The following is a 288358-nucleotide window of genomic DNA, read 5'->3' as shown; positions in this document are numbered from 1 at the left end:
CCAAAATATAATTGGCAGCACTTGGCAGATAAGTAGGGACACTCCTTTGAACTCCACAGAAATGCCATGGTCTACAGAAAACTTTCTGGGAGGACAGAATGACAGAAAATGCCAAATACATTGCTACTTCGATATAACGCCACCCGATATAACACAAATTTAGATATAATGCGGTAAAGCAGTGCTCCAGGGGGGAGGGGCTGCGCACTCCGGTGGATCAAAACCAGTTCAATATAACACAGTTTCACCTATAACGTGGTAAGATTTTTTGGCTCCCAAGGACAGCGTTATATCGAGGTGGAGGTGTAATCTGCTAAAATATTGAGACTGTCCCTTTTAAATTAAGAAAATTTGGCAAGGATGCAGCTATGCTTTCTCTGCAGCATTGCACTGGTGAGGAACCAAATATCTAATAACGGCAGAACAAGAAGGAATTGGCTTAATCTGCAGCAAGGGAGATTTCAGTTAGATATTAGGAAAACATTTCTAACTCTACAGGTAATTAAATTCTGGAACAGGTTATCAAGGGAGATTGTGGAATCCCTGTCATCACTGGAGGTTTTTAAGAGCAGGTTGGACAAACACCGGTCAGCGATGGTCTAGATAATACTTGGTCCTGCCTCTGCGCAAGGGGATGGACTCGATGACCTCTCGAGGTCACTTCTAGCTCGACATTTCTGACTCTTCACACTATAAAAGTCTTACAAAAATACAACAGATATTTTTCCAGGGCTGCTGCATAGAGCTTCTCTTTCATTAGCAAAGGTATCTTGGGGTCTAAGTGTCCTTTAGATGGTTTGGACACACATGTATGTTATATACACACACACAGAAAGAGATAGTTATATCTCGCCAGTCTATAACATGGGACCCAGTAGTACATTTTCTTCTGTGTAGAATTTTTTTTACTTCCCTTCAGTCAAAGCCATTGTTTTGTATAGTGATTATACTAGAGAATGTGATCATTCATTTTTGTCATGTTCTCGCACAATACTCCCCATAAATACGTACAGTTTCAGGTCTGTTCCTAAGAGCCCTGGACCTGGCATATTATTGTGCATTACAGTTCATCCTGCGTATTAAAATAATAAACTTGGTTAGGAATCTGATTCCAGTATGAATAGCATGAGACCTGACCTTCATAGGCTCAGCCCTATAATTAACACCAGGTTGAGTGTGCGTGAAAGCTAAGGGGCCTCCAGGGTGCTTGATCAGGGAATAAACCTATTTAAGAGATAGATTTACTGTGCATCACAGCTGTGTGTTTAGCAGGGTCTCTGGGGCCCAGCAGTTTGACTTTAAGGAGATTCTCATGTGGCTCAGATGTCCATGCATGAGCCCCTTCTGTCAGCTGATCATTAGGGCAGAGCGGAGGGCAGGGATTCTGGTTTCATTATCTCACGACTAACCAGCGAAGAAGACAGAGTGAAAATGCCCACAGAGAATCGTGGTGGTAAAACAACTCAAAGTACAGCTGGTGGGTGTCAGCTCTGGAACCACTTCTGTGACATACATGATAAATTCCCTCTTCATAAACACAACCCATTTCAGAGCAATACCCCTCGGTCCTGGGCTTCCAGCAGCAATCTTAGAAAAGCCACACAGTATTTACTGAAAAGCATGGCCAACTGTTATGTGTATTACAGTAGCACCAATTGAGACTGGGCCCTACTGACTGATTAGTAAGTATTATGTATGAACTAAACTTGATCATTACAGAAAGCAGTCTGAGAATCCTGGGAGCTGTGGTCAGGTCTGACTCACTTGATGGCCTTTGGCAACGCACTTATCGTCTTTGTGCTTTTATGTATCCTAGCGCAGTATCGCAGATCAGACCCCTAGGCCATCTGGTATGGTATCCTGCCCCCAGCAGCAGCTAATAGCTGATGTTGCAAAGGAAGGCAATCTTGTATACTGAGGGAAAAAGGCATTCCTGGCCCCTACAGGCAGGCTGCTGGCTGCTTAGGCTCTGAAATAGTCAATTTTTACTGCTCACATTTTATCAGCTCATCTACAGATATTCTGAATGGTCCTAACACTCTCTCTCACTCACCCCTTTGTTTTAAGCCTAGCCACAGTTTATTATTGCTGAAACTTGGGTGATGAAAATTCATGTTGATGTTGCACTAAGATTTAGGACTCTCCTCCCTCTCCATACGCATGGGTAATTTCCATTAGCGTTAATAGGAGTGACGAGCGGGACTGTCATAAACAGATAGCTAAGGGTTAATGTCTCTTTCACCTGAAACACCTGACCAGAGAACCAATCAGGAAACCGGATTTTTTCAACTTTGGGTGGAGGGAAGTGGGTGTCTGGGTCTTTTGTCTGTCTGCCTGTTTCCTCTGAGCTGTGGAGAAGTAGTTCTATTTTCTAGTCTTCTGTTTCTAAGTGTAAGGACAAAGAGATCAGATAGTAAGTTCTATGGTTTCTTTTCTTTGGTATTTGCATGAATATAAGTGCTGAAGTGCTTTGATTTGTGTTCTTTTTGAATAAGGCTGTTTATTCAATATTCTTTTAAGCAATTGACCCTGTGTTGTATCATCTTAATACAGAGAAAACATTTGTATTTTTTCTTTCTTTTTTATATAAAGTTTTCTTTTAAGACCTGTTGGAGTTTTTCTTTACTTCAGGGAAATTAAGTCTGTACTCACCAGGGAATTGGTGGGAGGAAGAAATCAAGGGGAGAGCTGTGTGTTGGATTGCTAGCCTGATTTGGCATTTCCTCGGGGTGAAGAGGAAAGTGCTTTTGTTCCAGGATTGGGAACGGAGAGGGGGAATCACTCTGCGTAGTTTCACAGAGCTTGTGTCTGGGTATCTCTCCAGGAGCATCTGGAGGGGGGAAGGGAAACAGGATTATTTCCCTTTGTTGTGAGACTCAAGGGATTTGGGTCTTGGGGTCCCCAGGGAAGGTTTTTCAGTGGGACCAGAGTGCCCCAAAACACTCTAATTTTTTGGGTGGTGGCAGCAGTACCAGGTCCAAGCTGGTAACTAAGCTTGGAGGTTTTCATGCTAACCCCCAAATTTTGGACGCTAAGGTCCAGAATCTGGGAATAAGGTTATGTCATGAGTGGCAGCGGCGGGATATAGACAGAATCCAGAAGCCAGTAGGAATATTATATTTTTCTTTTCTCTGCTAAGGGCTTTTTAGCAGAGAGAAACAGTTTGGTTTTAAAAGGGAACCAGAGAGAATTTTTTTTTTTCTGCTCTCTCTAGCAGTTTGTGGTTTGCATGTTAAGCGAGAAGACTGTTGAGGGTCTTTTGTCATGCAATAGCCCTCCCATTAGCAGGCAAGTACCAGCACTTATATGCATGCAAATAAAGTGGTTTTTCTGGTTTCCCTTCATTGAACATTAGCTAGAGAGAGAAAGGGAAAAAAGCACTGTTGCTAGGCAGACTTCAGGAGGCAACAGAGCCTGCAGTTCAACAGAGAAACACCGGAGGGCACCCCAACACAAGAAAACAGGAACCATGTCTACTAGGACAAAAATGGAGGCCGAAGACCAATTCAAAGAAGCTGAACACAGGCGACAACTGGAAATAAAACAAAAAGAGATGGAGATAAAAGAAAAGGAAGAAAGCATCAAACTGGCAGCCTTCCAAAGAGAACAGGCAGCCCAAGAGGCAGCACACAAAAGAAAACTAGAAGAAGAAGAGGTGGCCCACCGCCGAGAAATGGAAAAGCACCAAAAAGAAATGGAAAAGCACCAAAAAGAAATGGAAAAACAACAAAAAGAGAATGAAGAGAAGGAAAAACAGAGAAAACATGAACTGGAGTTGGCAAAAGCTGGGCTGCATGTGCCAGCCAACCCTAACAACCCGGCGCCAATTATTGCTCCACAGCACAGGAAATTTCCCACCTACAAGGCAGGTGATGACACCGAGGCCTTCTTGGAAAATTTTGAAAGAGCCTGTCTTGGGTACAGCATCCCCGAAGACCAGTACATGGTAGAATTAAGGCCACACCTCAGTGGACCTTTAGCAGAGGTGGCAGCTGAAATGCCCAAGCCGCAAATGAATGACTATAAACTTTTTCAAACCAAGGCCAGATACAGGATGGGGATAACCCCAGATCATGCCCGTCGGCGCTTCAGAACCCAAAAATGGAAACCAGAGGTGTCATTTCCCAAACACGCCTACTACATTGCAAAAAACTATGAGGCCTGGTTAACAGGAAACAACATTCAAACCTTGGAAGAAGTGAACCTTCTCATACAAATGGAGCAGTTCTTGGATGGTGTTCCTGAAGACATCACATGGTACATACAAGATAGAAATCCCAAAACTATCGCTGAGGCGGGGGAGATTGGAGCCAAATGGATGGAACTGGCAGAAAGCAAAAAAGCTACTGTCAAGGGAAACGATTACCCCAGGGGGCACACAGACCATAAACCCTACAACCGAGGACAGCCAAAGACCCTACATACCACCCAAGTAAAGCCACAGATACCCTACTCTTCAACCTCACCAGTCTCCAGTAACTCACCTCGGCCCAGTGACCCATCAGATGGAAGATGCTTTAAGTGTAATGAACTGGGACATATCAAGGCCAACTGTCCCAAGAACACCATGCGAGTGCAATTCATTACACCACCATCACCCCAAAGATCCCCAGGCCCAGATGCCTCTCAAATACCCTTGGAGCGAAGGGAAAATTTGAGAGTGGGCGGAAAGAAGCTTACTGCGTGGAGAGACACGGGGGCACAAGTGTCAGCTATCCACCAATCCTTCGTTGACCCCAAATTCATCAACCCAAAGGCCAAAGTTACAATTTACCCCTTCATGTCACAAGCTGTAGACTTGCCTACAGCTCAACTGCCTGTCCAGTACAAAGGCTGGTCAGGAATGTGGACTTTTGCAGTCTATGACAATTATCCTATCCCCATGCTACTGGGGGAAGACTTGGCCAACCAGGTGAGGCGGGTCAAGAGAGTGGGAATGGTTACCCGTAGCCAAACCAGGCAAGCTTCCAGACCCATTCCTGTTCCTGAACCGTCCACAGAAGCCCCGTCTGTGTTACCAGAGACCCAGACAGAGGCAGTGGACCCGGATTCCATGCCTACCACTGAAACAGCCACAGCATCTCCAGTCCCAGGCCCGGAACTGGAACAGCAACCAGCACCAGCAAGTGCAACCACATCTTCAAACTCAACGCCAGAGGGCGCCAGCAAGCCAGAACTGGCAGAAGCAAAAGACAGCCATACCCAAAAGGCTCAGCCAGAGCCTGAAATACCCTCAGGTGCACCAGCGGAGAGCGGTTCACCAGCAACGGAAACAACCCCATCACCTACATCGCTTCCAGAGGGACCAAGCCCAAGTCCACAGTCTGAGGAAGAACTGGTGACCCCAGCCTCAAGGGAACAGTTCCAGGCTGAGCAGGAAGCAGATGACAGCCTTCAGAAAGCGTGGGCGGCGGCACGGAGCACCCCACCGCCTCTCAGCTCTTCTAATCGATCCCGGTTTGTTATAGACCAAGGACTTTTATACAAGGAAATTCTTTCTGGTGGACACCGGGAAGAATGGCAGCCGCAAAAACAGTTGGTGGTTCCAACTAAGTACCGGGAGAAGCTCTTAAGCTTAGCCCATGATCATCCCAGTGGCCATGCTGGGGTGAACAGAACCAAGGATCGGTTGGGGAAGTCCTTCCACTGGGAGGGGATGGGCAAGGACGTTGCCAAGTATGTCCGGTCTTCTGAGGTATGCCAAAGAGTGGGAAAGCCTCAAGACCAGGTCAAGGCCCCTCTCCAGCCACTCCCCATAATTGAGGTCCCATTTCAGCGAATAGCTGTGGATATTCTGGGCCCTTTCCCAAAAAAGACGCCCAGAGGAAAGCAGTACGTACTGACTTTAGTGGACTTTGCTACCCGATGGCCAGAAGCAGTAGCTCTAAGCAACACCAGGGCTAACACTGTGTGCCTGGCCCTAACAGACATCTTTGCCAGGGTAGGTTGGCCCTCTGACATCCTTACAGATTCAGGGTCTAATTTCCTGGCAGGGACCATGGAAAAACTGTGGGAAACTCATGGGGTGAATCACTTGGTTGCCACCCCGTACCACCATCAAACCAATGGCCTGGTGGAAAGGTTCAATGGAACTTTGGGGGCCATGATAAGAAAATTCATCAACGAATTCTCCAATAATTGGGACCTAGTGTTGCAGCAGTTGCTGTTTGCCTACAGGGCTGTACCACATCCCAGTTTAGGGTTTTCACCATTTGAACTTGTGTATGGTCACGAGGTTAAGGGGCCATTACAGTTGGTGAAGCAGCAATGGGAGGGGTTTACGCCTTCTCCAGGAACTAACATTCTGGACTTTGTAAGCAACCTACAAAGCACCCTCCGACACTCGTTAGCCCTTGCTAGAGAGAACCTAAAGGATGCTCAAGAAGAGCAAAAGGCCTGGTATGACAAACATGCCAGAGAACGTTCTTTCAGGGTAGGAGACCAGGTTATGGTCTTGAAGGCGCAACAGGCCCATAAGATGGAAGCATCATGGGAAGGGCCATTCACGGTCCAAGAGCGCCTGGGAACTGTAAACTACCTCATAGCATTTCCCAATTCCTCACTAAAGCCTAAAGTGCACCATGTTAATTCTCTCAAGCCTTTCTATTCCAGAGACTTACAGGTTTGTCAGTTTACAGTCCAGGGAGATGATGCTGAGTGGCCTGACGGTGTCTACTACGACGGAAAAAAAGACGGTGGCGTGGAAGAGGTGAACCTCTCAACCACCCTGGAACGTCTGCAGCGGCAACAAATCAAGGAGCTGTGCACTAGCTTCGCCCCATTGTTCTCAGCCACCCCAGGACGGACTGAACGGGCATACCACTCCATTGATACAGGTAATGCTCACCCAATCAGAACCCCACCCTACCGGGTGTCTCCTCATGCCCAAGCTGCTATAGAACGGGAGATCCAGAACATGCTACAGATGGGTATAATCCGCCCATCTACCAGTGCATGGGCATCTCCAGTGGTTCTGGTACCCAAACCAGATGGGGAAATACGCTTTTGCGTGGACTACCGTAAGCTAAATGCTGTAACTCGTCCGGACAACTATCCAATGCCACGTACTGATGAGCTATTGGAAAAGTTGGGACGTGCCCAGTTCATCTCTACCATAGACTTAACCAAGGGGTACTGGCAAGTACCGCTAGATGAACCTGCCAAGGAGAGGTCAGCATTCGTCACCCATACGGGGGTGTATGAATTCAATGTCCTTCCTTTCGGTCTTCGAAATGCACCCGCCACCTTCCAGAGGCTGGTAGACGGTCTACTAGCTGGACTGGGAGAATTTGCAGTTGCCTACCTCGATGATGTGGCCATTTTTTCAGACTCCTGGCCCGAACACCTACTCCACCTGGAAAAGGTCTTTGAGCGCATCAGGCAGGCAGGACTAACTGTTAAGGCCAAAAAGTGTCAAATAGGCCAAAACAGAGTGACTTACCTGGGGCACCAGGTGGGTCGAGGAACCATAAACCCCCTACAGGCCAAGGTGGATGCTATCCAAAAGTGGCCTGTCCCAAGGTCAAAGAAACAGGTCCAATCCTTCTTAGGCTTGGCCGGATACTACAGGCGATTTGTACCACACTACAGCCAAATCGCTGCCCCATTGACCGACCTGACCAAAAAGACCCAGCCAAATGCCGTTAAGTGGACTGATGAGTGTCAAAAAGCCTTTACCCAGCTTAAGGCAACGCTCATGTCTGACCCTGTACTCAGGGCCCCGGATTTTGACAAACCATTCCTAGTAACCACAGATGCATCTGAGCGTGGTATAGGAGCCGTGCTCATGCAGGAAGCAACAGATCACAACTTCCATCCTGTCGTGTTTCTCAGCAAGAAACTGTCTGAGAGGGAAAGTCACTGGTCAGTCAGTGAAAAGGAATGCTATGCCATTGTGTACGCCCTGGAAAAGCTACGCCCATATGTTTGGGGACGGCGGTTCCAACTACAAACTGACCATGCTGCACTAAAGTGGCTTCATACTGCCAAGGGGAACAACAAGAAACTTCTTCGTTGGAGTTTAGCTCTCCAAGATTTTGATTTTGAAATTCAACACATCACAGGAGCTTCTAACAAAGTTGCTGATGCACTCTCCCGTGAGAGTTTCCCAGAATCCAGTAGTTAAAAAGTGTTCTTAAAATGTAAAAGTCTGTTAGTTATATACTTAGTAGTATATGTAAAGGTGCATGTGTTGTATTAATCTGTTTATTTTCAAGTTCTAGAAGGAAATTGCCGCCAGTGAGCTTCCCCACTGTCTGCAATTTGGGGGGCGTGTCATAAACAGATAGCTAAGGGTTAATGTCTCTTTCACCTGAAACACCTGACCAGAGAACCAATCAGGAAACCGGATTTTTTCAACTTTGGGTGGAGGGAAGTGGGTGTCTGGGTCTTTTGTCTGTCTGCCTGTTTCCTCTGAGCTGTGGAGAAGTAGTTCTATTTTCTAGTCTTCTGTTTCTAAGTGTAAGGACAAAGAGATCAGATAGTAAGTTCTATGGTTTCTTTTCTTTGGTATTTGCATGAATATAAGTGCTGAAGTGCTTTGATTTGTGTTCTTTTTGAATAAGGCTGTTTATTCAATATTCTTTTAAGCAATTGACCCTGTGTTGTATCATCTTAATACAGAGAAAACATTTGTATTTTTTCTTTCTTTTTTATATAAAGTTTTCTTTTAAGACCTGTTGGAGTTTTTCTTTACTTCAGGGAAATTAAGTCTGTACTCACCAGGGAATTGGTGGGAGGAAGAAATCAAGGGGAGAGCTGTGTGTTGGATTGCTAGCCTGATTTGGCATTTCCTCGGGGTGAAGAGGAAAGTGCTTTTGTTCCAGGATTGGGAACGGAGAGGGGGAATCACTCTGCGTAGTTTCACAGAGCTTGTGTCTGGGTATCTCTCCAGGAGCATCTGGAGGGGGGAAGGGAAACAGGATTATTTCCCTTTGTTGTGAGACTCAAGGGATTTGGGTCTTGGGGTCCCCAGGGAAGGTTTTTCAGTGGGACCAGAGTGCCCCAAAACACTCTAATTTTTTGGGTGGTGGCAGCAGTACCAGGTCCAAGCTGGTAACTAAGCTTGGAGGTTTTCATGCTAACCCCCAAATTTTGGACGCTAAGGTCCAGAATCTGGGAATAAGGTTATGTCAGGGACACATGCCTGAAGGGGAGACTAGCCACCCTTTTGACACTGGAGATGGGGAGCAATGGCAAAATAAGCCCACACACTGATGCAGGCTCTCTTGTGTTGCTACTGCTGCAGGACAGCTCAAGGACTTCCGCTACTTGCCTAGTAAAGACTCACTTCTGCCATTTTTTTAAAATGCTAAAAAGAAAAGACAGAAAGCTGGCCTGAGAAATCAATGTGATTCTTTGGATCTGTGTAGACTGAACAGATCCGCTGGGAACTTTTGGTTCCATGGAGCCATCAGGAATTCAGGCAGGCAGAGCCTTGAAAAAATAAAGTGTCCTTCAGAAGTGCTAAGACTCTCGTTATAAGCACGACATGCGCGTACGGTCCTCAAATGGTGCAGGATAGAACAGCCATGCACAGATGAGCCAGCTAAACACAGCCAGGCTAACGCTTGCCAAAACAACCTAACTGCTCTGAACATATAGCAATGTTCTCACTTGAAATCCCACCCTGCTGTCGTTCTCTTACCTTCCCCGAGAGCTTTCAGACTGTGCAGCTCCTCCATTACATCTCTATCGCTTCCTTCCTCACAGGACTGGCTCTCAAGTGCTGTAATACACATGCATCCATCAAAACGGAGGCCTAGCTGTCGTGTTCACTTCCCACTCCCGCATTGTGTTTATGTGCAGGACAGGAAGGGGCAGTCGAAAGGTGGCGTGAATGAATAGGAAACAATGGTCTAGGCTCAGTCTGGGATAAACAAAAACACTGCAGTCACAAAAACCGCACAGCACAAAGCCTGTAGGAAAACAAAGACGGTATCTCTGTATATAAATACTTTAGCATTTGCTAGCACCAGCTGTTGGGGGCAGGAGATGTGGAATTAAAAGATATATCATCAGCTGCCCAAACTGGGGTATGATGGGGCCTCAGATTCCCCTTTTGTAAAATGGGGATAATGATACTGACCTCCCTTGTAAAGTACTTTGAGACCTACAGCGGAAAGCTCTAAATAACAGCCAACAATTATTACTGGTATGGGTCTATGTTTTCATTACATGAGTCTCTCTCTGTATGAGGATCTATTTCATACAGATCTGATACAAACATACACGCACAGAGTACAACTTGATTTCTATGAAGTTTACAGGCACCCATTCTAGAGTGCAGTGAAGAGAATGGCAGCTGGCCTGACAGTTTCAGCACTGTGAAAGGGGCCGCGCAGGAGCTGCGAATGCAAGCCAGCATTATAGGAACTTGGCTGGAGCACAGCCCCTGTATATGTGCTGGTCTGCGAAGGGCAATGAGCGGCACAGCATCCGTGCAACCCCTGAGATTTGGGGTTTCACGTACTCTCTCACACACGGAGAGTCCTACTCTATTCTTTTACATGACAGATGGCAGCATTTTCTTTAGAAACTTGGGATTCTTTCTTTGCCTGCTGCCCCACTCACATAAACTACCCTAAAGATTACTTCCAGAAGGAGAGGAAATGGCTATTCTGTACAGACAGGGCAGGTGCTGGCTGATTTGAAGCGTGGAATCGGGCTGGGGGGGGGTTCCCCATGACTCAGAATAGAGTTATTTATTTGATTTATACAATGTACACGTCAATGGTCCATGCGCCTAGACCTTGATGTCAGGTACAACACACCTCCCAATCCAAACCACAGTGCACACAACATCAGCTAGAAGATCAACCGCTCGGACCTACAACAAATAAGTTCTTCCCCACTCAACCCAGGAAAAACCAGGGCAAAAGCTTTGGAAAGCGCCCTAGAGATCAACACATTTGTGCTCTGTTGAACAAAGTGTGAGGAAGAGATGCAGAGTAGCCAACTCTGGTGATCGTATTGCAAGTCTCATGGTATTCCGTGTTTTTCATGCAGCCTCAGCTCCTGCAATCACGTGAACACACCAGAATCTCAGCTTTTGCTTTTTTAAACAGTAACTTTCTAGCCCCCATGGTTGCAGACAAAAGCTTGAAAACATGACCCCTGAAAACTCACAATCCAGAAGGGAAATGAAAGAAACCTCAATTTTATTTGTTGTTTAAATTTCATGATTTTCAAGCCAATCAAATTATGTAGGTAGAGGGAGAGCAACACGTGACTTTTGAAAACCTGGGGCTGGCTATTGTGGGAGACAGCTGCAGAACGTAAGTTCCCTGGGGCAAGAACCATCTCTTTGCTCTGGGTTTATATGGCACCGAGCCCAGTGGAGGCCTAGTCCCTGTCTGCAGCTCCTAGGTGATACCACAACACAACTAACAAGCAGGGCTGTAGCCCCTCCACTGAGAATGTCCTGATGTACCAATCTGGGGCAGGGTTGAGCTGATCTCCGCAGCTGTGGTGGAAGTGTGGACCAGGAATCAACCTGCTGAAATTCCAAGTGAGGTTTCGGAGGAGTTCTGGTTTCCAGTTCCCACCACCCAGGCCTTATCTGGTGGTTTATTAAGTGAGCAGGCAGAAAGCAACTGACAAACACAGAGACGCATTAATGCTACTGAAGCCCATGACTGAAAGCATGAGCATCTGGAATGGCAAACAAGTTCCTTTGGTGCTACTGATCCTTCTAGCTCAGCAACCAGGCAACAGCGCAGACACAAACGCTGGGATTCAAAAGGTCCCTTTATCAGACTTATTTTTTTCTTTTGCAGAACACCACAGCACTGCTGCCACGAGTGAACTGAAAAGCACCCAGGCAGCGTGGACATCAGTGATTAATGTATCGTGAACCACTTTACTTGCTGCACGTGACAAAGCTCAGACATGCCCATTGTTATTTATGTCGGTCTGACTGAGGGGCAAAACCAGCAAGAGGCTGGCATGTGCTACAGCATCCCGGGTAGCCACCCGGGGACGGTCACTGAGTGCGCACAAGCCAAGCCCTCGGCGCCATCTGGCTGGGGTTAACCCCAATTTCCAAGGACACTGGCTGAGCATCTGACTCCCCTACCACAGAGAACAGGATCAGGGGCTGATGGACATGGACACACACACTGCTAACTGTTAACTCAACGCAGCAGCTCATGTGTACATTCAGCGGCAAGCTGGTTCTTTAAGGCACAGCACACCTTCATCTTACTACAAGAAGGCTGCCACGGGGAGTTTATCTGGAGCATGTTAAGCATGCTCCAGTTGCTCACGGGGCTCGTGGTCGAAAGTGATCCTACGCTGACACTGACCTGCCAAGTTCTAGGAAGGTCATTTCTGTAGCACGGTGTACGAAACACGAATCCATCCCTGTGAATGCTGTGACTAGCTCTTCCCAGGGTTCTTCCACCTCCTGCAATTGGCCATGGAGTAACAGATTGGAGTGGATCAGAGCCCTGTTCTCAGAGTCAGGGAGACAGGAAAGTGTGTAGGACACCAGTAACAAACAAGCAACACAGATAAGGGTGCAAGAATTCACCAGAGATTTTTCCTGCACTTGCTGTGGTGCTGGGAGTATTGCTTAGTGATTTAGAGCAGGGGACGAATTTAGATTTAGTGATTTAGGGTAATCAGGGCTTCACCATTGCCTCACCATCTGACCTGGGGCAAGTCACTTCACCCGAGTGATAGTACCTTGTGCTGCCATCTTTGCCAAGTGAAGAAGGGCCATGGCAGACATGCATGGAATACTCTGACACTATAGGAAGTGGTGCCGGGCAATTCTGTGCCTAGAGTTTCTCCTTGTAGGTCTGCACTGAACTAGTGGCCCAGCATATTAATGGACAAGCTGCTGCAGAGGTCGTGGGCCCTTGTAGTCATAATTCTCAGGGCACGTTTTGTAAGAGTCAAGATGATAACTCTGCGTCCTGGCCAAAAGCCATCTTAGTGACCACTCTGTTCATTTAAATTCCCTTCACAATTTCAACGAGATCAGAATTCTTCCTTCATTCTGTGTCTTAAACTGTTGTATGGTGCTGCTGGGTGCCGTTAAGCGATGACAGCCCTCTGCCCTTAATGGCTCTTTCTCCCTGGTGAAAGGGCAAGCACTGAAATATACAAGAAACTTGGTTCTCTGAAAGGCTCCAAGAGCCGTATTCCTGTCTGTTTCGTCACTAAGCCAGCTGAGGGACACGACTTATGCATGCACACAAACCACAGCTAAGCTCCCAGGTCTAAACGCTTCCTTCCCACATCTTCGCCATCATTCAAGTGCTGTCAATAATATCTTGGTTCCAAAAGCAATCACCGCTCTGCCACTGACAGAAGTAACGGCCATGCTGGCGCTTACAGTCAATTCTGGTTTAGAAGGGAGGGGTTTGTAGGATGGGTCCATGTCCTGTGTCATCACTGTCAGAAGTGGGAATGGTCAGTCTCTCTCTAAAAGCCTGGCCATTGGCCACACTTTTCCAGACTTCCTCCTTTCTCCTTTTTGTTCTTCCCTTGGGCTGCAAGTCCCTAGTGAAGGATCCAGATTCACCCTGGCTGGGGAACCCACTGCCCACAGATGATCTGGAAGGAGCGGGGTTTCTCTTGTGACAATGTACCCACCACTATTCAATTTAAATTTTACTTGACATTCAGCAGATTGGGCTTTTGTCACCAGGTGCTCAAGCCCAGGGCAGACATCCTCTGGCAACCCAGACTGCACAGACCCATGGTAGCATAGAAAGGATGCTGGTATTGTTTAATACCAATAATGATGATATGTACTTGGTCTTTCTCTAGTGCCTCCATCTGCAGATCTCAAAGCACTTCACAGGCTTTCTTAGGCTTCATAATCCCTCTAAGTAAAGGTCCGTACCCCCCTGCACCCTCCCACAGAAATGGTGCCACTGCTGGTGTGGAACAAGTAGGAGTTTGACAGCACACAGCAACATTACACAATGACTTAGGTCAGAAAGCAAAGAATACTGTATTTACTGGACATTTCAGGGGCAATTTATGGAAACAGAAGGGAATTTCCTAGCTGGAATTTGCCCAGCACCCCAGAATTAATACCCTTACACCTAAAAAATGTGGGATATGATCTTTCATGACATACAGGGTGGGATCTTCGTAAGAAGACCCTCAGGAGCACCGATTCCTCAGTGCAGGGCATTTCAGGTTCTCCCAATCCCTCATGAAGTCTGAGGCGCACTCAAAGGACAGTGGCTCCCAGGAAATGCCCCGTTGGTGGAAGAACTGGTTTAAGTTACCTCTGGGATTTTCAGCTCTGTTATGCACGGGATGGCACCAGTGCACGTACCATGTTGCACAATCACTTTGAAAGAGTTAATAGCCGGTACATTTGCCTATCAGATTGCAGGTGAGACAGACTGCTTAAAGGCTTTTGCTAAAATTCTTTGTTTTATCACCCTCATTCTTGTTCCCAAATCTTGGCCATATATCTACTGGCTGCAGCCCAGCTTCACTGCATCCTGTTCGCTGGCTGGGTGTCGAATGGGTGAACTCTGCCCATCACACCAGTGCAGAGACCATTGCCAGAACCGCACCAGCATGAGGACACCCACTGCCACCAATGCACTTTCCCCAGGACTCCTGATCCCCCCCGATTCGCTCCAGGTCAAAACATATGGCTGAAACAATAGTGCCCAGCTGGGCAAGGGAAACTTTTCTGCATCTCTAGAGAAGTTCTGCAGCTCTGACTAAGCTCCTGCTCATTTCCTTCTCAGATGCAAAAGTTCTGGCTATTGGCAGGGCGTCTGCTTAGCCAGCTGGGCACTGGGCTGGATGTGAGGGAGGTGTTTCATTTGAAAGAACTGGCTATAGGGTGAGGATAAGGGAGAGGAGACTCTTTATGGAACTGTGAGCCAGGGTTGTTAGAAATATTTCTAAACCACTTGTCACCATATCATCCAGCTGCCACGGGCATCGCCTGTGCTGGGAGTCAGTGCCAATCTGCTCTGGAAGGCAACATCCCTCACACGAGTCATCTCCAAGGGCTGGAGTGAGAATATGCACCACACACCTAAAGAGAGCAACAGCACAGAGTGCAAATGAAATCATGGACTGGACTTCTTAGTTCATAATAAGCAAGGCACATGACGCAGCTGCGTTGTGGCAGGAGGCTCTCAGTTTAGTCAGGAAAAGACAGAAGATGAAAGGAAGGAGACAGCCAGAGCAAGCTGTGGAAGAGGATCCCTTGAGACGACTAAGCATCTTTGAGGCCTGATCTGCACTACAGAGTTAGGTTGATGTAAGGCAGCTTATGTCAGCCTAATCATGTCAGTGTCTACACTACAGCCTTGCTCCTGCTGATGTGGGTGCCCTGCTACACCAATGTAATTAGTCCACCTCCCCGAGAGGCTCAGGGCTTGTGTCGGTGTAGTTAACCTGATGCAGTGTCTCTGCAGACACATCAGCTGTTGCCTGTCTTGTCAATTTCAGGGATCAACTGCCAGGTCTCCGCTCCCAGCTTGGGCTCCCAGCTCGGAGTCCTGCTGCCCACGGTAGGGTCCCTGCTCCGAGCAGAGAGCCCAGCTGTACCAAGGGTGCCCCACCCTCCCACTCTCCTAGCTCTCAGCTCCCTGCTGGGAGCATGGCAGCCAGCTGGCTGGAAGCAGGGAGGCAAGAAGCCTTGGGGACGGTTGGGGTCCTGGTGGGAGCTGTGCAGAGCTAAGAACCCTGTCTCTCAGCTCCCCGCACTGCCCCTCTTCAGTCAATGCAAGCGCTCCTGGTGAGGATGCGCACCACCAACAGAACGAGGGTAGTGCGGACATCAGCCACCAGAGTAATTACTGTGGTGCCTGTTAGTCAACCTACCCTAGGACCGGCGCTAGGGGTTTGAGCGCCCTAGGTGCACGGCAATTTCGCCACCCCACGCGCTGGTCCCGCGGCTCCAGTGGAGCTGCCGCAGTCGTGCCTCCGGGCGGTCCACCAGAGCCGCGCGAGCAGCCGACTGTCCGCAGGCACCACTGCGGCAGCTCCACCGGAGCCGTCTGCCAGCAAAACGGCACCCATCAATTATTCTGGCGCCCTATGCGATTGCCTAGGCTGCCTAAATGGTAGCGCCGGCCCTGACCTACCCTAGGTCAACTTAAGATTGCAGTGTAGATATGCCCTCAGTTACCAAGAAAAAAGAATCTTTCCAGAAATCTGGATGCCCACCTGTTCAGAAGTGGCCACTGACTTGGGATATCCAACCTGAAACATCCTCAGCCTGATTTTCAAAGGCGCTGAGCACACACCATTCCAGCAAAAAGCAATGCCCCTAAAAAAACAGATCTCAAGTGTCTCAAACTGTACCCCAGAAACTGAAGCACCCAAAAATCAGTGGCCTCTTTTGAAAATATTGGCCCTGACTTCCATTATCCCAGCTGATACTGTTACAAGCTCCTTGAAAGCTCTTTGCAACACAAAAGACAATTATAGCTTATATTATTAAGTCTGTCATCAAAATTACAGATGTATAACACTATGAAAGTCAAAAACGAGCAGAGAAGGAGGGCGATTCTGATGCATAAACCCCAGCGGAGCTATGGGGAGCATTTTGAATAAGAAAAGGTGTCATTCCTGTCACTTCTACAGCAGCTGAGATCCTATGAAATTGCTTATTGCTTTCTCTCTTTGTGCACAATCTTTCCAGTCTCTCATACATGCACCCTAGGGCCACAAAATCCTACTAAGCTGCTCTGCTAAAACAACAGACAGATTCACACAGCTCAGCCCTACTGGGAAGAGAATGGAGCACAGCAGCACGCCCTGTTCACTGGGAGAAAGCAAGGAGACACTTTCCTGGTGAGCTGAGAATTCCCTTTTGTTTAAACAGCTTTTGCACCCACCGCACTGGCGTCTCCTCATTTTAATATTGTCAACTAATGAGGCCATGAGAGGCAGTTCAGCCTCTTAGGAGTCTGCTTGGGCTGTGTTTTTAGGCCTAACCACAGCGATTTCTCCTCCCTCAAGTGCTGGAATCAACCCTGGTGACATCAAGTACTAATTGCCAAGGGCCAGAGGGCGCCTGGCTCCTGCATGGGGGTACAGAGGAAAGATGGGTGCAAAGAGCTTGCCTCAGCCTCCCAACTAGGGGCTCAGCAAGGGACTGGCCTCTCCAAAGGAGCCATGGCCCCAACCCCACCCCTTATGCATCCAACAAGAAAAGTAACTGAACAACTGATGGCTGAGAAATAAAAGGAAGTAAGTGGAGTCAAATCAATTTGCCTTCAAACATTAACTATTGTGACACTTTTTTTTTAAACTGGCCTCTGTTGAATTTAATTTTTTTTAAAGGTTTGTACGAAACGTAATATGAAGGGAAACATTTGCCAGGGGTTATCTGATTATTTAATTTAATTTCAAAGACACCAGTTATTTTGTAATTTTGCTTTTCAATTTTAACCTTCCCCGAAGTGGTAGGATCAGGCAGGCAACAGACAAGTGCCAGGGGGATCCAGAGAGTGGAGCTGACCAGTGTTAAGTAGAGAGGTAGGGTGGGTGTGTGAGTGAAACTGCTCTGTCCGGTTTCACTGCCCCAGAGGGAATGAAATGCAACAAGCAAACACAACACACACGGGGGGCCTGAACTAGGGCTGCTGGGCTTTAATGATCTGGGTTCATTCTCAGCTGCCATGCGCACATTAGGAAAGGACAGTCGCATTCTTAGGTGACAGAGTTTTACACTGACAGTCTCCCTTTAAAGATGGGGATGACAGTCTCCTGCAGCCCCCCCTCCGCCCCATTCCCCGGCCCCACGCACCAGTGTGCTCACCAGGGGGGCACGGGGCTAACGCACAAATCTGCTCCGACACCCCCCTCCCGGGATGGAGCAAGACGCTGCCCCGCCTGGAGCCGGGCTGGAGGAGCAGCAGCAGCAGGCGCAGCCCGCTCCGAGATCCTGTAGCCAGGCGCCGGGGAGTCTCCCGCGCCCCCTCTCTCCGAGCGAGCCAGGGCAATTGCCGGGCTCCCGCGGGACACTCACCTGGGCTGGGGTTAGTGGGGGCGGAGCCCGGAGCCACCCCCTGCCCTGCGGGAAGGGAGGGGAAACCGGCGCCCCCCCTCGCTTGTAATTCAAGCCCCTTCCCGAGGGCTCGCTCCTCTGGGAACAAGGTGCCGCATCGGCTCCAGCGCCCGGCAGCTCGCTGAGGGACCGGCTCCAACTGCCCTCAAAGCTGGTTTACACGGCGAAGCAATTCATGCCGAATTCAGCAGAACCCAGCGCATTTCTTCAGCGTCTGTAACTGGCGCGGTTCAGCAAACCGGTAGGTGAGGAGCAACCAGGCCCGCGTGTCTGCCCGTGGGCTCCCCCAGCTCCAGATTGCCTACAAATCCCTTCACTAGACACCCCTCCATTGCCAAGAGGAAATCGCCATTGCTGCCCGAGATAACAACTAAAGAGGGATGTGGCTGGGTGGGGAGAATGCGTTCACGTGAAAGGAATAAATGTTTCCAAACTCTCCCTAAGATGTGGCTGCCTGGGCCTGAAATGTATCATTAAAATGTCAAGCCCGTTACACACATTAGCAGCTGGAATCATAGCCACAGTCTTTATTAGTTCCTTAAGACAGTTCACCTTTTAAAGCAAAACTATAACAAGGTTGTCAGGCTGGTTGGTTTTTTCCCGCCTGCCTTGCTGTTTATAATACACATTTTAAATTATGGACAGAGAGAGACAGAGACATGCCAGCTACAAAGCATTAAGCATGAACTAAAGGGCATCACACAATGCCTCCCCTCAACTCCAAGAGTCTCATCCCCTATTGAGAGGGGAAGGATGGACTTGCCGGGGCTCTGGGTCCATTTTCCAGCTCTACAGCAGACCCCCTGACTATTAATTTCTCTGAGCCTCAGTGCAATGAGCTAATACTACTTCCTCACTCTCAGCTATCTGATCAGAGCACATGGTGGAGCGTGGGGACTGTGTATTTCCACAGGACGGGCTCACTGGAGCCCCGAAGCACTACCGCAATACAAATGAAAAACAATAACGAATCTTGGTGCCCAAGGCTTGGAAACCAAAGACGTTAGCAGAGAGCATCTTGAAACTCTACTTCCATTGTCTACCTCAGCTTCTCCATCTCTAGCATGGGGATTCGGTAAGGAAAAATAAGTGCTAAGGAGATGAGTTACTCAATTCTTCTGAAGGGGTAAGTATTGATAGCAGTAATTTCCCTCCTCTATAGAAATTTCACAGAAGCCTAATGTGGTAATAAATCATGGTTTCTGACAGCGCCCTCATATCCATCATATGAAATTAATAGGCAGCAGATTTAAAACAAACAAAAGGAAGTATTTTTTCACACAACACACAGTCAACCTGTGGAACTCCTTGCCAGAAGATGTTGTGAAGGCCAAGACTCTTACAGGGTTAAAAAAAAAAAAACAACTAGATAAGTTTATGGAGGATAGGTCCATCAATGGCTATTAGCCAGAATTGTCAGGGATAGTGGCCCTAGCCTCTGTTTGCCAGAAGCTGGGAATAGGCAACAGGATGGATCACTTGATGATTACTGGTTCTGTTAATTCCCTCTGGGGCACGTGGCATTGGCCACCATCAAAAGACAGGATACTGGGCGAGATGGACCTTTGATTTGACTCGGTATGAATGTTCTTGTATCATACTAGAAAACGAAAATATAATGACCCGACAGGCAGTCTCAGCTCAGCAGATTTTAGTTCCCCTTTATCAATTACGAAATTCCAGTCAGTGACAAAAATACAAGAGAAAACATGACTAGTTTGGTTAATATTCCACAATCCCAAAGCATTATTTTTCATACTTCTAATCTGGAGCATTTATGATCATTGCCTTGATGCTGACCTTGCATAAGTGATGCTGTGGCTAAAAGAGCTAATGGGAGCTGCGATGCATAAATGGGAATCTCAAATAGGAGTAGAGGGGTTATTTTACTTCTGTGTTTGGCACTGGTGTGACCACTGCTGGAATCCTGTTTCCAGTTCGGGTGACCACAGTTCAAGAAGGACATGATAAATCGGAGATGGTTTAGAGAAGAGCCATGAGAATAATTAATGGATCCGAAAACATGCCTTTGTGTTGATCATTGTAACAGTTCAATCTATTTAGCTTAACAAAGAGAAAGTTAGGGCGTGATTTGATCAGTCTATAAAAGCCGATATGGGGAACAACTATTTAATAATGGGCACTTCAATCTACCAGGGAAAGGTATAACAATCAAAAGGCTGGAAGTTGAAGCTAGACAAATTCAGACTAGAAATAAGGTGTAAATACTTAATAGTCAGAGTAACTGGAACAATTTACTGTTTTTAATCAAGACTGGATGTTCTTCTAAAAGCTCTGCTCTAGGAATTATTTTGGGAGGTTCTCTGGCCTGTGTTATATACAAGAAGTCAGACTACGTGATCACAGTAGTCCCTTCTGGCCTTAGCCTATAAAGAGCTGGGGCTGCGATTCTGTCTATTTTTGTTGCTTCCATCATGCACCCAAGGTGCACAGGGAAGAGATGCACAGATTTCTTGCTACAAAAACAGGATGCATCCTGGCAAAAGGAGAAGAACACCAAGCAGATCCACTCTGTTTCTGGAAATTCCTGCTTTGTGGGGGAAGTAATTGGAAGGGCAGAGCAGCAGAAATGTTTTCTATTGCAACCCTGTACAATGTCTTGATCTTATTCCAGCAGCCTGGGTAATATTAGTGCATGACCACATGTGCTTCACTGTCACTCCAATTTAAACATGGCAGCCTTCTGATCTATGGCATGCAATTTGCATAGCTTGCTCTGTAGTCACATTGGTGTCCAGGCCTTCACATCCTAACCGTGTTTACCCTGAGTTCAGTTGCTCTTGTACCAGATGCCCAGCATGTTTTAAGCTGATAGATAAGAAATCAAAATGTCTGTGTGCAATACCCACAACGAGGTGACTTAGGACAGCAAGAGATCAACTGAAAAGGAAACAACATTCCTGAGGATCCATTTACAGTAGGACTGGACAGGAGGACACTAAGTGGGAAAAGGGTAATTAACTCATACTCCTATGTAGGTGTTTACAGGCCAGATCCCATGCTTATTGAACTCAGTGGCAAAATTCCCATTGACTTCAGTGAAGGCTGGATTAGGCCCTTTATCAGACATTCATTGTTGTTAATGTGGACTGGCATCGATGTGGAGTGCTACCAACATGGCATTTGCTGTTGAGAGGGAAGTAACAATTTCCTTTTAGCCTGAAGAGCAGGAAAACTTCCTGGAGCCATAAAGAACATGTGCAAATTATAATTATTTGACTCAGGGACATCATGTACAAAAAGATAGCCGCTATTTCAGGTGCAAACACAACTACATACAAAGCGCACAATTTGAAGCTTTCAGGTGCCTTAAAAATGTAGGGAAGGTAAAATATCCATGATTCCCAAAGGTCTTTCAGGGAAACGTTCATAGACATATTCCCACAGTTATTCCTGAGCCCTCGGATGATTTATCAAACTTCTGCCTGCTGGGGAAGTACCAGTTCAATACAGAGCATATTCCTCCTGAGACTGACCACAGGGCACATGATCTTACGAAACCAGAAACTTCCTACCTGTACCTAGCTGCATCTTGGATCAACTGACTAATTAGTGGCATTTTCTTCATGAGACTGTGTTCCAGTTCACAGACTTGAAGATCAGGGGGGACCACTGTGATCATCTAGTCTGACCTTCTGCACATCACAGGCCACAGAACCTCACAAATAACTCTTAAACAACTCCACACCCGCCCTGGTATTTATCCATCTATATATAGAGAGCAATTATATCTCCCCTCAGCCTTTGTTTGGTTAGGCTAAACAAGCCAAGTTCCGTGAGTTCAAAGCTTCTGCTTTACCATATATTTAATAGTCTCCTGTAGTAACTTCTTATCATATGTTCTCCAAGTCACCTGCACATGCACGATTCCACCAGCTTTTCAATGTTCTTGGGCTGAACATGGGCTAGGCAACTCCATTCTTCAGCAGTGTTCCTGGGTTCTAACAGGCCGAGGGGATCTAAGACTTTTTCTATACTACTGTATTTCTCAGAAAGTTCTCCTCACTGGAACAGTATCTGTCCCTAAACCCTCAGGAATCCTTCACGTACTTCTCAGAGTCTTGAGTATTCCACCCTCTTCCCCCTGCTAATCGCTTTATACCCAACAGCTCCAAGATTCTGGGCTAGAGACAAATGGATGGAACTCCCTTTTGAGCCTATCAGCGTGGCTTCCTTTCCATCCAGAAAGGGTCATTTCTGAGCCACATAAGGAAGAGTCGACACAGCCTTTCGCAGTGAGCCTCCCAGTTCAGGTTAACAGACTTGAGCTCACACTAGCACTCTAAAAATAGCTGCATGGACGGAGCTTTGAAGTTGCAGATTGGGCCAGAACTCAGGCTCTGAAGCCTAGGGAGGAGGGTGGACTTCAGAGCCGAGCTGCAATTTCAATGTACAGTCTATGCAGCTATTTTCAGAGTGGTAGCATGAGCCCTGCTAACACAAGTCTGTACTCGGGTTGGGAGGCTTGCTGCCCTGGGATCCAAAATATTGTGTAGTAGACATTGGGTACGCCCCCTCTGCCCCTCCTAAAATATAGATCAACATCAGAGCAGACAGAGAGAAATGGGGGGTAATATATGCTGTAAAATACCCAAATTAATACATTGGCAATGGATAACGAAGGCATATGGTAAGTAAGCATGCATTTGGGAGTTGCAGTTACCAAATACAGCCTCCAGAGATAAAAGCATGTTGCAAATTTGAGAATTCCACTGGGAACAACCATCATAGACTGACTTATCTCCTATGGTCCTCTCTGCTTCCATCCTTGCACCTTTTCTCTTAAGTGTTCATTTTGTGTCTATTCTGGATAGACTATGAACTCATTGCACAGTGCGTAGCACAATCCCACTGTGGCCACACGCTGCTCACGCAATACAAATGTTTAATAATTAAAAAAACAGTGTGGCTTGTAAACCACTATGTGCACTGATGCTATCATAAAAATGGGTAATAATGAACCACATTCTACTCTGTTGCACTGGTATAAATCTGGAGTAATTCCACTGATTTACTCCATATTTACACTGTAACAGAGCAGAAAGTGCCCCATCATCCGGTACTCCCTGATTTTGGAACCAGCTGAAAGTCCACAAGAGACTGGGAGAATGTATCCATATGCACATTTATCTCTTCATTTCAAATAGTTTGTTACTCTTGACGTAGAGGGAACAGTTAATTTATAGTAAGTCAATGTCAAGATAGCTGTTTAAAGTCCTCTTGAGGATTGCCTTGGGAGAGGATTTTGTCCTGGCTCTCTGGTGCCACTATAGATTCAGCGGAGCCTCTTTTTATTTGTAAGGCACTCAGCATCAGAGCATCACTGAATTAGAAACAGACAAGACCTACTCAGTTCTATTCAGTGCATCCCCCCACTGATGAAGGATTGTCCCCTCTGGTGTATTCTCAGGGGATTTTTTTAAAGATTAAAAAAACTCTCAGGTCAGTTAGCCCTGGAGAACGATGAAGGCTGTCCTAACAGGTCATCAACAGATCTGATCTGGGCCTATGACCCTCCCAGACGGATCAAATCAGTCCACAGAAACTCCCAGCTGACTATCTGGATTTAGAATCCACAGAGTAGAATTAAAACTAGAACAAACCACATGCCAGTACATGATCTTATTAGATCTTGGTTTTACCTTTCCTTTGAAGGACCTTTGCTGAGAGCACTTCACTGCTGGTAATGGTTATCCCTGTCTTGTAACAGGGACTGTCTCAGTTTAACGTTTTGGAAAGCAATTACTTTAAAACACTGATGCCGAGCTATCAACAATGCCTGATACACCAGCAATGTAAATTTCGAAGGTGCTTGAAAAGAGTGTTTACGAGAAGAACACTCTGTTAAAAGTCTGCCATCATAGCAGATAACAAGGCTAAGACAATGACAGATTTCATTCCCCAAGTAGTCAGAACCATGCTCCTTCCTTTTCTTGCTTCCAGAGAGCAGGCAACAATCTGCAATTAATTGGCAGTTTGAAAGAGCATATTGCCTACAGATAAACAGAGTGGGTGATTGTGTCATATGTAAAACAGCTGAGTGCTGCAGAGGTAGAATGTTGACCCAATTAAAAAAAAAAAATTTTTTTTTTGGTCTTGAAAAATAACTGAATTAAATGAACACATTTTGCATGATCCCTCTGGCCTTTAAACATTTGTGTGCGTGTAAGCCATTCCGGGTCTCCCCAAAGAAGTAGTTTAGTAAACTAAGAGTTTACTGAAAATTTTACTGCTGACACCAGTGGAGTGTTTCACTGAGGAATTTTTTCACATGGGAGCAAACAAAGTAGAGCATTATAATATGGTGCTAATGGCCTTCGCCATTTACAGAGAGTGTTTTTCAAACAGAGAAAAAACATGGTTAGGCTAGAGGATTTCACTCTAGCTGGGACCCATGTAATACCCAAAGGAACAGAATAGCAGCAGGGAGGAATGGAGACAGTACTGGGGAGGAGATCAGAGTTTGGGGATTTCAGGTAAGAAATGGATACTAAGGATGGATTTGAAGGAAGAGAAGGTGAATGACCAGCACTTGCAAAATGGGAGGGTATTGCATTGTAGTGGACAGGAAGAGGCCCAGGCTGTTCTAGCTTCCAAGCATCATGAAAACAAAGAAAGCAATTTAGAGAGATGACTGAATGGGAATGGTCCTAGAGGACTAGAAAAGAAGGGGGACATGAGAACAGACATGCAGATTGGGGCCCTGAAGAGAAGTAAAAAGGGAGTTTGAACTAAGCAGTGTGATATTCAGAGGTGCAGACCACCCACAATTCCCATTGATTTCAATAGACTCAGCACACCTGAAAAGCAGACCACTTATTTAAGTGGCTATATTTGGATTAAGGTGCCTAACTCTAAGCATCCAAGCTTGGAAATGACGGCCTTAAGTTCTGAAAACTCATGAAAACATTTCTACTCACATCAGAGTTTGCAGCCCACACTCACTGCTATTTGCACAAAGCTTACGTTTGGGAACTAAATCTAAGCTGTCAGCGCTCCTTGTTTCCAGAATAAAGTCCCTGTTCAGCCAGGCACTTGGGCACATGCTAAATGCTTTCCTGAACTGGAGCCTGATAGGAGAAAACTATCACGGGCAGGGTCCTTGTCTCCAAAGAGAGCAAGGTTCTGATCCTGAGTCAAGCTGCTCAGTGGTATTGAAGCTTGCTCCCGCTTCTCACAATTGTACTCTAAGGAACGTACAGCAGTAGCCTACAGTATTTCTTTTTTCAAACCACAATAAGGCCAAAAACACTGGAAGGCTGGCTTCAAATTTTGCTGTACTCAGTATTTTGGGAACTGTTGCAGCAGCCTTGCAGCTCTCCGACGTGTCCACAGTATGTGTGGGTGAAGAGACAGCAGAGAGGACAGCAAGGAACAGCACAGTGAGGAAATCAAGAGGTAGTCTGGAGCAGAATCATTTGGCAAGTGTGCATGAGAACTGATTTAGGACACCTCCAGCATCTTTTTACCCTATCTGTAACCAACTATCAACGCAAACACTGGCAACAGAAGCTGGCCTTCACCTTCAACAGTCTATAGTTTCCCTCAAGTCAAGAAATATTAAAGGGTTAGAGACAGCAAAATGTCCCCAGGTCCCCCAGTGCCACATGCCCTATTGGGGAGTCTGGTGGTAATCTACAGAAACTGGACAAACTTGCTCTCTAGGGCTATGTCTACACTCCCGCGGTAAGCCAACCTACGCTACACAACTCCAGCTATGTGAATAATGTAGCTGGAGTTGACCGACATACGTTAGGTCGAGTTACTGCGGGGTCTACACCGCAGGGGGTCGACGGGAGAAACTCTCCCATCGACTTACCTTACTCTTAGTCAGGGGTGGAATATAGGGGTCGACTGGAGAGCGATCTGCTGTCTATTTGGCGGGTCTTTACTAGACTTGCTAAATCGACTGCTGGTGGATCGATCTCAGAGCTTCAATCCCAGCTGTAGCATAGCCTAAGTAAGGGGGGAAATGGCTTTTTTTCAGTCATATCCCATCTATGTAGGATGGCTGTGTTTAGAGCTGCTCAAACGTTTTGAAGGACGCGTCCTCATAGTAAAATAATCTTTTTTTCCGGGGGCGGAGGGGAATTAACATTTTCATCCTCAAAAATCCTTTTTTCAAGTTTTTTAAATAAAACCCCAAAACAAAACAAAAAATTCTGTTTTTTTTTTATGTTCGTTTTTCATTTTGTCCTTTTTCTCCCCTTTCTACTCTACCTCATTTTTCAGTGGCAAAACGGAAAAAGGAAAATGGGAGAAAAAGAGGAAAGGGGCGACAAATGACAAGCAAACACTTTAGATTACAATTTTCACAAAAAGATTCACATAAAAGAAAACTTGTTGCTTTTCAAAACCTGATTTTCATTTTTATATTTTTGCAAGGAAAAAAAAAAGCTCCCATTTTCCAACCAGCTCTAGCTGTCTTGGTTGTGCGACTCTAGCAGACGTTTCTGTGTTCTACTTCCCATTGGTTTGGGGCTGGTTTCTGGTGAGGATATTTCAGGAGTTACATGAAATGGAGGAGTGAGTCTCTGCTGAGTGTGGCCTGGAGGTGATGCTGCAGGTCAGGGTTGTGGTGCATCAGCAGAGAAAAATGCTTGCCTGTACTGTTCCCAGCTCTAACAAGTGTGATCATTACACTGAGCAGCTGGCACCAAATCTGCATGGAAAATCTCCAGTTCAGACTTTAAAAAAGTGAAAATAAAAAGCAAGCAGCTGGGAAACAATGCAAAAGGCAAGTGGGGCACGTCTCCCATTCCCACCCTACCTACTTTTCTTAGGTCACAGGACACAGATTTGTCATCCAGTGTATGTAGGGGATCCCTTGAAGCAGTATGTTTTTCTAGGCACAGAAATGTATCTCATTGCTCTTTAAAGAGCAAGCATCATAATACCAAGGGTCTCCTGCCTGCAAGTATCGGACTGAAAGCTCTTGGGAACAGAGACTGTCTTTGTGTTCCATGTATGGGGAGTGCCTGGCACAATGGGGCCTGACTGGGGCCCCTCATTGCTACTGCAATTCATATACAGACCTATAATAATTTATAGAAATAAGTGATAATACAGAGAGATTCATAATTATAATAATGCCCAGCCCTGTGAAGCCACCACCTGATAACTTGCAACGGTATTGGTCAGGCTAAAGTATTATCCCCATTTTACAGTTGGGGAAAATGAGGCAGGGAGGCTAAATGACCTGCTCAGTGTCACAGAAAATTAGGGAACCAGAATACCTGGCTCCTAGCCCTGTGCTCAGACCTCACCTCCCTCTGAAGGAGAATTAAGAGGAAGACAGAGGACAATGGAGTCCTTGTCAGTCACCCTGAAGAATGCAATGGAAACATAGATTTGCTTTTTAAAGGGAAAAGTGTTTCATGGCCTGATCTCAAAACTGTCAGAGGGCAGCTGTTAAGCCATGTTGGACTTGAAACTGAAAATGAGCTATCAACCAGGGCTGTAGATGTGTCAGTCTAGGCTGATCTTAATTCACTAGAACGGACTCTAAATTCAGAAAAGCCACAGGCTATGAAAGGTGCCAAAGGAGAGCAGAACATGGATGACCTCTGACCTCTACAGACAGTAAGCCACCTTTCCAAGTTAAGGTCACCAGAAAGGGAAGATGGTGGTGCAGAAGAAGGTCCGGAGGCTGCCTCCACTACATGAGGCTCATGAATGAGCCAGAGGCTTCAGCACTCTGCTCACCAGACCGCACAGGAATGAAAAACAAGAACCATTCACCTGAAAAATGATTCAACCTTCTACACTGTTTGCAAATGCAGATCCAAAGTGGACCTGATTCTGCCAGCAGCCAAGCACCCAAAACTCCCTTTATTCAGAACAGTCGAAGATGCCCATCATCTTGCAGCATGGGGCCACAATGAGTAGCAGGTCTAACCTCACACCAGAATAAAAACGCCTATTAGACAATGGCTTGAGAATTAGGACAGAGATTTGAGGTGAGAACTGTTGTCTGAACGTATAAAGGCTAATAAGTGATGGATAGTATTCACTTAGAGTACTTCTGAGAGGGAATCAAATGGCCAATCGGAGAGAACCAAAAATATGCAGATGTTGAAACAGGCATGAGCAACACAGAACCTAACTTGCAAGGGATGTTAACATGGAAAATCATTTCTCCATCGGTCTGAAGAGTCTCTATAAATCCTGGAGCAAGCAGGGGCTTCTGGATCTAATACCAAGCAATGAGTTCATGTTTCCAGTGGGTCAGCATAAAACCAATCAACAGACTTAATAAGGAAAGCCAGAGAAATTAACAGGCTGGTAATACAATGAAGCCCCAATAAAGACATTCACTGGAGACTGAGATGAGGGCAAAACTGATGTTCTGAATCCTCTGCAAACAGGAAAGATCCACAAATCTGATTTATCTGCTAGATAGCGACCAGATTCAGGCTCTGAATGCTCTGGTGTACAGTTTGTGCTTCAGATCTGCCATGTGAAGACAATTAGACAAGAGAGATTGGCTATGCATCCTGCTTTGGACCTCTAGCAGCATCCTTAGCAATATTTCCATCTTATGCAGCCACCACAAGAACGGCAGTATAAGATACATGTTGTTAATTAAGGTAAGCTTAATTCTCAGTGCTGACCACTGGGGCTTGTAGGGAGATTCCAAGCTGACATTTTCTCTGGCACTTCCCCAAGGAGGAGTGAGTAGTTACATATGGCTGGTGTTTATGAGAACTTCTACTGGGAAATGAGTGTCTTTTTCAAGATTTACTGGTCTGATTATGTGGAGGGCCCCCGCACTAAGATTAGACAATACTTCTGGGCCTAAGCAACAGGCAGAAAAATGTAAGAGGCCATTAATCAGTTAATTTATCCTATAACTTAACTTGTATCACCTCATGCAACTCAATGGCCATCGCAGGTTATGGATTGGCACCTGGCCATTTAAGGAAAATGTATATAATTTAGCTCAGATTGCTTGAAGAATGTGTGAGGGAATAATAGCTATAAATAGAGAGGACTTTATGCAGCTAACTTGACAACATGAAGTAATTTAATAAAACACTACTCTGCGAAATATTGTGAAGGGTGCTCATAGATTCAGCTGCTATATAACAAGTGATGGTTTACCTGCCTCCCTCTAATCACCAGTCAACCATTTGTCTGTCCGCCTGTTTGTCCATCCATCTAGCTAGATCTTTATACTGCGCATCACCAGGGTCTCTCAGAGTTTATATGATTTTACAAAATCCCTGGTGGAGAGTAACAGCAGATACAGAACAGTTCAGTTCATATTCATTCACCCCTCGCATTTATGTGGTTTCAATAGTAGCGGACTCTAAAAGGAATATAGCAATGCCAGTAAACAAGCTCCTGAAGAGAAGTGATGGGAGAAAAGAATTACAGAACTGATGAATGAGGACAGCAGAGGTTTTAGTGTGTATATATAGCTAGAGAGAGAGAGAGAGAGAGAGAGAGAACAGGAATTGGCAGCACAACCAACATGGATTTAGAAAGGGGCATCTGCGTAGTAGCTGGCTATTGATGTTTGGTAGAAACAGTTCCTGCCGCTGTAGATCGCTGCAGGCACTTTTTAAAATATTCCTTTACTTACTGGTTGTAGCTCATAGCCTGAATTATTCAAAGCATACCCTATTGACAGCATGACTGAAGCAACAGAGCACACGCATGCAGAGGCAATGGCTGTAGTTTTCCACTGTGCACAGTATATTCTGCTTACTAAATGCATCAAGTAGATAATTGTAGTCAATCCTTATGAACCCAGAAAGCACTGCCATGGAGCTACAATATGCCCCGTTAAATAAAGGGCTTTCAGACAAGCTCCCTATCATCTCTATCTCTTTAGAAAGGAGGGTCTGGTACACAGGGAGCAGCTCACCCCTTGTGGAAGAGAACACCATTTACAAGATTGATTGGGTTGATTTTCTGGTGGTCTTGCCCAGTGGTTCGGATTAAATGGCAATTGGGGCCTGACAGAAACTAATGATCAGACACATTATTGGGAAGGATTTCCGCGTTGTAGATCAGACTGTCGGTGCAACGCAACTGATAAGGTCATTGTGAGGAGGTTTTACTCACAGCAGCTCAATAGCCTGATCCTATACAGCACTCACTAGGCTGTGTTCCTGGGGAGTCTCTGAAGCAGAGAAAGATTGCTTTCCATGCAGTCCCTCCCATTCACTCCACCTTGATCTTACCTTCGGTGGGGTGGGTGTTGGAAGGTACAACTGTCCCACATATTAAGACTCATTCCGTAAAGGCAGAACTTCATGACTTCAAGGAAAGGCCCAGAATTTTAACCACTTCCATCAGTAAAGTCTGACTTTTATGCTGAAAGATGGCAAAGTTTCACCCAACTTGGGAATGGAAAATTCTCATACATTGGGCCCAGGTGACGTTGTAGGAGAAATTACACAATTTGTGGAAAACAGTTTACCACGTGGGGGTGGAAGGAGAACGGTTTTGGTAGAAGATTGAAAAAATGTAATACAAAAAAGCGGTAGAGATGTGGGAGTTTTGCTTGGGTAAAGATGGAGTAAAAACTAAGTACGCTGGCCAGCGATTTTACCAGCTTTTTCATATAACTCTGTAGGGACACCTGGGCCAAAGGCTAGGAAATGCTTTAACAGCTACAGCAGGAAACAAACAAGCAAATCCCTGGAAAGACACCAGGGTGAAATTCACACCTGTGCAGAGGGCCTACACAAGCCCCATGCACTGCTTAAACCCCACTTAAAACCACAACTGATCCCTTTATCCCATCCTTTCTCCCCACTGGGGCCTTGTTCTGACCCTCTGCACAGGGTGAATTTCACTTCCTCTGAACAAACCCACGTACAGAACATATAACAAGGCAGGTATATCTGCTCCCAGCAATGCCTCTGAATGTAAAGCCATTTGAGAGAACATGCCGCTTGCCAGACTTTATATTTCTAATGGGAGCTTACACTGCCAGCACTCAAACTCAGAGGGGAAGATCTCATCCAACAAGGAGACTAATTTTAAAAAAGTGTAACTGACACCGGTAAACAGTTTAAAAGTTAAAAGCCTTCATCCCAAAAATAGAACAAAAAAGCCTCCTACTTTTAAACAAGCCAGAATTAATTAAAAGAAGCAAAGCAGGTTTCTGAAAGTCACATTTTTTTAAATATATTATACACACACACACGCGCACACACACACACACACACAAAGGAATCTGGGGTTTTACACTCCATTTGAAATATTAAAAGTCTGCAGATGTTTTTAAGTGCATGAGAAGTTAGATGCAGGAGACCAGCATTTCACGGGAGAAAACAAGTAGGAAAATACATAGGATGGTAATAGCCCAAGGGCTTTGCTGGTAGCATGTAAGGTAACGGGAATCCCTCCCTCACTACAGATGACACTTTTAGCCTAATTCCCTTCACTCCCCAACATGCACGGCCTTTGTTTATATCCATTATGACTTGCCTTCTGCATAATACGCCTCTACATTGAGAAAGGTCTCTCCTTTGCACTGCAGAAACATCTGCCATTTTGTATTCTGATGCATACTGCTCAAGGAGACATACGCAACAGGTGAAATTCTGGCCCACTGAAGCTAATAACCACCTCCCCCCCAGGATGTCGCCCATCTTCACACAAGGAGACTTCGCTATCATTGTCTCTTGGGGTACATCTACACTGCACAAATCTTACAGCAGTGTGTAGAGTACATGCACCGCACACCTCCCTACTATGGGTATAAATACCAGTGTAGACAGTGAGGCACTCCTTCGGTGAGCAAAGTATAGACATGCCAGAACTTTAGGTTATGTACACCCTACACGGTTCTCTACATGTCTAAGCAGTGCCTCCTCCATCCACATGGCTATTTTTAGCAGTATCATGTCCAGCTGCCTCCCCGCTACAGAGCATTTCACTGACACATGTAGCTATGCATCTGGGTGTGGACGCAGCCTGCCTGTCACTGCCACGTGCAGCTGTCATGTCATGTATGGACTGGTGGCAGAACTTGCTTACACACACCAGCTATGCTTTTCACAAGATCCTTCAGTCTGTAGCCACAAAAACAAAGAGGAGTCCGGTGGCACCTTAAAGACTAACGATTTATTTGGGCATTAGCTTCCGTGGGTAAAAAAACCCACTTCTTCAGATCTGAAGAAGTTATTTTTACCCATGAAAGCTTACCCACAGAAGCTTATGCCCAAATAAATCTGTTAGTCCTTAAGGTGCCACCAGACTCCTTGTTGTTTTTGTGGATGCATAGTAACATGGCTACCCCTTTAATGCTTTAAGGTATTTTAACACAGTGCCCATAGAAGCTGAACAGTACAATACATCTTAGCATTCCATTACATCTCCCCCTTCAAGTTCTTCATTCCTACCATTTGCAATGTTTAATGTACCATGGTGTCTTTGAAGTTCAATACATCTCAGTCTGGTAAGCGTCTCTGAATTATAGCATTTCCCAACTACACAACCTGAAAGCGTAACAACCTGGTCATCTGGCTATCTATTAGTTGCAACAACTGGCTGTAGTTGGGCCAGAATCCTTGAGTCATCTTCTTCTGCATCCACCATCTCTAGAGTTTGCTCTGTTTGCTCTTTGAGGAACAAACTGTAGACACTGACGGTTTCTGTTGAATTCTCCTCTGTCAGTCTTGATCATATATGATCTTGGTACTGAATTTCTTTTCTTGACAACAGCTGGAGTCGTTCATCCCTTTTCTCCATCAAATTTGACACAAGCATAGTCACCAGCTTCTAGACCTGGCAGTTTTCTGAGTGATGTCTGTTGTAAAAGTGTTTATAAGCTCTTTTAAGGCTCTTTACCTGATTGAGCTACTCTCTTCGCATCTGGCCACTTCGGAGATAGGTTCTTTTCCAAAGTTAGAATAGTAGTTATGAGTTGTCTTCCCATCAGGAGTTGTGCTGGACTATATCCAGTAGATGCTATAGGTGTTAATCTGTAACTCGGAGCCAGAGGAATGGATCTTCCTGCTGCAGGATTTCCTTGGTTTTCTGTACAGCTCTCAGACTTTCCATTTGCTTGTGGGTCACGGGGACTGTCAGTAATGTGATCAAAACAATATTTCATTCAGATTGACAAATTCTGTTGTAGTGAATTGTGGCCTGTTGTCCATCACTAGATTATGTCTTTAAAAGTACATGATTTCTATATATCAGGAAAAAAAGTCCACAATGACCAGGTCATGTCATCCTCTGAATTCGCATAAATCCACAGTTAATCTCTTCTAAGGTCTTTCTTGTAGAGGTGTTGTTACTAAAGGTTCTTTGTGTTGTATTGGTTTGTTAGTTCTGCAATGTTCACATGCAGATACGTTATTCTTTGTGTCCTTGCTGCTGCCAAGGCACCATTGGTCCGTTCATGGCATTTAGTCAATGCTCGATATCCTTCATGGATGAGGTTTAGTCTTACATCCACACTGACCATTGTGGGTTTGTTCACATTGTAGAATTTGAGCTGTTGAGATCATTTCTTTTACCCTTTGAAGACAATTTCTTAATATGGCCCCCATAGCCAAGATGTGTTGGATTTTAACAGTTCATTTGATGGTTTTGTCACTGTAGGAAAATACTGTAGGTACCAACCAAGGTAATTTACCATCCCCAGTATATATCTCAGTTCTGGTACACTAGTTGGTGCATTCAATTGTTGAATTATTTTTACTTTCTCAGGGCTAGAATTGATTCCATCTTTGTTTATTGTCTGTCCCAAAAACTCGATCTGTGGCAGGTAGAAAACACATTTCTCCTTGTTTAGCTTCAGTCCAGAATGACTGATTAGGCTTAAGTCTTTGTTGAGGATTTTTCTATGTTCTTCCATCGAAGATGCATATATCAGAATATTGTCCATGAAAACTACAGCTCATGTGTGTTTGTTAACAGTTCTATCATTTTCCTTTGGAAAATTTCAGGTGGACTGGTTACCAAAAGGTAATCTTCAAAAGCAAAATCTCCCAAAAGGTTATGATAAATGTAGTCAGTTTAGCACTTTTTTGGCTAAAGGAATTTGCCAGAATCCGCTTAATGCATCCAGCTTGGAGAATACTGTAGCACATTTCACTTTGAGAAGGAAGTCACCCAGTGTTGGGAAGATATATTTTTCTTTCACAACTGCTTCATTAACTCTTAAGAGCCACGCAGATTCATATTTTTCCATTTTCTTTATGACTGGTACCATTGGGTCACACTGTGTTGTTGGCTCAGAGATCTTCTCAGTTTGCCAATCCACTCCATTCTCTAACTCATTTTCCACTTCATGAAGTAATGGGATTGCAATCCTGTGAGGTGTATGTACATTACATGGTTCAGCATTGTCTCAAAGTTATTTGTACTGGATGTCCTTTCAAAAGTCCAATATCACCGAATATTCCATTGCTTTCTTCCACCTTTCTCACTAAAAGCAGCAAAGAATCCTGTGGCACATTATAGACTAACAGACGTTTTGGAGCATGAGCTTTCGTGGGTGAATACCCACTTCCTCAGATGCATGTAATGGAAATATCCAGGGGCAGGTATATATATGTGTGCTAGCAAGCAAGCTAGAGATAACGAGGTCAGTTCAATCAGGGAGGATGAGGCCCTGTTCTAGCAATTGAGGTGTGAAAACCAAGAGAGGAGAAACTGGTTCTGTAATTGGCAAGCCATTCACAGTCTTTGTTCAATCCTGAGCTGATGGTGTCAAATTTGCAGATGAACTGAAGCTCAGCAGTTTCTCTTTGAAGTCTGGTCCTGAAGTTTTTTTGCTGCAGGATGGCCACCTTAAGGTCTGCTATAGTGTGGCCAGGGAGGTTGAAGTGCTCTCCTACAGGTTTTTGTATATTGCCATTCCTAATGTCTGATTTGTGTCCATTTATCCTTTTCCGTAGAGACTGTCCAGTTTGGCCGATGTACATAGCAGAGGGGCATTGCTGGCATATGATGGCGTATATTACATTGGTGGATGTGCAGGTGAATGAACCAGTGATGGTGTGGCTGATCTGGTTAGGTCCTGTGATGGTGTCGCTGGTGTAGATATGTGGGCAGAGTTGGCATCGAGGTTTGTTGCATGGATTGGTTCCTGAGCTAGAGTTATTATGGTGCGGTGTGCAGTTACTGGTGAGAATATGTTTCAGGTTGGCAGGTTGACTGCTTTCTCACTAAGCTTACCATGGCTACCAAGCTGCAGCTGAGAAGGCTCTTGGTCTGTGGTCCTTTGATCACATACCAAGACAAAAGCTATGCATTCAGAGTGTAAGTTGTTTCTGTGGTGAACTGGCCCAGCCGTTCAGAATACCTGCAGGGCTAGTCAGAGCCATGTCAGGTAACTTTTGCTTTGAGGGGTTAAAGGTGATTGTAAGTCCCTTCTGAGATTATTGTGACATCAGTTCCTGAGTCAATTTTAGAATCAATAGTTGTGTCATGAAAATTCAGTTTCACTCTCCAGTCAGGCTCCATGTCATGACAAGTGATAGATCCCAGCAATGACTCTTGATTTGTCTGTAATATGAATCAACTCCCTGACTGCTTTGGTGCAGCAAACAGCTGCAAAACTTCCATATTTCATGCATTTATTGCACTGTGTGCTTCTGGAGGGACATGCATCATCTCTTGGGATATAACTTTTTCCGCATCTTGATTCCACATAGGCTGGAATTTGTCCCCCTTAGCCTGGGAGTTCTCTCTCCTTGCTCAGGGCTCTTATGGTAGTGATTTTTAGCACTCACACTGCATCTGTTCACAGCTTCTAAGATAGCATCTTGTTTTTCAGGTCTCACCAGCTCAGAATCCTTTGCTTTCTGCATAGCCATGACTAGGGTTAAATCTCTCTTTAGTTGTAGCTGCTGTGAAAAGTTCTCTCTTAACCCAATAACTACCCTATATTTGCTATTTTCATGTTTTGTATTCCCCCAAATCAGTTTTCAGCCAATGTATGCAGAGCTCTTATAAAACATTCAGTATTTTCCCCTTGCTCTTGAAATCTCTGGTGAAAACATGCTCTTTCATAAGCCACATTTCTCTGAGGTATAAAACATACATCAAACATAGCCAGAACACTTTCATAGCCATCTATGTGACTGTCTTCAGTAAAGTCAAAGGATTTTAAAATATGCTCTTCCTGCTTCCCTATAGCATAAATTAAAGAAGATACCTGTGTATCTTCAGTTTCTTTGTGGAGCTTGGTAGTGATGCAAAAATCTTGCAAAATATTGTTTCCAGTCTGTCCAGGTTTGTCAAAGCTGAAATTCTGTGGGGCATTGAAAAGTGGCAAGTTGATGAGATTGTGCAACTTTTGTTGCTTTGTTCCTTTGGTCTGTAACCTTTGTTACTATTTTTCTTCTGTTTCTGTTCTTAGTTTGCTTCTGACACTAGGTCATGTTCCTGTACCAGATATTGACTGCTCACAGAGCTTGCTTACACACAACATGCTTCTCTAGGTATGGCTGAGGTTTCTTTAAATAAGGTATTTTATACACGGTGCCAACTAATGCATGAACAGTATAATGCAGTTTAGCATTCCCTTACAGTAGCTACCTGTGTAGTGCCTATACCCTACACACAGCAGCCAGCAAGACCTTCGTTTGTTACTCTTACGGTGTAAAATAAGAGAGATTAGCACTCAGAGAAGAAGACGGATTTTTTTTGTGTAAGCAAAAACACAGCACACCTTTTTCTTTCACTCTATTATTACTGCATCATAAAGATCAGACAATTAAAAGAAACAATAATTACAAGCTAGAAACATCACTCTACAGTCAGAATATCCAGACCTGGAGGCTTTCCTCAAAATGACATTGAAAATCAAACTACTGGGCAAAAAATGGGCAGCCTGTCCCAATGGACACCACTCTGGACTGGAGGTCAGGAATACCTCCTACTGGGAATCAAGGAGACCCAAGTTCTAATCCCAGCTACCACTGACAGGCTGTGATGGGAAAGTAACTGAACCCTTCTGTGAATGTTTCCTCATCGGTAAAATGGACGATACTGATGCTTAACCATAGAGCAGTTTGAAAAATAGGAAGGGTTTTAGTGTTTGAATTTCCACAAAATGCAGGGTTTTTCCATTTTTTTCCTCCACTCCCCTCTCACCCACTCCTCCTTTTTAAAGCCTTTTCCCATTTTGCCACAGGAAAAAATGGAAAAATAGAAAATAGAGAAAGGGAGGCGAGAATATAAAGGCTAAAAAAAAACCCCAAAGACTTCTTAGTTTTTCATTGAGAATAAACCCATAAAATTTCAAAATTAATTTTTTCATTAGGTGGGAAGAGATAAGGGCCACTTTTTCATCGAAATTTGTTTTTAACAAAACTTTCATCCAGTTCTTGTCATCACCTTTGGAGACGTATGGATGGAAAAAAATGTTACGATAATCATTACTAGAACATTTATAAGGTACATTGTCACCCAAGTCAAATCCCTGTTTACATTAACAAACGTTGGCTTTATATGCACCACTCCCTGCAAATACAGCTAGTACAAGTCATGTAGCCTTGGAAAACTAGCTCTTACATGATCCCACACGTGACACTCTAATGCCACTGGGAATGCTAATGCTAATGCTGCAGGAGAATGACTTTCCAGGACCAAGGGAAACAAGCTGGATACTCTGTCTGGCAAATTGGAGCCTGAGGCACCCCAGAGACATCTGTGCCCATTGTGAGGACGAATAATCTCTCAGCTGTATTCCCAAACCAAGGCTCAAAGGCCCCTTAACAGCATCCCAACAACAAAGGGAGAACTCTTAGGTCACTGGGAAATCAGTGGTCCAATCCTGTTTCATGTAAGTCAATGGCAAAGATCCCATTGACCTCCATGGTACAGGCCCAGGCCCCAATTAGACTGGCTGCTCTGTGAGCACTCATTAAGGTTCATCACCTCCCATACGCCAGAGATGCCTTATTGGCAGGGACTTCAAATAGCCAGTGTGACCCAGGAGCATTCGCAACTCCACACTGGTGCGTGTAGCTACCAGAAGCAGTAACAGAAGGTCTGAGAGTGATTACAAAGAGGAAGCTTTCGCTACCATTGCCTGTGATGGGTCCTGATCAGAAGAGAAGGTGGCTTTTGCTTTCCTCTCAGCCCAGTACCCTTCCCCAGAGCTAAGCTCACTTACAGGCTGCAGGCACCATTGGGTGTCATAGGGAGTGGGGATGGGATGAGGGCACCTTGTGATGTTAGGCAGTGGGTTCAAATTCAGTCCCAGATGTTAGCAACTGAAAGTTGTCATTAGCGGCCTGGCTGCAGTAAGAGGGAGGTCCCACAGCCCTGGGGGTAGGGAGCCATTTCATCAACACCATCAGCTCTACTTGTCTGCCATGGCAGCCTTAGAAGAGAGGCCAAGAAGTGTGTGAGCCAGAGAGACCAAGCTCTGCCCTGGTCCCTCTTGAGCTGAATGAAGACGCCTTGTGCTTAGAAGATCCCAGCCTTTGTCCTTGGGTCTCCCAACCTAAACATTATTCAATGATATTTTTAAACACTCATGTAGCTGTAATCCTGTAACACGAGACCGGCAGCTCTGAAGGATTAATCTCACAGCCAGTCTAATGAATGTATTATCTTCCCAGTAATTTAGTGTAAGCAAGTGATTTTACTGCAGTCATCATAACTGAACCCATCACCAGGGTGTCCTCTGGATGTCATCAGTAAATAATAAATGAAGCCAGCCAGAAAGAGGGAAGGGAAAATATATACATCAGGTATTTGGGAGCAGGTTGAGAGGCAAGTAGCCGTAACAAGCACAAAAGGAAAAGTCTGATAGGTCAAGCCCTGGGGATCTTTTCAATGTCACAAGGACAGGTAGAAACAACCAATGAGCAAAGGCAGCGTTCTTGGGCTCCCATCAGGTATGCAAAACAAGCCACAAACCCAACATCTATGATTTTATGATTCTATGATCTTCTCATGTTGAAAGAGCTAAGGAGTCATTTCCCAGGCACCCCATTCAAACAGGGAGCTGAGTGAAGCATGACAATGACTGTCCCAGCACTCAGGTTGGGGTGTTTTCACAGGGATGGGGGTGTCTCCTAACACTGCCTTAAGGAGGTCTCAGCACCAGTGAAAGTTCTAGAGAGGCCAGTCCTGTGCCTAGCTACAGGACAGCCCTGACAACAGCTATGCCTCTCTCATTACAATCAGTGCACTGGCTGATTCCTCCATACCTCCATGTAACCTGGCCTGGATGGCTCCTAGTCTCCAGTCCTTTATTCCTTCCTTATTCAATCCCATGTATTTTCTGCCTCCAGCAGGCCCCCTTCGCCCCTTACCACCAATCTGCAGAGTCTGTGCAAGGGACTCTCAGAGCAGGAGACATGGACCGAGCTGCCAGCCCCACAGAAACTGTCCCGATCTGCTCACATTCCTATCACTAATGTCTCAAGAAAGAATTCAGCAAAGGGAGGAGAGAGAGGTGTGCAGTTAAAGGTGGGGATTTGGTTTATAGTTGACAAGGAAGTTTCCTCCCAGTTTGTCCTCCCAGCTCCAGGGCTACACGGGGTGAGGGCAAAGTTTAAAAAAACAAAACAAAAAAACCCAACCCAAAATACAAGACAAACCATCTCCATCTGTCCCCATGGCACTAACTGTACTAATGAACACTGCCAGAGTTCAGGCCAGACAGTACCCAAACCCACCCAGCAGCACACGGCTCTGCTAATGGTGCCGCTTGATCCTGATTTAGCCTCCCTCCTTCCCCTGGCTTTTCACACCCGTGGCAACTCCTGGAAGCACTGACACCTCTCTCTAGTGCTTTTAAGCCAGGCAGCTCCCTGCCAATTAGCGTGATGGCAGCGTGGGCCAAAGTGGCATTGATGGGAGCTGAACAGCAGTGGCTGGAGCACAGGAAGGGTTTGGTATGACCATGCCTCACTCCCTCTCTGCGCTGGTCATGCTTTTGTCTGAAGCAGACTGGCCTTCTGCTTTCTGTTTCTTTCCCTGGATGCAAGCAAGGAAATAAGTATTTCCTGGCACCCCATAATACACTCCTGTCAGAGGCACTTTGTCCCTTTCATATAAAGAAGGTATTCTTCCTGTCTTGATTACAGCTCCACTGGTCCATAGTTGCCCTTCGCTCTCCTGCCCTTGAAAGCATTTCAGATCTTATGATATATGATCACCCTGCCCTAAACACACCCTCCCCTCTCCATTATTTGTCAGACTTGGCAACCTGCCCTCAGATTTATGGTCTGATTCATTAAGGAGGAAAGAAAACGAAATGAAAATAAACCCTGGTGGAGCAGTGCAAGATTTTGCTGGGGTGCTTTCACCCAGGGCCTGCAGGAGAAGGACAATTCTGTGCAGCTGTGTAACAAGCTGTGGGGATACAGGCTAGGCAGGTGCATAACCGACAGCAGAAATCAAAGGCAGACAAGAGCAGGGAAGAAATATGCCCTTCCCTGGGTTGCACAGAACCGCTTGGTTGGCAACTGAAGGATCGTGGTGATGGGGGATCAGCTGCAAGGCCTAATCAGGTTGCTTGGGAACCTGTCCCTAGGCTGTCAGCCTTCAGGGGCCTTGCAAAGCACTGTGCTCAGTTCAACTCCAGCACAGTCTCTCTCTGCTTCCCTCTTGGCTTGGTTGCCTTCTTTCCCTGCCCCTCGTTCCAAAGCCGGCTTACCCCATTCATTATATCCCAGCTGCCTCTCTAGAAGCCACAGCAGATCCACCGGCCTTCTTCTTCGCCCATAGCAATGCCAGCCGTCCTTCAGTATCAGCATACTTGAGGAACACGTTTTCCAACTCCACCTACTGCCAGGTACCCACAGTGCACTGCTCTCGAGACACTGACACCTTGCCATCAGCTTTTGGGGAAATCCCTGCATCACAAGCTATCCCAGCTCATACAGCCAGCCCCGCCTGCTTTCAACCCCCAGTGCCGTCTGTTCCGCCTGTGAGTCAGCTCCCCCAACACACTCAGTGTTACCGTTAATAGACAGAGGGCAGTGGTGTACAGACCGGAGTTAGGGTCTTCTGCTCCTTGGATACACAGATTTGAATCCCAGTGGGGGCAGCTCAGCCTTTCATCCTTCTGAGGCAGATAATTGGAGTATCCTGCAGTTTTCTGTGTGGGAGCTTTTCAGAGCAGACCTTAAAATCCAAGGCCCAGTCTGAGGACAATCCTGGGCCTCCGCAGAGCTCTTAGACAAGAAACTTAACTCCCTGTGGGGCCCTCAATAGGAGCAGGGCACAGAGTGGATGGAAGTTTTACAGTATTAGAGAGGGACTGAGGACTTATTTCAACAAGTGACCACTTGGCCTCATCAGTTTTTATTTGCTTGGCCTGGCCACTAAAGATCCCTTGGTGCTTTTGGTAATGGGTGTGTATGTCCTCTCAATTCTGAGGCCAAAATTTCCCCCTTCCCAAGGCACTGCACTGGTTGGTTGCTACCCTCTCCACACCCCAGAGGCAGCTGCATTTCCGTGGTACTGTTCATAGCAGCTGTGTGAAGCTCTTTGAGGCAAAATGCTCTAAATACATGGAAAGAAGGAGAAAGCAGGGCTCAGTGGTTAGAGCACAGGAGGGCTGGGCCCTGTTTTCAGCTCTCACTCACTCAGCATGTAACATCGTCTTCTCACTGTGAAAGGATATCACTATTCACCCAGCTCTCCGAGGCATCTGCTGAGCCTTAAGCAATGTTTGTGGCGCACAGAGACCTGGGGTGAAAGGTGCCAGCAAAGGGCAAATTCTTAGCACTCTAATATTGCTAGTTTGTGCCAAGCGCCAAAGGCAAGATATGCCCGACTGCGAGCAGCACAACTCCCCTTCATTAGAGGGAGGGGGCTACAGGCTGAGCTTTGGGGAGGGCCCTTCCCTTTGGAACGTTCTGTGCCCCGAGCCCCCAGGGAGTCCAGACTTGCTGCCCATCTTGGCACAGGGCAAGGCCCATCACTTTGAGGTAGTCGAAGGTGAGACTTGAGGGGGGGAAAGCGTGGTGGGGGTTGAGCTGCAGCGGTCACCTGCCTGAGGAGGACGAGCCGTGTGGTAGGAAGGAGAAGTGCTGCTGCTTTGGGCTGTGGAGGTTTTGCAACTGTTACGTTCCTGTAAGTATGTTTCAAGGGCACCCAGATCCCACTCTGGAGTGAAACTTAGGTTTCAGTCTGAAAGAGCAACACTGGCCACCTGGGCCTCTTTATTCCACAATCCCTCATCCCCTCATCGCCCCTTCCCTGCTATCGTGGGCTCTGTTTTATGCCCACCCTGCCCCACGCTTAGGCCAGGAAGCCCCATGTGGCTCCACTTACCCAGCCCTTGCCACGCTGGCGACAGGACTGAGCCATGGTTCAGCATGCTGGCCTTGCGCAGAGTCGCTGTCCTCCACAGAGCCGCCGCCATCAGACACAGTCCTGGGCCCTGTGCGGCTGCCATTCCAGACAAGAGCCAAAGGACAGCATTCAGAAGCACGGGGTTCCTCCGGCTGACAGGGAACCACCAAAGGCCTGAGGTTTTGTTTCCAGCCCCACACCCCATCCTGCCCTGATTCGGATTGGTAGCCATGGCAGCTGGCAGATGCTGGGCCTCCATTGGCCAAAGGGGGTGGAGGAGTCGTTAGTTGGGCCTGGTTGGTGGATAGGGAGAGCCAAAGACTTGAAAGAGTGTCTGAAGCTACGCTGCAGCTTCCTAATGATCCGGGATCCAGATGCATTGCAAAGCCTTTCGCTGGCTCCATCAGCAGATGTTACATGGGCACAGAACAGAGGGAAGGCGCAGAAGCTGCAGTGAGGATGGAAAAGGGCAAAGGTACATCAGACATTGCTGTAAACACAAAGCCCACAGCTACCTTGGAACAAAGGGGAGGAGACTCCAGCGAGAGCACACATAAAGGTCCCCAGGAACAAACCCAGCCCCTGCACAAAGGGAAGGGAGTGATTTTGAAAGCTAAATGCTCACTCTTGAGCTTGGGTTTCCTAGTCTCGCCCGGGGCCTGTTGAGAGCGAAGGATGCTCAGTGCCTGGAGGGTGTGCTCCACATCTTGCAGGATTGAGTCCAGGATTTCCAAAGGAAAATAAGCAAGAGGCTGAATTATCAAAAAAACCAAGCAGCTAAGAGAAAAACAAACAGCAACAAGCTGTTTTCAAAACACCAGCCTGAGATTTAACTGCGAAAGCAAAACAAAAATATAAGCAAGACCAACACCAACTGGAGAAAACTGGCTTGCTAATTTACCAAGTTAATGTTTCTTTCCCAAGTGTCAATCCAGACACAGCACCTTGGAAGAAAGTGGGGTGATTTGTGTTTCCTGATCACTGATTAAATTGAGCAGGATTCAGGTTTCATCAGCTAGAATGTGGATTTTAGCATTTCTCCTCTCTCCGTCCCTCTGGAAATTTCAACCTTTTTGAGCTTGATTACACCCATTATTGTAAAAAAGTAGTACACTTTAAAATGCACAGCCCAACTTCTGCAAAAAAAAGTATTTTCACCCCCATGCTTAAAGCCACCACTACTTTTCTTAGTCTGGAGCAACCTATGATGGATTCCAAAATGTGACAGACATTTCCAAGACTGCTCAGAATCCTGACCTCATCCCTCATCGTTTGGAATAAACCTTTGGGAAGCTCAAAACTGAAATCCGTTTTCTTGCCAAACTGCTCTCTTTTCCATCACCTGTACACACTGGTTTGCTAATGTAGGGGGGGGTCCCTGCAATATGCTGCTGCTGGCATTCAGTTCTGTTAAGAAAGTGGAATGTATTTGTTTGGGAGAGAGTGGGGGGGAATAAATCTGTTTTTCATCAGTTTAATTGAGCCAAGTTTCCAGGGAGGGGTGTTATGACATTACGGATGGGTCTGTTTATTGGCTGGGGATGTTCCCTATGAATTTATTCTTCTTCTGTTGTGGCAGCTGCAAATTTCAGGGGGGGAGCATTGCTTTTTTCCAAAGAGAGATTGGAAGTGTACAGTTAAAAATACAGTTCATTATAACACAACTATGAATGCACTAAGGGTGCAAGACTTTTGTCTTTTTTAACTTTAAATAGAAGCAGGGCTAAGTCTGAAAGTTCAGATCTTGACCCAGATCTCAAACACAGCACAGTTTTAGTTCAGCCTGTTATAGCTGCAAAGTTCATCCCTGAACTTCCCCACAGTATGAGGGTTTGGATCTGGGGGTGGTTATGGTCCCATCTCTAAATATAAAATAAACAAAGCCACAGACCCCCTGCACACAACAGGGACTTTGCCAGAAGAAAGGCCAGTTACCCTGCATGCTCCCCAGTCTTGGAAGAGTCCTTTTAACCAGCATGACATTTTTCACCTTAGCAACAAGTCTGGCTCATAGAGCACGTGCAGTATTGTCTCAATGAGATTTTAGAACAAAACACAACCAATATCTTTTTCTGTGAGAAGCCATCGGAAATCCTGAAAAACCTTCAAAGTTTTACAGCACTTTAAAGCAAGACAACTTCACTAAACTGAAAAATTTAAATTTTCTAACATGGACTTAAAAGGCACCACAGTGTCTCTAATGACTGCATTATAGAGATGGTTCTCTTCCAGAAGGGCCCCAGAGGGCCTTGTTTGAAGCAGTTAAACAATTTATTTTTAAAGAAAAATATCTGCTACATTCCAGGGTCTCAGAGGGGTCACATGAAATCATTTTTTCTTCATTACTTTGACTTCCCAATATACAGACTTGTTAATCCAGCACACCAACTTGAAACTGAATATAATTAGCAGGGGAAAGGAAACTCAGGCTAGAGTAAAACCATTTCTATAAGGGAAGGTTGGGAGCTGTGGTGTGCTGTGAATATAGATGGCAGATGAGATTTTTTTAAATTTATTTTGAAGAACATGGGGCTCAGATTCATTTGGAAATTAAATTTGAGTTCCATCAGTTTTGGGCTATTGGTCTTACCGTAGCCTTTTGATCCTGAGCGGTAGCTGAGGAGGAGAAGGAGAAGAAATGAGAAATAATATTATTACAGCTGCCAAGATTCTCCATCCCACTGGAGTACTCTGGGGAGTATTAGTTGCATTTTTCCAAGCTTGATCTCATGTTATTTCCTTCCCCATGTTTCTATCCCCACCCATCCCTTGCTGTCTTCACTGGCTTTTGCAGGACCACCCACTTCAGAGTCATCTGCAGGTTCAGTGAAGGTGCTGTTCACTCCCTCCTCCAGATCACTAGCCATATTATAGCCCAGATCTAATGCTGCACCCTATAGAATGCGGCCCATTCGAAACCATCCCTTTTTGACATTCCCCAAGGGAGCCATGGGGAGCCCAGGACTCAAAAAGGCTCTGAAAATAGCAACGAGGTGGCATGTACTAGAGAAATAACCATGTGGCTCCTCCCCAGACTAGACGCTGGCAGCCCTTGCCATGCATTCATTTCCTAACCCTGCGTTGCTGTCAAGCCGACAAGCAAATGGAGCAGGAGAGAGTTGGCCATTTGCTTCTTAAAATCAATAACTCCCTGTTGTTAGGCAAGAGCACAGTCTATAATAAAGCCCTTAAGCAGACAAACTGTAGGACTTAGTCATAAATTTAGGTGGTGCAGCGTTAGGGCTGCAGGTTTCCAATCAAACACTTAAGTTTTGAGTCATTCTTACAACATTACACATTATTTTAAGTCTCCTTGAAAAGATACTGAAGTTATTAGATATTATAACGTCACGTTATAAATTTATGTGACGATTTCTATTGGAGTTTTCTTTGTAATTCAGTTTTCATACGTTTTATTACATGCAAATAAATTCCAGCTAAGAGCAGTCTCACGTGTTAATAGAAACTCCCTTACGGCAGTAGTGCAAAATCTCAGGTCCATTACTAATGCCTAGAACAGCAACTCTCGAGGCAATTCACTGATATGGCTCTACAGCTGAGGCATAGGGGGCTGCAGGAGCTGCCCTTCCCCATGCTAGGGTGTAAATGAAGCAGCATGAGGAAGACCTTCTGCGAGGCTGCAGTTCCTTTCCCCAGAGATGCCCCTTTGCCCCTTCCTACCACAGACACGCCTCCTCCAAGGTCAACCATACAGGGTTTCCAGGATCATCTATCCCCTCTGTGGGTATTTTGAAGGAGAGTAAAATTAGTCACCTAACTCCAGTGTCCATCCATCCACTCTCAATCACAGTACAGTATATTAGACCAACATGAAGCGTAAAGCATTTAACATGTGACCAGACGTCAAAACACACACACATTGCAATCAGATGGAAGACTATTTTTCTAAGTAAAATAATATTTATCCATAATGAGCAGGGAAAGCGCATCTGTTCATCCAGGCTGCACAAGGCACAATCAAAAAAAGGAAAGTCAGGGCAGACAGCAAGACTATGAGCTGAACCAGGCGTAGGAAGTTCCAGTAGGACTGGGAAATGACCAGATACTAGAGCTGTGCAGGATGTTAACAGCAACATTCCAAAACACGAACTTCACCTGAGTTTGCTACCAACATGCAATTCAGAGCAGCCTCATAGGGTCAGCTCATGGACTTTTTGAGGGAACCTTGGTCACCACATGCTTTTGCACCCAAATCCTGTGACAGTTACCGTCCAGGGAGGCTAGACAGGCATCCAAGGGAGACTCTAAAGTTCAGAATGAGTTTGGCTTTTTGATTTTTTTTTTTAAATGCCAAACACTCCTAAAGAAGTTCAAGAGTTGTAAACTTTACATGGATCGAATCTAGAGGAATAATTCACATGCCACCCTGGAAAGGCACACAGGCAGGTTTCTCCCAGCTCAGCCTTCTCCCTAGATGATTCCCGCGCTGAAAGTTCAGGAGGCCCAACCTTGATAAGAGAGGCGTCCCAACACCCAGATTCAAGCAGTGCAATGGGTTTGAAGTCTTGGTCTGGATCCAAATTTTGTGGCTCAGACCCATCTCTAGTTCTGTTCTGGCTTGTTATGGTGAAGAACGTATACAAGGTGTGCTTATATGAGAGAACCATAAATACAATTAATGTCAACACCAGAAAATTAACACAAATACAATGCAACAAGCTAATGTGACTGAACACCACACACATGCAAAGAAATGTGCAATGATAAAAAAAGAAACTAAACCCTGATTCTAGGTGCTCTGGCAATGTAACTAACTAATGAACAATACAAAATAGGAGCTAGAAAAGACCTGTGAGGCGGCCATATCCCTCTCCAACACAAGATTCTCCTCTCCAGCAGATTCCCAGGGATTTTGTCCGCTCCAGCAGCAATGGAGATTTCACTACTTCCTTTGGGAGTCTGCTTCACAGTCTAATAAATCAGAGCATTAGGAAATCTTCTTGATGTCCAGCTGCTTACATATTTCCCTCTCAACGTTATCATCTTAGCCTCCTATTTATCTGCTCATGATCCACCCTAAACAATTTCCTGCACCACCTCAATGTTGACACCTCTTAATAACTATAGATGATTATGAAATTCACTAGTCGTTCTCCTTTCAGCCAAGATAGATAACAAAACCTTAATAATCTCTGGTACTGTCTTCCACGTGCCCTCTATGATGTCAAAATCTGGTTTACGTGGCGGTGCTTCCAATATTCCAAGTGTGATCTCACACACACACAGTCTAAAGGGAGCATATAGCCTTTGCGGATATAAACTCAAACAGCACTGACTTATTTATTTGCTCCCTATGCAAAATAATTTATTTTGCTGCCTCCTATATAGCCTATTAACCACTCCCACAACTAAGTCTTTTTTGCCTTTACTGATTTCCAAGCATTGTTTGATTATTTCTCTCCTAAGTTATTAAGCTGCATTATTCCCAGGCTGAATTTCTTTTTGTTAATTACTGCATTGCTTTTTAATTTCTCTAGGTCCATGCGAATTTCCCCTCCGTTGTAACACCTTCCTACTGAGTATTATCAGCACATTCATTCAATGGACTTCACCATGGCCTCTCAAAGGGAATTAGTGGAGATGGTCTGTAAAACCAGACTCAACACTCACCCCTGGGTCGAGGCCTGATACTTCACTTAAAACACAACATGAGAGATAAATGCCATTAATTTATATTTGATTATGTGCATTCATAACTATATGGATATCAACAGAGATGGTAACAGGTGGAGCAAGGGAGATCTACTTTGTTTGAGGAGAGTGTGTAGCAAAGAACCCATGGCACAAATACTGCTTGATGTGTCCATCAGCAACCCTGCATAAAGACACTCTGTGTAACTATTATGCGAGTCCACACCCTGTCCTCTGTTGGATGTAGTCCTCTCTCGGGGTTTGTCTATAGCTTTAGTGAAGATGCTACTATGCCAATGGGAGAGCTTTTCCCACTGGCATAGTTAATGCACCTCCCTGAGAGGCTGTAGCTATATTAACAGGAGAAACTTGCCCTCCAACATAGAGCTGTCTACACTGAGAGTTAGGGGTCAGTACAACTATGTCACTCAAGTGTGTGGATTTTTCACACCCCTGAGCGACAAAGTTATACCTCTTTCAGTTTGCAGTGTAGACCTGGCCTCAGCATACATGTCATAACTCCCTTTAGAATAAACACCAAACAAACGTGTGCATATTACAATGAGTGGAGAGAAGTGTAGTGATAACGCTGTCACAGGTAGCCCAGCAAAAGCATGTTCTTGAGAATTTGCAAATGACTGGGAAGAACCAGCCGTTTAAAAACAATAATATGCAATTATCCCACAAGCACAGAGAAGGGAAAATAAACACACTGTGGGATACGTGGAAGGGCCACTAAAAGCAGCATTATTAAAAATTGATTTTTTTTTAAATGAGCCATCTCTGGGTAAGCAGTCTCCTTTGGGAACAGGCGAAATGCAGTCTGATTTCACACGGTACCTTGAAATGCACTGAGCAAAATCCCATCCCTGCCATGAAACGCCACATGCACAGTGTGTGCACCCTGCAGACATTAAAGAGAGAAATTCTTTTAAAAGGAAAACAAAAACTAAATGGCATGTCAGCACAGTTGCTGAACATGCTACCTCGCAGGGGTATTGATTCATCAGTGCTCAGAGGCTGCAAGTTCAAACAACAACAAATAAGTCTTGCCAAGTAAAAAGGGAAGAGTCCTTGCACAGCGGATAGGCTGGGAATTTGACTCTTTGTTCACCCGAATTTGTATCCAGATAGGCAGTGTGCTGACAGCTGGACAGCTGAAAGGCCAATTCACGGATCGACAAGGGGCATGAAAGTCTCTTTTCCTCTTTTCCCTGCTCCATTCCCCTTGATCTAGCAAATGAAGCTGCAGAGAGATTTCACGGTGGAACGACAAAGAACCTTATTTACATACGAACAAAACGGCAAAGATAAATTAAAAAGAAACCCATCTTGGAAAAGAAAGGCAACCCAGACTCTTCCCCCCAAAAAATACACTCCACTAGCCTGGTGTCAGACTGAAGGGCAAGCTTGAAAGATCAGGATTATTACAAGGGTCACCAACAAGAAGACAGTTGCTGCTTCTACAAACATTATCCACGAGAGAAATATGGGCTCCCATAGGTAGTGAAAATACCTGTCACACAAGAAGGAAAAGTAGGAGTAGAGGCAATATACATGGAATGTGCAGGTTCCTTCTTGGTTAAATACACACACACACACACACACACACCATTTTTATTACATATATATACACAAAGTTTATATTTTTGTCTATTCAATTACACACAAACTACAATACATATATGTTCTATATATATATGCCTATTCTTATTATTTCTTTAGGATGTGTACCTTGTTATTGCATTAACAAAACATTTATAAAAAAAAGTCTGATATCCATTTCATCTGGGATTTTAGAAAAAAGAGAAGAGTCTTTTTTTGTTCGTTTGTTTTGTTTTTTTAAATGAGAAGTAACTGGTGTGTTGTAAAATATCCTGGGACCAAACAAACAGTAAATCCTAAGAAAATCAATTGCCATAGGAGAGTCTCTAGTGGACTTCATGGAGACCCTGGTACTTTTCCCTTTCTGAGCTAAAAGCTCTGCTGGAGGTAGGGTTTTAAAATTTTAATTGATTTAAATTTTAGGTTGATTAATTTCAAGATTTATTTACTGAAGAGAGAGAAATTCCCAATATAACTCGCTATCCGACATAGCAATCCGCAGATCTCCAGCTTTTTCAATGAATGCAGAGATGGCATTACAAAAGCACACAGGACCATCTGTCTACCTGTGGCTTAATGCTTTGGCCCAAAGTTTGATTGATCTTACTTTTACACTAATGTAATACCATTGGATTCACGGGGAATAACTCCTGATCTACACCAGCCAAGTGAGAGCGGACTCAAGTCCATTATGACTGCTTGTAAAATAAGAGTGGGCTCCCGTGGAGGGAAAATATATATGGAAACTTTGACAATGGTCCTGCATGGCAATAAATCACTTTATATCAGAGCCAAGCAACATACATTGATTCTGACTCAGATGTAACCTGTATCTTTTTTCTCGGAATGGTTTAATATTCCCACTATTACACATTCAGTCTCTGTGTTGTATAGGCATATTTAAACATTTTTAGAGGGCAATTTTCCCAGAGAGAAAGACTTTCTTGAAGCTTTTTTTTTTTCCTTCCTGTGAAAACAATGTGTCCCCTCATGGAAAAAATCAGGCCCTTTCAGACCAGATTGAGTTCACAAAAAATATGAAAACATGGAATTTCCACACACAAAACTCTAGGTGCAAAACCAGGCATTTTTATAAACTCCAGCCAGTCAGACAGGGATCTGTTGAGGATGCTCTAACCACCCTCAAACTGAACACAGTCTCAGAAACATCCACCCTGTCTGTTAAAGGCACACTCAGAGAATTCTAGCCACCAGCCACAGACCTGGCCGTTTTTGTTAGCTGTTGACCAGATAATTCCACTGTCATCTCATAACTACACTCAAATAGCTGAAGGCATAAAATTCAAATCACAACACTAGGGTTTGAATGCTAGTCAATGATGCAGGTACCAGCTGAGGCCTAATCTAGTTTTGTTGTTGTTGTTTCCAATTCTCCTTTTCTTAAAAATGTTTTCTATTGATGATGCTAAAGAAAAATGGGTTCAGAGACTTCGAATGTGCTTCATCTGCTAGGAACGTCTCCCAAAAAGTCATATCATGTCCCCTGAATTAGATACACACACAGACCTGAACTGTAGTGACACTAAGGAGAATCCAAAGGATTGGGAAAATCCACAGTAACAGACGCAACATGAAAATGTCTAACTGCCTAAGCACTTACTCTGCTCTCACTATGGTAGTGCCTGAGCCCCTATGTCAAGTACAAGTACTTTGCCTTTCTGTGCGCACCAAACGATCTCAGTAGTTGTGTCAGCTAAAGATGCTTGTGTGATGCCTCTCGTGGTTGCCTCTGTTGGCTCCATTGTGAGAGCGCCTTGGTGCAGAACTGGTTCCCTTTGCACACTGCCAGCAGGATCTGCGCATGCCACATTTCCTTTTTTATGTCAAGATGTTTCCTTCTTATTCAGAAAGCTGCCTCCTCCCGTAAGAGCGTTCATTTTCCAATAAGCTTTGTTGTTCTGCAAATTATGGGCTATAAAGAATTAATGACTGAATATAAATCAATTTACTTCACTGAGAGAATATGTGTTTTATGTGGTGGAGCTTTTCCAAGAAAAGTAATTCGTTGATTTGGCATTTTAATCTTCAGAAAATTAAAGAAGCTATTTTTCTGCTAAGAGGATGTGTTTGAGGCTATACTTTCTGGAATTGTTATTAGAAAACATTATTTATTGGCTAGATATGGGCGAGCAGATAGTTATCTATACAGTTTCTATAAGCTTCGTCACAACAAAGACTTCACTAACTGTACTGTGTTTTACCGTCCAAATTCAAGCACATCACTAATGCTTTTTGAAAAGTCAGGCAGTTAAAATTTCCTTCCCAGAGGTTGGATGGCTCCTGGGGATTGCTAAAGGGACATTGAGTGTTTAAGATCTAGGTCACCAATTCTCATCTGCCCCTGGCTGACAGCGACAGAATGATGGGTCACATCTGACAGCTGTTCAGCAGTCTGTGTAAATTTAATTGGTGGATCTAAGTCCTGTTCTTAGTAGATGGATGCCCATGCAATCCCCCAAGCCCACCATGATCTGTGGCATCAACTGGTCTCCAGTAGATAGTTTCAGCAGCAAGGCCAAAGACTGACTGGTCCATGGAGAGTGAACTCTCTCTCCTCTCAGCCCTAGAGGTTGTGGGAGCACACTGGCAGGTTGGTGTGGGGAAACTTGCCCTCCACTGTTCAGAGCGTGCCTTCTTCAGGCATAATCTGAGGAGTGTCCATCTGGCTGCTTTCAGCAGGCACCCAACACTCATCGTAAAAACAAAACGCCCCTTCTATCACCAGGGTCTGCAGGAACAAACAACGCCTTTAAGCTCCGTAAGGTGCTCAGTCAGGCCAACTAAAACAATTCAGAATGATTCACCACTTTGCAAGGGTAAATTACAGAACATGGCATCACTTTGCTAGCTGCTTTTTGTCCCTAGATGCAATGTTAATAATATTTCAAGCTGGATGGCTGTTTGATGCTCAGCCAGTGGCATGGGCCTGTCATGCTGGCAGCTCCCATTTGCTCAGTCAAGTGCCCATAAACCTTGTCTGTGTCCTGGAAGAGAATACCACCTTAAGTCGTTCTTGGAATTTCACGCATTAATGCCCTCGGTATGTTTAGGAGACAAACCAAAGTAATTTGCCAGCTACTTCTATCTGTCTCGCAATGGTTTTCCACTTGGTCTCTTCCCAGCCCCCCAATGACGACTCATTTCTCTGAAACAAGGCAATTAGGCAGGCCACAGAATATTGATTTTCTAGGTGAGAGAAATTCAGACTCAAACATTGTTTTACATAGAGCATTACTTAAGGAACACAAATTGCAGCCTCCTCTTTGTTTGGACAAAGGATGGAGACAGAAAGGCAGCGGAGGAAGGGAGTGAGGTTATCCAGTTGATTTAAGATGATCTCTCTTAATGCCCACTTGGAATTTTCAAAATGCCTTAGACTGGGTATAGCCATGCGGTTATGACATTCTACTAATAAGCACCTCTGTGCCAGTATATATATGTGTGGGTGTGTGTAAATACAGTTACAGAGAAATGCAAGCTTGCTTTCTTGTTTAATATCATCCCACCCACCTGAATAAAACAGAGCCTGACACATGTCATAAGGAATTACTTTAAAAATGCAAAGCCCTTAGGCATTAAAGCCCAGTTTGCATTCCAGTCACACTAACCAATAAAATAAAATAAAATAAATAATAATCACATCTCCACCGCTGTGAAGGGATTTTCTAGCCATTCAGACGCTTCTCACGTTGCAGTTATAAGCTCCAGTATTGTATTTATGAAGGCAAAGAGGAACAGGGAAGCAAAGCAGAGAGAAAGCAAACAGCAGAATTCATGGTGGAGAAATCATTCCGATTTGCCATGGTCTGGGTTTGGGTTAGGAGACTACAGCACTCGCTGAAAGACCCAAGCCCCAGCAGGGAAAATAGCAGCGCCCCCACCATCTCCACTAGCTTCTATATTTAGCACCAGTGATTATTCAAAATAGGATTCAGAAATATTGTCTGTCTGCACACTCTGAAGTGGGAGTGCGCTTGGAGGCAGGCTGGCTTGTTTTCGAGTTATTTAAGATAAGAGCCATAACTGCTGATTATTGCAGTGGAAAACTGGCCCCATGAATGCAGTGAAAGGAGGGCAGTAAGGGAACAGCAGGACTCACTGAGGACAGTCACCTTTCAAAGCCTTTAGATAGAAAAGACGGTTACTCACCTTTGTAACTGTTGTTCTTCGAGATGTGTTGCTCACATCCATTCCAGTTAGGTGTGCGCGCCGCGCGTGCACGTTCGTCGGAAACTTTTTACCCTAGCAACTCCAGTGGGCCGGCAGGTCGCCCCCTGGAGTGGCGCCGCCATGGCGCCCAATATATATCCCTGCCGGCCCGCCCGCTCCTCAGTTCCTTCTTGCCGGCTACTCCGACAGTGGGGAAGGAGGGCGGGTGTGGAATGGATGTGAGCAACACATCTCGAAGAACAACAGTTACAAAGGTGAGTAACCGTCTTTTCTTCTTCGAGTGATTGCTCACATCCATTCCAGTTAGGTGACTCCCAAGCCATACCTAGGCGGTGGGGTCGGAGTGAGAAGTCGCGGCACGGAGCACTGCAGTTCCGAAGGCCGCATCCTCTCTCGACTGCTGTACCAGGGCGTAGTGGGAAGCAAAGGTGTGAACCGATGACCAGGTCGCTGCCCGACAGATTTCCTGGATGGGCACACGGGCGAGGAAAGCTAGCGACGACGCCTGCGCCCTGGTAGAATGCGCAGTCACACGGCCCGTAGGGACATGGGCCAAGTCATAACAGGTCCTGATGCAGGACGTAACCCACGAGGATAACCTCTGGGAGGAGATAGGAAGCCCTTTCATACGGTCCGCTACCGCCACGAAAAGCTGGGGGGATTTGCGGAAGGGTTTGGTCCTCTCTATGTAGAACGCGAGAGCTCTACGGACATCCAGCGAGTGGAGCTGTTGCTCCCTGCCTGAGGAGTGAGGTTTTGGGAAAAAAACCGGGAGGAAAATCTCTTGGTTGACGTGGAAGGCTGAGACCACCTTGGGTAGAAAGGCAGGGTGTGGTCTAAGCTGTACCTTGTCTTTGTGGAAGACCGTATACGGGGGGTCTACCACAAGGGCTCGGAGTTCCGACACCCGTCTAGCTGAGGTGATGGCTACTAGAAAGGCAGCCTTCCAAGAGAGGTAAAGCAGGGAGCAAGTAGCTAACGGCTCAAAGGGGGGCCCCATGAGCCGGGACAACACCAGGTTAAGATCCCAGGTTGGAGCAGGGGGACGGACGTTAGGGAATAACCGTTCCAGCCCTTTAAGAAATCTCGACACCGTCGGGTGAGAAAAAACGGAGCGACCGTCCGCACCCGGGTGAAAGGTGGAGATAGCTGCCAGATGGACTCGCAACGACGATAAGGCCAGACCACGTTCTTTGAGGGACCAAACATAGTCTAAGATTTCGGATACCGAAACTTCCATAGGGCGGAGATTTCTCTCTACGCACCAACAGGAGAAGCGTTTCCATTTTGCCGAATATGTGGCTCTTGTGGACGGTTTCCTGCTGCCCAAGAGCACCTCTCTCACAGGCGTGGAGCAGCGCAGCTCGGAACCAGTTAGCCACACAGGAGCCACGCCGCTAGGTGCAGCGACTGCAGGTCTGGGTGACAGAGAGACCCGTGGTCCTGGGTAATCAGGTCCGGATGAAGGGGCAGGGGAACTGGGTCGGCTACGGCCAAGTCTAGCAGCATGGTGTACCAGTGCTGTCTGGGCCATGCCGGGGCCACCATGATCACACGAGCCCTGTCTCTGCGCACCTTCAGGAGGACCTTGTGAACCAGAGGGAACGGAGGAAACGCATAGTACAGGTGGGTCGACCACTGGATGAGGAAGGCATCCGCTATCGACCCCGGCTCCCTGCCCTGAAAGGAGCAGAACGCTTGGCACTTCCTGTTCCCCTTGGACGCAAAGAGGTCCACCCGGGGATAACCTCACCTCCGGAAAATGGAGAGAGCGACGTCCGGGCGAAGGGACCACTCGTGTGACAGGAAGGATCTGCTCAATCGATCCGCCAGCGTGTTCCGTACTCCGGGAAGGAAGGAAGCCCTGAGGTGAATGGAGTGGGCTACGCAAAAGTCCCAGAGTCGTATCGCCTCGAGGCACAGGGAGGAGGACCTGGTGCCGCCCTGCTTGTTGATATAATACATGGTCGTCGTGTTGTCCGTGAACACGGCCACACAACGATCCTGAAGCTGATGACAAAACGTTTGGCAAGCAAGGCGGACCGCCCTCAACTCCCTCATGTTGATGTGTAGCCCCACCTCCTCCTGGGACCATAGGCCCTGCGTCCGCAGGGTCCCTAGGTGGGCCCCCCAGCCTAGATCTGAGGCATCCATTGTCAGGGATACCGAGGGCTGAGACGGGTGAAAGGGAAGACCCGCACACAATACGGACTGGTCCAACCACCAGCCGAGGGAATCTAAGACCTTCTGGGGGACTGTGATTAACATGTCTAGCGGTTGCCTTGGCCTGTAATGACTGATAAGCCACAGCTGGAGAGGCCTCATGCGGAGCCGAGCGTAGTCGGTCACAAAAGTGCACGCCGCCATGTGGCCTAACAGGGTTAGACATGTCCTCACTGACGTCAAAGGGGCTGACCGCAAGCGTTGAACGATCGCCGCCATGGTCTGGAACCGCTGCCGAGGCAGCGAGGCCCTGCCCACAGTGGCGTCCAGGACGGCCCCGATAAATTCCACCTTCTGAGTGGGCCTCAGGGTGGACTTGTCTGTGTTTATCAAGAGGCCCAGACTCGCAAACATGCCGGTGATCACGCGGACATGGCTGTACACCTGCTGTTCCGACGTGCCCCGAATCAACCAATCGTCCAGATAAGGGAACACGTGGACACGGTTGCGCCGAAGATGCGCCACGACAACTGCCATGCATTTTGTAAACACCCTCGGGGCCGTGGACAGGCCAAACGGGAGGACCGCAAATTGATAATGACGAGCCCCCACAACGAAGCGGAGGAAGCGTCTGTGGCGTGGCCAAATGGCAACGTGGAAATACGCGTCCTGCATGTCGAGGGCGGCGTACCAGTCTCCCGGATCCAGGGATGGAATGATGGTCCCCAGGGATACCATGCGGAACTTCAACTTCACGAGGTATTTGTTGAGCTCTCGCAGGTCGAGGATAGGCCTGAGGCCCCCCTTGGCCTTGGGGATCAGAAAATAGCGGGAATAAAACCCCTTGCCTTTCTCGTTTTCGGGAACCGCCTCTATAGCTCCTTTGCTGAGGAGCGTCCGCACCTCCTGCCGAAGGAATTGCTCGTGAGAGGGGTCCCTGAAGAGGGACGAGGAAGGAGGGCGGGAAGGAGGAAACGAAACAAACTGCAGGCGGTACCCCGTCTGCACCACGCTTAAGACCCAGCGGTCCGATGTTATTTGGGACCACGCCGGGAGGAAAAACGAAAGGCGGTTGGAAAACGGGGGGGAAGGATCCATAGGGGAAACTGTTACTGCGCCCTCGAGCGCACCTTCAAAATGAAGGCTTAGGACCAGGCGGGGGTTTTGAGGAGCCTTGGTTCTGCCCCCCTTGGTTCCCCGACTGCCTGCGCCTCCCGTTCCTGCCGCGGCGCCTGTAAAGGTCCTGCCGCTGGCGGAACTGGGAAAACGGCCGACGGTGCTGCTGTTGTTGCGGCCTAAAGGGTCTACGCTGTGTCACGGGGGTGTGCATCCCGAGGGACCGCGCAATGACCCGGTTGTCCTTTAAACTCTTAAGTCTGGGGTCTGTCTTATCGGAAAACAGGCCCTGGCCTTCGAAAGGAAGGTCCTGTATCGTGTGCTGGAGCTCTGGCGGAAGGCCGGAAACCTGCAGCCAGGAGATGCGACGCATCGTAACTCCTGACGCGAGGGTACGGGCAGCCGAGTCCGCAGCGTCCAAGGAGGCTTGTAAGGCCATGCGCGCGACCTTCTTGCCTTCGTCCAGGATGGCCGTAAACTCTTGGCGAGCATCCTGTGGCAGCAGCTCCTTAAATTTGTCCACTGCCACCCAGGAGTTAAAGGCGTATCTGCTCAGCAGGGCCTGCTGGTTAGAGACCCTGAGCTGCAGCGCCCCAGCCGAATACACCTTACGGCCAAGGAGGTCCATCCGCCTGGCTTCTCTGGATTTGGGGGCCGGAGCCTCCTGGCCGTGACGCTCCCTATCGTTCACCGATTGCACTACCAGTGAACCGGGAGTCGGGTGAACATGTAAATATTCGTACCCCTTAGAAGGGGCCATGTACTTCCTCTCGACTCCTTTCGCTGTCGGAGGGATGGAGGCCGGGGACTGCCAGATAGTATTGGCATTGGCCTGGATGGTCCGTATGAACGGCAGGACGACCCTGGTGGGAGCATTGGAAGAGAGGATGGTGACAATTGGGTCCTCTATCTCCGAGACCTCCTCTGCTTGCAGACTCAGGTTTTGAGCCAATCGCCTGAGGAGGTCCTGGTGTGCCCTGAGATCCAGCGGGGGGGGGACTGTTGGAGGAGGTACCCGCCACCGCCTCATCCGGGGAGGAGGATGATGAGACCCCAGGCACAATAGTGTCCAACTGAGGGTCTTCCTCAGCCCTCGCCTCTGTCTCCGGAGCCACAGCGGAGTCCTGCTGTTTGGACCCTTCGTCCCCTTCCGGGGAGGGAGGGGGGCGAGACAAAGAGGCTTCAGGGGCCCTACGCTCCGCAGTCGCCGGCCTAGCAGGGAGCTGCTGGGGCCCTGGGCCTGATGGTACGCCCAGGGTGTCCAGAATCCCCACTGTTGTGGGCCTTGGTCCTGCAGCGGCGGATCAGCAAACAGCGCCGCCTGCCGGTCGGTGCCCAGCGCATAGCCGCTGTCCGTCTGGGAGGATACGGACGGCTGCCTCGAGGGCCACGGCGGGGCCGACCCTGGAAGGTACGGGTCTGCGCGGGCCGGCACGGAGGATCGTCTCGGTGCCGGGGACCGGTGCCGGGAGTCATATCGGTGCCGGGATCGGGACCGGGACCGGGATCTGTCACGGTGCCGGGCGCCGCTTCGGTACCGGGCGCCGCTTCGGTGCCGGGACCTACTACCAGCTCGGTGCCGGGAGATCGACCGGGACCGGGACCTGCCACCAGCTCGGTGCCGGGAGATCGACCGGGACCGGGACCTGCCACCAGCTCGGTGCCGGGAGGTCGAGCGAGACCGGGACCGGGACCGGGACCTGCCACCAGCTCGGTGCCGGGAGGTCGACCGGTGCGGTGAGTAGCGTCGGGACCTGCTCCTGGAGTCGCGGTGCCGGTGACGCCGACTGGAGCCTGACCGCGACCGTCTCGATGCCGACCGTTGCCGCGAGTGCGACCGGTATCGCTGAGGGGAGCGGTGCCGGGACTGCGAGCGGCGTCGGGATCTGGAGCGCCCAAGACGTCGGGACCTGGATGGCGAACGACTGTCTCTGGGCGGCGCCGACAGCATGGGCTTGCCTCTGGACACAACCCGCACCGGAGGTACCGGGGGTGGCAGCCGAGTGGGCTCAGTCAGGGCAATAAGGTCCCGAGCCGAGGCGAAGGTCTCCGGAGTGGATGGGACCACTATCTCAACCCCAGATCTCATGGGGGAGCTCGGCGGCACCGGACTCAACGGACCCGCCGGGCCCGGAGTCAACGGTGCTGACGGTGCCGGCGGTGCCGCGGCCGATGTTGAGGCCGGGCGATCAAGCCGGGTCTGCCTGGCCGGAGTATTAGACTTCGACGGCCTAGGCTCTGATTCCGGTGCCGGAGAAGGTCGGTGCCGGGGAGTCTTCTCGGTGCCGGAGCGATCCGGTGCCGGTGCCGAAACCACGGTCTGCGAAGTCGACGGGTCAAGTGCCGCCTCCATTAGGAGAGTTCGGAGCCTCTGATCCCTCTCCTTTTTTGTCCTCGGCTTAAAAGCCTTACAGATGCGGCACTTGTCAGATCTGTGCGATTCCCCGAGGCACTTCAGGCACGCTTCGTGGGGATCGCTGGTAGGCATGGGCTTCTTGCAGGCCGCACACTGCTTGAAGCCTGGCGAAACAGGCATGAGCCTGGCGCCCGGTGCCGGGAAGGGCTAAGCCCCCGGCAAGGAACTACTTAACAGCTATTTACTAAACTATCTACTTAACAATACTAATTAACAACTATATAGAACTAGAGATAAGCGATAAACAAGCGATAGAAACTAGGAGAGCTAGGGACGTGGAGGACAGCTATGCCGCGCTCCACAGTTCCAACGACCGACACGGCGGTAAGAAGGAACTGAGGAGCGGGCGGGCCGGCAGGGATATATATTGGGCGCCATGGCGGCGCCACTCCAGGGGGCGACCTGCCGGCCCACTGGAGTTGCTAGGGTAAAAAGTTTCCGACGAACGTGCACGCGCGGCGCGCACACCTAACTGGAATGGATGTGAGCAATCACTCGAAGAAGAACAGTAAATTCAGAGGTCCCCGCATTCATCACGCCAACAACTATATCCCTTCCTGGCTCTTCTTAGAAAATTGTGATCATAGCATATGTTTTAGATCACACTATAGAGCACAAAAGAGGAAAGCTGTGAAGAGTGAGTGTGTGTGTGTCTGTCTGTGTGTGTGTGTGTTCGTTCATACACAAATGCAGTAATTGTGTAGGGTTGCCAACTTTCTGACTGCAGAAAACTGAACATTCTGGCCCCGACCCCTGCCCTGCTCCTTCCCTGAGACCCTGCCCGGACCCTCGCTCACTCTCCCTCACCCTTGCTCACTCATTTTTGTGAGGCTGGGGCAGGGGGCTGGGGTTGGTGCAGGAACGGGTGCGGGGTCCAGGAGGAGGCTCAGGGCTAGGGTGCAGGATTGGGGTGCAGGAGAGGATGACGGCTGCAGCTCGGAGTGCAGGCTCTAGGGTGGGGCCGCGGATGAAGGGTTTGGGGTGCAGGAGGGGGCTCCAGGCTGAGGTCAAGGGGTTCAGAGTGTGGGGGGGATGCAGGTTCCGGGAAGGAGTTTGGGTGCAGGAGAGAACTCAGGACTGGGACAAGGGGTTGGGGCACAGGAGGAGATGCGGGCTCCCGGCAGCACTTACCTCAGGCTGTTCCCAGAAGCAGCTGGCATGTCCCTCTGGCTCCTGTGTGCAGGGGAGGCCAAGGGGCTCTGCGCGCTGTCCACATCCATCTGCAGGCACTGGTCCTGCAGCTCCCACTGACCACAGTTCCCGACCAATGGGAGCTGTGGAGCTGGTGCAGCACATGGAACCCCCTGGACGCACCTACGCCGAGGAGCCAGAGGGGCATGCTGGCCACTTCTGGGAGCGACATGGAGCTAGCTGCTGAGGCTAACTGGACTTTTAGTGGCTGAGCTCCTAGGTCCCTTTTCTACTGTGTGTTCCAGTTGAAAACCGGATGCCTGGCAATCCTATAAATTGTGTAATGTCAGAATTCTCCATGGGGCCGACTCTTAGCTGTGAATAGTGTAATACTCCCATTGAAGTCAATGGAACTATGACAACTGATACCAGTTCACAACCAGAGAAAGAGGGCCAAATTCTCCTGATAATTTATTTGCAACAGATAAGTTGGCCTCCCTGCTCTAAACGAAGAAAAAGAACTGAGTAAAACATTTGTCCGAAACCACATGGAATTAACTGACTAGGAATCACCCCTGAATTTAAACTCTGACTTGAGTGACTTTCGGTCTGGGCCGCTCTCTAATTAACCTAAAACTGGGTTTGCACGATGCAGGTCAGTTTGGGTCTATGAGGAGGAGCTATGTGAGCAGGATGCTTTAGCATCTAAATGAACTACAGCAGCACAGGTTCAGATCAAACAGGGCAAAAAAGCACCTGAAGGCAGTTCCTCAGCCGGTGTGAATTTGTGCAAAATTTTTTTTTTAAAACATATTAGGTGACTAGTTTGTGACAGAAAATGTCAGCCTAAGGGATCTTTGCAAACAGTTCAATTGAACTACTGATCATTTGTTATTCATTGTGCATAACTGGCCACAAGTCACACTGTTGTTCCTGTTCCCTGACTGGACTATACATTTTTAAACAGGAGAATGGTGAACACTGAACACTTACCTTTGCAGATTTTTCAGACAAACAAGCATTGGTGCTAAAATCTGTGCAACTTTTGAATTTGTTTCACAAACATTTTCACAAATATACTGGTAACTGTCAGAATAAACTGGGAATAAACGGATGATAATATAATTACATGAATAGCAGCAGAGCCAATTCACCATGTTAATTAGTATAAATATTTGCTAATAATTTTTGTACTATTAACCAGCAATAGCTCCCATACACGTAACACACTGGCAGAGACACACACAATGGTTTGTATAGATTCAACAGAATTTTATTCATTTACAAAGATGAATGCAATTAGCAATGTCTCCAATCTATTTTACTGACTGTCCCTGCTCCTCAGAGAGGGGAGCACAAATAGCAGATGCTAATTGTTAAGGAGTGCATTCACCAACGCTGGTTTAATCCTGCGTTATGAGCTGGCATTTAGAGGAAGAAAAAAATATAGCATGAAGGAAAGCATCCAGAAAAACTACTCAAGATGCCAAATGATAGTTTTACAGTCTCTCAGCGACAAGGTCTGTAGTGTTAACACATCACAGATGAGAATATAAAAATGCCAGACAGCCAGGTGGCACAGTGTACTTCAGGCTCTCTGTAGGTATTAATTCATTACCTCAGCCTGTTTCATAGCACAGAGTCAAGACCATGAGAGCATGCCCCATGTCGATTCAGAACACCGTGGGATGCAGGGAAGAAGGGGAATTATTCTAAGGGTTTAATTTAGAGAAATAGCTTGTGGAAAAAAAGCTTGACTCTTCCAAAGCTCGTAGATTTATTATTGGCATTGGTGTGAGCGTTCAGGGCATGGGCTGCTTTGTACTTTAATCACAGAAACCTAATGTACCTGAATTTCAAATAACTGAGGCCAGGGCCAGTTGGCCCAGGAAATTAGCAATGGGTTTTAAGGCTGGGGCTCTACAAGTCATCAGACTAGATCAATAGTAGTTAAAAGATGCCATCTGATGGCTTCTTGGTTGCCTGTATGAAATAAGGTGGTGATCTCAGTCCCATTCTCTTTGGCATGTGTCTAAGACACTGACTCACCAGCACAACAAACACTGGCACATTCTCCCCAGAGAGGTCATGGGGACTTTCTTCTCACCATAAGTAGTAGCCTCTCCAAGGCTGGGTTAAGGCACATTGGCTGGACGAGGTGGGGGAAGCTACCATTGTCACCGCTCATGTGGTTGGCACCTGTTCTGATGGGAAGCAGAGGGATGTCTCCAGGGCGGTCAATCAGCACTACATTCACACTGGTTTTTAAGCTGTTACTGGGAAATCTCATTATTCATTGCCAGAAATTCCCATGAAACAGTAACTCTCATTACACCTAAGCCCTTTCAGCACAGAATAGCCACACACTGATAACCTGAATACACTTGCTGCAGCTGCTGTTCCATAGACTGCACTCTTGTACAGTCAGATTATTTTACATGCTTATTAGTCCCATTATTTTATAACTCATCCCTCTGCGTAATGTCAGCTCCATATCACTTCCCTCTAATGAAAAGGTATGTGCCTCTTCGAAACGAGCAGGGCTGAGGATTCCTTGAGATGGAGAGAGAGACTGGACAGGAGAGAGGCTAACACTGCACTCCATCTAAGGGCCATACTGTGCCTGACCTCAGGAAGGTGCAAGGAGCCTCATGCTGGGGGCTACTATTTGGAGATTTCCCTGCATGCAAGGACTGCTCCTTGCTAATGCTTCCAGGGAGAGCTAGCCATTCCAAGGGAGGAGAGGTCTGAGGAGGAGCAAGAGCCCTGCCCTCCTCTGCTTTGGCCAGCAAAGCTGTCCAGTCCATGCTGCCCCCTCTGAATGCTGGTGCACTGTCCTACCCTGGGAGGCATCATGTTTGCCTAAGTCATCACCACTTGGAGATCCCACTCAAGCACTGTGGCTTTGCACAGTGTCCAGTCCAAACTGCTACTATCCATGGCACAGGGCTTCCTCACCTGCTTTGCTCCCATTTGTTGGCACAATCCATGGCTGCAGCCTGACAGCCCTGACCAGGAGGAAGACTGTGGATATAGGTGCTCGTGACTCAATAGACTAAGCACTGCTCATAGCATGGCTTAACCAGTGTCTTGTTTCATTGCCCATTTAGCAGGCAGGCTGTCGAAGGCCCTTCTGCAGGCAAATGGCCTCCCTTTGCTTGCTGTCCTTTTGTTTTTACTCATTTCTCTTAAGGCATCCGAGGCCTTGGTGCCACCAAGCTAACATCTATTATTGGCTGTTATCAGGATTCATGCCGCCACCAAGGCGTCACTGACTACTTGTCTCCATCCAAATTACAATACAGGCAAGACTGAGTCAGTCTGGTGGCAGCAGCAGACCAGCACTAAGCAAGCACCCAAATGCCTGGGGGGTAATGGGTGTCCAGGTTCCCTAGAGAGGTAGGTTTCTCTTTTGTAATAAGACTTCTCAGATCATCTGCATGTAATTTTCCCTTTGATCCTCTCTTTAGCATAAGAGACTAAAACAGTATCTAGCAAAACATGGGGCTCCAAAACTCTCCTGTTGTTAGAGCCCTTGAATCTGAACTCCCCAGAGCTTTGGCCATGTTCAGAACTGGCTTTGAATGTTGTTTCTGAGCCCTACCTCAAAACCAGATTCAAAAAAAATCAGAGCCAAACCACTTACAGCTGGGGAGAAGTTTGGAACCCAACTTTGCAGCAGGGACCCATCACTAGCTGCAATCAGACCATATCTTCCTCAGCCAGGCTGCAGCCAATCAAGCATTACAGCTCCATAGGTGTTTCCTGAGAGCTGTTGTCATTCTTGTCACCAAGCCTAACTCACACCAAGCCCTTTGCATCTCCCAGTTTTCTTTCCACAGTGCACTAGTCTGCACTACCAGTGTCTCAGTTTCAGTTACTCATCTCAGGAGTGCCAGGGCTGAAAAGCAGTCAGTCAAGTGCAGAAACAAACCAACCAACATGTCCTCGCTCCAGCCAAAACACCTGACTTCCACACAAACAGGAACAAAAACATGTCACTGCTTTCAAAGCAACTGAAAAGATGCTTCCTCGGAAGCCAGCACTGAGGGATGTGTGCAAGGCACTCTTGAGGAAAAGCAATAAATATGATGTGAGCCAAGGCAAGCTTCCTATGCAAGAGAGAATGTAAAGAAGGCAGATGTTTAGTTTAAAAAGGAGAGGAATAAGAGGGGACATAACAGAGTTATCAAACAACGAATGGCATAGCACCCAGTTTATCTGTCCTCTTCTACCATTGACTAATACAAGAATGAGAGAACAGACAAAACAAAGACAGCAAATTTAAAACTCAAAGGGAAATACTGTTTCTTTGTCAAATTGCACAATTAACCTGTGGAACCCACTGCCACAAGATGTCATTGAGGTCTAGAGCTTTATAGGATTCAAAATTAAATTTATATAGATAATTAGAACTTCTGCAGTTATGAAAGATTGGGAGGAGGGGGGTCCTTGCAAACCACTATCTGGCAGGGGTCAGGAAGACATTTTTTCTGTAAGTGGGTTATTCCAAAATTATCTATTATAGGCCCTCTTGCATCCCAGCGGACGCTTTGAGTCCTATGAACCATCTGATACTGGCTGTTACCAGACAAAGGACACAGGAGTAGGTGGGTCACTAGTTTGATTCAGTCTGGCAATTCCTACTTCTCAGTGCCACCCTATGAAAAGTTGGCCATGGTTGACCAGGGGAAAGTGATAGTTCTTAGTAATCAAAAGGAAGAGCCAGGTTATCTGAAGAGCAAATTGCCCTTTGCTAGCGCCTTTCATTGGAGTATCTCAGGCTATGTCTACACTACAGCATAAAATCGAAATAACTAAAACCGGTTTTATAAAACCGATATTATAAAATCGATTTTATGCGTCCACAGTAGGGCACATTAATTCGGTGGTGTGCGTCCATGGTCCGAGGCTAGCGTCAATTTCTGGAGCGGTGCACTGTGGGTAGCTACTGTAAAATGATGAGGCCAATAACTTCGATTTCCGTCCACACTAACCCTAAATCGATATAGTAATATCGATTTTAGCGTTACTCCTCTCGTTGGGGAGGAGTACAGAAATTGATTTCAAGAGCCCTTAAAATCGATTTAAAGTGTGTTGTAGTGTGGACGGGTACAGCGTTAAATCGATTTAATTCTGTTTAAATCGATTTAACTGCGTAGTGTGGACCAGGCCTGAGAGTGTTTTTCCAGCTGTAATTAAGGATCTCTCCCAACAGTCCGGTGAGGTAGGTCCATTATGTGGAGATTTCCAGCCCTGTTCAGCAGATGGGGAAGATCAAGTGGAAAGCTCAAGTCAATGATTTGCCCAAAGTCACACAGTGAGTGGGTGGCAGAACCAAGAACAAGAGAATGTTGGCACCCAGTCCTCTGCCCTACCCCAGGAGTGGCGCCAGGGTTCCTGCTCAATTGCCTGCCGCTGTTTTCCGTGGCATGTTGGCAGAAGGTCCTTATTCAGTGGCACGATGGGAGCGGAACTGGAAGTTCCTGTGCAACCCTGGGGAGCGCACAAAATGCCGCCCCCCAAATCCTGGCACCCTAGGCAACCGCCTAGGGTCACTTAATGGGAGCGCCGGCCCAGCCTTACCCACTATATCAGGATCAAATGTCTTTGAAAACAAAATCAGAGATAACTAGCTAAAGGAAATGAGATGACTGGTGATAGTGAATATTAGCCAGACTGTCTTCCCAAGATGGCTCCTGGAGCTGATATCAGAGGAGGAAGGTGTGAAAGCAATTAAAAGAGCTAATTTAAATAAATCCCCAAGCATTGAGGGTTTGCTAGCATACTCCTATAAATCCCTTTGAATGCAGCTAGGCCTTCTCCTTTATGAACTTGCTAACTTTCAGACATCAGAATAATTATCTCAAAGTGTGACCCAGGCTGTGGTTACTGGTATAATCAAGAAAAGCCCCCAAGGATTCAACGTTACACAGTCTCATTGGTGAATCACATTATAAACTGTTGGCTAACATTTTTGTAGCTACTAAACTGAAATAAAATACCCCATACTCTCTGCGAGTCTTTAATTCATCCCACTTGGGGAGGACTCATGCATTCTGGTAGATTTCTACTTGCCTAACAAGACTTCTAGGTCTACTGTGGTCCTGAGTGTCCCTTTAAGCTTCCGAGGAAGGTCAGTGGCTCAGCAGGATACTGAATCATAGAAATGTGGCGCTGGAAGGGACCTCAAGAAGTCATCAAATCCAGCCTCTTTAAAGAGGCAGGAGACCAAGGAAGCCTAGACCATCCATGACAGGTGTTTGTCCAATCTTCTTTAAAACCTCCAATAATCGGGATTCCACAATCTCCCTTGGAAGCCTGTTCCAGTACTTAACTATCCTTAGAGTTAGAAAGCTTTTCCTAATATCTAACCTATATCTTATTTGATGCAGATTAAGCCCATTACTTCTAGTCCTACCTTCAAATTGATCACTATCCTCTTTATAACAGCCCTTAACATATCTGAAGACTTATCAGGTCCTCCCTCAGTCTTCTTTTCCCAAGATTAAACATGCCCAGTTTTATTAACTTTTTCTTAAAGATCAGGTTTTCTAAACCTTTGATAATTTTTTTCTGCTTTCCTCTGAACTGCCACCAATTTGTTCACACCTTTCCTAAAGCGCAGTCCCCAGAAACAGACACAGTACTCCATCTGCATACTCACCAGTGGTAACAAGAGCAGGACAATTACCTCCCGTGTCTCTCATACACCACTCTTGTTAATGCACCCCAGAATGATATTAGCCTTTCCCTGCAACTGCATCTCATTGTTGACTCACATTCAATTTGTGATCCATTATAACCCCCAGATCCTTTTCAGCAGGACTACCACCTAGCCAGTTATTCCCCATTTTGTAGTTGTGCATTTGATTTTGCCTTCCTAAAAGTAGCATTTATCTTTACTGAATATCATCTTGTTGAATTGAGACCAATTCTACAATTTGTTTTGAATTCTAATCCTGTCCTTTAAAGTGCTTATAACCCCTCAACTTGGTGTCATCTGCAAATTTAATGAGTAAACTCTCCACTTCATTATCCTTATGCGTTTTATGTCCCTTTCTAGGTGTAACTCAGTTTGTGCCTTAGCCTGATTGTCTACATGCTCATGCTATTCTTTTGTATTTGTCTTTAGCAATTCATCCATCTTTCCACTTTTTTGTAGAGTTCTTTTTTTTTATTTTCAGGTCATTAAAGACTTCCTGATGGAGCCATATTGGCCTCTTACTATTCTTCCTATCTTAGCTTCACATCAGGATAGTTTGCAGTTATGTTATGCCTTTAACATGTCTTCTTGAGAAACTTGCAGCACTCCTGAACTCCTTTTCCCTTTAGATTTTCTTCTTATGAGACCTTAGGTACCAGTTCTCCAAGTATGTTAAACTCTGCTTTTTCGAAGTCCATGTCCCAATCATGAAATCTATCATTTTATAATCACTCTCACCCAAATTGCCTTCCACCTTCAGATTTACTACGAAGTCCTTCCCACTAGGTCAGAATCAAGTCTAAAATGGTTGTCTCTTGGTTACTTTCTTCACTTTCTGAAACACAAAGTTGTCTCCAATACAGTCAAAGAACTTATTGGAAATTTTATGTTTTGCAGTATTAAACTACCCAGACACCTGTTGGAAAAATAAGTTCCCCACTATTATCAGGTCTTGTGGTTTAGATATTTCTGTTATTTGTTCTTGAAATGATTTAATTAACATCCTCTTTCTGATTTGGTGCTCCATTGTAGAACCCCACACCTGGACATCATCCCTATTGTTTACCCCTTTTATCTTTCCCTGCCTCTCACCTCCTTCTGGACTTCAGAACAAGTGTATATATTCTTGATGTACACTGCAACACCACCTCTCTTTTGATCCTGCATGTCCTTCCTGAACTAACTCTTCCTCTCTATAGCAATATTCCAGTCCTGAGATTTATCCCACCAAGTAAGCAATAATTTAGCTTATGGACTAATACTTCCAGTTCTTCTCGTTTATTCCTCACACTCCATACATCCATGGGGCAACGTGAACAAGCTTTACCATAGCCTAGAGGGTGCATGGATTGGAGCAGGGAGGGAGCTAGACAATGAAGAGAGGAGAGAGAAATTCCATTTCCTTTTCTTAAGAATGGGCTATGGCTGAGTACTTGGGTGGTTTGGACAAAGGCACCTTAACATGGACAGTTCAGCTTTGTTCGCTTCTGTGCAGTTGATAAGCAAGCCTTAAACCCCTCCCCCAACAGTTGTACTCCCTAAAAAGGCTAAATGTAGCCCATCTCATTTGGAGCCTTAGCCAAACATCTTTGTGATTGGATTCTCTCATATGCATGGGATGTTGGGATTTCAGTTCTGGCTCAGTTCTAAAATGCAGACTCTAATATAAGCAAACGAGGAGAGAAAGGGAGTCCAAATTTGCAGCAACTTTTTCATTTCCTATCAACCTCCTGCCAATCTTCTACCCAGCTCCAAATTAATAAGGTCTGAATGATGAATGGAGAATATTAATTCTGAGTGAATCAGGGAGACATCACGCAGAGTGCCACTGCCAAGCCAATATACAGTTCAGGAAATAAATGGATCATTCTGCAGGGACCCAATGAGTGCTACTGAATGTACATCACCCAGCAGGGTACTTGTGAGCACACAGCCTAGTGTTGCACAGTTAATTGCAGTTTGTTGGTCAAAACCCCTTAAGCCTGCAAACACAATCGCTGCATAAACAGAGAGCATCTCCATGTTTACTTAGAGAGAGTTAGTAAAAGCTACATTAAAAAGGCCAGAGTACAAACAATGTCGTGCCAATGATTTAAAAACAATCCTTGTCAATAATGGCTAGTATTAAAGCAGCCACTTTAGCACTCACTTGCAGAGAAACTGATGCAATCTGGCCCTAGACTTACAGACCCATCTTCTAAGATCTTTCAAGAGTCAACGTTAGAAATGGGTCCAAAGCAGTGCCAGAGTCTGAATGCCCTTGTACTTTCTGCCCGTTCCAAATCCGAGCACAGAGAAACAGCTTCATATTGCAGGTGGCCTCTCTCTTTATAGTGCCCTCAGACTAACTCCCTAGATCCCGATATCTCCAATCTTCAGGCTGCTGGAAACATGGACCCAGGTTACTTTCTTCTTTCCCTTCTGGTTTCTGGCCATAGCCAAGACAGGAATTGCTGAAATGTCACAAGAAAAGCTAGTCTCATCATATTTCCAGCTTTGACTGGAAATGCCAGGAGGCTCACAAAAAAGTCTCTTCTTATGACATCTCCAGCCCAGTTTTGCAGAGATGCGGATAGATCAGAAAAGCCTCCAAGTTTCATCCTGCGCTGGTGGCAGAATTGGTTTGCCAGCGCCTGTAGCTGGCTGCACAATGGCCTGGTAAGGTAGCAACATGGGAGTCATGTTACTCCTCATGATGAAAGTGTCACATTTGGGCTCAGAAAGAACAAACATACCCTAAGGCATGTATTCAGTACATGACAGGGACAGCCTTTGGCCTTCATTAATGCCCATGAGGATTACTCGCATGCACAGAGAGGACAATGGCTGCCATCATCTGATGTGATCCCATTCAGTTGAGAGGAATGAGCTAATACAAGCTGATGACCCCCCAACCTCTTGCTCTTAATTCTCAAAGAGATGCAGGAAAAAGCTTAAATCTCCAAAGCAGCAAAATATCACCAGACGGTTTAGAGTCCCGTGGAAAACACACATATAATGGAACAAAGCTTTTTTCATAGCAAGGGCAGCACAATAATAATTATTCAGGGTACAATCGAGTTATGTAAATCACTTGATAACTATTTCAGGACTAGTTTTCAGAAGGAGTCCTACAGAGAAGCAGCACTTGTGTGTATTCCCTCATGCACTGGCAACAGAACACAGGGGTGATTGCATGGAGCCAGAAATATTTGTAAATCTACATAAAAGGGGAGAGCCTGATATAAAATCTATGGCTTTTGCATTACTAATGCATTTAAATTGTTTTCTGAATTAATGCCCTTTCCCTCTACATACAATGAATTGCTAAATCCCTCTATCACGTCATTCTACAGGCAGAAACCATGTGGGTTAAGCCAAGTGTACTGCAATTTATTTCTTGCATTGATTCAAGGCAACTGGAAATATTTTCGAACACTACTATTTTATTTGTTGCTCAAATGCACTGAACATGCAAGTGGTTAAATTAAATTCTTGCTTCTTTTTGTTGTTCAAAAATCACAGTCTGAATTTTGCTGCAGAGAATGGGACTGAGACAGTAAATGTACCAAAAATCAAATCCACAAATATTGTAGCTAGTAAAATGAGCCTGTAATATTACACCAGGAACAATATATACGCACTGCAAAACAGTCGGTGAGAGCTCCCTACTGATCATGATAATTTCAATACAGAGGACCACGATAATATGCAGAAGACTGTTAATATGTGGGGTAATGAAGAGGAAGAGTGGTATATTTTTGCCGAGCTTTTTCTTCTAATCGATGGATGTACTTGACACAATTATTTTGTATTCACAAGCCTAGATCATCATCATATCCAGTGCTCTGAGGAGCTAGTAGCCAGCAGTGAGCCCAGTGCACAGGTTGCCTCCAGCTACAATCAACGAATTTCTCTGCATGGTCACTGCGGTACGAGATTGGATAACAAGACATACATGTCAAACATCTGTATCTTTTGGAAGCACTTCAAACAAAGGCTTGAAAACGTTGCCCAGGCTGTTATATTTCCATATGCAGCTCTTCCTGTTCCACTGCACAGAAAGCTGAAAATTAAGGTATTGTGGAATTTAAAACAGAAGAGAAAAGAACTCGAACTAAACTTGACCTTAAACATTCCCTTCCACCAAAAGAGAAAGGTATTTGTTATGGCTGAATTCACAGAGGACTAAAGCAAGATTTAAAACCATATTAACTGAAACAAGGGCTGGATAATTTTATAACCAATAATAACCTTTGCAGTATACAAGTTATAAATGGTATAAGGAATGGGACTATGCTGAGCCAGGATGTCTGTGGAAGCCCCCAGAAATGCTAAGTACAATTAATTAAATTCTGCAGAAATAGACAGAATGGTAAGGTTTAATTTAAAAAAAAAATGACAACATGGTTTCTAGCTATCGGATTTGGGAGGGGGGAGAGGCACATAACAGAAAGCCCTGCAGAATGTGACCCTATGCAGTATTCTTTTATTGAGTCGCAGGTAAACCATCGGAAACAACACCTCGCTGACAGATGTGAATGAGCACATCTCAGCGAGTTGATGACTCTGAAGCCTAACAATAAACATTAACTTACCAACATGGTTAACTGTTTTTCCTGCAGACTGTTTTAGCCAAATCCTCCAGCTACTCTGGGAGTGTGGACAGAACCTGAGCACTGCCACTATTTCCCACTCTGGTTACATGGAAGTGATCACTTGCCATGTGCCAGGGTGCACATGCATGCTGAGCATGGATAGGGGTCAGGAAGCGATTTGCCCCTTACCCACACTTCAGGCACTGCACAACTTGATAATTACTGGTATTATAAAATACTATCTGCTTTGCCTTATTCTGAAGTATCAGCTATTAGCTACTGCTAGAAAAAGGACAGCGAGGCCAAGCTAGCTAGGCAGCTATAAAAAGCAGGGAAGGAATGTGTATTTCTTCAAAACAATACACAACATTAAAAAATGTGATTGCAACATTACAGGCACTGTGTTCACAAATTCTGTTGGGATTGCTGATTTAATAATTGATTTCCAAAGATTATGATAGTTTCCAATGCACATTTTATACTTCTATAGCAAATTTAATAGTGAGGCACCACACAAGTAATGTGCTGAATTCGCTCTTCAGAAATGCCATGAAACCACAGCATTTCAAATGGTGTGAATGTGGGGAAAGTCAGGGCAAAATTTGATCCATTCAACTGTATGAATCTCCAGTGAGATACGCAACCCATTTTACAGATGGAGAACTAAGGCAGAGAAAACTTCAGTGACTCACTCACCTAAGGTTACGCGGGTTACGTCTACACTTAGAGCTGGAGGTGTAAATTCTAGCTTGAGGAGACATATCCGCGTTGCCGCCGATTGATCTGGTGCACTAAACACTGAGTACAGCCACAATGGCACAAGAGGAAGGAGGAGCTAGCCACCTCGAGTACAATCCCATCCAAGACACAGGGCATGTACTTGGACCAAACGCTGAGACCCCCAAGTTCTAACCACTAGACCACATCTCCAGATGGCTGTAACTAAATTGTTATGACTTTACACAGAATATCCATTTATTATAATGCAGGCCCCATGTCGTCACTGCTAAAATAATGATCAGCCAATGCACCTACTACTTATACAAATACTTTGAGGCACAGTCTGACAAACGCAGTTATCAATATGCAATCCTGCAACGATGAGTTACAGACACCAGGACAAAAGTCCATTCTTCCCCATCTGTTTCTATTTTCTCCTTAACTACCTTCTTTATACAGCACTATTTTAATACCAGAGCATTCAAAAGATGCCAGCAGAGAAGTATTTACAAGGCCCATACGCAGGAATCAGTTGATGTAACAGAAGTCCCCAAAAGCCTCCTCCTGCTCCTCATATACTACGCAGGAAATAATTTCACATCGTTAAGCCCATGCAGAATGTAAGCAACCATAGGATTTGTTTGTCAGAATTCAGTGTGAACAAAAAACTCTTCCTTTCTACAAGAAAGGAGACTGCTTTACAAACAGGACTTGGAATGAGCAAACCCTTTGTTCTTCAGGCAGTTGGAATGACAGTGAGAAGGTAGTAGTATGGCCTAGTGGGATGCAGGTGGGTTTGGATACCAGGGACTCCTGAGCAGTCACTCCAGTGCTTTGAAGATTTAAAGTGCTCAGTATCACTGCATACAGCTCTAAGGTCACTTAGTTCTTCAGACACTGCAGTGGTGGAAGAGACAGGTTTGGAAGTACTATTTTCATCACGGCCTGTGAGATTTTCATTTTGGGTCTGGATGCCGAGGCCTGGGATAGAGTTCTCCTGTGTCTTTTAATTGTTTAATGTGAAATAAGTAAAACCAAACAGAAAAATAGTACACCTACAAAAAGCCTTTCTTGTGCAAGAGCCATGGAGGAGTCATTTATCAAAACTCTTATTTCTCACGTTAACTCCTCTTCGGCAGTCTTTGGATTTATTAGAAAATATTAACGCTACTGACTGGCTGCTATCTGGAGGCATAACATAATTTAGAGTAGACTTGTTTATTGCACAAGAAAATCTCACCATGGCAAAGTGAGAATAAATGGCCTGTTTGGGAACACAAAGGGATTAATAAGCAATAAAAACACTATACTCTGGTTCATACCCAATATCAATAGATTTTATAGAAGAATTCAACACAATCAGTCGTAATATTTATCAATGTGCTGCACAATGCCATGACAAAGACTCTTCATGTAGATTTACAAATATTTCTGGCTCCATACAATCACCCTGCAATCAGCTGCAATGGGAACTAATTGGCACCCGGGATCAGAGTCTTAGCAGGAAAGACAAGGACTGAATGGATCATGGAAACGGAACTATCCATTTTTAACCCACCCGAGAAAGGGTAAAACACGACAGTGGTGGAGGGGCTCATACCGTCCCTGCCAGTTGGTGGATGAGTAGTGACCCTGGAACATCAATCCAATACCCTGGAACCACCATTTCACTCAAGATTAGTAAAATAAGAGAAAAGCTTCCTTCAGTTTGTCAACCAACCTGATACCTCTACAGGAACAATGAATTCCAGTTATATTTATTTACCCAACATTCTTCAAAGGCTAACCAGCTGCAGCTGCAATACAATGCTTTGATTACCAATGTCAAAAAGATAGAGCATGAAATTAACTTCCCCTTATTCAGTGGGCAGAGAGAAATGTAGCTTCACGCTACACTAATTCAGTGCCCCCGGTATGAAAACTCCCCATTATGATGTCTCGTCAAATTAGAGCCAACGATACAAGAGTGTCGTCTCTATCCTCACACAACACTATATTTTGTAATTAAGACAGCCCTGAAACAACAGCCTTGCTTACGCAGAAAAGGTCAGGAATGCAAGCCGTATTTTTTGCAAGCTAATTGTAAGATGCATGAAGCCAATTATCACAGTAGCGCCACATATGGCTAAGTAGGAAGGATTTTACAATTTTGTTAGATGCCTTCGAGACAAGTCAAAGTGTCAGCAGGGCTCCCCATGGGGCCACAGTGCTGTGTTTTGTTTGGGCTGCTAGGAAATTGGGAAGCAGACAAACCGACAAGGAGAGAAGATTAGAATCACTCCAAATTCCAACTGACCCCACTTCCTTTACTATTTTCCTTCATTCACTGGGACAATTCATCTTGGCTTGAAAAATGTCAAAGGAGAATATCAGCCTTTTATTCAAAGGCACCCAATACAAATTCTCTGTCAAATGAGGAAGTCAACTTGGGTAAGTAATATACGGAAAGTCCCTACCTATTTCCTTGTGAATGTCAAACCTGTTTATGTTGGATAGCCTCAGGGGCACAAAATGCACCCGGCACTCCCCACCTCGCTACACGGAAACAACTGAGCCCTGCCTGCCTCAGGAGACACCGTAGCACCACATTGTGCTTAGCCTGTCTCAAGTCCCATTAGCAGAGGGAGAGATGGAGGGTGGGAATGAGTGTGGGGGGGGGGCGCTGCACAAGGGGAATTTTAAAAAATTGTCTCTCTAAGGATTGACAATAAGGCCCATCTTCATTCATACTCATTAAGAGCCTTCACTGGGTTTCCTTAGACAAAAAATTCAAGGCAAACAATACTGAGAGACTAGGTCTGAGCCTGCCAACACCCTGACAGTAAACGCTCATCACCATTACACATGAAGAACAAAACTGCTAATTCCACTCCCAGAATTCCTTCAATGAATCCCCAACCAGGAAACTGACTCAAGCAAATACCGCCCCCGTCATCCATCATTAACTGCAGCATCAATTTGATTCCAAAGGGGAATAAATACTATTGTCAACATGGTGTAAACCTAAGCCACCTGTATAAGGGAAGCTATTGTATTTTACATGGTTGAATACTTCTGGTTCTAAAGGAGAACCTTTGCTTCTGATTCAGTGCTTCTTGTGAATCAAACTACAAACAACCTCTTACCACTAAGAACAGCTTCCCTTCTTTAATGTTTGAGTACCCTGACTCTGTTTATTTAATGCTGTGATAAAAGAGGATGAACATTACCTTTCGGTGGAGAACAGATATTCTCTTTCTGCAAAGCAGCTCCCTTCTTCATTTTACCATAGTCTTCCAACATAGCCATTAATTAGAGACCAGTAATTAATTTTCTGGTTCATGAAATATTTTGCAAAGGAATCCCATTAACAGGCTGATTTGCATATTCCTAGACAAGGCTGCCTGGAAATAAGTGCAGGTACTACAGGAGGCCAGCAACCCTGCTATTGTCCTTGAATCTTAGCCACATGTTATTGTTCACTGATGGGGGGTGGAAGCAGACACCATCTAGTGCGTGATAAAACAGACCCAATTATCTGTCAAATGTTCCTTGTTTCTTACTGTCCTCCGCTGTTGTGTTTTGCATTTCAATTCCTGATTACTGATAGAGCTAAATGGTTTTCATACATGGTGTCATCAAGTTTGACAGCCTGAACAGTGCATTCGGAAAGCAGGCTTGTCATCATGAAAGCCACAGGCCTGTTTGCAGTGTTCAGCGCACTATTAGTTCACTTTTGATTGAACACCCTGCTTTTAATAACTGAACCTGCCTGAAAACCCCCACCGTCTCATGCTATTCAAGTAAGTAGCTGGAGGAGAGTGCACTTTGGCACTTCCTAACACAGCTCTGAAAGGCATTCATGCATTCCAAGGCCAGCCAGTGGCCTAGTTCTGCAATATGAGTCATCTTTCCTCACACAGGAAATAAAGTGACTCTCTCAGACTTTGCAATGCAGGTTCAGAGGCCACTGTATTCTCATCAGGCCCAACCACCTTCACTATGATAGAATTGTAGCAGATCTGATTCCCGAAGAATAAACAATTGCCATTTAGATCTAAAAAAGATTTCATTCGCCAATGTACTTTCTTAGAACAGTGCAGCTTTTTAAAGTGATATATATGCTATTGCTAGGCCAAAAGAAGCCTTTCAAGTGCTTGAAAACCCACTGCTGGTTCCGCATATTCTCTCCCCCCAAAGGCTGTAAATAAGAATTTAGGATAGAGAAAAGAATTTGGGGAGGGGGGAATGCTACTGTAAGTCCTCACTGCTATGCATTAAATTCACTGCTGCAACCCTTCCAAGACCGAGGCTCATTTAACAATTGGCCATATGTTCAGACTTTTGCAGAGCCAAAAAACCCTTAAATGGAATGTTATCCCCTGGAATTATGCAGGAAAACGTGCAAAATAATCACAAACCTTTGTAATTGAGTGTCTCTTAATTCTAAATAGTTCTAGGTATGCACAGAAAAGTATACTCAGGAAAGATCAATATTGTAATTAAACAATTTAGAGGGTTATTTATTTATTTTGCTGATTTACTTCTGTATTTGTTCATAATAAAAGGTACAAAAGGTCCCAAGTGCTTGATGAACTTACATCTTTATATAGAAGTACCATATGATCATTTTAACAGGCTGAAACATTGATTATCTATATACAGAAGGAGCTGATGGGATTTTCCCCTTTAACACCATACAAACATTTAGGGGATGTTGCACTGCTAACACCCAAAACCCCATTAATTTCAGTGAGTTTATACCAGAGTAACACGCACAGGGAAGTAAAAGTGGAAAAAGTAAAGGATTATATTTCACCATGTCAATGTAATCTGAGGGTACTCATGCAATGAAAAGTAGACTGTACAGCTGCCTAGTCTAACTCTGCTCTAGTTTATATAATGATTTCCAAGAAGACAGGTGTAAATCAAAGCCTTAGATATGAGAGATGAGAAGAAAAGTCCAGGCCCTTAACCTTGTGTGGAACACTAGCTGCCTCTGCCATGTAGTCATCCATCACTGCAAAAATAAAAACCCAAAAGAAAAAGAAACCCAATCTCCCGCGACGAAAACCTTATAACCATGACATCCAGGGCCAAATAACCCATCCTGTGCTAAATGATGAGTTGTAAGGGAACTACCACTCCATGCTAGTCTGTTAATTCAGTAAATTAAACTTGATTTGTTTATTCTTTTAAAAAGAAATTAAACTTAATTTACTGAAGTAAAAGGATAACAGAGTTGGAGTTGAGTTCATAAAGAACAACTGGAATATTTCATATGTAGGGCACCAGTTCAAATCCACCCCAGCTTGGGAGAGATTGAAAGTTATCACCACCTGACGAGGGCCTCAGGGCAAAGCCGTCGGTGGGCTCAGTCTAGTTTCCAGGGGACAGGTTGGCATATCGAAGAAAAAAGCTGCCGCAGTTGGCTTCCTTGCTAGCTTAGCCGAGAAGACAAAGTTGGGAGAAAACATGGAGATCTACGGACCCTAGAAATGGCTCCTTCCAATTAAGGTGGAGGTTGGGAGACAGGTAGTGCTGCTGCCCATGCTACACCTTTCCTAAGGAAAAGAACTTCCTTCTGCCAGGCTGAGAATCCAGCATCTTGGACAGCACAGAATTCAGATGATATTTTTAAAATACCCTTTATTGTTGTGAAAGCCCCAACACGAGATCTTTGCCACTGCACTAGAGAAGCCAAACCAGGATCTTGCACAGATCCCAGACGGGAGGCGAGGCAGTCCATTTAAGTCCGGTTGAAAGCAGTAGGCATGTCACACGCCAACAGATGGTTAATTATCTCAATTGTATTGTGATTTAGCTCCAAGACAGACCGAGTGTGCCAGCACTGATGTTAGCAAGCTTGGCTGCTCACCAGTTATCGGAGGGCAATCTTGTCCTCCATTTCTCGATGACCGAACCAGCAAATCCAAACCCCCACCCTTCTGAAGATCCTCAATTAAAAGGAAGTCCTACAGCTAGGGACTCATTTACTCCTGAACTCAGACCCTGCCAAGACGTTTCTGAGAGTTCGAACACTCAGACTTCAGGACACTGTCAACAGTCATTACAGCAGTGAGCAGAGAAAAAAAAACACAGAGACACAGTTTTCCTCTCTAGATGAGGGCCCCAGCCTGATCCCACTGAGCTCAAGGGCAGTTTTCCCATTGATTTCAGAGGAAGAAGGATCAGATTCATTGCTTATAAACTTAAGTCTAAAAAAAAAAAATCCCATGTAAAAGGTCTCAACTCCTGGGAATCTTCTTTCTCTTTGAATATATTTTTCAAAAGGTCAGTATAATAAAAATCAATTGGAAATAAACTAACAGCAGTAATTAATGACTACAGCAGAGTAATCCCCCCACCCCCCCTTAGTTATCCACTGCCATTCTCTGTGTCTCCGACCTGAACTAAGCACTGTAACTCATCACGTATTTCACTGGAAGAACGGGGGTCCAATTAAGGAGAACACATTCGCCAAATGCTTGATTTGTGGCAGATTCCAAAGTGGCTGATACAAAGATGAACATTCAGCACTTCACAATAAAAACTTTGTCGGTCACCGTAATAAATCAAGCCGCAGCTGCTTTTACTGAACCCTCGTTTACCGCTAACGAGCAATATGAATAACCAACAAATGGACAGGAGGGCTCATTCCACAGCCCTCATTTATACCTTGCATTTGTATAAACTGATTGCACCAGAGTAATGCACATCTCATGATGAATATTTGCTCATATTGGGTCAGGTTCTGCCCCTCTTACGCTGAACAGAAATCAATGAGGATTTTCGCAGAGTAAGGTGCTGCTCGGCATGAGTGAGGATGGCAAGACCTGGTGCCTACCACGCAAAACTCTGATTTTACTCCACAGCAACTTACACTGAATTGAGTAAGCCCGAAGTGCACCTTTTCCAGAACGACAGAATGGCAGGCCAGTACTGATTCACATCTCTGTCCGGACAACATAAAATCCAACAGAGCGAGTCACACAGGAAATCTTTGCTACAAACTAATGCATTGATGGACTGTCTATGGTATATTTTACACAGCACTTTGAATGATTCCTCAGACAGTCTGCACGAAAAAACAATCAAAAAGGTGTCAGTTGAGAGTTCATTAAATATATTTTCCCTGAGGTTCAATTGCTCTGCATGCACACACACACACACTCTCTCTCTCTCTCCCCCCCCAACTTCACAAATAAATGCCTGGATATGAAAGTGGAACCTTTGCATATGCCATTTAAACTCCAGCCAAGAAGAGAACAGGCATGTCAGAACTGCCATCCCTCCTCTAAGAAGGGAGCAGCTCTCTGACCGTCCATGAGAACATGGCCTCTTTCCTTGTGCCAATATAAAGTACGAAAGCCAGGCTGTTGTAAAATTAACAAGGCAATTCTGCACTGGTGCCAGTGAGACATTCTGCCAACATTTCCCGTGTTTAATAATGGTTCCTAGTTTTGTTTTATAACAAAACTCCCATCAGACAGACTCTCTCCCTATTGTGGTAGGTAACCACTTGCTTTTTGAAATTTACATAATTTATTCAAGTTCATATGCATATGTCTGTTTATATAAAAGAAAACATATGGTTCATCCATTTACATCCAGACTCTGTATGACTGTGTGTGTCATGGATACACTGTATTCTATCTGGCTGAATGTGTGTGTGTGCGTGTACACTATTTATTCACTTGTACCATATACAGCTGGATAGACAAGATGTGTGAGAATGAAAGGAAAAAAGCAACTAAGGGGCATGATACATAACACAGATGCTTACACACCGACTCAACTACAATCTGCCAGGGCTAATATTTAAGACACATGCGTTTCGATTGTATCCATTGCTTTGCTCACTTTTGCCATGACATCTCTTTCCCAGCAAAATTCTAGGAAGCCCTGGTATGCACAAATAATGCATGGTTATCGCAGCTTCTCACACCAGATAGGAAGGAGAATCAGCCTGGATACAAGATGGAGTCACCAACCAAATGTTTAAAAGGCAAAATGTTCTGATCCAAGCTGCTTCCTCTGACACATTTCTTAGGTCACAAGGAACACAAGGAAACAGGGTGGAAAATGAGCAAGAATGGTGTGAAACATTCTCGTCCTTTTACATACAGAACTTGGGATATTGTGCTTTCTGTAGACAAGGGAACTTTAAAGTCTTAAGTTAACAGTCATAACAGAAACCCTGGGGTGTGGCTCCGAGAGGCTCAGCAGATTCAGCTGAGATTTCTTTCACCTCTAGGAGAACAGCAGTCGACAAAGACAACATCGTAAGTAGGGATGCCAATTTTGGCTAGACATATTCCTGGAGGTTTCATCATAGGACATAATCTTTAATTAAAGATTAATCTATAATTCCTGGTCCTATGCAAAAATGATATTAACGTGTATTGTGGATCTGACACAGCTGTCAAAGCTGGACGGGCTGGGCGCTTGCATTCGAGAGAAAGAAAGCATTGCCTGGTCCCCTACAAGTCAAACACAAATATATGTGGCAGGAGATGAAGTTTATGAGGCAATACCTGCACTAACAGAAGACCTTGCATTAGGGAGACCAGACAGCAAGTGTGAAAAATCGGGACGGGGGTGGGGAAGTACTAGGAGCCTATATAAGAAAAAAACCCAAAAAATCAGGAGTCCCTATTTAAAAAACAAACAAACAAACAAACAAAAATCGGGACATCTGGTCACCCTACCTTGCATTTTCAGTTCCTTAGCTCTCCTATGCACAACTACCGGTTGTTGTGTTCATTGCTAGTGAATGTCACCTTTACTCTTCCCCACCCCTGAAGACCACAATGAAAACCTACAACAGCCACTCAAAGAACCTGCCAATATGAAGGCTGCAGAAGGCCTGTCTGTATCTGACAGCAGACTAACAAGAACTCTTGAGACACTCACCCTGGGAGAGAGACTTATCCACAGAAGGGAAAGGAAAGGAAGTTACAAGTCCTAATTTGTGGTGGATTACTCTGGGTCCTTGACCTTCTCTGCAGGGATGACAAACAGCAAAGTTCTCTCCCCCACGTTACCAATTCACACAGAGAAACAAACCTAGACTTTTGATGTATATTTTAGAGAAAACAGTGTCTAATGCAGCCAGCTCTTCCTCTGAGAGCAGCAGCAGCAGCAACAACTGGCACCTCCCCTGATGCCTAACTAGACTCACTTGGCTTCCACGCAGAACACAGTGCCCTACTTAGAGTCTACGTGAAAATCTCAGCAGAGGCATCAACCCTCTGAAATACTGCATTGCACTGGTCAGCAAAACCCTTTCACTTTCACATTCATACACTTTCAGAAGGAGAGATGCTTGTAGGCAGCACCAAAGAAAAATACAGATCACTTGTCATTTATGGGGCTTCAAAGATTAACACCTGTTTCCCTATCCGAATAAATAAAGCCAAAAAGAAAATGATGTCATTGCTTTTAAAACAGAAGTACAAAACGGATTCCAGAGGAAAGACTACACCATATTTTAAGCCACTATTGCTACAACATGTTCCCAACCGTTGATTTACATCATCCTTGGCATCTGGTCATTGCTATTTTTCATACATGGAGTTTTCTTGGCTCTCTTTTCCTATTGTGTCACTCTACTGAGATTCACATTAAAGCTGAAAGGTTCCTCTTTTGCAAGCAAACGTTTGGTTGATTTCCATGACTGGCGATGGAGTCAGACTTAGCCAACTCTGACCTTGATCTGCGAGAGTCAGTAAATAAATGTTTTCATATAGAAATACGCATCACTTTAAGAGAGAGAGAGAGAGTGTGTGAGTGTGTGCGCGCGCACATCTATAAAGCAGATAAAGGGCTCTCTCACAGGCTCATCTCATTCCAGCTCAGAATGAATAAAAACTGGATTTCACCCCCTTTGATTTTGTTTTAAATCTGTCTCCCCTGCTAGCCATCCCATGTCAAATGCTTCCTCTGATCCATCTGCACATTCCCCACAACGCACCCTCTCCTGGATGAAAGCTCCTCTCACGGCTCAGCAGGAAGAAGCATCCAAAGGATGCAGCCCAGTAAACTAAGGGGGGTTCGATGGCATGGGGAAGGAGGGTTTGTGGAAGCGATCTGTTGATATTATTAATCATTGCTGTCTGCAGAGTGTTGTGTGACCCTGTGATACTCAATGTAGCACAGTCTGCGAGCACCTCCCTCCCTCAGCCTCATCTTCTGCAGCTGCATCCCTGAGCTATTTGCATGCCAGGGCAGGGGCTTAGAGTTTATTACCAAATTTTAAAAAGTAGACTAGATGGATTTCCAATCCTGATAGCCTAAAAAGGGTGGATGTGCATTCCTTGCTTTTCTGCACATTAAAATCACCCCTCACTGTGATTAAATGAGCCCACTTCTACTGCACACTTAGCCCTATGCTCCGAGCGAGATGAGCAGTATATTAGCAAGCCCAGGAAAATCAATAACCTCATTCTCTCTCTCTCTCGTGCACGCACGCACACACACGGACACGGACACGGACATGTTCCCTTACCTTTCATTGTCCACACTCCTGAAGCCAGGTAAAATGTGCCGGAAGCTGCTGTTCCTATCAAGCTTGGGCTGACTCTTTGTCCTTTTGATAGAGCCTTTAAGCCGACGGCTGAGAAACCCCTGTGGGGTGAGACAAGAATACTAAATTATAACCCCCCCCCAAAAAAGAGAAAGAGCGAGAGAGAGCCCTGAACCTGCTCCCTTGCACCCAAGCACGACTAGGCAAATTGTTCTCTCCAGCACCCTTCAGCTGCAACTGCTGGAAGCATTGTTCGTGCTGTCAGCCCGGCTCCAAGGATTCCATCCAACATCTACTCCCAGCGCTTGCAGAGGCCAGTGAGCTACGTAGACGCGAGACTCCCCTAAGCCTCTGTTACCTTGGCAACCATCAGCTCACATAAAAATACTGTCTGAGAGACAAGACTGGCATATTGCAACTCCCAACGGGAGGAAACATTCGGACTCGCGGTTCTGTTTGACTCAGCCTGGCACCACTGCCAAGACTCTCTGCCAGGCACAAGGACTCGCTCGCTCCATGCTACAGCGACTGGAATCAGAGATTGACAATAATTTACTCACCTGTCCAAAAAAACCCAATTGCTTACTCCAGGTAAGTGGAACTGGACAAGACTGTTTAAAAATGTATCAAATATCTTCCCCCAACCCCACTCCTACAATGTGCAGCTTTAGAGTAACCTACATACACATCCTACACTCAGTACCTGCATGTACACGGTGCCGCCTCCCCTCTCCCCTATGAAATATAAGTAGCAGTCACTGCAGTGCTTTAAGGCTAGCATTAAATATTTTAATAGCAAAGCTTCTAATATGTTATTTGCTTATTGCTATGCGTTACTGTCCAACATAATCTGAACAAAGTAAGGCAATAAAAGAATCATGCTGCTACAGTGCCCAGCCCTTTCAGGATGGGAGAAGGGCTGAGGGGACCGCCATAATGGCCATAAGGTAACAAGGCATTTAAAAGGAACAAAAACATGGTGATAGGAGCCCAGAGAGCAATTCCCCTCTCTAGGATATATGGCCATAGCAGGGGGCTGAAGCAGATGGAAGCAAGCACCTTGGCCAGTTATTTCACAAGCTGAGATCTAGCATGTGCCTCTTCTCAAGTCCTATCCTCACTGAGGTGGTGGTGACATGCTTAGCCCAAACTAGGTTCTGACATACAGGAGAGAGGAACCTCACTCGCAGGTAAATTGGGGCAGTACCCCCACCTGGGGCCCATGGAGCATGTCCAGCCATGCTAGGCTTGAGCCTGTTCCACTTTTCCAACCAATCCTGGGAACTGGTTCTACGTCTCTCTAGGTGTCTCCTGAATACAAACAAATGCATTGTGTAAATAGTGTCTCTCACTCTCAGGAAGAGACTTGTGAGAAGAACCAAGTACAGCTAAATGAAACACAGCCCCTAAATTTGTCCATTCTCAGAAAAACACTCATTCCCGGACACAGTGTCAATGGGTCAGATAAGATGTTCCTGGAGTACCAGGACTTCCTGGGGCAGTGTATGCAGGCTTCTGATTCACAAGGAACTATCTTGTTTGCAACTGTATCAAAAAACAGACAGACAATCAGATAGATAAAGGTGACTAAGATTCACCCAAAGGCCATGTCACCCATGAATGCAGCATGTAACCTGTATTCATAGGCCAAGTCATTTTTTCAGAACCACTTGTTTCATTGGAATGGGGATAGAATCAACTAGAAGGGACCTTGAGAGGTCATCTAGTCCAGTCCCCTGCACCCAGAACTAAGTATTATCTAGACCATCCGTAGCAGAACATGTGACTACCAGGTCATGTGACGAGAGAAATGCACAAGACAGTGAAGGCCCTTTCAGAAAACACTGTAGCTGTGGAAAATAGCCATTATAGCATTTTCCTCTCTATGGAACAGGGAAGTGAGAGGAAGCCTAGACAAGGGGAACACAAGGTCTCTCTGCAGTAGCAAATCTGGGGGTCTTTTAAAAAAAACACCCAAACAATAAGTCTCAAAGGTTATATCCTCATCTATTGCCTCAGACTTGCCAGACCACTTGTCCTTTCATGCATGCCTTAGACATCCCCACACTTGCTATGTCACTCTATAGTCTCTTGCCTGTCCAGCACACAGAGAAACGGACCTTTTATATGTTACCCAACATTAAACACACTCTGGGTGAAATTCACCTCAGGAGTAAAGCCAAGGGAATTTAGCCCACACAACAGTTTAAATCCAGTTGTATAATCACTGGCCTCAGTGGGGTATCTGAGCTCTGAAAGGGAGGGAGAAGCATTTCGCCACACCCATATAGCCTCTCCGTACCATTATTTCCTCCAAGGCAACCGAAAAAGAAAGATCCAGCAACTTTCTTTTGGACATACTGTAGTTTCTGCCATACCAGACCAGATCCTCAGTCCATCGAGTGTGGTCTCCTGGTACAGGCAATAACTAATACGTGATGCTTCAGAAGAAGGTCAAAGGGAAAAAATGCAACTGGCCAATTGTGCATTCTTCCCTAACCCCTGTGGCAAACTGACTTCAATCCAGAAGCAAGAGATTGGACTGCCTTTCTCTCTGCAGGCCTAGCTAAAATATTATATGTTGTAATATTACATATATTATATATATAAAGCCACTTTTTTAAAACCCAGTAACAGCTCTTAACTCTGGACAGTGAACTGAGAATGCAACAAACATTTTTCTGTAACAAACGATCACATCTCACGCTATCTTACATTTCACATCTTGACAATTGCTAGATGATTCGAGCAGGGCTTGGAAATTAAAATTGAAGATTGCAATAAGACATTACATTCCTTCTGTTCCCCATTGTTTTAATATTCATCGCCACCAGCAGGAGAACACACTGTGCCATTTTCAGTTTCCATTGCCAGCTTCAGTGGGAGAATTAGATGTCAGATTTTAATGCCGGTAAAAATTATAACATTATATCAACACATTAAACTTACAAAGTGTGTGTCATTCATACACAAGGAACTTCACAAGAGTGGGAAACTATTATTCCTGATTTTTATAGATGGGGTAACTCAGACCCAGAGTGGGGAACTGGCTTGCCCCAGGAAAAGAGAGAGAACAAACAGGAATTGTTTTCTTGGGCATGCCTGCAATGCTTTTACAGTATAACAACAAGTAGAATAAGACTATCCATCTCATCATCACTGGTGACCAAAGATAAGATTAGAACTCTGATCTCTAGAGGGAATGCTAGTTGCATACTCCAGCACCACTACTCCTCTACTCCAGTCTTGATACAATCTCCTTGAGAGTCCCTAGTGGTTAGAATAGAGTATTCTGCTGTCCTCCATATGTTGTTTATACATCTCAGATGGAGAGTTCTTTGGGGCAGGGTCTATTTCTACCTCAGTGTGGGCAGCATTTAATACTAATAAATAAATGATAGGAAACCTTGTGCTATTATCTTTAATGGATTAAATATTCAGAAGCACAAAGACAGTTTAATAGGCTATAATACAAATGACGATGCACTGAAAGCTGAAGGAGAACAAAGGATTCCTCCAGAAACAACCACACTGGAAAGTCATCAGAAACGCCAACCTGTATAAGTCCCCTCTTCAGCATAACTCAACTTTCACTCTGTGAGTTCTGATGTTACAGCAAGGCCAGAGGAGTTCAGCGTTTTCATAAAGTTGCCAATGCACCTCTGTAGCAGTTTCCCTTTATAATCAACAGCAAGTCTTTGTGGGGCTGGAATTCTGGTCTCCCTCCTTGGCACTTCAGGCAAGTGACATCACTGGAGCCTGGCACGCGCTATGCAAAGAGGAATTTTCCCACACCACCACGCCAATGCATCTGAAGCCTGGTGGCACGCTCCTGCTATTCCAAAAGGGAGATTACCTGCTATGCTGATGTTGGGAGGTGCTTCCAGAAGGTGGATACACACGCACACAGCATTGGAGAGGCCCTAGGGGAAACTTATCCCAAGATTTAAATATGAGTCTCCAGCAACAAATGGTAAGTGCACTAGTCCAATGTGCTACCAACCCCCGCCCCCCCCCATCATGCCACAGCAACTGGCTTTCCCCAATGTACACACCAAACCGCCAAGCTTCTTGCCCTGGTGTGCCACCTATGTATACTCTTTCTGGTCTTTTATTAGAGGAATTCTTAACTGGATGGAAAACTCTGTTTAAGGCATACATATCGCCAAACTCAGGGCCTTCTCCTGCACTGTGCGGAGGGTGCTCAGCACATGACAGAACAGTACTTCCTCCGTGATCAACATAGCTGCTGCCCCAGACTCTTATCAGGCCTTGTCAGGATGGAAAAAAGTAGCACTTAATATATAAATAATCTCTTTAATGGTGATGGCCATGAGCAGGTACAGCAAAGAAATACCTTTCCAATGCTACCAGATGGCCTAGTTCCATCCTCTTGGCCGGCAGAGCAGCAGTGAAAGGGTTAAGAGCCTGCGGATGTTTTCTCTGCTCAAGAAGTGATCTTTTCAGGTCAGCGGGGCATATTCTGCAGCACACACCGGCTCTGTTCCAATGCCTGCACAGGGAGCACAGGCACAGTGCTCCATTGCCCAGAAATAAAAAGATGTCCAGATTCCCTGCTCTGCAGCTAAGCAATTCGACTTTTACAAGTGGAAGGGCTTGGCTGTTCTTGGTTTGTCTCCCTAAACACAGACTCACTTCTGGAATGCAACTGCTCTAATCAGGACAGGAGATTGAAATTATAAGAAAACACAGGGGAAAAAACAAACAAATGTTTTCTTTGAGGAATGGCTCCTACCCTTATCTGCTGCCGCATCCATTGCCCCACCTCTCAAAACAAGACAGGCAAACTTCAAAACAGGACAGTTAATCTGAATGGGATTTGGGTTCCTTCTCCCTATACCTTCAGACAAAGCTTATTCACAAGCAGTTAAGACCCCACAGGTAGGAGAAGAAATTTAGGAAGAAGAACATGAAGTCTGAGCTCTCCTGTCACAGTGGATGGGGGAGCTACTGAATGTTTTCCCCAGGCAGTAGTGTTTTTAGCTGAAATCTCACTCCTGAGGATAACAAAAGGCACAGAGTGCATAGCTGCTACCGGCATCCTGAAACTGGCCAGGCCTATGTGTCATCGCGGTGTGGCATGGGAAAGCATCCCACTGCAGAGGAAGAAATAAGGCAGCTATCCCTAGATGCCTTCAAGAGAGGATTGCAGAATATCTCCATGGAAGTTTCAAGACCTCTCAAGAGGATACAAGGGGCATCCCTATGTATGTGAACGGCTTCACGCACCCACCCACTCCTCACACCCCACCTAACACTAAAGGGAAACAGAAAGTAGATACAACTCTACCTCCAGTTGTTGTACTGGAACATCTTCCCAAAAAAACCCCAAAGCAATGAGAAGTCGATACCTGTGCCATGTTGGGCTGAGCACCATCTTTAAATGAAAACATCATCAGGGAAAACACATGCATACACTTACTGGAGGTTCCTTCCCCTTCACTGAACACCTCCATGCTCAGCTAGTATGACTGGGCAGGCTGTGGTGGAGTCTCAAACAGGTCCTGGCTTGTGGCTTAGCTGGATTTCCTCCCCCCCTCTTCTTCTGTTCCTCAGTCTTCAGGCAGGGGTCTCAGTCTAATGCTCCTCCCAGGTATCCACCGCTGTCTGCGCAGTGCTGGTGGGGCCTCCACCAAGCATGGCATGCATGATAAAAGAGGCTGGTCTGCAGCTCAGCATCAGATCAATTGCTGGCCTCCCTAGCCTTGAGGTACACCTGCCACTGTTCCTTGGCTTTCGTGCAGCCCTGTGGTATCCCTCTGCCTGCATCTCCCCTGCAGTTTTTTCGTAGATGCCCACGTTTCTCCGGCTGGTCCATAGCTAGGCCGGCACAGCCTCTTCTCTTCTAAGGCCCAGGACAGCCAATACCTGCTGTCTACTCCAGGTAGGAGCCTGTCTAGTTGCACACATGTTATGACAGCACACAGGACCTCTGTTCCACCCAAAAGCCCCACACACAGTAAACAATATACTGATATGCTCAGAGAAACCACTCAATTTATTTTTCCTAGTTTTGTGTTAGTTTTATGGTTGACTTCAAGTAAAACCTCGCTACATATTTTTCAAAGATCTTCTGTAATGTGTTAGCTACTCACAGTAATAAAATTGCCAACTGCGGCTGAAGTGTTATATGCAAATAGAAAAATCCTAGTCTTAAATAAACGACTACCTGTAATTACTACAGAGTAACACAGTATTTTGTACCTCCTGGTGTCCAGTTTCTAGGGAAAATGGTTCTCTGTCTTAACCACCAGACCATCTAAGACCAAGGTCTATTATTTGAAATGCCAGACTTTGTGTATGACCATGGGTAACTCTTAGTCTGGCTGGGTCTAAGGACCAAAGACTTAACTATTTTGTTTGCTTTTTAAATTAAATCTTATTTTCTGAAACAGAAGATGGTAGCCTTAGCGAGATAACAGCGGCTCACTGAAATGACACCAGCCAACCTCTGGTGCTGGATATTGGTATTCTAAAGCAAGAAGGAAACAAAATCAGCACCATGGAGAACTGTCTGGATGCTGCAAAGACAAGGTCATTAATATTTGTATTGTGAAGCAGCTGGAGATTCTCAGATGGAAGATGCTACAGAAATGCAAAGTATTATTAGTTTCAATGGACAAAAAAGTGAGTTATCTTTGTTATCTTCAGAATTTGAAATAAAATGGAAGCTTTTTCCTGGGCAGTATTCAATATTTGCTCATTACCATGACAAAGATACCCAGTGTACAACTCCACCATTGCCTTGTAAACATGTCTGTATTCAACTCCACCAGCGAGCACAAAGATAAAAGATAAAACCAACGGAAAGTTCAAGAGTCAAAAGTTTATCCTGTGAGTCTGAGGGGAAAAAAACAAGTCATAAAGCAGACTCCTTCAATTGATACAAGTAAGCAAGTGAATTTCATGTATAGCAGTAACCTTCAGAGATTGAGCGCCTTTATATTTGTTTAGAATATGGGGGATGCTCCTTTGAATAGATCATATATCATTTATTACTGTTGACTCTTTCGATTTAAACTTGTAAGTTAAAAGCTGTTCCCCATCACTCATCCAATTCTATTCTAGTCAGAAGTGACAAAGGGCTCAATTCATTAATTTAAAAAGCAGACAGCCTATGTTGAGTCACCTTCCTGAGTGTGCATTCTCTGCACATGCCATATTTGCATAGGCATATTAATAGCTAGCGTAAAGAGAAAAACTGCCATAGCCTCACCTGAGAAATCCACACGGCACCAGCTGCATGAAAATTCCCATTAAGTTAACTTACAAGTTTTCCTTGAAACTTCTCCAGTGAGGACCTCTCAGATTCAGATTGCATCACCATGACCGACTCATGCTGATCGAGAGAGTCTGCCTAGCATGCCTGGCACTGGCATCTCTGCAGGGGTTCTCCACCTACCCCTGGAGGAGGGAGGGCATAGCCTGAAGTGCCTACACACACTCAGGTCCACGTCTTCCACCTCCAAGCCCTGCAGAGGCTCCTTTATGGTGCAGGTAGTCCGGCATGGAGTGAACTAGCGCACACGCCTTCCTGCACAGCTTCCAAGGGCTCCAATATGACTGGCAGCTCCTTTATCTCCAGCCAAGAGGTCTTCAGCAAGACCTCTCTGGGCTGCCAGTCTTCTACCAGGACCTCCTCTGGACCTGGAAACTGTTCTCAGCGACCAGGTCCGTGGCGGCCACCAAGGGGGCAGATTTCCTTGCAGAGCCCCTGCTACACAGCCTCCAGCTCTGTGTGCAGGTGGCACCAGAGGTTGATCCTGGCAGAAGTCACCAGTGTTGGAGACCTCCTGAACTATGACTGGGGAGACTGGCCGAATCCCCTGATGCTCGCTCAGTGAATGGGGCTCTCCAGGCTTCATACTCCCCAACGCGTACTTCAAGAGGTGAAGGCCACTTTGCTGCCCGCTGCTTGGGCCTACCTCAACCGGGTTCTGCGACAGGGCACTCCCCGCCCACCCTCCACCCCAGGCCCTCCGGACCTTTTCAGCAGGCCCTTGCCCTGTGGACCGAACCGGTCCCACTGCCCCTTTAGCGTGAGCTGGCTGCATGACTTGCAGCCGGTTTGCTCCCAGACCGCTCCAAGGAAACAGCTATATACGCTCATTCTCCACACCCTTCACTACCTCACCCTCATGTCCTGTCCCAACACAAAGTGGCAGGACCTCCTGCCACCTTTAGAGGGTGAGCCCTGGTGGGCCAGCCTATATTCTAGGGCTGCTGGGGATATCAGTTGGCAGCTCCTTTACGGGGCCATGAGCATGGACGTGAATTTGGCACGGTTTACCCTGTCCCAGACACCTGCCCCTTATGCAGCGTGAGACACACCCTGGCGCACATTTACATGGAGTGTGCCAGGTTGCAGCCCCTGTTCTGGCTCCTCTTAGATATCCTTTATGTTTTTGGTTGCACTTCTCCCCTTACCTTCTTATCTACGCACTCCCTATCCGTGGCCCCACAAAATCATGGGACCTCCTGGTCAACCTCCTCCTGGCCCTGGCTAAAATGGCCATCTATAAAACCAGGGAGAGAAAGTTGGCTGATGGGTTCTCCTGTGACTGTGGGGCCTATTTCCCATCTTCCGTCCGCTCATGCATCCGGGCAGAGTTCCTCTGGGTGGCGTCTGCTGTCTCCCTTGACGCCTTCAAGGACCAGTGGGCGCTGTCCAGTGTTCTCTGCTCGGTGTTCCCGTCCGGTTCCCTTCATTTGGCCCTTTGACCTGACTCCTGTCCCTGTTATCTCATTAGTTGTCCCCCGGAATCACTTGGCTTCAGGTCCTGTGGATCCTCCTCTTAGGCTGGGGGGGAGGTCCTTTAGCAGTGGGCTGGCTTGTATCCCAGTAGGATGCCTGGCACCAGGTCCTGGAGAGAACCCTTCACAAGTCAGCAGAGCATTAGAGATCAGCGCTCAAAAGGAGAAACAAATACTCTAGTTAGTGGACCAGGAGAAGTGTGTGTCTATTAAGAAAGCCACAACCCTTGCAGAAAGCAGAAAACCTGTACACACGCAAGAGGGTGGCAAGCTCTCAGATTTATCTTTTCATGCTTTCATGTACCAACCCCAGGTGCTATTCCCAGCCATCCTGTAAACCCATAGAGGAATGTCCAGCTAGTGACCCATGGAATGTTAAAATATCTGTTTCCAAAGGGGACCAGGAAAACCTCTCTCTCCCCCATACACACGAGGGATTAGGATGAAAGTCAACAGCATGAGAAAATATTTCCAGGAATGTTCCGTGTGTCCAGTGACAGATGCATATCATGGCAGGTCAAAGACCCATCACTCCACACTCTTGCCAGGCGTGGACCCTGGCATGCAGAGCACCTGGGGCAGACATTGACACACAATATGGAAGTGCACAGACGTGTATATTTGAGAGTCAGGCCACAAAGCAGTCACAGAATGCAAGAAACAGTGCAGCTTGTTAAAGGTTGCCTAGCAACAATGCCCTTGTATGGCAAGAGATTAATAAAATTTGCACTGTCATTGGAAATACTTATCTCAGTCCACTGGAAAAAATTGGAGGAAAAGGCACCTAGGAGCCAGCTTGGGTCTAGCCAGGGCCACAAAACCAGGAACAACGTTTAGTAAGAATGAGCAGGGGTTAATCAGGAGGCCTGGGATTTTAATGCAGGCAAGTATCAGTCAATCAGAGGAAAGAGAAAGAAAAGCTCTAGCAGGTCACATTTTGTCCCTGTCCACCCCCAGCTAAGGCATGGCTGCCGTTTACAATCTATTCTCCAGTGCTCTACTCCATCCTGCTTTAAGTGTCCAGGCCGAGGTGTTCCTGCACCTCAGAGAATACTCCCCTCTAACAGGCTCTCCCTGCCACAAACCATGACACACATTGTTGAGGACTGCAAAGTGACTCCACTTCCCGGAGCTCTTCATGCCTTGAAAGCCACAGATAAGAACACTGTGGCTTGGCTTGACTGGACTGCATTCACCAAATCAACAAAATATATTCCTGCCAGTACGTTCCCACTCCCTTAGGAACTTTTCTTGATCCTCAGACTAAACGTTCCTCTGCTCAATTTCATTCCATTGCACCTTTCCCTCTGCATTGGGGAAGTAACCCCCCCCTTGCTTTGGCATGGCCACCTCCCAAGTACTCACACTCAGCTGTCACACCCCATACTACTCACGGATTGGACAAGCTAAGTGTGCTTTGTGCTTTTCAGCTTTCCTTCAGGAAGGTGAGGGTCACTGTGAAAAGATCAGGCAAGCCAAGGCCCTATACTGTAGCAATCCATGGCTGCATTCCCTGGGTAGCATTGGAGCAATCCATGGCTGCATTCCCTCGGCTACGGTAGCATTGGAGGGCTGCTAGGTTACAAAGCGGAGGTGTTCACACACTTTGAGGAGCAGTAGCAATATAAGAATCTGGATTGACAGAGAAAGATCCTGCCGGGAGCAGCCAGAGTGAGCACTGCATCCTGAGGGACTCACTCAGGAGGGATCACCTGGTTCTTCAATTTGGTCTCTTTCATTCTTCGGCTAAAACAAAAACAACCTTGCCCTGCACTGTTTGTTCTCTGCTTTGTTCATACCGCCAACATTTCATAGCCGCACAAGGCAGAGCAATATTCCCGAGGAAGGTAGGAGCAGGGTAATTGGGCAATCTGCAATGAACGATGCAGGAACTACGATGAGAGTGACCTTGAAGAATAGAAGTGAAGAGCAAATCAGAGAAGGCAGATTGTGGTCGAACCTGCAGAGAGCTGTGCATGGGCATCGCCAAGGAAAGTACCACGCCAGGGCGAAACAGCCTCCTCACAGACACAGCGTGCTGGCTCTCACAAAAGAAGAAACCGCCTTTGCCAAACTTCTTGCTGCTGTGACTCATCATCTTTGGTGCTAGATGAGATGAGCTCTCAACATGCATTCCACGTCGCTCTCCAGTGAGTACAGGGGCTTGATCCTGGTGAGATGCTGAGTGCCTCTTCTGAGGTGCTGAGCATTGTCCACCCCCAAAGTTGAATGGAGCATGCAGAGCACCTTTCAGGATCAGGCCCATGTTAGCAGCTTTGGGATGCTGCTGGCTCTGTGGAACAAAGGAAGACTGGGGATTCAAAGCTTTCCACTCCTTAGCAAACTGGCATGAAATCAGGGCCCTGAATATTTTTACTCCTTTAAAAATAAATTATCAGCAGCAAACAGAAATCAAAGTGATGGCACAACCACGACAGGGGCTGAACTTCATCCCACCATCATCATTGCCCCTTGATCAAGTTTGTACCCTTGGTCCAGGTTCTATTTGTATCTATTTGAGGCAAGAGCTTGCTCTTACTCGTCTAAGGCATCTACAGCAGCTGGTGCTAAGGAAATAATAAATACATTGTAGACACATCCTTCAAAGCCAGCCCGCGTCAGGAACGACCGAGGGTCTGTCTATGCTGCAGTGCGAGGTAGGACAGCAGCACTCCAGACATAACCTAGCTAGCTCTGATCTAGCTAGCACAAATAATAGCAGCTGTGACGTTGCAGCAACATGGTAGCAGCACGCAAGGTGCCAGACAGGCTTGTGCAGCCCTTGCTGCAGCAGCTTCATTGCCATCATTATTGGAGCTACCTAGATCAAAGCTAGCTCGGGTATGTCTATACATGCTGCAATGACGCCTCTGACTGCAGCGCAGACAGACCCTAAAGGTGGTTGCTATCCAATGGTTACTAAGTGGAGTTTAAGATTCTAAATAGGAGACCAAATAAACCTCTCATCCCTAAAGGTGGGTCCCTTCAGGTTACAGCTGCAGTTAACTGGCAGGGAGAAGCAGGCTGATGTCTCCATCATGCGGGGAAAAACAGGCCACAGGCCTCTTAACCTGGGATCTTTCCTGCACCCAAGCACCACACAGTTCATTCCAAAAGGGAAAAGCAGACACAAAATGCAAACAAAACAGCTTCCTTCCCCACACCACATGGAGCTGTCCATCAGCAAGTGTTGATTCCAAATGACAATCTCACACCTTTTCCCAAGAATCAGGGTATTCCCTTGCTATGTGGTAAGGTCTGGCACATTGAAACTGACCAGTCACAATTCCCAGGCTTCTCCCGATACAAACAAAACACCAGGAGACAGAACATGTTCAAGCAGAATAGTAAATAAGCAGTAAGGGAACATGGGTGGGAGGGATAGCTCAGTGGTTTGAGCACTGGCCTGCTAAACCCAGGGTTGTGAGGTCAATCCTTGAGGGGGCCATTTAGGGATTTGGGGATTGGTTCTGCTTTGAGCAGGGGGTTGGACTAAATGATCTCTTGAGGTCCCTTCCAACCCTAATAATCTATGATTTCCTCCTGGAAATTTGGTCTATTACATATAGCCAGATGTCTCTTCAGATGAAAGAGTCTTCAACCCAAAAGGAAACTCTGTATAGGGAGCTGTTTACTAGACTTTCAATTTCAATTGCAAATGGACAATGCAGAAAGCAAGGTGTAATAGGGGAGTTGCAAAGGTCTCTCATGCCAGAGTGCCACGCCTGCACCACTGCCCATTCTTGGGGTACACAGATGGCAGCAGTGACACTCTGTGGAATGGATTGCCATGGGGTGTGGTAAAGGAAGGACTGAAAAAAAGCTACCAAAGGATTGGTGACCTTGAACTGCTTTATGTGACTAGAATCAGATCAGTTACTGAGACACATTTGATTGAGACAGGTTGTTGCTACTAGAAAACAGCACTTGTATAACAGCCATGAATGGAGGAGACAGAGGATGCAGTCAGTTACTGCTCTTGCTGGTTTGGCAAAGCATCTGACGTAAGCAGTTGCATGCACCGCTAGTTCAAAAAGGAATGATTTTGGAGATGTTCTATGGCCTGTATTATGCAGGAGGTCAGACTAGTTGATCATAGTGGTCCCTTCCGGTCTTAGAATTTATGAATCAAAGAAACTCTATTGAAGCAAGTGGAGTTGTACCTGCTTAGACCAACTATGAAAGTGGCCCACAGAGATTCATATCCTGGCTTGAATCACAGACTAAAAGTGAGTGTCATGGTTTCACTGTCATCCCCAACAGCTTTTTGGTCACATCACAGAAAGTGCTGCATAGTCTTGCACCATTGACAGTCAGACTGAGAAAGCAGAGGCTGCTAGGACTCAAGTTTCATGTACATTATAGGAGAATGTAGGAGCTCAGAAATGGGACACGAGGAGATGCTGACGGTCAGCAGTGAGGTGCATTGGTAGAGATCCATTAGGGGAAGCTGGATAGATCCTGCCGAAACGAAGCTCAGTTCTAGCTAGTGCTACTCAGTTTCTTTAATACGAAGTTTAACTAAAAAAAAAAAAAGATACATACTGGCTCTGAAACCTTTGAAACCATCATGCTAATGCAAGAAAAAGGGGCAGCCATTTAAAAAGGATAATCAAAAAACACACAGCCTATGGAATTTGCTGTGGCAGGAGATGGAAGCAAACAGATTAATAAACTTTAAACAAAATAGACATTTCTATGAATAAGGACAGCATCTACCAGTACACTAGCTAGGTGGAGTGACCATGGTAAGAGGGATGTTAGAACTACCAGAGACAGATTGGGCAGAGTTCACCATCCGCATGGTGTTAATAGGTCACCACCTAGCTGAAAGGAATCTGCCCTGACCATAGCACAGCATCACTCAGTCACACATGCTGTGGCAGCTCACACCATCCTCTGCAGCGCCCAGTAACGGGCGCTGTTGGAGACAGGGTGCCACTGCCCATGGCTGCCCATACGCAGGGCTGAGCACACCCAGGGAAGAGACAATCCTCTGGATTCTGAGAAAAGGTCATTCTTCCCCATTGTCTGCGAAGAGAAAGCCAAAGGAGTGAGGTGTGAAGCCCCGCAATGACTGAAGCAGGCTTGTCTCATTATTATTTATTTGTATGATTAGAATGCCCAGGAGCCCGAATCACGGATTAGGACCCCACTGCACTAGGCACGGTGCACACAGGGAACAAAAGGCAGCTGCTGTCCCAAGAAGCTTATAATCTATGTATAAGGCAAGAGACATACAAAGAAACGACGAGACAAAGATCAGCAAGTAGGACCGCCAACCTTTCTAACTACACAAAACAGAACACCCCTTCCCTGCCCCTTCTGAGGCCCCGCCCCCATTCACTTCACTCCCCCCCCTCCATCGCTCACTCTTCCGCACCCTCACTCTTACCGGGCTGGGCAGGAGGTTGGGGTGAGGGAGGGATTATGGGCTCTGGGGTGGGGCCGGGGATGAGGGGTTTGGGGTGCAGGAGGGGGTTCCAGGCTAGGCCAGGGGGTTGGGGTGCAGGATCCCGGCAGTGCTTACCCCGGCTCTGAGGAAGCAGCCACTAGTACCCTGTGGTCTCTAGGTGCATGGGTGGCCAGGCAGCTCTGCGTGGTCCTCGCTGCCTTCGTACCTGCAGGCACTGCCCTCCGCAGCTCCCATTGGTCTCGGTTCCCAGCTATTGGGAGCTGTGAAGCTGGTACTCGGGGCAAGGGGAGTGCGCGGAGCTTGCCTGGCCACTCCAGCACCTAGAGACTGCAGGGATCTGGTGGCCACATCTGGGAGCCACATGGAGCTAGAGCAGGCAGGGAGCTTGCCTTAGCCCTGGGCCCCCATTGCGCCACTGACCGGGCTTTTAACGGTCCGGTCAGTGGTGCCGATCAGAACCACCAGGATCCCTTTTGGACCAGGCGTTGTGATAAAAAGCTGGACACCTGGCAACCCCATCAGCAAGACATGCAGAGAGAGCATGGTTACATGAACCATGGGAATTCACCCTGGTCGGGCTCACAGTGGTTTCCCCTCAAGCACTGCAAGTTTAACAATTTATATTAAATGTAGAAGAATTAGCCTACTGTAACTTACAACTGAGAGACCAAGAAATGGGAAGAGGTGGATGGACCCTTATGTGCCAAGCAGAACTCCAAATGTTTCCAAGCCAATATTCCCAGCTAGCATTTCATCAGCATTTTCCTGACCAACTCTTGATACCACACTTTAGATCATCAGTGCCTCTAAAAGAGCGCCCGCAGCCTGCGTGCATGCGTAAAGCCCTGCATTTATTCCTGCAAAGGGGGAACTACATGGGCTGTGCAATTACCTGGGCTGCGTTCATGAAAGGAGATTCATATTCTTGTAAAAAGTACACGTGCCTGCAAATATTTTGGATACCATTCTAAAGGCCCACTGAAAATCTGGCTCTGTGTAAAGAATGGCTGCACTGACTCAGCATCTCAAAGGTCTTAGCTCTGTTACAGGCCTATTCTACATCCTATCACTGGGAGAGGCATGGCTTTTTTCAGCAAACATCCAGCCCAGGATAGAAGGCAACAAGGAGAAAATCAATTACTTGAGTCCTAAGAAATTCTACAATTCTCCATCCATGTTTTCAGGAAATGTTCTCAAAGGATTAGCCCCACAAGACTTTATAACTACAGACCTTCAGCTAAGCCCTCAAATCGAAGAGATATGCAGCTAAAACATGGCCCAACACCTTGAAAACATACCCCATGGTGTTCACAAAATTCAACTGTTTATGACATTAAGAGTTCGGAGTATTTGACTTTCAATAAATCTAATAAGTTCACATTTACAGTCTCCTATGCACTGTATACACAGGAGATTTATTTTACAATGGAGAGCAATAGATTCCAATCAGACAAATGTTTTTGAAACCTCAGAGAGAGAATGATTGTCTTTTAGATTAAAAGGGATAATCCCCATCTGACAGAAAATTATTCACACTCCTATAAATCTAAACTTTCTACAATACTTTCTGTAGCATAATAATGACTTAAGCGCTTGATATCAGCTGTAAATCATTACGTCCATCCTGCTTTTAAAATGTAGTTGTGATTTCACTGAAGATAAAATAAAGAATTTATAGGACATGGTAGCAAAGTGTATTTGGATTCTAGGTGATCCCTCTCAGACACAAAAAGCAACCAAACTCTACGAAGATGAATGGTTTCTATCACTCAGACTCTTTACAGAGGGCATCCAAGAGAAACCACCTATCTGCTCCTAATACTTAAAGCTAGTGCACAAGGTACCACAATCCTAACCATTTAAACTGTCCTTGCTGTGATAAGTAACTCAACCCAGGGATGTGGCTACACACAGCCTGACCCCCACCTCGCAGGTGCCCACTCAACACTCTAAGAAGCACAGAAGCTTTCAAAAGTTGTGCTGTTACAAAATACTCTTGGTTACAGTTTGCTAATGAACCCTGAGCCCTCTCCAGTTACACCAGACCCCTCACCACAGGGTCAAGACCATCAACAAACAGATACACTGTCCCTTCCTAAGGCTCACACAGTCCGAATGAAGAATTCCTCCCTTCATCATCTTTATTGAAGCAAAAAAAAAAACAACAACACATTTTCTTTCCTACACAATAAAACCAACTGAATTCTTAATACCAGAAGCACACATGTGCTTTTCAAAAGACAATGAATAGATACACCCCTCAGTGAGCTTTCCGTCTAACAAAGACAGAAACGAGAGGTCAAGCATGGGTGGGTGCACAGACAGCATTGTAGAGGTGATCACTCTAGGACTGTGGAGTGGAAGAAACTGGGTATGAATGAGGAGAGGCAGGATTTCTGGGAGAAGGGCACAAAAATTGGGAATCCATTTCTAGCACAGGATCATACCACCTCCTAATCTTGATTTAGCATAGAGAAATCTGAACTGCCATACTGAAATAGACCACTGGGCCACCTAGCCTTGGGTCTTGCTTCTGGCAATGGTCAAAAACCAATCCTTCAGAGAAAGTAGAGGGAACCTCTACCCAGAAAGTCCCTGGTCAATTGTGCAATGTCTCGCACTGGGGAGAGGGCAATTCTTCTCTGACTCTACAGATGATGATCTCTGATAGCACTGCTACATTTGCTGATTATGAATGAAGCTCTAGCTTTCAATTAGGGCAGCCATCTCTGCTTATCAGACAGACACCCAGAACAAAAAGAAATTTTGTCTTCACACTTTTCTTAGACGGAAGCAACCTTCAACATCAAAGACCTGTGCAGCTGCAAGACACTTAAGATCACTGTCAAACCCATAGTAGCAAGCCATGGAGAGTAAGCCACTGCCTCTAAAACAAAGTCACAATGTACGAAGCTGCGGGACAGTCTCCCAAGGAAAGTCCCATTGTTTGGGATATTTAAACTGAGATTGGCAAAGCACTGTGGAGAACAGCCCTATGCTGGCCCCAGAGGAATGGGTTGGATGAGTTACTAAGTTCTTCCTGTATTTATACTTCTAGGATTCAATAACAAGTATTTTGCACTCATGTAGCAATGTACCTCTCAAAGAAACATGCCAACGTAAGCTAATCAAGGCACACAACAATCTTGTGTGGTAGGTAAATATTATCCCCATGTAACTGGAGCATACAAAGGTTAAATGACTTTTCCAAGACTACACAGCAGGCTGGCAACAGAGCCCGCTTTATAACTCATGACTGCTTGCTCTCACTTGGAGGCACTATTAACTAGACAACACTGCCACTTCCAAAAATGGTCACCAGGAGTTATCTACATGGCCTTGGCAGACTTCAAATTTTTATGGATACCAACATTCATCGGTAAGTCTTTTTTAGATTTTTCTCTATTTACATTTTCACAGCTGCAGGAAATTGTGGAGGGAGCAGACAATTATTTAAAGATCTAATCCAAAAAGTTCAAGCTTTATAAACAGTTAGCACAAATTGTCAACATCACATGTCAAAGTATACACAGTAAATAGCTTTAAATCAACAATCGTACCTGTTTTTACAAGGCTCTTGTTAGTCCATTTGTAACAAGCTTAGTTCAAGACTAAATCACTGGATTTTGACTCTAAAGTTGTCAAGCAGCACTATTCTGAGGGTAGTCTACACCCAAAAGTTACATTGGCATAGCTACGTCTCTCGAGGGTGAAAAATCCACACACCTGAGCGATACAGTTAAGACGACCTCACCCTGGTATAGACAGTGCTAGGTCGATGGAAGAATTCTTCCGTTGACCTAGCTACTGTCTCTTGGGGAGGTGGATTATCTCTAGCGACGGGAAACCCTCCCATTCCTGTAGTGTTTATACTTCAACATGACAGTGGTGCAGCTGCAGCATTTTACATGTCGGCAAAGTAAGGCACTGTCTATCAGCATATCGACAGCTACCAACAGTTACTGATAAAAATCTAGTCTTTCCAAGCCTAGATACACAGAACTCCCCAAACTGTGCAATAAAAGACATACAGGAGACAAGAGGACTGTCTCCATAAATCCCTTCACATGAATGTTCTTCTTTAAAGTCCACTTTCACTATATGATACAAACTAAACCGTCTCAGGAGCACATTTTATAGGCTCTTCCTCTGGCCTGATTTATACAGATTTCATGCTGTATCTAGTCATCAGACTACTTCCTGTTCAGTTCTGTCTTGAAAATTTAAGAGTGGGACCCACACTTTCACTGTCTTGCGGACTGATTTCAAGTTTATAGGGCAGCACCAGCATTTTAATCGTTTGAGTTTTATTGACAAATCCTCTGTGCTTTCTAGTAACATGATTGGTATAAAGGTAGCTGCTAGGACAGGACATTTTAGAAAGCAGCATTGTCATCCTTTGTACGCAAGGATTCATCATTACATCATTTTGCAGTAAAAGTTCCTCATCCAAATGGGAAGCTCAATTCTCAGTCAGATGCTGGTGGCTCCAAACATATTTACCGGATTTATGAAAATTGAATTGTAATATTAGTGTTTCAGCTAATTTCCAATCAAACAAAAATGTTAACTTTTGCAAAGGAAGGTGAACTCACTGCAATTCAGACAGGATACCAGCGCTGTACATCTCCCACTAGCTCCCTTTCCCAGCACTTAATCCTGGCCAGACATCATGAAAACACTTACTAGGCATGGAGAACTCACAGGCCTGATTTCAAGGCATCCTAAAAATCACTGACTAGTTCAAGCCAAATGTTAGTTAAGTCACATTCTTCTTAGAAGAGACTTCAAAAAAGGAGCAGAGAGGGGGATAGAGAAATTCTAATGAAAGAACAAAACATAGCACATATAGGGTATCCCTGCCTTCTAGCTTTTACACCACACAGCACAGGCTACCGTTTGGGTTGGGAAATTTGGGCTTTTTAAATAAATGAAACCATCTGCCGGTGGGGGTGGGGAGATCTATTGGTTTTAAGTGATAGGAATAAAAAGAGCAAAACCAAGAGGTTTTGCAAATCCATAAAATAACTAACTCCAGCCATAGTTAAAACATGGGCAGGGAGCAAGAAATACGTATGAACATATACACACGTTACCATACATATCAGATCTAGACACACACAAAAGCTCATGATACACTTTCACAATTGAACCACAAATATTTCAATCTAAAAGCCATTTAAACACAAATAAAATCTAACTCAGCCTGCATTCTAGCTGCTTTTCCCCCTTTCCGCCTAACTTTGCTCTCTGTGTCCGACCCTTGTATCATATCCTATAGCGCCTCCTCCTGGTTAGGGTGACGAGGAGTGTGGTGTGAGGCAACCATAAGCCATAAATAACTACAGTGTTCAATGTTCTTTTCAATGTTATCCAAGACATTCACTTTGAAAAGCCTGTCAGTGGTATAGGGAAGATCTGCTACACACAGTAACCAGACTTGCCTAACAGCTCCCAAAATATTAGAAAACAAATGCATTTATTGCTCTTTTTAATCTCTGCAAAACAACAGCAGAGATCTTGAGAAGGGCAGGAGGAGATGCAGATACTGTTAGGTTTCAGTGGTGATTATTTGCCACCTAATTATTAGCACTGGATTTGATATATTTAAAGCAGGATTTTGTTACCCAGCAGGAAACTCTCAAATCTATCAAGGTGATTTACCTTTCATTTATTTTTGTCTTAACTGTTCTCTACTCACTTGCTAATTATCAAAGAGAATTGCTTTTAAAGTCAGGCTGCAATCAGAAAACAACCATGCAAAAATGGCCCTTGCTGTCATTAGTGAGAGCTGGCTACCTTACTGATTAGAAGGCTTTCATTATACCTCAGTTTTCCCTCTCTGTAAAATAGGGATGCTACTTCTGCTACTTCACAGGATCAGAGGAAGGTTTAATTAATACTTGTAAAGTATTTTGAGATTCTGGGATGAAGTGTGAATTATTACTGTCTAAATATGGCCCCTATACTATAGTGTCCAAGTACTATCATCCTCAGTTTACAGAGGAGAAACTGAGGCACTAGATCATAAAGGAAGTCTGTGATAGATCAAGGAATTGAACCTGGGTCTACCAACTCCCAAGCTAGCGCCTAGACCACAGATGCACATGCCGTTTCCCAGACAGGTCAGAACACAAGGTCTCTACCGAAAGAGTTTACAGTCTAAAGGGTATAATCTAATACTATGAAGAAATAAACCTGGCCTGGCCTCCACCCGTGCCTAGAGCACCCACGTCCGTATAAAATGGCCCTGGGTACTGCCTGTCCCTACAGAACCTATTGTCCCTAAAAAAACAGTGGCATGAGCAGGCTGTCAAGTACCACAGGCACTACTAACCCTTCTCCCAAAGATCCAAGGTGAAGGGCCAGTCCCCAAGAACCTCCAGAAGATCTCTGGAGGTTGACACAGACCTTCACAGCTTTTCTCCTACCATAACCACCATAGCCTGAAGTCCTAACTTGGGCACCGCTACCAAGGATTGCAAGGAAAGGCTTTAGGACTTGGTTGGCTCTAGCAATGGGAGAGGGCAAGTGCCTCTCCTATGGCTAGAAACACACAGATGCTATCCAGAGATTTGGGCTGGAGGGTTGCACTTAGCACAATAGGTGGCATACCTCACTTTAGAGAGATTTGGGAAATAAAGACGTGATTAGTGTCTGAACTAATTTCCTTCATGTTGTGAAGAATGTCACAGGTAAGATATGACCCAGCGTAATTATGGAGCAAGACATAAACAGGCTGGCTGCTGGCAGAGATCCAGGGCCCGCACAAGTGCATCACCAAAGGAATTACAGCTCGTATCATCATTTTGTCAAATTATCCCTGATGTCTCAGCCACCATTATCGGCACTCTCTAGAAAAAAGGGAGAGGAGGAGAAATACAGTTCGCATCTTCAGAGGGCAGAGCTGAGGAAAGACACAGCATGAAGGGGAAAATGAATCCTGTTCCCATGGCAACTGGAGTTCGAAATAGTATGCAGAAATCAATGTCACTTTAATGCATACACATACAAAGGCGCAATAAAAAGTTACTCGACGGGGAGTGCTAAAGGAACTGAGTGAAAAGGATCTGTCTGGCCTTTCCCTGGTGCTCAGCAGACACTGGGCCAATTCCCATATAAATCCGGAGTAACACCATTGACATCATTGGAGTTACGCTAGTGCAAAAACTGTGTAAGTGATCAGAATTGGGCCCACTGCTGCAAATAAATGCGCTGGGTTTGACCTAGCAGCGTCACCACTTGTAGATAAGGTCTCCCCACATCTCCCAAGATGAGGAGAATCAGTTCCATTGGGATCTGGCGGGAAGACGACCAGAAAGAGACCACTCAGGTGCTGGTGATGCTTTAATTTATCAGCTTTAATCATGGGGAAAGTGCTGCAGGGCCTGACATGATCATGAATGCTTAGAAAGTGAGTCAAGTTTTATGACACTTCCAGCATCCCATTGGCCTAGACTCAGAGCTAGGACCTTGGATCAGTACTGACTCAAGGTATGTCTTCATGGCAGTCAGGAGGTGTGACTGCAGCACGTGGAGACACATCTGTTGGTGTCACTAAGCATAACCCTACGTAACTCGGGAGGGTGGAAGGCCACAAGAGTATGGAGCCTTCCTGGTTTTAGGCCTCAGTAGACAAGAGTCCCTCCATGTTTGAACTTTAATCGACCTAAAAGGCCAGGTGTAACAGCCGTTATCAGTTGCAACAGTTCTAACTGGTCTAAAGCAGAAATAATGAGGCCTGTGCACCTTTAGCAGAAGGACAGGATAACTTGCAGAAGGAAAACTTACTAACGAGCTGCCGCGGCCAAGATTACTTAATGCACCTGCGCTTACGTAATTGCTACAGGGGGAGGAAGGAGGAGGAGGGAGGAGAAACGGGGGATTGCTAGTCAGTGAGAAAAGTTCTCATGGATATAAAGGAACAGACTGCTTGTTTTAGGTGTGCTTGATCTGAGTCAAATCTCCCTGCACCGCTTTGAGATCTCAAATAAACTTGGTTTGCTTCTCCACCCTGGTGTGTTTATTGGTGCGGCACACCAGGTGACGGACCCCTCCCCCCCCCCCCCCCCGCTGTTGCTTGGCCTCAGGCAGTTATCTGCCGGCAACACATCTAAGCTAGCTTTGCTTGGGCTAGCTCACTAAAAATATCAGTGTAGCTGCAACTGCATGGGTGGTAGCATGGGATACAGGGTATGTATTTGGACAGGCAGCCAATTCCATCAGGGCTTCCCTGCTATTTTTAGCAAGCTAGCTAGATCAAAGCTGAAGCATGCCTATGCTTGCTGCAATCACAGCGCAGATATACCCTTCAAGGGAGAGCTCCCCTTTCACTACTTTTTGTTGCAGAGCCTGAACTTTCCTGAGAGCGTACAGACCCAGCGTTACCCACCTTACCCAATGAAAGTCAAAGAGATCACAGCCTATGACATGATGCATTTGCTGCTGTTAGAAAGACGTGTTCAGTCTTACTACGGCAAGAACAATTTTAGAATTTAGGTAGGCAGTAGGCATCATCTTTAGATTCAGCATGAAAAGTATAGGCAAGCAGTGTTCTCAGCCAGAACTACCAATGACTGCTGTAGCAAAGAAGGCATTTCTACCTATGCCCTGACTAATAGGAATGGGACGAAAAAATAAACCATTTCCTAATGGAAAAAGTTCAGAGATTAAGGTCTTCTTTTTAAATGGGACATTTAAGCTGCCAGGTCACAAGTTACTGAATCCATCCAACAGGACTTCAAAGAAGTCTTCAGAAAGCATGTCCCTGCTATAAAATATTGCTGAGGAAGTGGATGACTTATTGTATTGCTGATTTTTTCTGAAGACTAATTCTTTATCTTTATTTCTTGGTTATTGGTAAAGGGACAATATCAAGTTTATATTATATGATATTCAAATGCTTTCAGTTTAAAGAAATGAACATTCATGCTATTTGTTTACTTTTTGTACTTCATTTATCTTAGAGAAATGTAACTAGCCTGGTCCACTTCATTTTCTGGTTCTCATGCATTGCCTAATGTGGTGGCTTTTGGGTTTCCAGCACTGCAGGGGAAGTGTAAAATCCTACCAACACAGAAAAATGAAACCTTTACATTCGAACTTAAGCAAATGAACAAACACAAACAAAAATATGACAAAACCATTTCTATTTAAATTATAGTTTGGAAATGAAACAACATATTAAAAAAACTGATATGAAAAATGATTGTTATGGCATTTAAAAACATGTCAATGAAATGGTATTTGCGGGAGGAGTTTGGTATGGTTTGGAGGGGATTTAACCATCCCTTGTAGTGTTGGAAGTCCAAACAAATATCAGACCAGATACAAATGAAGTGTATAATATATTGAGAACCACCACAAAAATTAAAAAAATAACTTTTCAAAAGAAAAAAAATCCTATTATCTGAGAGAGTTTTTCCCATTAATTAATTTTCAAATCACTGTGTAAATTAGTTCTCCTGGTTAAAACAGGCATCTGAAAGCCCTGATATCAAGTCCCAGCTCTTCCACAGACAGTTTGCATGACCTTGGGGAAGTCTCTGTGCCTCAGTTTCCCATCTGTAAAATACATAAAACTTTGTTTAAACAATCGCATTGGGGTTGTAAGGCTGAATGCATTCATGCTTGCAAGGCATTGTGAGAGCCTTGGATGAAAGGTGCCACAGAAATGCCAAATAATATTATTGTGAATTATGATTCAATACACACTGATCAAAAAAGAGTGAAATATGAATTAACATTTCCTATTAGCCCTATGTATACCCTAACTTTGAATTACTCTCCCCATGGACTCTTTTCATTGAAAGGTAGTTTATCAAGAACAGCTGGTATTTCTGGCATGGCTGCAATGGTTTTGACAAGGGGGTGAGGGAGGGGAGATGTCTGAAGGAGGATGGAAAAAAATGTCATTGGAGCAGCACAAGATCCTCTCCCCGGCATCTGCCCATAGCCCATGTCTTTCCAGGAGAGAGCAGAGTGGAGGCCACCACTCTACTGATGGATTCCAGCCTTGATCTTCCTGCAGAAGGCAAAACGTTCAACCACAGAGGTTCGCCCACACAAAGGTCAGCTGACCCAGGCTTTTGGGCTTGGGCTGTGGGGCTAAAAACAGTAGTGAAGATGTTTGGGTTCAGGCCACAGCCAGGAATCTGAGACCTTCCTGCCTTGCAGGGTTTCAGAGCCTAGGCTGTAGCCTGAGCCTGAGCCTGAGCCATCTACACTGCAGTTTTATAGCCCCACTGGCCTGGATCAGCCACATCCATGTCATGGGTCTTTTGCTGCAGTCCCAAAAGCTCAAACTTCTGCAGACATGGGGCTGCTGCCCAGCCAATGTCTCTCGGTCCACACACCTCCGATTTGCACTGAATAATCCATCTAAGAAGGACAGGGGATGTAATAGACGGATCAAAGTCATACATTAAATCATGGAACAATAGAAAAAAAAGCACAAGATGGGGCAGCTGTCGGTGTCTGCTACAGACCACCAAATCACACGAGGGAACAGGATGACGAGTGTCTTCAATTAATATCTATAATGTGTAGGGGGGAAAAGCTGGGTAATCATGTGGGGGACTCAGTCTGCATGACACATGCGGCAGGTCTCATGCTGTCAGTATTCAGACATCCTTGGGATTTCTTAACATTATAGATGACAATTTCCAAACTCAAACAGTGATGCATTCAACACAGGGGAAAGCTATATGAGACCTCGTCTTGACAGATAAAGAGGAATTGATCACAGAACTAAAAATCAGTGGTGCTGAGGTACAAGTGAACATGACTAGATTACACAGAGAGAAAAGGGGAGGGGGTATGTAACATCTTTTATTGGACCAACTTCTGTTGGTGCGAGCGGCAGGTCTGAGAAAGGAATTCCTAGAGTCACAGCAAAATCCAAGGTGGAACAGATTGTTCCGCATAAGTAGTCAGCACATATTGTAAGGGGCCATTCAAGGTAGAGTGGACCGTTAACACCTCTGCAGTCACAGGACAAAAAGAGGGGGCTAGTGGGTTCCTAAACTCAGTGTCTTTTAAGATCATGATTGTTAGTGTCTAGCAGAGTTCTGTTTTTAAGCTCCCGGGCTTGTCTTTTGAAAGTGTTGTGCAGGTTTCCTTTGAGGATGAGGACTCATAGGTCAGATAGAGAGTGATGCTTTGATTCCATTTGTTACAGTCAAACAAAATAAAGTACAAACCAGTAAAAAAAAATATATATATACACACACACACACACACACACACACACACACACACACACACACGCAACGCTTTCCAGGGGCCAATTTCACACAACCAAATCACCTGTGAGAAAAAAATTAAAAACAGAAATGTGACTGAAGCCTGTGCATCCATCGACCAAACAGCAGAGGAAGCAGCAAACCAAGAGTCACACGCTGTCCTCCGCAATGGGTTTCAACCCCTCCTGGTGTGTGGGAGCAGGCAGATTGGTTAGTATGACCTTCCTCCTCTTAGCCTCAGGGCTGAGGCTTCCAGAGCTGCAGATAAATCAGGGAGCCTACAGGTCTGTTAGCATGTGATGCGGATCCCTATCCAGGGGGCACTGACCCGAGACTGTTAACTCATCTGATGCAGACACTAGAGCCACTAGATGCTAACTGTGCTGGGCCACTTCCAATCCCCACAAGCCAGTCTCCAGGGATGTCATTCCCAAATCAGCCTACACACATCTCCTCTCCCCCTCCCCCCTAAACAGGGGGTTACTAATGCTTTAAAAAAATAGGCCCTATTGTGTGAATTAAGCTGGCTGCATCAATAAGCCCTAGGGTCTCTTCCTTTCTGTGAAAGCTTCCTTAGGACAACTGCAAGCCCCGATGAGACCTCCCTGGAACACATTCTGTTCAAACAGAAAAAAAAACCACCCATACTCTGCCCTGCAACATCCTGCCAGTGAAACAGGTCATAACACAATGTCTTTTATCCTGTCATTGCTGTCTCCTGTTTGATGCACAGAATAAATCCACAGTGGATTCAGCAGCAGCCCTGTGCTGAAATCTGACAGTCCCACATACCCTGAACCACATTGGTTGCCAGTGCTCCCTGAGCTGCAAGAAACCAAAGGTTTACTTTCTAAAATTTTACAGGTACGTGGCAAGATTCAAATCAATCACCTGATGCATTTTTTAAATAAAATTATTTCCCTGTTACTTACACCACAGATTATAAAAGTAAAATAACTGTCCTTTGAGTGGTCTGTTGCATTGTGACTCTAATGCCAGCATTAAATAAGTAAAATGTTTTAACTTCTATTTAATATCAGTTTTTGTAAGTTTTGAAACAAAACCTAACTTTTGCATTTGACCAGTGTATTGTAAAAGTACACACAACACAAGATGAGCAGTAGCTGTGCAATATGCCTACAGATTTATATGAATGGAGTAGAGTTCAGAGTTTATTAACAAGTCAGAAAGTTTGAAGTCACTGGCCACCAGAAGAGAGGTGAAGGAAGCTAGGACACGTCTGGTCTGGGAACAACAACTGGGAGGCCAGATTTTCCACTCATTCATTTCCATAGGCCAGTATTAAACTTGAGAAGAATACTAAATCCTCTAGAAACTGTAGCTGGAATTCAGAGAAGCGAGATACAATTAGAAGCAGCTAAGACTAGCGGTTAGACATAAGGAAATTAAATTCAGGAGACCTATTCCTGACTTTTCTTGGCCAAATTCCTTAATTTAACTGCACGCTGCCTCAGTTTCCGCAACTGTAAATTGTGGCTGATGATACATATCCACTCTGTAGACAGCTTGCAGAATCTGTGATGAAAAATGCCATTTAAGTGCAATGTATAATATTGTTATAATCACCTAAGGAGGATTCAGACAGCAAGGTTAACACACTTGACTCTTGCAAAACAGTGCCACTTAAACCTTAAATGGCCAAAAATGGTCATCAAGATGACCTCACTTTTGTTTCCCAACCCAAAGATGCCGCAAAAGCCAAAGCCTCAGAGCGTGTCCCATTCCAGAAAACAGTGACTGAATTCACAGATAAATCCTCAAAGTAATTTACATATAATTTCTTGCCGCTGCTAACACTCGTTATCCAAATTCAGTTGCAGTTGACAGTTTAATGATAATAGCTTTCTGTTTATATATCATCTGTGATAATGTTCCTATTCTCCTTAAATTCAATCCTCAGTAAAAGGGGTGCTCTAATGTATGCAGCCACAGACCAAAATGATAGTAATTTTCCCTTCTATTTCGAATGGTTTAGTAAACAATTACATTTCAATTAGAGATAGGGTGTTCACGCAGAGGGAAGCGCCAGTTCATTCTAGTCAGCCCACCTCATAATATCAGAAGGAAAATTCTCCAAAGAAAGTTGAGCTATTAAAGTATAATTTACATGAGTGCATTTAGAAAAATTATTAGAAACTAAATGGCAAATAGTGTACATTATACATTGGCAAAAACCTTAAAAAATCCTTTAATATCTAGTCAACAGCAGCCAGCTTGAATCAGGACCCGTCATTTAAGATTATGTTCAAGGGAGGAGAAGGATAGAGAGTGCTTCTTTCATCTCCCTAGGATTTTCTATTTAGTGGAACGCTGCCGTTAGCACTTAATGAAATATTTAATTTATCATGGGGTTATAAACCAGCTAGGAGGAACGAAAAATGTTAAAACTACTCCTACCACACTGCATTTCAGATGCTCCTTAATGTCCAGCTCAACTGGACCCAATCAGCATAAAGAGACAGGTTAAAGATATGAACAGGTCAAAAAGCAGGAATCCTGGGGAGGTTTCTCTGGGACTTACAATTGCTTCATTGCAAAGGGACCTGAGTGACACAGAAAGAGTTTGAACTGCTGGAGCTGCTTTTTGAATGAAATTCAAAATGGGAAGAGCAAGGCGTCCTCTAAGGGCAGAGTTCCTCAAATGGGCTCTCCAAACAGCTCCTACGGGGATCCAGGAAAACTTCCCAGGGGGATCTTTCGAGTAACTGGAGTTCCCATTCAGTCAACCCCAGATTTTAAAATTATGAATTAAATGTTATTTATTTGTATTACAGTAGCAGGTAGGAGCTCCAGTCACGGACCAGGACCCCACTGTGTTTGACACTGTACAGACACAGAACAAAAAAGACTGCCCTCCCCCCAAAGGTTTGCAATCTAAGTAGGACAAAACAACAATGGATAGATACAGGCCGATGGGGAGCACAAGGAAACAATGAGAGAGTACTGGTCAGCACACAGTCATTAGCGCAAGTTGCACTAACGCCAGTAAGCTCTGCTAAGAGATCCCTGTCCATTTCCAACCTCTTCACTCCCTATGCATGTTCCGCCAAGCTCCTGGCCGGCAGACTAAATATTTTGGTTTCTACAACCGATGAGGCTTCGAGCTTATGATTTAGGAGCAGCACTTTGTCTGGAAGATTCTGCCCGATATTTTTCCTTTCAGCAGAGTCTACAAGAACTGACTCCAAGTCAGACTTTTCATATCAGAAAATCACAATCAGGCACAGTTCTGAATGGGGGAACAGCGCAGTGAATGAATGCTGAGGGAAGCCTAAATCCAACATCAGGGTTTTGGGGGCTGGGGGAGTGTAGAGAAGGGCACAGGGCGAGAGTGTCTATGGAGATGCGGGATATTCAACCTAGAGGAGAGAGGACCCTTCACCTAGCCCAGTCAGAAAAGCAGAATATGTACTTTAATGGAGTTGCTTTCAAACGCCTTTTGAAAGCTTCCCAGATTACACATCTGACCTATTAATTTACCCTGTCGGAAAGTGAGCCTCAGCACAAAGTCACTGAACAGTGAGAAATCATTCCAATTCCTCGGCCCACTCTCTCACTGCTTCAGAAATTATTCAGCAGGTCAGACCTTCTCCCATCAGTGCAGCTGCCTGTCCAGGAACACGTAGGCAGCCAGGGAGAGAATTTAATGAAACCAAGCTCTAATAAAAGTGACCAATAGATGGCAGTATCCTAATGAGATGGGATTGATGTAATTACACTCTGACACACTGTTATTCTGCCCTCACTCACAATGTCCCTGCATGCAGAGAGTGAGTATCTCGTTTCGAGTAGAGTTCCTCAGGTTCCAGGCCCTTTGCTTGGCTGGTTTATTGAACAATAATGCAGGTTTCAGTGTCAAACCCTCCACCCGCTGAGCTCTCTGGATTCTATGCAGTAAAATTTGACTTTGGCCTAGGCCTCTCTTTATCCACAGAACAGGTACATTGCAGGCAGCCGCAGGCTTGACTTATCAGGCAGGAGGCGAGTGGTCTAAGCACTGAGTCCAAAGAGCCAGCTCTAGGGAGGAGAGAGGAGTCTAGTCGGTCTCTCTTCTTCCCTTGGCTAGTTTGCTGGGGCTGCCAAAAGCAGCACCAGTTCCTGCCAACTGTGGCAGGGGGCTCTGTAATATTGACCCTTGCCCACTACCAACCAGTCATCAGATGTGAACAACTCTTGGTCACTACAAAGCTGGGTTGGATTTGAAATGATGACTGACTAATGACCAATCCTTTCGGCCCCTATTATTTTGATTTGTCAACTGGCTGATAAAAAAGCACCTGGAAGTGAGCACAACAGACCTGTCCTTAGACGGTCTTTTCATGGTGGACATGCTCATTATGATTCCTCCTCCTGTTGTCAGCAAGCACACACTAAACAGAGAAGGGTTCATCAAAACCATTCAACTTCGTAGTTGTCTTCAGCTAACTGGGGGCGTGATCAGAGTCTGTAACCTCCTTGGGTACTTGAGCATGTCAAATAATGTAAAAAGCTTCCAGTGACTTCAGCGAGGCCTGGATTCAGCCTTTGTATGCCGAGATGGTGTGATGAAATCTCACGCTTCTGGGCATTAGCTAATCACTGCAAGGGACAAGAAGGAATCCCCAACTCCATGTACAGCACTGCATAATTGGCTGGGTATTGTACATGATGGTTGGTTGTTTTTCAAATCAGATGCTGGCCAGAGACAGGATGCTGGACTTGGTTCAAGAGTATACCCAGTGCACCAAATTCTATGATCTTATTTCTGTAACCACGTGCCACTTTCAATCATTAGGACACTGTAGACCACATTCCTCAGTGGCTTCATTGGAGTACTCAGGGGACTCTTGGCCATTAATAGCAATCTGAGCTCCAGTCTCCTAGATGTGAGCAGTAAGACTATTTTTAACACACTGTATGTCCTTTGGGAACTCAGTCCTGGGGGAGAGGTTTGTACTCATCTCTACAGCCTACACTGCACAAATCTGCCCTGACAGATTTGGAATTGCATTAGTTATGAGGGACACACCAATGTGCAGCAAATGACCCTTAGATAAGGCAAAGCCTTTCAGATCATGATTCATAAGATGGCATCAGATTGCACTCTGCTCCCATAGCACAGTGTTGGGGAGGTGGGTAACAAAGAAGGAAATTAAGAACTTTGCAGCATATGAATCGTCCTGGGTGAGAGGGTTTTTCACATTTGAGATGCTCTATTAAAATCATATTGACATAAGGTGAAAAGAAGAATGTCACTGTATAGAACAGGATTCTGCTATGATTTTCGGTGCAGTTAACTCTGGATGCTGCATATGTATATGCACAGACTCATACAAGCATAAAAATCAGGGATGGAAATTATCTATTGGGTCAGCTAGGTTTTTTTCTCTCTCTCAGATAGTTGGAAAAACTGGACACATGGAGGAGACATTACGGGCTTGATTTTCAAAAGGTCCCAACATCAATGGAAGCTGAGGGTGCTCAGCACTTCCAGGCCTCGAACCAGCATCCCCCAGCCTTTCATTCACCACCACATGTTGCGAGAGCCACAGTAGAGCCTCCACCACTTCCATTCTCAGGCAGGCTGGCAGGGGGCATTTCCACTCTGCATCGCTCGGAGTTGCAAACGAATGCAAGCAACAGAAAGTGCAACAAAGCCCAAGTCTCTGAATTCAAAGGCTCCTGAGCCCATCGGGCCTTTGGAGACTCCAGAGCAGAAGGATGGAGATGTCAGGGAAGAACAATCGGTTGTAAAATATGAAAAGCTTACAACATCAAAGCCTACAGCAGCAGGCTGAAAAGTAATAATCCCATTACCACTAAACTAAAGCACTAATTACTATTCCCAGTGGCAGGAGTGACCTGACTGCTAATGCTCCTCTTCTGGTTAATGAAGGAAGGTGAGGCAGAATATATTTCTCCTGTCTGACATCTGCTAAAATCTGGGCAGCCATAAAAACTATGCATGTAATGAAATCATTCGTATTAATGGAAGTCACATTCCGAGGGCTGAGAAGAAACAGAAGTTAGATGATAGCATACTGTGTAATGCAGAAGACAAAATGCCATACCTCTCTCTAGCAAGGGTGTATTTACTGACTACACACTTCTTAAAATTTCAAATGGATTTTGGAGCACAGGTTGGTTTTGGTAGCAAGCCACCACATCTCACACAGGCCATCGCACCAGCTAAAGACTGGTATCAGGCCTCTGGAAACATACAGTAGATGCACTCCATTTGAACAAGAAAGAGAAGAAATAGAGATACATGTCCACCAACTGTGAATAAGTGAAAAGATTTCTCCTACATCATCAAGGCAAAACCCAGAGGGACACAGCATCTTTGCAGATCAAGCACCACACAGATTGATCTCTAGCTAAGACCTTAAAATGATCTGGCTGGATGTTCACTCTATGAGTCTATGTCCATCCTTGGTAAAGTCCTTATGCCACTGAAGCTTTTTGCACTCACATGATCATCAATCATGTAGCAGCATCCCTTGGTAAATATGTCCACCCTAATGATGTCCATTCCAAAGAAAGCTGCTGAAATCAAACCAATGCTGACAGAGGCGGTTGCTGGGTTCAGCTACAAATATCCTAATGGATTCAGATTCTCTCCCTTAGCTTCCTTAGTGCAGAGGAGGTACCAGCGCATAAAACTCATCAACGCAGTTTTAAAAACTCTAGAATAAAAATGAAGAAAGAAAGAAGTAACCTGGTTATCTGGCTGGTCTTCCCATTTCTTGGGAATGCTATTTCCTTCTTCTGCAGGACATGCCCCGAGTTCACAGAGATGGTTCAGCAAGTTGATTAATCAGCCTAACCTTCTGCCAGCGCAGCCTGCATCCAGCAAGAAGGTGGATGATTAGGGAATGGATTTGCAGGTCTTTGAGAAGAAATTAGTTCTCCTCATGGCACGGAAGCAAGATGGACATCACTTACACCAAAAGTTACTTAAGGGAGAACCAGTTCCAGGGAGAGCGTTTTCACAGATGCCGATCTCTCTGTACACAGACACTGATAAAGTATGGAACACACCCTCCCGGTGCCTTTAACCATATAATTTTCACAGATGCTAACAATCGCTCATGCCTCCCGGCAAATGCTAACAAATATCCTACACCCTGTTTAGTATTTCACATACCTCATTATTTTCCATTAATTATGTAGAACAGTACTTTACAGAACACACAAAAAGACAAGGTCCAGGATTCCAAGAGCTTACGACTTCCCCAGAGAACCAGGATACGCAGGCCAGCAGTACAGTGCAGGGATACAGTGGGCAAGGGAAATAATGTAAGTGGCTTTGCAAGTAATAGGTTTTAAAAAAATAATTTGAAAGAAGGAAGGGATAAAATAAATGGCCTAAGGAGATGAAGACAAAGAGAGTAATTAGCAGAGAGGATGCAGAGGAGCGTATGGAGAGAAGTGGCATGTAGAAAAAGATAAAAGAAGAGCAGTAGATGGGGCAGAGTCATGCAGAGCCTTGAAGGGCAGGACGATGAGCATGAGCGTAAGGACATGCAGATGGAAGCAGAATTTCTGCATAGGCGTTCTGCTCCCAGTGGGCTCATTCCCCCTTCACCTGAGCTCATCTTCCTGGTGTGACAATATGCTATCTTTACTGTGCCCAATGTGTGCTACAAATCAAGGATTAGGGCTTCAGCTGGGGTAGAAGCAGTAGGAGCAGCAACAAAAGGTTCTCTTTGCTTCCAGTGTGACAAACAATAAAAGATTGAAAGAGAACCACAGCATATGGAATCAGCAGAATCCTCTTTGAATTTCCCCAGGACTTTCCTATGAGGCCTCTGCAGCACTGCAGGGATTTATGGTTAAGCCATTTTGCACAATACCCAAAGTCTAAAAAGTTATTTAGAAGTCCAGCATCAGAACAGACAAAATTAGGCTCTATTCCTAATAAGAGATCAGCTCAGCAAATTGAGAACTTCCCCCACAAGAAAAAAAGAGTTTAGATGGGGCAGCCTGGTGGTTACTGATTTTGCTTCAGATTTTAAGAACACTGGCATAAGTTAGTTGGTGTGTAAGGTTACGTTTAGGCTGCAAACTAGGAAGTGCAGCAAGCGTAGACAAATCCAAGTTAGCGTTGATCTACTAGCCCCACCCTCCCAGGACCTGGGTTCATACTTGTGTGGCCAACACCCGTGCTTCCACGGCTTCACTGCTATTATTATTCAAGCTAGCTTTGATCTAGTCAGAGCCAAGCTAGCTGAGGTATGTCTACAGGTGCTGTAATCACACCTCCCACGTACAGTGGAGACATAGCCTGAGATTCCTTTAGCTCTGTTTACTTGTTCCAATGTATTCATGACCTACAGAAATGATTGGCTGGTTTAGATATAGGACTTGTATTTGTGTGAGCTCCTCCGGAGAGGAGGAGTTTTTACACTCTGGATTCAGGACTATGTACAGATCAGTTGCTGAGGCAGTACAATTCTAAAGAGATTAGAATCAATTAGTTTAAATTTGATATTAGAAGTCTGGAACTTTATCTCAGTTTTTTGTTGTTGTTTTGAGGCTTTCTTGGCCATTTAGAAGAAAGATACTTTGTAAATGTATCAGAGGGGTAGCTGTGCTAGTCTGGATCTGTAAAAGCAGCAAAGAATCCTGTGGCACCTTATAGACTAACAGACGTTTTGGAGCATGAGCTTTCGTGGGTGAATACCCACTTTGGCAGATGAATGTAAATGGAAATTTTTTTATACGTTTGATAAACTTGAGGAATTTGCAGCAGCTGAACTCAGTTATAGACAGATGAAACATAAATGACCTTCATGGTGCCACTGGAGTTAACATGCATTGCTTTGGAGTATTTGATACTGCTGTATGTGAATACACAACTAAATAATGCACGTCACCGTGTCTTATGCAGTTTGCAGATATGCACAACATTGCACACATGCATGAATACTCCTGTTCCCTTACCGAATGCCTGTCATCTGACAGGAGGATCTTAAAAGAGCTTTGCAACTGTTCTCTCCCCATTATTCTCATTTCAGTGTCAGAGGACCTAACACAATGAAGTTAAGGGACTAGCCCAAAAGTTACAGAGCAAGTCAGTGGCAATGCTAAGAAAGTGAACCCAGTTCTCCTGATTCCTGGTCACTGCTCTTATCACCACATCTTACTCCCAGGAGTAATTAGTTTATGAATAGCACAGTACAGATGAACGTGGCCACATATATTTATGTACTAACATGTATAATGACTCTAGAGTATGCAGACCCAAAAAGGTCCACATGCGCTCACACAACTAGGACACACATGTTCAAAATGTACTCCCTAGACATACAGCTACCAGTGCAGCACAGAATCATAGAAATGTAGGACTGGAAGGGACCTTAAGAAGTCCAGTCACCTGCACTGAGGCAGGACCAAGTAAACCTAGACCACCCTGACAGGTGTTTTTCTAACCTGTTCTTCAAAGCCTCCAGTGATGGAGGTTCCATCACTTTCTTTAGAAGCCTATTCCTGAGCTTAACTAGCTTTAGAGTTGGAAAGCTTTTCCTAATATCTAACCTAAATCTCCACTGTTGCAGGTTAAGCCTATTACTTCTTGTCCTACCTTCACTGCACATGGAGAACAATTGAAGGGCATCCTCTTTACAACAGCCTTTAACATACTGGAAGAATATCATCAGGTTCCCCTCAGTCTTTTCTCAAGACTAAACTTCCCCATATTTTAAACCTTTCCTCAGAGGTCAGGTTTTCTAAACCTCTGATCAATTGGAGAATCCAGAGGAGAGCAACAAAAGTTATCCACATCTTTCCTAACGTGTGGTGCCAGAACTGGACACAGTGTTCCAGCAGAGGCCCAACCTGTGTCACATAGAACGGGACAATTATCTCCCGTGTCTTACATATGACACACCTGTTAATATACCCCAGCAAGGTCTTGACCGTTTTTACAACTGCGTCACATTGTTGACTCATTCAATTTGTGATCCACTATAAACACCAGATCCTTTGTAGCAGTATGATCACCTGGCCAACTATACCCCATTTTGTAGTTGTGCATTTGATTTTTGCCTTCGAAAGTGAAGTACTTTGTACTTGTCTTTATTGACTTTCATCTTGTTAAGTTCAGACCAATTCCCTAATTTGTCAAGGTAATTTTCAGTTCTAATTTTGTCCTCCAAAGTGCTTGCAATTCCTCCTAGCTTAGCATCATCTAATTTTTTTACAAGCATACTCTCCATTCCATTATATCGATTAGTACTAGACCCAGGATTGACACCTGCGGAATCCACTAGTTATGCCATCCCAGTTTGACAGCAAATCATTGGTAACTATCCTGAGTAAGGTCTTTCACTCAGTTGTGCCCCCAATCTTATAGTAGTTTCACCCAGACCACATTTCCCTAGTTTGCTTATGAGAATGTCATGAGGGAACGTGTCAAAAGCCTGACTAAAAATCAAGGTATTTCACATCTACTGCTTCCTACCATTCCAGGAACCTGTCAAACGAAATTAGGTTTGGTTGGCATGATTTGTTCTTCACAAATCCATGCTGGCTATTCTTTATAACCTTATTATCCTCTTGGTGCTTACAAACTGATTGTTTCATAGTTTGTTCCAGTATCTTTCCAGATATTGAAGTTAGGTTGATTAGTCTATAATTCTCTGGGTACCCTTTATTCCCCTTCTTAAAGGGAGGTATTATGTTTATCCTTCTCCAGTCCTCTAGGACCTCACCTCTCCTCCAGGAATTCTCAAAGATAATTGCTATGAATCAGCGGGGATTTCTGAAGGTGAGCTGGTTGTGCTCGCATTTTTGAGATTGTACCCATTGTACTTCCTTTGAAATTCTGGCTCTGCATATCTGGGCTTACCATGTCCTTCCCCCGCATACAATCTGAGTGCTAGTAGTGTGCGATCCTGTAGAGTATGTGTGGGCACACAGCGAAAATGCATAAACATACTGTGCAAGTCAGCTTTGAGAGTACAGGTCTGTGTGCTGCTTTATTATCTGGGCACAATACACACCCCACTCCTGAAAGTGTGCCCCTTGAAGTGCCTCAGACTGTGCACAGATCTGGTGCATCAGTCTCCAGCTAGTTACACTTTAAGCTTACACCTTCTGCAGAGAGCTGCGAAGATTTTCCTCGTAAATTACTGCTATTGGAGGTTACTCCAAAGATCTTGGTGCCCTCAATTGATTATGAATCCTGCAGTCCCCAACATACATGCTCCATTTCATTAGCTACAGATGGGGCCAGGAGGAGGATACTTTAAAAAAAAATAGCTTCTCTTGGATCATTACGGTCTAGTTTTAAAAGTTTATTTTGCTTCCACTGTTGTTCCTCCTATTTGTCAACAGAGCATGTTTCTGACCCATGTAATTACTGGGCTTTTATATTATTCTTTCAGAAAGCCCATCCTGTAGGCAGAACATAATGCAATCTGTTTAGAACACATACAAAAAAGAAACATACCGAGTGTTATGGAGAAGAGCTGACTCAGTTGGGGCGAGGAGGGGAGCAGTAACAAATACCTTTGTGCAAATTCTAACAGAGGAAATGAAGATCTCAGATCTGATCTTCAAGGCAAGGCCAAGAGTCTGCACTTCCACAGAAGTCACTGGGAAACAGCATACAAATCTAAAGACAGTCCCCGGTTTAAATTAAAATCTCAGAAGATTACTGAGAAGGCCTTTACAGCTGCGTATTCTAATAGTAGCTACTAGCATCTGCATCTTTATGTAAAAATAAGCAATCGAAGATTTCCATACCCGGCCCTCTCATCTTTAAGCATGAACAGCGACAAATACCCTCTCCTCTTGGTCAAACCCCAGAGAGGTAATTAAGACATTTACCGTGACACGGAATGGCGTTGTGGCGGTGGGCTCCATGCTGGGATTTTTCTCCATGACCCCGCTGGGCATGCTGCGCCGTTGCCCAGCCCTCTCTGGGGGGGACTCTGCAAAGGGCACAAAAGACAAAGGACAATTAAAAACACACCCCCAATGCCAGAGCAGCAGAAGGACGGAGGCAGGCCATGTCAGGTGCAGGTTTCTTCTTTGAGATAAACTTGCAAACGAGCTGACTTAAGCCCATTCTAACCACTCATTTCTCACAGTCACCAAGGTGCATAGTTAAACAGCAGGACTTTTCTGCTTATAACAATTGGCATTTCCTATAGAACCTTCCATTTCAGGATCTCCAAGTGCCTTCTCTACGTTCATTAAACTCCAGAACAGCCCTGTGACGGAGCCATCATCATTTACCCATCTGCAGGATGGGAACAAAAGGAAATGCACAGCAGCTAAATACAAACTGTATACAAATCAGCGATGCAGGCACATGCAGCTTTGACACTCCTAAGGCAGAAAGCAAGCCTGCGCTTCGGGCTAAAGTACAGAACTGAAAATCACGACTTCCCACTTCCTTCAGTGACTTGCTTTGTGACTGGGAACAAAAAAAGTTACTTTGCCTCACTAAACCTCCTGATGTGTTAAATATGGATGGGGGGGGAGGGGAGAAGCAGGGAGTGATGAGGCTAAATTAATGATCTATAAAGCACTTGGGGAATCTCAGAGGGAAGGCTACAGATTAGGGCACTGAGTTAGTATAAAAATGTGTTTTTTCAGTTAAATGCACGATCCATAACCCAAAAGCACAGTGGGATGCAGGGAAGTGGCCATATTATCAGAGTGCCACACGATGGGGTTGATTCCTAATCTGCCTTTCTCTTTAACCTGCAGATCTTGCAGCGCTCTGACAGCCTGATTAGTGGAGCCTTGCGAGAAACCCATGAGACACAACACATCAGCTCCATTTTACAGATCAAGAAACTAGCATAAAAGGGACCTGCCTGAGATCACACAGGCAGCCTGTAGTAAAGCAGCCAGAGCACAGAACCCAAACATCCCAACTCCACGGTCTCCATCATGGACAGTGGCCTCCCCTTCCTTCTGCACATCTATTCAGACAGGTGTCGCACCGCTAGCAGGACAGAGCCTCCTCTTCAAATCTACTCAGTGCTCCAGCTGCCAGGGGACAGTAGGGAGCTCCCAGGCTGCCCCTGGGTGAGGTGACAGTCACATCTCCAATTGCAGAGATATCAGAGGGGTCGCTGTGTTAGTCTGGATCTGTAAAAGCAGCGAAGAGTCCTGTGGCCCCTTATAGACTAACAGACACATTGGAGCAGGAGCTTTCGTGGGTGAATACCCACTTCGTGGGATGCCTGCAGAGATGACACTGCCCAGTGCCTCTCAGATAAAGGTCCACTGGGTGCTGAATAGCGCAAGGGAGCGGAGGTTGAACTGGAAGCTCAGACTTCCTGTTTTATTAGGCCCTGGAATCTCCAGGGCTCTGACTCATCCATGTCCTCTGGGGGGCTTGTAACATCTGTTAGCCCGATTATCGTTACAAAACCACTTAACATCCTGTGTGTGACTCTGCTCATCAATATCACTGGCCTGGAGAAACCACCAGTGCTTCACCACTTTTGAAAGAGGAGAGGATCTCAACGAGCTATTGTGGTGTTTACTGAACACCGGATCCATGCAGAAACAAGTGGATTTCAGAATGCTACAGAAAACTAGCTCCCCCCCGCCCCCCAACATCAGATAGATTAAAGAAACTAATCATGGTGCGTAAACATTTGTGAATATTGTTCTAATACCATGCTTCACAAGCAACGTCTGCTCACCAGTATGACGACATTGCTGAGACCATGGTTGGGAACAACAGGTAGCTTAAAGAAAAGTACTTCCTGCAAAGGCAAATTACAGGGTATACTGTGTTATGGGGAGGGCATTGCTAATTAGCATGCAAAGAAATTTAAAGCTGAGACAACCTATACTTTTGAATGTCTGAAAAAAATGTGCCTGAAAAATAACTAGTGTAACTTAGAGGTGCTTTGTTTGCCAATTCTTAGCCTTTACCACACCTGTGATTTGCAATTTGCTGGAATCAGGTCTTGGCAAGGGCTGAGCCTTAGCAAGGATCCTCTCCTTGCTTTTGCCATAGGCAGCCATCAGCTGGGATCCGTGAGAAATGACTAACAGCCGTAATTCCAGCAGGCGCTCGCTGAGCCGCATATTAAACTACTGCAGGGAGACGGATTGTGTCTACCCTCCTGAATTGGGTAAAATGCCTGATAAGTGACATCTCCATTGGCGTGGGTGCCCATATGCAGCTCCTGAGCTTTGGCCATGTAACCTGCGCCTCCAGCCAAAATCCCAGAAGCAGCTAATTCGCTGCTCTCAGAACCTGTAGCCAAGGCTTCCAATTAGCTAGCTGCCGTCATTGCAGAATGCTGCCTCTTGCTTCTCAAGGAAGCAATCAAGTCTTTTGGTGTTATCCCCTTTTGCACGAAAGCTCTCACATGATTCCTTTGATCAGACTCCTTTTTTGGATTGTCATAAAGAAGACACTTGATTATAGTGGTTTCCAAAGCGGGTTCAAGATGACATGGAAATGAAGAGGCTGATTTGCATTTTTAATGATCAGAACTATGAACAGGCAGATTAATGATTCTTCTCATGTACATGGCTGGAGAACAGAGCAGGACGACTAAATTGAAAACAGCAGCAAGAAATCCCTTGCCTTCTTCTCCCCCTCGGGCTGCTATTCCAATGCAGAGCCAAACACCCCCAGAGCCTACAGCTCAAACGGATAGCACGAGTTGCTCTTTGTAAGTGTCACAACACTTTTGACTAGCACCATGGTGGCTTTTCAGATCAAGCTGCACAATTGTCTCCCTTTTTCTTTATAGCTCGACTGCTTCATCTTCTAAACGCACAGGGCAGAACTCTTAGTCTGAGGAGCAAAGGAAGCAGATCAGAGATGGGCCAAGAAGACTGTGTCTGGATCTGGGGTAAGCTGAAACAAGGACTAGAGTTTGGAGCCAGATTTGTTTGCACAAAAGTCTTATGAGCTGTTCTCACAAGATCTTACCCCAAGATTTCAGTCGCATACAATCCAAAACCACTTCCATCTTCTGATCTGAGCCCAGAACCAAAAAACATACAGATGGGTTAGAATCACATTATTTTCCAGCTCCAATTTCAAATTTGCAGCCAAGTTTCCAGTTTTGAAGCAGTCTGAGCACTGTTTGTATCACAGCAAATGCAAAGGGTTTGGCACCCCCTGGATCTCAGTGAAGAGGCTAAATACAGCAATGGGAGGGAGGGGTTTTGTTGGAAGGAGATGATCCCCCCGCCAACAGATTAGGATCCTTGTTACTGTCAGAAGATTACAGCCAAATCAATTGTATGTGATAGAAAGGAACAACAAATGACAGTTTGGATTTGCCCCTTTCCCCTCTCCCATCCCCAGTGCTAGCCCAAGGGCTACGGATCAGGAAAGGCTTGCGTGTTTCTTACCCACCCAGACCATGGTGTTTGGCAGGGATATTCCATCTACCCATGAATGAGCCACTGTCACCAGCACCTGTCCATACAAAGTGCATGGTTATATTTGCCTCCCTGTCTACGACGTAGACAGGCAGGCTCTAGGGGGCCAGAGACCATCTTTGACTTTACCACTCTCCTTGTTACTTCTACTGAAAGTTCCTTCTATTGTGTCTGCCCATCTGGAAATGGAATAGCCCTTAGGGATGGCCTGGGTACTAGTGACTTGACTTGTGAGGGGGCGGGTGGGAAGCAGTTCTGTTATTCCTTTCTGTAGGAGTGAAGCACACAAGACAAAGGAGGACTCTTGGGTCCTAGTCTCAGCTCTGTCACAGACTCACGGGGTAACCCTGGACTTTTAAGCACTCTGTTGCTCAGGTTCCCAGTCTGTGAAATAGGCTTACTACTTGCCCATTTCAGAGCAATGTTATGAGGCTTCATTAATTAAAGTCTGTAAATCGTTTTAGGTCCTAAAACGAAAGATTCTGTGGAAGAGGCGTGTGTTATTACAGGCAGCTAACTGGAGTGACATTTACAGAAGTACTTAGTAGTATCAAATGCCACCCGCTCCTCACCAGCTACTGAGTTTCTATGTAAGTTGGATATCATCCTTCAGCTCGTAGAAATACTTGGATTATACCTTCATTTGAGCATTTATTGGCTCTAGATCCGAGGTGATTTGGGGGATTAGACACACAGTATCTCGGGACACTATTTGCTGTCCAAAAGTGTTCAGCATGTTATTAATTTAAAACCTCCAAATCTCTCCTTTATGACACGCATGGCCTGAGAAATCACTGAAGTAACAGTCTACGAAGGAGGATTATATGTGCAGGCAAACTGGATCTGAAAGACGATTCCCTAGGTGTAATGGGTAAAGCCACATTATCATAGAGCAGAGATGCCAGTGGGCAGACATGGATAGCAAAGAAAGCAATGGCTTTCGTGTTCACTCATGTTTTCACCAACCTTCCTTGGACTATCCAGATTTGGGAAGCATGTGAATGAGCAGCAAGCAGATTTTTTGCACTTGCTGTTGGGAAGTTTGGTCAGACCTAACAAACAAACAGCATTGCTATTCCCTTAAAACCCCTTATATGTATCAGAAAAGGGATAAAAATCACAGGGGCGAAAGTGAATTTTGTTGCTATCCCACTTCAGATTATTCATTTAATTTCCTTTTCGCCACTGATGGCCTGCCTTCTTTTTTCTGCTTGTTTCTCAGCTCAAACGGTGATAGCTAGACTACTTGACTCATCATCAGTTTCACTTCTACTGCATCTTATGCAAAAACATGCTTCTTTTGCTGTCACCTTACACTCCCTCTCTCTCACCTCCCTCTCCGTCCACCTGTGACATCTGGTCATAAACCTATACTGTCAACTCTCAGTTAAGGCAGATATAAATAGACAAAACTTTCTGGTTCTCCTACATTCTCCATTAGCACAAGGCTGTGATGTGCTTGGCTTTGCAACACTGTCAGGGAAGCTAATCTAAAATAAAACTAAACTTCCTTAAAATTTATTAAAAAAATGACTGGAAAACATTTATCCCAGATTATTAAATATATATAAAGAAAATGATCTGCTTCCCCCGTGTATGAAACTTTTTTAAGCAGTGGAGGTAGGAACATTTACTGTCAAGCCAAGTTTACTACTGACAGTATTAGGATGATGCTAATATAATAAATAATTTTAAAAAATTACTTAGCACTTCATAAACATTAATTAATTTAGGATTGTCAGGCACGTGCCTACCTCTGAAGATTATTTCTAGACTGTAACAAATGGATTTGATTTGTTAACTAATCCCTGGTGTTTGAATTAGGACATTAACTAATCCTCATCACACTTTTTATACCCCCAATTTTCAGATGGAGAACAAACCATGCAGCAGGTAAGCGATTTCCCCAAGGCTTACAGGAAGTCAGCAGCAGAACTGACTGTGTCAGCAGCTCTGGGGTCCCAGGCTCAAGCTCAGCCCATTCAAGACAGTTGCTTTCTTAACTGTAATTCAACTTACCCAGATACTCTCAAACCAAAACAGCACACGTAACGTATGGCACCAATATTAATACTGTTCATTTTCCACTTGACAAGTCTTATTTTACAGTAGCATCACCTGTTCCTGTAGGTCAAAACTAGCCTAAGAAGAGGTCATCAGAATTACTCTCACTGTTAGGAATGAAATTTACTGACTACTGCTACTTGCTCAAGTGTAACATTCTCAGTTCACTTCCCTGAAAGCCCCATATAATTCATACTGAACAAGGTTCCAGGAGCCAGCCGATGGAAGAGGCAGACCGTAAGAACAAAGGAAAAACTGGAATTACTAACCGACAAGCAGAGGCTTCCAGCAAGTTCTTGCTTGGACTTTCTGATACGAAACTGTTCTGACTTCAAACAAGAAAGGGAGGCACAAAATCTGAATGCACGCCCGTAAAGTTAGCAATAAGAATAATCTCTCAACTCACCAAAAAGGAAACGGTGCTCGTTAGCAACCTCTATGCCATGACACTCCGAACAAGTCAGGAATAAGAGGCGATGCAGAGATGATGACTTCATCATCTTCTACAGGAAGAAAGTGAAATATGACTGGAATGCTCGCTGGAGAGGCACAGCATGAGGTAGGGAGCGATGTCTTTGGCAGGACTCTAATGCTGAAGTGCTTTAAGGAATGGAGACTTTAGAGGATAATAAAACTCCAGAAGGTCATCTGGAAATACAGAAGAACTACTCGAGTCCATTAGGACTGGAAATGAACATGGGAAATACAGTCTATGCAATGCTCATGAAAGAGTTAAATACCCTCTTGCCCTTTGGGTATGATCAGCCAATGAAAGTTTGTTATGGTCACCTGATGCATCATTTTGTCCCCTTGGCAGAATGTTTTGCTACTCCATGACCTGCTTTGGAGACTTAAAGGGGTGGAGTTTCTGTGAAACCAGAGGGAACTGGAATTACCTGTTTCTTGTTCATGCTGTTTAATTACACTCAGTTAAATTAATCTCATCACCTTAATGAACTCACATGTTTTTCTTCAACTAATTTCTGCACCATTCAATGACTCTTTAACCCAACCACAACAGGAGAGAGGAGGCAGCACATGTAGAAAGAACTGATATACTCAGAGTGGCTCAGATAACCATTTGTTGGTTGAAAGGGACCCCTTAAAGATGTGTCTAGTATCGGTGTGATCCTGAATAAGAATCTACCAGCTGAAGAGGGGTTGGGATTCCCAGAGAGCTTTAAGGGGCCCCATGACTCCAGATGAGAGGTGTAACCTGGAGGTATGATGGATGTTAAAGACCTCGCTAAGAAAGGTTGTTAGGGCAGTAGAAGAAAAATGCATGAGAAGTTTTTAAATGGACAGAATGTCCTGGGAGTAAAATGAAGATGGAAATGAGTATGTATGTGTTGGGTCAACTCTCTCCTTCAAGATTCGGGAATAATTTCATACGGGAGGCAGAGACACACAAAATGTCTTAACTCTAATGGATAAGAATCAACTAAGAGCTCATGAAGGATTTCAAAACATGCTGTTATCAAGATCTGCCCGTTTCAATCATGATTTCTAAACTGGATATTCCAGGACTAGAAATACTGTAAGGATGCAAGGTGAGTTTCTTTGCCCAACCCCCTAGAGATCTACAAGTTGAACCCTTAATTGGGCAGTAATATTGATTTTTATATAAAATGGTTGAAAATCATTGTAGTTTAGATCAGTTAAGGACTCCCTTTGAAAATTAGATTTAGCTGAAGTTGCTGCTAACGAACATCCAGAATGGATATTCCCAGGGATAACTAAAGCCTTTCCTAGAAAGTTCACTGCCACTTTTTAATATTAGAATAAAATTATTTCTTCCCCCCCCCCCGGGCATTGTATGATGTAAAATGGCCTTTTGTAAAGCACAATGAGCTCAGAGCCTATAATCTTGTCTCTCTTCTATGCTGCAGTTGGCATCTGTGACGAACTAGGAATGTTCTTAATGTTTGCTCTGAATACTGTATTGGTGCCTCAGTGTCCCCATGGCAGTTCTTAAGTATCTGGCAGAGCAAAGGGCCAGTGCACCTAAATGCCTGGCACTCTGTCTCCTAGCAACTGATGGCCTGGGCCCCTCCCCTTCAAAGGTGCCAGCTGAAGGTTTTGGAGACAAAGGGATCAGGTGACCTCCTGGCCCAGGAAAGGGGCTGAGCAGAGAGGAGGGGCTGGGAGGGGTGGTGAGTCTGGAGCTGGCTGGGGTCAAGGAGTGAAGTGCAGACGTGGGGGGTCTGGCTCACTGCCCCCCAGAATGGACCCGGCCGAGGGGTCCAGTTCACTGTACCTACAAGCTCTGTTTTAGACCCTGTTCCTGCCATCGAATAAACCTCTGTGTTACTGGCTGGCTAAGAGTCATGTCTGACTGCAAAGTGGGGGTGCAGGACCCAGGGGCTTCCCGAGGACCCCGCTGGGGCAGGCTCGCTGTGGGAAGCACACGGAGGGGCAGAGGATGCTGAATGCTCCAAGGAGAGACCCAGGAGGTGAAGCCGTGTGAGCTTCTTGCCCTGAACAAGTCTGCTCCAAGGGAGAGGAGGCTCCCCAAAGTCCTGCCTGGCTTCGTGGGAAGCAGTTCCAGAGCATCACCCGGTGACTCCGTGACAGCATCTCACTCCCAGTTCACTGAACGCCTCACCAAGAGGTTTAGTCTTTCACGTTCTGAAAATATAGTGAAAGGATGAGAACAATCAATGATGCATTTTGCAGCACTATGCCTTTTAAAAAAGTGCACCTTTCACATAACCATTCCGATAGGACAACAAGAACGAAGTCAGGCCATTGTCTGACACCCTCATTTATACGGACACTCAGCCAATTATTGTTACAGGGAACTGAAGTAACACTGCCCCGCACACCTAGTGCCCTGGGCAGGTTCACAGATCTGACTGGGTACTCAGCTGGTGTCCCTTACCTTGGTATCGGAGGTACCAAGATACCAGCTGAAGACAAGGAAAGATCTGTGTAGTATACAATACTCCGTATGCTGGTGTGATATTGGTATTTGTCTCAAACATGGAGATGCCTCTCAATTCTAGTCACATAGCTGAGGTAGGCAATGTTTCTGCTCAGTAATCTTGACAACTAGCTACCCCTCTATTCTAATATCACCAAGCAGAAGAGCTGTTTTCACTCACAACAAATGCAGATTCTTACAGGCAGCCTACAGTTGGGACCTGCTTGCCTTATTTCTTCTCCTTTGCTGGGCCCTGGCTGTCCCATTTTGGCAGCGAGTTCGTTCCTAACTGGTTTTGTGAAGCCCAGCACCCTACAAAGTGTAAATGCTACGAATACCTGCTATTACCCAAAAGAGGGCAAAGGGACCGGTGCTATGACACTGCAATAATTCATTTGTCTCACAAAGGAGCTAAAACTTCTTTGCTAACTGATGCAAGAACATAGTAACCGCTAGCTCAAGAACGCAACAAAAAATTCCAGCAGAGAGCGGGCGGACGAGTGGCTGTGGGGCAGACATCAGCAAACAGAAGGAGAGAGCACTGTATTAGGAGAGAGAATGGATATAAAACACGTTGGCTTTGGGAGTTCCTTAGAATTTTATTGATACCTATTTGCATTGTGTTCTAGTTTGCATTTGGCATGTTATTACTGAAAAGCTTCACAAAAGCCAGGCTCTCTCACCTCTCAAAGATTGTTACTAACCTTTCTGTAACTGTTCTGCAAGGTGCATTGCACATGTCCATTCCATGTGAAGTGTGTGCGCACCCTATATACAGTTGCTGAAATTTTTTCCTTCAGTGGTGCCCACTGAGTCTACTCTAACACCCTCTGGTGCCACGCACTCATGATGCCGTATAAGGAGACCGTCCGACCGCGCACATTCTCAGTTCCTTCTTGCTAGCTAACTCCAACAAAGGGGTAGGAGGGTGGGTCATGGAATGGACATGAGCAATACATCTCGAAGAACAACAGTTACAGAAAGTTATAAACTCTCTTTTCTGCTTCAAGTGCTTGCACATGTCCATTCCACATTCAGTGCCTCCCAAGCAATACCCTAGGAGGTGGTCTCAGAGTTCATGAACATGCGGATTGCAACACTCCCCTACCAAATCCTGCATCATCCCTAGTTTGCTGGGTGATGGCATAGTGGGAAGAAAAAGTATGCACTGATGACCAGGTCACCACTCTGCAAATGTTCCGGATTGGGACCTGCCCAGAACGCTGCTGAGGAAGTCTGTACTCTTGTAGAACGGCAGGTGGCATGACACCCATCTGCTCACAGCACGTGCGAATTCAGGAAGTGATCCAGGATGAAATTCTCTGAGCCGAAACAGGTTGGCCTTTCATCCTATCTGCTACTGCCACAAAGAGCTGTGTGGATTTACAGAACAACTTGACCCTTTCTATATGGAAAGCTAGGGCATGCCTAACATCCAGCATGTGGAAACACTGCTCTTCCCTATTTAGGGTGACCAGATAGCAAATTTGAAAAATTGGGAAAAGGGGTGGAGAGTAATAGGAGCCTATATAAGACCCAAAAATCTGGTCACCCTATCCCTATTCTTGTGTGGTTTTGGGAAGAAAACTGGCAGGAAAATAGCCTGCTTACTATGAAACTGCAAAACCACCTTTGGGAAGAACATAGGGTGGGGCGAAGTTGTACCTTGTCCTTAAAGAACACCACAGAAGGGGTCCTGATGTAAGGGCACTGATTTCTGAAACCCTCTTGGCCTAGGTAATCCCTACCAGAAAAGCAAGGCAGAGGGCATGATGCCAGAGGTTGAAGTCCCATGGGGGAAATGGGTTCCAGGTTCTGTAGGTATAGCCTTTCTAAGCCCTTGAGGAAGCAAATGGCCCTTTCTTGTGAAAAAACGAACTGACCATCCCCTGGAGGGTGGAAGGCTGAATTGGTCATTAGGTGCACGTCAATCGATGAGATAGCTAGGCCTTGCTGTTTCAGATGAAGTAGATACTCCAGAATAGTCTGGAGTGGTGACCTAGCAGATAAGAGGCCTTGATTGGGTGACCAAATGGAGAAACATTTCCACTTGGCAAGGTAGGTAGCTCTAGTAAATGGTTTCCTACTGCAAGGAAAAAGAAGGGGATGGGGAAACAGCGAGAACCACTGGAAATTGCCTGCCAAAGCAGAAGGAGCAGTTCCAGGTCAGTAAGAAGGAACAGAGAGAGTGTGGGGTTGGGCGGTCCCCTTATATCACGCCATAAGCATGTGGCACCAGAAGGCGCTAGAGCTCATCCAGCAGGTACCACTGAGCAGAAAACTTCTGGAGACTGCATATGCGGGGAGTGCACACCCCTAACGCAGAATGGACATGTGCAAGCACTTGAAGCAGCAGCTAAGCTTTGGTAAGGTTAAAAAGGGGACTCATGACATCCTGTTGCAATGTCCTTCCCATCCCCTGAGGATCTCTCTCCCTGCTCACTGCCACTCAGGGTTGGGAATACAGCCTAGTCATGGCTGTGCTGTATCAGTGATGACCTCATACTGACTAGGATGATGGCCCAAGAAGAAGCACTGCCTTGCTTACTGGTGCCTAATGATAGCCATTTGAGGGAAGATTCCACTCTCACCTGAAGCCAATGTGAGTTTTGAAACTTAATTTAATACGAGGAGGATCAGACACCCGTGTGTCAGGGAAGAATATTCCATGGGGCGAGGAGGAGGAGGAGAGGGAAAAGAGAAACGAGATAGAGTTGAGACTTTAGGCAGGGCCAAGCAGTAGGAGATCGGAAACCTACAGCTTCATTTCCCTGAAGTACAAAATGGGGAAAACAGATCTGAGTATAAGAGAAAGACACGGCCCCCAACCCGATCCCCAGTGTCAGAACTGCATCAGGGAAAGAGAATGTTGGACACACCAAAAAATAAAGTAATATGCAAATTGGACTGGTTCAACAGCCATCAGTATGAAAAAACCCAACACAAAACGGTTACTTACCAATTCTGTAACCGTTGGTCTTCGAGATGCGGTTGCAGAGATGCTTTCCACTCCGATTCAGCTAGAGCAGAATACACATCCACAACTACTTGAGAAGAACTCTGCTTTTACTCTGCCTCGTGTTTTTAAGCTATGTAGATTAGAGGTGTTTTACTCTTTATTTCTCAGTCTCCAAAGTAAAATATGTATATTTATCTTGCTCTGATGCGGTGCCTAGAGAACAAATTCAGCTTCTCCTAGCAGTATATTATCAAAAGCCGTTTCCCCAGGGTAACACTGAAATGGGAATGAAGCACAGCTTTAAAAAATACATCAGAACAAGATGAAATTCAAGCTTGGTCGGGGTCTAAACAGGGCAGACTGCTAATATTCTGGTTGAACTGGAAGGGGCGATAAAGTAAAGTGAAACATCAGCCCTCTCCTATGTGATGATAAAGACAAGCTACATGGAGTTTGGAGAACAAGAAGTCAGCTCTGGGGAGATTTAAATTAGATTCATCCATCACTTTTAACATCTCAGTAAAGATTCAAAATTGGTAACGTGCTGCTTCCTCAAAGCACTTAACTAGCAAAACTACATGTTCACAAATACAAGACAAGACAAAGAAGGAGCATTTATGCTAGCTACAATCCGTGGCTGCATACAGAGACATTACGGTCATCAGCTCTACTGCATGCATGTACCATCGGGAACAGGGTACTGAAAACTAAGTGTCTTCCACCGGAGCTGACAAGGAAACCCTGTGAGCTGAAGTAGTAGCGTGGCTTGTATCCTCTGAAGGCTGCTGTCTCATACACTTCAGAAGTGTATATGGCAGTGGTGGCACATATATACTAGTCAGACAGTGACAGAGTCTGAATGCTTATCCAGCCTTTATCTATAAATCAGCCAAGCATTGTAACACAGTGGCCGGGGGATGAAATATTAGCCATGCTCATGTGTGACAAAACTGCTCTCTAGTGGCTGCAGTATGGCTGACACTGAAGTCTACTGATTCATTACAACCGTTGGAGTTGAGTGATTGAGCTTAAAATCTCACAAGATTTCAAGGATGAACCATTGTTTAGTATTTTGGCTACTCACTTCCAACCTGAGCTGCAACTAGCAAGTACAGAGACCAGTGGAAAACTAAACAGATAATGGAAGAACAGGGAGGTGCGAATTATCAATTTTTTTTCAAATTTATAACAGGTCCAGGATTTTGTTTCAGGTGGAAGTTCAGGCTGGTTCTTACTTCAAATTCTCTAGCTCTTATTCACTGTTAAAGCCACTGGGTCATCCCCACTCCCTCCCTCCCCCAGGATCCTAGGCACTCAGAGCATTAAGGAGAAGGCAGTTTGTAAGGTGCTTGCATTAAGTGTTATAAAGTCTCCTTTTACAACTGATCTTCCATGAAGGGACAATTCTGCTGAGCTTAGGTGCCTCCTTGGAAACCCCAATGAGATTGGAGATGCAAAAAAACCAAGGAACATGATTCTCATCGGTCTCTGGTAAGTGTCCCCCAGCTCTGAAACAGCTGGTTCAGAAAAGTTTACTGCTGAGAGGTTCCGGCAGTGTGTTTCTTTGTTTAGTACCTGATGTAACAGCAAGAGAGAGACAGGAACCTTTGCATGGTTTAATTACTGGCCCATTTTTTGCTGTCATGTGCTACTGCTGTAGCAGGTCCGCACTGGCAAAATGTAAAATAAATAAATAAATGCATATTTGACAAGTGGGATTCATCAGATTTAGTTTTCAAACGGCAAAGAAACAGATGTTCGATTGACAGCACTTCATTAGAGAAATAAATGAGGTCACATACATATCTCTGTTCATATCCATCTGCACAATAGACCAAACGAAGATTTGAAGCTCACATAGTACATGCAGCTTTAATAATAGCCTGCAAACCTCTAATTCCCAGAGCTAGCTAGGCCAGGTCAGACGACAAACTTTAGTGTACTTCTGGAAAACTGGAGAGCAGGATGTAATAATGGACACTTAGGATACAATCTGATTTGATTTGCTTGGTGGAGAATAGCTAGTTCCACGGAGCAGGGCATTCATACTCTTCTTCGGCAATTGTAAGAGACAACTTAAAGTCTTTTCCATGGAATTTTCTAAAACCGAACACACACGCGATTGAAAATGTTCTTTCTACAGTTACACTCACCTCCTGTGAGAGCAATAACTGAAAGGAATTAGCAAAATATTTTGCTGGTTTTTTGAGTTTGTTTACGCCAGGTGTTTAACAGCACTTTGCTTATAGCTGCTTTCAGTGTTTCCCTTGTATACACAGTCAATCGGTTTCTTCCTTAATGAGAAGACCCTCATTAACAAAAGGAGACCAGAAACCACTTCTCTCCTCCCACCCACTACCCACTCTTTTTTTGAAGTAAAGTATTAAACAAACAAACAAACAAAAAGGAGCACGCACGCACCAGGAAATAGTATTTATAGGATGTTCAGCCAGAGACTGGAATATTTCAATTGTTACATATGCTCATACACATACTTGGGGACAGTGCATGTATCTAACATGAGTTACCTATGTGCAGTTCTGCTGTGCACTCAAACAGCTGCCTCATTCCACCCCAGAGGTGGCACCATTTTAGTGACAGACTGATTCCCATAACTATGTAGGTATCAAATCTCTTCTCCTATTGTGAACATTGATATATATTCTGTGAGTTGAGTTCTCCTCCATTGTGCAGAGGAGGGTCTATCAGAAAGCTCCTCAATCCTACGTTGTCTGATCTTGGGATAAAAAATTGAGCAGCTGAGAAACAGCATTAGCTTAATCTGTGGAAGATGGGATGTGACTCAGCAGAGCCCCACTATGCCTATCTCTGCACCTGCTCCAGGAGTGTTTCTGCTACATAAAGTGCTTGTCTAAATACCTTTAGAAAAACTGTCTAGGTTACATGGAAAACTGAACATTCTAGTTACAAGCAACTCAGAGATTAAGGCCAGAAGAGACAGTTAGATCATCTAGTCTGACCTCCACTATACCACAAATATCACCCAGTTATTCCTGTACTGAGCCCAGTTACTTGTGTTTGACAAAAGTCTAATTTTCAGGGCTGTCAAGTGATTAAAAAAGAATCGTGATTAATCGCATTGTTAACAAAATAATAGAATAACCTTTATTTAAATATTTTTGACATTTTCTACAATTTTCAAATATATTGATTTCAATTACAACACAGAATACAAAGTGTACTGCTCACTTTATACTTATTTTTTATTAAATATTTGCATTGTAAAAATACCAAACCAAACAAAACAAAAAAACATTTTTCAATTCACCTAAAACACAAGTACTGTAGTGCAATCTCTTCATTATAAAAGTTGAACGTAGAATTATGTACAAAAATTACTTCATCAAAAACAAAAACAATGTAAAACTTTAGAGCAGTGTTTTTCAAACTTTGGGTTACTGGGTCACAACATGTCAGGCACTGGGTCGTCGCTCTGGTCAGCACCGCCAAACAGGACGTTAAAAGTCCCGTCGGCGGTGCTGCCCAGTGAGGGCAAGCTTGTGCCTCCCTGTTTCGACACCACACTGCGCCCGAACACCAGCTCTGCACTCCCATTGGCCATTTTTACAGCACAAATATTTGTAATAAATAATAAAGTGAGCACTGTACACTTTGTATTCTGTGTTGTAATTGAAATCAATATATTTTAAAATGTAGAAAAACATCCAAAATATTTAATTAACGTCAGTTGGTACTGTATTGTTTAACACTGTGATTAAAACTGCGATTAAATCACAATTCATTTTTTAAATCGCAATTCTTTTTTTTTTAGTTAATCATGCAAGTTAACTGCAATTAAATCAATAGTCCTAATAATTTCTATTTGCTAAAACAACTGCAAGACTGACTTCAAGTTTTGATCTGAAGACCTCAGGAGATGGGAAAACCACCACTTCTCTGTTAAGTTTGTTCCAATGCTTATTCACTCTCACTGTTAAAAAATGTGCACCTTATTTTTATATGTAATTTGTCTTGCTTCAGCTTCCTGACATTCATTCTTCTTATGCCTTTCTCTGCTAAGTTGAAGAGTCCTTTTTTACCCAGTACATTGTAATCAAGTCACCTCTCCATCTTGTTATAGATAAACTAAACAAATTGAACTACTTAAGTCTCTCACTGTAAGGCATTTTCTCCATCTAGTAATGGATCCATACCATTGCTAAGACTTTTTCCCTTAAATATACTTTCAAATTTTTTATTTGTCCTTAGCCCTTCCTGCCATGAATTTTTCCCTGATGTATCTGGATTTCCATTATCAATTTTCTACACTTCATAGCAAATATATACTGGCTGCCATTTATTTCCCCTTTTCTGTATACTTGCTCTTCTCACACATACATCTTTTTCTGTGCTAAGAAAGTTCACACCAACAAAATTACAGTTTTCTTAGAGTTTCTTTCCCTTTCTGAAATCAGAATCCTATTTGTCACATGGATCATTACTCCTACAGCAATGGAACTCTGATTATACAGATAAATGACAATTTGGGGTTTGGTGGAGGGTTTATAGAGAGATATACAGAGGGTGGCTTCAGGTACTGCCACAACAGATCATCCATTATCAGTTGCCTCCTGTTTTTGGAAAAATCCATCTGTTTCAAACAGGCATTACATACACAGGAAGCTAGGACTAGCACTTTGGACCTTCAGCTCCCCAAAACACACAGCTCTATCTCTTGAGCTAGGAGTAATAGCAGATCTCTTATCTTCACTGTGAGCCAACCCCTAGAGGGCAACATCCCCCACTCCTGGTCACTAAGACAGTACCATTTCCACTTTCCAAGTCACAACGGGATTGCCTTGCCTGATTAGGCTCCTAGTCACTCACAATCTGCCTTACATCCTCTGGTGCTTAAAAGGGAGAGCATCATCTCAACATAAGAAAACATTTGTCCTACTTTCTATCTCAACAATCAGGGCTTTAATGGTATTAGGAAGTGTAACTTCTATTTATTTATTTGAAGGTGCTATTTAAAAAAAAGCAGGAGGTGGAAGAATACCAACATGGAAAGGAGCCCTCCATGGAGTCACGATATATGACACCACAGCAGAAAGTAGGACAAACAGTTCAGTTGTGCTAATGCAAGGCAGAGTATCATCAGTAGCAGAACTCAAAGGGCACTGCTAATCTGAAAACAAATTAAAATGTTTATCTCCTTTCCAGGACTCTGGACTAAATGTGCCCAGTTTGTAACCAAAACATACGACTGACTGTTCTACCTGAAAGGCCACAAATTCAATCTGGGATCTGAGTGTCAAAGGCTCTTAACCTTCTCTCTCATTCACCACCAATTCTGGCAGAGAATGTTGAGACCTGAGTTCCAACCACACAATCCCATTTGGTCTTCATTAGAGCTGAGGGCAGAACTTGAAGTCTGTGTTGCTGCATGGATGGAAATGAGAACAGAACTTGACCCTGCGGAATGAGGCTTAGTTAATTACTACTGATGAGATGCCAGGTAGATCAGAACCCTGCCTTCTTTCCTCTAGCTCTGCAGTACTAACAGGAGTAAGAGATAGTAGAAACTTACTGTACTTTTATCTCCATGAGGCAACAAACAACACTCTGAAAACACATATGAGGATGCCGTTTTTAGACCATCCCTTTTCAGAATAGAACCACACTTCAAGCAGCAAAGATCCTGTTCTCAAGTGAAGATCCCTAGTGGCAATGAAAGAGGAGAAAGAAAATACAAGGTAAGCACAAATGTCTCTAAACAAAACATTTCCCAGGAGAAATAATTAGTGGTATGCCAAAAAAGAGCATACAGTGGGCACCATTAAAACCATTCCCACCAGCATTTGCCTGTAGTAATCACGGTAACTTTGTGTACTTCTAATAGGCGATACTATTGAATGCAGTCACTGGAGTTTAGTGACACCTACTGTTTCCCTTCAAATGGAAATATCCATTTGATTAGAATCAGAGATACTCAAGATAGGTGTCTCCTATTAGGATCATTATTTACAGTATATTTCTCTGTTTGCCCATTCTAATTTAGATGACTGAAGTGGGTTGCTTCTACCCTCTAACCTTCCAATCCCTAAATGCAACTGGCAGGGAGGGAGAGCTCAGTGGTTTGAGCATTGGCCTGCTAAACCCAGAGTTGTGAGTTCAATCCCTGAGGGGGCCATTTAGGGATCTGGGGCAAAAATCTGTCTGGGAATTGGTCCTGCTTTGAGCCTGGGGTTGAACTAGATGACCTCCTGAGGTCCCTTCCAACCTTGATATTCCATTCTATGTTTTGTTTTTTTTAAGATGAAGAATGCGTCATTCACTACTGAAATGCAGTTACTTCTGAGTGAAGCATGGCAACTGTTTAACAAAGCACAGTAACAGGTCCCGAACAGTTTAGGACAAGTGAAGAATATCCTGGAGGAGATGAATCCACAATCTAATACAACTCACTGGTAGAAATATTGTCCTGGCATTCACCCTAAATTCAGCCTGATAGCTCCAGAAGCACAAATATTATTTAAATGGAAACACTGGACAGTTTCATTTTATACACAATTGCCAGACCACAGTTCTCTCCCATCGAATGGCACAAAGTAAATAAATGTTAACTTTTGATAAAGATGCAAAAGGAAAAAAAAATCTTTCATTTAAAAACTGTTAGCTCAGTTACCATGGACGATCTTTCATTTAAAAACTGTTAGCTCAGTTACCATGGACGGACGCTGCTTAATCATGAAGAATGGCTGTTGCTTGTTACTATAGCAACTTGGAAGTTTAGGGAGCATCTTGTAATTTCAGTCCAGACACCGAATTTTATAGCAATCCACCCACTGCTGCCACATTTGGATACTTCAGAACAAGCTCGGGCTTGACCTCTGATGCTAAGAAAAACGCACTCATAGAAATACTGTCATAAACCAATGTGTAAGAACATGATGTACATAGAAAACCAGCACTCAGAGCAGACTGGCTTCTAGAAAAAGAAACACAAAGTACTTGAAAAAAATAAAATGACCTTGAAAAGAACTCTCAGTGTTAATTAGTCTAAACTTTGACCTGTCATCTTCTACTCTGATCGCTGCTCACAAAGTCTATACAGTTCTGTGTAGAACTCGTTTTTCCAAAATAAATGCTTCCACAGTCATTCAAAAATAATTACCCAACACCAGCAGCCCAATACTCACAAGCAGGCCTCCCATAACAAAGCAGCGTATGCAGGCCAGCACTCCTGAGCAAGCCTAAAATAGAAGAATGTGCACACGTGTGCAATGGGAAAAAGAACAATCAGAACTGGATTCCAGGTTCAAGCTTCCAGTAGGTCGTTCTAGATAAACTTGGATATAAAACTAAAAAGGGGCTATTAAAAAACATACCTGGCCAGTGTCATTCTGGGATGTAACTTCCACACTGTGTACATGGCAAGAAAGCTCTTACTTTCCTATGGATGGCCTATCACAGGCTTTGTTCCCTATGAATGTATGGAGATGAGGCTTCCAGGCCCATGTTTGTGCTACACTTGGGGTGAACGCACCATTTTAAAAAGCTGGCCCCATTCAGAGTATGATGATCTTCAAAGGCTCATGAGACAGCTTAATTTAGAACCAGTATTTAGATTGCAAAACACAATGAAATGAGCAGTCACATCGTCATTTTTTTAAAATGTAAGATTTAAATGAAAATCTACCTTTAAACTTTCCCCTGCAGGTTGGAAAGCCAAGCAACAACCCCGAGACAGCATCTGAGATCCAGAAAGCAAAAAGAACTACAAACCAAAAGGTAACTATCAGCCTTGTTTCAGGGTCTCTGTTGAGTCAAGAGTAAATTAAAGGATTACAGAATGCCTTCAGTGCAATAACCTAAGGTGTTGGGAACACAGAGAACGGCTTCCAAGAGCAACACAAATGTAAAAGACAGCTCTGTGTGTAAGCTGTGTTGCCTGCCAGAGCTGTAAGAAGATGAACTTACTCTAATTCATTAAAGAGCTGCTGATGCTTCATAGTACACTCTGTGTAACATTCTTCTGGAAATCATTCTGCTTAGAAAACCCAGACACTCTGCATGGCTTTATCCCTCCTTCTATTAACAAGAGCTTTTAGATAACAGAATCTGCGTTCCCTGGGAGCATCTCTGCTTCTGCCAGTCACTCCCTGCCTGACATTACCAGACTGTCTTAGTAATACTATTATGTAGAACTGACTGAAGTTATAAGAGATGGGAAGAAAAAAAAAACCCACCCCACCCTCAAACATAAAAGCTCAGAGGCAATCTTAGAAAGTGTGCAGCTCAGTGTCTCCCCCCCAATTATTGGGCACTTCTTGTCTCAGAGCAGAGACCTGGTATTGAGGTACATAACTATCAGCTTTCCTGAACATTTTGGCACAGCACAGGTGTCTAACACCATTTGGCTAACCTCCCAAATGTCTGTCCCAGCATGTACTGGGCACAGCCCAGAGCAGTCATTTCTTGAAATGCTCCTAAGTAGTGTTGCCAACTCTTGCAATTTTACCATGAGTCCCACAATATTTGGTGTTTTTCTTAAAGCCTCAACTCCTGGAGTCATGTGATTGGGTGAGAATCTTATTCAAAATAAGAAGCTTCCAGCCCACATGGTTATAGAGAAAATATGAGCCCTAAGGGATCAAAAAACAGAGGACACATCAAAAGAACCCCAAATATATTTTTTTTTAATATCTAAAACATTTTCAGCCAAGCTCATGATTTTTTTGCCGCCTGACAAATGATTTTTGAACATTTTCATGATAGCAATACTGCCCAAATCCTGATCAGGAATCTCCAGAGGATTTTTCCAGGGTATCATACATCAAAATACAAGGACTTCCCCCACTTTCCTTCTAGCTCCTCAAGTCCCACAGGGACTTTTCCTCCATGTCATGGCTGAGTACTGCAAGGGAAAAAAGAGTTTGGGCCACACAATAGCTAATTATTGACTAATTGCTACGGTCAGATTTCTACAACTGTTATCTTCGCAAGGCCCACCCAAAATGCCATTGCTCCACTACCACTGTGTAAGATGGCAGAACTCTGAGTCAGGACTCCTGGGTTCTACTCTCAGACCTGGGCAGGGAGTGTGGCCTTCAGGTGAGAACAGGGGACTGCTGGATTCTATCACCTTCTTCTGCCACTGACCACCTCTGGGACTTTTTGCCATTCATTTAATCTCTTTGGCTGGGTTCACCCACCTGTAAAATGCCAAGTCCTACCTACCTGTTGTCAGACCTAATTAATTAGTGCCTATAAAGTGTTTTGTGATCCTCAGAGGAAAGGTGCTACAGAAGAGCAAAGGACTGTTACTTTAAATGTACACCACTACCTCGATATAACGCTGTCCTTGGGAGCCAAAAAATCTTATGTTATATTGAACTTGGTTTGATCCACTGGAGTGTACAGCCCCCCCAGAGCACTGCTTTACCAGGTTATATCCAAATTCGTGTTATATTGGGTGACATAATATTGAGGTAGCGGTGTATTTTGGTTACACATGCAGGTACTTTGGTCAGGGTTTAATATTTCTTGGCTGGACCGCAGACCATCTTATAGACACATAACCCACACTCAGACTGCCAGAAAAGCAATGTTTTTTCCACTTCCTCAAGTTTCCAGATTCTTTTGCCAATTCTCCTTCCTTCCAGCACCCAGAGTCTGACCTGCAATCACCTGCTCAGCCCTTACATGCAATCACAGACAGCAGCGGATGCCAAGTCAAGCTGGCTCTGCGGCCCGGCACAAACCTCTCCTGCAAGCTGAGTATTCCCTGGAGTGTTCCTGTCTTTCTTTTCCTTTCCTCCCATCCCCTCTTATCTTTCCATCAAAGCCTCATGCCCTAGAAATCTCAAAACACCAGTTTCACAGCTCTCTCTTTTAAATTTAACATCAGTGTCAACACATCAGGACCAAAAGGCAGCCAGGAAGGAATAAATGAAGCCCAACAACAGTGAGATCTTGTCAGTTAAGGAAAGGGGGGAAAGCGAAATAAAGAGAGCAGAGAAGTTCCCTCAGACTGTCAAAGGCAAGTAAAACGACTGGCCTCAAAAAACCCAACACCTCGCAGCCTGACGACATCGCAGAGTTTCATATTGGGCACAGCTTTATGTTTTACAGTAGCCTCAGGTACTGGATACTGTAGGTGGACCTGTGGCTCTCCAGTTACCATTCTTCACCTGGACAGTCAGGAGTTCCCATCCCAGGGGATGCAGACACCGCTGCTAAGTGTGGTGGGTAGGGTGACCAGATGTCCCGATTTTATAGGGACAGTCCTGATTTTTGGGTCTCTCTTTTATATAGGCTATTACTCCCCACCCCCGTCCCGATTTTTCACATTTGCTGTCTAGTCACCCTAGGGGTGAGAGGGAGATGCTACAGTTCTCTCCTTAGTAACAGGGGTTATCTCATGCATATATCAGAGAAGCCACAACTCTCTCGAGACTCATTCTTGGTATCCACAATAATTCCGGCTTTTGAGTTCGCTAGCCACCAGGCCACAAGGCTGGCCTCACACGTCCAAGTCAGCAGGAATCTACAGCCACTGAGGAGAACACATGGGCTGATTTTTAATGTTTCTGCATCACTGACGTCGCTCTGAAGGGGTTACTGCAAGTCAGCAGCAGGTGCCTCAAAGCTTCGTGCAAGATCCTAGAACTGGAGAGGGAAGGAAGCTGCAGGTCAGGCTGAGGAACAGCAGCAGAGTTACGTACAAGAAGCTCGAGCAATACCCACCTCTGCACAGTTCTAGCTAGCCTCTGCTTTCAAGGACACTAGATTGACTCTGAATTTTTGTTCATTAGACACCTATTGAGATTTCTATGCCCATTGTTTTCATGTTAAAAGCAATCCATGAGAAAAAACACCACTGTCATATGCTGCTTCCTAAGCTATTCACTCGTGCTGATTTTGTATTGGACAGTTAAGTATTGAACAAATATTGCAGAGCCTCAGCAAGAACACATCTAAAAATACCTGGGCTGCCAGCGAACATTTCCTGCAAACTGCAGAGTTTGAAAACTTTTTCAGATCTTTTGTATGGGCAGCTGTCAACCACACTGTTAACAAGTCCAAAGGAAACACCACCAGAGAAAGGATTTGGCTGGAAAATGCCACAGGGCAGACTTGAAAAACAAAGCAAAGATTACTCACACAAATTATTAAAATGTGCTGAGGAGGAAGTTCTCCTTTTCCTGATATTTAAGGACACTACTCTGGGAAAAAACATTTAAAACCATAAATCTAGATTCCCCGCCCCAAGCACAAGACATGCTTACTCAATGGTTTTTTAAAAGGTGGAACAAAGGTTCATGGGTGCAGGATTGCCGTCTTATTGAAAGACAGTGAGAGGGATAATGGTCAGTGGGTGTTACGATTACTGGCCTGTACTCCCAGCTATGCCACTACCTCACCCACGGAGCAAATCATTTAAAGGGCCACCAACAACTTTAATTCTACTCAATTACAACAAAAGAGAAGTTAAAAGTAATTTCAGGCCCTGCAGCTCTCCCTGCATCCCCTGATGGTAATCTGTAGTTTCACAATCATCAACAGATGGCTGATGAATGCAGCCCCCCATAGAGTTGTGGGTCACTGCTAGGAGCCCTCCTCACTTTAATATGGAGATGTGGCCCATGGAGGCCTCAGCTCCCATTATACCATATGCCCTCCTGGCTTGGTTTTCTGCTCAGACCAAGATAAGGCATTTTTTGGTGGGTCCCTGCAGCTGCTGAAGGCTGTATCTTTACCGTCCAGATGGAGCAGGTTGCAGCCACTCTCATTTTACTACTATTTGTAATTTTTTGCAAGTCTGTCCAGCTCTCAGCATTATGGGGTGTGGGGCTTTGCTGAGCTAACTTCTGCCGGGAACCACCAGAAGTCCTGCAGGAAGGAGACAATCTGCTTAGTGCTGCTTTGAAGTGTAAAAATAATCCAGGCAGAGTGTTGAGCAGCAGTACCTCGTCATACCCGCTCTGACTCTAGACCTGGCTTCCCACGGCACAGGTTGTGCCACTTTGTAAGAGTGAGTCATGGGTAGAGGAAGACGTGCCGGAATGGAGAGATCACTTCTTGTCTTGTCCAATGTAGTAGGACAGGACTCAGAGAACAATGGTGAAACAAGAACTGAGGGTGGTAAACATTTCCAGGTCTCACCTGCCTCAACAAACCAGCTAAACCTGGGGGCACCTTTCAGTTTGCAAGGGCCACACACTGGGTCTTTCCAGCTCCTACACATTGCTATAGAATTAACTTCTTTGGATAACAAAGTATTCTTTAGCAATCCAAAGCACCTAAACGTGTGCTCTGTGCTTAGCAGAGAGACTTGGTCCCTGCTCTAAGGAGCCTATGCTCTAAAATACGGGCTGCAACCCAAAGAGTAAGGGTGACACACAGCAGAAGGGGAAAGGATAAGGAGAGGGAAGGACTAACGTAACAATCACATGGCAGCTCACTATAGGCTAGTGTACCATTAAGGGTTGGGATAGTTATTTTATAGCCTATCACGATAAGGACTACACATGATCTACTGATCCTGGGCCCCACAGCAAGCATGAGCTTTCAGGAGGGATTTGAATGAAGGAATAGGCTGTGGCTCAGCAACAAGAGTCAGGAGGGAGATGTGAGTATGGGGGCAATATGACAGAAGGTGCATACGCTGAAAACACCTAACTCTTTTCATCCCTGAATCTCAAAGCTCTTTGTCATAATCAGTTAACATATGGAATGTCCCTCTGAGGTAGGCCACTACTGACCTGACTTTACACAGAGAAAGGCTAGGTTCAGACACTTACCAGGCATTCTGACACCAAGGCCCTTGTGCTAACCACTAAACATTACTTCCCCCTCTGTAATTCTACAAATTAGAGCACGTGAGAGTCACGGCACAAAATAGATGCTTTTCAAGTTGATCACAAACTCCTGCAATTAGGGTGATCTAATCAAATCATACCCATGAAGTGCTTCAAGTAGTCTTAGAATCTTAGATTGACTGTTAACAGGGCATTGCAAATGGGTTTAGCTAGGAATAATCAGAAGAAATTAACAGGGAAAATTTGGGTCAAATATCAAAACTTTTTAACAGTGAGATCCCCTAGGCCACAGCAAAGTTTCCTACAAAATATTGTGGAAGTTCCACCCTTTGGGACATATAATTAGGGTTGCCAACTTTGGTTGCATAAATTCCTGGAGATTTCATCACAACATAATCTTTAATTCCTGGAGACTTCAACTCTCCAAGATTATCCTGGCAACCCTGCATGAGATATTAAACCAAAGCACTAGAAAATTAAATTGTAAAGAGCAATCCTCTACTGGCTGGTGGAGACGACAGAGATAACTTTAACCTCTATGATATGCTAGTGATCATACAGCAGCTAACCTCTTGGGTTGCTTCGGATTTTCCCTTTAGGGTTCTGTTTGAAGCTATTTACAGATTCTTCTTACCAGACTCCAAACTGTGGGTCCTTCAGGGGAAGGGCACTTCAAGGCTTTGAATTCTGGCCCTTTTCATGAGATTACAGTGATACTTAGTTGAACAGCCTGTGCTAAGGCAGAAAGCAAAGAAGCTGGCCTTAGCTTCCAAGATCTCACTGTTTCATGTGGCCAAGTACAGGTCTTTGTTGAAGATCAGACAGTTGTCTCTTCACAGCAGTCTTCAAAGGAAAAAAGGTGAAAAAAAGCTTATTTAATGAAAAAAGTCTTTTTGTGAAGCAGTCTGAAAAGGATTTGTGATAAATATATAGCAGACAAGGCATCTAGACCAAGGAGGTGACACAAGCAGAAGCATCAGGAACACCAACCTTTAAAAAAAAAAAAAAAAAAAAAAAAAAAAAAAAAAAAAAGGTTACACTAACAACGTTCTGAAACTCCCGGGGCTTTGGCGCTAAACTGGTCATCTGCAGAGAATAGCAGCAAGAAACAAAAACAAACAACACAGTGACAGTGGACTCACGTGAAGGACCTACTGCAATCCAGAGAGAGGAGAGAACACCACCAAATCTTCAGTGCCCACAGCCAGCTTACAATTGTCAAGGCATTCACGGATGGGATGGGAGAAGACTGATGAAATAAGAACTTGTTGTCTGGGAGCTCCCACCAATGCCAGCTCACTTTTAAGCCTTTTATCACATGGTGGCAACTGGGTCACAGAGTTAGGCTCTCATTTTAGAAGGCAGGGTTTAAAGTTCTGCTGCAGGAAGCCACAGTGACAAGGGGGCAGTTTGCAAAGAGAAGAGAAGGGCAGCAGAAGGTAAAAATGATGAAGATCCAGAATCCAGTTCATATTAAGTTCACCAGGGAAAGTAACGTAAGAAATGAAGCAGGGGGAATAACTAGCAGGGGTTACAGAATGGCCTAAGAAGGTCTGAGGAGACGATGACCTTGGATAATAAAGTCAAAAGATGTTTTCAGAAAGGATCAACTAGGAGTAACAGAATGAAATTAAGCAAAGGGAAATTTGCTGGTATATCTTACCACAGAGAAGGCTGTACACTGCACTCATGTGAGGTATATACAGTCCCACTGTTCTCCCCCATCCATCTACAGAGGCAGCAACACCTGCATTTTTGTTTCTTTTTTAAATCTCTGAATATTTTGGTACATCCGAAAACATTTCTTTAAGGCCATCTTCTAGTTTGAGCAGGTTCTTTCTTCCCATTTGTGACCTCTGCTATCAGGAAGCAGGAATGAGAGAGGGAGTCCTCTAGAATTTAGAGCTACCAAGAATCACCTGTTGTCAAAGTGGCTGTCATCTCCCATTGTTCTCAATGCAACTGCACTCAGTTAAGGTGACCTCTTTCAAAATGGCCACGACTTCCTACTATTTCCAGTGAGAATGTAAGCAGCCTGCGGCCTCAGTCCCACTGAGAACAATGGGAGATGGAAGTCATTATGAAAGAGGGCACATCTACATGGAACTCTTTGTTTTAGATTCTGGAACATTATTTATCAGCCCCTGCTGAAGAAACTTTAAGTTATGAAAAATAATGGGAAAAATTATTCTGACCCCTAAAAATGTCTTTCAATATAGCCTGTACACAAGATTTCAGTGAGTTTTAACAATAATAGTAATGTGAAATACCCATGTTATTCTGTTATTAAAGATCATTTGGGATAAAAAAATACTCTGATCCAGATGAAAAAATTAATTAAAAAAAAACCTAGTCCCTTAAATTAACCCACAAAATAATTAACTGCTTGTCAGTTCTCCAAAATAAATAAATAAATGAATTCTGTACTCAATTAACTGCTGTAATTTTGAGGCGGACATGTATTCTTCATGCATAACAAAGTGATTGAATCTATGCATTAAATGTAAAACTCAACTCAGCCTCAACTCTGGAACCACGAGCAGTGTTTCCACGATGAAGTTACTATGGAAAGACAGTGAATTTGCATCCTTTTGCAAGACTTGCTGGTCAACACCTGTTCCTCTATTCTGGACTCTAAGTAAAGGCAGAGATGCTATGGACCAAAGTGCCAGAAGCTACAACCAGGTGCTGCTTTTAAAGAGAGTTTTCCTTCTCTTACCCCAGACCCTCAAGAACCTTCCACTACAGTTACATGGATCACCTGGTAGCTACAATAATTTCAGCAAGGATTCCTCACATATTTACCCACAACTCCATGCAAAACAGATGGCCCAAGGAAGAAGAGAGAATTTTGGAGGTTTTTAACTAATATATGTGCAGCTTGTCCAGGATCCCTGTGGCATACAGAGCCTGGAGATTTGACACATCATCCTTCAAACACAGATTCAATCACAGGCGGGAAACTTGCCTTTTCATTTAAACAGCAATTTAATAGCACTGGCTTGAGCGCAGTGCAGGCAACAAGTATGCTGGCTTCCCTCATGCTAACCTACTGCTCTTCCAGGGCAGCCTGAGCTCCCCACTACCTTTGCTATTCCAGCTCTGGGCCTCTCCAAAGCACAGCTTGCTAATGGTACCAAACTGCAATGAGTGTGTCATATGCACAGGGAGGAGCTAGGGAAAACCCTTAAACAGAGAATGGAGTTAGCAGCACACTAGTGCATGAAATGCAGCCTCACCACTGCTGAGATGCAGTTCTGGAACTCTTAGCTGCTGTGGCACAGACAAGCGCCACAGCAAACAACATCCTTCTCTGGAACAGTAGGGCATCCTGTAGGTTACAAGGTTAGAGAGTGGGCACCAGTTAGACAAGGAGGCAACGTTCTCACCCTACCCAACAACCCTTCCGGCCCTCGGTCTGATCTAGAAAGTGGCTCCCTCAATCTATAGGACAATGAGCCAAGATGGATAACATGTAACGCACACATTTCAGGAATAACGTTCTTATAGGGGGAAGCCGCAGGGCGAGGAGTGGCTTTTGTGCATGACTGAAGACCAAAGCAAGGCCAAGGATCCCAACACCACGAATTCGTATCCCATTCAGTCTTGCCACCCAAAGAGGCCCAGAAGGACACAAGCTGTCCAAACTGCCTCCTTTCTTTTTGCAGTGGTAGGGGGATGAGGCAGGGATGCAGCACAAGTTCAGACCTTTTGGGTGGGAAGCAGCAGTCTACATGGAAGAGATAGACCACACTGAGATGCACACAATCCCAAATTCAGTCAGGTCCATGGGATGAAGCTGCGGATGAATTTGGCCCAGTGTAGCAAGGATGCTGCTGTGTTGTGGTGAAGGGCTGTTCTCAGCTGGAATCCTTCTCACCACCCACTTCTATATTTGTGACAAGTCCCCAGCCAGAGACACCAGACTGAGCGACGCGAACTCTGGAGAGCAGCGCTCTAGCAGATGGGAGCCTGGGAATTCCTGGAGAGCTCTCTTTAGAGCCAAGCTTCTCTAAGCCAATATGACACGGCTCAAAACAGCCATGGCTGAAAGTTAATGGGAATCCCTCAGGGTCACCAAATACAGGAACTACTCATGGTGATAAAATACCTGGTCCCAAAGCCCTCCACGGACACTCTCACATGCAAGCAGAGGTCAGATTCGTAATGAGACGCAGCCGTTTTCAGAGCATGCCTGACTCCGTTAAGAGACGCTCCAGGCTGGGTTCTCTGGAGAAGCGCGTTTGAACCCTGTCATGCTTAGGTTACGATTGCACCACAGCTGCAGTGAGATGGACAGACACACTAGCTCTGCTCCAGCCAGCGTGAGTGAGTACACAGGCATCAAGGCTGACTTGCACTCTGGAGGCTAACCAGAGCCGCTGCCCATGTTACAATGCAGTTTTCAGTCTGCTGGCTCAAGCAGAGCTAGCACGTGTCTGTCCATGCTCCCAGGTATTGTGTAGAGATACCCTTACACTCAGCGTTTCTATGTTGCTGTTTGCAGCAGACATTTCCTCTGAGGAGGCAGGTGCCAACATCACTGTGGAGGCTGCGCAGAGTCGGGGAGAAGAAAGGGGCATGATGAAGGGGCAGTTCCTCAAGTGACCTCTAGAGGGAGTCGCTCCAGTCCCTCCTCAGTGAGGCAGAGGAACAGTGGTGATATTGGTGGCACTGCGGGACAGCATGCAGGTGGGATAGCCTACTGGTTACATCTAGTGCATTCCCCACCCAGACCAGTGCAGGGTTGTTCCCTATAGCACAGTGCCTAGTGTGCCATTCAGCCTATGGGCCTCCCACCACTTGCTTTGGGAGATTATTCCGCTGTCTAGCAGAGCTCTCACTCATGGTGAAACATTTCCTGATATTTGAGTTGTCCATCGCTCAATGCCATCCCTATGCCCCATCTGTACCACTCTAAACAGCCCATTCCTCCCTTGACCGTCCCAGCCTTGGCATGGGGTTTGCTCTTCCCAGAATCTAGAGGTGCCAGCCCTGCTTACACAGGGCCAGCAGCAGCACCCTTTGCTGAAGTTACTACCAGTCCCGTCCCTGCTGGAAGCTGCAAGAGATCACCTGCTCTCACACATTATCATCTGGCTGGGATGACTGAAAGCTGGCTGCCTTTGCAAACAGCTGTCAACCCTGCTTTGCCAGTACAAGAGCCCCTGTTGCACCAGGTCCTGCCTTCCTAGTCACTAGAAGTCATCCCCCCCGCCATATTCCTCAGGCACTTGCTTAGAAAATGCAAACTCCGTGCCTGTAGTCTGAGATACAGCACAGCTGAGCATTTGGGTGGGGGATGTTGGCGTCTCTCTCTCCACCCCTACCAGAAGCTCAGTTCTCCGCAACCTTCTAATATCTCAGGCTCACTAGTCAGTGCCCGACACCTCCCTTCAGCTGCAAGAGCTCCAGCCCACACCACAGCTTGCACTGCTCCCACACCACAGCCTCACTAGGCTCCATGGTGGGTTGGACTCCACACACATGGCTGGCAGGCAGGCAGCCAGCAGCCATGCCCCAGCAGTGCGGCTCATCAGGAAGGAAGGCAAAGGGAGAGGCATAAAGGGCTGGCGTTAGAGGGGGAACTGGTGGGGGAAGTGAGAAACCAATACAAACTTCTCTTCATTTCAAGAGACCGGTTGCTCTGAAGTGCGTGGGTTGAAAGCCGTCCTGCTCCCACACGCTCATTACAGCTTTTTAGAAATAAGAAGCTAACTGGCAGCAGGTGGCAGCACCTATGCCCACCTAGCACCAGCACCAGGATTGGAGCAAAGTGGACAATGGTGAGTGATTCAGGCTGGAAAGGCGGGAATCTGGTACCAGCAGAGAACTCCCCGTTCCTGGGGAACATGTAACAGCTGGCTGATCCCCACTGCTTCCTGCCCAAATGCAAAACCAACCCCCGCTCCACCAAAGGACTCCCCGGATAGACCCTGTAACCCCTGGTGCATGTGCCACTGCTGACCCAGCCACTTGCTACAGCCATGATGCCTCCAAGGCATCTATAGAGAACGAAAGTCTGTGGGTGATGTAAATGGTAAAGCACAAGCCTGCTGCACAGCACACACACACCACAGCTGACTGTGCAGACTGCTGGGGCTAGCTCCTTCCCCTAACATGATGACAGTGCTAATGAACCTACGACAACCTACCAACCCAAGGATACCCTCCACCAGGGTGACTTGCTGAGGCACGAGATACTCAGTATAACTGCAGCTCAGTACCAAGGAAGGGGAAACTTGCTCTCCCCAGCTGCCTTTATTGACCTCTGTAAAGTTCAAGCACAGTTTGTATGACAGCTGCTATAGAAAACCACGTGGTGACCCACCCATTGTCTTCCTTCGGAGACCTGTTGGAATTCGGGTGGCCCAGACCATTGAGAGCCAGCACAATTTTACTACAGCCCTGAACCTTATAAATGAGAAATCAAAGGGAACTGATGAACCATCTATTGAAAAATCTTATGGTGCAGCTGCATCTATTCACATCAGCTAATGGCGAGCATCTGAATGCTCAGCACCTCATCCTAATTTTTATGTCCTGCAAAGCTAGCCTGGAACTTCCCCCATTCATGACGCTGCCTGTTCATCATCAAAGTCCACCAAGTAGGCCAGAAATCTCAAGAAAGCAATCTGTCCCATGGCATTCTAACACTTCTGTTACCCAGCCCAGACCAGCGTATAGGACACTGGATTGGGAGAGTCACAGGTTCTGAGTTCTAGTCTCCACTCCGGTGCTGATCTACTGTGTGTCACATGGGGCTAGTCACTGCACCTCTCTGTGCCATGGTTTCTGCGTGTGGCGAGGAGGAGAATTCTCACTCACCTTTGAAATGTGCTCTGAGAGCCAAAGGTGAGCAGTGCTATAGAAAAGAGCTAACCCCATCCCATTCAAAGCTATCATCATCCCACTTCAACCCAATCTGTTTACAAGTCCCCAGTAAATAGTTCAGTCTGGCTCCAACACTTGCGTTGGTGGTAAGTCCATAGTTGGATTAGTTACAGCAATGAACACGTCTCATTTGTCACAGCAGCTCAAGTGACAGGAAAACATTTTGGTTGTGAATGAGACACAAATAAAGGGGAACAAGGAACTGCCAGATGCCTATGAGTCTGCAAACAAACGCTCTTCCCTGCCAGACAAAACAGAAACACAGTGGAAAGAGAAAAACACTGTCTGCTTATCGGAAAAGCTGAAACTCAGGGACTGATTTAGCTTCCTTAATATTTCCCAAGTGATGATTCAAAACACTGAAATAAGCCTCCCTACAGAGCATAGTGTGTTGTCAGTGAACACAGACAACACTGCAACCTAGCTAGAGCTTTTGGGGCCAGACGCTGCTCTCGGATATGCAGGGGTAAATCTGGGCTAATGCCAGTGAAGCCAGCATTGGTCTGGATTCATACCAGTGTCTTAGAGAGCAGGATCTGGCCCTAGGAGGCTGGTTTCTGATATATCCTCTTACTCACACAACAAAATTACCCTTCTTTTTAAGAAATGGCTTTGGGAAGGCAGCAACACAACCCTCCTCTCTCCTTTTACAGAAAGGTATTTCAATTGCAAAATGACCAAGTAAAACAGAACAGGGTCACTTCTCCGAGTGCTTTAACTTTCAGCATGAGCAGCAATAAACATTTGTTTCACCTCGTGAGAGAAAAGCCAGAGCAGCTTATTTTTAAAAAATGTAACTGGGTCAGTAGCTGCCTGGAGTGGAATGAATGGATGGCATGAATGAGTACGTCCAAAAGAAACATCGTTCCATGGTCCCCGCTCCTGCTGCACAGGACAAATACATTCTGTTACAGTGCGATTTTCAAGATCGCGAAAGTGGCTTATGAACACACAAGCCCCATTGCCTTTCACCAGTGGCTTGGGAGCACAAGCCCTTATATCCCATTACAATTTTTTAGACCCTCCAGGGGCCCAGCTGATGAAGAGCAGCAAATTATAACAATAGTTCTTTGGCCTTCGATAGCATCTTTCATTTAAGGATATCGAAGTGCTTTAGAAACATCAAATAGGCCTCAAAACATCCTAGTGAGCTTGGGAAGTACTCCTGCCCTCATTTTAAAAGGTAAGGAAACTGAGGACAAGAGTCAAAGGGACTTGCCTGATGGACGTCACATAGCATTTTAACATCAAAGTAGGGAGTAGAACCCAGGTGTCCTGACAGCCAGATCTATACCACCACTAAACAATGCTCTCCCCCTTACCTGAGCACAGCACTGAACAATCAACAGATCCTTTCTAAAGTTCACTATAAACTTTGCAGCGCACAGGTACACTAAGGAGCATTTACACTGGGTCTTTATCATCTATAGTAATAGACGTGTCTGTTAAGCAATACGACATAGGTCTTTGCACTTTCAATTACATGGAATTTTGGTTGCAATTACCCCTGCTAAGTGGCCTGTTCCGGCTTCGGGATCTGCTTCGCTGTCTCTGAAGTCGCGACCTCCGGAGCAGTCGATAGTAGTAAGACGGTCTCCCAGAACTTTTCCTGCTGTTCACTGACATTTTTGTATCTGTTTCACACAGACACACGCACTCTCACTCACTCCCCTGTCCCGTCAAAGCAGTAACACTTCCAGTGTCTAATTAACAGGAGGCTGATTCTTTAGAGTAGAAAGGGCGGGGGGAGAGGGGAGGAAAAAGAAAAAGGAGCTCTTCAAGTTTGACATTTAAAATTAAAAAAACCCCAACCCCAGTACAGAGCACATGTCTGAGCAGAGGCAGAACTCTCAGCAGGCAAGATACACTGTGCTAACAATTCCAGCCCCCAAAAAGATAAGCCTGTTGGAGTTGGAATAGGAAGCCAGAGTTGGCCTGTGCTCTTGAAATATGAAGAAAAGGCTGGAAGAAATCCTGGACTGGATCGTCTTCACTGGACAGCAACATCTGACTGAACCACCCTGGAAAAAGCAGAGCTTCCTGCTAGGGGATGACTGCACAGTCCAGAGTGCTAATCACGCTTGTACCTGCCTCTGGCCACTACATCTTTCTGAGGGTGAAGCTTCAGCCAGCAGGATCTGCAACAGGAGGTTCCTAAGGCTTTATGAAAGAGGAGATCGGGGAAGGGTGTAATGAGTTCCTTGCCATGGGACACATGTTAATCATCATGGAGTGAAAGCCCCAGAAAACAAAGTGAAACTCAAGAGGGGATCACTTTAATTAGAACTAGAGCGAGCAGAGCACTGGACGCCCCTGGAGGCCCTTTTCCTTTCAACATTCAAACTAAATTATAGCATGTCACACGAGTTAAAGAAAGAGATCGAGTTACCATTCAGGTTCTGGCAGCACATGGGATTCTGCCTCTGGCTCATATAGCTCAAAAATTACATTTGAATGGGTAGAATTAACACTGTAAACCAGAGCGAGAGAAAAAAATAAAGGCCAACTGGATGGATTCCCAAGTCTCCAGTTTAAAAAGCTCAGCTAAGAGGTGCGTTATTCAGAACCCCTCATCCTGGCACCCAGAGAAGCCCCTGCAGCTGCAGGCATGGAAATACTCTGAGAGGAGAGTGGCAGTGAGGATTTAAGAAGGATGGAATTGCTGGAGGCCAAGGAATTCATACGCTAGCCCTTTTTTCTATGGAAACCTGCATTTGCACTCCAAGCTCCTGGAAAAGCCAGAAAATCTGATTGCGTGATGGGCTACCAGCTAGTGACATTTGCAGAGGGGCTGCCCATGCTGTGGCTGGCTTTGCTTAAATTAACCAGTCTCTGGCACCAAATGTACCTATTGCCAATGTCAGCGAGGAGATCAGGAAGCGAAAAGGTAGGGGTACAAAGCCACCCTGGTCATGAGTTGGCCATCTCTGGGAAAGCGTAGAAGCTTGCCCTACCTGTGCCATGCCTGTTCTGGTTATAGGCAGCGGCTGCCACTCTGCAGGGCTCTTGATTCTTTCGCTAGCACTACATTCCCTTAAAGAAAACAAAAAAATCTTTAAATCCACCCCAGATAGTCTCAGCCACCACCACCGGCCCACCTACTTCCAACATTTGCAAAACTTCCCTGATTAAGCTGGGCATTGGGAACATAAGGATTTTACATAGGTTATATCCATCTTATCTAAATACTGACCAGTGGAGACATATTTTACTTCTCTGTTTAGAAAGGCCCTTCAGTCTGGTCCCTGACAAACAGCACTTCTTAGTCTTTGCTAAAGTCCAGCCCTGGTTTTGAGGCCATACCTAAGGAATTCTACACTAACTTTTAGACTGGTGCGGAATGAACCAATCAACCTGGCAATGACAAGTTTAGGTCAAGTAGGCAAGATCACAGCTGGACAACAGATGACTCTAATCTCTGCCCCCTCTGCAAGATGCAATAACAGAGCAACATTCCACTGCTTGGCTTCCACCCAGCTGCACCATCACTGACCAAATTCACACAGCAGATCAGGAGAGAAGGAAAAAGGCCACAGTTACTTTACTTCTACACATCTCATGTTACCCAGGAGTGAAACGGTTTGTTTTTACCCATCTGAATGGCAAACAAACTATTAAAACATTTTCCAGAAGAATTTTGACTCCTCTTGGACAGGTTTGTGTTTTCAGTTTGAAGGAGAGATAGGCACATATTTAAATTAGCAATGGGGAAATCTCAAACTGTTTGGAGATTCAGTTCAGAGCAGCAGCTGAATGTTCAGGTCTCTAGATGGTGAGCAGGAAGCTTCGTAAGAGACCCTCAGGTAGGATTGGTGGGACCTAGGTTTTGGTCAAGCTAAAAATAACATGAGAACAGCCTCTCTCATATCTCATTTATGCCTCTGGCATCCCCCAAAATCAGAAGGCATAGATGTAAATGAACATTTAAAGTGAGAAATTATTTTTAAAAGTTTCCCCAAATTCAGAGGGTCCAAAAGGGTAAGGTTCAGCAACTTTGTTCTTGTTTAACCAGAACCACCTGGGATGGAGTGAAGGAGAGCTACTTGGTGATCTTACTAACCTCTATGAACAGGTGGAAGTGATCAGGTGGTGTGTGTCGATGGTTCTGCATCCATTCATGTGCACTTAAGCATCTGTTATGCATTTATTTTTTTCCTATCTCCCCCCCACCCAACCCAGTACCTACTGTGATGTTCATGCAGGTGACCATAAAACAAGAAGAGTTAATGAGGGGCCATAAACTATCCTGACAAGAGAAGGGAGTCTCATAATAAGAGCATAAATAGCCTGAGAGTTTTATTAAAGTTTAGTCAGCCTGCCTCTCTGTCTGTCTCACTCACTTCAGTAAAGGTTTTGAAGGCATTAAGTACAGATGGCTACAGAGCAGCAGATAACAAAATGAATGACCCAGCTGGGAGGTAACAGACTGGTTGGGATATTTCTTTTTTCCCTTTTGAAAGACATGTCCTGACACAAGCGCTGGTTTGTGTGAAGGAATCTAGTGCTTGCAGAAGCAGCCAGATTAACAGCCTTCGAGAAAAAAAATCTTTTACTTATTTTCAAAATAGCATAGGCAGTGGGAATACAAGCTTTCTGCCCAGAGCTCTGCCAAGGAGCCTCAACCAGACCTGAAGTGACCACCTCCAGGAGAGACATGCTCAAGCTCCTAATGGGGAGGGTCAACTGGGGCCAAATATGGTGCTGATTTTTGTGATAGGAAGACCTGTCCACTGGGCTGAGATCCAACTCATGGCACGGAGACCACTGAACTGCCACCAAATGATAGCATCCTGCTATCATGTACAACTGTGGGCTGGGTTTACACTAATGAAATTTAGAGCAGCATTTGGCCACCTGTATTTGCCTAGGCCTCAGCAGTGTATGGGATTTGCCATTCAGACCTCTTGTATTTTCTGTACAGCTTTATAAAGTCAAGATTTATTTCACTCCTTTGCAAAAAAACAAAAAAACAAACAAACAAACAAAAAAATAACCTTACCAGATCTGCAGAAATGTTGGGTCGACACCAAAGTCAGTTCTGTGATGGAAGCAGAGAGGCACAAAGATTGGTTTGTTTGCTCTGAGAGCAAGAGCAGCGTGCAGTTGCCTGAGGGTTCTACCAGTACAGAGAAAGTAGTTAAGGACATAGAGGTCAATGGTAATTGGGACGAACTGCAACATGGATTTACTAAAGGTAGATCGTGCCAAACCAATCTGATCTCCTTCCTTGAGAAGGTGACGGATTACTTAGATAAAGGAAATGCGGTAGATCTAATTTACCTCGATTTCAGTAAGGCATTTGACACGGTTCCACATGGGGAACTGTTAGTTAAATTGGAAAAGATGGGGATGAATATGAAAGTTGTAAGGTGGATAAGGAACTGGTTAAAGGGGAGACTCCAGTGGGTCGTATTGAAGGGTGAACTGTCAGGCTGGAAGGAGGTTACTAGTGGAGTCCCTCAAGGATCGGTTTTGGGACCGATCTTATTTAACCTTTTTATTACTGACCTTGGCACAAAGAGCGGGAATGTGCTAATAAAGTTTGCAGATGACACAAAGCTGGGGGGTATTGCTAACTTGGAGAAGGACAGGGATACTATTCAGGAAGATCTGGACCACCTTGTAAACTGGAGTAATAGTAATAGGATGAAATACAATAGTGAAAAGTGCAAGGTCATGCACTTAGGGATTAATAATAAGAATTTTAGATATATGTTGGGGATGCATCAGTTGGAAGCGACAGAGGAGGAGAAGGACCTTGGGGTATTGGTTGATAGCAGGATGACTATGAGCCGCCAATGTGATACGGCTGTTAAAAAAGCAAATGCGATTTTAGGATGCATCAGGCGAGGTATTTCCAGCAAGGATAAGGAGGTGTTAGTACTGTTATATAAGGCGCTGGTGAGACCCCATCTGGAATATTGTGTGCAGTTCTGGTGTCCCATGTTCAAGAAGGATGAATTCAAACTGGAACAGGTCCAGAGACGGGCTACTAGGATGATCCAAGGAATGGAAAACCTGCCTTATGAAAGGAGACTCAAAGAGCTTGGCTTGTTTAGCCTGGCCAAAAGAAGGCTGTGGGGGGATAGGCTTGCTCTATATAAATATATCAGGGGGGTTAACGTTAGGGAGAGAGAGGAATTATTTAAGTTTAGTACTAATGTAGGCACGAGGACGAATGGGTACAAACTGGATATTAGGAAGTTTAGACTTGAAATTAGACGAAGGTTTCTAACCATTAGGGGAGTGAAGTTCTGGAACAGCCTTCCGAGGGAAGTAGTGGGGGCAAAAGACTTATCTGGCTTTAAGACTAAGCTTGATAAGTATATGGAGGGGATGTTATGATAGGATAGTTTAATTTGGGCAATTGATCTTGGATTATCACCAGATAAGTCAGCTCAATGGTCTGCGGGGAGATGTTGGATGCTGGCTGGTGAGTCTTGCCCACATGCTCAGGGTTTAGCTGATCGCCATATTTGGGGTCAGGAAGGAATTTTCCTCCAGGGCGGATTGGCAGGGGCCCTGGAGGTTTTTCGCCTTCCCCTGCAACGCGGGGCATGGGTCACTTGCTGGTGGATTCTCTGCAGCTTGAGGTCTTCAAACCAATTTTGAGGATTTCAATAACTCAGTCCTGGGTTAGGGGTTGTTATAAAAGTGGATGGGTAGGGTTCGGTGGCCTGCCTTGTGCGGGAGGTCAGACTAGATGATCATATTGGTCCCTTCTGACCTATGAGTCTATGAGTACAGAGAGACTTATGTCCATGGCAGCTGGCAGACACTCATTTCCAGTGGCTGTAGTTTTGTTTTATCATTTGCCTACTCATTTATGCCTGGAAAATAATCACTGTTCTCCAGAATCTATTCTCCCCAGACAGCCTCAGCAGTTAGCCTGCTTGCTTTCCCACAGGGCTTCAGGAGAGAACCATCATCCTTCTCAACTGTCTTTGTTTCTGTGGAAAGGCACTCTCCTCCTTTATTCTGCATGCCGTGCCACCATGCCTCGACCATGATTGCAGGGATCCTTATAGGCAAGGATACAAGAATACTTCAGATTCCATGCCCAGTCAGTTCTTAGACTACCTATAAAAAGAGGAAATTAGTACTAACTGTGGTGAAGTGTATTTTTTATGTTGACACCTGTCCACCAGGAACTGAACTGAGACCCACAAATAATTTTTCCTTGGACAATATAGAGTTGTGAGATCAAGATAAGTTTCAATGATGTTACAATCCATGTAGAACCAACGATCTAGAGGTCAAGGATCATTAAAACATTAAATCACTGCCTATCTCAGCCTCAGCATCTTGTGCTATTACACTGCTGCAGCAGCATTGATTGTGCTTTCATGGACAAAAAAAAAAAAAAAAATCAGGGGTGAGGTAGGCAATTAGAAGGAGCCCCCTGCCCAGTGTCCCCCAGTTCTTTCGCCCAGGGCAGGTGGAGGATCCATGCCCCCTACCCAGTGTCCCTGCCCCCCAGTTCCTCCGCCCAGGGCAGGTGGAGGATCCATGCTGCGGTTCTACACAGCTGCCCAGCTGGCTCTTACCATCAGAGCCCTGCATGGATACATCTGTATCCACATCCATGGATACAAAGCAGATACCCATACATTTGTAGGCCTCTACTTATCCTGCTCTGCCTCACCAGTGTGCACAAAGACTTCTGAGTCTCTTTGTGGGAGACCAGGGATAGGACCAGCTAGCTGCCACTTCTCGAGGGCTGATTCCCACAGCCTTCTGATTGGGTGGTCTTTTCTTTCCTCCTCTCGCTGCCCCAGTTCCATGGCTTTTTTTCACAAAAGGATGGGGGAGGCCAGACATCACGAAGTCCATGATTCTTTGGCAGAACCATCATATTCAGGGGGGTCAAAGGCCATCCAACTGCCATCTCTTTCCTTATCAGAGTTTCTGGGTGAGAAGAACCCAGGAGATTCCATATAAAAAACATCAAAACAACTAGTTTTCCAGTGTAATCAACAGATCAGAAACAGGTTGTCCCCTTTCTTCATTTCACCACATTCTAGATTGTCCTAGAAAGAAAACGGTAACCATATAAAACCCAGAGGCCAGGTAAGTGTTTCAGTTTGCCAGAGCATTGTGTGCGTTATAATTCTGCAATACTAAGTGAGTTATAAGGAGCGAAGTACAAAAGCAGAGCGTATATTTTCGAGGTGCTCAAATGAAATGTAAAACACAGCTGATGAAAGAGGAGGGAACTACTCTTTCGACAAGTGCATCAGCTTCTGCTGGCTGTAGTACTGAGTTCTCTCAGCCATTGCCTACAACAGCATTTCTGAGACACCTCAACCACCACACCGCAAGTCTTTCCTTGGGCGTAACTTTGGAAAACAAGGCCTTTGTTTGCTCCTCCTCGTTTGATACTTTTCAATAGCCCAGTTATTCTCAAGCTAGTGACAGTGAACTTGTTTTCTACTATTATACAACTTTTAGGCACAAACTACTTTTGACTAAGCACCTAGATGAAGCTTCCACTCAGTCTGAATTCTCTATTCAGAAAAAGGCTGGAGACAAATTGGAGGCACCAAGTTTCTTCATTTCACCATGAAGCAGTCGATATTCTTCAAAAGGCCACTGAGAATGCTGGTGACATATGAAGACTAAGGGTGTCTATACTACAAACGCTCCAAAGGCACCGCTGCAGTGCTGCAGCTACACTGCTGTAGCGTAGACGCTTACTACAAAAGTGGTTTTTCCATGACTGTAGTAAACTCACCTTCCCTAAAGATGGTAAATAGGTCAATGGAGGTATTCTTCCATTGACCTAGCTGCGTCTACAGTGAAGGTTAGGTCAACTTCACTGTCACATAGAGCATGAAATTCTTCACAGACCTGAGCAATATAGCTGGGTTGACCTGAGTTTTAGGTGTAGACCAAGCCTAAGTTTTCAGTACATTCAGTAGAAAGAAGAAAACGGGCAATTCCTAATGAAAACACCAGTAATGTATAGGTATCTTGCCAGACAGGGTCTTGGACTGCAAGACCATTAGTCTGAACAAGCTGAAAATACACCCTGAAGTGGAGAAGTTCACTGCAACTTTATTCAACGGCTTTGTTTGGAGGCAGAATATGATCCTGATTTCAGAGTGGATGAAAATGAGTCATGACAAATTTACACGTCCAGTTATTCAAAATGAGATAATGGCTCTTAAAGCTGAGAAGAAGATTTCTGAGAACATTTCTGGAAAGTGGTGTGCAATTTTGGTAGACGAAACAACACACTTCTCCAACAAAGAGAAAGTGGCGTGATGCCTGCAGCATGTGGATGATGACATGAATGTTTGTTGGATATATAATGTAGCCTGTACTTCAGGAGGGGCTACCAACTCACTAATAAAAGATATATCATGTCTAAAATTTGAGGATCAGCAATTGTCATGGAGAATATTATGATGGTACCACTAACTTGACAGACTTAGTTTCAGGTCTAGCAACCAGACTAACAACAGAAACTATGAGCTACATATACTCACTGCTCTGGGCACGCTTTGAATTTGGTGTGCTAGGCTGCTCTTAAAAATGCTATCCTTAGAGATGCTCTTGAAACAGGCTGATTTAATTGTGTCATTTGGTAAACAAACAAAAGGCTATATTTCAGGACACAAAACATAAAGCGGTCAGTACTGCATCAAGCATCTATGTCCTCTGTCCAGCAAGATGGTCTCTCTCTGCAGAAGCACTGGCTTCAATTTCTGAAACTCCCTTTTACCACATGCAACTTGGGAGACACTAAAAGGATGCAACTAAAGATCCTGACATGAGAGCTCTCATTGGTGGAATAGCAGCTCACATGGAAGAGTTGAACTACCTCTTTTATACTGAGCTAGGTAGAAAGTCCTAAACATGGTAGACAATCTGACCAAAACTCTGCAAGGCTCAGGCATTCCAACCACAGAAGGCCAATCTTGTATGAAAATAATGTACTTCAGTCCATCTGATCAGATGAAAGCTACAATTTATTCTGGGAGCAAATCTGCCAGAAAAATCCAATGCTGGATATAGTCAGAAGGTCTGGGCTTCCAGGGAAGAGAGAAGTTCCCAAGAAAACGCTAATAGGGAAATAGAACCCAGCTACCCAAATTCAGCAAAGGAATATTATAATTATCTCTACTTTTATGTCACTGGTTTTTACAATGCCCAGTACTTAAAGATTTAAACAGAAAGACTACAAAATTATTCAAAATCTTGAAACTCTCAAAACAACTCTAAGCCTAACAGAAACACACAAATTCAAGACGTGCTTAAGGTGTATGGTTCCAATTTCAACTATGATTATTCAGCTTCATCTGTTGCAAGCCAACTGTCAGCATACAGAAAGATCACTGAAATCAATTCAGAAGCCTCAGTTCATTCAACCAGACTGAACATCAGCTGTTTCCTGAAGTGGTAAAAGTTAATAAAAATGATTTGGTCATATCGGCAACCAATATTGTAAGCGAGAGCACTTTCAGGGGTCTACACCAGTGGTTCTCAACCGGGGGTACACAGAAGTCTTCCAGGGGGTACATCAACTCATCTAGATAAAAAACACTTGCGAAGTCCATACAAACTAAATTTTCATACAGACAATGACTTGTTTATCCTATTCTATATACTATACATTGAAATCTATATATAATATTTATATTCCAATTGATTTTATAATTATACAGTAAAAATGAGAAAGTTAGCCATTTTTCAAAAACAGTGTGCTGTGACATTTTTGTATTTTTAGGTCTGATTTTGTAAGCAAGTAGTTTTTAAGAGAGGTGTAACTTGGGGGTATGCCAGACAGCTCAGACTCTTGGAAGGGGTCCAGTAGTCTGGAAAGGCGAGAGCCACTGCTCTACACCACATTAAACAATGGCCTTGATCTCCAGTGTGGACAATCACAGCTCAATTGGTATATGATTTTACATGTACGCATAGACAAAACTGATGACTTACACATGTTGCAGAAGAATTTATTTCAAGAAACCCAGGACAAAGATCATCAACTGGAACTGTTTCAGATTTGTAAGTCTCTCTTTTTATTCCTCTTTTTAAAAAGAATGCTTTAATGAGTAGTTTTGTACTATGACTATATTTGTCCAGTTTAATAGAGTGCAATAAAATGAGCTTCTGTTCAACCTAAGGCCTCGTCTACACTACCTCTTAAGTTGACGTAAGTTCCATTGCCCAGGGGTGTGAAAAAACCACCCCCGAGTGATGTAATTTATATCAACTTAACGCAGTGTCCACACCATGCTATGCTGGCGGGAAACGCTCTCAGTGTTTCCTTTACTAATACAATCCCTGAACTTTAGCATCCATGCTCCCATCTCCCAGTTGTCTACACCCATGTCCCAGGGCATTCCCATGTGAAGAGTTCTCCTGCGGGGCTTGCATGGTGGGCTCTCACCCACCCACATCCATGCTTCAAGAGGAAAATGTAACATAAGAAGAGAAGCCTTGTCACACTAAGTCCTTGTGCCCTCTCCCATCTCAGAACACACTCGCTAATTAAATCAGAATTTTAAGTCAAATGCTGAGGAAGTAATTAGGGCTGTTCTGCAAAATGTGTCCAATGTCACAGATGGGCTAGAACCATCAGATGCCAAAAATCAATATAATAAAACAGCAGGCGCAACTTACACTTACAGCATTGTAGGGCCTTTCCCCCGATGGGGACTGAACAGAGTTGACAGAAAGTTTCCAGCTGATAGATTAGATACTGAAACAATCTAGTCCAAACATTTTTAACCAAAAAATGTATTTTCTTTCAAAATGTTCTTTTGTTCAACCAACTGCCCCACCCAATCCAGTTTTTCAGATTTTATATTGTTGGAAAAATGAAAAGGAAGTTTCCATACCATCAAGAGAGAGAAAAAAAATCATTTAAAAAAAGTGTTTTATGGAAAATAATTACCATGTTCTAGAGCTCATCAGAAAAAAAAAAACACCACCACACACACCCATAGATACACACCACTGAAATGCAGTCACTGCTGCGGTGGAGCGTGGCAGCCGGTCAATATCTCCACAGCAATACTACCCGAGGGTTTAGAAAAGGAAATGAAAAACTGAATCCTTTACTTGAAATTAAGACGTAGCATTTATTGCTTATAATCTAATCACTGGAGCTATTGCCAGCAAGATTTCAACCACGACACCTGCGGTGCTGTTCTGTACATTGATGCTCATTATATGGGTTTTATCATTAATTATTTATTGTTTGCGTGCTAGCACCTAAAGCCCCTGAACACGATCAAGGTGATGCTATGCTGTGTTCACAGACAGACAGTCCCTGCCCTGAAGAGCTAACAATCAATCTAAACCAGACAGCTCCACGGTGGGAGCCAGGAATTATTATCCTGGTTTTACAGGTGAAATATTCAGCAACAAAAAGTGACTCAACCAAGGTCATACCAGGAGCCCAGATCTTCTGAGTCTTGGTCTAGAGCCTTCTTCTCCGGACAACCCTTTCATAATGAAAAAAAATCATTATGACGCCAAGCACTTGCAGAGTGTCTTTCGTCCAAATACCCCAAAGGGCTTTTTTAACGTTAATTAAGCTTCACAACATCTTTCCCATTCTCCAGACAGGTTATAACTCCAATATTTTTAAACTCAGGTGCCTAAATTTAGGCACTTAGATCCCCCTTTAGCCATGTAAGCAATAATGGCCTATTTTTCAGAAATGTTGATCACCTACAGTCCGCCTTTCCCTCTCCTCCTCCCCCCAACTCCAAACATTTGAAAGATGTGGCTAAATGATTTGTTCACTATTCCACAAAAAGAGCAAGCAGCAGAACTGCAGGTGGAACCCAGGCGTCCTGACCCCCCCAACTGCCTGATCTCACCAGCAGACAATTTGCCCCCCATCAGAAAGTTAATTTTGTAAACACAATCTTTTGTTTTCTGTATTTCACAGACTTCCTTCCCAAGCAAGGAGTTCAATCAATGTGACATACCGGCTCCAATAAAGTGAATGCAACAGGTAAACAGAAGAGTTGACAACTTGTTATTCACTGCATGGTAAACACCACCACCGTAATCCACATAGGAAGTGCCACTCAGTAACCAGGCAGGTTACAGTAACGCTGAGGAGTGTCAGCATGTCTGAGAACCCAACCAGAGACATTTCCTTGGCAATCTAATAAACTCTGTGCCTGCCAAAGAATTGGAGAGAAACAGAGGCTGACCTCAAAACAGAGACATATTTCCTGCCTATTTCCCAATAAAACAATAGAGCTAAAGAACGACCTGTTTGGGCCAACTTCTGACTCCAGCCAAGAGAGAGGCGGATTAAACGATAAAATTGAAATCTAGCGTAATTTAACTGTGCATTTCTAACACCATATGAAGCTGGACTCAGATAACGTGGTTTGTATCCTGTCCATTACTGACACTAATAACATTTCTATCCTAAGATCTGTGTGTTTGAGTCCAATAGGCCTTCATGACACTGGATACCATGTGCAATGTCTCGTTGTTGTACTCTTAGTTCAGGAAGTTTTAATTTCTCAGGCAGAGCTCTTATAGCCAACCTCAGTGTATCCACTGAAACTCTCTCGGTCACCAACCCAGCTGAGCTAACATTGCTATTGACAGGGGTGACTAGTTCACATACTAAAACAGAAGGATCCGGGCATAAAGAATTCCTTCTAATACATGATACCAACCCTACTTTTCACTCAGCACAAAAGAAACTACACCTCTACCCCGATATAACGTGACCTGATAACACAAATTTGGATATAACGCAGTAAAGCAGCACTCCGAGGGGGAGGGAGGGGAGTGCGCGCTCCGGCAGATCAAAGCAAGTTCAATATAACGTGGTAAGATTTTTTGGCTCCTGAGGACAGTGTTATATCAGGGTAGAGGTGTATGTACACCAAATATATTGCTTGCTACCGATACAACTGATGCAAAAAGGACTGATACTCCAGAGACTGAAGAAAGTTGCCTGAGTTATTCAGAGATAACTTACTTCCTCATTCTTATAATGGTGCTGCTCAGAAATACATTTACAACTATGAGAAGAAATAGGACAAAAAGGAAAATTTCCCAACCTTTTTGAGAATATCAGCCTGGATGTCCTTCATATGGGGCCTAGACTTGATCAACATTTTTCCACTGAAATGTCTTTTGATGGAAAATCCTTTGTCACCAAAACAAAAATATTCACCAAAGCAATTTTGGTTTAATCAAAAATATTTTTGTTTTGTGATTAAAAATTTTGTTTTAATTTCAGTGAAAAAAACATCAAATAAGCCAAACTTCCTTGCTTTCTCACTCACCATTTTTCCACTAGGGGAGAGAAGGGGGTAAAGAGAAAAAAAAGAGGGGAAGAGGGAAGAAAGTGCTTTTGTTCCCACCAAAAGAAGTGTTATAAATGAAAATTTTCAGAATTTCGAATTTTACGGCACAAACTGCCAAACTGAAAAAAATCATAATTACTTTTGAAATTTTTCACAAAATATCGTTACTCTTTTTTGACCAGTTCTCAAAGGCACCACCAGAGGCCTGGCCCTGCACAGGCAAGTGGGCCCTTGTTCCAGATTTCACAAGAAGCCGACCGTCAAACAAGGTTTGGCACAAAGTTTGTACATTTCATGTCAGGGTTGGGTCAGTTATTGTATCTGAATAGATTCCTTTATGCCTGCAAGATGCAGTGTCACTTATTTCATAATGCAACTCCCAACAACAAGCAATGGAACAAGACTCCTGGGCACAGCGGTTCTAAGGCTCAAACCAGACCAAAACAAAGCAGTGAGATGGAGCTGGCAGGACTGCCCTTTTTCGGAAGGAATAGCAAATATTCAGAACTGAGAGAAAGGATGTGTGAGGAACTCACTTTTTGGTAGATCAAAAAACTTCTACTATTAAATGCCAACAACACTAGTTATTAGTGTTAGTGCCAGTGACACATCAACATGCCAATCCCTGCCAGTGCTGTTCAGACAAGAATTTGACTCTTTCTTCAGTACTTTGTGATCGGCAAGTTCTTAGTACAACAGTCACACCCAAATTGGGTGTGGAAGCTAATTATCAGAACTGTGTTTTCCACACTAACCTTGATGCAGAAAATCATGTAATAAACAATAATGAAAAACAGCCCCTTAAAAATAGTCTTTTTACTTTGTATTTCAGTGCTAACCTTGCTTTCAGGTTGCTGCACGGAATGAGCAATTTGTTAAAATTCAGACACTAGATGACAAATGTATTAGTTATTATTAGCAGAAATCTCTTAGCTAGTTGTGAGTGCTCTCATAGTGGTTTCCCCATGCAGTGTGATGAAAGGTCAGGAAGAATGATCAACCTTTCCGTAAGTTGCTGCAGGGCACTGCTATCCTTGTCTGCTTGGAAATCCACTCTATTTAAATGCTAAAGGTTAAAAAAAAAAGTTCACAGGTGTTCTGGGGAAGTTTAAGGATTTGCTCCTTGCATTATTAACCTCTATTAATCCAGGGAAGCTAGTGGTGATGGAATACAAGTCTCCACTTTCACACCCATCTCCTGGTTGTGTAGACATTTCCCAAGTACAACGAAAGGGCACACAGCAACATGAATCAGCACTTCTCCTGCGTATTTAATCTCACGTTAACATCACGCTGAAACTGGCATCCATGCTGATAAGTGAAATGAAAGATTAAATTGTTTACATATGCTGTGTAAAACTTACTTGCTGATTAATTAATAGATTAGACACTTCCAATTCATGTGTAAATGCCTGATAATGATCTCACATTTATGTAGCAAATCACTGGCTTAATACAAACTTAATTTTTCATGTGATAAATGGCTTTTTCCCCTTCCCTGCCACATAATTTACAAGCTATCCTGAACACAGAGTTGGTTGTATTCAGGGCCAGGTTTTATTTGCTCCTAGGCATCACATTACACATCTGAGGAATCTTTTTTGCAAACAAACAAACGTAAATCTTTTAACCCTACTAACACTCCGGCAATCCGACAGGACTGAATGTCTTGAAAAATACATCAGACATTTGTAAAGGGGCACCCCATTAATAAGATTAGACCTGAAATGTAGGTACGGTACGATTTTTAAAAAAGTTTTATGAAACCAAATGGAAATGTTTTCATCAGTTTTTAAATTTCATTGAAACTTGTTTTGTTTGTTTTGATTTAAACCCTTCCCACATAGTGTGGACAATGGAAACACAACAGCGCAATGCTAGTGCGGAAGCAATCAAAGGGAAAGCGATCAATTTTGTTTCACCGTCCTAATGCAGTGAAATACCAAAATTGAACAGCCAGCTTCAATCTGTGGAGAATAACTGAACAGTTAATCAGTAACACGTGGTGAAACATTATAATGTGTATTAATTTTAATTTAACAGCAACAATTTAGATCTCACCTCCCCTATGGTAAGGGTTCTTCTGGTCCAGCACATCATCGCAACACTAGGGCTACCAGAATAAACTCTCACAGACTGGGACGCCAGTGGGGAGACTTGGACAGAGCAAATTCATTTTCCCTGAACACATTTATAAAAAAGTCATGAAAAGACATATGAATAAAAATTATAGAAAAAAAATCTAGCAGGTCATCAAGTCACTCATCAGTTGTCAGTTCAGTGCTTTGCCCAGTTGGTAATAGACTGTCAGCTGAAATCCAGACTTTTTTTTTTTTTTTTTTAAATCTAGGTGCATATGTGAGCCTCCCCATACAGCAACAAGGGAGCACCAATCACACGTCCACTGCACTGATTTTCTCAAGAGCTCCTTAAAAGTTAGAGATGGAAAAGAGCTACCCCACCAACTCTTCCACTGTGTTCTGCAGTGCTACATCCAGGCCCATTTTCATTCACACAACGCAATTTCCCCACACCCTTTCCCTTGGGACGGCTACTCCATAGTGCAGCAGGCCTCACTGTTTCCCAGTATTCAGCAGAGTTTCCCTTGCTCAGTAGTGTCCTGTTATTTCTCCCTCTGGCTACCTCCTTCCTTCCATTGCCTGCTGATAGTCACCTGATGACAGCTTGACAAACTATGCTTGCTTTTCCTAGTGCCTGAACGTGACCGCGCTCCTTGGTGATCTGCCTTGCATGATTTGTACACTTCATTAGTTGAAATGATACACTAATCTGAAAGGGCTGGGGTTTCATGTTGGTGAGTATTTTGGTCCATTACAAGCCCAGTACAGTCTCTCTTTCAGCAAAGTTCTGTCAATTCAAAATGATTTCAAATGGGAGCTTCCGCGATTATTCTTGATGAACTAAAAACAGTGCGACAGGCAGACCCAGCAAGGCTCACATGACTTTAGACTCTAGTGATTACACACCGGCTCCAAAGGGTCACTGCCTGTCCTTGATGCATTGCTTATGGCCAAGTGCAATTTGAACGGTGAGTGGAGCATGCAGAGGGAAGCATTAAAACAGAGGGGAAGGAACGACAAACAGGAAATAGGCAAGTAGCATTGACCAGGTCACAAGTTTGCCTGGTGAGGATCCAACATTTTTTGCTGGTGGGAAGCAGATGTCTCAGGGGATGGGCAGAGAGATATAAAGCCTCCCGCTGCTAAGTCACAAATTCTACCAAGCCAGGTCTGTAGCTATAGAACATAGGGACTTCCCTGCTGGATCAGGCCAATGATCTAGGTCAAGATCCTGTCTCCAAGAGAGGATGCTACCCACAAAGAGCCACACAGCCCCTAGGGGACAGTTATGGGATAACTAGCTTCTCCCCGACACCAAGTAGTAAGTGGCTGGGGCCAGTGTTTTGATGCCTGTTTGGTGACTCACATGACATTAGTTTGGTGGCCTGGGGACACTGCCCTGTGGACAGCTGTCAACTTCACACAACCCATCACCTTGTCTATAGAACAGTTGTGCAACAGGCAACAACACTGTAGGCATCATGCCATCACCTTCTCACCTCAGCCTAAGCAACCATTTCCAGGAGCGAAAGCAGAACTCAGGCTCCATGGCCTCTCCACTGAGACTGCAACAATAGATTTTTGTGAGATGAACACCTGTCCACTAAGAATGGGGCTGAAACTCACTAATTCAGACCAAAAACAGTTGCCAGCTAATAATCACTTTTGGCCAGTGCCCACTGCACAATGAGGATTCTACACATGTTCATTTTATTTCCATTACAGAAAAGAAAGTGCAAACACTAGCTATGACTCAAGATTTCAAAACAGCTTCTACAAATATACAGAAAGAAAAGTTTAACTTGGCTGTGATTAAAATCACAGCTGGGGGTCCTACAGCATTTCAGACAGCGGAAGAGACTGACTCTCATATCTGAGGAAAACAGAGACCTACAGTACAACCTCAGAGTTACAAACACTGAGTTACAGACTGACTGGTCAACCATACACAGAGCTAGAATTGGAAGTACGCAATCAGGCAGCAGCAGACACACACAAAAGCAAATACAGTACAGTACCGTATTAAACGCCAACTACTAAAAAAATAAAATAAAGGGAAAGTTAAAAAAAGATTTTGACAAGGTAAGGAAAGTGTTTCTGTGCTCGTTTCATTTAAATTACGATGGTTAAAAGCAGCATTCTTCTTCTGCATAGTAATGTTTCAAAACTGTATTAAGTCAATGTTCAGTTGTAAACTTCTGAAAGAACAACCGTAATGTTTTGTTCAGAGTTCCAAACATTTCACAATTACGAACAACCTACATTCCCGAGGTGTTTGTAGCGCTGAGGTTCTACTGTATTAGATCATCTCCACGATAGTCCAGCTTCCCAACCAGCCAGCCAGTGCTGGATTGTTCCACATAATAGAGAGTACATGTGCAATTTTGCTCTCAGTTTAGCAGGCTTGCTCACAGCTCTGGCCATTTCTTTCCTACTAAATCATCCCCAGGACAGGACTGACATTTCTTTTGAAATGCAAAGGCTCTACTGAAATTTGGAAACAACATATGGTACAAATAGGAATCATGAACATCTCTTCCCATCTCGCACATTTCAAAGACTGTACAAACAGCACTTTTTCCTAGTTTTGATCCTGCAGCCAAAATGAGTCATCTGTGAACAATTATGGCTTTGGCAGGGGCCCGACTGTTTGAGAACGAAAGGAAACACTTTATTATTGAAATGAACGGTACGCCAGGCCAAGAGGAGACTGTACAGAAAACAGAGCCTTTTCCTTCCTATTTTGCTGGCCTAAGGACAACAAGAGGGGTAAAACTCCATTCGGAGATGCCTCATGCTACTCAACTCCAATGGTCTCCTCACCCAGTGGTGGGAAGAAGGGGGTTGATGCAGGAAGCATAAGCAGCATGGAAAAGGGAACACACACAAGAGAGGCAACAGAATATGCAGGGAGAATATCGAGGCAGGCAAGCTTGCCTTGCAAAAGCACTGGTCGTTTCAACCTTATTTCTCCCACAGGAGTTGAATGCATATCCGGGGAGTAGAATCTCAGATTCATGCTCTGCCCTGCAGCTCTGAGCTAACCCCTGAAACTCTCCCTAGTGGGGTTTGTGCAGAAACCCAGCATGGAGACTGGACCTAACCAGCTGCTCTGAAAAGGGGCAGGGCATGCAGGAAGCCTGAATACAAGAAAATGAAAGTTGCCAGACTTGCCAAACCTTCCAATATGAATGGGGCAGCTGGATCTTCTATTAACAGCCCATGTTCAGCATCAGTTTCATTACCTGATGCCCAGAGGTAGACAGCAGAAAAGATCACAGTGCTACTCCTGGTGGTGATTTTTGTGATGTGTGCGCCTGTTCACGGGAAAGTGGGCAGAGACTGGCTAAACTGTTGTGCATGGGCCTCCGCATAGCCAACGGATGATAAAAGCTGGACTAAAAATTACACAAGGTCAAAGAATTCAATATATTCTCATGTCTCCTTCCAGGAGCAGTTTGCAGGGAGGATGGGGCAAGAGAGTATTTATAAATTGACCTTTGCCTGGAGCTTTTGGATTGTTCAGAGACTGTTAGACGAGTTTGGATGCTGAGCGGGAGCTGTGCTCAGAGCAAAGTGCCTGACGAGACCACATTTTACATTCTGAAATTTTCAGTTCCAACTCCCCAACAATATAGGAGATTGAGGAACACTCTAGGACTGAGTGGTTGAAGCCTGAGCATCTAAGGTGAAATGCAAGCTGAAAAATACTCCTCCTGCTTTCTGAAACTCACAGCTTGGAAAGTCGCAGGAACTATTTATACTCAGACTGCACAGAGGGCTCGGGTGGTGCAGATCACTAGAACAAATTGATCTGGCAAGCCCAATGCCGTAGCTGGTGCCAGTGTGGTTTATGCCATGGGAAGCCAGTGAGCATGCAGGCTCACTAGTACAGGGAGCTCTTGCTGGTGTATCCAGCAGAGGAAGGGAGAATGAGGGAGGCCACACTTCTAGTATCCCATAGGGGAGAGGATCAGACAGACCACATTCATCTTTTGCAGCTGATCAAGGAACGTTAATAACCATCTGTAGAACACTGCAAATCTTCCTCCTCCTTCGGACAGCCCCACACAGAGCAGAAACCACGTTTACTGTGCCAAGCTAAATGCAACAGCCCCCAGCCCCTCCAAGCCCCATTCACCTCAAGGAGGAGTTCCTGTTCAGCTATTTGTACAAAGGCCCTTTTTCTCCAAACAGAACTTTGAAGGGTCAGAGGTACAGCTCTTCCCCAGCTGCAGTTCAGATAGCATAGCGACTCTGTTTAAAGGAGACGACAGTCTGGCCAATACCGATAAATCTGAAAGAACAGACTGCTCACAGCCATGCTGAGTACAGACGTTCCAATACACCAGGCAGAGGGAACATCTCTAAGTGCTTCTGTTTCCCCAACTCCCACGAAGGAGCCTCATTAACTTTGGACAGTAGGAGAGGACATTACATGGAGGGCGCATGGTTTGCTGGTTAGATTAAGGGATGAGAGTCATCTGGGTTTGAATCTTGCCTGCCGCTGGTTTGCCGTTTGACTTTGGGCAAGTCACTTAAATGCTCTGTATCTCAGTTTGTCCAACTGTAAGTGGACAGAATACTTACCCTGCCCCCAGGGCATTCTGCAGCCTCGGCTAACATGGAAAGCACTGAGAGCTCTTTGGATGAAAGAGGCTAAAGCTCTCTCCTTTGGCTACAGCTTGGGTTTCTCACCCCTTCTTGTTGCTGCTCACCTGATTCCCTGCATTTGTTGTTCTCCAGTGGATGTGAACCTGTTGCCTGGAGACACTGAGGGGTCTGAAGGATTTAGTCGTCAGTATTGGACTATTCAGTCACAAGACTTTGCAAAACATCTGTATCATAGGCTGCAATTTCCATCATCTCTCGCAGATGAAAGGATGCCAACAACAAAGAAGATAAAATGGTAGGCAATGCAAGGACAAATGTGCACCCAGGGAAGCTCTACCTCTGAGAAAACTGGGGCTTCTGCCCCACTCGAGTGGAAAGAATGAAAGCCCAAGGAAATTTCCCTTTCATCCCATTTCTCTGCCATTGACAGCTGTTACGTGAACAGTGTTGAGCTGTCATCTTGCAAAGGAAGGGTCTGTATGGGAACAGATTTAACAAGCTTTGTGGCACAATCCATGGTGGCCTATGTCTATACTGTGGCTGGGAGTGTGCCAGTCAACCTGATGCACTAAAACGAGTGGTGTGAACACTGCTACACTGGCAGCGGCTCAGGCTACCTGCCTAAGCCCACACTTGGCTGGCCAGCCCAAGTGACCACCAGGAACACAAAATCCACACTGCTAAGCACTCCAGAGCAGCAGCAGGACAACTTCAGGCAAAGCATCTACACTTCAAAGAACAGCCTGGTAGCCACAGAAAAGGGCCCTTTCAAAACTGTACTTAACTGATGACAGATTTGTGCAATTATGGGGTAGTGAAGGAAGGTTAAACCTGAAATTCAAACCTGCAGCCACTTCTGCCTGGTTCCCTTACAGGGACTATCACGTTAACCCAGCTATCGTAAGAATGGACAAGCGGATTCAGATAAAACCAAGAAGAGCCCTAGACTTTTGCCCCAAAACTCAAAGCAACGTGCCCAATGTTTCCTGCAGAATTCCTGACCCTGCACCAACCAGGAATGGCTGAACATTCTCAACTCGCAGAACCTACAAAAGTTAAACACAGATTTTAAAAATACAGAACTGCAATATTGCCAGTGAAACCCTAAAAACACTCTGACGAATCTCTCTAAAAATAAAGTTGTACAAAAACTTGAGATCAGCCCTGTTCCACCCTGACTGCTAAGTTGAGACTGACACTGTGTCCTCTAACTTGATGGTTTACGATCGAGCTCAAACATGTTACCATTTTGCAACGGAGAAAACCCTGCAGTCCTGGCCTGTCCCAAGCACTCAGGGGAGGCACTCCCGATCACATGGCAAGCACAGAGGCGATGAAAACTGTGTCTAAGTGAAAATGCTACCAGCACAATTGTATGATGCTCATGTTTTATGTATAATGAGAGAATGGTCAGATGGACATGCAACGGGCTTTCAAGCAGCTTCAGAGAAGGTTTTTGCTAATGCTCCATTGATTCTTTATGGCGTCTTTAATACCTGCCAGGCAGACAACCCCAAAGTTCCTAAGCCGCAGCCTCACTGAGCCGTTCTTTTTGGCAGGGCCGTGGCTCCACGTCAGCAGCGCAAACACTACAACGTAACAAGTCCTCCATGTTGTTTGCCTCCTTATTTGAAATTCCATAGGCAGTGGAGAGAAAACAAAACCACACAGGCCCTTGCAGACAAATGCCACCCCCAGCAGAGACATGGGGATGGATGTACAGTATTGCCTCTCAGCCCAGCTGTGATTTCTCCCCTCTGCAGATTGCTGTGGCCATTTGTTGCAGCTCTGCTGCCCCCTGCAGGAATATTGAGGTATTTAATCCTTGAAATGCTCTAATAAAAATCACACTGGGGTGGGTTCTCTATTGTTCTGGTTTGGAGCAATTTATTTCCTTCAGAAAGCTTGGCACAGACACAGAATTTGGTTTCCAGATGCACTCACATTTGGGTTCTTCAAGAACCCAAATAAAGCCAAAATATGTGTAGCGGTTTATTTTTCCAAGAGCTTTTTTTCCCCTTTAAGAAAATGCTTCAGAGCCTTTTGGGGAGATAAAAGAAGGAACTTTTTAAAAAAATTCCAGAATTCAGGAACAGAAATGCCACCAGCAGTGGAGATCTCACTTCTTATCTGAGCTGAATAAATGATGCCGTGAGGCATTAAAAATAACTTAAGAAAACACAGAATGGTCCCACTCTGCAGTGCTGTAGGTAGCCATCTCCGTGCCCTAACCTCAGTGCACTTTATAGACTTACTCTCCTCATCTCACTGAGGGGGAAACTCAGACACACAGAGGGGTGCGTCACAAGGCTATTGGAGGTTATGGTCTTGCCACCCTTACTGCTGTCTGCAGAGCTAGGCTCCCAGCTAGCAGCTATGGAGCTTCCTGCACCCAGGGAAGGTTCCTGGAGGTGGGTCTGACCCAGCCCCAGTAGCAGCCCTTGCAGGAGAAGAGGAAGTCCCATCCCTCCCCAGCCTGGCCAGGAGTAGCAGCTAGAGCCCGGCCAGACAGTAGGAGCCCTCAGCTGGGGCACCCCAGCCCAGCCTGTCCCTAGTTCTGGGCCCGGCACTCCGAAGCTAAAGGGTGGGGGTGGGGTGGGAGTTGCGACCAATGTTCCCTCTAATTTTTTAGATCCATGTGTGGGATGAATTTTATTATATGCACCAATATGGAGCTTGTGTGCAGCACGGTGGGGCAGAGGGGTTCGGAGTGTGAGAGGGGGCTCAAGACTGGGGCAGAGGGTTGGGGTGTGGGCTCTTGGGAGGGGCTGAGGGGTTTGGGTGCAGATGGTCCTGGGGCTGCAGCAGGGAGAGAGGACTCTCCCTAGTCCTCTCTCGCCACAGCAGCCCCAGGGCCGGCAGAGAGAGGCATCTCTCCCTCTTGGACGACTGCACGGCCCTTGATAACCTACTGCGCAGCCGCACAGCTTAGAGGGAACTTCAGTTGTGACCACAGTGGCATTTGACCACAGCACCCTGGGCTGTCACCCACCCATTAGGCCAGCCCTGCTCCCCCAAAAGTGAGGACCCCCCCATACCATGCCACCCTCGCTTCTCTGGCCAGAAGCCGCTGCTCTCTGGCCACCCAGCTCTGAAGGCAGCATAGAAGTCCCTCCTACAATAGCAAGATTTCATGGGGGAGACCAGATTTCATAGTCCGTAACGTGTTTTTCATGGCCGTGAATTTGGCAGGGCCCTACTCACGTGCTTCACTTTAACCAGTTCACACTGGACTGGGGCCATGGCGCTCAACCTTTTGAAGGATGGAGCCCTAAGGGTTCATCCACTGCTCTCTAAGCAGGGCTGGCCTTTGGGTTGGGCTATCTGGGCCCCAGCCCAGGGTGACCTGCCAAAGAGGGCGCGTGCACAGGGTTTGGATTCCCACCTCAGCTGGGCTGACAAAGGCAACAGGCAGGCAGGCAGGCAAGCAGCAGCACTGGAGGGGGGGTCGGGGGGAAGAGACCCGAGTTGCAGGGGGCAGCTGGACGACCAGCCGTCCGGACCAAGTGACTCCTCTGGTGCCCCTCCTCTGCCCGGCTCCACGTGTGCAGCCACTGCTATTTCTGTCCCCCGCCTCCCCCTCAGAGCCACCCCTGGCCACTTCAGACCATCACTGGGAGCGTCCACCTGTCTCCTGGGGCCGGGGGGGAGCTGATGGGTTGTTCTCCTCCCACACACACACGTGCTCCTGACTTCCACTGAGCTGGGGTGATGGGACAGGGGGAATCTGTGTGTGTTGCTGCTTCTCTGGGTCTGGACGCAATTGACCTTGAGTGCTTTCTTAAAGCGACAGCGTACTCATACACTCAGGTGCACATGCGCGCACACACACACACCCCACTAGGGCTCCCTGCATTCAGGTCCCTTCCTCACCTGGGCTGTGCTGAGGTATCAGCAGCTGCTGCTCTCCTGCCCTCTCCTTAAGCAGCCCAAGGGGTGCACAGGGCAGAGGAGAAGCAGTCCAGTGTGGGAGCGAGCAGCAATACCAGCTGCTTTGTGCATCCAGCTGGGTCAATTTCCCCACATGGGTGCAGGAGAGAGATGCAGGAGGTAGGAGTGAAGGGGGCACAGGAGAGAGGTGCAGGAGTTGGGGTGAAGGGGGCACAGTGCAGGGGTTGGAGTGAAGGGGACACAGTGGAGGGCTTAAGGGTGCATGAGGGAGGTACCGGGGTAGGAGTGAAGGGGGCACAGTACAGGAGTTAGGGGCACAGATGTTGGGGCTGAGGATGGAAGTGCAGGGTTAGGGTGAAGGGGCACAGTACAGGGGTAGAGGGGAAGGAAGGTGGGGAGCCCATGGGGGGGGCACCGCACCCATGAGGTCAGGAGCACCAAAATGCATGTTCGCCCAGGGTGCTATTTCCCCCCAGGCCAGCCCTGTCTCTAAGTGTCTGGGACCCTGCACCATTCAAGTCAAATGGGAGCAGAATCAGCCCTTAGCCGCACGTCTCCCATTGACATAGTAAGAGTTACTCTCCATATTTAATTCTATATCTTGCCTTTTAAATCAGCACTGTATTCATCTTTTGTTCCCTCCGTCTGATTACATTTTTACTATTGACTCACTCACACCAAAACGTAGCAGGAAACTGCTAACTGAGCTAGTCTGTAACTTAGCCACATGCAGCAGCATCTGTCAATGTTGCAATTGTCTCAGACAAATGATAAATGCCTTTATTGCATGGTCACATGTCAGCAAACTTGCCAAGAGGTTAGAATATCATTTATTTGCCAAAGACGTGTGCAGCAGGCCAATCATATAACTGCACGTTTCAGATAAACTAGGGCTTGGTAAAACATTCCCAACAAAATCAGGAAACAGCAGAAATTTTACATTTTAGCCTTCCAGGCCAAGGCTAAAAATATATATATTTCCCCTTCCAAAAAATGAACTGTAAAGCTCTCTCCCTCAAAACAAGCCTGTTTTCAAATGAAGACCATTCCCTCCCCACCATATATACATGTCTGAATGCAGTACGCTGAATTTTCACATTGTAGCACAAAACCAGCCATTTAATGACAAATTTTAGAAACAGCAACATTTCTAAGCCAAAAATTTTCTTTTATGCCTGGAACAAAACTGCACATTTTTTCATGCAACTGGGGGGCGGGGAAGGAGAGGAGAGAGGAAGAGAAAACACACACACACACACACACACACACACACACACACACACACACACACACACACACTGTTGTCCTTTTCAAATTACCAGAAATTTAGCAACAAAGGCTGAATTCGAAACAGGGAAATCCATATACATAAATACACACAAAAACAGGCTGCAGGCCCAACATCAATGTAGGCGAAGCAGGGAAGGAAATATTCTTGTTAGCACAAACAGGCAGGATGCTTTTAGATTCTTTTAAAGATGCAACATCTGAGGCAGCACCATTTATGAAAGACATGTAGCAATGATCCAAGTGGGTTGCCATACAAATCTCAAAAGTCAGGAATTGGTCATTTCTGCTTCATCCCTTTGTGGCTGAACGAGCTGGAAACACATATGGCAGACAGAAACCAAGAGAACACAGAAGGCCCAGGATCTGGAAAGGGGTTTTTTGGAAACCTACTCAGAATCTGAGGAAGGTCAGATTATTCAAAGTGGAACAGGAACTGAATAAAGTTGCGGGATTGCCAGGGTACTTGAGAACTGCCAGTTGGAGCCATCAATCCTGGGACACATAAAACCCACTAGAGAACGGACTTCCTCCCTGACCTGGGGCTCACACTAAATTTGCAGGACAGCTCCTGTGCTTACCTAGGTCTGTGGTGCTGGCTGCTAAAATATTTGGATTGGAAGCCACTTAGTCCTAGGCAGGGAAAGCATAGAATGTTATTCACTGGACTGCCCTGGGTAAAGACCCTATCTGCAGGCCCCTCTCTTCCTCCTCCCAAGCTCTTGGGAGACCTGCAGGGGATGGCAGGAAGTGAAATCCAGCACTCTCCCATGGGTCAGAGAGGCAAAGGGGCACAAGGAGAGATTCAAGAGACACAGCACTTCTCTGTGAGTAACTTCCCTGGGATCCTGCAAAACTCCGACTCCTGACCCTTTCCTTCCCACAGAGGCCTAATAGTCTGCAGCATAGGAGGAAAGACTGTTAGGACAGAACAGTGATTGGCTGCTTCAAGTGCTGAGAACAGCAGCTGCCTCGGAACTAAAGCTAACATAAGAACAAACCACATAGATCGAGTGGGGAAGAGGCAGCTTTCCCCTCAGCATTCAACATGGAGGTCTAGGATACACCAGGAGATGCTCACACAAACGCTGACTGATCTGTTGGTATCTGCCCACAGCAGACTTGACACTACTCACCATACAGTCACTAACAAAGCAGGTTCCAGTAGTACCACTGCGGACTTTGCAGTTGTACAGCTTCTTTCCTCTCAGTGGTGCAGAGCATGTTATGAGTCATAGGAACATCATTCAACTCACTAAAGAAGTGCAGCCACTTCTGGGCTGAAACCTGGCAGTACTTTAATTATACACAGCAATGCAGCAGCTGCTTGGCATAGCAAGTGAAGACAACTGTATTCAAGAGACCTGCAGTAGTACGACACCCTCTAGAACCACCCTGGTACTGACTTAGGAAGAGGAGTGCCACTTGCTGAGTCACTAACCCGTTTACCTGCAGTACCGTGGTCTCCCTGGGAGGTCTCCCAGCCAAGTGAGCAACCTCAACTCTGCTTAGCCCATGACAGCTGACTACATCACAGCCCGGAAGGGATGGCAGCAAAGTACAGTCATTGGTCTGAATGCTGTGTCAGCAAAACTGTGCCAGGCAGGTACACTGTATGCAGTACAGATGTAGCCATGTTGGCAGGTACATTGACTGTGTTTTCTCACGATTTGATGTGTAATATGTTATCCTGTATTTATCCACAAAGTGGATGTGCTCTGTATGACAGGATATAGCTGAGACAGCTCTGAAAAGTGCAGGAAGTTGGAGGAAAGAGGCTCTTGAAATGCAGATTTTAATCCATCCCTTGACAAGCTTCACAGGTCTGTGTCCTATGTTATAGGCCCCCAAATGGAGCTGGTTTTCTCAATTCTCCATATGCTACTGGATCACATCCTTCCTATTTCATTTCTGTTTTAACTCAGCCGGAAGACCAGACGCAGGAAAGACTACACCATTCAGGCCTCTTTAATGTCTCATTTTCATTCCTAGAGCCATCATCTTCTTATAGCAGAAACCAAACTTAGGGCTTGTCTACATCAGAAAGTTGCAGCGCTGGTGAGGGAGTTACAGCGCTGCAACTTTGAGAGTGTCCACATCTGCAGGGCATCACCAGCGCTGCAACTCCCTGTTTGCAGCGCTGGCCGTACTCCCGTTTTGTCTCGGGTGTAGAGGATCCAGCGCTGGTGATCCAGCGCTGGTAATGCAATGTAGACACTCACCAGCGCTTTTCTTGACCTCCGTGGAAGGAGGAAGCCTCTGGTAATCAAGCTGGTTTCCTTTCCCGGTTTGCTCTCTCGGTCCCGGAGCCAGCCAGCAAACCGCAGGGAAGGAGACCTGCTTGCTCGGGGTTCCGGGACCGAGAGAGCAAACCGGGAACGCCGCGGTTTGCTCTCTCGGTCCCGGAGCCAGCCAGCAAACCGCGGGGAAGGAGACCTGCTTGCTCGGGGTTCCGGGCCCGAGAGAGCAAACCGGGAACGCCGCGGTTTGCTCTCTCGGTCCCGGAGCCAGCCAGCAAACCGCGGGGAAGGAGACCTGCTTGCTCGGGGTTCCGGGACCGAGAGAGCAAACCGGGAAAGGAAACCAGCTTCGCCGCGGTTTGCTCTCTCGGTCCCGGAACCCCGAGCAAGCAGGTCTCCTTCCCCGCGGTTTGCTGGCTGGCTCCGGGACCGAGAGAGCAAACCGCGGCGTTCCCGGTTTGCTCTCTCGGTCCCGGAACCCCGAGCAAGCAGGTCTCCTTCCCTGCGGTTTGCTGGCTGGCTCCGGGACCGAGAGAGCAAACCGCGGCGAAGCTGGTTTCCTTTCCCGGTTTGCTCTCTCGGTCCCGGAACCCCCCTTGAAGCCGCCCAACAGCGCTGCAGTGTGGCCACATCTAACACCACTTGCAGCGCTGGTTGCTGTAAGTGTGGCCACTCTGCAGCGCTGGCCCTATACAGCTGTACTAATACAGCTGTAACAACCAGCGCTGCAAAATTTTAGATGTAGACATGGCCTTAGGCAGCAGAAATAGGAGCAATTGCTGCTGGCTTTTGCATAAGTACTGTTTGCTTTGGCCTGGCTGCTTTGTGGTCTCTTTGCCCCTAGGCAGGAGATTTCCATTAAGTAAGTGACGTAGATTTGTTTCATCTGGGGCTCACAGAAATCAGAGAATTAGCACAATACCAGGATGCTATTGTTTTAGCCAGTTGCATGGTTTCTAGAGCACATCAGGCTCCATAAGTGCTACACACTGGTCTCTGACAGCCCCTTGGCAACGGAGCAAATGCCATTTTAATGATTCTCTGAATTTTGTACTGGTGAACAACGGTGGATTCACAGCCCTGGCATGGAGGGTCTCTTTATGCACAGAACAACTACAGCACGAGAGTGTCAGCATAAACTGCCCCCACCCACCTTGGCCAATGTGCCCCAATCACGACCCAAAGGGACCACTGGCAAGGCCGAGGTTCCATAACTCACTCAGATGTCAGCCTCTGCCAAACCCATCGAACACAGGCACGTGGTCCATTCCCACCTTGCTCCACACAGGCCTTTAAACTGTCCCCAGGCAGTCCCTAATTTTGAGGACTGCCCACAGTTTCAGACTGGAACCAGAGACCTGGAGGTCAAAGTTCTGCATCTGGTGGACATTTCTTGGAGCCATTTAGCCCCTCGAGAAAAGATTTTATTTTAAAAACTTAAAGCTTTCTAATGTTGAAAGTTTATTAGTAATGAAAAAATAATCAGTTTCCCCATCACCTCCCTTCTGGCCTGACCCTCCATTGCCCCCTTTCCTGCTGAAGCCAGAGGAGATGCAGATATTCAACACCCCTCAGAACCAGCCCTGTTGAAAGGGTTCTCATTCTGCATATGGGCCAATAGCTTTTTGCTGGTTTAACAGGACACCAGTTCTTACTGACAGGTTGGTCGACAATATCTTAAGGACAAACGGTTCGACACATGGACTGCGTGTGCGGTCATTAAAATAGGTAATTGGAAACTGCACGACAGATTATCAGTACTTGTAAATGGACTGAGAGAAACGTAGAATGAATGTAAAGGCTGGAAGCACGTACACCAGTCCCACAGCTTCTAGGGTCATACAGGAGAAACAACGAGAGAGTTTGGAAGCAGCCTGTGCTATTGGCTCTAGCCACACTGGGAAAGAGGTTGTCCATCTACATTCGCACACAAACAGGACAAACTAATGGCCCCTGGTGTTCTTAAAACTAAGTGAACCCCTACAAACATACGTTTTATTACTGTATTTCATTTTCACATTTGCACACTGGTTCACTAAACAGTCCTAGCAAAAGGTGTTCTCAGAGCATTTGTAACATGGCTGGAACCAGAAGTCACTTGAGAAGGAGCTGGAAATAAGGTGCATTAGACCAAAAAAAGATTGAGGTGGCATTTGGCTAAGCCTGCAAATTCAGGGATGCTGAGCCAGAGGAAAATCAACCTTTTCCAGGTTCCTCTACCACCAATAGCAACTTCTCCTCCTTACTCAGGATTCCATCAACATGGTGCATTCCAGGGCACAGCAGCAAAGGTAAACAGCTACTGCAGCAGCAAGACATTGTGGAGTCTTTTTGGGGTTCTTGCTGTTTCTGAATTGGGGTTGGGGCAGGCAGCTTGCTCCCCTGAGAGACTACACAAGGTTTATTGCATTGATCTCTCCCCAAAACATCCTTCACACCAATGGTCTCCAAATCCAATACCCTGGGCCTGCCCCACCTTTCCTTTTTACTTCATTTGATCTTGGCTATCCACACATCAGCAGATTTCAAAACAGGCACTGATATTGATTTTTTCCCCACCATGTGAATAAGTAATAGCCCAGAACTTATTTATTTTGTTTTGCAGACCAGTGAATTATAGCCCATCAAATAAATTCTCATTTTTCAAAATACAGCACACAGCTTTTTAAGAATATATTTGTTCCATTGTTCCTTTTCCCCAGAGAAATCAAAACTTCATCATATAAACAGAAAGACGCAATATTCTAATATTGCTATGATTGGAGGGCAGGATTGAGAGACTACTCTGAGCAAGATCTATAATGGGACACATCACTAGAGTGAATTGTCTGGGGGGATAAGGGTGCTGAGTGGAGGAGAGAGTTGGGGAGATTTAGCAATATTTAAGCTATCATAATTGAACATATATTCATAGATTCATAGACTCTAGGACTGGAAGGGACCTCGAGAGGTCGAGTCCAGTCCCCTGCCCTCATGGCAGGACCAAATACTGTCTAGACTATCCCCGATAGACATTTATTTAACCTACTCTTAAATATCTCCAGAGATGGAGATTCCACAACCTCCCTAGGCAATTTATTCCAGTGTTTAATTACCCTGACAGTTAGGAACTTTTTCCTAATGTCCAACCTAAATCTCCCTTGCTGCAGTTTAAGCCCATTGCTTCTTGTTCTATCGTTAGAGGCTAAGGTGAACAAGTGATGACACCCTTTTAGATACCTGAAAACTCCTATCATGTCCCCTCTCAGTCTTCTCTTTTCCAAACTAAATAAACCCAATTCTTTCAGCCTTCCTTCATAGGTCATGTTCTCAAGACCTTTAATCATTCTTGTTGCTCTCCTCTGGACCCTCTCCAATTTCTCCACATCTTTCTTGAAATGCGGTGCCCACAACTGGACACAATACTCCAGCTGAGGCCTAACCAGCGCAGAGTAGAGCGGAAGAATGACTTCTTGTGTCTTGTTTACAACACACCTGTTAATGCATCCCAGAATCACGTTTGCTTTTTTTGCAACAGTATCACACTGTTGACTCATATTTAGCGTGTGGTCCACTATGACCCCTAGATCTCTTTCTGCCATACTCCTTCCTAGACAGTCTCTTCCCATTCTGTATGTGTGAAACTGACTGTTCCTTCCTAAGTGGAGCACTTTGCATTTGTCTTTATTGAACTTCATCCGGTTTACCTCAGACCATTTCTCCAATTTGTCCAGATCATTTTGAATTTTGACCCTGTCCTCCAGAGCAGTTGCAATCCCTCCCAGTTTGGTATCATCTGCAAACTTAATAAGCGTACTTTCTATGCCAACATCTAAGTTGTTGATGAAGATATTGAACAGAGCCGGTCCCAAAACAGACCCCTGTGGAACCCCACTTGTTATACCTTTCCAGCAGGATTGGGAGCCATTAATAACTACTCTCTGAGTACGGTTATCCAGCCAGTTATGCACCCACCTTACAGCAGCTCCATCTAAATTGTATTTGCCTAGTTTATCGATAAGGATATCATGTGAGACCATATCAAATGCCTTACTAAAGTCTAGGTATACCACATCCGCTGCTTCTGCCTTATCCACAAGACTCGTTATCCTATCAAAGAAAGCTATCAGATTGGTTTGACACGATTTGTTCTTTACAAATCCATGCTGGCTATTCCCTATCACCTTACCGCCTTCCAAGTGTTTGCAGATGATTTCTTTAATTACTTGCTCCATTATCTTCCCTGGCACAGAAGTTAAACTAACTGGTCTGTAGTTTCCTGGGTTGTTTTTATTTCCCTTTTTATAGATGGGCACTATATTTGCCCTTTTCCAGTCTTCTGGAATCTCTCCCGTCTCCCATAACTTTCCAAAGATAATAGCTAGAGGCTCAGACACCTCCTCTATTAACTCCTCGAGTATTCTAGGATGCATTTCATCAGGCCCTGGTGACTTGCAGGCATCTAACTTTTATAGTCACCTCAACCAGGTCTCTGAGTATATCTACACAGCAGAGAAAAACCCACAGTTGCAGGTTTTTCTTTGCTATGTAGACATACCCCCTGAGACCAGATAAGCAAATGGTTCAAGAACAGACACCAACAGCTGCTGAAGAAACCTGCAGGAGACAAGGACTAGTTTCCTCTGCTTTGAGGGTACCCTGATAGGTGACGAATTATTGGCTGCCCATTTTTGAATTACTGAGGATTTGCTTCCCTTCTCAAAACCTTTTACCAACATACACCACCACCTGGACACACACTGTAGCCCCAAAATAAATGGGGGGGGGGTGTATGAAATATCTTCACTGAAGTATGTTTGGAGATTTGATAGTACCTAACCCAAAGATTAAAGGCCCTAGCAGCACATGGCTGACAGTAATACAAACTATAGGCAGACCATGTAGCTACAATATTGCTTACACTCAAAAAAGGTTAAAAGTACCCCGTGTTTCCAGATACATGTCAAGTGCCCCAGGAACCTGACAAACAGCCAAGTCCTATGACCGAACTAAAAGGGGATGACGTGTGATATGGGGAGGAGATTACAGGACTTGGAGTCCAAAACTCCCAAATTCCACTCTTGACCCCCACATGGATTCAGTGTGACCTTGGGCAAACCTTTGTGCCTCAGTTTTCCAACCTCCAACATGGGGATCCAAGTAGTACTCTAGTTCATGGGGAGTTCTGGGGCTGAAATGTTTGCAGTGTACTTTGAGAGCTTTGGACTGATTGTGCTAGAGAAGGGCACAGTATTATTAGGAAGAATGCTCCCCACTTGTACATGAGAACAGCAACTAAGCATGTATATACACAGTGCGCCTTTTGATAGCTGCTGCCTCGTCTCGGAGCTGGTGGGGCCACAGACTATAGTGCTCCATGCTGACTTCCTCACTGCGAGCTCTAGCTGCACTGTTTGTATTCCCAGCTTGCTTCCCAGCCACAGCATGGCAGAGACGACAGAGAGGAGCAACAGACTCAATATCTTGGCCCAGGAGGAGGAGGGTGGGGGAGGCTGCTGGCTTCCTGCCAAGGCTTTGCACTCAAGTCTCTCATTTTAAGTTCTTTTTGCTGGAAAGTTTCGGCTTATACTCTGGGGTTTCCATGGCAGCTGCATTTCTTGCCTTTCTTCAGTATTAAATTTTTTATTTGGTTTCCCTTCTTTCCAAGACAAGAGTAGGTTGGGGATTTTTTTTTGTTTGTTTGTTTTTGGTTGGTTGGTTGGCTCTCTCTCTCTCTCTCTCTCTCTCTTTTTTTATTTTTTAAAAGAATGCTAATTGTTGCCATCTCTGGTAGCGAGTGATGTTGTTACAGAAGGCTGGCAAAAGGAATTTATACTAACATCACTACAGTCTGATCAAGGAGCTATATACAGCCAGAAATGGAGTTATCAAAACAAGCATGCTGAAAAGATTTTTTTTAGAGTAAAGTCTATTTACCTCATCTGCACATGCAATGGCACTCTGTGTAGAGGTTCTTAGGAGCCAATCACATCAGAACCCAAAATCTGGAGAGACGTTGCTGGTGGGCCACTGGAACACAGCAACCAACCTAGCCGAGCTGCACTTGGGCCCCAGGAGTTTTTCTTTTATGCCATCTCTGGACACGGACATTTCCCCCCCAAAACTAAATGTCCTGGTTCCATAAAGAAAGTGACACTTGGGTTTCCTGGAGAGTGTACTTCAGACAAATGCACATAATTTCTGTAATAATCACACACAGCACAAGGGCTAGAACCTTGGTCCTTCCATTCTGAAGACCACCCGCACCCAGTACTTTAGCTACAAGAGAGCTCCCTTAGCTGGGATTGGTGTTAGCATAGGAAGCAGCATCCTTTTTTACTGGCCAGCCACTAGACGGCAGAGTCACACAGCACCATATGTGCAGGAGGAACAAAGCCTCTGAAATGCAGAGCTTAAAGCAACTCACTTGTTTTGCCTTTGTTATACTGGGGTTGAATTAAACCGAAACTGTAAGACAGACTCAAGAGGTACAAAGTGAAAGGATGGAAAAAAGTCCATGAGAACGCGACAACTGAAGCCTGTAGATTTTTCTAAGGATTATTATGTAGAACCAGAGTCTGACCACTGCCAACTACTGAAATAACACTGGGCTTTCATTCCACTTCTCTGTAAAAGGCTCTCTATCAAAGCTCACCACCAAATTCAGGCCATAAACTGCAGATAACAGGGGTTTAAATCTTATCTCAGCCTGTGGGATTTGAAAGTCAATTCTTCTAGGACTGAATAATTAACAGAAGAAGGGAAAAAAGTAGCATTTGGCTCATATGCAAACACAAACAAATCTGTCCAGGAGTGCTATCTTGTTTGCAGCACATGTGCACAGATTAACACAGATGAATGACTGAGGCTAAGAGCTGCATTTGTTTAGATTTTTTTCTATAATTTGGTCCCAGATGCATCAGTTAAATTAAGTTATATACGCTGACGTTGGGACAAACTAGAACATTGAAAGCAGGTTGATTTTATGATCCCAGAATCAGGACAATGGCCTGTTAAGGAATTCATCGGCCCCCATGAATATAGCCCAATCAAATGGACTGCATACTGAACTGGTAGCTGGGACTTTGGAGATACACTCAAACGCCACAGTAACTTGATAAGCCCCTTTAAAATGTCTCTTATGTGGAAGAACGTATAAAATAACCCAGGACTACTGACATCCCAGCAAAGAGAACAAATGAAGGATTTGTTTGAGACTAGAGATTTATGAGGATAACACTGGACACGCTTCATCTTTAGCGCACAAACTCCCCGTGACGAACCATTAACCCCACTTAGCATGGGGAGGCAGAAAGGCTAAGTGGCTTTTCCCCCAAACCACATACGGGAGGAAATATGAAGAGCACAAATTAGAAATGGTACATTCCTGGCTTCCCTGTTTGGACTAGACCTCCCTATTCTCTCTGACAAAGTCCCACCCCCAGAGTAGGTCTAGCCCAGAAAAGCCACAGGGTCTTGTATAATCTAGCGACATTTCAGCATGGTTGGCAGCCAAATTATTTTAATTGTCTCATATAAAAAATATCTGCCAAGCCCGCCACTGTTAAATCCCTTTACAACACGCAGAGAGTATAAACGCGCAGCCTATTGGTTTAGCTCCGAGCCAGACCACCAGCGCTCAACTGGATGTTAGCAGCAAAAAGTTCCACAAAGTCAAGTATGGGCGCCACACTCCCCTCCCCCAGGCCTGCAGGGAGTGAGGAATTCAGGAGAGCTGCTTGAGAGCACAGCCCCCTAAATTGCAACCAGGGTACATCTCTCATGTGGCTATGGGCAGGCTTCATGTCTCCACCGCCTCAATTCCCAACAGGAGGATTGATTTAGAAAACGGCTCGCTCACAGGCTGGGACAAGGCAAGAACAGGCAAGCAGTCCCATGCTCAGCTTCTCTCAATTTTAGAGGGCTCTGCTGGCCAGACTACAGAGGATGCCTCGCAATAATTCATACATCTGTGAGGCGAGACTTGTCAGTTGCTGTTCCTCATCTGTAATTAACGCTAAGAGAGCTCATCAATCACCAGAGCTGCTCAATACAGTGTTTTGGGTTAGAGCAGCAGAGGGGGTCTCATCCCAGGGCATCAATAAGGACTCAGTATGTAAACTAACATTCCCCAGTCCTGCTCTGTGCTGACCACGAACTGAAATGAAGGCTCAGATAGTTCCCCTCCCTGCTCAGGTTTCTAGCCAGGACCAGAACTACCAGTGCCAAAATACCAGAAGAAAGGCTGGGCCTGGTGAGACTTGCAGTCTGGGTCTTTCATTTCAAGATGTTCTGATCCTTCCAACAAGATTCAGATGCTAACCAATTACAAGCCTTAGGAAGCGTGACAATAGTTAATTGTAACCATTCTTTGATCCTATGGGATGCAACAACCGCACTGCTGAACAGCATTACTACATTCCCCTGTCTAGGGTTTCACACAATGCTCACCACTATGCCACCGAGCACCTACATCACCATACAATGCTATGTCCCAACAGCATCAAAGTCAACTCAGCATAACCTGGACACCTTGCAAACTGCTCCTTCAGGAAGCAGTTAGGGACCATGAACTCCGCAGCTGTTTCAACCGGTGGTGGCGGCAACTATTTCTCCCACCATTTCTACCTTCAGAATTTCCACCAGCAAGATGTCTCATTGCTGTGGATTCACTCCCTAATTCCATCTTTCATGTACAAAAGCATCATCAAACGATCACAGCTCGTTACAGCCTAGACAGGAAGATACCTGTACAGGAGGGAAAGGGCAGAGGGTACAAAAAAAAGTCACTAATGTGGAGAATGATTGAACATGGGGAAGCTGGGAGGCCTGAGAAGTAAGATCTGATTGGCAGTTAGGAGTCAGACCATGGAGGAGTCTGGAGATGGAATCTGAAGAGCATCAAAAATCCCAGTAGGTGTGAGAACGCTGTTGGAGATGGTGCAGGATAGCGTGGGAAGAATATTTAGCATGATCTGTGAGAAGATGGCAACGGGGCGTGGAGCAATCTGGTGTTTGAGGTGTACAGGGAATGGGCTAGAGACCAATAAAGAAATCAGGTCACACTGTGGCAGGATGAGATCTGGGGTTAGCAGATCATCAGAAGACTTGCAGAAGAAAATCTCTTGGAATTAGCCCTCCTGTCCATTCAACTTCATTTGTTCAGTGTCTTCACAATTAAGTGATAACCCCAATAGATACCATTATCTCTCCCTCTCTCTCATCTCCATCCTCTGAGGAGGACATGCTCTCTCCAGTTACTCCAGGGACAAGCACAGTACAGAGGCTAAAGCATGGCGAGATGCTGCCATTTAATCCAAAGTGCTTTAAATACAGGACGCTTTATATTGTTGATGCCTTATTAATTTGTTGTTACCCAGAGCTGGTCAATTTATCCTGCCTCACTCTGCATTTAATGACACTCACTGTTACTCTACAAGCATTTGCACACTGATTGTTTCACTATCCTTTCTGCTGGAGGCATCTTCACACACACACAACCTGTGCTGCCGTTTATGGTGACGTTTCAATGGCCATGGATGAAAGCAACACTATATGAACCACAATATAGTTTATCCTACAGGCTCCTTTCTTATTGTTTCACCATATAAAAGTGACCTTGGAAGATTCACTCAATTAAGTACCAAACAGACAGTGCAGTGCAGGAGTTATTCAGCGCAAGTGTCCCTGATGGCAGACTGATGTCCTATTTTCAGTTGAAACGACAATGTGAACGTTCAGGTCACCTAGCACACGACCAGGGCGGTGCAGACAAATAAAAATAACGCAGCACTATGCAGTAGTTACAAATCAGCATATAAAAAGGGGTGTGTGTAATAGTACCCCTGGAAAGTACACCAAGGAAGCCATCTAAAAGAAAAAACGTTAAATTGGGTGGCTATTACTCCTATTTTAGTCTTGACTGAGCCAGGGCAATAATCGGACTATGCTCCATGCAAAATGCTGCTATCACAATCCCTGCATTTTAGCCATTCAGTTTCCTTCACAAGTACTTCCTCATTGCTGTGAAATTCGATTCCAAAGTCTGTCATCAGGCATAAAAGCCTCACTTCAACCAAGAGAGGAACGTCTTTGAATGAGTAGTTTTATTTAAAGAAAATAGAGACATGGGAAAGAGCTCTCATCTCTCTCGGACTCAGATCCCCACTGGTAGCTGATGAGCACTGAATTCTGCATGGGTCACTTTAGTATATTTGCTGCTTGAAATTGTTTGGAAGACAGAAGGCAAACTAGAAAGAATTTTGAAAAGCCACCTGCTGACTATAAATAAACTCTCTTTTCGGATGCAGCAAGCTCCTCAGATTTGCTTGAAAGTTTGCAGTTGAAAAGAAACCCACTCTCAGACTTACACAGCAGGATTTCTCGATATTCTGTAACAGTCTCTCTCACACTCTTTCAGGTTCGGCAGACACAGTATATCCTTTTCTGATAACATCTTCAGATTTAGCCTTTTCTCCCCCTCCCACCAGATGAGCTACTACTCTGAACACAGACCAGGGAGCCAGGAATTCCCACCTTTGAAACCAACTCTCAGGCACGTTATAAACTCCCTGCCTCCATTTTGCTCTGTATAATGTATGGCTAATTTTGTTTACTGCACAAGTAGGTTGTGAGGGTCCATTAGCTAATGTTTACTAAAAGCTCTGAACATGAAGCATGCTGAACTGTTTTTACATTATGTGTTTGCAAAGGGCCAAGAAGCCTGGTGGTGTGGTCTACGCCTGGGATCCCTGGGCAGTAATCTAATACACACTTCTCAAGAAATGCCACGTTATTCTTATTTCTTGCCATTGGTCTATTTAGTTCAGATTTTGCCACTGCTTTCCCTTCAGATGGACAAGCTGTCATGAGTGTTACAGGGCAAGATGGCAACAGCTGCCAAATAGACACTGAACTGAAGCAAAAACATTTTGCTCCCTCTCCAGTGGAGGACAGGGGGATGTCACCAATTGTATCTCTCTACCGGGGGAAGGAAAAAGGAGGGGGAAATGCTCAGGACATTTAAAAGTTCAATTCAATAAAGGAACAGAAAAAAAAAAGTGTTCCCCAAATGGGAAAAAAAACTAACCTGAAAAGAGTAGAGTTGGATTAGATGGAACCCAGTAGGTCTTATCCTCCTAAATATGCGCTAGTGTGACTCTAGGTACATATAATGAATCATAATTAGTCATCTCAGCGTCTCTTGGGAAACACCCCCTCACATAGAAGAGGTTTAGGGAATTATGGGAATGGAACCCTCATAGGCATGGAAGCAGGAGACAGCCATATGCAGAATCTGACAAAAAGCCCTAGAAGTCAGATCCCCACAGCGCACCCACAGGGTCTCAGGGAGAGGCAGTGATGTTGTAGGAGCAACACTCCCGCCCTTTCCATTGTCCCCCACAAGCTGGGTTCCCTCTGCTCACACAAGCAGATAGAGATCATCTGGGCCTAGGATTTATTTTCATAAAACAATGTTTAGAGAAAGAGTAAAAATCCATGCTGGTTCCCAATGAGAGGAGGCAGATCACACAGGCAACTGGAACCAGTGTCCGAGAAACACTGGTGGAGGTAAATGGCCATATGGCCGCAACAGAGGTCTCTGCAAACCCAGAACATTCCCCCAGCCAATTTTGAAAATTGTGCTGTTAGCTTCGTACCTTTCTGATAATGTCTATACTGGAATTGCTCTCACTAGTTTCCTGGGGTTTACCGGCACACAGTCTTAAAACAATTTATTAAGAAAATTACAATTTAGAAAATATGCTCCTCCATGCTCTATAAAGCACAGCAAATTTATTCTCCACAGTCAGTAAAATCCTGCTGCCTAAAGCTGTGCAATAACTCAGCAGAGCTTGAGCAGTAACTGTGGGACCCTTAAAGCAGAGCAATTCAGATAATCAATTAGGACTGTGTTTGGCCCCGTGGGTACCAGCTGCAGACACTCAACAGGCTAATGGGGTCTCTGCACCTTGAGAAATAGAGCAGGATGCAGGAGACAGGGGACAGATGTGGATTAATAGTTAGGGGATTTCTCATTACCTCTTTGCATTTGGCCTGTAGAACCAAACCCATCATGTAAAAAAGTAAGGTGACGAATGGTGGTTTGGTGAAGCCAACTGTGCATGGCTAGGGTCCTCACCAGGCAGTGCAGGAGGAAGGCAGTCTCCAAGATCTATGGGCATCCAGCCACCTGTAATGAATCTCAACAGGCACTGGTATTTGGGCAAACTCAAAATAGTGAGGACAGGCTCAGTAAATAATTCATTTTAAAATACACGTTCCCAAGATAGCACTCACTCTGAATGTGTCTAGAGAGTATCAAAGAGCCAACTTTGTCAAGTCCATTCTCAAGCAAAAATGCATAAGCAGCAGTTTTGCCTGCTGCAGCCAGAAACCGATGCAAACTGAATATGATGCAAGTGTCCGGCAGAACCCTGGGAATCAAAGCCGACAAGTTGTGCATAGCTTCAAGGTTCACTCTGACTAGAGCCGAGAGTAAGCAGATTACCAGATGGAAAACCACAACCCACAGAGTGCTGGAAAATGCTCTGTTTGGGAAGCTGGATCAGGGAAAACACAGCATCTGGAGTGCAGCTCCCAGCAGGTAAATTAAGGAAGAAATTATATACACAGGGTCTGGTGTTTACCCTGTTGTCACTTGTCATATTTAAGCCTGTGCATAGATACCATTAATGATCTGAGATCTTAAGCTCTTTTAATTGAAACAAAGTCAAAAATGCTTGGGTACACCTGATCCCGTAGCACTCTGTGTAAGAATCGGATGTTTAGTGCCAACACCCCAGCCAAAATCCAGCTCCCGTATTTACAGTCAGCCTCCCTAGTTCTTTCTGCAGTTTCAGTTGGATGTGTTGTTCATTTTACTTTCTTTCCTAAGCTATGCTGTTGCTGCTCATGCAAACTGCACATTTCAGCAGCGAGTGAGCAATTTGGATGTAGTTTGTTAAATGCTTTGGAATAAAAGGTGCAATAGAAATGTAAGACTGACTACTATGATATACCAAATGAGAAGACAAATGTCATATGTATAGGTCACAATTGCACATGGGAATCCATGTACTCCAGTCTCTTCACCTACCAGCTCCTCGAGAATAAAAATCATGGGAGCCTTTTTGTGAGCGCTAAGGCTCAGTATCACACCACTGCTGGTGTTTGTGTCAGCTTCAATCTCAGCAGTCATATACATAGGTGGTATTCTATGCTCCAGCTCCAATCCTGGCTATGCACCATTGTTTCTATCCTCATAGTACATGGGAGGACACTAATCAGATGTGAGATGCAGCTCAGAACATTCACTACTGTAGGAACCAGTGGTTGATACGAAAATCTTGCTCTCCCCTGGGTAAGAGTTCCTTAGTTCAGGATCTGTATGCTACTTGCGTAGGAAACAAGGGCTTGAATAGAAAGTGGGCACATGCAGTCCAACTCACTGACTTTAAATGAAGGGAGTCAATTCAGTTTGGGCCTCAGATGTAAGGTACAGTGGGGCAAAATTGTTTCCCACAAAAGCGAGGGATATTTACCGAATTTTGTGGTTCTCCTGCATTAGTACAGGGTTCTTGTCATTTGGGTTTCCAAACACGCCAAATATTACCAAATTGAAAACAGAACAAAAAAAAAAGGGTCACTTTTCATTGGCAATAAGCTACTGTAAAAGTCACTATCTCAGGGGCTGTCAAACTAGGGGTCATGAGGTTATTACGTGGGGGTTGCAAGCAGTCAGGCTCCACTCAAATCCTGCTTCTTCTCCAGCATTTACAATAGTGTTAAATATTTAAAAAATGTCCTGGGCGGGGGGGGGAAAGGTGTCACACTCAGAGATTTGCTGTGTGAAAGGGGTCACCAGTACAAGAGTCTGAGAACCGCTGATTCTATCTGCTAACAGAATATAATCTACTGCTATTACTGAGCTCAGTCTAGAGCAGCGAGATAAGTGCCTATTTCAACTATAAACCAATAGAAAGAATTGCCCAGCGAAGGAAAGGGGCAGTTATCACCACCATATGGCACACGACTGTCACTGGCCACTATTAACACAGGCAAAGCATCTATTTAAAAAAGAAGCAAATACACAATAAGACCTGAACTACAAAACTCAGTAAATGAGAGAGAAACCCCAGGGGAAGAAGGGACTGTGTAACAGAAAAACTTCAGTTACTGATTTTTGATTTTGTATCAATCTCAATATTTCTATTCATAACAGTCCAATTCACATAATTCTTCTTCGACTTTTGTTTGAATCAGTATTCCACGATTTGGCCCAATGAAGGCTTTGATCCTGCAGCCCCTTCTTAAGTGAGGAGATCAAGTGGCCTTCTCATCTGAGACTATAAACTCTTCGGAGCAGAGACTGCATCTTCCTTTATGTTTGGACAGACTCTATCACTATTGTAAACAACCATCATAATCTAGGCACAAATTCAGATTTTGTTAAACTAACTTAACAAAGACCCGCTAACGCTAGGATTTGAATGGCAGTCAGATAAACTGCACAAAGATCAAAAGCAAAGTCATTTTCTTCCAAATCAGGTTTAAACTTGTGTTAGCATTCTGTCTCCTTGACTAAGGACATGCGGATAAACAGCCCGTCTGTACAATGGTTAAACCCTGCATTCAAGCAGCGCAATAGTTGGGTAATTACAAGTTTGTTGGAAGGCTATAAAAGCCTTTGGTTAGTGGATTGACAGGCTGTAACGCACACGTTTCTTCATTCAAATCACTTGAAGCAGTTCAGACCAGCAGAAAGGGGATTCATATATTCAGATCGCATCAAAGAAGAGATGCAACAGCAGAGCTTTCCAGCTGGCTGTTTGCAAAACAATTAATTGTCTGAAGCTACATATTCTTCAAGAGGCAACTAATACAGGGTTTCATAATGCCATTGGTTGAATACCAATAAACTTGTTTTATACATTGAATAAGCAATACTGACAGGTGATAAATTGAAAAAGTAATGTTATGCCAGGATTTAACGGTCTGCTGAGTCACACTTTACTACTCCAGCGTTTGGGGGGGAGGGGTGTGGAAAAGAGCCCTCATTATTAATAAAACATGGCATTAATTACCCGAAATACAGGAAGCCTTGAAACTATGCCCAACTGGTTCACGCTGCCATTATTATCTAGACTCTTCCCTCCTCACAATAATAGGACTTAAAAGAAATGGCGAGCAGCACTCTTGCAGGAGGTCAACTGTGCCAGCTCTGATCTGCATGCTGGGGCCACTGCTGGTCTGAAGTGTTTGTCCAGGATCTGTAGGCTGAAACAACAATGTTGCTAAAATTTATATATTTTGATCTGAAGAATTAAGGTCACTTCCCTGGATTTGTGACAGGAGAATCGCTCAAGTTTGGAGGTTCAGCAAAGCTGCGCACATGTCTGGATATTGATGCAAACCTCTAAGTCTGCAGAGCTGGACAGTAATCTGTGAGGAGTTTCCAGTATTCACTGCTGCTGGTCAGGCCAGGAAGAACCTGGAAAGTCTAATGATTGCTCTTGCTGATTCCAGGCTAAAGGAGGAAAAGTTCTCCAGGTGCTTTCCCTACCAATTAACGGTCCCATATCTCCCTTCCTGACTCTCACCCTTTCATTTTTATAATTTGTAGCAGGCCCTGCAGCCTCCATGCTGGAATTCAGTGCTGATAATGTCTTGCCCAAGGACTTCCCTGGAAATTCCCTTCAAACTGCATACCAGAGGACACCAGAATCTAGGCAACCTTAGATCCTGGCAGACCTCTCCCCCATCCCATGATAAGCACCCATCTCACCAAGACAAAGGGGGTAGTTCCATGCAGTTCCTTGTAGTGCAGCCCTAAACTACACACAAAGCAGCAGGAAGCTGGGTCCTAACACAAAGTTAGCTGCATTCCCCTCCCCTGTTGGGAAGTCTGGATGGGAGGGAATGGGGGTGAGCCATGAACATTCTCTTGCAGGGAAAACAGACACCAGTCCACCAATTTGTGAACCAGGGATTTAAAACTTCCAGGCATCAGTCCAGCCCTTTCAGCAGCACTGATTGAACTTAAAAAGAAAGCCTGAAAGAAGAGGTAAATTAGGAAAGCGAGAGAACCATTCAGCAGCCAAGCAAGCTGCATGCTGAAAACAGAACACTCCCAGCAGGGTGTTTTTTCTGCCCTGACCAATGGAAGCATTAGAAGGGGACAGCTGTGGCCCTCACGAAGGGACTGAGCAGGGCTAGGCGTCTGGAGACCCTGGCTGTATTCTTTACTCTGTCACAGATTCACTGCATGACCATGGGCAAGTCCATTAATCTTGCTGGGCCTCATTTACTCCTTTTGTAAAAAAAAAAAAAAGGGGGTGGGGGGGAGAAATAGTCCTTACCTTTGTTTCTAAAGTGCCTTGAGATCTAGGGCTCAAAACAGCTATTCAAGCACAGGGTTTTATCATTGTTAAAGACATCCATGATCAGAAGGACCTATATCTACCTGTTTGCCTGAAACACTTCACCCTGTAAGCAAATGTCAAGTTTGCTGGGGTGGGGCTAAGCTGATTTTACTGATTCTCCAGGGCAGGTGGTTGATTATCCCACCTGCTTACAAGACAAGATAGCGGCCCTTTAGGAAAGGCAGATCTAGAGTTTGGACTGAGTAGTCCTCTAGGAGCAGCCAAGCCTGGAGACCAGGCTTTAGCTGAACTTTATATCCTGGGATCATTAAACTTCTTTGTTAATGAAACCAAACACAGGAAAGGGGTGGGCTCTTGAGTCTATATAGTATGTGGACTTTATGTTAGAGCAGGTTAGGAGAGCACTTGATCAAATTATGTGAATTGTTCCAGGGAGGTTAGAATCAGCCCAACATTCATAGAACTAAGACCAACAGACTGTTAAAACCACCCAGTGCAATCACTGTCTTTTACAAGGAGATGCAAATTATACTAATTAGGCTGGATATCCAGGAGATGAAGTGGGATTTATCATGTAATTCTAAATGGATTCCCTAAGAAAAATACATTGTTTTCTCATAGACAGCATGGGCCACTGAAGAGACATTTGTACTATACAAATAAGGAAAGAGTCAGTACTAATGGAGAGTAGGAAAGAGTAAATTTGGCTGTACCGTTATAGAAGACTGTCATGCAGTCTGGAAAATGCCTGACTAAATGGTGAAGACGATGTGTACAAAAGATACATATCCACAGCCTTTTATTACCATTACATTGGACTAGGACTGAGCTAGCAAAAGCAAGGAAATTCAGCCTTAAGGCTGCCAATTTGTCCTTAACGGAACATCACTCAGAGCCTCAGCCCAGTGTTGAAGTGCTACACAATTTTTACGAAACTCGGGACAAACGAATCTTTTCCTGACATTTTCCTTACATGGAAAACAAATGAAAAGCTTTTAAAGGAGAATTTAAACCTTTCCTTGTAGTGGTGTGAACCCAAACAAAAAAAAATCACCATAGTTTTATGAGTGCGAGAAAGGAAAACTGAACAATGTAGAGTCATTGTGGGAATTGCGTACAGCCCCAAAATGAGACAGTCTAATGAAAAGTAAGTTACACTTTTAAATTATCTTTTAAATAATCGACAGTGACAGTAGCAGAAGCTACAAATGGTTTAAAATATTATTTTTATTCTGGCAGCCTCTTTAACTCTCCATGGCGAGTCCGGGATAGCATCGAAGGGGTCTTAGATCAGACAGAAACTATACAGCCTGTGATGCACAGGTACAACCTTAAGCCGTGATCCTGCCTGCCCACCCAGAGTCTTAATGAAGAGGCAGTGGATCAGCTTGCAAGTTCGGAACCTTTGTCAACAAACTGCCGCAACTAGGGCTGCCAACTTTCTAATTGCAGAAAACTGAACACCCTTGCCCCAACCCCTGCGCTGACCCTTCCCTGAGGCCCTGCCCCTACCCCAAGGGCCCTGCCCTTGTTCACTCCATCCCGCCTCCCTCCATTGATCGCTCTCCCCCAACCTCACTCACTCATTTTCACGGGGCTGCGGCAGGGCATTGGGGTGCAGGAGGGGGTGAGGGCTCCAGCTAGGGGTGTGGGCTTTTGAAGTGTAGGAGGGTGCTCCAGGCTGGGACTGAGGGGTTCGGAGAGTGGGAGGGGGATCAGGGCTGAGGCAAGGGGTCGGAGCATGGGGAGGGCTCGTTCTGGGGGTGCGAGCTCTGTGGTAGGTCAACAATGAGGGGTTCAGGGTGTGGGAGGGGGCTCTGGGCTGGGGCAGGGGATTGGGGTGTGGGAAAGGGTGAGGGTTCTGGGGGTGAGAGGCTGGAGTGCAGAAGAGGACTTCGGGCTGGGGTCGACAGGTTCGGAGTGTGGGAAGGGTTCCTGGCCAATGAGAGCTGTGGAGCCAAGGCTTGGGGTGAGGGCAGCGTGGGGAGCCCCTGTGGCTGCCCCTACACCTAGGAGGTGGAGGGACATGCCAGCCACTTCCTAGGAGCTGTGTTGAGCCAGGTAAGGAGCTTGCCTGTGCCGCCAACCAGACTTTTAACAGCCCGGTCCCCTGGCAACTTAAAAAAAAAAAAAATAAAAAATAAAAAAATCACAGCTTGCTTCTAAAATGAAGACGCTAGGCTACGATGACAGATTTAAGTTTGTCTTCAGGTATTTTGGGTGTGATTTTCCAAAGCGCTCAGCACTGGCTTAACTCTGCTCTCAAATGCAGTCAGTGGTAAAACTCCTCTCTTATTTGTCTAGTACAAGTGATGACTTCAATAGGAGCTCAGTTAGGCAAAGCTGAGTGCTATGGATAATCCAACACTTTGTTCCTCCATGAGGCAGAGGCAAGGTAGAACCATAAACATCCCTAATGATATTGTGCTTTTCTATAGCATCTGCGGGACTCACACTACAAACCAACATCCAAATGAGATACTTCTTGTCACCTTACAGATGGGGAACCAGAGGCAGGGAAGGGTAACTGTCTTGCCCAAAGCCACAGAGGGAGCCATTGTTAGAATTCAAGAGTTCCTGAATCCAAGGCCTGTACTCAGATCATTACACTATGGGTACATCTCTACTGGAGCTAGAGGTGTGATCTCTAGCTTGGGCAGTCGAACACATTCCAACTTTGCTCAAGCTAGAGCACTAAAAACAGCAGCATAGCCATAGCGGCAAGGCCAACAGGATGGGCTAGCCACTTGGGTATATAACGAAGATCTTGGATAGATTGTGCTCAGGCAGCTAACCCATCCCACCGCCCATGCTGCTGTGGTTACACTGCTATCAAAGCTAGCAAGCACACATCTACCTGAGCGGCAAGGCTCTCTCAGTGAGAGTCGCTGGACTGAGCATCCAGACATTTGATTGATTCTCTGAATGTTTTGAAGTTCGGTCGTTGCTAGTTCTGACACAGTCCTGAGCATTAGCATCCTACTTTATGCCACCGAGAAACTGCTTTATAGGCCTTTTCTCTACGGCTTTCACAAAACTGTTTGCGCTGGTCACTAAACAGCAGAGACATTTAACACTCAGAACTACATCAATGGGGCCGATGGGCTCTCCGGCATTAACTAGGCACTTGTTTTCTCTGCTATTTGCATAGAACACAAGCAGGCAATGCAGATGCCTGACAAGAACAAGGGGATTATAGTGATGGCTATAAAACTTGATAGCTGTTATCAAATGCATCATATGGCTTATGATCCTGAACAGCAATTACTATAAGGTTTCCAAGCCCACGCTGGACAGGCTGGTTTGCAAAACACACTCTTGTCATCACACTTCACAGATCACAGTTAGCACAGAATAAATTCTGAGCAAATCTTGATTTGAACACCAAGCGGTGAAGCCCACTTGACATAAAAATAAATACGTTAAAGGAATAAATTTGCTGGGCACTGGGCTGGATTGATAGCAAGGATGTTTAAAGCCAGTTTCCTGCTAAAGGAATTAAAATAAAAAGATCCATCACCTCAAACACTAAAGCAGACTGGTTATCTGACACCATTAAAGGAATAAATCTGGGGAATGAAATAAGTCTGCCACATACTAGTCTGCATCAATGACAAATGGAGATTTAAATTTGAAGGTGTGAATTTTACTGATCATGAAAATGAGGCACTGACTGACAGCACTAGCTAGAGCCAAGTACAAATCAAGTTTCTCCAGTGTGGCTGGACCAATCCATCGTAGCTGAAATACTGCATCTCTTGAGCAGCAAGCCTGCCACTCATACTGAATGCTATGAGTGAGTAAGAAAGACAGACAGATAGAATGACAGACAATCAGCAGCCTTGGCCAGAACTAGACCAAGCCCAGTAGCTGAAACGTTACTGCCACCTGTAAAGGGGTGGTGTCCCGATCCCATTTCTGTCACGGTGCACACAAAAGTCATATTGTTCAAACTTATCCCTCTTCTTGGGATTTGCCATTTCTCCCTCGCCTGAGCTAACAAAGCCTTAAGACAGGACAGTCTATACCTCTCATATCTTACCCCTTCCCCAATTTGGGTTGACTGGGCTTCCTCCTCTCCTTCCAGAAAGCTCTCTCACCTCAGTCTTGAATGGAACTAATGAGACTGATCTGGTGTGGGTACCACGAAGAGTCAGCAGAATAGCACTTCATCTCCGTACACAGTCCTAGATCCTCACAGCTGGTTACACATTCAGGCTCTTGCAACCTAACACCTGATTACTCCTTTCAACTCCCCTCCCCATATTGTTACAATAGAACCTCAGAGTTATGAATACCAGAGTCACAAACTGATTGGTCAACCACACACCTCCTTTGGAACTGGAAGTACACGATCAAGCAACAGCAGACACACACACAGTACAGTACCATATTAAGTATAAACTACTAAAAAAATAAAGGGAAAGTTAAAAAAAAGATTTGACAAGGTAAGGAAAGGGTTTCTGTGTTTGTTTCATTTAAATTAAGATGGTTGAAAGCAGCATTTTTCTTCTGCATAGTATTCAGTCAATGTTCAGTTGTAAACATTTGAACGAACCGTAACGTTTTGTTCAGTATGAACATTGCAAAGTTACAATCTCCATTCCCTAGGCGTTCATAGCGCTGAGGTTCTGCTGTACATAGAATGAACAAGATCCCTAAGGTGTCATGCTGGGCAGTGAAGCCCAGAGGAAGCTGTAACTGGCATTTGAAAATCCCACCCACCTGTTGTTTATTTGGCCCAAATCAAGACTGCTTTAGAAAAAAATTAAAGGATCAAAAATGGGGGACTCCAGAAGAGTTGCAGTCTGAACAAAAACAGTGTATTTTTGTAATGATACAAATCCTTATTTTTCCCAGCAATTAGATGCTAGACAACTCTCCCACTGAAGCATCTTGCTGGAGACATTGATGTGAAGGAATCTTCATTCTGAGTTTCAGCAATTTTCTAGTCGTTTGTGTGCGAGGGTAGAATATTAGGTTTGTAATATTTCACAAATGCAACAAGGCTACTCAGCCTTAAAGGAGGTCTGTGAAAAACACATAAACAACAACGAGTTCAGTCCGACATGCAAAAGATGGATGTGCTCAAAAAATTTCATTCCTGTTTTGTCTGATTATGAACTTTAAGAATAAAAACTGCGGTGGGAAAAAATCTGTACCACCTAGGTTTTAGTGTGTGCTTGATGATACTCTTCTGTATATAGGTTTTGCAGCAATTTTAAAAGCCTGAGCTAAACACTTTTTTCTGTTTCTCTCTCATGACTAAGCTTTCCACCGGCCCACTTTCTAATTTTGTTCTTGGTCCCAATGCTAAAGCTGCATCGCGATCGCTCTGGCTTTATTGACATGACTGTAACATTTTCAAACAGTCAGGATGATGTTATATTTATGAGCAATGGCAATGGAACAGCCCTTTGTGGCATGATAATGGTCTCCTGGTGCTATCAATGTCAAGGCATTTATGGGAAACAGAATAAAAAGGTAGATGACATTGATCCTGTGACAACTCATCCTAGGGACTTCATTTCTATTAGATGCAGTGATCAATGTGAGTATAATCATTGGGTCTGATGTATGTTGGCAACAAGGAGGCCCAAGAGGTGCCTTGCACCACTACTGACACGCTGCATTCTGACTGGCTTAAAAAACAAAAGCAAGAGCCTGTTGCAGAAGGGTGCTGACCAACCTCAGCACCCATCGAAGTCACCAACATTCTTTGTATTGTAGTAGCAATCAAAGGTCCTCATCAGAATTTGTGTCCCACTGTGCTGGGCACTGTACAAAACATACAAGAAGAGACAGAGCCTGCCCCAAAGAGCTTATAGTCTAAACGGAAATAAGACACCACCGTTACCCCACTAATCTAAGGACTTCATTCAGAATGTTAATTGCAAACACTGTTCCCCACGAGAACACCCCTCAGCCTCTCTTCTGGACAACCAAAGCAGCTGCAAGACTCACAAGTCATGTGCATTTTCCAGAGCCACACCACACATCTAACACTGGGCTTTGGCATGGCTTGTGCCTGGTTGCCAACAGGCAAAAGCCAATTACTCTGAAAGCCCGACAATTATGAACGGTTTAGAAACTGCCGACAAAACAGATTAACTATTGGATCCATTATTTCCCTGCACCCCTTTTATCACTCTGCCTGTCTCAAATTAAAACCCTAGAGTCTTTATGAGAGTCATCTGAGGGCTCAATATCTTGATCCAACAACGCTGGCAGAGTGCCCTCATTACATTGCTCTAATATTGATGTCCCCAACATTTGGGCTTCAAACCGTTGACAAGTAAGATGATAAATAATTGGTTTTAATTAATGGCTGTTGTTTCTTTAACATTTCTACAAGTTCCCCGACAAGGACAAAGAAGGGCAAGAGCAAAATGACGACCCTGGATTACCAGGAGTTAACTAGGAATTCGACTCACCGCTCAGCTCCAGCCCTTCAAATTAAGCCAATGAAAAAATCTGTAAGCCATTCATTTGCAAAATTGGGCTCAAAAGGGAGCGGGGAAGAGGTGTGTGCACGTGCATTGATGCGTCACTCCACTAACATGTAAAAACAAGCTTAGTTCAGCCACAGGGGAACAGCAATTTTTGGCAGCCTCCTAAGAATTTTAAAGCACATCTTGGATCTGAAAACATCTGTGCTGCAAACAGTGAACAATGCACTTTTAGAAGAACTTCATTGAAAGGTGGGTTTGTTGAGCTGGTTGGAGACAAAACCAGCCGGAAAGTTTATGGGAACTGGAGGAGAAAGGGGGTGACTAATATCCTCTGCCATGCCACCCCACTGGTGTCAGACAGTGGGGTCAATCCAAAGAGGGAGTCTTGGGTTTTCCTCCTCCAAAGGACTTCTGTAGTGGTTCATTTTATAATTTCTCCCGGAGGGGGACACTAAGTCCTCTCCACTTCTAGTACCTAGAGATGAGCACAGTGTTCCACATAAACTGAGGTCAAATCCAATCAGTTGCCCAAAACATCAACTATTTTTCTCCCCTACTTTTTTCAGGGGGCAGGGGAGATAGAAGTTGAGTTTTTAAAAATAGATGGTTAACTGTCTTGTCTTTAATAGTTGTGTGTTTTAATTTTATTTTAACCCCTCTCTACAGTTTCTGGTTCCAGACACGAGCAGAAATGGATATGGTGCTGGAACACCTCAGGAAAAGCTGGGCTGATGGTACCTCAACCATGACCAGGTACTGATCAGCTCAAACACAGTCTGAGGAGAGCAGGTTTCAGCCCAGGTTCACAAGATCAAGAGGTGCAGAGAACACTAAATCTTGTACAGATACCTGAATTCTAAAACTATTGACATTCAGTATTCATTGGTGTCATAGACTCATAGGTCAGAAGGGACCAATCTGATCATCTAGTCTGACCTCCTGCACAAGGCAGGCCACAGAACCCCACCCATCCAATTTTATCCAGGACCGAGTTATTGAAATTCTCAAAATTGGTTTGAAGACCTCAAGCTGCAGAGAAATCACCAGCAAGCGACCCGTGCCCCACGCTGCAGGGGAAGGCGAAAAACCTCCAGGGTCCCTGCCAATCCGCCCTGGAGGAAAATTCCTTCCCGACCCCAAATATGGCGATCAGCTAAACCCTGAGCATGTGGGCAAGAGTCACCAGCCAGCACCCAGTATTCATTGGTGTCAAAACACTTGGAGCTGCCCTCACTTCTGTCAATGTCTGCTCTTTACACACACCATGACTATGCTTATATCTAGGGCAACCAAATGTCTCGATTTTATAGGGACAGTCCCAATATTTGGGGGGGGTGTCTTATATAGGTAGCTACTACCCCCCCCCCCACTCCCTGTCCTGATCTTTAACCCTTGTGTCTGGTCACCCTACTTATATCAAATTCTCAACATGTGTTTTGTGCAATACTCCATGGATTTATTACACTTCTAGACTATTACCTCTCCCTATCTATCTTGTAACATTGCTCCTTTATGAAGGAGCAGTTTGTTGGGACAGTCCATGCTCATGATAAATCAGAATTCCCTTTTTAACCTCAGATAAGTGTTTTCAGTATCTTCTACACTGCGTTAGTTTCCTAAGTCTCGCTTCTTATACACTGCAGATACCTCTTGAAACCCTTAGGACCGAAGGATGAAAAAGCGCTAATAGGTCACCCCGTCCAACCCTGTGCCAGTGCAGAATTATTCTCAGCAATATTTCCTCTAGTGCATTGTCTGGCCTTGGAGATAAATCTCCACCACTTATCACAGGAGACTATTAGACTATTTAAGAACACTTGCTCCATGGCAGGGATTTTACCTGATACTTAATCTCATTTTCTTTAATGTCACTCTGTTACTCCTATTTATACCCCTGTGCCATTCCTCTCTGTCCTTGGGGGAGAGGAGGAGAGGGGAAGGGTTAGATTATTTTTGTGTCTGTTCAGAGTCTTCTGTAAATCTTGAGTAGAGAAGCAGGAATGTTTACCCAAACAACAGGGGGCAGGTAGCCATGTTTCTGTTTCCTGCACACCACCTCTTAAAATGTAAGTAGTCTGTCAGTTGGAAGGAGAAGTTGTGAAAGCATGGAAGACAGAAGATCATGAGGCGAGACATACACTGCTCACATGAAGATCTGCTATTTGTTCTCTTTAAAAAAAAAAAAAAGTTTAATTTAATCTAGAATAAACATCAGCTAGACTGAAAATCTCTTTGAAAAGGAGAAAAGCAAACTACTGAACAATCTGAGATTCTCCCATGACCATAAATCCAAATGGAAGAAGTGAAAAAAAAATCCAAAAATTTTTAGATACTAAAATAGGATTTAAATCCTCCTCCCCAAGAGCAGTCTTGAAGCAGTGAATTATTAAGACTATACACCTAACAAGAAAGATGGTAGGGAGGGCTCAGAATAAATACATTCAACAATTCACATAGACAGATAGTATCCCCTGGGGATTTATAGGTAATAAAAGAAGAAATGGTTGAAGAAGGGTTAGACACTTTTCAGTGCTCCTTGAACAAGGGGGAGGTTAGAAACTGACAAATGGATGACAACTTTCTTTTTTTGGTTAAAAAAGGTGAACACTTATGAGTTAATCCATTTTTACGGTCTGACAATAAGGGATGTAATTGTAACTATTAAAGAATTCAGGATGGCAAGAAGTACTATGCCATGACAGAACATCAAGCAGAATGAATATACCACGGCATCAGGAGATGGGCTTTTAACTCTCAAATATTACAGTATTTTCAAATGGTCCCTTTGTTATTTTTGCTTGGATGTAAGTTCTGTACAGTGGAAAGAAGCTAATTATTGTCCAACTGGGAATGTTTGTGTGTTGGTTTTTGATTTATATTTCATCTCCATCCTATACCAAAATATGTACATATGTAAGTAGCTTTAAATATTTAAGGACATTTCCTGATGCTACCCATTTGCAAGGAACACGATACTGAAATACCAGGACTGAATAGAAATGATTTACTGACAAAGTGTCAACATTTTCAACAACATTTATACCTTAGACAGTCTCAAGGATTTGCATAATTTATAATGTTCTACAACTCTCCTAGGATACACTGAAAATCTTCAGCATTAATTCCACAAAATAAAATCTCTTGCTGTACTTTAAAAAACTATACTTTACAGAGACAGCGCCTTTCAGCTAAAGGCCTTAGAGAACCTTCAAGTAAGAAACCATCTCAGCTTACAGCCTTGCAATGCGATCAGGACCGACTACCAGTGTTGCGTTTGAGTCAGGTCAGAAAACAACCTGATCCTTTCTGGCTCAGATTTGGTTGTCCCTGATGACCTCCTCCTGCCCAAGGGTTTGGCACAACAGCTGCATGCCCCACTCCTGCCAGACGCTGCCACCTCACTGTAGTATGTGCACTGCAGAGTAACTTTGCTGACAAATTGCAGCATGTCCCACTCCACAGCATGCACAGTACAGTGAAGCCGGGAGGGGGGGCGGACAGCATGAGCAGGACACAGAGCTGTCGATATACTGGCCCACAAGCAGGAGACAGCTGGAGATGGACGCACAAGGCACAGGAAGCCCCTACCAGGTGGTGGCACGGATAGAGGTGCAAGGGAAAGTGCTGGGTCCAGATCAGGTTGGGTCTGAAAAGGACTCAACACTCTTGGTCAAGTTTGGCCTAGCTGTGCTGGGTCGGGCTTTAAAATTAGACCGAAGCAGACCTTTGTCTCAGCTAACACCACAGCAATAGGAAGAGACTAGAGGGAAGAGAAAAGTATTCTAAATCTTTGCTCAGGAACCAAGTTTCTGCAAGGAAACCCTTCCCCCTCCTCATTTATTTCATAGCAAACAGGAGAAAGCACAACTCTGCAGTCCTCCATGTGCCCCCCTCCTTAGTGAGAAAGGTACAGTCCTGTCTCAGCACAATATGGGAAAGAAAAGGGGCATGGCTTCCTGTTTGTAAAATGGGATTCTAATTAAGTGGTGCCAGGATGACCAGAGAGCAAATGTGAAAAATCAGGACGGGGGGGGGGGGGTAATAAGAACCTATATAAGAAAGACCCAAAAATTGGGACGGTCCCTATAAAATCAGGACATCTGGTCACCCTAAGTGGTGCCATCTTTATAGAGAGGTGCTGGAATGTTAAGCTTTGTGCAGACAGACAAAGTGCCCCAGGGCTTGAAGAAGTCACAAGATTAGAATTGTATCTGAAGATCTGATCAAGCTAATAGCGCATTTCGGAGAGGTCTGCATGAGTCTGACTGGTTCTGTTTTTCCAGACAGCGTTCCCATTTATGGCAACACAACGCAAGGGACAGTCAACATGGCAATAACGTCCCTTCGGAATGATGACGCCTCCTATCAAAAAGGAGACAAATGAAATGCAGACAAAACTTCAAACCTCGTATTACAAATGATTCAGTGTCTCACATCCAAATGTACATACGCAGAGGAAGGGCTGGTGGGGAAAGAGAGGGGGGTGGTTGTACATGTTGGGAATACAACCAAGGGGAAAATGAAGCTTTGCACTGAATACAGAGTGCATAGTTGGGAAGTAAGCAACACCTATAAAGTGTGGAATGTAAAATTAAATCCTGAGATTCTGTAATTGCTTTTAATTATGGTTCCTTTCACTGAAGCAGGATACATAGATTGGGTTGGTTAGGTTTTTTTTTTTGCTATCTGGGCAGATGCTTTGTAGTTACGCTCCTGACTGACTATTGAATGAAGCTCGCACCACTTTTCCCCCCTTGCCTTTTGGGCTTCAAACACAATGAGAAAATAAACGCTTTCCCCTAATAACTCATCTCATACACAAATGCCTTCCAAACTCACCATGACCTGGTACAAAACAGCTGCAGGACTGGCCACCCAGCATAAAGTGGTAACTGCTGAGACTCTCGCAAGAAGTGTTCTTCAGCTGGACTGCTGCCCGTGGCAGTAAACCTAGCCGAATCAGAGAGAGGAGCTGAAGTCGCACACCTCTCCAAATAAGCTATTGAGAGCTGTGCAGAGTGTTGAGGTGTGGAATCCAAAGAGGTGGTTCTAATCATTGAAGTTCCATGCTTTGATTTCTTATTGTTTTTGTTATATTTGAGGTTAACATCTTGGAGCAGTTGCTGGGGAGATGGAACAGCGCCAAGATAAACAACACTGAGTCTCTGATTCTCTCATTTATACTAGTGTAAAAATGAGCAGAACCCCACTAAACTCAGTAGAGTTATGTCTATATAAAACCAGTAAGCAAGATCACAGTTAGGCCCAGAGACTGTGACTGCAACCACAACCACAAACCCATGTGAGTGAGCAGTCTCAGGGGTGAAATGAAAATGAGGGAGCTGCAAGCTGGTTCAGTTCAGAGGAAAACCTGATTGTTTTGGTCAAAATTTCAATCTAAAATTTTGAAATCGATTAACTTTTTCCAGTTTAATTCTCTCACACTTCTATTCCTCCAGGATCCAGCCAGGTATGAAGCAGAAATGGCAGAGGTCCTCCAGAAAGAGAGGACAACTCAAGAGAGCAACATTATTCTGCAAGCTCTAAGAGTTTGGATAACAGAGCTGCTATGCAGCTTTTGAGGGCTTATCCACATCTGTCACTAAGGAAAAGCCTTATTAATGTGCTTTAACTATTCATGGTCCTTGAGGCTGCATTTCAACACCTTCTTTATCCATCCCAACTTCCCATAAATCAAAATTAAGAGGCACATTTTTAAAGGGGGGGAAGCCCTCACTGACCATTTGCATCCACACTTCCGCTGCACCTCTGACTTCCTGATCACAAGCACAAAGCAGGTGGCACAGTAGATAGAGGCAACTACTCAACATTGTGGCTACAGAATGACCAAAAACCAAAGAGTAAATCCCACCTGCAAACAGGGAGCTGGGGCTTCAAATCTAATCTGAATAGAATGATTTACTAGCACTGAGGCTCATCAAGATTTACACTGTCTTTGACCAAAACTAACAAGTATTTAAATAAGCTGTTTGGGGGCTTGCTCCACATGCTCCCTCCATTCCCTGCTCGGGTCCCTTTCCCAGTTTTGCTATCACAGTTGTACGTGAAGGTTCTCTCATATTCCCACAATTTAGGTAAAACTCATTGGCAATAAGCTCATGACCATAACGAGCTGCTTCCTGTAGTTAGAGCAGTCTGAATTCTGCTGGCTCTTCCAGGCTCAGTGAGGCTCACTATGTCCACCTGAAGACTCATAGACTCATAGACTCTAGGACTGGAAGGGACCTCGAGAGGTCATCGAGTCCAGTCCCCTGCCCTCATGGCAGGACCAAATACTGTCTAGACTATCCCTGATAGACATTTATCTAACCTACTCTTAAATATCTCCAGAGATGGAGATTCCACAACCTCCCTAGGCAATTTATTCCAGTGTTTAACTACCCTGACAGTTAGGAACTTTTTCCTAATGTCCAACCTCAATCTCCCTTGCTGCAGTTTAAGCCCATTGCTTCTTGTTCTATCATTGGAGGCTAAGGTGAACAAGTTTTCTCCCTCCTCCTGATGACACCCTTTTAGATACCTGAAAACTGCTATCATGTCCCCTCTCAGTCTTCTCTTTTCCAAACTAAATAAACCCAGTTCTTTCAGCCTTCCTTCATAGGTCATGTTCTCAAGACCTTTAATCATTCTTGTTGCTCTTCTCTGGACCCTTTCCAATTTCTCCACATCTTCCTTGAAATGCGGTGCCCAGAACTGGACACAATACTCCAGCTGAGGTCTAACCAGCGCAGAGTAGAGCGGAAGAATGACTTCTTGTGTCTTGTTTACAACATACCTGTTAATGCATCCCAGAATCACATTTGCTTTTTTTGCAACAGTATCACACTGTTGACTCATATTTAGCCTGTGGTCCACTATGACCCCTAGATCTCTTTCTGCCATACTCCTTCCTAGACAGTCTCTTCCCATTCTGTATGTGTGAAACTAATTGTTCCTTCCTAAGCGGAGCACTTTGCATTTGTCTTTATTGAACTTAAATAGATGCCTTCCATTTCCGACAGTGCCAATCACAAAGGGCATCCAGACAGGAACAGAAGGAAGAGTGCAAACACAGTCAGTGCCTTGGAACTAATACCAATCCCATCTAGGTCTCAGACTACAGTACAATGCATTATGTACTAGTTTGAAAAGTACCAAAAAACCCTTCTCAAAATAGACAAAAGCTCTCAAGTTTGGATCAAGTTCGATTTTAATGCAGCCTGCTAAATGAGCTACTCTGGGAAGTTTAATCAAAGTTATTCCTACCTTACTAAAAAAAAGCCCAACTTTAAATTAAAGTTGTTTTACTATTAATGTTTTACAGCTCAGAGCTAGGAAAGTTAGCTTATCATAATGTTTCTTAAAAACAAACAAAAAAAAAAAAACCGCAAACATCAAGCCACCATTGTTTGGAAGGACCCTTTCAGAAGGCCGAAAGCAACATAAATAAATCCTTATTGTTATGTTCTTCTGATAGCGTCCAGGGATGCCAACTAGGATTCAGGCCCCACTGTGTTTGTGGCTGCGAAAGCCATAGTTACACACTGTAGGCTCTTCAGAGAGATACTATTTAAATAGATAAGACAATGGCTGCAAGGGAAAACAGGGGCACAGAAGGGGGAAGTGAGTCGTTCAAGTCAGATGACAATAGAACCCAGGACTCTGAGTGGTGCTTGCCACTAGAGCCCAAATCTCTCTTCCTATCTATTTTGTGTTTTTCCTGCTTTGAAAAACCACTGGATTTCTACACCCACCTCTGAGTTTCAATAGTGGTGACATGGCCGTCTTTTGTTAACTTCATTTTTGGAGCAGGAGCACAGGTGATGCATATTACAGGATGAGGAACTGCATCTGTTCTATTACATACTGATACAGATCGAGCAGAGGAAGTCCCAAAAGCATAAATACATTTTTGAGAGTCTCACAAAAATAGCAGCTATTAAATTCTTAGCTTCTTGGCAACAAAATACTGGATAAGAGAGAAAGCCAGATATAAAGAGCAGTGATCGATCTATCAAGATAGTAGTACTGTCAAGGCAGGTGTATGAACGCTCTGGCTTGGGGCTACAAATATCAAAACCTAAGCGGCAAATCAGTGCCATGTACTGAGCCAGGCTCCTGGCCCCAAACGTTGCATAGAAGGATCCAGGTTCCTTGTGGTTTAAGCGACAGCACGCTCCCCAGGAGCATATGGTAACTAATCAGGCCAGAACAGTGATGGAATGGTGGGTACGTATGACAGCCGTTAGCTTCGCTTTGAGAATAGACAGCTCTGATAAATGTGCATTTTGGTGAGCATGTGCAAGCTTGTCATTTTAACCAGACAACATGGCTTCCTGCAGTAAAATTAACAAATTGTTGTCTCCAGCCGGGCAAGAGTGTCAGTCTGCTAAAAAAAAACCCAACCCTGAGATTGACCATTTTTACAGGCATTTCACGGAGATAAATGGCTTGTTTACTCCCAGAAGGAAGATTTTGTTGGGGGAAATTAGAAGGAGAAGGGATAGGGTAGCAATGACACCAAAACAGAGAGGGATGGCACTGTGGTTAGGGCATTAGCCTAGGACTCAGGAGATGCAAGTTCAAGCCCCTGCATAGCACACACTCCAGGTGGGATCTTGGGGAAGTCACACAAAGTGTGACTACACTGTATTGTGGACCCAGCTCTGTGGCACCTGGGCGTGTCAGTGTTTCCAAGCCTGTGCTTGAGCAGTCACACTACACTATAAACCTGGGCTTACAGTGGCTGGATTGGGGTCTCAGCTGCCCTAACTCATCCATACCGCACCACACAGACCTGCAGCTTCAGCTGCGTCCACACTGAAAAATGACAGGGCTTGGACTCATGTCACAGCAGGAGTTGAGCTCTAACCCACCCCACGTAGTGGGGTCCTAGGATCCAGGTCCTCAGTGCTGATCAGACTGATCTGCGGGTAGGCCTTGGGTTCAAACCCCAGGCAGGGCCCAGCTTCACAGTACAGGGTAGACACATCCTATTCTCTCATGCCCATAGGCACTGCAATGCTGAACGCAGCGATGTCTAACTGGTTTAGGAACCAAAATCCCATTGACAGTTGGAAGGCTCCTAAGTCCCTAAACCACTTTTGAAAAGGAGACTAAGGCAGGGCAACACCAAGTACAGCAATACCTAAACATCTCTTCTAAAAGGCTGGGCCTCTGGACCTCAGCTCCCTAGCACGGCCCTAACATCAGATATGCCAAACCCACAGGAAAAAAAACCACCAACAAAAATTGGGCTTGTTTTTGGCTTAATTAGCTTGAGAGTTGCTTGTTGGCTAGTAGCTTTTTTCTTTTTCTCTCTCTCTCTCTCTCTCTTTTTTTTTTTTTTTTTTTTTTTTTATTAAATAGGCTCCCGGCAAGCAGGGATGGGGGAAATAAGGATAAAGCAGGGGCAAGGTGTTTGGTGGGGGGGGGAAAGAGTCACAGGTACACAGCAGGCCCACTACAGTCCCAGACTGTACGCCAGAGGGGATCCAGTCACATAGTGTGTTGGGGTTCTCAGGGATTGACTTGTTTTGAAATGGGATTAACTTGATTTTTGGCTTATTGTGAAAGTTGGGGTGCTTATGTACTGTATGAAAGTTGGCAACTGTGCCTAACACACAAGAGTCTTGTGAGGATAAATACATTAAAGACCACGAGACACTCACATGCTATGGTAACAGGGCCATAAGGGGCCACCTCAGAAACAGAAAATGCAATGAAAAGCATTTTGCTTCCTCACCCACCGAGGAAAAAGGGGATTTTCCACCAACAGTGAATGTTGGGGTATTATGGCAGGAATTTTTTGGAGGGGAGGTGGAAAAGCTGGGCACATCCTTCTATACAGGGTGTGAATCTCGATTCCCAGAATGAGAGGCTCTACCCTATGCAGTGAGGCAGCGCTGAGTTAAACCACGACTGAGTACCACAGCCATGAAGGCAAAATTTCTACTGTGTGTGCTGGAGAGGGAGCAATATATGCACGTGGTAAATACCAAGTGAAAATAATATTGTCACCAGCTGTGTTTGACTGACTGAGAATGTTAGAACTGGCTGAAGATTTTTCTGATTAAACATTTTTTCCAATCAGAAAATGCAGATTAATCTAAACAGAAAAAACCTGTTCACAGGAAAGAGTCAGTTTCATCAAATCCTGGAAGTCAAAAAAAAATTGTTTTTATAAAGGTTCAAAATTGTTGTCACATCGTGTTTTCACAGTTTCAAAACGATAAGTTCCAATCTGAAACAATATTTTGTTTTGAAACACGAAAGTCATTCACTTGTAACCAGAGTTCTTTGAGATTCACCTGAAGATTTGCCCTTGGGCTAATGTGCTGACCAGAGCACCTCTGACCATTACCCATAAGTGGGAATATGCAGAGCCACTCAAAGAATTAAATTTACACTTAAAAAAAAAAAAAAAGTTAAAAAGTATCAACATTGACACTGCAGCGGGTCGCAGGCTGCATTAAAAACCGATGGGCGTTCAAAAGAGTTGGGTCCAATGCGGGAGCTTGGTTGTAAGGGATTTCCCCCCCTTGTTTGTTACAAAAGGGACTCTCTGAAAAGCATAGATAGGTTGGAGCAAGTCTCAATTTTATATATATTATATAACAAACCCCTTGTTCCTCCATCTCATAAGCTTTATATTTATTTTAGAGTTTTTCTTAAAATATATAGGGATGGATGAATGTTACTTGGACAAGCTCAGCTTAAAACACAGTGCAAAGTGTAACATAGCATCAAGGAAGAGTAGTTAGAAAATGGCTATTTATCAGAAGAAAAGTTACACGAAAGCCTGCAGCAAACCTGATGTATTATAAGTATATGCTATCAGTGTTTTGCAGGTTGCCATTTAAAGCCTTTACTAGAGACCGATGACAGTAACACTGCATAATCTAGGTTACAGAAGGAACAGATTTTATGAAAGGTCAATATTTCAAACGCGCCCTTCACTGACCTTGCCTTGCTCTGACAAGTGATTGGTTGAACTCTACCTTCATGAACAAATATCACTAATTAAAGTGTAAAAATAAAATAAATAAATAAAAAATTATCCAGCAGCATTATGCAGAGCTGAAGCAACATGCTAAGTGCACTGGGGCCTGCCATCACCTCCACTCCCAGGTTAGGGTCGAGCCTCTGGTTTCAGGTAAAGGGAGACGGCTGCAGTTTGATCCTTAGCGACTATCAGTCCACACTAGCAGGTCATCATTATTCAGCATTTTAAAAGCTTTAAAAATAAATAAAATACATAAATAAATAATATCAGATTGCTTCCTCTCCGAGTCAGGGTAAAGTTGATTCTGTTTTATTTCAAACATGGACTATTGAAAATCCAGCCTTTTTAGTGCCTACTAGTATGTTTCATTTGAAAATATCATAACATTTTTTGTTAAAACAACAAAAATAAAAGTCTTGAGACAGTTTTCTTTGCATTGACACTGAATATACATGGTGATCAGCAATCACTATTGTTTCACTAGTGAAACGTTTTTCTTTAAGACCTTCAGTACAATATTTCTGTGCAAGAGAGCAAAACTGCAAAACAATGCTACCTATCACTCCAGTCCCGCTCATTTCACAGAGCTGATTACACAAGTTCTGAAGCAAAACACACTATTTGATCAACTCAGCCATTGCTGCAGGCAACTGCTCATTTACATATGAGGGGCTTTTCTTCCCAGACAAAACCTGATGCATTTTTGGGGGGAGGGGAGCGCTAGTATTAAAATACAGAGGTCCCCAATCACTTACCTTTAAAAGCACGTCAGATGTTTGGAACTAATATCCTGTAGTAACTCAGCCATTTCATGTTGAGGGCTGGAGCCAAAATCAACAAGTTTTAAAGACATGCAGCCTTGTATATCACGCACTCTGTAAACCAGCAAGAATCCCAGGCAGAGAACAAGAGGTGCAAGCTCTCACTTTTCCAGCTAAGCAAAAAAGTTTTGCAGTGAGAGGAAAAGAAATATCCAGCCCCAACTGAGAGACTGGATCAGAAACAAGAAAAAAAAAAAAAAAGCTTGTTCCCCCTTGTTTATATTCCTGGCTAAAGGTGCCTCTCCAAGCAAAATTCACTGAGCCTCTCGGCTCCTCACAGCAGATGGTATTCACACGTTATACTCCATCAGCAGCACTCCCTGGCCCAATCAGAGAGCAGCACTCCAAAGCCAAGCACTTCCCAGACCCTGTCTCTGATACAGTTTTCAATAGCTAGAGCAGATGAATGACTGCAGAAAATGAATAAGCATGCAAAGTAAAAGCACCCCTCCCTCCTTTCCCCTCCACTTTAGAGGCACAAGCTGCCAGTTCAACAATGCTGGGTGGGTTCTGCACTGACTTCAAGATAACAAACGCACCCGTTTTATTTTCAGAAATCCCAAACAGCCATCATGTTTCCCCAGCCTTTTGGTGCAGTTTCTCAACTGACTCGTGAGTTAGTGAAGTCACAGTAAGTGCATAACCTGGGCATTTTGTTCCACCCAATGCATTCAAGAACTGCTTCCAAAAAGGCTAGGAAGTCACACACACAATGTAAGTGGCAAAAGAGGCTGCTTAAGGGCCCCAATCCTGCAAACACTTACACACGTGCTCAATTGCACACACAAGTGCTTCCCTTGAACTCAGCGAGATTACTCATGTATTTACAGCTAGGCACAAGTATAAATGTTAGCAGGAATGAGGCCTAACTTTCTCCCCCTTGTTGCAAAGCAGCACAAGATACATGAAAGGGCAGCAGTATTATTTGCAAAACAATCTCTCCTGGGCAGATCAATGCTTCCTTCAATCTTGTTTAAGATTGACCAAGAATATTATAAAATACAATCCTAATAAATAAAAATAAATACAACAGATGACCTAATGAATTGACAAAGCCTTGCTCTCACTACAAACACTCAGCTGAAACTCCTTAAGGAGTTTCTATTACTTTGGGAATGATCTTCAAAAAAAAATCTCTTGTGTGTGCAGCACAGACTAGGGCAGAACACAGCTGGTAGTGCTGCTACCCAGCCACAGGACAAATAGACTCAAGAATATTCTCCACTGCAGGGTTTAATTTGTAAACCAATGCAGACCCTCCCTCACCCAATGATCAGTTTGGAATACAGCTGTGAAACTAAATTCCTGGCTTGTGCTGACAGCTGCAGCTGAACAGTAAAGGATGACCTGCTAAACAAAGCAAATTTACTCATGGAAACAGACTTCCACTCTACAGGCAGGTTTCACCCTTGCAGACAATAACACCCTCACAACCCTCCAAAACACTATTGAAATTCTCTAGATTCTTATGGCAGAAGAGGTTACAAGGAAATAACATGGTCCCTGCAGACATTCTATTTGGCAGTGCAATTAGTGGAATCAGTTAAAAAAAAATCAGTACAGTTGTTTGGGGTGGCAAGCATGCTCCCTCCCAGGATCTCCCTGGACATTTTCAGATCCTTGCCTATGGGCAGGTCCAGACTAGAGCTTTAAATCGATTTAAACAGCTTTAAATCGATTTAAAGCTGTAACCGTCCACACTACAGAGTACAGTAAATCGATTTTAAGGGTCCCTAAAATCGATTTCTGTACTCCACCTAAACGAGCGGAGTAACCCTAAAATCGATTTTATAAAATCGATTTTATGCTAGTGTGGACGGAAACAGAAGTTAATGGCCTCCGGGAGGTATCCCATAGTGCACCAGTGGCCGCTCTGCACAGGGAAAGGAACTCTACTGCTGGCCAGGTAAACAGGAAAAGCCCCGGGAACTTTGAAATTTCAGTTCCTGTTCGCCCAGCGTGGAGCTCTCAGCAGCAGAGATAACAATGCAGTCTCCTGAGAATAGGAAAAGAGCTCTAGCATGGAACACACAGGAGTTACAGGATCTGATAGCAGTATGGGGAGAAGAGTCAGTGCTTTCAGAACTGAGGTCCAGCAGAAGAAATGAGAAAACCTTTGACAAGATTTCTAATGCCATGCGGCAGAGAGGACACAGCAGAGACTCGTTGCAGTGCAGGGTGAAAGTGAAGGAGCTCAGACAGGCGTATCAGAAGACCAAAGCAGCAAAGGGCAGGTCAGGATCTGGCCCCAAAACATGCCGCTTCTACGAGGAGCTGAATGCAATATTGGGGAACTGTGCAACGACAACCCCCCCCTTGTCTGTGGATTCAGAGGTGTGGGTAGTGATCTCTGCCACTGCGGAAGATTTAGAGGACGGCGAAGATCACGATGAGGACCAAGAGGAGGACGAAACAGCAGAGAGCACAGAGCATTCAATTCCCACTAACAGCCAGGATCTTTTCCTAACCCTTACAGAAGTACCCTGCCAGCCCTCTCAAGCCAGTAGCACAGAAAATGATGCTGTGGAATTGTCCTCTGGTGAGTGCACTTTTTTTTATTAAAAGCGTAGGCTGAATGAATGCAAGCCTTTTTTAGTGAGTGATTTGCCATGAGTGCTTGCATGCAGTAGCTGGAATTAGAGTTACTGGAACAGTCTGTTAACATGTCTGGGAACAGAGATGACCATTCATTCCTTTCTTCTGTGCTGAGCCAGTAAATGAAAAACCTTTCCTAAAACAATGACCCAGGTGGTGGTTGTTAGAAAGCTGTTCATTCCTACGGGGTGGTGTCCCCTAGCACTTGGCCAGCATGAATCATCCCTATTAACTGCCATGGCAGAGGGGGGATGGGGTTAGGTAGATGGCATTAAAGCTAACTCCAAAGTGCAGCACAGATGATTGTGGGAGGGAACTTGTATTTCCCTGTGCTGCACCTTTTCCATGGCTTAAGAAACCAGTGTTGTTCCTTAAAGCGCTTTGCCTCACTACTGTTCATGCTACCTGATAATAGCAGGGGGTGCAGGGTACTACAAGCCACTGCACGGTTCACTACCAAATAACTTACCATTGTCTCCGGACACGGTCTGTGTGCTCCCCTGACCTGCGGCTGAGCTGAAATCTCAGTCCTCAGCCACAAGCAATAAGTATTAAAAGAATCCTAAGGCGACCTTGTGGTAAAGTTACATGCTCAAGGTACGGTGAATAGCGCAGTTCACTGAGAGACTGTATCCATTGTTCTGTGAAATGTGTCTCTTATGATTCTTCTATCACTCTTTCCACCCCCACCCCCCCCGCACAGCTGCACATTTCTCCAGCCTCCCTCTCCCTTCTCCTGTCCGACGGGGAGGTCACATAAGAAGGCTAAGAAAAAAGAGGACGCGTGAGGAGATGTTCACAGAAATTATGGCAGTAACCCGTACTGAGAGAGCTCAGCAGGGGGACTGGAAACAATTGGTCGCAAAGTACAGGGAGGCTGCCAGTCAACGCGAAGACAGGAGGGATGCTAAAAATGATTTCAGGTAGCAGGAAGATCAGCGCTGGCGGGCAGCAACGCTGGATCTTCTCCGTGATCAGACCGACATACTCCGCGATATGCTGGAAGAGCTGCGTGGTCTCAGGTTGCCTCTGCAGCCCATGTATAACCTCCCTCAGTACTCACCCTGTCCCACACCTTCCAGAACCAGGCGTGTAAGAACGCATGGGGGAAGGCTATCTGCACCAGCCAACTACACCCCTGTGGACAGTCCAACCAGAAGGCTGTCATTACATTGAAAACCCCTTAATGTTATGTTTCTTCCCTCCTGTATTCCTCCCAAACCTCTCCCTTGGCACCATTTACTTACTTTACTCTCAGGACATGCTATGCAAAGGCAGTGCGAGGGTGGGTTGTTAAAGAAATAAAGCATTCAGCTTTGCAAAGCTTCAGGGAAGCTAGTTTGCAGCATCAGGAGTAAACACATGGGAAGGTGGGTAATACAGGGAAAATAAACAAAGCAGTCATACCGTACCATGGTCCATGATAAATCTTGTTATGTCTTCTCTGATGCGCCTTCTTCTTACCAACCTCCCTCCCCCTTCCTCCAAACCTCCCTCAGTCCCTTCCCCGGAGAACCCCGAGTTATGAAATGTCATGCACAGGATTGTAACAGCAAGCATGATGATTGATTGCTGAAAGGGTCTGATTTTTAATAAAGAACTCAATTTCTTTAACAAATACCAGTAACTTTATTTTCAATAAGCAAGCAGTTAAGGAAGGGTGCAGGGAAGCAGGTTTGCAGCAGCCAGAGTCAAGACATGGGGAGGTAGGTAATAACAGGGAAATAAACATACCAATCACACCATTCCCTGGTCCATGAAGCCACTTCTGGGCTTCCTTAACTGACTTTGTCTTTCCTTCCTACATCCCTCCCTAACCCTAGCCATTTACTATTCTTCTCCCAAAAAAACCCTATTACTATAATTCTATTCGCAGGCTTCTAAATGCAAGAGGGAGGGTGCGCTGCTTACAGTGACTGTCTTTTAATAAAGAATTCAATGTTTTCCACAGACACAGACGGCTATTTTAATTACCGTAAGCAAGCAGTTGTGGAAGGGTGCAGGGAATGCAGCTTGCAGCAGCAGGACTGAATACATGGGGAGGGTGGTAATCAATGGAAAAGAAACTCAGCATTCAAACTGTACCCTGCCCCATGAGGAAGCTACTTTTCAGGGCTTCTCTGATGCGCACAGCATCCTGGTGTGATCTTCTAATTGCCCTGGTGTCTGGCTGCGCATAATCAGTGGCCAGGTGGTTTGCCTCAGCCTCCCACCCCGCTATAAAGGTCTCCCCCTTACTCTCACAGAGATTGTGGAGCACACAACAAGCGGCAATGACAAAGGGGATATTGGTTTGGCTAAGATCTGAGCGAGTAAGAAGCGTTCACCATCTTCCCTTCAATCTGCCAAATGCACATTCTACCACCATTCTGCACTTGCTCAGCCTGTAATTAAACAACTCCTGAGCACTGTCAATGCTGCCTGTGTATGTATGGCTTCATTAGCCAGGGCATCAAGGGGTAGGCTGGGTCCCCAAGGATAACTATAGGCATTTCAACATCTCCAACTGTTATTCTCTGGTCAGGGAAGTAGGTCCCTTGCTGCAGCCGTTTAAACAGTGTAGTGCTTCTGAAGACACGTGCGTCATGAACCCTTCCTGGCCATCCCACGTGGATGTTGGTGAAACGTCCCTTGTGATCCACCAGGGCTTGCAGCACCATTGAAAAGTACCCCTTGCGGTTTATGTACTGGGCGCCCTGGTGCTCCGGTGCCAAGATAGGGATATGGGTTCCATCTATGGCCCCCCCACAGTTAGGGAATCCCATTGCAGCAAAGCCATCCACAATAGCCTGCACGTTTCCCAGAGTCACAACCTTTCGAAGCAGCAGCTTAATGATTGCTTTGGATACTTCCAGCACAGCAGCCCCCACAGTAGATTTTCCCACTCCAAATTGATTACCGACTGACCGGTAGCTGTCTGGCGTTGCAAGCTTCCAGATGGCTATTGCCACTCGCTTTTCCACTGTGAGGGCTGGTCTCATCCTGGTATTATGCTGTTTCAGGACAGGAGAAAGCGAGTCACAAAGTTCAAAGAAAGTGCTCTTACGCATGCGAAAGTTCTGCAGCCACTGCGAATCGTCCCACACCTGCAGGACTATGCGGTCCCACCAGTCAGTGCTTGTTTCCCGTGCCCAAAAGCGGCGCGGAACGGGTAGAACCTCCCCCAAAACCGTCAGGAGCTCCAAAGTGCAGGGGCCCGGGGTGTCGGAAATCTCGTTCTCCAAGTCCTCATCACTGTCGTCCCCGCAGTCAAGCATTCTCTCTTGCATTTCTGACTCATGGTTCAGCATGGATAGCATGAGAACGCGTGAACTATTTACAGCATTCGCGATCAAGGATAAGAGCACTCCTGGATCCATGCTTGCTGCAAAATGGCTTTTTCTCACTGCAGCCAGTAAAAACCACGCGAAGTGACTGTGTTCCGCTGACAGGAAGGGAGGGGGTGAGGCTGTACCCAGAACCACCCACGACGGGGATTTTGGCCCCATCATGCACTGGGGTAGTAACCCATAATTCCAAAGGCCAGGGACCCGTGCAGGAACTGTGGGATAGGTACCCAGAGTGCAACGCTCAGGGAAAAGATGGACGCCAGGGAACATGGACGCTCAACATCGATGTAAGTAGCCCTAGTGTGGACGCGCAAAATCGATTTTATAAAGCCTGCTTTATAAAATCGATTTTAATAACATCGATTTTACCCTGTAGTGTGGACGTGGGCTATAGCTGTAAATTGATCCTGTGCATTCCTTTCTGACACAAGAACCATGCAAAATCTTTAGGGATTCTCCTTCCACCATGAGTAATGCTGTAATAGCACTTTTGTAAAATACAGGACCAGTTGCATGGCCAGGAAAATATTGTGAGCTGTTTTGTTTGTTTATTTTAGGTCACCTATTTTTTCCTCTCTGGAAATAATAAGACAACAGTATTAACTCCCTGGTTTCCTTTCACCAACATTCCCAAATACTTCTATGTTCATAAACTGACAAATCTAGATTTAGAGGCATGGAGTTGTTGTTTGGGTTTTAACCATGCAAAGGAGCCTTTTACCACCTAACCACCACACAGTGTGCACTCTCTCTGAGTTAAGGAAAAAACAAACACCAAATAAATACAAGCTTTCATGAGAAACAACACAGTGCGTGCATGACTCTTTCTGCAACTGCTGCCTAGAACTGCCCCATAGCCCCAGGGCAGGCACCTAAAGGGGCAATACACAGAAAATAGAATCGTCGCTGGAGGAAAACTGACATTGCTTGAACATTTTCCTCCTTTTTTTGCGTGAAACTTCATTTTGGAAGGAATTTCCGACCATTTGTATTCACAGCAGCTGCTACATTCACCCCACTGGTGAGTCCTAAAAGACCAGCCACCTAGCTCTGCACAAAACCATCATGGATTCAGGGGAGGGGAGGAGGATAATCCCAAGCATGTGCTTGGGGCGGCACAATTCTAGGGGCGGCATTCTGGTGAGTTTTTTGTTTGTTTTTTTTGCTTGGGGTGGCAAAAAACCTAGAGCCGGCCAAGGCTAGAGACATGGGATAAGGCATTTTCTCTGGATCTGCATACACAGGAACTGATTCATCTTTCGTATAGAGAGGGTTCTCCAGTACCAGACCTATGTGCTTTTTCTAGAGATGTTTGAGTGGAGCAGAAATTTAACACAACATTGCCACCTCTGATATTTACTGTTTTTCTTACAGCACCAGCTCCTGGAGTGAGATAATTACAGGAGAATATTTAAAACAAATGACATGGGTACTCCCTGCCTGTGGACGTTCCAGCTAGAGAGCGGAGCATGAAGGCTTGCGCAATCAGGCCCCAGGAAGACAGGAAATGTTGTGTCATCACTGCTTAGGTCCCAATCTGGCAAGTTGATTCAAAGCACGCAGACCCACATACCCATCCAGAGCACACATGAACTTAACAAGCAAAAAGGTCTCATGTGGATCAGCTTGCAGGATCAGGCCCTTAGTTATTTCAGAAAAACAAACCCTAGGAGCAGAGTTTTAATCAGACACCACTTTATGCAAAAGCCCATCAGCTGGGCAAGAATTTACAGAGAATCATACCCTCATGAAAGCATTTTTTATTATGTAGCAAAATATCAAGCTGCTTGAAATTACTCTCTGAATCACTGTGCAAGGCCACGTGCCTCAAGCATTTGTAATTTCCTGTAGCTTTCATTAAGACAATCCAAGTAAAGTTTCGTAATGAAAGCAAGGAGATTGTGATTATGTTGCACACTTCATTACCACACTAAATGAAGAATGTGGCAAGTCTTTGATAAAAAGCCAAACAACAAACCCAGCTCTTGGAAGCTTTGGTGCTTCAGACAGGGAATGTTCACAATGCATGTTCCAAGTTTAGGTCACTTCAGTCCAAGATCACAAGAGGTTATTTCCTGGGAGACATTAACGTAATTACTATACTCGCTTTCCATAAAGAAGTGATTAGATGAGCCCACAATTCCTGTACAGCTATTTGTTTCGAGTAAGTCAGCTGAAGTTGGTGTGGCAGGGAGGATTCATGGCCATACCTAGTAATCATATGAAATCATTCTGCTAATAACAGAGGTACCTTGATATAATTTAGTTTTAATACTATAAGGTGCTCTCTCTGAACAGTCATGCATCTGAGGAAGTGGGTAATCACCCACGAAAGCTCATGCTCCAAAACGTCTGTTAGTCTATAAGGTGCCACAGTATTCTTTGCTGCTTTCTCTGAACAGAGTGGCAGCTAGACTCATCTCTAGCCTGCTATAAATTCAAGGGAAGAAGATTCAATCAGAGAAACTCAGAGTTCTTTCTACCATCACACAAACTCTTCTAGGAATTAATGGAAAGCTCAACATGTTTAAACAGAAAAGCCATGGAGGCACAGTGGATGCTTAGGAGGAAGAATGCAAGTAGTGGCATTCTAGGGCAGCTGACTAACGTGGTCAGACCCCCCCAAAAAATGGTTACTCACCTTCTCGTAACTGTCGTTCTTTGAGACAAGTTGTTCACGTCTGTTCCAATCAGGTATGCGCGTGCTGCATGCATGATTGTCGGAAAGTTTTCCCTTACCAGCATCCGTCAGGTCAGCTGGGGAGCCCCCTGGAGTGGCACCTTTATGGTGATCAATATAAGACTCTGCCGACCCGACCCCGCTTCAGTTCCTTCTTACCACCAGTGATGGTCGTTGGAACAGCAAGTGCTTCCCTTAGCTTGTTCATTAGGTTTAGTTTAGGTTTCAGTTCTTAGTTCTGCACAGTTTAGAGTTACAATTTTGGTTAGGGACCGTGGTTCTACCCTATCCCTTTCCTCCCCTCAGCTCTGGGGCATGCCTCAGGGCCAAGGGTTTAAACCATGTGGGATCTGCACTCGAAGAAGAACAGACCAGTTTTGATACTCCTGTCCCACCATGTATTGGTAGGTTGCATCTTTAAGAGTAAAGATTTCAAAAACAATTTTTGCTGAACCAGAATATAAATTTTTCAGTTATCTGACCTGCTCCGATAAAGACTGCAGGGAACATGTCTGCTGCTGAAAGCCAACACCACTGCCCCCAAGGCAGCATCCTCTGCTCTGCCTGGAGAGTACCACAGACAAAAGGCACATGTGCACCCCACAGCCAGAAGCTGTAAACTAATCAAGGCACTAAGGATGATTACTGTCATTTGTGTCCTCCCACATTACATCCAGAGAGCTCAGCTGGTTTCTGTTTTGCAGGGAATACTTGATGGACACATTCTGTGGCCAGGACTTGTACTGCCTGTTAAGGTAAAATTCTGCACAATTTAGAAGAGGAGAAAAATTGCAACTTGATATCTGACTTGGAGGAAATGCAAACTCATCTCACTGATGGCTATGATGCATTGGCCCAACAATCCAAGCTGAGTGTGTCCTCTATTAATGGAGAAAACAGTAAGCTGACACAGAGAAGAACTGTTGTCCTTGTTTTGAAAACCCCTCCAAGGATTTGCAACCTCACAGACATTGGCTCCCTTCACTCCTCCCCCTCTCCTGCCCCAGGCTCTTCACGCAGTTTCCATACTAGTGGTGTAAGAGCCACCTCCTCTGTAACATCTAGAACAGGGGCCCTGCCACCCTGCATCTCACTGACTCCACAGCAGTTTGCAAATCTCAGCTGAAAACATCTCCCATGGCAAATCTCAGCTGAAAACATCTTCAGCATCTCTCACTCCCTCTGTTGTTATCTTCTGTGCCAGGGAAGATAATGGAGCAGGTAATCAAAGAAATCATCTGCAAACACTTGGAAGGTGGTAAGGTGATAGGGAATAGCCAGCATGGATTTGTAAAGAACAAATCGTGTCAAACTAATCTGATAGCATTCTTTGATAGGATAACGAGCCTTGTGGATAAGGGAGAAGCGGTGGATGTGATATACCTAGACTTTAGTAAGGCATTTGATACAGTTTCGCATGATATTCTTATAGATAAGCTAGGAAAGTACAATTTAGATGGGGCTACTATAAGGTGGGTGCATAACTGGCTGGATAACCGTACTCAGAGAGTAGTTGTTAATGGCTCCCAATCCTGCTGGAAAGGTATAACAAGTGGGGTTCCGCAGGGGTCTGTTTTGGGACCGGTTCTGTTCAATATCTTCATCAACGATTTAGATGTTGGCATAGAAAGTACGCTTATTAAGTTTGCGGACGATACCAAACTGGGAGGTATTGCAACTGCTCTGGAGGACAGGGTCAAAATTCAAAATGATCTGGACAAATTGGAGAAATGGTCTGAGGTAAACAGGATGAAGTTCAATAAAGATAAATGCAAAGTGCTCCACTTAGGAAGAAACAATCAGTTTCACACATACAGAATGGGAAGAGACTGTCTAGGAAGGAGTAAGGCAGAAAGAGATCTAGGGGTCATAGTGGACCACAAGCTTAATATGAGTGAACAGTGTGATACTGTTGCAAAAAAAGCAAACATGATTCTGGGATGCATTAACAGGTGTGTTGTAAACAAGACACGAGAAGTCATTCTTCCGCTTTACTCTGCGCTGGTTAGGCCTCAACTGGAGTATTGTGTCCAGTTCTGGGCACCGCATTTCAAGAAAGATGTGGAGAAATTGGAGAGGGTCCAGAGAAGAGCAACAAGAATGATTAAAGGTCTTGAGAACATGACCTATGAAGGAAGGCTGAAGGAATTGGGTTTGTTTAGTTTGGAAAAGAGAAGACTGAGAGGGGACCTGATAGCAGTTTTCAGGTATCTAAAAGGGTGTCATCAGGAGGAGGGAGAAAACTTGTTCACCTTGGCCTCCAATGGTAGAACAAGAAGCAATGGGCTTAAACTGCAGCAAGGGAGATTTAGGTTGGACGTTAGGAAAAAGTTCCTAACTGTCAGGGTAGTTAAACACTGGAATAGATTGCCTAGGGAAGTTGTGGAATCTCCATCGCTGGAGATATTTAAGAGTAGGTTAGATAAATGTCTATCAGGGATGGTCTAGACGGTATTTGGTCCTGCCCTGAGGGCAGGGGACTGGACTCGATGATCTCTCGAGGCCCCTTCCAGTCCTAGAGTCTATGAGTCTATGAGTCTATGAGTTGTTATTTGTATTTTAACTCGGTGAAGGGTTTTGAGATATGGCTGGTAAAGTCTGTCTGTCACAGCAAAGCAGGAGGATGCTGACCACTTTCTGTGTCTACTTTACATTGTTACATATTTTTAAAGTGAATTTAGTGCAGGCAAAAGGGCCTGGATTTGCAGCCAGCATGTCTGAAGTCCACCAAACAGGTACAGCACAGGTTGCCTCCATGCTAGCATCCTAAATACACCATCTCACCTATGTACATCAACAATGACTCAGTGACCTCACTGCCAGTGAATAAAAGCATTACAATACTGAAGGCCATCCATCAAGTGCTTGAGTCCCTGTTGATTCTAGCTACAGAGATGTCTTTTGTGGGGATTCCTAGTGCTGTGGATACCTGGCCAATGAGAATTGGACCAACCTACCACCTCATTTCACACAGTCAAAAATATGACAAATAATAATCACTGCTGGTCTGGGCTGGATTTCACAAGTAAGGTGAAAGACCTTGCTTTCTATTCCCAATACCCCAGACCAACCACTTCCATTCTCCCCCCTCAAACCCACCCAATCTTTCATTTTTGAATGACTGGATCATCTTAAAAACAACGAGGAGTCCTTGTGGCAACTTAGAGACTAACAAATTTATTTGGGCATAAGCTTTTGTGGGATAGAACCCACTTCATCAGATGCATGAAGTGGAAAACACAGGAGCAGGCATAAATACATGAAAGGATGGGAGTTGCCTTACCAAGTGTGAGGTCAGTCTAACAAGACAATTCACTTAACAGCAGGATACCAAGGGAGGAAAGATAACTTTTGAAGTGGTAATGAGAGTAGTCCATTTCAGACAGTTGACAAGAAGGTGTGAGTAACAGTAGGAGGAAATTAGTATTGGGGAAAATAGGTTTAGGTTTTGTAATGCCCCAACCACTTCCAGTCTTTATTTCTAATCTGATGGTGTCCAGTTTGCAAATTCATTCCAGTTCTGCAGTTTCATGTTGGAGTCTGTTTTTGAAGTTTTTTTGTTGAAGAATTGCTACTTTTAGGTCTGTTATTGAGTGACCAGATCTTAGTTTTCTGAGTTTAACACCAAGACCACTGTGTCTCACGAATGGCTCTGGCATAGTCATAAGCATCTCAGAGCTAGATCAAGAATGTTTCAATTGTGATTTAATGTGAAAGGTTAAGGATTAAAAATGGACACTAAGGGAACGTCTAGTGTAGATGCAATAAAATCAATCCCCATTCGCTCGGCCGTCAACTCCGGAACTCCACCATGGCAAGAGGCGGAAGCAGAGTCGATGGGGGAGCAGCAGCGGTCAACTCGCCGCCATCCTCATAGGCAGGTAAATCCACCTAAGATATGCTGACTTCAGCTACGTTATTGGCGTAGCTGAAGTTGCATATCTTAGGTCAATCCCCCTCCCCCAGTGTAGACCTAGCCTAAGAGTTAGCAAGAAAAAGCTCCAAATACTGCCACCTGATTTAACTGAGCACACACACTCCCTTTGCTACCAATTCAAACAAATCACTTAGCATGGTTGTAGACTGTTTCATCTATAAAAACACAAGACCTTTTATTCTGTACACATTTAGCAACATCCATTCAGCTGTGTAATGTGCTTCCGCATAAGGCCTGCAGCAGCAGAGTTTTCAGGTGCAGTTAACAATGTGCTGGTAACAAAAATTAGCTTAAAAACATTTTAATGTTCCACACTCTGGGGTCTGGGACAGGGCAGGTTTGTGGGCTCCAGAGAAATGCCTTCCTGATGCAAAGGAGTTAATTTGATGTAGGGATTCAGATTCTGATCCCTTTCAACTCTCTGTTGCCCTTTCTCCTGCACTTCCTTCAAAGTATATACATCCCGTATGTCATTGTAAGAAGTAGCCAGATAGCCCATTGCAGTTGTCATTAAGCTGCATACCATGGCTACTTGGAGTGTGACTAATACCATTGTTTGATTCAATTCCCCACTGAACTTGGACGAGAGACTTCCATGGGAGATTAACTTGCTGATGCCAGGTCTGTCTGTGGCCTATTAAATCTGACTTTCACCACTGACTTCAATGGGGAGTCTCACGGGCATTAGGAGCTGACAAGTAATTCTAACGATTGAATCCGATGGGGAATTTTTACAAGGGCAGTTCTGCAGATCCATGGAAAATCTGCCCCAACAGCGTCTGTCCCAGACAAAAAGATCTCTGTTATTAATGACAGTCACCTGAAATTCATTCCCTGGCTCACTGAGCAGGTGTTTAGAAAAGAACTGCATTGCAAGGGTCACATCTTTGGGAATTTGCCCTTTGCAGATTTTATGCTGTCTAGCAAAGATGTCTCCATCCATCTTTCATCATTTGAGTTATATCAGCTAGCAAACATGATCAATTCAGGGTACATTTGCCTGAGTAAGGATTGCAGCATTTAGAACTCCAGGTTAGGAATAGCCAGTGCCTTGCAACAAAATCTTTTGTTTTATAATATCTTCTTGGTAGTCCATCGATCCGATGATGACAAATCTGTGCAGATCATCTATTGCTGGTCTCATGGTGTGCCCTCTGATGACTGTACAAGCCAATTCTAGAGGTGCACATTTTGCTGCAGATGGTGCATGGGAAGTTCGCGGTCAGTGGATTGTGCGCTGCTGATGCTCTGTGACGTCGTTCACGTGCCTCTTGTAAACGTCGGCAGCGGTCTTCCTCAAAGGCGATTCAGGTATTTCTAACTGTTGCATGCCACTGTGTTCTGTCGCTGGCAGTGTCCTCAACGTCCCTTGGTTTGATACTGCTGTACTGCAGATTGGTTTTGATGGTGTCCTTGTAACGTTTCCGTGGACGACCTATATGCCGGATGCCCTGGGAGAGCTCACCATACAGAAGCTGGCGGGGGATTCTGTTGGCATCCATGTGGCTGACATGACCAGTCCAACGTAGCTGTGACTTCATGATCATCATTTCAATGCTTGTCATCTGGGCTCTCTTGAGGACCTCGAGATTGGGCACTTTGTCTTGCCAGCGGATCTTCATGATGTTGTGGAGGCAGCGCATGTGGAATGCTTCAAGCTGCTTGATGTGACACCTATATAGTGTCCATGTTTCGCACCTGTACGAAAGAGATGAGAGAACAACAGCTCTGTACACAAGCAGTTTTGTTGACATCCGGATGTTGTGGTGGTTTAAAACTTTGACATGCAGACAGCCAAGTGCCTGGCTTGCTTTGGATATTCATGCGTTAATCTCATTATCCAGTGATCCATCACTGGATATGACACTACCCAGGTATTTAAAGTTCTCCACTACTTTAAGATGAGTGCCGTCAATGGAGATACTCGGGACAGAAGCATTTGATCCAGGTGCAGGTTGATGAAGAACTTCTGTCTTTCCGAGGCTGATAGTTAGTCTGAAGAGTTGCAAGGCCTCAGCAAACATGTTGACAATGTGCTGAAGATCATTTTCAGTGTGAGCCATGAGGGCACAGTTGTCGGCAAAGAGTGCCTCAAGAAGGAGTTTCTGCACTGTCTTAGTCTTTGCATTCAGGCGACGGAGGTCAAAAAGTGAACCATCGTGCTGGTATTTCGAGTATATACCTCGGTCCAGATCTTTCATTGCATGGTTAAGGACGCATGCAAAGAACAGGTTAAATAGGACAAGTGCGAGAACACATCCTTGTTTCACGCCATTGGTGATGTTGAAGGGGGCTGATGTGGCTCCATCAGACAATACTTCGCCTGTCATGCTCTCATGAAAAAGGTGTATAATCTGAACAAATTTTCTTAGGCAGCCAAGTCGTGTTAGAATGGTCCAAAGGGCTTCCCTATTGACGGTATCAAACGCCTTTGTCAGAGCTATGAAGACAGCATACAGATGCATATTCTGTTCAATGCACTTCTCTTGTATTTGTCTGACAGCAAACACCATGTCGACTGTGCTTCGGCCAGGTCGGAAACCACATTGACTTTCAGGTAGATTTGCCTCGGAAATACTAGCTATTAGGTGTTCAAGATGATGCAGGCGATGATCTTCCCACCAACGGAGAGGAGGGATATGCCTCTATAGTCTCCACATTCTGCTCTGCTGCCTTTGTTCTTGAAAAGAGAGACAACAGTAGCGTCACGGACAGGGCCGTCCTTAGGATTTATGGGGCCCTAGGCAGTATTGTTAAACTGGTGCCCCTATGCCGGATGGCAGCCCAAGCTCACAGCCTGGTGGGGGAGGGGCAGGAGGGACTTGACAGCAAAGGATAATGAGATGCCCAGCCTGCCTCATGGTGGCGGAGAGTCACAGTTCCCCGCAGAGACTTCCATGCACTCTCCCTCATGCAGAATGGACATGAAGAAAGTACCTAATTAAAAGCACTAAAATTTGGGAATAAAAAATGTCAGTCACAGGTTTTTTGATATGCCCTGAAGTTTGTCAGAGATTTATTTGCAAAAACTTCATAGTAAGGGTGAGTCAGCTGTCCTGCTGAATACAACATTACATATAATGGAATACATGATGCAGCTCTTCTCTGTTTTACATTTTCTTCATCAGTATTTCTAAGTTGAATTTATATTTTAAATGTACTCAAATCTTAAGCCAGCATTCCAAATTACTACATATTTAACTCACTGAAACAAAGACATTCTTTTAAATTAATCAGAGAGATTTAGTGTGTTCATAACAATGTTCATTGCTTTTAGAAAAAGGGAACAGTAATTTACTTTGTGTGAGCTCCATAACAAAAGACATGGTTATGAAATTTCACCAACTTTAAAAAAATATATTTCCAAAGATTTTAGGTATAACAAGGATTTTGTCTTACTAAGGTACTGATTTTGCTGGAGGGTTCTTTTAAAACTAGTTTGTCGGATAGTCAGAAGTAAAGAAAGGGAACTCTTTGTCCAGCTATCTGGAAGGGAAGGACTGTTGTCCCTTTAAGGGCTCTCTTCAGTGGGGAGTGGGGGGAGAGGTGGTGAAGGGATGGACAGAAAGGACAGGAAGACTTGGAAGCACTTTTTTTTTTAACTATAGTAATTAAAATGTGTATTTTAGATAAGGGAGGTCTTTTGAAGGATTTATTAAAAAAACTATGTGTGAAGATCCACACATTTAAGGCTAAAGATGATTGTGCATCTAAAACTCTATGCAAGCATTTTTTAGAAATGTGATTTTATAATCTTCACCAGCTCACTAATGAAATATTTTTAAAGCAAATTTTAAACTAAGGTCCTGTAGACTGACACGTTCTGTGTAAATATTACATTAATGCACAACTGTTTTTGTCAGTAAAGTCAGAAACTGACAGTATAAAAATTTATTTGGGCATAAGCTTTCGTGGACATCTGATGAGATGGGTTCTAGTCCACAAAAGCTTATGCCCAAATAATTTGTTAGTCTTTGAGGTGACACAAGGACTCGTCCTTGTTTTTGTTGATACAGACTAACAGGACTACCACTCTGAAACCTGTCAGTATATATCTTGGGGTTGGCAAATGCCTGTTAAATGGCTTTATTACCCCTTGAATGTCTCTTTAACAGTTTCAATGTTGTGCTAATAGGTCTGGCAGGCTGGAGGTTTTTTCACTTTTAACTACTATATTCCCTCCCAAGGAAGACTCACCAGGCTAGAGCAGCCATCTGTGGGAGCCTGCAGGAAGGGTCAAAACAGGGATAGGAAAACATGGGGTTGGACACTAAGACCCAGTGGTGCCCCAAATTTTCAGGGGCCCTACGCAGCTGCCTATGTTGCCTATGCCTAAGGACGGCCCTGGTCATGGAGGTCCTAGGGTACGTTTTCATCCTCCCAGGTGCTGATGATCACACTGTGGAACGCTGCTAATGCTGCTGGACCTGCTGCTTTGTATCTCTCTGCTGGTATCCCATCTTTTCCAGGAGCTTTTCCTGAACTCATCTGGCTAACAGCTTTCTTAATCTCATCTATAGTGGGCAGAAAGTCAAGACCTGTCAGAGCAGGTTGTTGTGGAATTTCATTGAGGACATTATTATTCACGGTTGATGGTCTATTGAGAAGGTTGCAAAGTGTTCTCGCCATCTTTCGTTGATGCCTTCTTTATCTTTAATCAGCGTTGTGTTGTCTGATGAGAGCAATGGGGTGGTCCTTGGTTTAGAAAGTCCATAGACAGTCTTAATAGCACTGAAGAACATCTTTGAGTTGTGAGTCTCAGCATAGTGCTCAATTTCTTTGGCTTTGCTCTCCCACCAGTTGTCTTGTATCTGACGGAGGTCTTTCTGTGTTTTGCTCTGAAATGGTCCCGTTTAGAGACTGAGGAGGGGTCATTCTGCCATTCAATAAAGACTTTTCTCTTTACTTCCAGTGCTGAGCATATTTCTTCTTGGTTCTCATTAAACCAATCCTGATGTGTTCTTTTCTTTGGTCCAAGAGATGTTATTGCTGTGTCAGTCACTATCTGCTTGAACTGGTCCCACTTTTCGGTTACAGTACCGATCAGTTGTCGTGGGATGTCAGTTTGTCATCAAGACTCCTCTGGAAATTGTTGAAACACTGAGCATCCTTCAGTTTGGCTATGTTGAAAGCAGGTCGCACATGCTTAGGGCATTTGTGCCGAGAGGGAGCAATGTGAAGTTGAAGAGACATCCTGATTAATCTGTGATCTGTCCAGCACTCTGCACCTTGCATTACTCTGGTTATCATTACGTCTCTGATGTCTCACCTTCTGACAATGGCATAATCTAGTAGATGCCACTGTTTGGACCTAGGGTGCATCTACGTCGTTTTGTATTTGTCCGCTGTCGGAACAGAGTGTTGGTAATGGTCAGGTCATTTTCAGAACAAAGGCTCAAAAGAAGTAGTCCATTGCTGTTAATTTTGCCTACACCATGTGGGCCGGTTACTCCTTTCCAGTTCTCGCTGTCAGCCCCAACTCGGACATTGAAATCTCCAAGTAGGAGTAGTTTGTCTGTTATAGGTGTGGCCTTGATCAGTCTGTCGAGATCTTCATAGTATTGTTCCTTTGAGTTGTCAGAGCATGTTAGAGTGGGTGCATATGCACTGATGATGGTGGCATGACATTTGGCATTTAGTGGGAAGCGTAGTTTCAGCAATCTTTCACTGATACCCACTGGAAGGTCTGGGAGTTGATGCATCAATGAGATTTTTATTGCCAGACCAACTCCATGTATTCTGTCCTCTGTCTCAGTCTTACCCTTCCAGAAGAAGTTGTAACCACATCCTGGTTCGCTCAAGGAACCTTCCGCAGGCAATCTTGTTTCACTTAATGCCACTATATCAAAGTTGTAGCGGGCTAGTTCTCCAGCAATGAAAGCTGTCCTTCTCTCAGGTCTTGCAATAGCTTCTCGATCCATGAGGGTACGAACATTCCATACACCAATGGTAAGTTTCCTCAAATTTTTCTTTTGGTTTCAGCTGCAGGTTGGGTTAAACTGCCAGCTGCAGCTTGCTGGCCAGTTGTTCTAGGGCAGGCAATTTTTAGGCCACCTTTTCTAGGCCCCTCCCTTACTAGGGTGAGCAGTACTGTCTTGAAGAGGGCTGCTCAGACACCTAGGATGCTGCCGGGCAACTCTGCTGCCCCAGGTACAGAGCTGGACGACCACCTATCCACAGGCCGCCTGCGTGCAGGATTGGGACTACGACTCCCAGTGGTAACCTCCACCTGTCGCTTTGCCCCTCCCCCATCGCCGCAGGACTTGGGTGGTATGATGATGATGTTTGATGATTTGCACAGGACCTGTAAGTGAAAACTTTTTAAGTGGTAGAGCCGTTGCACGGGAGCAATCCCACTCTCTCGACCTCAGAAGCCAGACACCAATGGTACGAAAAATCGTCATGACTCATAACTTCTTTGGTTGCAGTGGATGGCCTTGACGTCTTTCGTGCCTCTTCAAGCCCTTCACTGTCCACAAAGCATTGCAGAACCGCCTTCTTCACCGTTGGATCTTAGTGATCTCTTTCACCCAGTCTGCTGGAGCTGACGTTGCATGCAGGGTAGGCATATCCCTAATTCATTGAGGATTTGAGTCCCATCGGTTACACTCACCTGATTTAGCCGGCCTGTCGAAGCCATTGCCCGGGGTGTGGCCACTGTGCATGCTGCAGCTACTTGGAGCCACAAGTGAGAGCTGAGCGACAAGTGGGGACCAAAGTGGATGGACCACCCCCGAAGGGGTATGACAAGTCCCCCCATCAGAGGTACTACCCCTCCCTAGGCACCCCATACACCCCTATAATAAAGGTCATGATTAATTCAGCTTAACATCCTGACTCTCCACTTTTCAGCTGCTTCCTGGCTGCATCATATAAAACCACAAGCACCCAGTCTCCTTCCTTGGCAGAATCGTTAGCACGGTCCCTCTCCCTTCAGCAGTCTCTCCTCTTTTGCTCCGAGGCGCTCACCCTCCATTTATCTACAGTATACTACATCTGCCATCTATTAACACCAAATGCACATAGTCCGCCGAGGGCCATTCCACCAGCCAGAGTGACCATAATCGATAGTGTAGCGAGATCTGGCTCAATTCTGCAAATCCACAAATCTCTGGGGCAGCCCCACAGGTACATCAGGTAGGATCAGGGTGTGCACCCTTTCACGCTTCAATGGAGAGCATGAGAGCACGGTGTGCTGGGGTGATTTTGTCTCCCCCTTCCCTCTTCCCACCTCATCCATGCCACTGTTGAATATACTGAGCTATTAAAGGAAGGCTAGATCTCTGCGAGCCTGTGACATTTCGCACAAAGTCTTTTCCACTTTATGCCTAGGATTTGGCACCGACAACGCACATGGAATGTGCAAATAAGACAGTCCAGGTTTCTAACCCACATAGCAATACAGGTAATACGCAGGTTTGAGAGATCCTGAACTTTGTTTCAACACAATGACATTTTTGCATCCATAAGCAAGACAAGAACTTCATGCAAGAGGCCATGAGACATATTAGTCAAAGGTCTCGGTTTACAGCCCAGCTGGATGAACTCATCAACACTCTCCATGGTATTTGACCTCAGGGGTTCTGGTGACCCAGCTCTAAGGTTCTGGACCTTGGTCTTCTGCAATGAGGTGTTCAACTCCATTTGTGGAGGACATGTCAGAGACCCAGGAGGGTGGGGCTGAAATTCTCTAACTTCTCCACAAGTGTAGTTTTGGTTGGTAAGCATTTCTTGACCAACCCTGATTCCAACATGTGGAGTGGCAAGTCCTAATATCAAGTTGATAGCTCAGGAGAAAAGGGCTCTGAGGAGAATGCATCCCTGCTACACACCTGAGGCCCAGGTACTATTATCCCAGGTACTTAAAGGATTTAAATTCATCTTTGACTGCACTGCTCCTCATTATTTAATGTTCTAGCACAGTGATACTCAGACTGAGGCTCTTGAGCTGCAAGTGGCTCTATAATTTGTCTCCTGTGACTCTTTGCACCGCATGATATTAAAACACTGTGTGATTTAATTATCAAGCAATCCAAGTTGTTAACCAATCAGGATGCTTCTACTATGTTATCAACTACAATTGGTCAATAAAATAAAATAATAAGACTTGGTCAGTCGTTTTGGCTGTGAGAATATATATAACTAAATATTTCCCCGTCATACTGTTTAAATATGAATCTATAGTACTATAGTCAATGAAACAATGAATTCACACTACTGTGGCACTTTTGGGTAATGTTGATCACTAATTTGGCTCCTGACCCACTGAGGTCTGAGTATCACTGTTCTAGCATCATTTGTACATTTGAGAACCAGGCATTAGTTACCATGATGTAAGTAACAGCCAGGCAGGGCACTTTCCTAGGTCAAGGCTTGGGTTTGACTGCATGCTCGGCCATTGACTCAAAGGGAGACACTTATCACATTATGCAATGATGGCCAACTGGGTGATATGAATGAAGTGTCCCAACTCCAGGATGATGACACCCCGCTTCACACACTGCTTGAGGAGAGACCACCTGACCTTCCATCCTTGGGCATCTCTTGCGGGCTCCCCATTTCTTCCAAAACCCAGTTGGAAAATGTTATCTTTCATAAGTCTTGTCCAAAAATTTCCCATCTAAGATGTTTTGCATTTTGACAAGATGCAATTCTTCATGGGGAGCTTCTGCTTCCTGCAGAAATCTTTGATTTTTTGTCAATATAAAACCCAAACACTGAAGTTTTCCACCAAAAATGTTGTTTTTTTAATCTTGGGGGGCAAAAACCTTAACAATTTTTCCTAAAAAATACCCCTGCCTCTCCTACCATGTCTGTTTTTTGAGCTTGCCTCTCGTCTGCCTCCCAGAACACCCCATGCTCTCCTTCCACTTCCAGCCTCACCCCATCTCCTCCACTTGTCTAGAACAACCCTCAGCTCTGTCCCCGCCAGTCTTCCCACTGCTGGGGGGAGAGCTTCCCACTGATCAGCCCTGCCACCTGAACAGTTCTCTTGTATCTCTCGAGCTCATCAACTCTCCACCTGATTTCAAATGAAACTGAAAACTCATTGAACCTCATCTCCATGTATCTACTCTTATGGATGATGTAACTCTGCAGAGCCTTTGGGGACACAGCTGCTCTATAAGTCATCACACATTACTGGGCAGTACAATTATTCACTGCAAGAGGGCCTTGGAGACCTTGGTCAGTAACTTTTCACTTTTCATGGCTGGTGCTCTACCATTTGGACCCCTGCTTGCTGCGAGAGTTCCCCTATGCTCCATATTCATTCATGTCTACTTTCCTTCCCTTCTCTAGCCAATTGACAGCAACTACTCATCCATACCCTCTGATGTGTCAACAAGTGCAATCTCTTATTTCACAGCCACAACAAAAGCAAACCTTCTCCTACTTAAATCCATTCAAAACACTGTTGCAAACACCTTCCTGGCTAGTTGCTCCATGTCACCCCCACTTTGTCTCTTCCCCCCGCCCCCAACAAGTCACTTGTCTTGGCCCTTCATGGCTTACTCCTGACTTACCTATTATCTCTTGTATGATGCAGAGCTGTTGACTTGTGCCTCAAATCCCACCTGATTCCTGTCAGTCTTCATTGCCCATTAGTCGCATTTTCCAACAAGACCCTTTGTGATTTCACCCTCCTGCCCCTTAATCCTGTGTGGAGCTCCAGCAAAAACCTGCTGTGTCTGATTCCTTATCTGCAAATCTGCCTAGATACAGATGCAGCATGGTGCATGGAGAGGACACAAGACAGGGAGTCAGGAGAACAGGAGTCCTAGTGCTGCTTCTGTCACTGACTCATTGAGCAGCCTTCAGCAAGGCCCTTGAGGAGCCTCAGATTTCCCATCTGTAACATGAAGCTGATATTGTTAATCTCCTCCTCACTAGGGGTGTTTTGAAGCTAAAGCCATTAAGGCCCTTGCCGATGCCTGGATGGGAGCACGGCTAAGCGGAAAATATTGTTACTGTAACATTCCACCCACATGATAACCCAGCTTCTGTGCTCAGACACCTCCTTGGCAAACACCCTAATCAAACACGATAAAGAATCTCATGGTGCACTGTCTGGAGCTAAGCCGTATTTGTTTGCTTGATATCCCCAGTGTACAGCACATTTGCCAGAGATGGAAGTAAAACCATCAGCCACATTCAGCTGTTCAGGCCATCTGTGGAGAAGGGGGCTGTTGTCCAATATCTTCGCTATGTGCAGTACATGATGATAACCCTCAATTAAAGGTCTGAAGGTCTTTAATCATCTCATATATCCATGCCCTTCCTTAAAAATAACACTTGTCTGGCCTTTTGCCAGGCTTCAGGGCTCTCTCCTGAACGAGGACTTGTAAAAATTTCTACTGTAGCTTCTCCGGTTTCTGTCTGTGTTGTCTGTGCCTGGTGCCTTATCAGTTGAAAAGCTTCTGATCTATAAATAAGACCTTGGTGTGTCAGCTATGGGCTTTTTAATTCCTCGGCATTTTTGATTCCCAGAATATCCCCATCCTCTCTCATTTAGCAGACACACATGAACAAGAACATTTGACATCTCAGGCTTTCACTCGCTCACTCTCTCTGCACTATTGTTCTGGAGGAGCCTTTCCATTCAGTGTCCACCTACAACATACACTCTTAGCTAACATTAGTAGCTGTTTTGAATGGTGGAGACCAACTGATTTGTTTTTCCTTTTGATTACCGGAATTTATTTTGTTGGTTTTGTTCACTTAAGTATGGGTCTAGTAATCGATAACCCACATAACAGCCGGTAGGGGGTGCTCTTCCCTTCCATGCTGGGATTTTGAATCCAGGGCCACCACCTGCTATGGGGGCAGGGAACAAGTGCTGTAGCAACTGTTGTGGGGGCCTCAGTAGTGGTGCTCCTCCCTCTCTGTCAGAACTGAAGCAATGCCCAGGCTGCTGGAGTGGCTGTCTTTTGGATGCCATATAAAACTGAGGCCTGGACCAGTTCTAGTTACTAAAGATCCATTTGTGTCTTTCCAAGAAGAGTGAGGCTGTTTGCCTTGGTAGTCTGGCCAAATCCCAGTATGGGTGATTATATTCCATCCACCTATTGTCCCTCATTGCTTTACCATATATAGTGTTCCTTTGTTTCTTGTCCACAATCTGCCAAGGGTGCTGTTATAATGGTTACTGCTTCCTGCTCATAGGTAGCTACATTTCAGTGGTGCGAGATGGGAACTAATCCCTCTGTTTAATTGCTTTTTGTAATTCTGTGAAGCCGCTGGAGGCATTATATAGATATAGATTAGCTATATAGATCTATCTCTCTCTATATAGATATACATACACACACACATACACTGTGTAATCTCTCTAACTCCTGGTCTCTTACACTTCCCAGGAGTTCTCTGCTTCTTTAATAAAACTACTATGGATCCTTCAGTTTCACCACATACTGTAAATTATACTGTAATTAGCAGGTATTGCTCATATCTATTTTTAAATCCCTCTCTTTGTTGCCAACTGGAGTTTGGGGACAATAAAGGATTCCAATTACATCCTCCTGTCTTTCTGAAATGCCTTGGATTTTGTTCTACTTTTCATACACTCACAGACATTTCAGACCAATTACTTACAATTGCTCTCCCAAAACATTGACTGGCCTCTATTATTTGCCACATACCTGGTTCTTTTCTTTGGAGTAAGTCCAAACTGACCTGTTAACTTGTTGGCTGCTCAGCAAGCAGTGTAGGACAGCGGGCTAGTATTAGTCCAGAAACACACACCCGTAGTGGCTAGGCTGCAGCTATTTCAGACAATCACAAACTTTCCCCCAGCCAGGACATGGTGATGGCATTTAAATTTGTCACCAAACTTTTCTGTCAGCAAAAACCCAGCATCTCTCTTGGACTGGCCTCTTCAGGATTTAGAATCCTTTTCCATGGGAATTTTTTTTAACCCTTTCAATCTTGCCCGAGTGCAGCCTGCCATAAGCCAGGCTTTTTTCACATGTATTTCCTCTCCAGACACGTCAAGTTGATGATGATAATCTATTGATATTGCTTTCATCCAAAGATCTCACAGCCATGCAGAGTTGCTTGGTAGAACAGTTACCTTGCTTACTGCTGTGTTTTAGTGCCTGGAGGAGCCTGATCCTGTGGGCACTGAGGACCTTTGTCTCCCATTCTCTTGGAGGGAAGTTAGGGTCACTAAGACTTTTTGTAGGATTGGGCCTTAAATTAAGAAGGAACCAATACACTGGGACACTACAGATGGTCCTATTTGGGGCTGTGGCCAGGTGAAGTAATATGGTTACAGCTCTCTCTCTCCTAAATGATGGTTGTATCACAAAAAACATGCTTCCCAAAACATAACAGTTCCGCTTCTGCACATAACACTAATCTACCTCCATCCAGGCATCTCTGCTCATTTGTCTTCTGAGTATTAAACTGTGTCTTCAATTCCTCTGCTTCAGTTCTCCTACCCTCATGCATATGATTCTTTACCTCTCCCAGTACTCAGAGGCAACAGATGATGTACATGGTATTAGAACCTGAACAGAAGGAAACTGTGCATAACTGTCTCAACTCTTCATTGTTCTCGGCTTGCCTCGGCCTTGAAAGTATGAACCCGTAGATGTTATAATGTTTGAATAGTTTAAAGAAAAACACAGCTAAATCTTGTACTGCTTTTGATAATGGAACATCAGCAAACCATGCACTTCGATAACAAATTTTCCCAGAAATACCTTCAGTAAATCTCTCCTGCAATATTTAATGTTTTATGCAAAAAAGAGTCCACTGCAAACAAACAGAAGCAAAGATTATAAATGGAAGAGGGGGATCAATTGTTAATGATCTGTGTCGAGTGACAATACAGCACTATTTAATCACTCAATATTAGTGTAACATGCTTATTCTTTCAGCTGCCATCCCTCATTTCTTTTACCCATTTTTCTCTCAGCCCTGTAGTTAATACTGAGAACTGAACTTCTAAAAATATCTAAGAAAGGGATTTAGCTCCTAAGAATCTTTCTTTCCAATGTCCATTATACACAAAAGCTGAGCCCTAAGCTTTCATTATATAGGTCATGTTCAAAGGACACTGTCAAAGATTAGAAGCCCCAAATTTTACATAACTATGTTTTCTTATAGCATTTTGAAAAGAGCATACGGTCCTGGACATGGGGTTTTGCCCATGAACAATATTTCAGTGCTTTTATCCCCTTTTAAAAAATCTTAGCCAGCAGCCTTGCATTTGCTAACAAGCCTCCATAAGAAACCAGCATGCACAGTCCAGTGCCCACAAGCAACCCTATAACAACAAACCAACTTTCATGCAGAACAAAGTTGAATACTGTGCCACCTGTAGAGAATTACAGCACAGTTGTTAATAGATCCCATGGACTGTGCAACCTCCCTCAAATCCAATTTCTAACTCCAACTTTTCTCCCACATTCTCTGACAATGCCAGGCTCCCAGCTCATTATTTAGAAAGAAAGAAACAAACAACAAAGGACCAAACATGAAGGTGCTCTGTATAAAAACTAACTCACAACCTTATTCTGTGTAGTCTTTCCCTCCCCTCTATCTAATGGCTTTTCTCGCTATGTCGTATCTAAATCTAACCTAACTTACCTACTCCTCAGAGCAGGAGCCGTTTCTTCGTTCTCTCTGAAAACCATCATCCACATTCAGGGTGCTATAAACAAATGTTCTATAACAATAATAAAAATAATGTTGCTGCCCTATGCAACATCCCAGGATGGCAGCCCCTACAGGAAATGGCACAACTAGCACATCCAGACAACACAAAAACCATAATATTTAGAGGCTGCATGCAATTTCCCCAGAGCCAGGAAATGTAGAACTGAGGAAGATTGCTCCAGAATGAGTTTAGCTCATCACAGTGATACAAATTAAACAAGCTATTTTGGAGCTTGCAAATTCTCTATTGCTGGTAGATGAGAAGGAGTTTACTCTGTCAACATTTATCACTTTCCCCCACCACCACACAGAACAAAATTCAGTGTGGGCTTAAAGGTTTGTTCTGGGGATGAGTGTGTTGGTCCCGCTTTCTTTCTCCCTCACTCTCAGATGCTTGACAGTGCGATTTGGGGGGGAAATCCTCAGTTCTGCTCACTTCCTCTCTGCTCCATCCTTGGAAGCCCATCAGCAGAAAGTTCCCCTGGGCCCACCTGCTGCTCTGCCATCCTCGCACACACTCTTTAAAAGGGCTGCTTTAGGTCGGAACAATCCATCCTCCTTTCACTCTCACATGTGCTCACTTCACTGGCAGCTCACTCCAGCTCTCCAAATCAATCACCTCCAGCAGAAGATCAAGTCGGAGTCAATAACACATTTACCTTTTCTAAAATGGACAAGTAAGTTCAGCGGCCACAAAGTTGAAGGGCCAGGAGTGCTGGCTTGCATCTGGCACTGGGTAGGAGACATTGGGTAAGATCCCCCAAATCCAATGCTCTGCCAAATACACGTCAGCATTAAAGCGCAACACCTCCTCCTGTTCCAGTCTCAATCCCCCACTCAGCTCTGCCAAAGGCATCTCAATCTTCACCTACAGTATCCCGGATTCCCTGCTATTCCAGCCCTTCACAGGTTTTCACATCGGTCCTGACCAGCAGCAATGTCTGCTTTTCCAGTCTTTGGGCCCACATCCAGCTCTACTAAAGGATCACTGAGTGTCACCTGGGATGGGAATACATGACGGCCCTATAGAGTTTTGAAGAGTATAAGTTAAGTTAAGAATAGCAGAAAAGTTCAGTCAAGGCTGTTAGTCATGTAGTACGCCCCGGTGTGTGTGTATTTCAGTGGGCTAAGAAAAGCAATAGATAGTACGTGCTTCAATACCTAGGAACAGTGGTTGTTGTAGTCTGACTTTCCAGGCTTTGTGGGCTTATATTTAAGTCTATGGGCCATATTCACCCAGGTTGTAAGTGGGTATTATTCCACTGAATCCAATGGCTGAATTTTGCCCACAAGGCTGTTCATAATTACATATTTTTACTACTACATTTTAATGTATTTTAAAACTGAACTAGTAACACACAAAGAAATACTGCCAAGACTCACAAGACACCAAATTCAGAGAGATGAGACCAGTGTAGCCTCATAAACTGTTACCCACAGAATCAGAAGCTGCAATGAATGTACAAGGTTCAGATACTTTGCAAACAATGGCATAGCTATAACATACAGAAGTCTTCAGCAACTCATGAGTGTAGCTGCAGGCAGCCAATCTCTTCTGTAGCTGCAAATGACTGCAGCCCGAGAGAGGGAGCTGCAACACTGACCTGCCATCTCTGGCAAACAGACAATTTAGGGTTATGGTTTCAGAATCAGCACATTCCTAGGGCAACATGTGTTCCAAGCAGAGTTCTTTGCACTAGAAGCACAAAACCATTTCAGTATGTTTAAAAGCTAGAATTAGCAACCAACATCAAATGGCAACAACAAAATCCTCCTTGAGGTTCCCAAGTTCCAGAGAGAAAAGGCATGTGTGTGTGGCATGAGTGTGTTTTTCAGAGACCTGCACTTTCAGATCACCTAGCCTCACGGCTAGGACTTCGGACGCTAGCGTAAGAAACATGTTACAGCACTCTGTGACCCTCTACACAAACCACAGGGATGGTATCAACCATATGTTCAAAGTACAGCAAGTCCTACAGCTGAATGGAGAACAGTAGAGGAAATTCAGAAGGAATTAACTTGGGTCACTCACTAGTTTCTGTTTTATTCCACTCAGTTTCTTATGCTGCCGCAGCTTGACACACTCCTTTCTGACAGCATTATCACAATGGACCATCCCTTCTCAGGAGTTTCAATTACAAGGAACGACACACCTGTAATGACTCTTCATTGAGAAGCCAGTAGCCTAATTTGTTCCAAAGCAGCTCTGATTTGTGGGACAGGAAGGAGAGAACAGACTCCTCAATGCTGAACAATCCCATCCAGGCAGCTTAACTAAATTAACTCACCCTGGCACTGCCAGGGAATGACAAGGCTGCAGGAAAGAAAGATCAAGTCAAGAAGATATTTTGCCTATGTATTCTTCAGATTGACTTTTCTCACCATTAACGATCCATTTATTGGGCAGGAAACAAATGACTAAATCATGAAGTGATTTTGACTTCACCTGGAATTCTAAAGTGCTCTAGACGGTTAACACTTGTCTGATAAAGACCACCAGGTGGTTCAAAAATAGTAAAACAGCTTCTCTTCTTCCAGGGATGAAAAGGCTTTCCATTAACATTCTTGGTGACAAAAGAGACGTCTTTACTGGAGAGAGGCAGAGACGGGTCTAAGTTATGAGTGCTTCCTGAGGTATTAAGTGTCAGATGACAAGGGGAACACATTCGTTTTCAGAGTCTGAGTAAATTTATAGCAGCTCAGTTGGTTTTGGAGAATGAAAGGGACAAAGGAGCCTTTCCAAGAGTTATTGCTACAAGAAAAAATTCTCAAAGGAGAGAAATCTTTTTTCCCGAGCACTCTGCTGGCAGCACTTTGAGGAGTCGCTATTGATGGAGTTCGTGCAGAGTAATGCCTGGTATGTCACAGTAACTAACTACCCCATAAGTCCTGGTAAGTAGTTTGTGTGTCACTCCCACAGCTCGGGAAACCAGCAATGCAAGATCTCCTATCCCTGACCTCATAACCGAGACCATGGCTTACCCCACTGGCTTTACCCTACAGCCAGGACAGTTTAAGTCACAGTAACTGGAAATAATTTAAGCAAAAGAAGTGGGTAATTTTTTTTTTGGCAGTCTAGGATTCTCTCTGGAGGCATTCTTGTATGGTGCCATGAATGCTTAACAGTCCCTAATTCGTCAATTTGTGAACACTTCCCTGTGTCTGCTTCCTTGTTCAAATATTCTGTAGCAAAACAATTTTCTTCAAAACTTGACAAAAACACTTCACACGTCTCCGGAGAGAAAAATGAGAATATTGTTCATCTTAATATATTCATTCTATATTTAGGGAGCTATTATGTAAGAAATTCATATTTGACATTATCTGAAAAAACAGAGCTGAAGTCATATTTCCTGTAGAATTAGGGGCATTCTCTTTGCGGTTTTTGAAGCCCAGATTCCAACGTTGGGAAAGGCAAGACTTATGGTACTTTCAGTAACAGACCAAAATATGCAGTATTACTTCTATCATCTTCAAACTCCCCACTGTAAGGAAGGAAACTTGAATTCAGTTCTATGTCCCAAAGGGAGAAAGTAAAGTTTAATAAGGTGTTGTACCTCTGCAACCACGGAGTCTCAGTCAGGGGAAAAGAAGGAGTCTAAAATACCAAAAGGAAAAAGCATGATTCTCTCTTTTAATCTTTAAGTGCAATTATCATCACTTCAAACTAGGGTGACCAGACAGCAAACGTGAAAAATTGGTACTGGGGGTGGAGGGTAATAGGTGCCTATATAAGAAAAATCAGGACTGTCCCTATAAAATTGGAACATCTGGTCACCCTACTTGAAACATCCCTGTTGTCAGTTTCTGACTATTTTAGACCAGCCAACTTCAGTGTGGCACAGAGCCCCAAATAAAGCACCATTGCCCACCCAAATCTGGCCAGCCGACTGCTCACATAGTTTAAATATTACCTCATTCCCTTAACTACATTCCTTCCACAGTATTGTAGGCCCACTGTGGTATTAATACTGCAGCTGGATCTCACCTGAGGACTCATTTTTCCCCAGGGAGCACATCACGGAAAATCTGCAATTAGCCTTTGAATCATATTTTTGCAAAAAGCAGGGAGTGAAGGGTTCAAAGTGTATCCAGAAAGGTACCAAATGCACATTAAAAAGCCAGAAATGAATTTATTCTAAAATCACCATCTTAAAAACACTTTAAAAAATGGCAAACAAACTGTAGCGCTCAAAGCAACACATCCATTCTATTAAAAGGAGAAAAATGGTTTGCAGTGGCAAACAACTTCACACCAATTTTATGCAGATCATCTGCTTTCCAAGGTACCAGTCACAATACCACGCAGCATATGGGATGCTATAAATTCAGGGAACGGTTGCAGTTTTAACCATAGACTTTAATTCCAGGGTAAATTCCTCTGGTTTCCATCTAAATTTATCTTCCTAACTAAATTACCCACTGCACTACCTCTCGCAAAGCTTCCTGCAGATAGAGTTTGTGAATGCTCCGTTTGACAGAACAGAACGTACAAAGTTGCATTCTTTTCTTATTGGCAAAAATTCTCCAAACTGCATAATGTAGTGTGTAAGTTCCTCTTCTATATGCAAAGTGTCTAGGAGACAGGCTGATAAGAAAAAGTACTGATTATGCTTGATCTATTGCTTCTTACAGTACCCTGCACTTTTTAGCAGACTGTATGTTTATCTCCAACATTTCCTCTCCATAAACAGAGATTTCTAAGATAAAGTGAAGCACATTACCCCATCCTCTCCACCTGATCCATGCAGACGATAGTAAAAAACACATGCTTAACCCTCTGCCTGAAGTAGGATCTGTATCTCAGACACTCTTCCTCCCTTTTCTTTTGTATGTTTTCTACTCCTTACCATTGGAGTTGTCTTGGTCCAGGGGATTATCTGGCTCCATTACTTCAAATAAAAGCATCCAACATGCAGTTCTCCATGCAGCAGAGGCATAAAAACACAGCAGTTGCCTAAGCTGATTCACCTGATTTATGAATTAGTGCTGCATCCATAAGAGGCTGTGTTTCTTCTTTTGTATTACATCTGGCTGCTTTTCCAACTAGATGGCTGAGTATTACAGCATGCAGGCCCCTTTCCAGCATTCTCTTAATGCATTATATTTAAAGTAGCAGTAACCTTTTTCTCCTCCCTCCCTCCCCACCTAGGACTAAGTTAAAGCAGCATCACTAGGCGGAACTGGCAGAGAGTGAAGCACGTTCAGACCAGGACCTGCAAGCATTGTCCAATTCATGTTGCTGCAAAAAGAAAACGACTGATACAATAAAAATCAGTGAGGTTTGCTACAGGACTGTATGTGCGGCAGAGAATCACACCAAAACCCACAGGAAAGGTCTGCGGGGTTTGAGGAATGCCAGCGCACAGCCCCTGCCACTCAAACACAAACTGAGTGCCCCACTCCAATCTTCTGGAATGCTGGATTTCATCCAGCACTAGCTTGCTCCCTGACTCTGCTGTTCCCCCGTGTCCATGCGGTGTCTTGGAAAGGAAGGAGGTTGTTTGCAGACTGAATAGAGCAGCCACTGTCGAGCAGGGAGGAAACTCAATGACAGCACTGGGCAGTTGCTACACGCTGCAGCAGGGACCTTCTACAGTGACCTATATTCACCTCCCTTGGCAAGCCAGCAGCCACTCCTAAATTGGCTCGTCAACGAGCCAAATGCAAACAGGACTAGAAGTGAGCAGCAGCTATGCTCAAATCATGCAGCAGGCCAGTCCAGTGCAACTGCAGCCTGTCTCAACTGAGGCAATGTTGTCTAATGGTTAGATCGCAGGACTAGGAGTCAGAACTCCTGCGTTCTGATACTGGCTGTACCAATGAGCCACTGTGAGACCTCAGACATTTCACACTGGAAAACTGAGGCACAGCGAGGCAATCAGTAACATGGGTACTGTAACTCCTATCTCACAAGGACACTGGGAAGTTTCAACAGTTATGTTGGTAAAGTGCTTCAAGCTCTTTGGATGAATGATGCCAGGGAAAATGCAAAGTATTTTTATTTTGGTACAAGGACTACGTGGACCCTGGTGTCTGTTTGGGAGTTACAAATGGTTCATTGGCCGCGACGACCTCCTCTGAAAAACAACGTTAACATAAAAAAATCAATGTGTGTGTACCAAGCTGCTTGGCAGAGAGCTACTTTCATGCTGCCCAAACTTCACTGGCATTTCAGCCAATGGATCCTGCAGCGATTGGACCTGGGGCAATTCTGCAATCCCAGAGTTTCAGGGTCCCTTTTACTTGGATCCCAGAAATCAAACTCCCTCTGAGACATCAAGCAAATCCTGCCTCCTCTTGTTTTAATGCTTCTGCCTACATCTAAGGCAAGGATCTCTCTACATGTCTATAGTTGATTTAGTGCCCTTGGGAATAGGTAAGGCTGTAGCTGTGACACTCTGAAACTGGATAAATACTGTGGGCTCCCTAAGTTTGAATGCTTCTGCGGGGTGCAATCCTCAGTGGCACCTGCTGTATAATCATATAACCAGTTCTTCCGAGCTATTGAGTCCTAGTGCTGGGTGCTGTAGGCGGACAAATGAATGGCTGGCTGAAGGGAGAAAAACACACGGCTCTGTATGCACTAGGTTGGTGTGACTGTACTGTAATTGTACCCTGCAGAGAAGCATTTCATTGCTGTTCTCATGTCTTATGCCATATTAGCAAAAACTCCCCTCACATTCCCACTTATTTTGCTGATAAGCTTCACAAAGCATATGGCCTCTATTAACTAATGATCTCTGCCTTGGTCTAAATAATGTTACTGCAAATCCTATATTCTCGCTCCAACTTCCCACAATCCCTACGCTCCTCACAGCTTCCTTCCTTACTGTTCTTTTCTACTTCTCCCACTCACTGATGTAGACCACGCAACCTCCCTCTCTCCACCTTCCCCCAGCCCACATCCTCTGGAAAGTATCCCTGCACCTATGGGAACATGCCACTCTGCCTCTTAACTCTCCTCTACCTGCTGTGTGTTGTCAGGACCCAATCCTGGCCTGCAGACCCATGACAGAAGAGGGGTATTAATTCAACTGACACATCTGTTGGCTCTCTCCATGCTGCCCTGACAAATCCTGAGGCTGGTTGGGGAAGGGGTTGGAGAGGCTTGGGGATCCATGGAGTTCCCATCTCTCCTTAACCAGTGTCTGCAGACAGACAGCACCCCCCCCGTCCCAGCCCCCCCAGTCCCTACATCAATCACCAGCACATTCTGTCCAGCCCCACAACAGTCACAGTTTGAAATCCTCTCTTCTTCAGACCATCATGACAAACACTGTCCCGGAGCTCACACAGTCCCTAAGCAGCACTTGAGCAGACCCGTAGCTCAGTGAGAGGAACGACTCCCACTCCGAGATCCTCCATGGTGCAGCAGTGCTGATGCACAGTGCACGTGATTGCTTTTCGGAGACACATTAGATATTTTGTTCTCTTCGTGAAGGGACATGCCCAGACCCTGCTCTCACTGCAGTGAGGCAGGAATAAACCAGACCCAAGCCTACAGACTGAGATTTAAGACCGAAAGGGCTGACAGGTGCCAAGGCAATGAAGGCAGAACTGGAGCCTTTAGTTAATGATGAGTTTCCTTGCTGTATTACAGAACTGAGACTGAACCAAACCCCTGGATTCACCTCCTTTCCCCCCCGAATTTGGGTAAGGGAAGATCAGGACTTCACAGCTTGGATTCATCTCTCCTCTATAACTACCTGAAGCAGGGGTAATGCCCACTCCTTACACTGTAATTGAGAAAACAACACAATGGAGCAGAGCCAAATGCTCGCCTTACACCTAGCCCAGGTTCCAGGAATGCAGCTGCCACATGCTACCCCCTCTCCCCTAAACTGCATGAGCAGCAAAGTACTGTACCAGAGACAACGGTGAGCCCCCCAAAATCCAACCTCACAGCAGCCACCGAACTCCTGCTTTGAACCGAACAGATACAAGATATTCTGACAAGGATGCGAATTCAAAAAAATCTCCTGATACTTTAACTGCATGGAGGAAATTTCCCAATAAAGCTTTTTATTATCTAGGGCCCCACTCTACAGCAAAGCATGATTTATGCAGTTTTGGCTGTGAAGTTTCCATGGGGCTTTCCCAGCCCTGCTGCCTAGGATCAGAATCCAAAAGTTATTCAGCCTTGCAATGCCCTGTCTCTTCTCTCCCATGGAGCTCAGCGCCTGGGAGCTGGCAGCAGAACCTGGAGTCGCACTCTCAATTGCCCGTGTAGTCACAGTGGGTCTGGTCAGCCAGGAAAATGTCACATACAATGCAGCTTTACTTGGCAGAGTGTTTTGCATTCACATCACCCCAACAGGTTTTGCAGAACTAAACAATAACTTTTAGGAGAGAGGCAGCAACAACTTACACGGTCAAGTGAAGGGAGATGATTTTAGCTGATCCTTCCATTTGCTTTCATACATCATGAGGCAGAGGGATACAGGAAGGCTACCAAATGGCAGCAGATGGAGAGAAGACTCTTGCACTCACCGTGACAAAGTTGCATGGGATTGAACCAACCGTGACAAAGTTGCATAGGAATATACAGAGAGGAAGCTAGTTCTAGGTTAGTTCATGGAGCATAGAAAGGAAGAGCAAAGACAAGGAGGATGATTTTGAACTGGATCCTTGAATGAATGGGAAGCCTGTGAACTTGTCTGACAATAGAGTGATATGGATTCCTGAGGTAGCTGAGTTGGCACCATGGTAATAGACACCATGACTTCAGGAGATCAATTTCTGGAGTAGTTTTGGCCCTGACACCTACTGACCAAACCTCTCTAGGAGAAAGGCCCCTTGGCTGTTGATTAAGGGCCTGACCGCTCTATGCTTTCACAGCAGCTTGAATGCCAAAGGCAGCCCATGTACTTGTAGCTAGAGGTTAGTAGACATCAAAGAGCATGGCAGCCAATCTGGGCACTGCTGCACAGCCTGAATCAATGAAAACTGTGAGCACAGGATTGGCCAAGACCAAGAAACTGTTCCCATCCCTTTGTTTAAAGTAGAAAAACAGGCTCAGCCCTGCTCCAGTTGAAACCAATGAGAGCAGGATTAACCCTGGTGTGTGAAAAATGGTCACATATGTTATGTTTTACTGGAGCGCTCTCCCCTGTAAAATCTAATCTCTCCCTCTGCCTTGAGTCCACAGGGACAGTTAGAGCATAGCAGGCTAGTGCAGGGTGCATTCACACACCAGCTTGCTGCAGTCTAGTTGTTTGTATGGACATACCCTAAAAGTTAGGCGCTTAGCTGATCCTCTCCAAGCAGCACTGTGAGGAAATTTATGTTATTAATAGTATTTCCCACTTCTGGCAAGGCCTGAAGTATCTTGAATAGAATCTCGGTCACCATATGTCATTGTTTTCACTGCGATCCAGAGAATGGCAATGCAGAGAGGGGACAGTGAAAAGTAATGGTTATCTAGACACCAGCAAAGTTCTATTTGAGAACTGAGTTCATTTTCATTTTACTCCTCCCTAGCGGTGGTCCTAGCAAGGGTTAATCCTCTATCTGCCAAGAGGAATGATGTCAATATTTTGGCCAATGCAGCAGACAGTTTGGAGCAGTTGTCAGGTGCTCTTAATTTAAAGCATGGCTAAAGACCTAGGGCAGTTAGGAAAACTAGCTCATGCCATGATTTTGAAGATAAGGTGCCAGTTGGAAGGCTGGGACTTTGATCACGAGGGAGATTAATTACTCAGGCAGTGGATGGAGAAACTGCAAAAATGAAGAAGAGAAGTGATTTTCACACAGTCAACTAGCTTACACAGTCAGAGTTTTTTCTGGACTGAATGCTAGGAAAGGAGCCACACACATGGTACCAGGGCTGGCTCCAGGCCCCAACAAGCCAAGCATTTGCTTGGGGCGGCATGCTGCGGGGGGTGCTCTGCAGGAGGTCCACCGGAGCCGTGGGACCAGCGGACCCTCCGCAACCATGTCTGTGGGAGATCCACCGGAGCCGCGGGACAGGCGAGCAGCAGAGGGCCCTCCGCGGCATGCTGCCATGCTTGGGGTGGCAAAATGGCTAGAGCCGGCCCTGCATGGTACTAATGAGTTTGAGAACAGAGGCCTAGTTAGCATATTCTCCAGAATACCTAGGAGATTCCATACAACATTCAGCCTGGAGTTTGGTTAGCTGACTGTGCAGGGAAGTAGTTTTTAAACCATTGGAAAGAAATAGAAATTAAATGTATTCCGGCTAGGTCTAATCAGAGTATCTGTTCCCTTCCCTAGAAGGCCAGTTTGAGACAGAGTGACTGAATGAAGGAAATGAGATATAATCACCTAATGTCTGCATGGAGTTTTTCACCCTTTTTTGTACTGGAGTCCAGTCGCATTTGAGCATAAGGCAGTTTCCCGTAACTGATTTATAAGAAGGAATGTGTAGTCACTTACTGGTTAACTCACATTTCTCGCCATAACAGAGGCAGACACCTTCATTAACTGACAAGTCACTGCTCTCCCTAGTCATCATTTCACACCAAGGCCCTGGCACTAGGAATCAAGAGAGATGGGTTTCCACTGACTCGCCAGTCACGTCACCTCCGTGGCTCAGTTTCCTAATCAGTCACGTGAGGATAACAGCGCTTGTTCCTCTTGGTATGGTGCTTTGAGCTCTACGGCTGAGAAGCACTGTGTATTGTAAGTGTAATGTAGCATATTACTAATAGGGGACCAAACCGACCCCAGTAGAATTCCTTTGCACTCAGTGGATTTACAGCTGGGATTAATTTGGTCCAGTGCTCAATATATTATGTAGAGTCCCTAACGATCACTTTTAGCAGGTAGATCTGTGACACAAAATATGGTAAGTTTTATGCGAATATCCTTTTCTTTATTGCCTGCCTCTTATAAGAGCTACAGGAAAAGGTTACCAGGGAACATGTGTATGTACAAACATGTAGAGGCACCAGGGCTCTGGTGACAGCCTCTCCTCCTCCAGACATGAACAGACACCTCAAGGTAGGTGTTGGTAGTTTTATATTTCACCTGATAACTAATCATTCTGCTATTATGAGGTACACACGTTTAATTAATAATCCAAGGACCCCACAATGTGTTACAAGCATGAATTAAGCCTTGCAAAACTCCTGCATGCTGGGTAAATATCCCCATTTCAGTTAGGAAACTGAGGCACAAAAGTGAAGTGAGTTGTCCAAGGTCACACACACGACCTTAATTTCAGAGCCAGGAATCTTGACTCCCAGTCCCTGTGCTTTAATCACTAGACACTTCTAAGTGCAGTGTACACTGGGTACAGCATAAGTGTATAATGAGAGAGGGTCTTTTACTATGGTCTCCAGATGATAGATTAAAAGCTGCATTATTTAAATATTGTTTCTTGTTTCTGGAATCTCTCAACCTATATTTATAACAGAAGAGTAACTGGGGCTGTGGTTCTGTTGTTTCAGCTCAATTATGTGACTAGAACAGGTATTCCTATGCCACAAGATGCACTATTATGGAGACAGCACTCCAACTAGAATGGCATTAACAAAGTGAAGTGTATTGCACCAGCCAGGTAAGGATTCCAACACACTTGCCAGCAATAATGAATTCAGCCCCATTACCCAGGCGTGAGTCTTCCCTATGGTAACAGTAATGTCAGCCAGATGCTTCTGCTGAAGCAGGTAACTAAGTGCCCTTCCTTGAGACCAGCTACAGTAAGAATCCCACATGGAGAACTGGGCTGCAATTGCACGTGAGGTGTTAGCATATGCACGGACACCGAGTGCTGCCAGTCTGTTCTCAGTGTGCCACTCCATGCCTAGTCAGAGCATGTGTGGGGAAAGGGGCACGAATGGAGAGCTCGCCATTATTGAAAACACGGAGAAAATATCAGGCTGCGTGACCAGGAGAAAGGAGTGAGGAAAAGCCTCTGGTTTGGTTCTTCCCTTCTGTAGTGAGAGCGCAGTACAGTTCTTTGCCTGGTGTTTGATTCAATCATTACCCAGTGTAAAAGATCAGCATGATGCTACTGCTGCCCGCCACCGCACAGTCTTGCTTAGAAATGTAAATTCATACGTAGGAGGGAGTGATGAATGCATATGAGCTGAAAACCCAGTGAAGCACAGAACTACTTAACAAAACACTTTGCCAAGGTTACTGGGGGTGTCATCATAGCTTTCTCTTTTGTAAGGGCTGCATAACAATCCACAGAGAAAGCAGCCTATATGGTTCCCCGAACTGAGTGGGCAAAAGCATTGACATCACCTGGCAACTTCTCAAAGCCATAGGTGACAGCAAGGGCCTCCTCCCAGTAAGACGCTGCTGATCTTACTGGGTGAGAGGCACAAGAGTGATCCCCTCCCACCCCAAATCTCACACCACAGCCCCACTTTGGCTGGACTCCTTCCTGATCACTGACTGTTGTAAGTGTTTGGATCATGACTCAGGGACAAATTGGGAGACACAGTGCCTGTGGTTGCTTTAGCTGGGGGAAGAGTCCTGCTGCCTCAACGGGAACTGATGGCAGCTTAGACACATGTTTGGGATCAGGTACACCTAGGAATTTTGGAAAGCCCTAGTCTTAGAGGCAAGGGCTTGCTGAGTCTCTCCATACAGCAAAACGTCTGAGCCTGGCAGTGCTCACTCTTAGAGTTAGGTGCATGAATGTGACCATATGTGTCTAAGGAACAGTTACTCATCAAGGGCTCTCCAGGGTCCTCCATTGTGGCTGATGGGCTGTTCAATGCAGTGCCTGAGCCCTCCATGAAATCTGTGCAGCTGGGTCCCCTGATTGGAATGTGCATTGCATAGTCAAAGGAGCAGCTGTCCTGCATGGATCCTTCAGCTAGAGAGATGGAAAGTATGACACTGTTAAATCAACAGCTGTGAGGCACAAAAACGAGGATGAAGGTAACATGACTTAGATTTCTCTGAGCTGGGTGATGACACTTTGGTAGAACCTCTTCTGGGGTGGAGGTGACATTACTCCACCTAGAACACAGACAAGCCCATCTCCTCCTGGAAAGATGGCATCAGAGGGGCATTTGTTTGATTGGGTCAGTGAAATGCAGGAAGCCCTGCAGTGGAGAGACAGCACGGCTGCATCTGTGTGAAAGAAGTCAGAGTCTAGCATGTCTTGCTCATTATATGTTCTATGAGGTTTCTTCTGCTAGTCAGTGCAAGATGTAGTTTATAAATATTCCCTCTGGAGCAGAGAGGTTTTGTATCTATCACCCCCAGAACACGGCACCTACCTCTCCGTACCGTCTTCAGCTTCTGAGTCTGGAGAGAAAGAAGGCCCTGAAATGATTCAGCCTCAGATGTGCACTTCAGGTAGACCAAGAGACAGAGCTAACAAGGAGAGATCATGTACCAGCCTCTGTCAGGGACTCAAATTTCCTCATCAGAAGCTTTGGGCAAGCTTCCTCTGCCAAAGTACTAATTCTCCCGGTAGCCCCATCCCTCAGAGATAAAGGCTCATGGAAAGTGTGAGTGAGAAATGCCATTACAGCTTTGGGAGGACTGGACATTAGATATATGCTGTGCAGGATACCACAAAACAGTTGGATGTAGCTGAGGAGAAACAAGCTCCATCTCTAAGATGGGAAAATGAATAATGCTGTGGGGGCAGAGTTATAGCCAAGACAGCTGGAGGGAAATGTTATCTCTTGATAGTGTACACATCAATCCTGACGTAAATATCTTTGAACGCCTCTGGCGGAGCCCTTGTGGCAATTTAAGGGAGGAAAATAAACCAAAACGGACTCCTGAGCAAAGATAACAAAAGGTTTGCAACATGCAGAGAGTTGTGCACAATTTAGTAAGCTGTCTCTTGAGATTTCACCTTAGTTGATTTTAGAGATTCCTAACTATTTTTCTGCATTTATCTCCTTGGAACAGGAAGCCATTGAGAAAAATCTGCAGCAGCTTTCACCACACTCAGGATCCATCAGCAACAAATTCATGTTTGCTTGAGGGATAGACAGCCCTAATGGATGAGCTGCTGTTTGACAATAGGATGACTAGATAAACACAGAAGCCATTGAGGTAATGGGATAATATTAATGAAAGCATGAACAATAAATAGCAAGGGAAGATTCACAGTCCACAGAGGCACCCATCCATACATTTAGATACTTACCAGAACCACAAGAGACTCCCAGAACTGGGTTGGAGATCATGCTCCGTGATGAAGAGAAGCTGGTTACTTCCTGCCTGCATTGGGCTGGAATAGCTATGAGAATAGCTGTGTCTGGCATTTGGTGCTTCCATACAACAGTGGAAACAGAAAGTTAACTGAAGTTTCTTTGAAGTCAGGCAGAGGTTCAATCTGAGTTTTGGGTGAAGGTTCAGGCTAGAATAACTGTCCAGCCAAGCCAATTCATACATCTGGAACAACTATGGGAGAAATAGCCCTGTGGGAGGGTATGTTATATAAATCCCTTCCCATTTCATCTTCTCTTCCCTCCTATGTTGTTTGTTTTCTGTTATGGGGTTAGTGCTAATTATTGTTTTTGTTTCTCCAGTTGGCAGCAAGGTGCCCAGGTCTCTGGGCAGACCATTCATTCATGTAGATTTGAGCTACTATCCTTCATAAGAGGTTTTCTGATTTGTTTGTGACTGATCACGTACATCATCCAAAATGGGCCTTAGATACAAGCAATGCAAGTATCTTACTCAGGGCCTTGCATTTCGGGTAGTGGCTGAGTTGGCAACTCAGATGTGGGACTGGAAGAGAAAACTTGCATCCAGATTTCTTCCCTCTCTGGAATCTTGGACCCCTGCAAGGTAGGGCACACAGCTAGAGAATTTGCTAATTAAAGGAAATATAGCTTTACATATTCAAATTCTATAGATACATATACAAACACACATTGTTTATGGAGGAAAAATCCAACACAATATTTATGCACATGCCACCTCACCTAGAATTAGATGTGTTCTGAAACCTCATAGGCTGCTGCGTTGCTTGCACTGAGCTGTTCTCTGCTCCAGTTGCCATTTCCTGCAGATCCCTCTCTCTTTGTTTAGGAATTCAGACAGTTGTCCTTCCAGATCAACGATGTTCTTCACTTCAGTAGCCTTTTTGGGCTACGTTATTCCATATTCGCTTTATGTGACATCCCCAGACCAAGAAGCAAAGATCTCAAAATGGCTTTTCTGTTTGTTGCTTCATCATTGCTTGGGCACTAAAGGAGAGAGAGATGAAATCCTCTCATGTTTCCAGTTCATTTCATACAAAATAGTTCTACACAGCCTTTTTTTCGGATGTACCTCTGTCGTTCTCTCCCTTTGTTGTCTGTTGCATTTGATTTCACAGTCACTTTTCCTATGCTCTTTCTAGTTAAGGAATAGTAAAATAATCAGACTATTGGACCCAGTTCTACAGGCCACTAGGAGCGCTGACTCAGTAAGGACTGCAGGATTTGGCCAGCCATCTGACATGGATAACACCTTTTCAGATTCCAAAGCACTTTTCAGACGCTTGTTTCCGTGCACAAAAGTGCATTACCACCTAGCACAGGAAATGAAGACCACCTCTATACTCAATTGAAGAAGAGAGGAAATTTAGGAAGGCAAAAAAATAACTAGCCACATTGGAGTGTATCTAACACTTGAATCCTAGCAAGAAACGTCCTGGGAACTTTAATTACCAGAAGTGGTCAGGATTTTGGTTTTATGGTTCATCCAAAAGATGACCCCTGGAGCAGCATAGCACCCCAGAAAAATGGGGGCACTTGCCATTTCCAAGCAAGTTTCACTTTTATGCTCTTCAGTCCCATACCCACCCAGCCCAGTACTCAAAACCTGTCCACACTCCACCCAAATGAACTAGTCTGTCTCCATTGTCAGCAATTACCTCTCCAGGTAGCTTTCCCCTTCAGCGCCTGTGGGCTCACCAGTCCTCCACTCACTGTACCTCTCAGAATTCATTCAGTTCTCTCTCATTGACTGCTCCTTGTGCCTGCAACAGCTCTCCATGGCCTCTTTGTCTACCTGTCACCAACAGCACATCTCAGAGAGTGTCTCAGGTTCCTCTCTCTATTAGAGCAGGATTTCAAGGATTTTGCACCTAATCAAGAACCCCGCCCCCCCGGTTCTGATTTTAAAAACCTCACCACAAGAGTGGTTGCAAAAGAGACACAGGAAGAGCTCATCAAGAGCAAGTTAAGATCTGTCACTTTCTTGGATGGCACAAAAAGCAGAATAATGAGAATATTCCCTGGGGGAGTTTTGCCCCTTTCCCACCCAGATTACTGATTTTTTACTCTCCCTGCGCCCCCTATGGGACGTTTCCCTTTGCAAGGATGAAGGGTTTATTTTGATTGAGACTATCAGTTCTTTTCATCCGAGAATGCTCTCTTAGGGTACGTCTACACTATGGGATTATTCTGATTTTACATAAACCGGTTTTATAAAACAGATTGTATAAAGTTGAGTGCACACGGCCACACTAAGCACATTAATTCGGCGGTGTGCGTCCATGGTCCGAGGCTAGCGTCGATTTCTGGAGCATTGCACTGTGGGTAGCTATTCCGTAGCTTCCCATAGTTCCCGCAGTGTCCCCCACCCCTTAGAATTCTGGGTTGAGAGACCAGTGGCTGATGGGGCAAAAATCATTGTCACGGGTGGTTCTGGGTAAATGTCATGAGTCATTCCTTCCTCTGGGAAAGCAACGGCAGACAATCATTTCACGCCCTTTTTCCCTGGATTGCCCTGGCAGACGCCATAGCACGGCAACCATGGAGCCCGTTCAGCTTTTTTTTTTTACAGTCACTGTATGTGTACTGGATGCCATGGACAGAGGCGATATTCCAGCGCTACACAGCAGCATTCATTTGCTTTTGCATGATAGCAGAGACGGTTATCAGTCGTTCTGTACCGTCTGCTGCCGGTGTAAACTGGCAATGAGATGACAGTTATCTGTCCTTCTGTATTGTCTGCTGCTATCTTGGGTGCCCCTGGCTGAGATCGGCCAGGGGCGCAAAGGCAAAACTGGGAATGACTCCCCGAGTCAATCCCTCCTTTATGGTTTCTAAAAATAGAGTCAGTCCTGCCTAGAATATGGGGCAAGTGTACTAGAGAACCAGTGTATCAGAGAACACAGATGCTCCGTGTCAGATCCCGCAGAAATGATGAGCTAGAGGCCATTCACGGGGCGTGCCCCTGAAACAACCCCACCCGTTGCTTCCCTCCCCCCTCAACCTTCCTGGACTACCGTGGCAGTGTCCTCCCCATTTGTGTCATGAAGTTATAAAGAATGCAAGAATAAGAAACAGTGACTTGTTAGTGAGATAAAATGAGGGAGAGGCAGCCTTCCGGTGCTATGACAGTCCAGGCAGGACATTAAGTGGTGCGGGGGAGAGAAGCCCAGTATGCCACTGCTATGACAGTCCAGGCAGGACAGAATCTTTTCTTTACACAAGAAAGGGAGGGGGCTGATGGAGCTCAGCCCCCAGTTGCTATGATGAGGATGGTTACCAACCGTTCTGTACCATCTACTGGGAATGACCGAGAATCATTCCTATTTTCACCCAGGCGCCCCCAGCCAGCCTCACCAGAAGCCAGCCAGGAGCACTCACAGGTTGATAACAAGGACGGCTACCAGTCCTGCTGCACCGTCTGCCACCAGGCAGGGGAGAGGTGTGGATACTGCTCTTCACTGCTGCAGCATCGCGTCTACCAGCAGCATTCAGTAGACATAGAGAGACATTGAAAGAAGTCAAGAAACAATTTATTTCCCTTTTCTTTCACGTGGTGGGGAGGAGTAAATTGACGAGCTATTCCCTGAACCACGCCGGACAATGTGTTTGACCCTACAGGCATTGGGAGCTCAGCCAAGAATGCAAATACTTTTTGGAGACTGTTGGGGACTGTGGGATAGCTGGAGTCCTCAGTACCCCCTCCCTCCCTCCCTCCATGAGCGTCTGTTTGAGTCTCTGGCTTCCCGTTACGCTTGTCACGCAGCACTGTGTAGCCTGCAGATTTTTTTTTTTAATGCTTTGGCATTTCGTCTTCTGTAATGGAGCTTTGATAGAACAGATTTGTTTCCCCATACAGCGATCAGATCCAGCATCTCCCGTACGGTCCATGCTGGAGCTCTTTTGGGATTTGGGACTGCATTGCCACCCGTGCTGATCAGAGCTCCACGCTGGGCAAAAAGGAAATGAAAATCAAAATTTTGCGGGGCTTTTCCTGTTTACCTGGCCACTGCATCCGAGTTCAGATTGCCGTCCAGAGCGGTCACAATGGTGCACTGTGGGATACTGCCCAGAGGCCAATACCGTCGATTTGTGGCCACACTAACCCTAATCTGATATGGTAATACCGATTTTAGCGCTACTCCTCTCGTCGGGGAGGAGTACAGAAACCGATTTAAAGAGCCCTTTATATCGATATAAAGGGCCTCATAGTGTGGACGGGTACAGCGTTAAATCGTTTTAATGCTGCTAAAATCGGTTTAAATGTGTAGTGTAGACCAGGCCTTACAGGAGATGCCCCTGTCGGGTTGTGCACGCCCTCTTCTTTGACCTTGCCTTTCAGCTGTTTTGCAATTACTTTTCTACAATACCCTCACAGCCATTTTGCAAAGGTTCATGCAATTGCTTAATCATCATGACTATTAAACCCAGTAGGGGGAAAGGTGGGTGGGTGGGAAATCACAGAGAAAATCTTAAATGCAATTATGTGGGGGTTTTAACCCCTACAACCTACCCCACAGTGGTGCAGCATTCCTTTACCAGCTGCTACTGTGTAAGAGCCAGGCAATGAACATGTCACAGAGGGGCTGTTGGCTATTTGTATGCTGTGTGCTGACTGTCCTCCAGACCTAACGAAGGGGAAAAGGTGCAGGGACTCACCCTGAAGCCTGGATATTTCTCCAGACTCCAACACTACCATACTGTGTGCTCTCTTATGGCTTTTAACTCATATGGCTTTTAACTCAAATGTGAAATTGCAGAACTATTAACTGTAGTCTGTAAAAGCAGCAAAGAATCCTGTGGCACCTTATAGACTAACAGACGTTTTGGAGCATGAGCTTTCGTGGGTGAATACCCACTTCGTCAGATACATGTAGTGGAAATTTCCAGGGGCAGGTATATATATATGCAGGCAAGCTAGAGATAATGAGGTAGTTCAATCAGGGAGGATGAGGCCCTGTTCTAGCAGCTGAGGTGTGAAAACCAAGTGAGGAGAAACTGGTTTTGTAATTGCCAAGCCATTCACAGTCTTTGTGTAATCCTGAGCTGATGGTGTCAAATTTGCAGATGAACTGAAGCTCAGCAGTTTCTCTTTGAAGTCTGGTCCTGAAGTTTTTTTGCTGCAGGATGGCCACCTTAAGGTCTGCTATAGTGTGGCCAGGGAGGTTGAAGTGTTCTCCTACAGGTTTTTGTATATTGCCATTCCTAATATCTGATTTGTGTCCATTTATCCTTTTTCGTAGCGACTGTCCAGTTTGGCCGATGTACATAGCAGAGGGGCATTGCTGGCATATGACAGCGTATATTACATTGGTGGAGGTGCAGGTGAATGAACCGGTGATGGTGTGGCTGATCTGCTTAGGTCCTGTGATGGTGTCGCTGGTGTAGATATGTGGGCAGAGTTGGCATCGAGGTTTGTTGCATGGATTGTTTCCTGAGCTAGAGTTACTATGGTGCACTGTGCAGTTGCTGGTGAGAATATGTTTCAGGTTGGCAGGTTGCCTGTGGGCGAGGACTGGCCTGCCACCCAAGGCCTGTGAAAGTGTGGGATCATTGTCCAGGATGGGTTGTAGATCCCTGATGATGTGTTGGAGAGGTTTTAGCCACACCATCACCGGTGTGATCCAGGCAATAACAGGCTGGTAAGCCTGACTTCAGTACTGGGCAAACTGATTGAAACTATAGTAAAGAACAAAATTGTCAGACACATAGATGAACATAATTTGCTGGGGAAGAGTCAACATGGTTTTTGTAAAGTGAAATCATGCCTTACCAATCTACTAGAATTCTTTGATGGTAGTCAACATGCATGTGGACAAGGGGGATCCAGTGGATATAGTATACTTAGATTTTCAGAAGGCCTTTGACAAGGTCCCTCACCAAAGTCTCTTAAGCAAAGTAAGCTGTCGTGGGATAAGAGGGAAGGTCCTCTCATGGATTAGTAACTGGTTAAAAGATAGGTCAGAATGGAGAGAGGTAAATAGTGGTGTCCCCCAATGGTCTGTACTTGGCCCAGTCCTATTCAATACATTAATAAATGATCTGGAAAAAGGGAAAAACAGTGGGGTGGCAAAATTTACAGTTGTTATCAATTTGCTCAAAATAATTAAGTCCAGGCAGACTGCAAAGAGCTATAAAAGGATCTCTCAAAACTGGGTGACTGGGTAACAAAATGGCAGATGAAATTCAATGTTGATAAATGCAAAGTAATGCACATTGGAAAATATAATCCCAACTATACATATAAAATGATGGAGTCTAAATTAACTGTTACCATTCAAGAAAGATCTTGGAGTCACTGTGAATAGTTCTCTGAAAACATCCACTCACTATGCAGCAGCAGTTAAAAAAGCGAAGAGAATGTTAGGAATCATTAAGAAAGGGATTAATAAAACTAAAAATATCATATTGCCTCTCTATAAATCCATGGTACGCCCACATCTTGAATACTTTATACAGATGTGGTCGCCCCATCTCAAAAAAGATATATTGGAATTGGAAAAAGTTGAGAAAAGGGCAACAAAAATGTTTAGGGATATGGAACAGCTGTCGTAGGAGGAGAGATTAATAAGACTGGGACTTTTCAGCTTGGAAAAGAGAAAACTAAGGGAGGATATGGTAGAGGTCTATCATAAGTAAATCATGACTGGTGGGAAGGAAGTAAATAAGGAAGTGTAATTTACTCCTTCTCATAACACAAGATCTAGGGTCACCAAATGAAATTAATAGGCAGCAGGTTTAAAACAAACAAAAGGAAGTATTTCTTCATACAACGCACAGTCAACCTGTGGAACTCCTTGCCAGAGGATGTTGTGAAGGCCAATACTGTAACAGCAGTAAAGAATCCTGTGGCACCTTATAGACTAACAGACGTTTTGGAGCATGAGCTTTCGTGGGTGCATGCATCTGACGAAGTGAGTATTCACTCACGAAAGCTCATGCTCCTGCTCCAAAACGTCTGTTAGTCTATAAGGTGCCACAGGATTCTTTGCTGCTTTTACAGATCCAGACTAACATGGCTGCCCCTCTAATACTGTAACAGGGTTCAAAAAATAACTAGATATGTTCATGGAGAATAGGTCCATCAATGTCTATTAGCCAGGACGTCCCTAGCCTCTGTTTGCCAGAAGCTGGGAAAGGGTGACAGGGGATGGATCACTTGGTGATTACCTGTTCTGTTCATTTTCTCTGGGGCACCTGGTATTGGCCATGGTCGGACGACAGGATACTGGGCTAGATGGACCTTTGATCTGACCCAGTGTGGCCATTCTTATGTTTTTAACCACAGTTCTGCTTTGAGAGTGGGACAGAATCAAGCTGCCTAGTTGAAGCCCTGGGAGGCATTTCACCTCCAGAAAGCACATTGTAGCCTCACACGCCTGAGCATGCTGCGGTAGCCTCCTCCATGTCTAGAGTCAGCTCAGCATAACCTGTTGGGACATGCATCTGCACTCTGTTTCTCTTTCAATTAATCAGTTTGCATGCACCTAGGCATTTTCAGTAACATTCTCCCTCATGGGGGCTGTTTTTTAAAACCATTTTGGTTCCATTATACAATCACTTTCTTTGGCCTTCCAGGCACATGTCATTCTATGCAAGTTCTTTTTAACAGGTAGCTTGTGTGATTTTCAGCATGGGCCTTAGCAGAACAAGGCTGCAGGTTCCCTTTCTTTTCCTGATACCAGCTGGCTCTTCCCTGAACCAAACAATCCCTTAGCCCCCATAGCAGGGCTTCTCACGTCAAAAGGATTTGGCTCTTGTATCAGGGCTCCAGCTGAAAGCTTCCTGGCTCTCCTAAACCATTTTCCCTGGGCCACCATGACCATGGATACCCTCCTAGAACACCCTGCAGGCCTCCTTGCAGCTCTCTCTCCCCAAGAGCCAGCTTAAATCATAGCAAGCTTCCACCGCCAGTCACCCTCCTGGGTCTGCTGCAGGAGAGCTTTCCTACTGCCTGCAGCTCTCCCTTTCTGTAGGACCAGCCCGCCCATTTTATAGGCAGCACCATCTTCAGATTGTCATCACGTGACCCTGGGTCACCTGACTCAGGCACCAGCCAGAGCTTGGGGTTCTAACCACTTACAGGTGCAGCTCACCATGACAGACACGCTGAACCTGCACATTTCCACCCTAAGTACAAACTTCTCCAGAGTGTGAGGCTAGCTGGATCTGGTTTGGCCCATTTCAGAGTGAGGGCCAGCTGACTACTCTGGATCTGGTTGTTGGGTGTTTGATCTGTGGGGATTGCATTTGGCCTATAAGAGGGAGTGAAATTCATCCATGTGCTGCAGAAGGCCAGCAAAGGCCTCTGCCCCTGTTGAATCACAGTAAGGTTTAGGCTGCGCTGGCCTTTTACGCAGTTCAGTAGTACCCTAGGAAAATAGGCATCTTAGTGAACATGTAAGTAAATGGCTACTGAAACTTCTCCAGTTTCTCCTTTCTTTCACTCAACACTGAAATACGGGGCCAGAACCTGGTTCTGTTGAAACTAATGGGAATTTTGCTACTGAGGTCAATGGGTCCAGAATTTGGACTTACAGGTTCCAAGTTCTGTTTCCTTATCTATTTTCAAAGCTTCTGAGCCCATAAATAATAGCTGTGGGATCTTCACTGTATTGCTTCCAATTGTCACCAAAATCTGCTTCCTGATGCCAGCAAATGCTCTCCCTCCCCATTGCAAGACTGATGCAAAAAATAATTAATACCTCCAGTTGTTCTTGAGCCTTCATTTCCAGCCTCCCCCGTATCTTTCTTCAACAGCGATGACAAATCTCGTTCACTCGCTGCCCAGGAGCTGCACTTATGGACCCTTTCTAATGTACCTTAGCTGGAAATTCTTGCTCTGCTTGATGCTCATTTTTCATTTTTAAGCCGCCTTCACTTTTATTTAATAATGCTCTCATTTGCATGTTCTTTATTTCTATCCCATATGGTCCCTGGTGAACCACAGTGGCTTCTGCTTTTGTTGTTTCAACAATTTCATTTTGTTTCAATGATTATAGAGTGCATCCTCCCCATCTGGGGTTTTATATGCAACACCTCCTCATTTTCCAAAAACTGATTTTCTTTTTGAGTTGATTCTTGTCAGCTTCTCCCCATTCATTCTTCCACATCCTCTTTGTTAGACCCCCACTGTACCAAAGGCTTCTAGTGAACAGCTAGCTAAGTTTCATGCAGAGACCAGCATGCCTGGTGCATATATATGTTACAGTGTCTGCTCTGCAGGCCACAATTCTCTGCATGTGTGTGCTCACACATACATAGGGTGCCTGTATGGTGGTGCCATATATACTCACCCCATGACACGTATGAAACACTTTTTACCATAAGTCACAGGGGGCTCTGAACCAGGGACCTCCTGTACTAAAGCATAGACTTCTACCACTTGAGCTAAAGGAGTACCTCCATTAACTAGGAGCAGTAGGCTGTTATTTATCCTCAGTAGTCTTACCACTAGAAAGGCATACACTACACACCTTACAAGCAAATTACATTTTTGCAACTAGACCTCTTTAATTGACTATTCTAGGCCACATCCATGCAAACATGCTCCTGTGAATACTGCAGATCTGATATAATTGTGGCATATCGAACTGGAATGATCAAGTCCAGCTCATTGCTCCATGTTAGCTCCAACTACCTAATCCTGTTGGCTGTTTCAAGGCAAGAGTCGTGCATTATCTGCCCAGTGCAATACTGCCACTCTCCAACACACACACACTTCCCCTCATACTAATTCCTTGCCTACCTTTGCCAGCATACCGTGAAGTCTCCATTAAATGTGCTCTACATTCTTCTTTCCCTCTTTCTTTTTGGCAGACAGATCTTATCTGCTTTAAAAATGCCCTGATTCCCCTTCTTATCCGGCTTTCTAATCTCAGCTCAATCATTTCAAAGGTACATTAAACTAGCTCTTCCTTGTTCTTCACTTGCAGCTGCTTCTGGGTCAGTAATTAATTGGCATGGGCTAGAACATCCTCTAGCATCTCCCTCGCTTGCTGCCAGCTCTGCGACCCTCACTTTGCTGACCCCTCTTCTTGCTAATTCACTAAGTACAGGGGGTATCCTGAGTTTCCCTACTCCTCTCTCAGCCCCGTTACATAATGTCCACCCTTGGAACACAGCACATGGGCTCAAAGCTTCGCAGCCTCACCAGGCCTTCATGGATCAATGATCACATTTCCACTTGTGCACTGAGCTTTCATTCCCTCATGATGTTTTAGCAACATTTTGTTTCCAGTCTGCAGCATTCATCATTAGCTTCTCTCTCTTTTCTCACTTTTGTATCCCCTTCCCATTCCATCTGCTAATTTCAAAGCAAATTGCATAGTATTCAGCATTATCAGCCAATCTCCTTCTCTGTTCAAATGAAACCAATTTATCACACACTGAGCTAACTCTTTTTACCCCCATGTGCACTATTATTTATCCACAAAGTCTATGTCTTCTGCCTCATGCCTCCTAGAGAGCCAGTCATCCTTAAACTCTAACAGATGCTTAGAACTCCAGAGAACTCCATGGGAATAGAGAAGGGAAAGGAACTGAGATCTGAGTTTGGACCTTGCTTCTCACTCCTTGGGTAGCCACCAGGCATTAAGCAGTGTGGCATCCAGAGAAAAGGGAGCTCCTCCATCACTTACTAGTGACCCCTCTGGCTATTGAAGGAGCAGAATTCACAATGGCTCCAATCATGGTTTCCACAACTAGCCATAGAGATTATTCCTCAATTGAACAGATCTCCCTGATGAGAAACAGATCTCAAATTAGCCCCAGTATTTCCTTTGCTCAGGGTCAGCACAGCTGTTCTTAGCTGTAAACCTTTGAAACACTCAAACTAGTTCCTCTCCCTCCTTGTTGTTTACACGATATTACATGGCGCATGATGTTATTACCCAAAGTAACACTGATTACAACCTTGCTCTCCAGGTCTTTAAAATAGGAGATTAATTATTCGAAGTCCCTTTTGATGTCCATTGGAGAGGCTAATGGTAATAAAAAAAATGTTAAACAGCCCTTGATAGCAGCAATTTGAAGGTTTTATGTATCCAGGCATGGTAATCACAGCTGATATTAATAGTATTTAAAAAGGCAATGCCAAACCTCTGATAGGAAAGGCCTTATTAGATCTGCAAAGATAACAAAAAATTCTCTCTTGTAATCCAGTGAAGCATCTAAAGTAGTTTGGACAGACACTGTCTTTTAGAATGCAGAGATGAAATAAAAGCATTAAAAATAATTAACATTTTGGATAAAGAGATGGTCATAAGAATTGCACTGAAATGGCCATCTATGTTCCGTTAGAGATAAGGGAGGCTGCGGAGAAGGCTCTCTGCTATCCAACGTGATATGCTGATTCACAAGCTATTAGAGATCAGATATTTTCAGATTCACAATTAGCATGCTTTGAAATTGAGCAATTTGAAATAAAAGAGATAATTAAGGATTCACCTCATCAGATACAATAGTGTGTACAATAGACATATATATGGTAGACAAGCATATAGATTGCTCCGGATAAACAGTCCAAGGGCCCATCTCTGCCCTCCGTTTGGCACCAGTTCAGCAAGATACTTAAGCATGTGAGTAGATCGCCTAAAGCTAATGAGTCCACTCACTAGCTTAACGTTATGCAGACGCTTTAGGATTTTGCTGAATTGGTGCCTTCAACAAGTACAGCTCCCATCAAAGTCAGTGGAAGTTGCCCCATCTGTAAGTGAGATACTACTTACCAGCTTCATGGGGGCTGAAGTGAAGGATTATTAATGTATCTAAAGCAATTTGAATTTCATTTACCAAGTCATTCGGAAGAATCTAAAGGAAATATGAAACACCACCACCTATTTGGGATTTTTTTTTACTGTTACTGCAAATCCTGATTTCTATGGTGAAACAAACCGATTCTTATGTGACAGGAAAGGAAGCCCACCACTAGAAAGAGATTTGATTAGATATAAGAGCTTGCCGTCTTCCCAACTACAAGTGGATAACATGCTGCTCTATTGCATGTTGCTTAGGAGAGGGGGAGGTCCTTGATAACATCATTGCCCACTGAAATGCTTGTGAATGTTATCTCAGTTATATAGAGGTACTGTATAATTTCCAAGCAGAATGAAGAGGGCTGGGGAGGGGGGGAAGGGATAACTAAAGGCAAGAATGTTTTCCTATTCTAACTATAATATCAAACTACCTCTCACCATCTGAGATATGTGGAGCATACATTTCACTCAAGGTTCATAAACCATTTGAACAAACAGCAGACTTCTTGTTATAAAAGTAACTTACAACAGTGATATAAAATACTATAATGTACTGGCAACTCTGTATGTACTGTGACAAAGTTCCTCCTCTACCTTGGTGGGTCCTGCGCTTATTTGGCAGGTTTGCTCACCTAAGTGATCTTCCCCACAGTCTGGGTCAACTTCTCCTGTGTCTGATCAGGAGTTGGGAGGTTTGAGGAGAACCTGGGCCCGCCCTCTACTCCGGGTTCCAGCCCAGGGCCCTGTGGATTGCAGCTGTCTACAGTGCCTCCTGTAACAGCTGCATGACAGCTACAACTCCCTGGGCTACTTCCCCATGGCCTCCTCCAAATACCTTCTTTATCCTCACCACAGGACCTTCCTCCTGGTGTCTGATAATGCCTGTACTCCCTAGTCCTCCAGCAGCACACCCACACCCACACCCACCCCCACCCCCTCTCCCTCTCCCTCTCCCTCTCAGCTCCTTGCGCCTCTTGCTCCCAGCTCCTCGCACACACTTCCTCTCCTCTGGCTCCCCCTCGCCTGACTGGAGTGAGCTCCGTTTTAAACCCAGGTGCCCTGATTAGCCTACCTTGATTGGCTGCAGGTGTTCTAATCAGCCTGTTTGCCTTAATTGGTTCTAGCATGTTCCTCGTTACTCCAGTGCAGCCCCTGCTCTGGTCACTCAGGGAACAGAAAAATTAGAAGAACTTAAGTGAGGTTGCAAACCCAAAGTTAAAAAAAATCCCCAAATTATTAGGGTTGTCTATGCAACCTTAATTGGGCCCCCTTGTGCATATGCATTACGATACAGTCTTTAATTACATGACAACATATTATTTTTCCTTACAGGACCATGCTTCATATGGTGCACAGAATGGACAGTGATCACTTAATAAGCAGCTATTTAATATTTAATTTTCTGCTCCTTGTTCAGTGTATGGATTGTACAAGGGGGGCTCGCTGCCAGCACAACGCCGCATGGCTGAATGTAGCATGACAGGCTCACCTTCTCTAATGCTTCCTAGGAACAACCAACACTGGCCTAAGAGGGGGTCTCCCTCTTCTGTTGACTCAACACTCCAATCAGGTCACTTTGAAGGCTCTCCCCTTCCATGGTATCAAACTTCCAAGCAGATGTTTCACACAAACACTAGTCATCCATCTAATGTCTTCTGCCCCACCAGGGCTCCTCTTCTTTTCCACTATTCTGTCAGAGTAGTGGCCACAGGGATTCTCCCTGGAGGCTCTCAACCAAACTCAAAAGCAAAATTAAACACCAAAAGCAACTTTTGCCCCTTCCCTAGGCTTGAACTTGAGACCATCCTGGGTCCTCCCCAGCTTTGTCCTCTGCAGAGCACTGATTACCAGGAGTGACCTCCCTGGAGTCTTGCCTCTAGTCTGGATCCTCAATTACTATCTACCCCCAAGGCCATTTGCATGGGAGTTGGCCTTCTCTAAAGCTCATTTCAGGAGTCTTTTTCACCACTGCTTCCCTCTCCTATCAGTACCACGGTCTAAACTCCCTCCTGCAGTTCCTCTGCTCTCAACTACCTAGAGAGGAATGGCAGGTAGCATAAATTGGCCTCTCAGGCCCACCTGAGCCCTATCAACAGGCCCCATCACAGGACACAGGCTTCATTTACTGCACACTGTTCAAACCTAGATCTAAATAGAGAATTCTTAATTTCCTCATGGGCTTTTCTATGGCACTCATCATTACAGTACTGAGTGTTTTGCAAACATTAAATAATTTATCTTCACAACTTCTCTGTGAAGTGGGGGGGGTGGAATAACTTTCATTTTACAGATGGGGAACTGAGGCACAGAGAGAATAAAGTCAAATAATTCTGGGCACCCAATTTCAGTGTGCTTCACAATTGATAGTACTTTATATTCAAAGCACAGCCCCTATTGACTTCATTTGCCGCTGTGAGTGCTTATCACTTCTGCAAAATGGACCACCCTTTCTCCTCCGGCAATCCTGCCTCATTCACTATACACCTTCCTACTTCTGAATCAACCTCCTTAGTACACATCCCTGCTCCATCCCCAGAGCAGGTCCCATGTGATGCACTGAATGAGACAGGGGTCCCATGGAAAAAAAAAAGTGATCTTGTAATTAAAAACTACCGTAATGCATATACATGGGGGGGGGGCAAATTAAGGTTACACAGGCAACCGTAAATCAGGTATTTCCTAACTTCTGAGTGATTGACTTTGTAACCTCAGTTAATACTCAATGTAGATTTTTGTATTTATTTTCCTAGGGATATTTTTAATCAAAGGAAAATCACAGCAGAATCAAACATGCATAGCCTACTGAGGACCATTGAGCCAGCCAGAATGACCACAGTTGACGGCATTGTAGAGTGAAGTTCCTGGATCTGGCTGAATCCTGCGAATACAGGAATCTCTGGGGCAGCCCTGTGGGCAATATCAGGGAAGGCCAGAGTGTGCACCCCTTTGCACAGAGATGGAGAGTTTGAGAGCACAGTGTGCTGGAGGGTTTTGCCCATCCCAGCAACACAGCTGTCTGTGTATATGTGAATGAATAATTAATTATTCTCCAAACATATTGAATACCAATGGGAATGATATTAGCGTACTGAGGGGGCTGTAATTCTCATTACTGGTTAAGTTACATGACTCTTTAGACAACAGTAAGTTGTTATTGTTGGAATGGTTACCATGGAAAACTCTAGTCTTCAGTGAATAATATGTTTCTCTCTGTGTTTAAATGGCTCTGGCTAGGCATCTTACCTTTAGGAGCCTTACATGGTGCAGTCTGTAATGTTTGTCATTGAATAGGTGCAGTCTATTCTCCAGACTAGGCAATGCCTTTTTAAAGCTAATTACAATAAACTGCAGGAATTGTTCTAAACCAGGGTTTCTGAAACAGGGATCGCTGCTTGTGTACGGAAAGCCCCTGGCAGGCCAGGCTGATCGTGGCTCTCACTGGCCGCAGATCGCTGCTCTGGGCCAATGGGAGCTGCTGGAAGTGGCGGCTAGTAAGTCCCTCGGCTCGCGCCGCTTCCAGCAGTTCCCATTACAGGCCACGTCCACACTACAGAGTAAAATCGAAATTAATAAAATCGATTTTATAAAACAGATTTTATAAAATCGATTTTACGCGTCCACACTAGGGCACATTACTTCGGTGGTGTGTGTCCATGGTCCCAGGCTACCATCGATTTCCGGAGCGGTGCACTCTGGGTAGCTCAGTAAAAGAATGGGACCAATAACTTCGATTTCCGTCCACACTAACCCTAAATCGATATAGTAATATCGATTTTAGGGTTACTCCTCTCGTTGAGCAGGAGTACATAAATCGATTTTAAGACCCCTTAAAATCAATTTTAAGTGCCTTGTAGTGTGGACGGGTACAGTGTTAAATAATTATATTTAGATTTAGTGTGGACCAGGCCACAGACTGCACCACGTAAGGCTCCTAAAGGTAAGATGCCTACACACTGGCCTGGCCCACCAGGGGATTTCCCTACACAAGCGGCGACCCCTGTTTGAGAAACCCTGTTCTACGCTCTGCTGGGGTCCTGCTATCACCATGGGATCTTCTGGCATTTCGATTGTATAAGGGCTCTGGTCTCTCAAGGCTCTACAGTTTTAGAGTAAGATCTCCAGAAAAAAAACAGGATAGATTTTCAGCACAGTAATGAAGCAAATCCTGTCATCTGATTTATGAAAGGGTTAAGGAACAAGCCACATTCCCCCATCTCCTGAATCTGTCTCCAAACATCTAGCTCCAACATTCCCTAGACAAGGACTTTCCACAGTTTAAAATGACACACGATGGGCCACTGCCAACAGTGATGATTACAGCTCCTGTACCAGCCGCGTCCCCTGAACTGGAAAGGGGAGTTACTCCAAAGGAAGGCAGGTCGCATGACCGTACTCTCGCCTGGGGTTTTGCCAGTGAAGTTGGGGAGCACCCTTCACTTATGATGCCAACGGCAGAATCAGCACGTATGCTGTCCGCTTTGACCCTTCCAGGCCACCCCCATACATGTTATGATCTGAGTCATGCAGAGCAATAACATTTTCTTTCACCACCACCTCCTGTGCTGCACCATGGATTAGCACAATGAAGCATAAACCAGGCTGAATACATACACAGGACACCAATCTTTGTCAGTGGGTATCTAAGCAAGCTTCCAGCACAGCACACTATAAATATCATCATTTGATACAGTCACACCCCCAAACAGTGCTCATTAATTTCAGGAATCCCCTTATCCCCATTCTCACTTCTCTCTCTGCTGAACAAAGCTCATATAGAAGTTACCATGCTGCAGAGACAAGCAGGAGTGCAGCTGCATCCCAGTATAGAACACTGAGCCCAGGGGCCTCTCCACAGAACAATTCAATGTTCCCTTTTATAGTATTCGGCATGAACACATCATGGAGTTCACTCAGCTTCAATTAACTCATGGGCTGGAGCTTGCTCTTGAACAATGAGAACAGATGGTGAGTTACACTGACTGCCGGGTTACAGACTCTTTGGACAAATCTCAGAAACTTTTACTACAAAGTCTGCACTGGCTGTTCTCTAAGCCCAAGGAAAACACTGCTTCAGATTTCAAAATCTGTGTTCATAGATATGACTAAAAGGCTGTTTCAGAACATTCTCCTGGTTGGCACCAGAGCCAGCCACAGAAATGGGGAACTGGGGTTTGTATATAGAAAGAAAACGTAACGCTGTTGTAAGGCACCAGACTGGTAACACCAGACTATTACAGATGGCCCACAATCCAAAGCCTGGATGGATTCCAGAATGTCCTGAGCCCTGATAGTTCAGCTCCACAGCTGAGATTTACAATTTAGCTCACACTGAAAAGTTAAAACTCTCTGTTTAGCCACAATTTCCCTAGCTCAAGATCCTGGCCTAGATTTGTTAATGGGTTTTAGGCCTGAAGGAACCATTCATTATCTAGTTTGACCCCTGTGTGACACGGTGTACCCCATGTGACATCCTGTACCCCATGTCCATCACTTTTATATGGTTATGATATATTTTGTACAAAGTATGCCTTGTGAGGTATCATTTGAACACTCAATCTACTGAACATCATTGTCCTGTTAAAATGTGTGTATCTACATTGTATGTGGAGCTAGGAGATTTTATTTATGATTTTTACTGAAATATACTGTAATTCTGAGGAGAGCATCTTCTCAGAGACAAAGGCCACTGACACACCAGCTAGGTGCTAAAAGGCCATTATCCATTTAATCGGAGATTCACAGCAGAGGAGTTATAAACAAAGTATTTACAATTCAACTGAAGGACAGCTGGCAGAGCATGTATGCAATGGAACTGTTGACCCCATGACCCAGCAAAGACTTTTCCAGTACAAAGCATCAGAATATAAGAAAGGGGGGAAAGGCCACCTCTCCCTCCCTTCATTCTATTCACAGCAGCAAGATCACTTGAAAGACAATAGAAACATCATTAAATGATGGAGAAGGGTCCTGTCTGGAACGCTTCCCAGCTAGCATGGACTGCTGTACATTTTTGGGTGAGAGAAACCTTTTTGCTTTCAAATCATATTTAGCTTGGTAAAGTTTAAGAATTAGACTGCAGTTTTATCATTTTATTTCCTTTGTAACCAATGCTGACATTTATGCCTTAACACTTGCAATCACTTAAAACCTATCTTTCTCTAGTTAATAAACTTGTTTTGCTGTTTTATCAAAACCAGTGTGTTTGAGTGAAGTGTTTGGGCAATCTCTGCTCAGCTTAACAAAGCGTGGTGCATGTTCATTTCCTCTGATGGACTATTAATAAGCTTGCATTGTTCAGTAGTGTACTAGGCAGTGCAAGATGTACACTTCTTGGGTGCAAGTCTGGGACTAAGAATTTGTGGGTGTTGCCCTCGATGTAGTTCATCAATGGCTGGGAAAGCATTCATGTAACTTAGCTGGTAGTGACTTTACACGCTAATGGCTGGGAGTGATCAGAGTCTGGACAGGTCTGCTTTTCACTAGCAAAGCAGTGTAAAGACTGGGCTGGAGAGTTAAAGGGACCCAGTGATTCTAGATTGTACTTTGGGGGATGTCACACCCCTGTATAACACAGACCAGAGAATTTCATCCACTTACTCTTGTACTGAGCCCAATAACTCGTATTTTGCTGTCCTGGAAACACTGGGTATGTCAGCACTGCAACCCCCCATTCCATGGCAGCAAGTCTCAGAGGCCAGGTCAATTGACTCAGGCTTGCAGGACTTGCACTACAGGGCTAAAAATAGCAGGGTTACCCCTTGGGTTGGAGCCCGGGCTCTGAAACCCTGTGTGAGGGATGGGTGTTGGAGTCTGGGCTCCAACCTGACTGGAAATATCTGCACTGCTAGTTTTAGCCCCATATCAAGAGCTTCTTGAGCCCGAGCGAACTGACCTGGGCTCTAAAACTAGCTGCTGCAGATTTGTTGGGGTTTTCTGCAGTGTAAATGTACCCACTGAGTCCTGCCAGTGCCAGGTCCAAGGTCAGGTACCTTCTGAGCCAGCAAGGCTAGAAGTTGGAACTTTATACTTGAGGTATGGGCAGGCTCCTGGCTTTCTAATGGGATACACAGCACTAGCTTCTAACCCTGCTGGGTCCCCAGGTGTCAGGTTTTACCATGGCAACATTATATTTAGAAACACTATTTTAGGTTATCTTTACAGTTTTCTAACATATATATTACTATAATATTCCTCTTCAAAAAAGCATTGCCAGTTGGGCTCAAGGCAGCCTGGTTTCTCTGTAAAATGGCTCTCATACAGAACAGGTGACAGCGTCGTGTGCTATAAACGCTGTACTGGCACTTGTTCAGCATGCCCTGAATCACTCACTCACAGTAATGCTACTATTCCAAACTCAGGTGGGAAAAACTTTCAGACCATGCCACACCACCATGTTTTCTGTCAGACACGCCTTCCTTTGCAGTCTCCAATTTTGCCCCTTTGTCTGCATGCCAAGAACTATTCAATGAGTCCCTTTAATTTTAAAATGCATTTTAACTGCTGTCCAGCTATTGCAGTGCCAGCGAAGGGCAATTGAGAGCAGTCAGCAAGAAATCACCTCTCCACATTTTTAATTAATCATTTCAGTTCCATGACATTTCCTTTCTCCTTTTCTCTAAATGCTCCGAAGCGGTCTTTTAAGCATTGCCTACAGTAGTCGTACAATCAGTTCTCAATGCAGAGATGACTCGTTTCTGCTGATTACAGTAGTCTCCCACTGAGTTAGATTCCAATCCCTTACAGCCTTTAAAACCCCACTTTTATTTGGACTGTTAACGGAGAAAAAAACACTCTCGACTCCCCCTCCTGACAAAAGGGTGGTTTCAGTGCAGCTCCGAGTGCTGAGGACATGGACAATGCAATTTACGACGCTGTGCATCACCACCCACACTGGGGTTTAGAGTTATAAGAAGTTGAATAAAAGCATCATGTTTTGCACCTAGCATAGAAAGAAATGGAGATATTTGTAGAGCCCTCTAAGGAATGAGTGGAAACCAATTACAATAGGGACAATTCAGCAATTCATTTAACTTCATGACAGTGAGTTTTCCTGCTAGCGAAAGGGGCTGGACGGACACCCCTGGAGAGGGGAGTATGGACAGATGCAAGGTGAGCTTCCCTTACATCACCCTGCTACTGTGTGTCAGGAGTTACCTGAAGAGCCCACTTCTGAGCACAGTCTCCACAGCCCACTTGCTCTTGTATCTCTGTGGAGATTCCAACAAGGAGAGTAAGTGGGTGTCTGGAAATCTTTCCCTCTAGCTGCTAGGAAGCAGATGGAAACCTCACAACTGTATAGGAATGAGTCAGATCTAGGACGTGTACTCACACTGATGAACCTCACCACTGCCTCTCTGCAGCAGCTCCCCCCTACCCCGCAACTTCTCTGTGGAGCTACATACTTGCAGATCTCCCTGTGAGACTGTTCTGCCCTGCCAGAGTGAAAGTCCCACGGAGTGCAGATGTGTTGTGTGCAGACTCTTTTGCTTGAGTTCTCTGCACCTGGTCCCCCCCTTCTCCAGCGCAGATATTGTGAGGGCATGATTTACCAGTATATAACACCAGCAAACCTCTTTTGTAATCCTTAGGCTTGAAGCAATATGGTTTAGCTCCTTATTGGGTACATAGTTGACATACAATAGCCATTCGCCTAACTTGATGATAAGCAAGGGGTTAAACAGTGAGGACACTTTGTTGCAAGTGGTAGCATTTGTCTCCATGTGACAGAACCTAAGTTTATTGTGGAGCCTTTCCTCAGTGCAGGCCATCACGTATACCAAAACTGTGCACAGTTACTTGCAGCGGTTGAGACAGAAACCCTTGCCCATGACCCCTGAGTTGAAGATGGAAAGAGAAGGGCCTCCATTGCTGCGTCGCTCCCAGAAGTCAGCATTGTCCCTTGGCAGCAGGAATGCCTATTCGGGGTATAACTGAACACAGGGCTCTGCTTCCAGACTCATGTTTGGTTCCAGCAGAGGGTCCATTTGATGATTTCCCATCTTCACTGCAGGTCACTTGGAAGTGGCAGCTTCCCCAGCCTGCCCACCTATCCCCTTCTTGGACCAGCAACAAGATAATTTTATCATGGCATTCCTTCAGCCCTTAAATCGTTAACTTCAACATTTCACATCTTTTTGAAAGTCCTTAATTGGATCCCTCCAACTTAGTTTTCTAAGCTTTTGCCACATGCTCTGGGTGCCTTTGCCTTGGACTCTCTTTTATCTGATCTTAAATTAAGATCTGTTCCATGGCCCATATGCCTGTAATGGATTTTCTGGTTAAGGATAAGTGAATGTATAATTCAGCCAGAAGGTTTTTCATAACAGTGCAGCTTTAGAATAGATTAAAAGCTGCTAGCTTCTATTAATGCAACCCCCTTTTTGAATCCACAGCTTCAGAGAAGTTTGATAGAGACAGGCCTCTCTCTGTATTCCTTACTTTCATCTCCAGAAGAAATCTCTCACAGTTTAAATAAGAGTCACAGTTCTTTAATTTTTCTATTTTCACTTTAGCAACTTGCAGCTCAAATACAGAGAAGCTGGCGTGATGCCCCACTCTGCTACGCTATTTGTAGACTCCAAAAATTACATTTTAATCAAAAAGGTAACTTCTGTTTTCACAGTCAATTGCATACCGTAATTTTCAGAACCTGACTTTGCCCTATTCACCCTCCCAAGCATTTCAAGAGTCACAGAGGCCCCCAGAAGAAGGGAGCAGCCGCAGGTAAAGGGTGAAAAGTAAGCCCATGGCTGGTTCCTACACAGCAGAGCCTTTCAGCCTCAATCAACATCATTTACTTGGGTTGTCAGTGCAATGCCACAAGGTCACTGATATTCATACTTGTTTTCCCTCTTACTGAGCCAAGCCGTTGGAACAATTCCCTTTTGCCTGCAGATGAAAGACACACACCTACCCAACAGATGGCATAGGCAAACCGCCTGCAGTGCACAAGTTCAGGAGTTCCTGGTGGTAGGCTAGGTTTCTTAGCATTTGGAAGCCCAAGACTATCACCAGGAGAACTTTAGAGAGCACCCCCCATAGCATTACAAGTTTGAGCACTTTCCTCTCAGGCTTGTATCACCTGCAGACCTATCAAGTGTCACCATTTAGCTGGTCTAGCATCAGACTTCTCACTTGCTACTAGGGGGCTGGGGGGTCGGATTGGTTGCATGGCCCTTCGCTCTCCACCTCCCATAGCTAGTCCAAAGGTCATGCAAAAGGCTAAATCAGCGTGGCCAGAAGCAATTACTATTCAGCACTGCCAAGTTCAGAACTGCAGTTTCAACTCCAGTAGCATGGAGCTACACCAGCCGTTTCAGCCAGGAGCACCTGAGGATGGGCCCATATTCCATTATGTTAGATATTTGCCAGTTCCTCACACACAAGGTCAGATCATTTCCCTACGCATCACAAACTACTGGTGGGTGCAAAACCAAGGATCTGGCACATGACAGCAGGCCTGGGATGCCAGGTGTCATTTCAGGTACATGATTATTATTTTCAGACTAGATGCTGATATCACACATGTACACAGACTGTGTACAACACTTCGCCAGAGCTGGTGGAAAGGACAGAGCTATGACCAGTCTCACTAGAGTAATTTACAAGGAGAATTGGGTGGGAATTCCATTCCAGCCAGGCATCATTAGATGAAAGGCAGGATCAAGAAAAGTTAGATTTCACATTAGCCCAGGAATGCCTCTAATCCCTCATTTTAGCTGCTGAGGAGCCTCCGTGTTGTAGGAAGGATGCTTACAAGGCCCACTAGGCAATATGCTACAGAGGGTAAACTGATACACAGAAACAAAACCAGTAGCCCCATTTTGGCCCAACATAGATTCATAGATTCTAGAACTGGAAGGGACCTCGAGAGGTCATTGAGTCCAGTCCCCTGCCCTCATGGCAGGACCAAATACTGTCTAGACTATCCCCGATAGACATTTATCTAACCTACTCTTAAATATCTCCAGAGATGGAGATTCCACAACCTCCCTAGGCAATTTATTCCAGTGTTTAACTACCCTGACAGTTAGGAACTTTTTCCTAATGTCCAACCTAAATCTCCCTTGCTGCAGTTTAAGCCCATTGCTTCTTGTTCTATCATTGGAGGCTAAGGTGAACAAGTTTTCTCCCTCCTCCTGATGACCCTTTTAGATACCTGAAAACTGCTATCATGTCCCTTCTCAGTCTTCTCTTTACCAAACTAAATAAACCCAATTCTTTCAGCCTTCCTTCATAGGTCATGTTCTCAAGACCTTTAATCATTCTTGTTGCTCTTCTCTGGACCCTCTCCAATTTCATGCAGATGAGTGCATTTTAAATTGTCTGACAGTGTGGATGAGTGGCTGCAGGTCTTATAAAAAGTACCAAATGAACCAGCCTGGAGATTAAAGTACCCTGTTCATCACAAAACAGGTACAGCAGAGGAAGTTGTACTGAAAGCTTCCCTTACAGTCCAGGAGTTCCCAAACTTGGTTCGTGGCTTGTTCAGGGTAAGCCCCTGGTGGGCCGGGCCACCACTTCCCACAGCTCCCACTGGCCGTGAACAGTGAACAGTTGCCACTGGGAGCTGCGAGCGGCCGTACCTGTAGACGCTCAGGTAAACGAAGCGTCTCGCGGCCTGCCAGGGGCTTACCCTGAACAAGCCGCAAACCAAGTTTGAGAACCCCTGCCTTACACTGACCTGCTGACACACCTCATTGCTGGTGCAAACTGGTTACCCCGAGACAGGAGTTTAGTCCCCCAAGCCCATTCAGTCCTTGCCCTCTCAGATGCCACTGCCACAAAGGAAGCCAATTAGCACTAAGTGTGATGGCACATTACATGATATTGACACATGTTCTCTGGACTGAGATCCACCAAACTCATTGCACACAGAGGCTACCGAACAGCTAGCAAGTAATACATTTCAGTTACTGTTAATCTTGGTGGGGTTTAACCTAACAGCCCAGAATCTAAAGGAATCCTATCCCACTGACAATTCCCTCAGCCTTCCAGCCTCTTCCAGGAACCATTTTAGACCATTTATGACATGATTCCTTTGGCTTTCTGCAAGGGAAGTTGGAAAGTCAATTGACTTCAGTGGACTGGGAACAGAATAGCAGCACAGCAGATGCAGTGGTGGACCAGCAGTGAAGGAGTTAATGTAGGGGTACTTTGGAGATGAGAAGGAGGAGGATGTCGCTGCTCCCTCTACCAACTAATGATAAAGTAAGTGGTCAATGAGCAGATGTCTGAGCAGTGATTTGGTCTTTCCCACACAAATTACAAGTCCATAGGACTCCCAGAGCTATAGCACAATGGCAGAACATTCCAACAGGCTCTTGGGTGACCAGATGTCCCGATTTTATACGGACAGTCCCGATATTTGGAGCTTTTTCTTATATAGGCGCCTGTTATCCCCCACTCTTTGTCCTGATTTTTCATAATTTCTATCTGGTCACTCCAACGGGCTCCTGTGTGCACACCAGAAGGTCACATCTTCCCTCACTGCACTGCCTCCTATAAATGTTCAGGGGGTCCTGCAAGCACAATGAGGGGATTATGGAGCCCCCCCAAAAGAGAGCAACAGTGACAAAACCAGGATGGCAGCATTTCAGAACGAGCCCTGTGTGAGCATCTAATGACACTTTCAGCTTGGGACTTGTGATAATGGAGAACCCATTCATTCAGCCCTTTAACAGAGTGTGGCAGACATTAGTTACTGCTCCATTACATGGAACACTTTAAATTAATGTTATCCCTTTATCTTCTTCCTGGAAAAGGCTTAAACTCCCTCTTGTGGGGACCTGAAGAAAATCCTCTCTTCATAACAGAGGAAGTAGTTTCCAAATCTGTTCAGAGTTTTGCATCACTCCCACACCCTTACTAAAAAGACGAAGCACACTTCTGATGGGTACCTTACAGACTGCAGACTAGGTGCGGGCTGACTGGGATGTGAGAAGGAGACAGAACTAGAGCAGAGAGTATGCATGCTCAACATGTAAGGAACCCTACACTACTCAACAGCAACGGCTCTAAACACAGGCGACCCCACTGTATGCTTAAGCTAGTTTGGGGACATTGCCATGGAATGCTTGTGTAAGCGTTTACAGTAAGAGACAATTTTCTAACTCAACCTCACATCACATGAAGAGAGGCTAAGGATGAAATGGACCACAGAGATAGAACTAACCACTTTGCAGTTCCTACAAGTCAGCTTTGAATCACACTGACAGCACCACCTAAGGAACTATTATCCAACACGCCCCTAAACATTTAGTCACTGTAGAAACTCACCTGCACCTACATAGTGATAAAGGGTACGTGTGGTTTACTGCAGCCATACTGAACCACACAACAGCTTGGTGCAACCAAGTGACACTGCCCATTGATCTTTATTACAGTACTGTATAGAAATAAAATAATTGCAGTCCGTTTACATAGTGCTTTCCATCCACAGCTCTCAAAGCATTGTACAAAGGGGGATATACATTGGAGGCAGAGAGGTTAAAATTACTTGTTTAAGGTTGTGACATCTAGCAAGTCATTGGAATAAAAGCCAGATCTTGACTCCTAGTCCAGCATGCAATGCCCTGGAGCATGCTTCCTCCCATTAAGACAATGCCCAGAAGCTAACAATGGTACATCCTGGTTGACTTGATTTACCCAACACGGCGAGATGGCAGGGGATGGCCACAGAAGACCTGACAAAGAGACAAAGGCAGAGTGTACAGCTCAGAAAACATATAGCTCTGAAGCCCATCCATAAAAAGAAACATTTAATGCCTTCGAGTTCTTTCCGATTATGAAGTTTCATAGCACTATGGGGATCAGAGTGTCTTTATTTGGCTCACTTGATCAAGGTTATAGAAGTTAAAATGCTCTCCAGTTACAAACAGATCTCCATGTTGCCTGTCAGTATAATAGGAGTCCTACACTCCCCCTTACCCCCAATTTCTTTGGGAAGTGAATTTGTGTGATGTAGACAAAACTGAGGGCATCCCTTGCTGCTTAGGTTGCAGTGATGAGGAAACCCAGCACAGATGCAGTTATTTGCAATTCTCCATCAGAGAAGCTGACTGCACACACCTCTAACAAAATGCCTTTTGCTACAGTAGGTTGGGGCCAGGTATTGGTACAAGGGCAATGTTTTATCCCTGCTTCAAAGCAGCTCCCACAACATCCCACTGTCCTCATACAGCCTGTGTCCCAGTGGGAAGGACGTATGGCTTCCTTGTTGCAAGTGTTGGAAGAAGTATGAAAAAATGTTGGCCTGCTCAGATGAGAGCTGCAGATTCTTCTGAGGAGAGTAACAATATAACCTCCCCAGTGAGATGCTGCATTTTCTTTCAAGCTCCAATGATTACCTAGCATTAAGGCTCATTTTGAAAACTATTAATGCACCCAAATACACTGTCAAACACAGACCAGGCGGCTAATGAGTTCTGACTGGTGGAAACATTCCATTAGCAACTAGGAACAACCTTCCTCTCAGAGCCTGCAGCTCTAGGTGCACTGGGCCCCATGGAGAGTAAGTACATCCAAAAGCACTTCATTCAGCTCTATGATTTGAAAGTTTCACCTGGATAATTAACACAGCACAATCCTGCAGTACAGTGGTTAAACCCAGCAGAAGGTGTGAGAATTCCAGTTTAACTCTCTCCTTAAGGGCTCAGGATATTTTTTAGGAAGCGTAGATCCACTCATGTTTTAAAGAGGCACATTAAAAAAAAAGGAAGGCTGGCTTAATGGCTTTAATGGAAGATCACCCTGCTTTGCTCTGTTTGTGAGCGGCAGGAATGTTATTCTGTGCTCGCATTGTTTGGGTGCATTACCTGTCTTCAGCATTTAGAAGGGACTGGGGGCAGGGCTGGGATTCAGGACTCCTGGGTTCTGTCTCCAGAGTCACATGCTATGCAGCCTTAGGCACACTCAGCTGTAAAATGGGTACAACAATATTTAATTCCCAACCCCACAGTGGGCTGATGAGGATTCATTCATGGCTTGATCCTGCTCCCATTGCTATTGTTCAGCACTCCATGCTCCCATTTGCTGCGGAGCGCTGAAGGGGACACTGAACGTCACTGCCTAAGCCAACAGAGCAACGTTAATTTACACGAGTGAGGATCCGCCTCTCACTCCCCTCTCATTAGGACCCCAGTTCAGCTAAGCACATGCTGTTATCACACTAAGGTCAATGAAACTTGAGCATATGCTTAAGTGTGCTGCTCAGTCAGGGCCTAGTTCTGGAAACATTTTTTAAAATGCAAGCATGGGACTAATTGATGATTTGTTACCTCTCAAAGTTACAACTTGACGCTGGGCGGAATCTGCATGAAGCACGATGTGACTTGCCAAAGGAGAATTTGTACTTACATAAAAATCAATGAGCGCTTTAAAACTGTATTAAAAAGATCTAAGCTGCACTAACTTGTATCTTTATGACATCAAGCAATTCTTGATTATAAAGTGAATGTTATTTAAGTTAACATGTCGTATTCAATTTACAATAAATTAGGATATAAACTCTCCAAAATATAGCTGATGAACATGGTGGCAGAGGCACGATGGACATCTGATCCTGGGGTTAATCTGATTCCAGCCGTATATAGGGAAATCCTGCATTTCTGAATCTCCAAGTTACATACCTAATATCTGAGCCACAATGCAGACTGTAACCATTAGCTTGTCCCTAGAGATCCCCCACTTCACTCATTCTTCACTTTGGAACCAGACTTCTTCTGGAGAGCTCCTACCTGGTGCCAGCAGACTCCCGTCTCCTGCTTCTCACTGAGCACTGCTGCCCAGGAAGTGGTACCATTGCCCAGGGGGAGCAGTACCCATTAGGGAGGCATTATATACATGCCAAGCAATGAAATCCAGTAATGGAAGTACAGTATGTGTGCTCCAAACACTGTCCCTGTAGCACCAGAGCCTCTTCACTGAAGTTGATGGAGTTGCAACAGAGTAAATGGGCTCAGGGTTGGCATTAATGGAAAAGCCTTGCTAGGACCTGCTGCTGAAGGACAGTCAGTGAAGGGAGCATATGGGGAGTTAGAGATGATGCTCAACGTGAAATGCTGCTTGTCAGATTTAACATTACATCTCAGTAATTATATCCATCTTAAGGAGACGGAGTTTGCTGACAGTGAATGATGGCCATTAGAGCAGGAATAAGCCTGCTGGGAAAATTTGTCCAAATCAGTTTAATTGGGCTGTGCTCGTTCGGCCTATTATAGCCTGTGACAACTCACCCACTGAAATTATTTTTCTTTTTCAATTCCTTTCTCCTTACCTCCTGTCGCACAAGCTGGGAATACTGTTATTCCTGACTCAAAATTACTTTTGGCCAGACCCAGCTGGTGGCCAAATTCAAGCTTGCTAGTGCCTTGCCTCAGTGGAGCCCACATTGTATTGTGCTCTGAATCACAAAGCAATTTCAGGACATGCAAGGTGGCTTTGTGCCATCATTTAGGAAGCACCTGCTCATGTATTTAGAGGCATAAGGAAATGCTTCTTTTTTCATCACAGGACACCAAGACATATGCTCACCCTGCCAGACAGAATTTGCATGTAAGGACACAGTCAGACTGCCTGTGCACTTTGTCCCTTTCCTCTATAGTATATATTTTCCTCCATGAGCTTAAAGCAAACAAGTAGGAAGATTTTTCGGTGCAGAGGATGAGAATCTACTAATTTTTGCATGAATGTTTTTGCTGTTTCATTTTGTATCCCTTCAATTTCAGTGTTTGCTGACATTTGACAACATGGCTATTGTGGCAACGAGTACATGCAAAAACTCAAAATCTCATTTCAAAGCAACCTTTTGCTCAAAGTTGAACTTATTTACACTGGAAAGAGGTCTAACTTTAAATGAACTTTTCATTTTCTTCAGGAAACATCATGAAATTGAGAGTGAGGTGTGCCCATTTCAGTGTCTGTGAGAAGACACTGACAAGAACATAGACTCTCTATCATCCTGCTAAGGAGTTTAACACAGCCACATAACTGATTCTGTGTGTGTGTGGTGTGTGTGTGTGTGTACGTACAAATGCCAAGGAATCACTTGGATTCCTCTGGAAATACTCTTGACCCTCCTTCAGAAGCCAGTCACCCAAGATTTATCATCATTTTTCTCCACGTGCTTCAGACACAGGGCTGACAGAACTGCAGAAGTGAGTAATGGGAAGAGCTGTTAAGCTGGGGAGCACCGAGGATGTCCAGCAGTAGGACAACTGACTCCATCTAAAGGCTAAGAGAAGAAGAGCAGGGAAGGGAAAAGATGGCCAGATGTGTCACTGGCTCTTAGGCTGATGTGCGTGGGGAGTCTGGAGAGCAGCTAGCACTTCCTTATACATTGCTTCACATTTGCCACTTCAGAATGAAAGCTGTCCAAACGAACTAATTAAAAAAAACACTAGACACAACCAAAGGAGTTAATCTAAAACAACTGGGAATGGTCACTGCCCACCCAGTTACACAGCTCTAAGCTCTGGACACACACATAGCCTTGACAAGCCATTGACAATAGACACTGATTTAGAGTGACATGTCTGGCTTAGTTTGCAGCAAGGGAGGTTTAGGTTACATATTAGGAAAAACTTTCTAACTCTAAGGATAGTTGTGCTGGATAAGTTACCTAGGGTGGTTGTAGGGATCCGTCCCCCCTCCCCTCCCCTCCCCTCCCCTCGCCCCCCTTCCCCTAATTTCATCACTGGAAGGTTTTAAGAACAGGCTAAACACCTATCAAAATATATATCCTGAGAGGTGAGAGAGTAACACTTTGGTAAGCAGACAGCACAAAAGAGACAGTATAAATGCACTTGGAAAAGCACTCCGTGTTGCTACTGTATTCATCTGTCACCTAATTGCTAAAGCTTTGTGATAAGTACCTGATTACTTGAAAACCAAGAAAACATTGCTTTTAAAACACTTAGATTTAATGGGATAATTGCTTCTCAAATGACAATTGATTTTAAATATATGGATGCCTTTCAAAATATTATGCTTATTCACTGGCAAATTGATACTTAATTGAAGTCACATTCGTCACTCTTTCTGTGCCCTGCACCCTCCTGTTATATCCCCTTTTCTGCTCTTTTCCCTCACACAGAAGATAGGTAGTGACCCTGTTCCCTCTGCTACAGGCATGCCACAAAGATATTACCTGTCCCAAGCAGGTACATTTCAGACGAATTTTAACTTGTGACTAAGGCAATCTATTGCACATGGCAGTAAGCCAGACACAGGGCAGCTAGGGACATTGCTGTAGCTAAGCCAGGGGTCACACTCTAGCCAGTGGAGCAGCCCAGAATCAGAAAGGCACAAAGGTGGCTTAAAGCCATTGTAGCACTTCCTCCTCCTAGGCTGTGTGTTGGGTGCTGCACAGAATCTCACCATTGGTGAGAACTCTAGGGCTCCTCCCTAGGTCCTCAAGGACCTATGGGGACTTCACACTGTTGCCGTGAGCATCAACATTCATGCAAATGTAGATGATGTACCAGGAAGTGTTGCCAGGTGTCCTCCACCTGTGCTGTTAGGGGAATGCCCACTACTCCAGATGGGATCATGTAGCTAATATTTTACACTAAATGTAAATGGCTATAGCAAGAAGTTGAAATCTGTAGGTGCAAATGGAACATAGGCGTGATTGTCAATGTCATGCAATACAATTTACGAGAGCCTTGTAAGCTAATTTCTGCTCAGTTGATACCATGCACCTTGGCTAAATAAACCAAGATAGAATAGATACTGAATAGTTCATCCATCCACCTACAGCGGGCTCTATAGTAAAAGGAATATATATACACAGGGGAAGGAACTAGACTGCTAGGAGAGACTAATGCAGAATTTACATGGGGCTTCAGCACAAACTAGGTACAAGTGTGCTGCCGTTTCCTCCTACAGCCAATGGTATGAGAGAGAATACCACCCCGGGGAAACCAGCAACAATAACTTGAGCACAGATGTAACTCACGCATCACTCCTGTGCAGAGGGCCAGCACAAAGCCTGTGTACCACTAATGCCTCTCATATGCCCTAATTAGAGCAATATTGTAGTTCATAGGCCATGTACTATGCCTCAGGAAGGGGTAAATCTCACTCCATCTCTGCCACCTAAGCCCTCTGCAAAGTGCACAAAGGAAGCCATTTGAAGATTCCACTGCATGTGCCTGGAATATTGACACACTGCGAGCAAGGAGAACCCTAAGCTGTATTTCCTGCATTAAAATGCTCACTTGCCAAATATTAGCTTGATCATCCATGTATCCTCCCACTGGTTGTTGAGTATACCAGGGAGCTCAATGTCCAGAGGTGTTTAAAAGACCATCTTAGTACATACCACTAGGAAGAGAGAATAGACTCAGATGGGGCATGCAGTTTTTTTAGTTTTTATTAGTGTGCAATTGCAACAGAAAGAAATATTAAGCACAATAGCTAAATGTACCGGGATCCTTTAGATATTGGCAGCAGCATAATTTCAGAGAAAAATAATATGCTTCTCTGCAGTACACGAGGGCTAAAAGTCAGCCAAACTATTCAGGTCTTTTCCTTCCCCTGCCTTATAATAGCTCAAAAATGGGCAAATGGACTCCTGAAAACAAGTTTCAAAGCAATTTACTCCTGAGTGGACACCTTGTTACAACAACAAACTACTGCAGCTGAGAAATAAAACCCCAAGAAATGCAGTTTATAATGGAAATGTTGGCACGATACTAACTGCTTCAGCATTGGGGCCTCTCAGTCTGTTTAGCCACTTTGGGGCTATTTTTAAACTACTGAAGGAAAGAGCCAAAGAAGGATCCTATATGCTGAGCAATGGAAAAAGAAGATCCTTTCCAAATGCATGAGGACTGTAGTAGAGGAAAGTTCAAAAAGCCTTTCCATTAGGATTTAGTCTCAAAGAGAGAAATATGGGAAGGAGAGCAGAGCTATTTTGCCCATCTCGGGTATGATCCTGGTCTCAGTCCTGCTCACATTAAAGTCAGTAGGAGTTGTACTGATAACTTCATGAGGAACAAGATCAAACCGCTAAAGCAAACTACTTTTGCAGGTTACTGTTCTTCACGGAGCCAGTGGATTAGAGAAAATAGGTTTTAGGCATTGGGGGCGGGGGGAAGTGAGGAGGAAAAGTAGCGCCGTCCACTGTAAGAGAACGGGCATTAACATCCTAATTCTTCTGTCCTGGCTTTGCTTGGAGGCCGTCAGGCCACAGATGAACTCTCTCCCCAAACCTTGGAGGTGGCTCTTCCAGGTAGTACAGGGGCCTGGGGGCCATGCCACAGTTTGTCACCCGCCCTCCACCACACACTCCAGAGTCCTCCAGGCTCTCTCAGGAAACCAGGGAAAGAATAGGGGGATCCGGGCCTTCCCTGTTCACCAGGTCCCAGCCCAGAGGTGAGGATTGGCTCAGTGCCTTCTGGCTGCCACTCCAGATCACTCCCCTGGGCCATTTCCTATCTTCCCTGTTTTCCCCTCAGTTGGAGTGTGGGGCCAGCTTTCTGTTTACACAGTCTTGGTAGTTCAGGGCTCCAGCTGGGGGGCAGGATGCTTCTCAGCTGTCCCTCAGGAGTTCAGTCCCTCCCCCTTTAGTTAGGGGGATCTCAGCCAAATCTTACTCAGTCCTGGTCCTTCCCCTGCAGATTGCTCTGCCTCAGCGGTGGCAGCGTCTCTCCTCCATGCTCCCCCAGCCAGAACTCCCTCCACAGGGCACATGCCCAGCATGCTTTGTGGCCCAATACTTCTCCACCGCTCTTTTTACTTTAGTGCTGGGTCTGCAAACCCCATCCCACCTCCCTACCAAAACACAGCAGCAAAACCAACACTGCATTGGAACCTCCACAAGTTGCAGGCATTACTAGCCAAAAACAACCTCAAGTTCTCATTGCTGCCTCAGCTTCGTTTTTCCTCATCTCTCAGTGACTGTTAGCTCTTCTCCATTGCAATAATGGTGTTAACTTAGATCAGGAAGTCTTTGGGACAGGGATACTGTCTCATCTGTTAAGTGCTATGCAAAAAAGTAATTCCCAGGGAAGCAATGATATTTGAAGATGGCTATCAGTGGCATGCAGATAGAGACTTGTAACACGGTAGAGAAGGAGCCGGGGTGTTAATTCACCCAGCAATAACCCACTCAAACCCTTTCTGTCTCTACCTGTTAGGCAGCTATGCCGTGTTTGGCCACTTTTTTGTGCATCAAGCAAAACTGTTCATCTGGTAAGGCAGGTGGATGGAGAATTTTCTGTTTGGACTTAGAAAATTGAGCCCTTTTCTGACAGAAAGTGTACAGAATGAAACTAATCCGGGGCACATCACAGCCCAGGGGCCTGATCTTGAAACATCTACACAGTGCAAAACTCCTGGTTAGGACAACAGGAATTGAGTCCGGAAAAAAACTGCAGGCTCATGCCCGCAGCGAGCTGGTCCTTGACAATAGTGCCCTCTGCTGGCCACCAAAAGGGCAGCATCCACTTAGAATAGCTGTTCCTTCAGATCATCAGGAGGCAGTAGCTGAGGAATTTCTATTATGCCAAAGTGGCTGAGCCTATCATCACTTTCTAGACTCACTTGCACAGAATCTGTCTCATAACTTAATTCAAACCAGCTGTGGAAAATTTGGCTTCATTAAACAGAAGCAAATGCCTTTTACTAAACTGGAATCTTTTCTACATTTCAGACACAGACTATTTTGAACAATGAAAATATCCT

The 288358-nt window shown here is 45.0% G+C and overlaps 1 pseudogene; it reads right to left on the bottom strand.

Moving 5' to 3' along the window:
* Nucleotides 1-83036: 83036 nt before the first annotated feature.
* LOC115636205 lies at nucleotides 83037-245728 on the bottom strand (annotated as a pseudogene).
* Nucleotides 245729-288358: the final 42630 nt, after the last annotated feature.

Source organism: Gopherus evgoodei, chromosome 16 (assembly GCF_007399415.2).
Source record: "Gopherus evgoodei ecotype Sinaloan lineage chromosome 16, rGopEvg1_v1.p, whole genome shotgun sequence".
Lineage (NCBI taxonomy): Eukaryota > Metazoa > Chordata > Testudines > Testudinidae > Gopherus > Gopherus evgoodei.
The sequence above is the reverse complement of the archived record's forward strand: the minus strand, read 5'-3'. Positions and strand labels throughout refer to the sequence as shown.